The sequence below is a fragment of the Arachis hypogaea genome, chromosome 13 (genome assembly GCF_003086295.3).
Source record: "Arachis hypogaea cultivar Tifrunner chromosome 13, arahy.Tifrunner.gnm2.J5K5, whole genome shotgun sequence".
In the NCBI taxonomy this organism is placed as follows: domain Eukaryota; kingdom Viridiplantae; phylum Streptophyta; class Magnoliopsida; order Fabales; family Fabaceae; genus Arachis; species Arachis hypogaea.
This window is the reverse complement of record NC_092048.1, coordinates 10,276,013-10,534,274: the sequence shown is the minus strand read 5'-3', so window position 1 is coordinate 10,534,274 and position 258,262 is coordinate 10,276,013. Positions and strand designations below refer to the sequence as shown.

Genomic DNA, 258,262 nt, shown 5'->3' with positions numbered 1-258,262 from the left:
AATCTATGAACTACCTTCATTTCACGCTTTCTGACTGCAAATAGATAGAAGAAAAAAAAAATTGACACTAATCATATTACTTAATCAAATTGAAATTAGTGGATACTAATTAAACCACAAAATTCAATAAAAATAAACTCCAAAATCTAAAAAAAAAAGAGATAACTAAAATCATTTAAAAAAAATCAAAATCTAATAAATCGAGACATTTAAAATTATTTAAATAAGAACATCCAACACTAAAAAAAAAATTTAACATTATTAAAAAATATATTCAAAACCTAAAAAAAAATATCCAAAATATATAAGAATAAGGAGAAGATAATTGTAACAGTAGCAGTGCCAGAAAAAATGAAAGAAAAAATGAACGTGTGTGTAAACTAAAGATAAAATACATGTGAATATGAATGTGTAATTTGAAAAAATAAAATTGAAAAGATAATTTAAGAAAGAAACTTAAATTTCATTTCTTATAATTCATTATAATTCTCTTTTAACTATTATTTAAATTATTTTTAATATTAGTTAATTTCTCTACTAATTATGGACCAAATTATACATGTTTTATACATAAACTTTAATAATAAAACTCAAACTTGTAAAAATTTATTCATAGAATCATAAATTTCATCGATTTTAAACTTAAACTTGTAAATTCGAGAGTTTTTTATAACTTCTGTATGAGATTATGTTTATTGAAAATTTTTATGAACATGAATAGAGGCAAGAAGTTTTGTACAATAAAAAATAGTTATTTGTATAATCTCTAAAGTTATTTTTACTAATTTATGTTTCAAAAATTAAAATCTTTTATATTTATATTATCAACTATTTTAATAAGTACAAATAAATTATATTTTTTATTGAATAGGATTAAAATATAAATATTAAAATAAAATAAAATAACATTGAATAACTACCTTAACTTGAATCAATTTAAAAGTAAAGGTTCCAAAAACTAAAACATAAGTTATAATTTTATCTAATATTATTATAATTATTTGTGTATTTTATAGTACTATAAAAGTAAATACAAAAAAGTATTGAATTATTAGGCATAAAGTTAATTGATGTAACTTGATGTAAAACAAATTATATAAAAGTAACTTGGTACAATAACTGTGATTATGGGACTTGCTAAGGTTCTCTTTTAACTATTATTTAAATTATTTTTAATATTAGTTAATTTTTCTACTAATTATGGACCAAATTATACATGTTTTATACATAAACTTTAATAATAAAACTCAAACTTGTAAAAGTTTATTCATAGAATCATAAATTTCATCGATTTTAAACCTAAACTTGTAAATTTGAGAGTTTTTTATAACTTCTGTATGAGATTATGTTTATTGAAAATTTTTATGAACATGAATAGAGGCAAGAAGTTTTGTACAATAAAAAATAGTTATTTGTATAATCTCTAAAGTTATTTTTACTAATTTATATTTCAAAAATTAAAATCTTTTATATTTATATTATCAACTATTTTAATAAGTACAAATAATTGTATTTTTTATTGAATAGGATTAAAATATAAATATTAAAATAAAATAAAATAACATTGAATAACTACCTTAACTTGAATCAATTTAAAAGTAAACGTTCCAAAAACTAAACATAAGTTATAATTTTATCTAATATTATTATAATTATTTGTGTATTTTATAGTACTATAAAAGTAAATACAAAAAAGTATTAAATTATTAGGCATAAAGCTGATTTTTTTGGTGACTGAAATAAATTAAACAAAGAAAAACAAAAGAAACAAAATAAGGAACTGCTTAAATAGAGGGACAGTCCCGTTTAAGACTACTCTTAAACTCCTCCCAAGGTGAAAGAAGCTCCGCATGCGAAAGTTGTAACTTCATCGCCATCTTTGCCATAGTATCTGCCACCGTGTTTGCATCTCTCATAATCAAACGAAAGTCAACACGCCAATTCCAATGCATGATATCTCTTATTTTGAGCACCAGTGGATCAATAAACCCAAAACCATCTTGAGTAACAAGATTAAATGCTTCCACACAATCCGTCTCACAAATAACATCTCGTTGACCCACATCCCAAGCTAAGAGATATCCTCTCCAAATAGCAAACAATTCTCCTTGAAGAATACTATTACTCTCAATCATTCCCAAACACCCCATTTGCTAGCTCCCATTACAATCTCTAATAACACAAGCAAAACCAACACTATCACCCGAACCAAAATAACTAGCATCACAATTAATCTTAAAAGTACCAATGGATGGGGGATTCCAAAAACCATTTAGAGTAGAGGGAAGGGACATACGTTGTAATTCAAAAATATTTCTAAGCTCCTTTTCTGAAGTTAATGCCAGACAAATGACTTTTTCCAGAGGCCAAGTTTCATGGGGATTAAAGATGTCATTATTCCTTGCTCGCCATATCCACCAAAGTCCCGAAAAGAACTTGAACGGGTGCTCTCTGCTATGATACAAGAACCAGTTCTTCAAATCCAAAGGATGACAAGGAATGTCCAAACTTTGCCAGACAAGCTGAGCTTTTGGACAATCCCGAATACAATGTATAACCGATTCCTGGCTAGAAAGACATCTTGGACACCTATCCGATGACGACATCCCTCTTCTAAAGCGAAAACTTGCAGTAGGAAGAGCCTCCTTAAGACACAACCAAGCCAAAAACTTATGCTTTTCCGGAACAAGCTGACGCCAAAGCCAAAGCCAATTCTCCCTCTCCTCCCAACCAAACAGCTGCTTACACAACCACAAGTAACCATTGCGTGAGTCATAGACTTTGGCAGCAGACCCACTCCAATACCAACCCACTTCCGGACCTGCTTGTTCATCTGGATTGTAAGAGAGAATATTATCTTTCAGATTTTGAGATAAAGGAGAATAAAGAGTATCCAAATGCCACCTACCAACCGACCAAATATCCTGTATCCGGAGATTCGAATCAGAAATGTGGACATAATCCATCTCATTAGATAACCGTCCTTCTCTCCTTCAGCTAGAAAACCAAAAATTCTGGTTCAAATCTCCAATACACCAAGCAAACCCATCCTTCAACACTTTCCAAGCCTTGCAAAGACACCTCCAAATGGGAGAGTCCTTGTTCTTAGGATAACTAAAACAGTCATATAGAGATGATCGGTATTTGGCATCCAATAATTGGACCCATAGCTTGTTTGGCTGCTGGAAAAAAGTCCAAACTAGCTTCCCAAGAAGAGCAATATTTACACAATAAGGATCTCTAATCCCCAAACCTCCATATTTTTTTGGAGTAACCAGTACCTTCCAACTAACAAGATTCAATCCTCTTCCATCAACTTGTCCTTTCCAAAGAAAATTCCTCATCATAGACTCCAATTTACTAATGATTCCTTTGGAAAAAATAGAGACCTGCATCTGGTACGTGGGAATAGCAGCGGCAACAGAATTAACCAAGCAGAGTCTACCAGCCCGATTGAGTAAACTCCCTTTCCAGCTTGCTAGCCTACTCCGAATCTTATCCAGGACACCATTGAAAGCTGAACGAGTCACCCTAGAATGGCTAAGGGTAACTCCAAGATACTTGCCCAAATCCTGGACAAATCTGATAGAGGATACCCCAGTGAAAACCTCTTTCCTTGTTGCAGAGACATTCTTGGAGCAAAGCGCTTTAGACTTCTCCACATTAATCTTCATCCCAGATGCTTTGCAAAAAGTCTCTAAAACCAACATCACATTTTGCACTTGTCTCTTTGTAGCTTTACAGAATAGAAGCAAGTCATCCGCAAACATTAAATGAGATATTCTTGGTCCCCCTCTAGAAATAGCAACCGGCTCCCACAAGCCCAAATCAACCTGATGACTAATAAAGCATGCCAGTCGCTCCATACACAACACAAAAAGATAGGGTGACATAGGGTCTCCTTGTCTAAGACCTCGGCTAGGAGTAAAGCCATTCAGACGACTCCCATTCCAAAGAATAGATAAGGAAGAAGCAGTGACACAATTCATAATCAAATTAAGTGTAGGAATAGGAAAACCAAAGCTCTTAAGGGTATGAGCTAAAAACCTCCAGTCAACTCTGTCATAAGCTTTCTCCAGATCAATCTTAAAGGCCAGTGTGCCTTTCTTTGATTTAGTCTTCTTTATAAAGTGGAGGACTTCTTGAGCAATAATGATGTTGTCAGGAGTTCCTCGTCCCGGAATAAATCCTCCTTGAAGTGGGCCAACAATCTCCGCAAGATGAGGACGAAGCCTATTAACAAGGACCTTCGTGATGATCTTGTAAACTACATTGCAGAGACTAATCGGCCTGAAATCTTTCATAGATACCGGTGATTCAACCTTTGGAATGAGAACCAGTAAAGTCTCCAACATTCTCGGATCAAGAGTAACACCGGAGAATGCCTGCTTAACCATCTTCCAAACATCAAGACCAATGATCTCCCAATATTCTTTGAAGAAGAAAGCTTGAAACCCATCCGGACCTGGAGCTTTAAAAGAGTTCATGTGAAAAACAGCTGTTTTGACTTCCTCCATAGTAACTGGTGCTGTAAGATTATTGCAAGCTTCCTCATTCAGAGAAGGAAGAGGCACATCACCAAGGCAACCCAAATCAACATCATCCAAATGACAGAATAAGCTTTTATAGAAAGACTCTGCTTCTTGACTCAGAACCTCTGGATCAGTTTCCCACACTCCATCCTTGAGAAAAAGACCATGAATCTTATTATGCTTCCTTCGCGCAAGAGTTTGAATATGAAAAAATCTTGTATTCCTATCCCCGAACCTTACCCACTGCTCTCTGGACTTTTGGAACCATAGGAGCTCTTCTTGCACTAGAGTATTATTATAATCATCAAGCAACTGTTGCTCTTTCTGACGCAAATAAATACTATCCACCACTTCCAAACGCTTTTGTAAATAATTAATCTGCTGCTCTAATTCACATTTCTTAACAAAAATGTTACCAAATACCTTCGAGTTAAACTCTAGTGAATTCTTCTGTACTTTTGAAAGCTTGCCATGAATTCCTCTATTACCAGACCACCATGACTGGTTCACAATATCTTTATACCCAGGATGAGTAGCCCAAGCAGCAACAAATCGGAAAGGTCGATTCCCTTTAGGCTGAGGACGACCTTTACAACGCACCAGAATAGGGCAATGATCAGACTGAAGCCTATTTAAAACTTCTGCATAAGCCTCTGGAAAAATAGATAACCAACTACTATTTATACAGACTCGATCAAGCTTTTTTGCCACGTCAACATAATTTTTCACCCTCCTGTACCAAGAAAACTGCCTCCCGATAGTCTTCAGATCAAACAAACCACTATCCCCTAATGAAGTAGCAAACATGTCTGCTCTTTGATGGGAAAATTGACAGCCCTTAGATTCATGAGAAAATTTGACTTCATTAAAATCACCAAGAACAATCCAAGGTCCTTGAAAAACCATGGATTGTGCAACAAGATAATCCCAAAGGAGAACCCTTTTATTAAATTGAGGACTGCCATAAATACCACTACACCTCCAAATTAAATTATCAAAGTGAACCTCAACAGTAACACCCTGATCAAAAGCATCAATGAACTTACAACAAACACCCTTCATAGAGGATAGAAACCAAATACCTCCCTTATGCCCCTCTGCCTCTACTATACCAACAGAGTGATACCCCAACCTTTCCCAAAATAATTTTAAATGCTGAAAAGGGGAGTGAGTTTCAACCACAATAAAGAAAACAGGTCTAAATTTCCTAACAAGTTCCTTACAATGCACCCGGGCTAACTTACTAGAAGCACCCCTAATATTCCAAACAATCATATTTAAACTATCCATAAATAATAGGGACAGAATAAATAAGAACATAAACTCTAAACAGAATCACCAACCTCAATAGGTGGTTTGTCCTGCGGTACTGGCACACTCTGATCCTCAATAATTGCCACCTTTGGACCCCCTGACACTGCACTTGCCATGCTTCCATCTACTAAGGTTTCCTCCGTTGTGCCACCATTTTTATCAACTGGCGAGTTCTGCAAGGAGGAAGGCCGAGGACGCTTCCGTAGAGAAATTCCACGACGTGCAGGAGTTCTGCGCGATGGAGATGGCGCAATTTCATGTTTTTCTTGCTTCCCCATCCTAATGCCAGTTGATTTGCCTCCATCACCATGCAAATTGGGCCTTGGAACCCTTCTCGAACCAAACTTGTGCTGCTTTCCATCTTGGTCCTTCAAACCTGATGACTGGCCTATTGTAAATTTTTTCTTACGCAGCACTTGTTGCCAGCCCTCTCCATCATCCATGCATGCCTCATTAACAAGACCATCAGGCACGTGAGGAGCCAATGATTCCGTAACCACATCCTTCCCTTTAACAACTCCTAATTTCTCACCCAAATCACGAGCTTCTGATTCAGCCTCTTTTTGAATCTCATGATTGTTGTGTGGCACTAGTGTTGGGGCTTCATTATTTTTTCCATCACCAAAGGAATTTATGTTTCCTTCCAAGGACTCCTTCTCCATGCACAACGATTTATCATGCCCATATCGTGCACAAGTAGCACAAATCAACTGTAAACTCTCGTACTCCACTTCATAAGTCACACCCTCCACTATAATATGTTTGATTACAGGCAACTCAAGATTAATTTGAACACAAGCTCGGGCATATTTTCCTCTTTCTGCAAGCTTAGTAGCCAAATCTACTTTCACCGGAATCCCAATTGCAGAAGCAATTCGCAACATTGCTTGTTCCTGGTAGCACCAAATTGGAAGTCCCGAGACTCGAATCCATACTAGCGTTGATCCAAAGGATTTTTCGCATGGCCTAAAATCCACATCCCATGGCTTTACTGCAACATAGTGACCGTCTATCAACCACGGGCCACCAAGAATGACTTTCTCACGATCCCCAGCAATATCAAATTTAACCAAAAAATATCCAAATCCCACATCCAACAAATCAAACCCTCCTTTGATGCGCCATACTATCCGGAGCTTATGCATGAGAGCCGTGCAGCCATAATACTTATCCAGCACCTTGATCACGATGGCTTCCTTATAAGGTTCAGCTAGACAGCTCTTTGCCTCCTTGGTAAAACTGACACTTGGTGGAAGAGAATCACCCTGCTTACCTGTCACCGTCGCGATACCATCCCCAGATAAAGATCCTACTAATGCAAAGGCCTTGGACTTTTCTGCACCAATGACTTTATTTCTAAAAGAGACTTTGGATGGCTTTCCTAACCCCTCTCGAGAAGAACCCTCCTTAACACCGGATACACACCCACCCACGCTCTCCCCCTTATCTCTTCCGATGGCATGGCCATCTTCCTCACCGTGTTTCACCCTCAACTGCTCGCCCCCGCTTTCTCCTTCTCTCATTCTCTTTGAGTACTAAGCACGGTGAATTTAGGCATAAAGTTGATTGATGTAACTTGATGTAACTTGATGTAAAACAAATTATATAAAAATAACTTGGTACAATGACTGTGATTATGGGACTTGCTAAGGTGGGAAAATCTATATTGTTATTCTTAGGATCTATTCTTATTGAAAGCGGTTCATCTATACTATTGTATTTTAATAGAACATTGTTGTTTTCATCATTTTAACCAATAAGATTTGTAATAAAATATAATGATGGATGAAATGAAAGGGAGAATTTTGTAGATGAAGTTGTTTGTTTGAAGAGCACAGTAGAAAAACAGCTTGCACTTTCCTTCACCCACGTAATAAGAGATAAAGTTGCTGTCTTGTCCTTTAATGCTTTAACCAATTTGTGTTGGAAAGAGCTGAACGTTGTGATGGATTAATATGAGTGGATCTCTTTTTCACTAGTATTTTTGTTATAAAATAATTATTATTTTATTTAGATTTTTAATATAATTAAAATAGTATTTAATGAAATATTTTTATTTAATGAAATATTTTTATTTAATAAAATATTACACACACATATTATTTAAGCTTTTTTAATATATATATAATTTTTTTTACAATAAATAAATATTTAATTTAGATATTTATTATATCTTTATATTTTAAAATATTATCTTTATAAATTTATTTTATAACATTCATTTTAATATGAATTTTTATATTTATCATAATCTAATAATTTTAATAAATAATATTCACCGAAAGACCAATATTCAAATTTTATTTTTACCAAAATATTTTTTATGCAACTATAAAAATATATGTTTTTTTTTGTGTTTGAAAAAATAATGAATTATGACAAAATGTTTTCGTAAAAAAAATCTTTATATCACTTTTTATATACATGTATAAGGAAATAATTTTTTTGTGATAAAATTTCTGTGCTAGCTGCAAAAAAAACTTTACAAAATTTTAATATTATTAAGAGATTTAACACTTTTATGTCTGTAGGAGTGAATTATTTAATTTAATTCTTTTTTAAAAATATTAATTATATATATATATTAAAAATTAATTACTATGTATTTGTATAAAAATACATAATATTTTTTAATATATTTTTAATCTATATTTTATATTTTAATATGTATTTTATATGAGTGATTTAATTCTCTTGTGTTTTAAAAATATATTTAATAGTATAATAATTAAAATATATGTTAATAAGATTGAAATTATATTATCATTAAAAAATTTGAATAGAAAATTAATATTGTGTAAATATTATAAATGACACAAATGTATATGAACGAAAATAGATAAAAATAACTGAATAATAATTTCATACGTACTTGAATTTAGTTTGTGATGTATATCTATTAGATTACTTTTTTGAAAAAAATATTTAGAATATTCTAAAATAATGTTATTGTGCTCTGAAAAAAAAAAATAAATAGTGCAACGCTCTTTAAATACTATAAACTATAAATCTTAATTTTTGAATTCTAAATCCTAAACCTTCAATCCTAAGTTTTAAACCCTAAATCTTAACAAAATTTAAACTCTAAATTTAAAGCATTAATATAAAATATAATAATAAAAAACTAAAATTTATTTAATTGACAAAAAATATAACATTCCTTACTTAATAAAAAAAATATTTAAGAATTATCTTTAAAATTATAATGTTAGTCTAATTTGATGAAAATTCAATAACAATGTATTTTTACATTAAAAGTAATATACTTATATATATGAAATTGAGAGAGATATTATCAATTTTTTTTAAAAGAGAGACATTATCAATTTAAAATTATCAAAATTAACTAACTATTTATTTATGTACTATTTGTACAAAAATAAAAAATTATAATATAGTAACTAAAATTTGATCATCACCGTATATAAATTTTGAATTTTAGGTAAAACTATTTTTATATAAATTGAAATTGTGAAAATATATAAAATGACAAAAATATCTTGTTTGAATTATTTTTATTAAGTAGGTTATATTAAAAATTAATTACTAAAGTGTATTTTTTGTGTGTCTTGATTGGACTCTTATTTATAGAATTTAACGGATAATTATACAATAAAATAAATGATAAAATTTAACATCATTCACACAAGAGCATAATATATAAATTCAGTAAATGTATCCCATTACAATTTTAAACTAATAACACTTTGAATAATATTTATGTATCATTGTATGAATTAATATTTGTAAACAAATATTTTCACCATATAGTAACAATATATACCTCCTAATGAATTATTATTTCTAGGTAATGTATCAAAACTATATTAATAACAATCAAGAATAAAATGTATACTTATACTAAAAGTATATTAAAAATTATTTACTAAATTAACTATTTATATAAAATATATATTAAAATATAAAATATATAATAAAAATAATATACACATTATAATATATATTAATGTATTCTACACCTATACTAGATATTAGTAACATTAATAATTATAAATTAATAAATATATTATGTACAAGAGAAATACATAAAAAAAAGGGGTTTTCTTGCCGATGTTACTATGACATTGTTAAAAATGTGAAATTTTTTATATTAATTAATATATATGTATATATATATTTATCAAAGTATAAATCAATAGTTGACTTAAAACATTAAAAATTAATATTCAAACCGTCATATATATTTTTACCTTTTTTGCACATACCGAAAAATAAAAAATAATATTCCAACAAATAAGAGTTTTTTTTTTCATTTTTCAAATATATAATAAAATAATGTTTTACACCTAGTCCACCTACTAAAAAAATTTTGATCCATTAATATCTTATAAAAGAGAAAAATATTAGATAATATTAATTTAAAAATTAGACAAAAAATAAAAAAAATATTAACTCCTAAATTTTTTATACAGTATTTTTTTTAACCATCTTAAAAAAAATTACATATCAAATGGTCTCTTAAATTCACCGTGACTTTTCATTTCAACACTTATTTGTAGAGTCATTTTTAAAGTTACTTTTTTTGTCTTTTTCCTTCTTTATTAAAAGGTTATATTCGAAAACTACAAGACAAATAAATTTACCTACAACTTAATCGTACAAAGAACATTGAAGTTTCATAAAAATACATTTAATGCTTTTCGTTTTTTAATTTCAGATCCAAGGTTTGCTTGTTGTGTTATTGGCTGTTGATTATTCAGTGGATACTGTAATGAAACCACTCATCCCAAAAATTTAAGCTGATGGGAGAAGGCAACATTAATGGTTATATCTCTAACACTCCCCCTCAAACAAGAGCCTCTTTTGGGTTTGTTTGATTTTGCATAGGCTTTCTTTTATCTTTTATTTGCCTTATGCCACTTTTGGGGTTCACCAAGGATCGAACTCTTGACCTTTCGGACATAGAGCTCTGATACCATGTAATGAAACCACTCATCCCAAAAGCTTAAGCTGATGGGAGAAGGCAACATTAATGGTTATATCTCTAACACTCCCCCTCAAACAAGAGCCTCTTTTGGGTTTGTTTGATTTTGCATAGGCCTTCTTTTCTCTTTTATTTGCCTTATGCCATTTTTGGGGTTCTCCAAGGATCGAACTCTTGACCTTTCGGACATAGAGCTCTGATACCATGTTATGAAACCACTCATCCCAAAAGTTTAAGCTGATGGGAGAAGGCAACATTAATGGTTATATCTCTAACACTCCCCCTTGTTAGGCATGCTTAAGTTCTAGTAACTACCTTTAGCTAAGTCAGTTAGAATGCAACCAGTTCCGTTTCAAGTTAACACAATAAGCTTGAGATAATTGGTTAGCCCATTAGTTGCTGAACTGGAATTAGTTAGTGGTTAGAAAACTCTAGAAATTCTTGACTATAAGTAGCAATACCCACTACTACAGTAACTACTTTTTGGTTCACAACACAATTCACAGATTCATCCATTTCTCTCTCGTCTCTACTTCTCTCTCTCTGTTCTCTAAACCTTCTCATCAGATTTCTGAGTTTTCTTGGTTCAGGTTCTTGATACCTTCATGGTATCAGAGCTTGGTACCACAGCTTCCGTGACAGTCTAAGAAAGCAGATCTGGTCCAAGTGAAGGTCAACCACAATGGCTCAAGTGTTTACAGCAACACCGATTCCAATGAAATTGGATGAGGATAACTATCTGCAGTGGAAAGACCAGGTGGAATCAACAATTGAAGGAAATGACATGTTGAATCACATCACAGGAGAAGGAATACCACTGCAATTTCTAGTCTCAGAGAACGGTGGAGCTGGCACAGTGAACCCTGAGTTTCAGAAATGGAAGAGGCAAGATGCACTCCTCAAGTCGTGGCTGTTAGCTTCAATGAGTTAAGCGTTCACAACAAGAATGGTTGGCTGTATCTATACGTGTCAAGTTTGGAAAAGGGTGGAAGATCACTTCTCCTCTCAGATCAAGGCAAAGGTGATGCAGCTGAAGAACAAGCTGAGCACTATTCAAATCGGTGCTTCTGTCACTGAGTATGTACTGTCGATAAAAGGAATCATAGACGCATTAGCCTCTGTAGGATAATCCATGAAAGAAAGTGACCATGTAAACGCAATCTTGAACGGCCTGACTGAGGAATATTCTTCGTTGATAACCTTTGTTCTAACCACTGCAAGGTATCAAGGTATAACAGTAGGTGAGTTAGAAGCTTTACTCTTAGCACATGAAAGCATGTTATCAAGATTCAGGAGACCAGAAGCTTTTATTCAAGCTAATCTAGCTCAGCACTTTCAATTTGGACAAAATCAGCAGTCAAGAGGATTCAGGGGTGGTTCTCGAGGCAGAGGTGGTCGGCCGTATAGAGGAGGTAAAAACTCATATACGGGAGGAAGAATGATTCAAGAATCATATAATGAAGGCAGAGCAACACAAGGTCACTCCACATCTAGCTATGGAAGTGGCTATGGAAGGGGGCAGTATGGAAGAGGAAACTATAGCCAGGGAAGAAATTACTCTCAATTTTCTCAATCTAATAAGCCACAATGCCAGGTCTGCGACAAAATAGGACACACAGCAAAGACATGCTGGTATAGGTACAGTGAAGAACAGTATGATGCAGGTTACAATGAAGAAGGCTACAACAATCAGATCACTCAACCCAAGGCCAACTATAGTAATGTGCTGGCAACTCCAGCAACCATTCAGGATCCAAACTGGTACCCTGATTCAGGTGCTACACACCACATGACACATGATGAGCAGAATCTAATAGAGAAGGAGAAGTATGGAGGAAATGAGCAAGTTGTGATAGGCAACAGAACAGGTTTGCAAATCAATTATGTTGGTAATTCGTGTTTTAAGTCTGATTTGAGCTCTAGGTTGTTCTTAATGAGAAAATTATTGCACGTACCTGAAATCACTAAGAATTTGATGAGTGTGTACCAATTCTGCTGTGATAACAAAGTATTCTTTGAATTCCATGCTGATAAATGTTGTGTTAAATCACAGGAAAACAAGAAAGTTATTCTTCAAGGGAATGTTGATAAAGGGTTGTATAAGTTTGTCAGGTTCACCACTGCACACACACCAGCAGCCTATGTTTCGTCAGTAAAAGGCTTGAATCAGCTTCTTCTTTGGCATGCCAGATTAGGACACCCGAATAAAAATGTCATGTCAAAGGTTCTGAGTGCTTGTAATCTTTCTTTTCCAATTGATAAACTAGAATGTCCAGCCTATTGTATTGGCAAGTCACATCAATTACCTTTTCCTGTTTCACAAACAGTGTACACAAAACCATTAGAACTTGTATATACAGATATTTGGGGACCAGCACCCATATCTGATAATAATGGAAATTGGTATTTTGTAAATTTCATTGATGCATTCTCAAAGTTTACTTGGATATACCTTCTTAAATCTAGAGCTCAGCTTAAATCAGTCTTTAATCACTTTCACCAAATGATTGAACTGCAATTAGACACAAAATTAAAAATGGTACAAAGTGACAATGCAGCTGAATATCTTGGCTTGTCAAAGATTTTGCAGGAAAAAGGAGTTTGTCACAGGTTTTCTTGTCCGCATGTACATCAGCAAAATGGCTCAGCAGAAAGGAAACACAGGCATGTAGTTGAGATGGGACTAACACTGTTGGCTGGAGCCTCAATGCCTACCAAATTCTGGGGAGAGGCATTTACAACAGCAGCCAAGTTAATTAATGTGTTACCCACACCAGTTTTACATGGACAGTCACCTACGGAGAAATTGTTTGGGAAGAAACCTCCCTATGGGAACCTAAGAGTGTTTGGGTGCCTATGCTTTCCTCACCAAAGACCTTTCAACAAGCACAAATTGGATTTCAGGTATCACCATGTACATTTGTAGGGTATGGTACAACACAAAAGGGGTACAAGTGTCTCACACAACAAGGGAAGATCATTACAACCCCGAATGTAATTTTCTTTGAAGACAGATTTCCATTTGAAGAAGCAGCTAAGCAGGGACAGATGCTAGTTGATCCAAGCTCAACTCCAACAATTTCAATAATGCCTATAATTCCCTCAGCCAATACTGATAGTGGACAGTAGCAGCAACCCAATCTAGACTCAACACAACAGCACCAGCAATCAGTAGCAACAGCCCAACAATATGACACAGTCCTGAGACAACAAGCAGCACAGGCAAGTGAAGATGTGCAGCAACAGCAGCGCAGTCCAGTGGCAAGTTCAGCAGCTCCAATGGTTCCAAGGATTCCCTTAATCAATATTGATAGGCAGCAGCAATTAGGAAGCATCTCTGACATAATCAGACAGCAACAACAGCACCAACACATGATCAACTCTATAAACAATACACAGCAGCAGCACCAGCAACATTCCCTGACAAGTTCAGCAACTAACGTGCAGCAGCATCAATCACAGTTAACAAGCCTAGCAATCAATGTACAACAGCAGAACCAACAATAATTGAACAATTCAATAGTCAATCTACAAAAGCAGCAGTCACAACAACCAATGATCAATACACATCAGCAGCCACAAGCTTTAATCGAATCATCAACCATTCCAAGACAGCAGCAGCAGCAGCAATTATTGATTAATTCATCAACCTCTCCAAGACAGCAGCAGCAACAACCATTGATCAATTCATCAACCATTCCAAGACAGCAGCAGCAGCAACCATTGATCAATTCATCAACCATTCTAAGACAGCAGTAGCAGCAACTATTAGTCAATTCAGCAACAAGAATCAATATAGAACAGCAGCTTCAAGACCAGATGAATAGCTCAACAATCAATAGACAACAGCAGCCACAACCTTTAATCGAATCAGCAACCAGTTCACAACAGCAGCAGCAGCAACTATCAACCAATTCTACAAACAGGAAAGAACAACAAGCACAATCAAAGAATAATTCAAGACTTAATTCAAGACTCAACACACAGCAACAACAACAATTAAGAAGCAGTTCACAACAGCAGCTTCAGGACAAATTGAACAGCTCAATAATCAATAAACAACAGCAGCCACAAGCTTTAATCGAACAACAACCACAATCAAAGAATAATTCAAGACTTAACACACAGCAGCAGCAGCAGCAATTAAGAATAAGTCCGGAGATTACCATTCAACAGCAACAACAACAATTACATTCAAAGAAAAACTCAAGACCATACATACAGCAGCAGCAGCAAACAATACCTTACACACAACAGCTGCAACAATTAAGAAGCAGCCCTGAGACTATTCGACAGCAACAACAAAAACCAAACAATTCAGAAGTTGTTACACAACAACAGCAACATGAGCAACATGAACCTATTTTACCAATCAGAACAGCAACACTTCAAAGACCAGTAGCAGCTTCATCAACTCCCATCCCAATACCTATAAACAACGTTGAAATTGCCTTGCCACTTGATGAAGAAGCACCTCCAGCAGCTCCAACAGCAAATACACACTCCATGGTCACCAGAAGTAAAGCTGGTATCTTCAAACCAATAGTGTTTCTAGCCAGTGTGGAGCCAAGGAATGTACAGTAAGCACTTCAATCCCCTGAATGGAAGGCAGCTATGGATTTGGAATATGAAGCCCTGTTGAAAAACAAAACTTGGGAGCTGGTCACCCTTCCTCCCAATAGAGAAGCAATAGGAAGCAGATGGGTATTCAGAATTAAGTACAATTCTGATGGGTCGTTACAAAAATACAAGGCAAGGCTGGTAGCTCAAGGGTACTCACAGAGACTAGGGTTTGACTTCACTGAAACATACAGCCCAGTGGTCAAACCTACTTCAATCAGAATTCTATTATCAATTGCCCTAGCTGAATCATGGACAATCAGGCAATTGGATGTAAACAATGCCTTTTTACATGGAGACTTGGCAGAAGAAGTGTATATGAAGTAGCCAAAGGGGTATGAAAAAGAGGATTCCACACTAGTCTGCAGGTTAACCAAGGCCCTCTATGGATTAAAGCAAGCCCCTAGAGAGTGGTATCACAAGCTTGCCAAAGGATTGACAGAAATTGGGTTCAAAGCAACCAAATCAGATGTGTCAGTATTTCTAAGGGTGATGCATGGAGTGAAAACCTTTATGCTGGTGTATGTTGATGATATAATCATCACAGGAGAATCTGAAATACAAGTACAGAAAGTGATTGAAAAACTGAATGCCAAATTTGCACTCAAAGACATGGGCAATCTTCACTACTTTCTTGGAATTCAGGTAGCTAAGACAAGTGATGGAGGACTGCTTCTTTCTCAACAGAAGTACATCAATGAAGTGTTAAAGAAAGCAAACATGGAAGGTTGCTCAAGCTGTCACACCCCTCTGCCCTCAACAGTAAAGTTATCAGCCCATGGTGATTCCAACTTTGATAACCCCCAACTGTATAGGTCAGTTATTGGCAGCCTACAATATCTAACAGTGACTAGACCTGAAATTTCATATAGTGTACACAAGATGTCACAATTTGTACAAGCTCCTCTAAATACTCATTGGAGGATGGTAAAGAGAATACTCAGGTACCTCAGTGGTACAATAAGACATGGATTGCGCCTTGAGAAGGCTAACTCTATGGAAGTCACAGCCTACAGTGACTCAGATTGGGCTGGAGACCCTGATGATAGGAAGTCGACAAGTGGGTACTGTGTATTTCTTGGCTCCAATCTAATTTCCTGGGCTTCAAGGAAGCAAACAGCAGTAGCAAGGTCAAGCACAGAAGCAGAATATAGGAGTATGGCAGATTTGGTAGCTGAGCTAATTTGGGTGAAAAACTTAATGAGTGAGCTACAATTTCCACCAAAAGAGGTACCTATGGTCTACTGTGATAATCTAAGTGCAATTCTACTTGCTGCCAACCCAATCCTACATTCAAAATCCAAACACTTTGAGATAGATCTTCATTTTGTTAGAGATCATGTGAATAGTAAAGACATTAGAGTAAGTCACATTCCAGGAACCATGCAAGTGGCTGATATCCTAACAAAGGCTGTGTCTTCTGACAACTTTCTACACTTCAGGACTAAACTGAACATTGAGGAATTGGACAGCACAGCTGCAGAAATGAAAGGCAGAAAGGCCAGAAGCAATGATCAGCAGAGCAAGATAACTAGAGATGATGATACATGATAGTCAAAGCAGGGCAAGACAAGAAAAAGGAGAAAGTAGAGATCATGTTAGGCATGCTTAAGTTCTAGTAACTACCTTTAGCTAAGTCAGTTAGAATGCAACCAGTTCCGTTTCAAGTTAACACAATAAGCTTGAGATAATTGGTTAGCCCATTAGTTGCTGAACTGGAATTAGTTAGTGGTTAGAAAACTCTAGAAACTCTTGACTATAAGTAGCAATACCCACTGCTACAGTAACTACTTTTTGGTTCACAACACAATTCACAAATTCATCCATTTCTCTCTCGTCTCTACTTCTCTCTCTCTGTTCTCTAAACCTTCTCATCAGATCTCTGAGTTTTCTTAATTTAGGTTCTTGATACCTTCATGGTATCAGAGCTTGGTACCACAGCTTCCGTGACAGTCTAAGAAAGCAGATCTGGTCCAAGTGAAGGTCAACCACAATGGCTCAAGTGTTTACAGCAACACCGATTTCAATGAAATTGGATGAGGATAACTATCTGCAGTGAAAAGACCAGGTGGAATCAACAATTGAAGGAAATGACATGGTATCAGAGTTCTATGTCCGAAAGGTCAAGAGTTCGATCCTTGGAGAACCCCAAAAGTGAAAAAAAAATAGCATAAGGCAAATGAGAAAAAGAAGGCCTATGCAAGGGGAGTGTTAGAGATATAACCATTAATGTTACCTTCTCCTATCAGCTTAAGCTTTTGGGATGAGTGGTTTCATTACATGGTATCAGAGCTCTATGTCCGAAAGGTCAAGAGTTCGATCCTTGGTGAACCCCAAAAGTGGCATAAGGCAAATAAAAGAGAAAAGAAAGCCTATGTTACCTTCTCCTATCAGAAGTATTATATAAAATACTAAAATTTTCAAGTTGCCACTGGGAATGGATACTCTTATTTAAAAATTTTTCATGAGATTATTATGTATGTGATAAATTTTATAATTAATTAGTTATTTTTGTAAGTTTTATATTTGATCTCACTTTTTTAAGCTTTAGTAAACATAAATACTACTCTATTCATTTGTTCTTTATTATCTTCAAATTAGTTTACATTTTTAGAAAAAATTTAATATTACTCAATAATAATTATGTTTATTTACTAGATAGATACGTTTAGAAAAAATTAAATATATCTTGAATAATTAAAGGGCATTAATTTACTGTGTGTTGCATTATTAATCAGATAAATAAAATATTTTTTTTCAGTGTGTGTATAGCCATATGGGTAATTAAGAAACTTTGTGAATAAGTGAGTCAAATAATTGGTTGTATATATTTCTTTATTATTATTATTATTGAAAAAGAATCAACCCAGACAAGCGGGCTTGGTGGTAGGGCGGTGCCATTGAAATCCAAATTAAAATGCTATGGCCTATGGTTGTCATATTTGAGTCAAAACACCTGGTCCTCAATAAATTCTTTATAGGGGACTATATCATGTCTCAATATATGGTCCCCATTATCAGCAATAATAATAATAATAATAAAAGGTACGTTGAGATAAGAAGGAAACTGAAAATGAAAGACATGCTCTTTCTATTATTCATTCCTTCACATGATTGATATTCTCACCATATGATCTTGGTTTAAAAGGATTTTTGTTGGATTGATTAATTATTACGTATATATATATATATGTCCTACTAGACTAATTTGTAATCACAAATAATTACACAAATGTCTGAATAAAAATAAATAAATAAATAAATAAAAAGATAGACTAATAAGAAATATACTAAATACTTATGGTCACGGTTGCATGCATTATTTTCTTAAACTAATTAATAAGGTGATATTATTTAATTATTCTTTTTAAATCTTGATATATATAATTCTCTTAAAAAAATAATACATATTGATTGTTAAGAAAATGTTTAAGTCAAAATAGCATTTATTATATAAAAAAAAGTTATGCACGTAGTAATTAAGATTGATGAAAATTTAATTTCTAAAAAAATACAATATCTATACACACAAAACTAAATATAAAAGAATTCCATTACCTAGATAGTTAAACATAAATTAATTATTATAATGATATTATTAATTTACAGGCTAGCATCAGGGAGATCAATGAATCCAATAAGAACATTAGGTCAATAAGAATATTAGGTCCAGCAAACAATTACAAAGCAATTTGAGTTTATTTGACAGCTCCAATTCTTAATGCACTTGGTGATGTCGATACTTATTCTGCTGTTAAACTTCCTAATGAAGATGAAAACCTGAACTTTAGGCTCCTTTAAATCCTGGAAGCTTCAGAAGGTGATTTTACAATAATTGATTTTTAGAATATATATAAACTTATATGTATCATATATATAATAAATAATATATATAAAAAAAAGTATATATCGTGCAAATTAGCAAATGAGAATAATAATAATGTTTGCTATGTATGAATATATATTATATATTGGAATGTAACGGTGTTTAGATATATATGGATAGGATTGGTTGGGTGAATATATCCAGAAAAAAAGTGAGTATGAGTTTGGCTCTTTATTGATTAAGTTTTGATTAAACAAAGAGTTTTAATTAGGATGGAAAGTGTATTTATACCTTTTTTTTTTCGTTAAATTTTTGAGTTAACATGTGATATTTTATTTATAATTTTTTTCTCAATTATGGTGATTTTTTTAATTAGGTCTTTTTAATTTTGAGTAATTTTTTAAAATAATTACATTATCATGTAGTCATTTAATATTTTTATCGATGAATACTCATGTACTCTCTTAATACAAAATAGTTGCTCGTAATCTCGTATGTTACGAACTTATTATACACACTTATTTTTTTATATATATGAGTAATAATGAGTGATAATATTTGAATCTTATTTAAAAATAATAGTCAAATTTAGTACTCAATATAATTTGGTCTTAAATATAATTGCTTTGAATGAACAAAACAATTACTACTTACAAATTGCAATCCCAAAAAAGAAGAGTAACATGACTTATTGCAGTTAGACAAAAAAAAAAAGGAACAATAATAAAGACAAGGAGAAGAACACAAAAAAAAATAATTAGTAAGTTGAGTTATGAGTGAAGTGATGGGTATTATTATATCTATCCTCAAGCACACGACAGAAAGAGACCATTCGAAATGGATTAGAAAGCACCATAAAATCAACTTTTTTCCCAAAGTCCTTTAGACCATCTCTAGTAGGGAACTCAACTCAGTTTCTATTTATGGCCCACCTGTCATAAAAAGTAACTCCACATCAGTTTTTGTGTCATAAAGGGTAAAAGGAATCATAGACGCGTTAGCCTCTATAGGAGAATCCATGAAAGAAAGTGACCATGTAAACGCAATCTTCAACGGCCTGACTGAGGAATATTCTTCGTTGATAACCTCTGTTCTAACCACTGCAAGGTATCAAGGTATAACAGTAGGTGAGTTAGAAGCTTTACTCTTAGCGCATGAAAGCATGTTATCAAGATTCAGGAGACCAGAAGCTTTTATTCAAGCTAATCTAGCTCAGCACTTTCAATTTGGACAAAATCAGCAGTCAAGAGGATTCAGGGGTGGTTCTCGAGGCAGAGGTGGTCGGCCGTATAGAGGAGGTAGAAACTCATATACGGGCGGAAGAATGATTCAAGAATCATATAATGGAGGCAGAGCAACACAAGGTCACTCCACATCTGGCAATGGAAGTGGCTATGGAAGGGGGCAGTATGGAAGAGGAAACTATAGTCAGGGAAGAAATTACTCTCAATTTTCTCAATCTAATAAGCCACAATGCCAGGTCTGCGACAAAATAGGACACACAGCAAAGACATGCTGGTATAGGTACAGCGAGGAACAGTATGATGCAGGTTACAATGAAGAAGGCTACAACAATCAGATCACTCAACCCAAGGCCAACTATAGTAATGTGCTGGCAACTCCAGCAACCATTCAGGATCCGAACTGGTACCCTGATTCAGGTGCTACACACCACATGACACATGATGAGTAGAATCTGATGGAGAAGGAGGAGTATGGAGGAAATGAGCAAGTTGTGATAGGCAACGGAACAGGTTTGCAAATCAATTATGTTGGTAATTCGTGTTTTAAGTCTGATTTGAGCTCTAGGTTGTTCTTAATGAGAAAATTATTGCACGTACCTGAAATCACTAAGAATTTGATGAGTGTGTACCAATTCTGCTGTGATAACGAAGTATTCTTTGAATTCCATGCTGATAAATATTGTGTTAAATCACAGGAAAACAAGAAAGTTATTCTTCAAGGGAATGTTGATAAAGGGTTGTATAAGTTTGTCAGGTTCACCACTGCACACACACCAGCAGCCTATGTTTCGTCAGTAAAAGGCTTGAATCAGCTTCTTCTTTGGCATGCCAGATTAGGACACCCGAATAAAAATGTCATGTCAAAGGTTCTGAGTGCTTGTAATCTTTCTTTTCCAATTGATAAACTAGAATGTCCAGCCTGTTGTATTGGCAAGTCACATCAATTACCTTTTCCTGTTTCACAAACAGTGTATACAAAACCATTAGAACTTGTATATATAGATATTTGGGGACCAGCACCCATATCTGATAATAATGGAAATTGGTATTTTGTAAATTTCATTGATGCATTCTCAAAGTTTACTTGGATATACCTTCTTAAATCTAGAGCTCAGCTTAAATCAATCTTTAATCACTTTCACCAAATGATTGAACTGCAATTAGACACAAAATAAAAAATGGTACAAAGTGACAATGCAGCTGAATATGTTGGCTTGTCAAAGATTTTTTAGGAAAAAGGAGTTTGTCACAGGTTTTCTTGTCCGCGTGTACATCAGCAAAATGGCTCAGCAGAAAGGAAACATAGGCATGTAGTTGAGATGGGACTAACGCTGTTGGCTGGAGCCTCAATGCCTACCAAATTCTGGGGAGAGGCATTTACAACAGCAGCCAAGTTAATTAATGTGTTACCCACACCAGTTTTACATGGACAGTCACCTACGGAGAAATTGTTTGGGAAGAAACCTCCCTATGGGAACCTAAGAGTGTTTGGGTGCCTATGCTTTCCTCGCCAAAGACCTTTCAACAAGCACAAATTGGATTTCAGGTTATCACCATGTACATTTGTAGGGTATGGTACAACACAAAAGGGGTACAAGTGTCTCACACAACAAGGGAAGATCATTACAACCCCGAATGTAATTTTCTTTGAAGACAGATTTCCATTTGAAGAAGCAGCTAAGCAGGGACAGATGCTAGTTGATCCAAGCTCAACTCCAACAATTTCAATAATGCCTATAATTCCCTCAGCCAATACTGATAGTGGACAGCAGCAGCAACCCAATCCAGACTCAACACAACAGCACCAGCAATCAGTAGCAACAGCCCAACAACATGACACAGTCCTGAGACAACAAGCAGCACAGGCAAGTGAAGATGTGCAGCAACAGCAGCGCAGTCCAGTGGCAAGTTCAGCAGCTCCAATGGTTCCAAGGATTCCCTTAATCAATATTGATAGGCAGCAGCAATTAGGAAGCATCTCTGACATAATCAGATAGCAACAACAACACCAACACATGATCAACTCTATAAACAATACACAGCAGCAGCACCAGCAACATTCCCTGACAAGTTCAGCAACTAACGTGCAGCAGCAACAATCACAGTTGACAAGCCTAGCAATCAATGTACAACAGCAGAACCAACAATAATTGAACAATTCAATAGTCAATCTACAAAAGCAGCAGTCACAACAACCAATGATCAATACACATCAGCAGCCACAAGCTTTAATCGAATCATCAACCATTCCAAGACAGCAGCAGCAGCAGCAATTATTGATCAATTCATCAACCTCTCCAAGACAGCAGCAGCAACAACCATTGATCAATTCATCAACCATTCCAAGACAGCAGCAGCAGCAACTATTAGTCAATTCAGCAACAAGAATCAATATAGAACAGCAGCTTCAAGACCAGATGAATAGCTCAACAATCAATAGACAACAGCAGCCACAACCTTTAATCGAATCAGCAACCAGTTCACAACAGCAGCAGCTGCAACTATCAACCAATTCTACAAACAGGAAAGAACAACAACCACAATCAAAGAATAATTCAAGACTTAATTCAAGACTCAACACACAACAACAACAGCAATTAAGAAGCAGTTCACAACAGCAGCTTCAGGACAAATTGAACAGCTCAATAATCAATAAACAATAGCAGCCACAAGCTTTAATCGAACAACAACCACAATCAAAGAATAATTCAAGACTTAACACACAGCAGCAGCAACAGCAATTAAGAATAAGTCCGAAGATTACCATTCAACAGCAACAACAACAATTACATTCAAAGAAAAACTCAAGACCATACATACAGCAGCAGCAGCAAACAATACCTTACACACAACAGCTGCAACAATTAAGAAGCAGCCCTGAGACTATTCGACAGCAACAACAAAAACCAAACAATTCAGAAGTTGTTACACAACAACAGCAACATGAGCAACATGAACCTATTTTACCAATCAGAACAGCAACACTTCAAAGACCAGTAGCAGCTTCATCAACCCTCATCCCAATACCTATAAACGACGTTGAAATTGCCTTGCCACTTGATGAAGAAGCACCTCCAGCAGCTCCAACAGCAAATACACACTCCATGGTCACCAGAAGCAAAGCTGGTATCTTCAAACCAAGAGTGTTTCTAGCCAGTGTGGAGCATTGATTCTTGTTGCTGAATTGACTAATAGTTGCTGCTGCTGCTGTCTTGGAATGGTTGATAAATTGATCAATAATTGCTGCTGCTGCTGCTGTCTTGGAATGGTTGATGAATTGATCAATGGTTGCTGCTGCTGCTGTCTTAGAGAGGTTGATGAATTGATCAATAATTGTTGCTGCTGCTGTTGGCTTGGAATGGTTGATGATTCGATTAAAGCTTGTGGCTGCTGATGTGTATTGATCATTGGTTGTTGTGACTGCTGCTTTTGTAGATTGACTATTGAATTGTTCAATTGTTGTTGGTTCTGCTGTTGTACATTGATTGCTAGGCTTGTCAACTGTGATTGTTGCTGCTGCACGCTGGTTGCTGAACATGTCAGGGAATGTTGCTGGTGTTGCTGCTGTGTATTGTTTATAGAGTTGATCATGTGTTGGTGCTGTTGTTGCTGTCTGATTATGTCAGAGATGCTTCCTAATTGCTGCTGCCTATCAATATTGATTAAGGGAATCCTTGGAACCATTGGAGCTGCTGAACTTGCCACTGGACTGCGCTGCTGTTGCTGCACATCTTCACTTGCCTGTGCTGCTTGTTGTCTCAGGACTGTGTCATGTTGTTGGGCTGTTGCTACTGATTGCTGGTGCTGTTGTGTTGAGTCTGGATTGGGTTGCTGCTGCTGTCCACTATCAGTATTGGCTGAGGGAATTACAGGCATTATTTAAATTGTTGGAGTTGAGCTTGGATCAACTAGCATCTGTCCCTGCTTAGTTGATTCTTCAAATGGAAATCTGTCTTCAAAGAAAATTACATTCGGGGTTGTAATGATCTTCCCTTGTTGTGTGAGACACTTGTACCCCTTTTGTGTTGTACCATACCCTACAAATGTACATGGTAATGACCTGAAATCCAATTTGTGCTTGTTGAAAGGTCTTTGGTGAGGAAAGCATAGGCACCCAAACACTCTTAGGTTCCCATAGGGAGGTTTCTTCCCAAACAATTTTTCCGTAGGTGACTGTCCATGTAAAACTGGTGTGGGTAACACATTAATTAACTTGGCTGCTGTTGTAAATGCCTCTCCCCAAAATTTGGTAGGCATTGAGGCTCCAGCCAACAGCGTTAGTCCCATCTCAACTACATGCCTGTGTTTCCTTTCTGCTGAGCCATTTTGCTGATGTACATGCGGACAAGAAAACCTGTGACAAACTCCTTTTTCCTGCAAAATCTTTGACAAGCCAACATATTCAGCTGCATTGTCACTTTGTACCATTTTTAATTTTGTGTCTAATTGCAGTTCAATCATTTGGTGAAAGTGATTAAAGATTGATTTAAGCTGAGCTCTAGATTTAAGAAGGTATATCCAAGTAAACTTTGAGAATGCATCAATGAAATTTATAAAATACCAATTTCCATTATTATCAGATATGGGTGCTGGTCCCCAAATATCTATATATACAAGTTCTAATGGTTTTGTGTACACTGTTTGTGAAACAGGAAAAGGTAATTGATGTGACTTGCCAATACAACAGGCTGGACATTCTAGTTTATCAATTGGAAAAGAAAGATTACAAGCACTCAGAACCTTTGACATGACATTTTTATTCGGGTGTCCTAATCTGGCATGCCAAAGAAGAAGCTGATTCAAGCCTTTTACTGACGAAACATAGGCTGCTGGTGTGTGTGCAGTGGTGAACCTGACAAACTTATACAACCCTTTATCAACATTCCCTTAAAGAATAACTTTCTTGTTTTCCTGTGATTTAACACAACATTTATCAGCATGGAATTCAAAGAATACTTTGTTATCACAGCAGAATTGGTACACACTCATCAAATTCTTAGTGATTTCAGGTACGTGCAATAATTTTCTCATTAAGAACAACCTAGAGCTCAAATCAGACTTAAAACACGAATTACCAACATAATTGATTTGCAAACCTGTTCCGTTGCCTATCACAACTTGCTCATTTCCTCCATACTCCTCCTTCTCCATCAGATTCTACTCATCATGTGTCATGTGGTGTGTAGCACCTGAATCAGGGTACCAGTTCGGATCCTGAATGGTTGCTGGAGTTGCCAGCACATTACTATAGTTGGCCTTGGGTTGAGTGATCTGATTGTTGTAGCCTTCTTCATTGTAACCTGCATCATACTGTTCCTCACTGTACCTATACCAGCATGTCTTTGCTGTGTGTCCTATTTTGTCGCAGACCTGGCATTGTGGCTTATTAGATTGAGAAAATTGAGAGTAATTTCTTCCCTGGCTATAGTTTCCTCTTCCATACTGCCCCCTTCCATAGCCACTTCCATAGCCAGATGTGGAGTGAGCTTGTGTTGCTCTGCCTCCATTATATGATTCTTGAATCATTCTTCCGCCCGTATATGAGTTTCTACCTCCTCTATACGGCCGACCACCTCTGCCTCGAGAACCACCCCTGAATCCTCTTGACTGCTGATTTTGTCCAAATTGAAAGTGCTGAGCTAGATTAGCTTGAATAAAAGCTTCTGGTCTCCTGAATCTTGATAACATGCTTTCATGTGCTAAGAGTAAAGCTTCTAACTCACCTACTGTTATACCTTGATACCTTGCAGCGGTTAGAACAGAGGTTATCAACGAAGAATATTCCTCAGTCAGGCCGTTCAAGATTGCGTTTACATGGTCACTTTCTTTCATGGATTCTCCTACAGAGGCTAACGCGTCTATGATTCCTTTTACCGTTTATGACACAAAAACTGATGTGGAGTTACTTTTTATGACAGGTGGGCCATAAATAGAAACTGAGATGAGTTCCCTACTAGAGATGGTCTAAAGGCCTTTGGGAAAAAAGTTGATTTTATGGTGCTTTCTAATCCATTTCGAATGGTCTCTTTCTGTCGTGCGCTTGAGGGTAGATATAATAATACCCATCACTTCACTCATAACTCAACTTACTAATGATTTTTTTTGTGTTCTTCTCCTTGTCTTTATTATTGTTCCTTTTTTTTTTTGTCTAAGTGCAATAAGTCATGTTACTCTTCTTTTTTGGGATTGCAATTTGTAAGTAGTAATTGTTTTGTTCATTCAAAGCAATTATATTTAAGACCAAATTATATTGAGTACTAAATTTGACTATTATTTTTAAATAAGATTCAAATATTATCACTAATTATTACTCATATATATAAAAAAATAAGTGTGTATAATAAGTTGGTAACATACGAGATTACGAGCAACTATTTTGTATTAAGAGAGTACATGAGTATTCATCGATAAAAATATTAAATGACTACATGATAATGTAATTATTTTAAAAAATTACTCAAAATTAAAAAGACCTAATTAAAAAAATCACGATAATTGAGAAAAAAATTATAAATAAAATATCACATGTTAACTCAAAAATTTAACGGAAAAAAAAGGTATAAATCCACTTTTCATCCTAATTAAAACTCTTTGTTTAATCAAAACTTAAACAATAAAGAGCCAAACTCATACTCACTTTTTTTCTTGGATATATTCACCCAGCCAATCCTATCCATATATATCTAAACACCATTACATTCCAATATATAATATATATTCACACATAGCAAACATTATTATTATTCTCATTTGCTAATTTGCACGATATATACTTTTTTTATATATATTATTTATTATATATATGATACATATAAGTTTATATATATTCTAATAATCAATTATTGTAAAATCACCTTCTGAAGCTTTCAGAATTTAAAGGAGCCTAAAGTTCAGGTTTTCATCTTCATTAGAAAGTTTAACAGCAAAATAAGTATCGACACCACCAAGTGCATTAAGAATTGGAGCTGTCAAATAAACTCAAATTGCTTTGTAATTGTTTGCTGTAATTGTTGGACCTAATATTTTTTTTTTTTTGGACCTAATATTCTTATTGACCTAATGTTCTTATTGGATTCATTGATCTCCCTGATGTTGGCCTGTAAATTAATAATATCATTATAATAATTAATTTATGTTTAACTATCTACGCAATAGAATTCTTTTATATTTAGTTTTGTGTGTATAGATATTGTATTTTTTTAGAAATTAGATTTTCATCAATCTTAATTACTACGTGCATAACTTTTTTTTATATAATAAATGCTATTTTGACTTAAACATTTTCTTAACAATCAATATGTATTATTTTTTAAGAGAATTATATATATCAAGATTTAAAAAGAATAATTAAATAATATCACCTTATTAATTAGTTTAAGAAAATAATGCATGCAACCGTGGCCATAAGTATTTAGTATATTTCTTATTAGTCTATCTTTTTATTTATTTATTTATTTTTATTCAGACATTTGTGCAATTATTTGTGATTACAAATTAGTCTAGTAGGACATATATATATATATATATATATACACACGTAATAATTAATCAATCCAACAAAAATCCTTTTAAACCAAGATCATATGGTGAGAATATCAATCATGTGAAGGAATGAATAATAGAAAGAGCATGTCTTTCATTTTCAGTTTTCTTCTTATCTCAACGTACCTTTTATTATTATTATTATTATTGCTGATAATGGGGACCATATATATTGAGACATGATATAGTCCCCTATAAAGAATTTATTGAGGACCAGGTGTTTTGACTCAAATATGACAACCATAGGCCATAGCATTTTAATTTGGATTTCAATGGCACCGCCCTACCACCAAGCCCGCTTGTCTGGGTTGATTCTTTTTCAATAATAATAATAATAAAGAAATATATACAACCAATTATTTGACTCACTTATTCACAAAGTTTCTTAATTACCCATATGGCTATACACACACTGAAAAAAAATATTTTATTTATCTGATTAATAATGCAACACACAGTAAATTAATGCCCTTTAATTATTCAAGATATATTTAATTTTTTCTAAACGTATCTATCTAGTAAATAAACATAATTATTATTGAGTAATATTAAATTTTTCTAAAAATGTAAACTAATTTGAAGATAATAAAGAACAAATGAATAGAGTAGTATTTATGTTTACTAAAGCTTAAAAAAGTGAGATCAAATATAAAACTTACAAAAATAACTAATTAATTATAAAATTTATCACATACGTAATAATCTCATGAAAAATTTTTAAATAAGAGTATCCATTTCCAGTGGCAACTTGAAAATTTTAGTATTTTATATAATACTTCACGTTATTATTGGACAGTAGACACTACAATTATTGCAGACGTACACATGCACCCATTTTTAATATTTCTTTTTTCATTGACTCTTGCCCTTTGCTACATTAAGGCAACATTAATGGTTATATCTCTAACACTCCCTCTCAAACAAGAGCCTCTTTTGGGTTTGTTTGATTTTGCATAGGCTTTCTTTTCTCTTTTATTTGCCTTATGCCACTTTTGGGGTTCACCAATGATCGAACTCTTGACCTTTCGGACATAGAGCTCTGATACCATGTAATGAAACCACGCATCCCAAAAGCTTAAGCTAATAGGAGAAGGTAACATTAATGGTTATATCTCTAACACTCCCCTTGCATAGGCCTTCTTTTTCTCATTTGCCTTATGCTATTTTTTTTTCACTTTTAGGGTTTTCCAAGGATCGAACTCTTGACCTTTCGGACATAGAGCTCTGATACCATGTCATTTCCTTCAATTGTTGATTCCACCTGGTCTTTCCACTGCAGATAGTTATCCTCATCCAATTTCATTGAAATCGGTGTTGTTGTAAACACTTGAGCCATTGTGGTTGACCTTCACTTGGACCAGATCTGCTTTCTTAGACTGTCATGGAAGCTGTGGTACCAAGCTCTGATACCATGAAGGTATCAAGAACCTGAACTAAGAAAACTCAGAGATCTGATGAGAAGGTTTAGAGAACAGAGAGAGAGAAGTAGAGACGAGAGAGAAATGGATGAATCTGTGAATTGTGTTGTGAACCAAAAAGTAGTTACTGTAGCAGTGGGTATTGCTACTTATAGTCAAGAGTTTCTAGAGTTTTCTAACCACTAACTAATTCCAGTTCAGCAACTAATGGGCTAACCAATTATCTCAAGCTTATTGTGTTAACTTGAAACGGAACTGGTTGCATTCTAACTGACTTAGCTAAAGGTAGTTACTAGAACTTAAGCATGCCTAACATGATCTCTACTTTCTCCTTTTTCTTGTCTTGCCCTGCTTTGACTATCATGTATCATCATCTCTAGTTATCTTGCTCTGCTGATCATTGCTTCTGGCCTTTCTGCCTTTCATTTCTGCAGCTGTGCTGTCCAATTCCTCAATGTTCAGTTTAGTCCTGAAGTGTAGAAAGTTGTCAGAAGACACAGCCTTTGTTAGGATATCAGCCACTTGCATGGTTCCTGGAATGTGACTTACTCTAATGTCTTTACTATTCATATGATCTCTAACAAAATGAAGATCTATCTCAAAGTGTTTGGATTTTGAATGTAGGATTGGGTTGGCAGCAAGTAGAACTGCACTTAGATTATCACAGTAGACCATAGGTACCTCTTTTGGTGGAAATTGTAGCTCACTCATTAAGTTTTTCACCCAAATTAGCTCAGCTACCAAATCTGCCATACTCCTATATTCTGCTTCTGTGCTTGACCTTGCTACTGCTGTTTGCTTCCTTGAAGCCCAGGAAATTAGATTGGAGCCAAGAAATACACAGTACCCACTTGTCGACTTCCTATCATCAGGGTCTCCAGCCCAATCTGAGTCACTGTAGGCTATGACTTCCATAGAGTTAGCCTTCTCAAGGCGCAATCCATGTCTTATTGTACCATTGAGGTACCTGAGTATTCTCTTTACCATCCTCCAATGAGTATTTAGAGGAGCTTGTACAAATTGTGACATCTTGTGTACACTATATGAAATTTCAGGTCTAGTCACTGTTAGATATTGTAGGCTGCCAATAACTGACCTATACAGTTGGGGGTTATCAAAGTTGGAATCACCATGGGCTGATAACTTTACTGTTGAGGGCAGAGGGGTGTGACAGCTTGAGCAACCTTCCATGTTTGCTTTCTTTAACACTTCATTGATGTACTTCTGTTGAGAAAGAAGCAGTCCTCCATCACTTGTCTTAGCTACCTGAATTCCAAGAAAGTAGTGAAGATTGCCCATGTCTTTGAGTGCAAATTTGGCATTCAGTTTTTCAATCACTTCCTGTACTTGTATTTCAGATTCTCCTGTGATGATTATATCATCAACATACACCAGCATAAAGGTTTTCACTCCATTCATCATCCTTAGAAATACTGACACATCTGATTTAGTTGCTTTGAACCCAATTTCTGTCAATCCTTTGGCAAGCTTGTGATACCACTCTCTAGGGGCTTACTTTAATCCATAGAGGGCATTGGTTAACCTGCAGACTAGTGTGGAATCCCCTTTTTCATACCCCTTTGGCTGCTTCATATACACTTCTTCTGCCAAGTCTCCATGTAAAAAGGCATTGTTTACATCCAATTGCCTGATTGTCCATGATTCAGCTAGGGCAATTGATAATAGAATTCTGATTGAAGTAGGTTTGACCACTGGGCTGTATGTTTCAGTGAAGTCAAACCCTGGTCTCTGTGAGTACCCTTGAGCTACCAGCCTTGCCTTGTATTTTTGTAACGACCCATCAGAATTGTACTTAATTCTGAAAACCCATCTGCTTCCTATTGCTTCTCTATTGGGAGGAAGGGTGACCAGCTCCCAAGTTTTGTTTTTCAACAGGGCTTCATATTCCAAATCCATAGCTGCCTTCCATTCAGGGGATTGAAGTGCTTGCTGTACATTCCTTGGCTCCACACTGGCTAGAAACACTCTTGGTTTGAAGATACCAGCTTTGCTTCTGGTGACCATGGAGTGTGTATTTGCTGTTGGAGCTGCTGGAGGTGCTTCTTCATCAAGTGGCAAGGCAATTTCAACGTCATTTATAGGTATTGGGATGGGGGTTGATGAAGCTGCTACTGGTCTTTGAAGTGTTGCTGTTCTGATTGGTAAAATAGGTTCATGTTGCTCATGTTGCTGTTGTTGTGTAACAACTTCTGAATTGTTTGGTTTTTGTTGTTGCTGTCGAATAGTCTCAGGGCTGCTTCTTAGTTGTTGCAGCTGTTGTGTGTAAGGTATTGTTTGCTGCTACTGCTGTATGTATGGTCTTGAGTTTTTCTTTGAATGTAATTGTTGTTGTTGCTGTTGAATGGTAATCTCTGGACTTATTCTTAATTGTTGCTGCTGCTGCTGTGTGTTAAGTCTTGAATTATTCTTTGATTGTGGTTGTTGTTCGATTAAAGCTTGTGGCTGCTGTTGTTTATTGATTATTGAGCTGTTCAATTTGTCCTGAAGCTGCTGTTGTGAACTGCTTCTTAATTGCTGTTGTTGCTGTGTGTTGAGTCTTGAATTAAGTCTTGAATTATTCTTTGATTGTGGTTGTTGTTCTTTCCTGTTTGTAGAATTGGTTGATAGTTGCTGCTGCTGCTGTTGTGAACTGGTTGCTGATTCGATTAAAGGTTGTGGCTGCTGTTGTCTATTGATTGTTGAGCTATTCATCTGGTCTTGAAGCTGCTGTTCTATATTGATTCTTGTTGCTGAATTGACTAATAGTTGCTGCTACTGCTGTCTTGGAATGGTTGATGAATTGATCAATAATTGCTGCTGCTGGTGCTATCTTGGAATGGTTGATGAATTGATCAATGGTTGCTGCTGCTGCTGTCTTGGAATGGTTGATGAATTGATCAATGGTTGTTGCTGCTGCTGTCTTGGAGAGGTTGATGAATTGATCAATAATTGCTGCTGCTACTGCTGTCTTGGAATGGTTGATGATTCGATTAAAGCTTGTGGCTGCTGATGTGTATTGATCATTGGTTGTTGTGACTGCTGCTTTTGTAGATTGACTATTGAATTGTTCAATTGTTGTTGGTTCTGCTGTTGTACATTGATTGCTAGGCTTGTCAACTGTGATTGTTGCTGCTGCACGTTAGTTGCTGAACTTGTCAGGGAATGTTGCTGGTGCTGCTGCTGTGTATTGTTTATAGAGTTGATCATGTGTTGGTGCTGTTGTTGCTGTCTGATTATGTCAGAGATGCTTCCTAATTGCTGCTGCCTATCAATATTGATTAAGGGAATCCTTGGAACCATTGGAGCTGCTGAACTTGCCACTGGACTACGCTGCTGTTGCTGCACATCTTCACTTGCCTGTGCTGCTTGTTGTCTCAGGACTGTGTCATGTTGTTGGGCTGTTGCTACTGATTGCTGGTGCTGTTGTGTTGAGTCTGGATTGGGTTGCTGCTGCTGTCCACTATCAGTATTGGCTGAGGGAATTATAGGCATTATTGAAATTGTTGGAGTTGAGCTTGGATCAACTAGCATCTGTCCCTGCTTAGCTGCTTCTTCAAATGGAAATCTGTCTTCAAAGAAAATTATATTCGGGGTTGTAATGATCTTCCCTTGTTGTGTGAGACACTTGTACCCTTTTTGTGTTGTACCATACCCTACAAATGTACATGGTGATGACCTGAAATCCAATTTGTGCTTGTTGAAAGGTCTTTGGTGAGGAAAGCATAGGCACCCAAACACTCTTAGGTTCCCATAGGGAGGTTTCTTCCCAAACAATTTCTCCGTAGGTGACTGTCCATGTAAAACTGGTGTGGGTAACACATTCATTAACTTGGCTGCTGTTGTAAATGCCTCTCCCCAGAATTTGGTAGGCATTGAGGCTCCAGCCAACAGTGTTAGTCCCATCTCAACTACATGCCTGTGTTTCCTTTCTGCTGAGCCATTTTGCTGATGTACATGCGGACAAGAAAACCTGTGACAAACTCTTTTTTCCTGCAAAATCTTTGACAAGCTAACATATTCAGCTGCATTGTCACTTTGTACCATTTTTAATTTTGTGTCTAATTGCAGTTCAATCATTTGGTGAAAGTGATTAAAGACTGATTTAAGCTGAGCTCTAGATTTAAGAAGGTATATCCAAGTAAACTTTTAGAATGCATCAATGAAATTTATAAAATACTAATTTCCATTATTATCAGATATGGGTGCTGGTTCCCAAATATCTGTATATACAAGTTCTAATGGTTTTGTGTACACTATTTGTGAAACAGGAAAAGGTAATTGATGTGACTTACCAATACAACAGGCTGGACATTCTAGTTTATCAATTGGAAAAGAAAGATTACAAGCACTCAGAACCTTTGACATGACATTTTTATTCGGGTGTCCTAATCCGGCATGCCAAAGAAGAAGCTGATTCAAGCCTTTTACTGACGAAACATAGGCTGCTGGTGTGTATGCAGTGGTGAACCTGACAAACTTATACAACCCTTTATCAACATTCCCTTGAAGAATAACTTTCTTGTTTTCCTGTGATTTAACACAACATTTATCAGCATGGAATTCAAAGAATACTTTGTTATCACAGCAGAATTGGTACACACTCATCAAATTCTTAGTGATTTCAGGTACGTGCAATAATTTTCTCATTAAGAACAACCTAGAGCTCAAATCAGACTTAAAACACGAATTACCAACATAATTGATTTGCAAACCTGTTCCGTTGCCTATCACAACTTGCTCATTTCCTCCATACTCCTCCTTCTCCATCAGATTCTGCTCATCATGTGTCATGTGGTGTGTAGCACCTGAATCAAGGTACCAGTTCGGATCCTGAATGGTTGCTGGAGTTGCCAGCACATTACTATAGTTGGCCTTGGGTTGAGTGATCTGATTGTTGTAGCCTTCTTCATTGTAACCTGCATCATACTGTTCCTCACTATACCTATACCAGCATGTCTTTGCTGTGTGTCCTATTTTATCGCAGATCTGGCATTGTGGCTTATTAGATTGAGAAAATTGAGAGTAATTTCTTCCCTGGCTATAGTTTCCTCTTCCATACTGCCCCCTTCCATAGCCACTTCCATAGCCAGATGTGGAGTGACCTTGTGTTGCTCTGCCTCCATTATATGATTCTTGAATCATTCTTCCGCCCGTATATGAGTTTCTACCTCCTCTATACGGCCGACCACCTCTGCCTCGAGAACCACCCCTGAATCCTCTTGACTGCTGATTTTGTCCAAATTGAAAGTGCTGAGCTAGATTAGCTTGAATAAAAGCTTCTGGTCTCCTGAATCTTTATAACATGCTTTCATGTGCTAAGAGTAAAGCTTCTAACTCACCTCTGTTATACCTTGATACCTTGCAGTGGTTAGAATAGAGGTTATCAACGAAGAATATTCCTCAATTAGGCCGTTCAAGATTGCGTTTACATGGTCACTTTCTTTCATGGATTCTCCTACAGAGGCTAACGCGTCTATGATTCCTTTTACCGTTTATGACACAAAAACTGATGTGGAGTTACTTTTTATGACAGGTGAGCCATAAATAGAAACTGAGATGAGTTCCCTACTAGAGATGGTCTAAAGGCCTTTGGGAAAAAAGTTGATTTTATAGTGCTTTCTAATCCATTTCGAATGGTCTCTTTCTGTAGTGCGCTTGAGGGTAGATATAATAATACCCATCACTTCACTCATAACTCAACTTACTAATTATTTTTTTTGTGTTCTTCTCTTTGTCTTTATTATTGTTTCTTTTTTTTTGTCTAAGTACAATAAGTCATGTTACTCTTCTTTTTTGGGATTGTAATTTGTAAGTAGTAACATGACTTCACTCATTACTACTTACAAATTACAATCCCAAAAAAGAAGAGTAAAATGACTTATTGCACTTAGACAAAAAAAAAGGAACAATAATAAAGACAAAGAGAAGAACACAAAAAAAATAATTAGTAAGTTGAGTTATGAGTGAAGTGATGGGTATTATTATATCTACCCTCAAGCGCACGACGGAAAGAGACCATTCGAAATGGATTAGAAAGCACCATAAAATCAACTTTTTTTCCAAAGGCCTTTAGACCATCTCCAGTAGGGAATTCATCTCAGTTTCTCTTTATGGCCCACCTGTCATAAAAAGTAACTCCACATCAGTTTTTGTGTCATAAACGGTAAATAGGAACTCAAAGCATCTCTCTCTTCTCCATTAGGAGGAACTAACTTTAGTCCCTGTTGTGGTCCCACTTTATTAATTAATTAAAATACTTAAAATTAATGTAATTGATTTTTTTAATAATATTATTTAAATTTATAAATTTAAAAATAATTCACTATTAAAAGATATTAATATTAAATAAATTCATATATAATAATAATACACAATATATAATTCGGAATTACACTAATTTATAGTTGTGTTTACAATTGCTAATTTTAATAATATCGTTAGCATTTTAAATTTTAAAAATAAAAATAACTAACTCAACTAAGAATATTTTGTAAGGTGTAAAAATTAAATTTATTTTTTAATGTAAGTAAATTTAATTAATTATAATTTAATATAATATAAATAATATTTAATATTAATTATGATATAAATAATTAATATAAATTGTTAATTAAATAAAAATTTAATTATTTAATCTAATTAATTATTTTTTAAATAATTAATATAAATTATTAATTAAATAAAAATATAATTATTTAATATAATTTTTTTATATAATTATTACTAATTTAATTATTATTTCATTATTTAATATAATTATTTAATTATTTCAGATTTTATATTATTATTTTTTTAAAATAACTTACCAAATGGCAAGTTATTATTGGTTAACTTGAGTCCCTATTTAGAGGGACTCCCTCACCTTGAGGCCCGTGCGGGAACTCATTCCTTCTCTCCTCCAATGGTTAAAGTTCCTATGTGTTAGAAAAAAGTGAAAGAGGAACTCACCATTGTAGGTGCTCTTAGGCGAGACGACCTTTCTGAAATCAATGTGACTGCTTAATTATCCCACTTTTCTTTTCTTTACTTTTTTTATTAATACCACTAGTATAAAATCATAACGCGGGCCAAATATTGATCTCTTATAAAAAATTTTTGTTATATATCTATTAATATTAATAATTATTATTTTTAACATAAAAAATTATTTGTGTATAAAAATTTATTATATAGTATATAAAAATATTTTATTTTTTGCTTTCTAGAGACTAAATAAAAATAATTTATATTATAATCATATAAAGAACATTTATCAATTAAAGAATATTTAGTTATATTATTAAATTTCTAATATATGGCATGCATTGCATACAAATTTAATTTGTTTAGTATACAAAAAAATTATGTAATTATTAATCTCTTTTATTATATTAATGTTTAAGTTAGTTATTACAGCCTATTGCTCTATTGAACGTGTCATGTTGATTCTGTAATATGTTTAAATGGTGATTTGTTATCTTTTTAATTTGTAGGGACAGTTTAATTAGTTGAAATAGAATAAGCTTTTTAATCCTTTATTCACTAATTTCAAATATTGAATGTTGCATGTAAAATTGTCATTATACATAAATTTATCTATCACGGTTGATTGTACTTTAATTGCAAAATTCTTAATGTTCCTAAAATTTGCAATATACTTTCTCTTTTTACACGGGCTATTTGATACTTTGAATTTATTCTATTATTTTATACACTATTTTCATTATATACAAACAAATATTGTCGTTGTTTGACATTTATATTTGTATTTTTGCAATTTTTTTCGACTAACTTTCACTTTAATATGGCATAGTTTAATTATTATTTTGTCTTTGTATTGATGGATAGCTGAAAAATAGAAAATATAATTCTGTGTATAATTGCTAATCTAAATCGTTTTTATTTTAATTAAATGTGCTGCTAATGTTCTTAATTGATTTTTATTTTCGTGGTTTTTTCTAAGAAGGTGAAATAGAAATTTAAAACAAAAAAAAATCAATTCCAACTTAATTTGTACTTAAAAGTTGAAATAAATAATTTCGGTTTCAAAAATCAGATTGCTATTATAGAACTAATTTTTTATAACTTATACTATTGAAGGAGTTTTTATAACTATTTTAAATAAAGAACATATTATTAATGTTTTAATAAAGAAAAGCGATCAATGTAAATGGTAGTTATTTTTACTAATATATTAGATACACGTATAAAATAATTTTACATTAATAATGCATCAAAATTAAATTCTAAAGAAAATAGATTATAAATTTATCAATATTTTAAATGCATGATACCACTCTCAAGTCTCAATCAATTTGTATATTTTTAAAATATACAATTTTTATGAGTCAACTATCTTATAGAATTTGAATTGTATTGGAGTTGTTATTATTTAATATTTTTAACATAACTAAGTAGTAATTTTTTATTTACAATGATATAGAAGTGAACTTAAAAAAAAATATACTTTACTCAAATTCTTCACTTTTTCTTATTCCTTGTTCGTTTCTTTATTTTTTTTTCTTTTATTTTCTTCTTTATTTGATATTTTAATGTTCTTTAATTTTCTTCTTTTTTTTGCTTCACTTTTTCTTATTCCTTGTTCGTTTCTTTATTTTTTTCTCTTTTATTTTCTTCTTTATTTGATATTTTAATGTTCTTTAATTTTCTTCTTTTTTTTTTTGCATATACCAAAAGACCATTTGATCTTTTATGTTGAAATGAAAATTTAAATATGGAGCAGCACAAACAACAGCACAATTTGTAGGTTGAGTCTCATACTCAATATAAGAAGCAAGAAGAAAATCCAAAATGTTAATCTAAAGAATTCAAAGTTGTCAATTAAGAGTGAAAATGCCACAAATCTTTTTAATCTCATGTCAAGTATATTTTTTAGGGACTAAATTTCTAATATGATCTTTAAGTAACTTAGTAATCCGCTTAAAGTGCAAAGTGCACAAACACCAAATAGAAAAATTTTGATGGTCCATTAAGCTTGAAAGCTTTTCAAAAAATAGAATCACCAAGATGAAATTGTTAGCAGAAAATTTCTTCACGGAATAGTAACAATCCATAATCTACTTGTTAGTCCTAAATTTAATTTCTAGTGCTTCTAATAACGATGGGACTAGGATATTATCTTTGCATTCCATGCAGCTTTTCACTCAGAAAGATGAGCCTGAAAGAAAGAAACACAAATATTAGTCACAGAAGGCTATTTGAAAACTAATTTGAACCAAATGATTTATTAGCGCAAACGAAATTGGACTTAATTACGCAAAATTGAAAAATTCATGGATATGTTTGGTTTTGTTTCATATACTGTTCTTTAGAAAATAAATTACTGAATACGAACAAAATATAAAATCAATAATAAAAGATAGAAAATGAAACCAAATACCAATTCTACCCTAAAGTACTGAAAATGAAAAAAAAAAGAGGGAAAGACCAAGTAGATCTCATTGGTTCACATGAATTACTTTTGAAGAGTACATAACATGCAAATTGAACATCGTTATACTAAATTATTTTTTAGGTTCTAAGGTAATTCATATCCCCAAAAGTTTTTTGAAAGTGTTACCCTGCTTAGCTTAACAGAAATACTTGTTGACACATCTTGCTATATGTATTTTTCTGCTAATAACGCTTATCAACAACCTACAACAAAATATAATCAGTTAAATGTAGCTACAGGTAATACCAAAGTTTTGTTGCAGCAAGATTTGCAATGTGTTAGAAATTTTAAATAATAATAAAAAATTGTCATAGCACATACTTTTATTAATCCTAATTTGTGGTTTAAAGAAATTCTAATTTGTGATTAAAAATAATGAGCAACTTTGAAGTTATGAAGAACAACCCCTCTTTCAATTCTACAATCAGTATCTTCATATGCTCTCTCCATTAATAAATACCTGACCCTTCCCCATGCTTCCCATGTCCAAAGCCAATGGTTCATTTCCATCCAGTGCATCAGAATAAACCTGAATGTTCATTTATCATGATATTAGTAAGCTTATATATAGTTGTTAAACTTTAAATTCCTAAATCCTAATCCATATTAAAAGAAACTATTGTTATGTTGTGCCATTTAAATTAGCTAGAGAATATATCTGATGAAGTGTTTTGATGAAATCAAGTTTTACTGGGTTCAATTTGAAAATTTATCCACCCTATATAAACAACTACTGCTAGATATAATAGTATATGATGGTACATACATGCACCTAAAATAAGATAACTGTGAATGCCAAAGAGCACTTGAAAACTGATAGTTAAATTAACATAAGTAAAAAGAAGGGAACTTTACCAAGTTGGAGCATAATGAATGGTATGAGTGATATTCTCATATGTTGATATGCAGTTCTTAGTTGCTGGACACAAAGCTAATGATGAAGGATTTTTCTGCTCTCCAAGATAATGGGGATTTTGTTCCACTGCACAAAAAGACCCACCTCAATTCTCAATTCTCATCACTCAAACATGCAATAATGGAAAATATGAAATCTTATTAAGATATTCCAAATCTGGATTAAAATAATGCTATAAAACATAAACAACTTTCAATGGTGATATGAGAAACAGGGGAAAAAAAGGCTAAACCACAATTTTTAAATTTCCAAAAGAATCTACAAACAGATCAAAGTATTGTTTGGAGGGAAAAGCCTCAGACCCAAATCTGTGATATCTAGTGGATTCCAATGTGCTAATCTGTGATATCAGTTGAAGACGTCAGATATCTAGCGGTCCTTATTACTCTCTTGCCGCTCAGGGCTACCAATGTTTCTGCCCTGGGAAAAATGAACCTGACTTGCTATTAAATGAAGACGAAAGTGAATGCTTTTTTGTCAATGAATCCTGGCCATAACCTTTGTCTTTGGTGCGACCACCTGCAAATGCATATTATCAAACGACCATATGCACAACGTACATATTAGTATATCTAAATACCTAAACTTCCAAGTTACCATTTGGTAGTTCATGTCTTCAGGGCTAAATTCAGTTTAATTTGAAATGATTCAACTTCAGAATAGTAGTAATACTACTTAGCATTATCAAGCAATAAAACTCAAAATACTTCCAAAGAGCATAAAAGTTTTTCAGAAAACCAAAAGTACAATAAATAAACACTTCCATGATGAAGCAAGATAAGCAAAAAAATTAATTATCTAAGACAATTCAATAAAATGAGGAATAAAAAATAGTGCTATTGGATAATTTTGAGTATTTTATTTAGAAAACCATAAAGCATTTTATCTGTGATCCTAAGTGTTAATTGTACAGAGTTATTTTTATTTTAACTATTAGATCAAATAAATATTTAGTGTTAATTGTACAGAGTTATCTTTATTTTAACCATAATGCAACAGTATTAAGGATGATTTATTTTAACTATTTAGTGTTAATTGTACAGAGTTATCTTTATTTTAATCATAAAGCAACAATGTTAAGGATGATTTTCTTTTTTAAGCAACAGTGTTATTATGAACCAAGATTCTTCTTCACACAAACAAAAGCATAATGCATCAGTACATATGAAAGAACCTATCTTTTTAGCACTTTGATTACTTATTGTTAAAAGTTCACATATATACACACATACTAAATCAATGATTTTCTATCATATACATAAACAGATAAATACTGTTGGAATAGATTAGTTTTGAAATTTACTAAAAGATTAAATACAATAATAAAAGAAGTAAGGAAATACCTAACATTATAAATCCTCTTTCCTCAATGATTTTTCAGCCCTTTTTAAAACTGACAACTTTCTGACCTTAGCTTTAGTTGTCAAAGCAGCAACATTTTTATTCACCTATAAGAACATCATAACAATCCTTGTTAAGTCTCAGGAGATGCTTTTGGTGCTGGAACACTCCCTCCTCCGCTCACACTTCCTGCCAAAATTAATTATCTAATCAACTATGAGGGAAAAAAAAAGAAAAAGAGAAGTAGATTAAACAAAAAAACATCATTTTTAACAAATAATTCAGATTCCAACATGCTAGCATATGCAAGATGAATCTGATGAAAATCTTGAAGCTGTACAGCCTTAGCAATTTTTTTTATGGTTTTTCTCGTCCTACTTTTTCTTTCTTTCTTTATGCCAGTGAACATTTCATAAGGAAAAAAGGAAAATTAGATCCATTTACCAAAGGTAAGAAACCGAAAAGAATACTCAATATATATCATAATATAGTGATCAAATAAAAGAATGTAACATACTTCTCCTTATCAACCATATCTGAATCATAACAACTGATTATAGTTTTCTAATAACACTTTTACTTTAGGTTCATTCTCAGTTCAAGATTAAAAGTTTTCTCATACAACTTCAAATAAATATTAGCACAAAATAAAAAGGAAAGTAATTACTATGAGTAAAATTATCAAAACAAAAAATGCACACTGTGTTTAACTTGAGAATAAAAAAGATTTCTACCAAAAAAGTGCAATTAAGGATCCAGCAAAGATTAAAGATAACACAACTACAAAGCTTAGGATTTTAAGATAACACAACGACACAACTTACAATTTTAAGAACTCAGAGGCAAATAAAAGAGATCCTGATCTCAGGCTTCAATCCCACAGAAGACGTTCATACCAGTACCACAAAAGTTCATTCTTCCCCTTGTTGTTCGTTTTTGCTAGAGAGACCAAAAATCGCACAAAAATTCATTACAAACTTATAATCTAAATTACAATTAGAAAAGTTGTAAACATTTTACAGCACAAACAACAATTTCGGGAAACCAAAAAGGAAAAGATAGGAAGCAAACATGAAGAATTTTACAAGGTTCTGAAAATCGAACCGGTCATCGAACCGCTCTAGCTATTGGTTCACTGGTTTATAGGTTCAACCGATTCAACCGTGGTTGAACCAAAAAACCGTTTTATAATAAAATAATAAATAAAATATAAATAAACGCATTAAAACATAATTATAGTCTAATATAAACCTTAAAATATTATCCAAATTAAAGTACTACATAAACCAAAATGTTATGATCTTATTCAAGTATAAACTCAAAAGTCAAATAACAAAATAAGACAACCAAACATAAAATGCCAACATCCAAACTTATCATCAATCATCAAAATCCACTATAAATCACAATATTATTGATACTAATGCTGCATGTCATTAATTCTGGATGGAGTCATAAATTAAGGAATGGAATAATATATATCATCTGGCTTTCAGTTTGCTTATTGATTCCATAATATATATTTGTTCACCAGTTTTGTAATTTATCATCCACAAAAGGGAAATTACAATCCAGTGAATCCACAAAGACCTCAAACTTGTCAAGTTTCAAAAATTTAACAGCAGCAATTCAATCTCCAGCAGCACATCACTAGGCAAAAAAATCACAAAATCCTACATAACTGAAATAAAAAAATCATGAAGACAGTCACCATTTAAGCATAATTAAATCACAAAACAGTAAAACAAACAGAAACACACACAAAACAGCAGCAATTTCAGTTTCCAGCAGCACATCACTATGCAAAGAAATCACAAAACACAAAACATCAGCACAACAACAGCAGAGCAGAACATATGCTGAATTAACTAACTTAACAATCTAAGCACAATTAAGCCCAAAGCATAGTTTTAATTGACTTAATTAAACACAAAAATGCTCAGCAATGAACAACAGAGAGCCAAAAAAGCATAGCACAGCAGCGAAGAAGACACAAACCAGGGTACAACACAGCATAGCAGTAGTGAGCAGAGCATTCAATAATAAATATAATTTGATGATTTATGAACTAAAAAACAAACACGAACAGCAGGCACTAGTAGTGAGCTATGTGATACAAGTATTCCTTTAGGCAATGAGTACAATCGAGAAACTTTAACAAAATTTAACAGCAGAAAAAAATAAAAGCATGTACAAACCAGTATCAATTTATCATCAATCAGTAGGAGGATTGGCATTGGGGGAATGGAAGGGCCTTCGAGCACCACGAAATAGGAGGATTGAAGAACGATCACGACGAACCAGGCGGCAACAGTGCGACCAACGGGGGCGCGATGGAGGCTAGGGTTGTGTTTTGGGGAGAAATAATGAGAGTATGTATGAGACTGAGGAATCAGGAATGGGGCTCGAGACAGGGGCAAGGGCTTCAGGTCACTCAGGACGACAGTGCGCGACGGCAAGGAGTGGTGGCGGTGGCTGCGATTTCTACGGCTGACTTCGACGTAAAGGGCTGCGCGAATCTCCAAGCCGGCTCCACGAACTTGCGACGGTGAGTGACTTCGATGGAGGTGTTGCGACGGCGGCGGTGGCTCGAGGTAGAGACTGCATGCGTGGCCACTGAGTGCGAGAGGCGAGAGTGGAGGGCTGTAGGGTGGAGGCTCGAGAGTGGTGTCTGATTGAACTGAAGAGTGAGGACCGAAGACTGAAGGCTAGGGTTGGTTTCTGGATCAAAACGCAGTGTTTTTGACAAAATTTAAAAAATCGGCTGGGTCACGGTTTGGTTCGATCGACCGGTTCGGTGGTTTGATTTTGGTTCTTAAATTTGGCGGTTTTGCCTTCTGTCCGAACCGTATTTGTTAACGGTTTTTGGTTCGACTGGCCGATTCGAACCAATTTTCAGAATATTGGAATTTTAAGTACCTCATTCCTGGTTGAACTGAAACTACTCTCGTCGATCTCAGGGTCCAAATACCCTACATACAACAACGTCGTAATGATCACATTCGCAGCACTTGCTGCCCGGCTGCGAAGGAGCAGTTGTGACGCAGTTCTGCAGTGGATGCGGGTTCGTCTGCACCCTCTTCTCCTTCTCCATCCATCGTGTTTTCTTCTCTACTTCGTTCCATCTCTAATGCTTCTCATTTTTTTCATTTTTGATTTTTTTAGTGAAAATGTAAACAAACAAACATATATATGAGGATGAGAGAGAAAGAATGATTTTGGAAATGATAAACAGCTGGAAGCCTCAAACAAAAGCTGGAACAAAATTGTTTGAATTTGAACTTCATTAAACTCTCGCCTAATACTCTTCTCTGTTACAGAACTTTTAACTTTTATTATTTTATCAAATATTTTATCAAATTTTGTTGCATTACCACTTGTCAAACACTGAGTCTATACACTTGTAGTAGTATGTGACTCAACACTTGTCGAGTAAAGAACCTATTACTACTCTCCTATTATATATTAATAGATAATAGATAAAAGATTAACGTGGCATAGAAGGGATCTCCACTAAAAAAAAAGAGGGAAGGAAAAAAGAAAGTGATGATTTCATGGGATGCTTAGACCGATGACCCCCACAAAAAAGTAAATATCTTAACTAAGTGAACTATTCAACTAACCTCTTAATACAGGATTTTTTTTATACTATTTAATTATATCATTTTTTTTTACACTTGATTTTTTTATGCACCGTGATAAGATTTTTTTTAAAATTATAATTTCAATCTTAAGTACTGAGGATGGCATACGATTAATTAAATAGCCAACAATTAAGACATATTCTCTCCAAAATTGAATAGAAAGAATGCCTTGAAAACGTAATGATCTAAGCAACATTGAGAATATATCGATGTTTGCGCTCCACTCGTCCAGAGTAGTGTTTTAAATGAAGAGATGAGAAGAAAGTCACAAGGTACATCGACTACTCATTCAGATGTTCTTATTTCTGAGTCTAGGAGGAGAAGCAAAAGTCGAGGTCCTAAAGGTAGAGATCAAAGCAGAAGCAAGTCTCGAGAAAAGTATAAGAATATTGAGTATCATCATTGTGGTCAAAAGAGACATGTGAAGAAATACAAGAGCACAAATAAAGATGATGGTAGTAATGAAGACAAGGTTAATGTAACTCATGATGATTTTCTTGTTGTTGAGGAGTTTGAATATGTTAACCTTGTTGATAATAGCACTAGTTGGGTGATTGATAGTGGTGCTTCTATTAATGTTACATCTAGGCGGAATTAGTTTACATCTTATACTCCTGGTGATTTTGGTGATGTGAAAATGGCTCATCAAGGTGTTGCAAAATGTGCTGGTGTTGGACAGGTTTGCTTAGAAACCTCCAATAGTACCAAGTTGACTTTGAAGTGTGTGAAGCATGTTCCAGATATTAGGTTGAACTTACTTTCTATTGGTAAGTTGTGTGATGAAGACTTAGATAGCTCATTTTCTCGTGATAGCTGGAAGCTCACCAAGGGTTCCATGGTTGTTGCTAGAGGTACTCGACACTCTACTCTTTATTTAACTCAAGCAAAGATTGTGAAAGATGTTGTTAATGCTGCTGAGTTTGTTGATGAAACTGATTTATGGCATAAGAGATTATGTCATATGAGTGAGAAGGGCATGAATATGCTATCCAAGAGGAATTTTTTATCTGGTTGTAAGGTTGCGTTGCAAAAGTGCAACCATTGTTTTGCTGGAAAACAAAACAGGGTTTCTTTTAAGAGTCATCCACCTTCAAGAAAGCCGGAGATACTTGACTTGGTGCATTCTGATGTATGTGAGCCGATGAAGACAAGAACACTTGGAGGGTCTATCTATTTTGTAACCTTTATTGATGATCATTCTAGAAAATTATGGGTTTACACTTTGAAGACCAAAGATCAATTTTTGAATGTGTTCAAGCAAGTTCAAGCTTCTGTTGAAAGAGAAACTGGGAAGAAGTTGAAATGCATTCATACTGACAATGGTGGTGAGTAATCAGTTCCATTTTATGCTTATTGTAAAGAGCATGGTATAAGACATCAGAAGACTCCTCCGAAGACTCCTCAGTTGAATGGCTTCGCTGAAAGGATGAACAGAACATTGGTTGAAAGAGTTAGGTGCTTATTGTCACAATCTGGATTGGCAAAATCCTTTTGGGGTGAAGCTTTGAGCACTGTTGTTCATGTCTTGAATCGGACACCATGTGTTCCCTTGCAATTTGAAGTGCCAGAGAAGGTATGGTCAGGTAAAGATGTTTCTTATGATCATTTAAGTCTTTGGATGTAAAGCTTTTGTTCATATTCCTAAAGATGAAAGATCTAAGCTTGATATAAAGACTAGGCAGTGTATTTTTATTGGCTATGGCATGAATAAGTTTGGTTACAGGTTTTATGATCCTGTTAGCAAGAAAGTGATTCGGAGTAGAGATGTTGTCTTTGTTGAAGACCAAATATTGAAGGATGTTGATAGTGCGGAGAAGCCAATGGTTCAGCCTAGTGATGATTTTTTTGACTTTGATATTACTCCCTCTATGCCTATGGTAGAAGATGGTAGAGTTGAAGCTCAAAATAATGAGCATGATACAAGTGCAGGTGAAGATGGAACAGTTGATCCGATACTTGATGAAGTTGGTGATGATGATCAAGATGAAGAACCAGCTTTAGAAATTCCTACAAATGCACTTAGAAGGTCTACAAGAGAGAGAAAGCCTTCGTCAAGGTATTCTCCACATGAGTTTGTTTTGTTGACTGATGGGGGAGAACCTGAATGCTTTGGAGAGGCTGTTGAAGATGAAAGAAAAGCTCAATGGCTTGAAGCTATGCAAGAAGAAATGAAGTCCTTGCTTGAGAATGATACCTATGAGTTGGTAAAGCTACCGAAGGGTATGCGAGTTTTGAAGAATAAATGGGTATTCAGAATCAAGAATGAAGAACACAATTCTAAGCCTCGGTATAAGGCTAGATTGGTTGTTAGAGGTTTTATCCAGAGAAAAGGTGTTGATTATGAGGAGATCTTTTCTCCTGTTGTGAGGATGTCATCCATTCGTGTTGTGCTTGGATTAGCAGCGTCTCTTGATCTGGAGATTGAGCAAATGGATGTGAAGACGGTTTTTCTTCATGGTGATTTAGATAAGGAGATCTACATGGAGCAACCGGAGGTGTTGTTAAAGAAAAGGAAGATTTTGTGTGCAAGTTTAAGAAGAGTCTTTATGGGTTGAAGCAAGCTCCAAGACAGTGGTACAAGAAGTTTGAATCTGTTATGGGGAAGCATGGTTATCGTAAGACAACTTCAGATCATTGTGTATTTGTGCAAAAATTTTCTGATGATGATTTTATCATTCTTATGCTTTATGTGGATGATATTTTGATTGTGGGCAAGAATGCTTTGAGGATTAATGAGTTGAAGAAACAGTTGAGCAAGTTCTTTGCTATGAAGGACTTGGGTCCTGCCAAACAGATTTTGGGCATGACTATTACTCGTTATAGGGATTCCAAGAAGCTTTATTTGTCACAGGAGAAGTACATAAAGAAGGTGCTTCAAAGGTTTGGCATGAATGATGCCAAATGTGTTGCTAGTTCTTTTGCTCCTCATTTTAAGTTGAGCACCAAGCAGTGTCCAACCACTGATGAGGAGAAACAAGCAATGAATGAAATTCCTTATGCCTCAGCTGTTGGAAGCTTGATGTATGCTATGGTGTGTACTAGACCAGACATTGCTCATGCGGTTGGTACTGTGACTCGTTTTCTCTCTAATCTAGGTAAAGAACATTGGAATGCTGTTAAATGGATTATGAGATATCTCAAAGGTACAACTAACTTGAGTTTGAGTTTTGGTGGTGAAAAACCTTTGCTAGTTGGCTTTACTGATGCAGACATGGCAGGAGATATTGATTCTCGAAAGTCTACTTCAGGTTATTTGGTCAAGTTTGCAGGGGGAGCTATTTCATGGCAGTCAAGGCTACAAAAGTGTGTTGCACTTTCTACCACAGAGGCAGAGTTTATTGCAGCAACTGAAGCATGTAAAGAGTTGTTGTGGATGAAGAAGTTTCTTGCAACACTTGGTTTTAAGCAAGACCGTTATGTGTTGTGGTGTGATAGCTAAAGTGCTATTCATCTTGCCAAGAATTCTACTTTTCATGCAAGATCTAAACATATTGATGTTAGGTATCACTGGATACGGGATATGTTAGATTCAAAGTTGTTGGAACTTGAGAAAGTTTACACTGATGACAATGGTGTTGATATGATGACAAAAGCATTGTCAAGAGAAAAGTTTGAAACATGTTGTTTGATCGCCGGAATGGCGAGATCCTCCACCTAGTCGAGAAGGGGGAGATTTGTTGGGTTTTTTCTCTCCTTTGTGAGGCCCAAGTCCAACATTTTGAGGGTGTCTCTTTGTACCTATTGTGACACAACCCTAATTCAGATTTTTGGGGTCAATTTTGAGGGAAAGAGAGTAGCCACCAAGTGAGAGAGAAGAAGGAAAAACAGAATTTCCGTTTTTGCCCAAAGCAGTAAATTTCAAATGGCATTTTCTTAGTTGTTCACCGTTGGATCGGCTTGAAATTTTAACTGCGTCTATCATCTTGTTCTTCATTCTGGTCGGTGGAGATTTTGATTGGAGGTTTGTAGTGGGAGAAATTGGCTTCGCAAGAGAGAAATTAGGTTTCCCATTTTTACACAGAGCAGCAATCTTTGAACAGCAATTTCTCATTCTTTCACCGTTGGATCGACGTGAAATTTGGACTGTAGATTTTTCACATCTTGTTCTTTATTCTGAATGGTGGAGATTTTAATTAGAGATCTGCAGAGGGAGAAATTGGCTTCGACAACAGCTCTATTTTTTGGGTATATTTCATCTTCTTGCTTCTCATTTGAAAGCTTTGGTGCTTTGATGTTTTGGCTGGTTATATGCACATTTTTGTGCTTTGTTTGAGACTCTCTTGTACCTCATTTGATTATAGTGGAGCTATTTCATTGGTCTAGACGACCCATGGTTTTTATCTCTCACATTGAGAGGGTTTTCCACGTTAAAATTTCGGTGTGTTTTTGTTATTGCTTTACTTGCTATATTTGTTTGTTATAGTTGCTGCCATATTGTGTTGTGAGTGCTTTCATATTGTTCTTGTGTTAGATATTTGTGTTGTTTCCGCTGCTAGGCTCTTTAAATAACACATAAACCAATTGGATCCAATGAAGTAGATTACTTGTGAGAATTGTACACATGAAGAGTGGGGCTCATTTTTTTCGAATGGGAAATAATAATGGTGTAGCGGATGAACAAAAATTTTACTGGTATAGTGTCAGTATAAAATTCTAAATATATTAATTATTTTAGTGCATGAATTAGTTCAAATGAACTTTATTTCGGACCAAAGAGAAGCATTATACGTTTTTATTCTTCGCCCTTTGATTTAGATTGTCTTAACTTTATTATTCTTATATTTTATACATTAAATTATCATGAAATACAACGAATTTTACTGTATCTAGAAACAAAAAAAAAGGTGATTAGATAACATGTTTTGTAGACAAAATAAAAAAGAATTGGATAACATGGTGCGAATAAGAGCCATTGATAAAAATAAATGGACAATTTTAAATAATTATCATTCATCTCAAATTCCCAATTTTTAAGATCCAGATCCAAAGAGAGGGAGGGAGGGAGGAGTTCTCCTGTTTAGTTCTAAGGTGTTAGGCGTGTTTTCTTGTTTTATACGTAGTAAAATAATTTTAAAATGATTCATGATATAACATGTTTTGTTTGCGTTAGAGACCAACAAGGTAACAACTATTAAATTTAAATGTAACCAACTTAATTTGGTCTGTTCATTAGGTAAAAAATTCTTCCTTTTTAAAATTATGCATGTTAAATCACTAAAAAAAAAATAATACAAAAATATTCTTGAATTTGTGATCACTATCTTAATTTATTGTTCGTAATCTTAATGTGTAATTCTTTGATTTTTTTCCACTAAAATTTATAATATCCTTATTTTAGATTGAATAGTAATTTTTTGAGAGAACAAGAATTGCAAAGTAATTTTAGTGTATTGGGACCAAAATTATGAAGTTATATTTATATTAGACTATTAATTCTTATTAAAGTCTAAAGACTCAAGTAAAATAGAATATTTAATTTTATTTTATTTAAATTTAATAAAAAATAGTAATAACTTATTCTATTTATCATTTATAATAATAAATGATATCATCTATATAAATCATATAATATGAAATAGTTAATGTAATTATAATCAATTATATGTATCGTCTATAAATAAATTAAAAAATTATAACATATTAGTTTATTTAAATAAATATAAAATATTTAAATTTTATTTTATGCATATAATAACACATTGGCAACAACAACTTCTTTTGATTGGTAACGGATAAATTAAATATAAATATGTAATGTCTTAGGTCACTGCTTTTATGGCGCTACATGCTACTTGTTGAATTTCATATATGATATCTACTTGTCTTGTGCATTTACTAGAGAGTAAGACTTGCAATATGCAAATATTTAGTTGAATAATACAGGGCTTTAACTAATATCACTTTGTTTAAAATATTATGAGCAATTCTTATGAGGAAATATATTTTTTGAAAAAAGAAGAAAAAGAAAAAATAATAAAATATAGATACGTATAAAGTATAAGACATTGTGTTAATTTTTACGTTCCATTATTCTATAGAATGAGAATTTTGATTATACTAGATTTATATTCCATTTAATAAGAAAAAATTAAAAATATGAGTTGATATAATATCATATATACTTTATTTATAAAATAACTCAATTGCAAGACCAATAATAAAAAAGTTGAAAGCACACAAGTATTAAGCCTTCTTTCCTTCTAGAAAGATAAAAGTAGTTGGGGTTCGACTATGATACTGAAACAAAAGTTTTTCAGCATCGACTAAAAGGAGCTGGCATTAGAAAAGAAGAACACGTGTGGTTATAATAGGAGGAGACAAGTTCTAAGACAAAGCAGCAATGACAGAAATTTTTACGGATTGATTTCTGTATGAAGTCTAATAATATTATAGCATTAAAGAATTATTAATTTGGATTATATTTTTTTGGTTAGTGTTGTTTTCGGGCATGGGCTTGTATTTTAGTTTTTGGCGGATGTAAATTGGAAAGGTGTATACTTGATTTTTGGTGAATAAATTATTAAAAAAAAAAAAAAGGCCGAAAGTAAGTATAAAAACAGAAATCAAAATATCATAGAGGAATAATAATAATAATAATAATAATAATAATAATAATAATAATAATAATAGTAGTAGTAGTAGTAATACATATTGTTATCGGATTGGACCGATCGGTTCAATCAAAAAATCAATGAACTGGATCTTATACTAGTTCGGTCCGGTATTTGAACCGTACAAAGAATCAAACAAATACGAACCGGTCAAATTTAAAATAAACCGGTGTGAACCGATCAAATTCGGTGAAACTGGTTCGATCGAACCGCTTGAAAGTGAAAATATTTTCAAAATACTTAAGGTAGGGTTTAAACCCCTACCCTCAAGGAAACCAAAACACTCCACAACCACCGGGCCACTATGTTTCCTATTAAAATCTATACAAATTATAATACATATAGATATCTTTTATCAAATAGTTTATTTTTATTTAATTTATTTTAATTTTAATTATAAACTCACTCATTTTTAAATTAATTATATTTTTATTTAACAATAGTTATAAACTCACTTATTTTTTATAATTATATAATATCTATTAATAATATTTTTTAATAAATACTTGTAGTATATACTAGTATAATAGATATAAACTAATTAGTAAATTATTAAAATTTAAAAATAATAGTTATTTTAATATAAAAACAAAATAAAAATATTTATGATAGAGTAAAAATAATAAAATATTTATTGTTCATGTTCCATATTGTTTTAAAATAACTTGATATTTTTAAAATGTTAGTAAAAATATGTATTTTAAATTTTAATTTTAAACTTTTGACTATTTTTTATTTTTTATTTACATATGACCGGATCAAACGGTTCAACCAGTAATCTACCGGTTGAACCAATAATCCAGTAATCTGACTGGTTCGATCACCGATTCAGTTATGACAACTATAGTATAAATTGTAATTTGTGTTTTATTATTTTTAATAGTTTTTTTATTTTTTTCATCAAAATAATAAAACGCAGCTTCTATTTTATTGTTTTCACCTTTTTAATTTTTTTTTCTTTTAGCCCAAATGCACCTGTATTCTATGGATGGATAATATTTTAAGTTTTTTTTTTTTTAATCAACAAAACGCAGCCTGCATTATGCGTAGTCCATTTTCTTTATTATCTAAAATGGACTATTTATCTTTTTTATTATTTAAAATCATTCATCTTCCCTACTATTTGAAACGTTTCATTTTGAAGAGTTTAGTCCAATTTAAATTATTAATATTTTTTATTATTTTTAAAAATTATATTTAATTATTTATAAATACATATATCTCGTTTACAAATATATGAAAATTGAAAAAATACACTGTAAACGAGATATGTACAAAATTATATCGTCTACACTATAAACAAAATAAATAAATGCGATGTAAATTGGTAAATACGCTACAAATTATTTATTTTGGTAATTAAAATAATTAAATAATTTATTTAAAAAAATCCTTCTTTTTAATGCTACAATTGTTGTTGTGTTTAGATGATAAGGTTGACCAAATAAGTGAATAACCATTTTAGTTGTTTTAAAAGTAAGCTAAAATTTATATTTAAACATATATTAATGAAAAAAGTCAAACTGTTGATTGAGGTAACATTTGCAAGATAGAGCAATTTGTAATCACAAATAATTGCACAAATATCTAAATAAATAAATAAAAAGATAGACTAAGAAAAATACTAAATACTTATGGTCATGGTTCATGCATTGTTTTCTTAAACTAATTAATAAGGTGATATTAGTTAATTATTTTTTTAAATCTTGATATATATAATTCTCTTAAAAAATAATACATGTTGATTGTTAAGAAAATGTTTAAGTCAAAATAGTATTTATTATATAAAAAAAAAAGTTATGCACGTAGTAATTAAGATTAATGAAAATCTAATTTCGTGAGTTTGTATGAACTTAACTAAATTGCCAATTATATAGTTGAAGTGAAGTCCCCTGAATAAAAAACACAGAACAAGAGCTCTGACCTCATTGATTATATTCTTTCTTCTTTTGTGATTGACTAGTACAAAAGACATGTTGACATCGTTTTGATTAGGACTAATACTTCTTTTGAATTTTTTTATGCTTTCTACATCATATTACACTATTTTTCTGCAATAAATTACTAATTTGATTAGTTATTTTTTATTTTGGTTGATTTCTTATATGCTCTCTGTGATTATGTTGCATGCAAATAACATGTTTGATGATTTGTCTCAATAAAGAATTTAAGTTTGTGACATATTTTTATGTTTTGTTAGAGAATCATTAGCATCAATTAGGATCAATTAGTATCGTCTATATTTATGTAGTATATCTGTATATTAATTATAGGATTCTATGCCTTTATTACTCTGATTCATTTAGCAGCTATAAATACCTCTTGTATATTGTACTTTCGATCACAACTCAATAATACACCTTTCAGATTACTCTCTCAGTCTCTTGTTTCTAACATGGTATCAAGAGCTTAGGTCTTTTTTTTTTTTTTTCCGATGAATATTAGTTCATAGCCCCTTTGTTTTTTCCTTGTCGGCAGTGTTCTTTGGCCTCCTTTTTCGTTCTCTTTTTGACGCTTTGGTTCGTCACCCCCATAACCATCTTGTTCGTCTTGTCGCCGTGATTCCAACGCAACCAGAACCGTCGCCATCCACCTCCAGACGCGCCTCCACGCGCCGCCGAAAGTCGCTGCCACGACCAGTTTGATCTTCCCTCCCGCTGCCACTCGTGCCTCTTTGATCGCAATTTTCGGGCTGTTTCCGACGCTTTGGTTTGTCACCTCCAGCATCATCGTGTTCTTCTCTCCGTCAGCTTTCCAACGCCGCCGAGATCGCCGCCAAAGAGCACCGCACGCGCCCCCACGCGCCGTCAGAACATCGCTGTCCACCACAATTTTTTCTCATCCAGAAGCTTCAGCAGCCGTTGGATCTTCGTTCAGATCGGACGTCCCTGGAGCGTCCACGTGTCACCCGGTAAGCTGGTTGGCAACCCTGACCCGATACGACCCGACCCGACCCTCCCTTGACCCGCGTGCCACCTGTGCGCCAGCGTGCCCCCTTCCGCCTATCCGGTTCTGCCACGTGTCGTCGCTCGCTGACGCATCGCTGACGTGGTGCTGACACATCGCTGACGTGGCGCTGACGTGGCAGACAAGTGGGATCCTCCCTAAGGTTTTTTGGTGAGCTCTTTCCGATTTTGCCATCCGTTTTCTCATTTTCTGCTCCGAAATTGCAGTTTTTCTCTCCTCTCCTTGTTCTCTATGACTACTTTTATGGAAAAATCAGATGTTTTTGCTACCACAGACAGAAAGGGGGCCTTCTGTCGCAACTGTAACCGTTTCGGGAACCCGTTCTCCAGCTGTCCCTCTGTTGAATGTCGCACATGCCACCAGAAAGGGCATATTAGCTACCATTGTTCATAGTTGTTCTGCCGTTATTGCAAGCTCTCGGGACATTTGCTTACTACCTGTCCTACTCGTCCACCACGTCCTGCGCCTGCTTCTGCTGTTGCTGCTACTACTGAACCTACCACTGTCTCTCTATCTGATATTGCATCTCTTCTACAGCGTCTTCTCTCTGTTTCTGGTAATACCCCTGCTGCTTTATCGAGCCCTCCAGGTACTTCTAAATGGTACTTTGACTCGGGTTGCTTTAATCACATGTCTCCGTTGCGTAATATTTTCTCGTCCATGTCTGCAACTACACATGGACCTTCTGTCAATACTGCAAATGGCTCCCTCTTGCATGCAACACACAAGGGTTCTATATCTCAGTCATCTCTTAATCTTCCTGATACTTACTACATTCCCAAATTAAACTTCAATCTTATTTCTGTTGGTCAACTTGTTGATCTGGGTTTTGACGTCACCTTTTCTGTTTCTGGTTGTCGTGTACAGGATCCTCGAACGGGACAGATCATCGGGACTGGACGTAAGGTCGGAAGGTTGTTTGAACTCGAAAGTCTTCATATTCCTCCTGTATAATGAATGGATTTTTGACGGTTTAGAATTTCACAAATGAATTCTCGTTGCAAGTATAGTTTCTAAACCAAGCAATAATCCTTTCATACAAAAAGTTGTTTGTCACTAAAACAAACCCCTAAAATTTATAAACCGAAGTATTCAAACCTCGGGTCGTTCTCCATAGGAATTGTAATGAAGTGTCTTGTTATCGGTTGTGAGTTATATTTGGGGTTTTGATATGAAGCATGAAAGATAAATGGTAAGAAAGTAAACTAATGGCTAAAAAGGTCTTGGCAAGGGTTGGTGGTCAAAGATCTCTATCCTAATCACTAACCACAATATGAGAATTGGCAAGGATTAATCTCATTAAATCATCCTCTAACTAGTAGTAAAGGAAAGTCAAATGAGCTATATCAATCCTAGTCCATAAGTCTTAACTCTCCACTAATTCAATTAGTGAGAACTAGAGTCAATGAATCCCAATCATCAATTACTTGGACATTAGTAACTCAAGAGTTCCTAAGTTACCTTTCCAAGCCAAGAACATAAAACTCTACTCTAAAATCCAACCAAGCATTTCATCAAACACTTGGAAGGCACAAAAGAAAAACATAGTAAATCAACAACAAGAATTAATTCTAACTACAATCAAATGTAAAGAATTAACAACAACAATTAAAGGAAACAAGATCTACATGAATTACCTCTTATTGAATTGAAAGAAAATGTAATGAACAATAGTAGATCTATAACAAAACATAAGAACAACATAAAGGAAATTACAACAAAAGAATGGAAGAAGAATGAATGTAACAACAAAGAATTGAGAGGTAGAAGTAGAAGAAAGCAAAGATTAAAATCTAGATCTAAGGTTATTGAACTAAACCTAATCCTAATTCTAGAGAGAAGTGAGAGCTTCTCTCTCTAGAAACTAACTCTCACTACTAAACTAAGCTAAAACTAAACTAATGATAACTAACTTCTAAAGTATGAAAAGTATCTTCATTCCCCCTTCAATCCTTGGCTTAAATAGCATCAGAAATGAGTTGGATTGGGCCCACAAGGCTTTAGAATTCGCTGGCCACGTTTTGTTTTAAGTGAACCAGGTGGCAGCAACGGCGCGTGCGCGTACTATGCGCGTACGCGTCACCATGCGCAGTTCAACCATAGCAAATCTTATATCGTTTTGAAGCCCCGGATGTTAGCTTTCCAACCCAACTGGAACCGCATCATTTGGACCTCTGTAGCTCAAGTTATGGCCGATTAAGTGCGAAGAGGTCGGCTTGACAACTTTCCGGTTCTTCCATTTCTTCATGAGTTCTCCAACTTTTCATGCTTTCTTTCTTCATTCCCTTGATCCAATCTTTGCCTCCTAAACCTTAAATCACTTAACAAACATATCAAGGCATCTAATAGAATCAAGGTGAATTAAATTTAGCTATTTTGAGTCCTAAAAAGCATGTTTTCACATTCAAGCACAATTAAAGGAGAATATACAAAACCATGCTATTTCTTGAATAAATATGGGTAAAAGGTGATAAAATCCCCAAAAATCAATACAAAACAAACCGTCAAATTGGGGTTTGTCAACCTCCCCACACTTAAACCAAGCATGTCCTCATGCTTAAACCAAGAATGAAGTAAGGGTATGGCATTTATTCAATGGAAACTAACTAAATGCAATCTACCTATATGCAACTATCTAAATGAATGCAAGTGCTTGGTCAAAATAAATCAATTCCCAAGAAACATATATGCACAAGGGCTAAGGACTAGCAAGTCTAATCCACAATTGAATTGAGTTATTAAATATTTTTACAAACTTGCATGAAGAATGATGATCATAGGTGAAAACATGTAATTGAGCATCAAACCCTCACCGGATGTGTTTGCACTCTATTCGCTCAAGTGTTTAGGGTTGATTCACTCAATTCTCCTCTATTTCATGCTTTCCAAGATTTGTTTTTCTTCTAACAATCAACATTTATTTCATGCATGCATACAAGTATCATGAGGTCTTTTCATTGGTTGTAATGGGGCTAGGGTCAAGGTAGGATGCATATTTGGTCAAGTGAGCTTGAAATTTGAATCTTTGATAAGCTTAAACTTCCCACCTAACCTATGACATCCTATACAATTAAGTTCTAATCTAGCTACCCATTTTTCACCTTTTCACATACTCATGCATTTTCTTTTCATTTCACAACTCATATGCATTGATCTTATTGAGCTTCACCTTGGGGCATTTTGTCCCCTTTTTATTTCTTTCTTTTTCGTTTTCTTTCTTTTTCCATTTTTTTCTATACTTTTCATATATTTTTTTTTTGTTTTTCTCATTTTTTCTTTCTTTCAAACTATATACAAGAGTACCAATGCATAAGGTCTATACATTTAATCAATACATGAGCATGTACCCAATTCCCAATATTTACAATAATAATACAAAACTACCCTTTTATTCACCCAATGTCCCAAGGTTCCCACACTTGAATGATACATACACTCTAGCCTAAGCTAATCAAAGATCCAAATAAGGACATTTATTGTTTTTCGCTTTAAGGCTTGTAATGTGCTAAATTAAGAACAGGTGGGTTAATCGTAAGCTCAAATTTGGCTAACAATGGAAGATAAAAGGTAGGCTATTTGGGTAAGTGAGCTAAATGAAATGATGGCCTCAATCACATAAATGCATGAATACACAAAATAATAGACATAAAGAATCAAACAAATCAAAGATTAAAATCATAGAAAGAGAATAATGCACACAAGAAGGAAAAATAAGTGGTTGTAAGATGTAACCACACCGTTAGGCTCAAATCTCACAAGCTTGTGTTCTTAGCTCAAAACATGTTCCACAATATATATAATTCAAGTAAGTTCTATGAAAAGTTTTCACCCAAATCAATTGACATGCCCTATAGATAGAAATCTTGAAAAATTCTCATTATCTTGACTAAGCTTATTGTGTATACATATGCAAAAATAAGAAAATGCAAGTAAAAATCCTAAAATCCTAAAATGAAATGCAAAAGTGTTGGGATTAGAAATTTGTCACCCAAAATCGCCGACCGGTCGGACGACCTCCCCACACTTAAAAGTTTGCACCGTCCTCGGTGCACTCAAAGATGAGCAAGGGGGTACGACGACTCTCCGGATTGCTATGTGTTCCTTCTTCCGCTTCCATGATTGCTTGTGGTGCATTCGTTATGAAAAACAAAAATATAACACCATAAGATGAGAAGATATAAAAGCAAGGAAGCATACATTGTTGGAATGAGGTAAATCACTAGAATGAGGTGAGTGAATTAGTGTGACATTAAGAAATATTAGGTGTGTGAATTCTAAATTGCGCGGTTTAGAATACACATTAGCATAAAAGCCATGTCACAAAAGAAGTATGCACTTCACTTATCCTAGTGTGCTTGAGATGCTTTAAGTAAGCTTGTAAGGTAAGACAAGCATTAGAGAAGCATGAAAGCATTCAAGTCAAACATATGGATGGATATAATCATGAAATACAATGCATTAAGGTAAATGATCAACATTATCCATCAAGAGATTGCCTAATCAAAGAATACGGTTCAAATCACATGGTGGCTAGCTACAACATGCAATTCAAAAGAGTTATAAGCTCGAAGACAATTCTCATCACTTGGTATTTTTCAAAAGGTAAGCATGAAGAACTCAAAACCAAGTAACAAAATACAACCTCAATCATAGAATCCAACAAAGATTATCTAAAAACATTCATGCTAAAATAGCATTTAGGCAATAAGGGATATAGCAATGTATAGTAAACAAAGTCAATACTCCAACACTTATGATGAAAAGAGAGAAAATAAAATGAAAACTAAACTAAAACTAACTAATCAACTAACTAACTAACTAATTAACTAACTAACTAACTAACAACCAACTAAAATAAATGGTTATCGATGGTGTTTGGAAGTGTTGGATGAGGGGTAGAAGAAGGGAAGAAGAAAGGGGAAGGAAAGAAATAGAAAGAGGAGAAGAAAAGAAATGTGTTGAAGGAAGGTCATCGGCGCGTACGCACGCATGGCGCACGCGCACGGATGGTGGTGCAATGGATGCGACGCGTACGCGTACATGGTGCGTCGGCATCGATGGCTTATTTCGAGAGTGACGCGTACGCGTCATGTGCGCGTACGCGCGAGTTGGTTTGTGCGAAAGGCACAGTGCTAGCGCAGCTGAGGCACAACTCTCGGGTCAATGTATGGAGGAATGAAATTTTGCAATCCACGCGTACGCGTACATGGCGCACGCGCGTGGATGGTCGAAAACACTTGATGCACGCGTACGCGCACGGTGCGCATACGCGTGGATGGTGCTCTGTTTTTCAAAAAAATTTTCCTATGTTTTTGCACCAATCCAAGCATTCTAAACCTCCAAACATCTACCAAAACACCCTAAAACCTTATTTAACATAATAAACTACCAAATATACTCAACAAAATCAATCAAAACATGAATTTAAACTAATTTTACCAATATATACAAAAGAGAAAAAGGAAAGATATTACCATGGTGGGGTGTCTCCCACCTAGCACTTTTGTTTATTGTCCTTAAGTTGGACTTATGGAGAGCTCCTCATCAAGGTGGCTTGTGCTTGTATTCATCTTGGAACTCCCACCAATGCTTGGTTCTCCATTGTGCCCCAAGATTCTTCATGGATTGAGCCAAGTCTTGATGGAGTTCTTCACAAGCTTGGGGCTCCCAAAGTTGATCCTCTTCTTGTAATCCGGGATCCCACACTTTGTTTTCATACCCGTCTTGAGGTTGATCATCATTATTAGTCCAACCGGGTGGTGAGTAAGGTGAATTCTCTATATAGTGGCCAACAATCCTCCTAGACCCATCTATTTGAGCACTACTCCAACCTTTATATCTCATGTTTGATGCATCAACCATAATGAGCCTTGATTTGCAACGCCAACCACAAAACCTTTTTCGTTTACGCTTCATCCCACAAAGCTCCCTAAGTTGGCCATCCGTTTCAAGCAAATCATATTCAAGTGGGATAATAAAGCTAATAGAAATAAATTTCACCCACTCAAATGAAGGAGTAGATGGCAACCTAGGCAAAGACAACTCCAAGAGTTTTGATAAAGCGTATTCAATTCCCATCCTCCTTTTTCTAAGGATTTCCACCTCTTCACAAGACTTCTCAATTATAATCCTTTGTTCAACAATTTTATATAAACCTTTTCTCCTACTCAAGTCATAAATGGGAGGGTAAGAAAAATTTAGCTCCACATTGCTTTCCATCTTGTTGGGAGAAGGTTCTTCATGCTCAAAGGATTCTTCACCACTAAGGTTTGATGCTTGATCTTCATCACCAAGGGAACTCACTTCTTGCTCTATCCCATCCAAATCTTCATATGGAATATGTCTTGGAAGGTGTGCACTTTCCTTCCTAGCATCAATTTCAATCATCTTGGAGGGGTTTTCTTCAATTCTAGATTCCCATGGAGGCTCCGCATCTCCTAAGTCTTCAACCAATTCTTTCCCTTCTTCAATAATCATAGCTTCCTCCAATTGTTCCAATACAAAGCAACTTCCCTCATTCTCCACCAATCTCTCTTTTATGTTATGCTCTTCATTTGATTCCCCACATGTAGCCATGGGAGTTCCTTGAGAGTTCAAGCATTGGGATGCTAACCGGTTTACCACCTCATCCAAGGCGGCCGTGAATTGTTGCACATCCCTTTTCATTTCCTCTTGTCCTTGAACAAGAACATCAAGGATGTCATCCATTGGAGGTTGGGGTGGATGGAAGGGTTCATCAATTTGGGGGAAGGGTTCATAGTAGGAAGGTGGTTCTTCTTGGTAGAGTTGTGGTGGTTCAATAATTTTCACTCTTTCCACTTGTTGCACAACACGCTCCATGGTTGCTTGAAGTTGATCCAATGTTTCCTTGAGATGATCCCTTGACTCTTGTTCCTCTTGGATAATATGATTAGGATCATATGGCTCTTGGATTGATGGACATGAATATTCTTCCATGGGAGGTTGTGGTGGAAAGTGGTATTCATCTTGTGGTTGAAAATTTTCATACATTTGTGGTTGAAAATTTTCATACAATTGAGGTGGTTCATCTTGGTAATAACATGGAGGGGGTGGCTCTTGGAAGTGGTGATGTTGAGATGGTGGTGGCTCTATATGTGGTTCATATGGCTCATACAGTTGTTGTAATGGTAGATATGGATGAGGGTCATATGAAGGTGGTTGGTGAAAAGTGGCTTTTGAGTATGGTTGAGGGTTATGTTGAGGGTATGGCTCATAGGCATATGGTGGTGGTTCTTGAAAGTCACAAGGGAGTTCACCATAGCCATTAGATTGATATGCATCAAAGAATGGCTCTTCTTCATAGTGTATTGGTGGAGGTTGTTGCCATGAAGATTGATCATGTGCATGTGGCTCTTCCCACCTTTGGTTATCCCATTCTTGATACACATCTTCATTGTAGCCCCCATTACCTACAACATAGTTGTAATCACACTCATAGCCAAAGTGAGAATTCATGATAGCAAGAGAAAATAAAAATAAAATCAAATAAGAAGCAAGAAAATTAAATCCTAAAAACTAGTAAGAACTAACAAAGAAGCAAAAGGCAAACATATTCACAATATTCACATATATACAATAACCAATAACATAACACCATTGCAATTCCCCGGCAACGGCGCCATTTTGATGAATGGATTTTTGACGGTTTAGAATTTCACAAATGAATTCTCGTTGCAAGTATAGTTTCTAAACCAAGCAATAATCCTTTCATACAAAAAGTTGTTTGTCACTAAAACAAACCCCTAAAATTTATAAACCGAAGTATTCAAACCTCGGGTCGTTCTCCATAGGAATTGTAATGAAGTGTCTTGTTATCGGTTGTGAGTTATATTTGGGGTTTTGATATGAAGCATGAAAGATAAATGGTAAGAAAGTAAACTAATGGCTAAAAAGGTCTTGGCAAGGGTTGGTGGTCAAAGATCTCTATCCTAATCACTAACCACAATATGAGAATTGGCAAGGATTAATCTCATTAAATCATCCTCTAACTAGTAGTAAAGGAAAGTCAAATGAGCTATATCAATCCTAGTCCATAAGTCTTAACTCTCCACTAATTCAATTAGTGAGAACTAGAGTCAATGAATCCCAATCATCAATTACTTGGACATTAGTAACTCAAGAGTTCCTAAGTTACCTTTCCAAGCCAAGAACATAAAACTCTACTCTAAAATCCAACCAAGCATTTCATCAAACACTTGGAAGGCACAAAAGAAAAACATAGTAAATCAACAACAAGAATTAATTCTAACTACAATCAAATGTAAAGAATTAACAACAACAATTAAAGGAAACAAGATCTACATGAATTACCTCTTATTGAATTGAAAGAAAATGTAATGAACAATAGTAGATCTATAACAAAACATAAGAACAACATAAAGGAAATTACAACAAAAGAATGGAAGAAGAATGAATGTAACAACAAAGAATTGAGAGGTAGAAGTAGAAGAAAGCAAAGATTAAAATCTAGATCTAAGGTTATTGAACTAAACCTAATCCTAATTCTAGAGAGAAGTGAGAGCTTCTCTCTCTAGAAACTAACTCTCATTACTAAACTAAGCTAAAACTAAACTAATGATAACTAACTTCTAAAGTATGAAAAGTATCTTCATTTCCCCTTCAATCCTTGGCTTAAATAGCATCAGAAATGAGTTGGATTGGGCCCACAAGGCTTTAGAATTCGCTGGCCACGTTTTGTTTTAAGTGAACCAGGTGGCAGCAACGGCGCGTGCGTGTACTATGCGCGTACGCGTCACCATGCGCAGTTCAACCATAGCAAATCTTATATCGTTTCGAAGCCCCGGATGTTAGCTTTCCAACCCAACTGGAACCGCATCATTTGGACCTCTGTAGCTCAAGTTATGGCCAATTAAGTGCGAAGAGGTCGGCTTGAGAGCTTTCCGGTTCTTCCATTTCTTCATGAGTTCTCCAACTTTTCATGCTTTCTTTCTTCATTCCCTTGATCCAATCTTTGCCTTCTAAACCTTAAATCACTTAACAAACATATCAAGGCATCTAATAGAATCAAGGTGAATTAAATTTAGCTATTTTGAGTCCTAAAAAGCATGTTTTCACATTCAAGCACAATTAAAGGAGAATATACAAAACCATGCTATTTCTTGAATAAATATGGGTAAAAGGTGATAAAATCCCCAAAAATCAATACAAAACAAACCGTCAAATTGGGGTTTGTCACTGTACCAAATCTCTGTGCTGCTTCTTCTCCCTCTACCCTTCACTTATGGCATCAACGTCTTGCCCACACCTCCTTAGGAAAACTGCGTCCTCTTGTATCTCAGGGTGTTTTAGGTCAGGTTCCGAATGAATCTTTTGACTGCATTTCTTGCCAAACTGCCAAACAACTTGCTTTATCTTTTCACAATAATTCATCTCTTGCTTGCTCTCCTTTTGATCTCATTCACTCTGATGTTTGGGCCCCCGCTCCCACTGCCTCTATGGGCGGAGCTCGATACTTTGTTGTTTTCATTGATGATTATTCCCGTTTTACTTGGGTTTATTTGATGACTAATCGCCATGAGTTACCTCAGATCTATATCAACTTTGCTACCATGATTAAAACTCAGTTTTCCAAGGCCATTAAGGTTTTCCGACGTGATAATGCTATGGAATACCGTGATTCCAAACTCTTAGCCTTTCTTGCAGAACAGGGTACTCTGTCTGAATTTTCTTGTCCTGGTACGTCTCAACAAAATGGTAGAGCTGAACGCAAACACCGTCACATTCTTGACTCCGTCCGTGCAATGCTCCTTTCCTCTTCGTGTCCTGAGCGTACTTGGGGTGAAGCTGTTCTTACTGCTGTTCATGTTATCAATAGACTCCCTTCTTCTGTTCTTGGTAATGTTACTCCCTTTGAGCGTCTTTTTCATACCCCCCCAAATTACAGTTCTCTTTGAGTTTTCGGTTGTGTATGTTTTGTTCTTCTTCAGCCTCATGAACATAGTAAACTTGAACCTCGGGCTCGTATGTGTTGTTTTCTTGGTTAGGGCATTGAACACAAGGGTTATCGTTGTTGGGATCCTCTTTCTAAACGTATTCGTATATCTCGTCATGTTGTCTTTTGGGAGCACCACATGTTTTGTCGGTTCTCATCCTTTGAGTCGATTCCTACTACTCAGTCACCTTTGTTTACTAACCCCAATGTTGATCTTTTTCCTAGTGATGATTCTACAGGTTCTATCTCGAGTGACCCTCCACAGCCTCCTGTTCCTCCGCCTTCTCCATCTCCCGATGATTCCAGACCGGACGATGATCCTGCTCCTACCGTCATGCCTCCTCCTCCCGCTCGTTCTTCTAGGGTAAGGAATCTACCTCCTCATCTTCTTGATTACCATTGATTTTCTACTATTCTTCATCAACATGAACCTAAGACATTCAGAGAAGCCTCCTCAAACCCAAATTGGCAACCAACAATGCAAGAAGAATTACAGGCACTTGAAAAAGCACACACTTGGGATCTGGTTGATCCTCCTTCTGATCAGGAAGTTGTGGGCAGTAGATGGGTATACAAGATCAAGACTCGCTCTGATGGCTCTATTGACCGTTATAAGGCCCGCTTGGTTGCTCAAGGTTGTACGCAAGAGTATGGTATTGATTATGAAGAGACTTTTGCCCCTGTCGCTCGCCTTACGTATGTTCGAGCTCTTCTTGCCATTGCCGCGGTTAAAAAATGGTCTCTCAGTCAGATGGATGTGAAGAATGCATTTCTTAATGGGGATTTAAAAAAGACAGTCTATATGAAACCACCTCCGGGATATCCTTGTCCTTCTGATAAGGTTTGTCTCCTTCGCAAGGCACTTTATGGACTTAAGCAAGCTCCTCGTGAATGGTTTGACAAGTTCAGCACTACCATATGCAGTCTTGGTTTTACTTCTAGCCCTCATGAGAATGCGCTCTTCATTCGTAAAAGCGAACGTGGAGTTGTTCTTCTACTTTTGTATGTTGATGACATGATAATCACTGGGGATGATGTTGATGGTATCTCTGCTCTCAAGGCCTCACTTCACCGTACCTTTGAGATGAAAGATCTTGGTTCTCTCAGGTATTTTCTTGGTCTTGAGGTCATCTCCACCGATGATGGCATCTATCTCTCTCAGGCTAAGTATGCTTCAGATCTTCTTGCTCGCGCTGGGATTACAGATAGTCGCACTGAGTCTACTCCTCTTGAGCCTAATGTTCGATTTACCCCTATGGATGGCACTGTTTTGGATAATCCGACACTTTATCGCCAGTTAGTTGGAGGTCTCGTCTACTTGACTGTCACCCGACCAGACATTGCCTATCCGGTTCATGTCCTCAGCCAGTTCTTGTTAGCTCCTCGTACTACTCACTATGCGGCAGTTCTTCGCATTCTTCGGTATGTCAAATGCACTCTATTTCATGGCCTTCATTTTTCTGCCCATTCCTCTTTGACCCTTCAGGCATACTCTGATGCTGATTGGGCTGGTGATCCCACTGATCGTCGTTCTACTACTGGTTACTGTTTGTTTCTTGGCGACGCTCTCATCTCTTGGCGTGCTAAGAAGCAAACATTCACTGCTCGCTCAAGCACAGAAGCTGAGTACCGTGCCCTCGCTGACACCACTGCTGAGGTTATCTCGGTTCGTTGGCTTCTCGAAGATCTGGGTGCTCCTCAGTCGTCTCCTACTGATGTTTTTTGTGATAACCGCAGTGCTATTCAGATTGCCCATAATGATGTGTTTCATGAACGCACCAAACACATTGAGATTGATTGTCACTTTGTTCGACAACGTATCCTTATTGATGCTGTTCGTCTCATCGCCGTTGGGACACTGGATCAGACTGCTGATATCTTCACGAAAGCTCATCACCCGACTCGCTTTCGGACTTTGTTATCCAAACTCAAGTTGGTATCCTTAGCTCCCACTTGAGTTTGAGGGGGGATGTTAGAGAATCATTAGCATCAATTAGGATCAATTAGTATCGTCTATATTTATGTAGTATATCTGTATATTAATTATAGGATTCTATGCCTTTATTACTCTGATTCATTTAGCAGCTATAAATACCTCTTGTATATTGTACTTTCGATCACAACTCAATAATACACCTTTCAGATTACTCTCTCAGTCTCTTGTTTCTAACATGTTTAATTTGGTTTGAATATGACAAAAACATATTTTTACATGCTTAATTTGCTTCAATAAAGAGTTTAAGCTTATGGCTTCTTTTCTTGAATCTGACAAAAACATATTTTTACATGATTAATTTAGCTTGAAAAGACTGCTCAATCTTCTTCATCTCCACTGGGTCTGCTGCTCTGCTGCCTCCTCTATTTAAGGCTTCATCTTTCCTAGTTCGTTTTTCTCTATAACTATAACAAATATTAATTTGTTTTTTTGTGTATAATATAACTTGATCTGTTACCTTTTATGTTATATAAGTATTGAAGTTTTGAATTTTTCATTTATTACTTTTGATGTCAACGGAGGATTGAGTTCACTCTTTTTCTTATTTAGAAGCTTCTTATATAACTTGTAAAGCATTTAAATTCATTTCTTATCTTGTTGCATATTAAAGATCTTATTCGATTTTATGTTGGTTGAAATGAAGTAGTTGTTGTTTAGGAACTTATGATATTAGCACCGGCATAATATTCTTGTTGCACTGCACTGCACTGCTATCTTTATGGCCAAGGCCAAATAACTTGGAATTTAATTTATAGGGCAAGCGAAAATTCATATATGAAAGCAGAAGGGCAAGTGGTCTTTCAAATATTCTGCTTTTAATCCATCAAACAATTCTCCTCGAGTTTTATGCACAAAATCTTTCAAATTTTAGGTCTCTTAGAGGTATTTAGAACTTTGTGAGCTAAATATAAAGACCATTCCTGATTCTATTCATGATATAGCACATATTCCTCAAGTATATTTGTGTCCTTAATTTATACACTGTTTATTGATTTTTTTTTTCTTTTTTTTATGTCGTATATTTGCATAATAGTAGTAGTAGTAAAGTTCCTAATTGCTACTTCGTTTTCATTTATGCCTGAAATCAATCTCTTCAAAAACATGCTAATTCTTGTTCTATTTTTCTGCCTTCTTTTATTATTATCTTTAGTTTTAGATATAGGATAATTACTTTTCTGTTACTTGTTAAATGGTTAAGTTCATGAACATTTTTTAAAAGCAAACAGGACACTGAAAAAACTGAGTTATTTTCATATTAAAATAAAAGGGAAGGGAGTTCATTTCATTTCAAACAATAATGATGATGATGATTTGCATTCATTTCAAAAAACTAGAATCAATAAGTTGTTAACTTCTGATTTTGGCTGTTGTATCTGACTACTATCTTAGATTAACTTTTTATTACTATTAAATTAAAAGAATTATAATATAGAAGTAAAAGTCCAAATGAATCCTTGACGAGCTTCATAGCATGGATTGTAGGGAAAAATTGATGTGCCCATTTCTTATCCACTGCTTTTTTTTTCTGTCAATCCCGTTTTCTATGTATATAATAAATGTTATTATTAAGGTGAATCTCAAGTTTTAGGTGTGGTAGATACTCTGTTTCTTTTGATAAATATCGTTAAATACTATGTTATTTTATATGGTTGATTGTTTATATCTATTGGCTTAGTTTTGATTAATAATATGTATTGCATACTTGAATTGATTTACAAAATTTGAATGTCTTTTAGTTAAATATTTTAATGTTTTCTTTTTGTTGTTTGACAAAATGAATTCTAAATAGAATATGAGAGTTATTGCCTGTTTGATTTTTCTATGTATGAGGCTGTCTATTGTAATATTTATTTCATTTTATTGATGTGTTTGAGTTCTTGCACAAGAGTTGTGCATGTATGTCTTGCTAGTAAATTTTAACTTTTGAGACTTCTTTGTAACTTTAATTTGGATAATAGTAAAACTTTTTAATACATATGTGGTTAGAATCGTTGAGATGTGTTTTATATAAGTTCAATTATGGATTATGAGAGGAATTATGAATTATGGGATTTTAAAAAATTTAGATAACTATTTTGTGTTCATTTTAATTAAATATATTTAATATTAGGGGTATTTTAGTAAATTTAAAAAAAATTAGAATCAATAATAATTTTAACTAAAGATATTTATTATTAAGGATATTTTAGTAAATTTAAAAAATTTTAGAATCAATAATAATTTAACTAAAGATATTTAATATTAGGAGTATTTTAATAAATTTAAAAAATATAGAATCAATAATAATTTTAACTAAAGATATTTGTTATTAGGGATATTTTAGTATATTTTAAAAAATTAAGAATCAATAATAATTTAAATAAAGATATTTAATATTAGAAATATTGTAATAAATTTTAAAAAAAATTTAGAATCAATAATAATTTAATTAAAAATATTTGTTATTAAGGATATTTTAGTAAATTTCAGCTAAAGATATTTGTTATTAAAAATAATAAATTTAAAAAAATTAGAATTAATAATAATTTTAAATAAATATTTATTAATAGAAATATTTTAATAAATTTATTATTAAAAATATTTTATAAATTCAAAAAATAATATTTAATTAAATTTATATTTAATTTTTAGTCATTAATATTTTAATTTAAATACTTAAAAATAATTTTGACATATTATATAATATGATCAAAAATTTAAATTCAACTAAACAAAAATTTAGTCATTCTTAAAATTATCACATAATATTTTAAAACATTAAATTTTACAATCAAATATAAAAATTTTATATACTAAATAATTTCATTTCTAAATATTATATTCCTAAAAATAATATTGATGATAATAAAAATTAATTCTTGAACCAGTACACCAAACGAAAAGAGGGAAGGAAGAAAGAAAGTGATAATTTCATAGGATGCTGTGACCGGTGACCCCCACAAAAAAATAAATATCTTGACCAAGTGAACTATTCAACTAACCTCTTAATACATGCTATTGTCATTTTTGTCCATGTCAATTTCATGTGACTTGAAACTGGTCTTCATTTTAGCATAGAGGCAGGGGCAACTCTCATAATTAAAAACATTGGTATTCAAATTTCAAACCGACCAAGTCAAAATCAATTCAATAAATCAGTAACACTGATTTATTTAATATATACCCACATCAACCTTATCACCCTTGTTTTGCATGCTGTACGGCTGTACCTCTTTACAATCTCCCATGTATTGAAAAAATAATCATACTCCTAAGAACTTAGGAGTAATATTATTTGTACAACAAAAGTTAATAACTTTATTTAGAATACTAATTTCCTTCCTAATATTTATATGAACTACCAACTAAGTTTTCTGCTAAAGACAAACACAAACAGCATTTCTGGTTCCAAAGATCAGACAGTGAAGATTGGAGTATCATAGAGCACAAATTCAGCTCAAAAAGTAAGTAACGTACCAAATCACAAAAGTCATATATTTGGTTCTTCTGTTGGTAAAAGATGTTAAATAAATAAATAAATAAGTGCCATCAACTGCTAACATCCTCTAATATTTGATGCAGATTTTGCAAGCTGTTAACTTTTTCAAGTTCTGAAGTGTAATATACTCAAAAGGGTCATAAAAATTTCAATGGCTTATGGTGATAGAAACAGAGGATCCTCTGTTTTTGATGGGTTCACTCTGAACCCCCTGCCATATCCTGTTCTGCTGATCCTAGCACTGATCCTAATCTTCCTTGGAGTTTCATGGTACTTTTCATATGAAGAAGTTGTTGAAAGTGCTCAAGTGCAATTGGGGTGGTTACAATTTGACACTCCAGTTGTGCTTATACTCATAGTTCGTTGGTTGTCATCAATGGAAAACACTGAGTGGTTCTCCGGTTGGGACAGACGCCGGAGAACCACCCAGGGATCCTCGGAGGGGAGCTCGCCATGGGGTGTGGCTGCCTTGATTGTTGTGTTGCTTATATTGATGCAATATCAATCCATCTTTCATGATAACTGGTTTGTTTGATTTTAAGTCCAAACCACTTAAAGACAATTCAAGGGGAATCAAGCATACATATATTATTATTACTTGAACCAACTATCTTGGTTGGTTGGTTAGTTTGATTTGGAACTCCTACTTTAGATGCTTGTTTTTTTTTTTTTTTTTTTTTTTTAGGAGGTTGTATTTTGTTTTGTTATATGGATAGTGTAGAAGGTGCTTTTGTATGTATATTCTTCACTAGTTCAGTCTGAAGTTATTGGAAATTATTATGAAGAACACCGAGTGATTGGTGATAAAGAAAATTAGAGTTTTCAATTCCCAAAATATTCATATTGTTTGTCCTTCCTAACATAGTAACATGGGTTTGCTTCTTTTAAGGTGAAAAAACTTAAAAGTGATAAAAGGATGCAATAAAATAATCTGAGATCATAGAGTGAGACTTACTTCAGTCATTCTATGAATTTGCAAAACTTCTCACTTGAACTTATTGATCCAACAAGATTACAGGAACAAAAAGCAAGAACAAAGCATTGACTTGTTAGGTAGTTAAACCTCCCTTCATATGAACAATGTTCTTTTACATGGAGTTCATTTTCCAACCTTCCACAAGTGTAGTATAGTAAACAAGAAGAGAAAATTCCCAACAAAAGTTGAATCCAAAGCTAGAATTCTAGTTTGTGTAGTAGAGTAACATAAGAATTTTGTGGGGTTAAGAGTGGTTCAAACTTCAAAGCATTTACTATAATAAATCAACAAAAGCAACATCATGTGCAAAATGCCTGCATTCAAAGGAGACATTGCAGCTTGTTATTCTACTGGTTGAAAATGAAATCCCTGAAATGGGAAAGCCATAACAAGCTAATGACAATGGCAAGTAGCATGAGCAAATGGAGAGTTGGAGAAAAAGAAACAGTGCGTTCCTGCTTCCATTCTGCACTCTTGTGCTTTTTCTTCTTTGTGTAGAACCACCCCATTTTTTTCTTTTTTGTCACTCACTCATAAGCACACCAGTGCATGTAATCTGAGGTTTATTATATAAGAGGTGATTGGACTTTTAGTTTGCTTCTGATGGTTGGATTTGGCATATATTCTTTGAGTGTAACTTCTGTTGTGTCCTACCAACAGGGTTTTGCTTTGTACAATGGTTGCATCTTCCAAGAGTAGTTTCTTGATTGAGAAGGATGAGAACAATGAATTACCATTTCACAAGTTCAACACACTTCAAGGTCAAAAAAGGGACTCTTCAGTTACCTTCAAGATTGAGGCTTTATACTCCCAAGAATTTTTGAATAGTGAATTAGAAAGGGTAACACACAAGCACAACCACCAATACTTAGGCCTATCTTGATCTACCTTATTTTATATATATATATATATATACACTAGTGTAAAGCTCGGATTGTGTACATTATCTATTTTATTGTATTTATGTATAGTTTATTTATAAAAAATTTAATACATATTTATGAGGAGTTAATTTACTTAGTATATAAATAGATTAATTAATTAATTTTTTTATTATATTGATGTTTAATCTCCTTAAAAAAAATGAACATATAAAATTTGATTCTATAGTATTTCTAAAACTAACTGTACATTTACAAATGTTCCTCAAACTAGACCCACAACTAAAAACATTAAACCGACATCCTAATTGCAAAACAGACACAAAATCACTAAATAGTAAATACTTTGTTTCTTATTATATGTATGCTTTTTTCTTTTGTTTTTTATTATTTTTTTTTTTCACAAAGCCTTTTATTTGCTATTATGAGAGCAACAGTGAGAAAGAACAACAAAAAAAGATTTTAAAATGAATTTAACTATATAAATTTTGTTCATAAGGTGATCCTTATCCTTTTTAATGCTATAATTGTTATTGTATTTATATGATAAAGTTGACCAAATAACCATTTTAGTTGTTTTAAAAATAAGCTAAAATTTATATTTAGCATATCTTAATGAGAAAAATCAAAATGTTGATTCAAATAGCATTTACAAGAAGGGTGCTGAAAGACTCAAATTTAAGGATATCTCATAGTTAGGCCTTTTTTTTTTTCAGTTATGTTAATAGTTAGTAGCGTTAGGGATATAGATGTTATGGTTTAGGTTTACGTATTCCTTTTATCTTATTGCCAATAATATTCAGTTCCTTCAGCTATTTAGCATTTATTCAAGCAATTGTTATAAACTTTAGGTATATTTTGTTTGATAATTCTCAAATAGTATATATTTCAATAGCATATAATGAATGAAATTTGTTTGATGGAAAGATTTTGGAATTTTGAGAAAGAAAGTGAAGGGATGGAAGGTCAAAGAAGGGGAAGGAAATTGAGCAGCTCATTAAGGAGGTATTTTTTTTTAATTTAAATACCAATCTATTATTATTTTATTTTATTGAGACTCTCTACTTACAAAATAGAAGTTTTGACTGAGCCATTAGAAGGGTATGTTGTCTCCAATAAGAAATTTTGGGCCTATTGTTATTTCCTTTCTTGAATTTAAGATGATAAATTTTTGCATAAAGGAGGGTGTGGAACCAGTGAAGGAACAAGAGGAGAAAAGTGATAACCAGCATTGTTTTGAAACGTAATGCATGTTAGATATTGTTAGCACTTGCATGCTTGGTTATTATAGGTTCCTTGCTAAGGTGACAAAGCTAAAGCCTTGAGCTACTTAACAAATTAATTTAAGACTATAAATAGCATAAATAAGTTTAGATTATTTATTAAAAAGTGGTAGCCACTTCTATAGAATAATTCGCTGGACATTAGTAACACAATATAATTTTATTTCTATAATTTAATAAAGCTCTACTATTCTATAACTATTATATAGGTATTTAAAAAAGTTTATAATAAAATGATAGATCATAATAATCGCAACAGTAAATGTCTAGCAAATATCCAAATTGATGTACCTAGAAACTGAAATAGTGGCCATTATTAATTATAACGAGAAAAAACATCTTATAGATTAATCTTTATTTTTTATTTAACTTCACTCTTCAAATAAACATTTTTGTATATTATTTTTTATATAACTAAATTGATAAATAAACAAACCATATATATATATATATATATATAATATATGTATGAATTAATTCTTGTATGATAATCTACCTATTCTACCTAACTACTTTTAGTATTTAGTTTTTCACAAGAGTAATTAATCAACAATTTAATTATTTTCGATGATTTAAAATCTAGTGTTATTATTGCTAATTGTTGACATATAATAGAGAACCAGCATATTTAATGTATAGGCATTTTAAATTGAAATGACTTTTATTCTTTGATAAAAATTCTAAAGTCTAAAATTATTGTCATTAATTACTTTTATTCTTTGATAAAAATTCTAAAGTCTAAAGTTATTGTCATTAATTAAATTTTGATACTAGTAAAGTGAAATTCAAAATTATTTTATATAAGATAAATGATAAAAATAAAATGAAAATTTTATATTTATTTGATAATAAATTAGATAGAATAATTTATGAAACATTTAATTTATTATCATTTTTCTTCGTTCAAAGTTTAGAAAAAAAAATATAATGATAAAAAAATATAACTGTAAAAAATTAATAATGCAACATGGGATAGGATAACCATTATGTTGACATCATATTGGTAGGAGTGGCAACGGAGTGGGTAGGGGCGGGTTTTTTCTCTATCCGATCTTGTCCCGCCCTACAATAACTCACATAAAATTTATCCCGCTCTTATTCGTGGGTAGTAAAAAGTTAAATCCTAACCTGTTCCTGCGGGTACCGCTCTGCCCCTACCCGCCCCTATAATTATTAAAATCTAATAAATAAAATTAAATTTCAAAATTTATATAACCATCATCACATATATAACATAAATTAAAGTAAAATTTTTAATATGATACAATATTATCAATCATTTTACTAATTATTTTATATATATTACACATATTATATATTAAATTATATAGTAGAGAGAAGAAGAGTCATGTGTGGGAGGAGTTGAACTACATAGCTGGCTTATGTCAGGTTCCTTCCTGTTTTATAGGAGACTTTAATAAAATTGTGAATGTGGAAGAACGAAAAGATGCTACTAGTCTATATCTGGCTACGGAAGAGTTCAAGATTTGGATACAGGATATGCACCTAGTGGATCTGCCACTCACTGATCGCAAGTATACTTGGTTTTGTGGCCGATCATGCAGTCATATAAATAGAGCTATGGTGAGTGTGGAATGGCTAGAAGAGTTTCCTGAGACTCGGTTAAGGGGCGGTCCAAGGGGTTTGTCAGATCACTGCCCTATAATAGTGGAAGATAAAACGATGCGTCGAGGTCCTAGGCCTTTCCGTAGCCTTGATTCATGATTTACACACGAAGGTTTTCTTAGAATGGTCAAGGAGGAATGGAGATGTTTAGGGGAGATGCAGTTCACAGATAAATTGAAGGCGTTGACGGGTCCTTTGGGGAGATGGCATAAGGTCAATTTTGGGAAGATGAACAACAAGATTCTGAAGCTGGAGGAAGAAATCAAGAAGGTGGATGATTTGGTAGGTAATGGAGTGTATGATGGAACTATGGAGGCTAAGAGAAAAGCGCTAGTTATAACTTTCCTATGAATCAAATATCGACAGAAACGTTGTCGATTTTAGTAAGAAGGTAAAATTTCCAAACTCATATTATAGACGGAAATGTTGTCAATTTTATTAAATTATTATCGACGGCTGGACAAGCCGTCGATTTTATTAGAATTTTAAAAAATCGACAAACTTAATAGCGACCATCTTTGCCGTCTATTTTGCCGTCGATTTTTAATATTATCGACGGCCTAGCCGTCGATTTGGCCGTCGATTTTAACGATGTTTCTTGTAGTGAATTACTTGCTATGAGAGGTGGTATGTGAGGAATGAAATTCACTGGAAGCAGATGTCTCGGTCTCGGCATGCGAAGGATATGGACAAGAACAAAAGGTATTTCCACAATATGACGTCGGCAAGAAGAAGAAATAACAGGATTGATTCTTTGGTCGTTAATGGCAGACTGGTAAGGAACCAAATGAGAATAAAAATAGCTATTAGAGAGTTTTACAAAGAACTTTATTATCAGGAAGATTCTACGGTGTTGGGGTTCAGAGATGGTCCAGTAGAGAGGATAGAGGAGGTAGACTCTGTAACCTTGGAGACATTGCCTTCGACCGAAGAGATTAGAGCGGCGGTATGGGATTGTGAGTCTTCTAAGGCGCCAGGTTGTGATGGATACAACATGAATTTTATTAAGAGATGTTGGAATGAGATTGGGTCTGACTTTACGACAGCGGTAATGGGATTCTTTCAGACGTCTAGGTTACTGGCGGAGTCAAATATAACTTGGGTAGCATTGGCACCTAAGTTTATTGGTGCGAAGGAGATTAAAGACCTGAGACCCATTAGTATGGTTGGGTGTGTGTACAAGGTTATCTCGAAGGTGTTAGTTAGGAGGATGAGATCAGTAATGCCGAGGTTAGTAGGGGAGACTCAGAGTGCTTTTGTAAAGGGCAGAAAGATTCATAATGGGGCTCTAATAGCGTGCGAAATGGTTCACTGGCTTAAAAGGAGGAATAAGGAGGCAGCCATAATCAAGCTGGATTTCCAAAAATCTTACGACTGAGTCAAGTGGAGCTTTGTGGATATTGTGTTAGAAAACATGGGGTTTGGATGCAGGTGGAGGACATGGGTTATGGAGTGTGTAACCACAGCTTCTATGTCAGTCTTGATAAATGGCTCGCCGTTTATACCATTCAAAATGGGAAGGGGTTTGAGACAAGGAGACCCCCTCTTTCCTTTCTTGTTTGTGCTGGTTGTGGATGTCCTGCATAGGATGGTTGGGGAGGTAGTCAGGAACAGGCGTATCTCTCCATTGATGGTTGGTAGAGACAGGGTGGAGCTTTCACACCTTCAGTTTGCGGATGACACTATCCTGTTTTGCCCGCCGGAAGATGAGACCATGAAGAACTACAAGCGGCTGCTACGATGGTTTGAGTTGATGTCCGGGCTCAGTATTAATTTTGATAAGTCCAGTCTGACTCCAATCAATTGTGATGAGCAATGGGTTCAACGTATGTGTAGCTTGTGGGGTTGTAAGTCAGGTACTCTCCCAGTTAGATACCTTGGGGTCCCCTTAGGAGCAAACCCAAGGCTAGTAAAGACTTGGAAGCCTATAATCGACAAGGTAGAGGAGAAACTAAGCCTTTGGAAAGCTAAGGTGCTTAACAAAGCTGAGAAGTTGGTGCTTATCAAATCAGTTCTAAATAGCCTGCCGGTGTATTATCTGAGCTTGTATAAGATGCCGAAGGCTGTTGCTGAGAAGTTGATTTCCTTACAGAGAAGATTCCTATGGAGCAAGGAGGATGGGAGGAATGGGATGGCTCTGGTAAGATGGGAATTGGTGCAGGCTCCAAAGAGGCTAGGAGGGTTGGGAGTTGGAGACGCTATGCTTCGGAACACCGCCCTGTTGTTTAAGTGGTGGTGGCAATTCGCGAAGGAAGAGTGCCCACTGTGAAAAAAGGTGGTCTGTTCTTGTAATAATCTGAAGGCGAATGAATTATTGTCCGCTCAAGTATTACCTACTAAAGGAGGACCTTGGAAGGAGATATATGCCAACAACAGATAAAGGAGCAAAATATAAGAGATAAGATGATTACAAGTTTGTCCATGGAGATTGGTGAGGGTCGTCGGACTAGGTTTTGGGAGGATGTATGGTTACATGGTGGAGCTCTGAAAGATCGGTTCCCCAGGCTCTTCTCTGTTTCAAACCAGTGTGGTTCGGTTATTGGAGATTGTGAGTTTTGGGATGGGTTAGAGTGGGTTTGGAACTTTCTATGGAGGCGGGAGCTGTTTCAGTGGGAGTTGGATCTTCTGAGTCAGTTACATGAGGCTTTGAGACCTGTAAGACTAGTATCTAATAGAGAGGATAGAGTGGTGTGGAAATATGATAGACTTTGTATTTTTTCGACTAACTTTTTTGTGCAGGTGGTACAAGAAGGAATTCTATCAGAGGATATCACCAGTTACAGCTTCACTAACACCATTGGAAAGGTTTAGTCCCATCAAGAGTGGAGCTGTTCACTTGGTTTGTCTTGACAGGCAGGGTGAATACCAAGGAGAGGCTAAGCCGGCTTGGGATACTCAATCAGGATGATAAGAGTTGTGTTCTATGTAACAAGGATGTTGAGCAGGTCCACCACTTGTTTCTTGGCTGCGATTTTGCTTGGCAGGTATGGAGTGCTTGGATATCTGTGTTTGGCCGACTATGGTCTCTTCCGGAAGTTATGAAGGACCATTTTTTAAGTTGGACAAAAGAGCCGCGCAAGAAGGAGGACTGGAAGCAGCGGTTAAGGTGCTTTTGTGCGATCATTTGGAACATTTGGATGGAAAGGATAGGAGGATATTTCAGAATAAAAGCAGAGGTGTTGAGAAAATCATCAATATGTCCATGTTTAACTGCGACGAGTGGAGGAGTACACTCTCTTCATGTTGTTGATGGCTATGCCGGAAAGGACAGGGGGAGTTTTTTGTTTTGTGTTACTTTCTAGAGTGGCTTGTCTGTTTTAGATATCTTTTTCTGTTTGCTTCACTCTACTATGTTGAGCTCTTTTGTTTTCAAATATATATATATATATATATATATATATATATATATATATATATATATATATATATATATATATATATATATATATATATATATATATACACTAGGATGAGTAAAGACGGATAGCATCTAAACCCGGTCCTGTTTCACTCCGCTCAAGAATTCGTCCCACTAAAAACCTATCCCAGTGTGATGCTGAATCATGGGTCATGGTGTATATATATATATACTAGGATGAGTAAAGACGGATAGCATCTAAACCCGATTCTGTTTTGCTCCGCTCAAGAACTCGTCCCACTAAAAACCTGTCCCAGTGTGATGCTAAATCATGGGTCATGGTGTACACATGAAACAAATACGCTACTCTACACTATACAGTAAAGAAGAATCCGTTTAAACCGTTGGATTGAATATACACTGTGCTTTAGGGACGTTGATCGCGAAATGGTGGGGCATGCATCGTTGACGTGTGTCCACGGTATACTCGTGCATCACATAATCCTTCCCTCCCATCTGTGTTTTTGGTAGCTTAGCGAGAATATAAATATCTCTCATTAATAAATTGAGGGGGTGGAAAGAAAGTTGTGTCTTTTTTTCAAAAAGCTGCTAATTCATATATCATAATTCATAACACAATAACAATATGGGTCCATCTAGTGTACAGATGCATTTTGGTACAGATTTACAGATTTTTGTTTTTATTTGGTTTAAAAGCGTATCACTAAAAGTGTTGCTTAAAGAGAAAGTGTTACCCTTAATCGTTAACTTGGCTCTGATACCAATTTTTACTTTTACTTCGAATAAGTTTATAATTTGTATAGAATTGAAAATGTTACTTTTATAATTCTGATTTTTATAGTTTTTCAATCTTGTTTTAGTTTATAATAGTCTTTTTTGCATGGTTTATTGTTTATAAAATTTTTTATTTGTTTGTCTTTTTCTTGAATATATTTTCTCAAATCTTCAACAACTTCTTTTATTTCTATACTTTCTGTTGTTTCTAAATATCTTTTTAATTTTTCAACCTCATTTTCCATTTTTTCTTTTAACAGCTTTAATTCTTTTAAGTCATAATATGGTTTTCCAGGCATTTATAAATTTTTTAAGTTTAACTCCAACTTGTTTATATTTATTCTTATTTCTATCCTTTTTATTATGAGGTCATCAATTTCGATCTGAAGATTATTCAATTCCCTTTTATACTCCTTTATTTTACTTTTTAGATTTTTCGCTCTTTTTCTTTTTATTTTATTTTCTGGTCTTTCAATCTTTGCATGCTTCATTATTTATTTTAGAATTTCTGCAAATTCTATCATCGCTTCATCACTATTTTCTAGAGATTCTATTAATTTTTCTAACTCTTCAACTTCTTTTTTTAACTTTTCATAGATTGTTTTTAGAGCTTCAAATGCTCTTTGATTTATTTCAGAAAATTGCAAATAATTCAAACGATTTTCTCTTTCAAAGAGCTCTTGTTTCTTATCTTGATAAGTTACATATATTTCTTCTTTATTTATTGTCATAATTTAGTATTTAGGGTTTCATTTAATTTTTCGACCTTTTTTGTTAGTTCTTTTATTTCAGAATTTTCTTCTTTAATCTTTAACTTAGATAAACTTAAAGGACTATTAATTTTAGATTCTCTTATTTGAAAATTTGATGAAACCAATTTTCCTGATGGTTCTTTTAGTAATAGAACTGAATTTTTGGTATTTCTGTTTTTACAATTTTCTGAAATAATTCATCGACATAAATTCTTTCTCTGTTTTTAAATATTATACTATGATGGCTATTTGTTAAAGCATAATTTATTGCATATGTAATTGAAAATGGTTCATCATCTTGTTCCATTAGATTCTTTCTATGAAATTTATAAGCCAAACTTACAGATCTTCCAAGATTTTCAGTTGATAAAGGTATAGCATATCCAAGATGGGCATTAAATTTAACATTTACGTTTGCCAAATTTCCATGAACAATTCCAATTATTTGATCTATTGGGTCATCAGTAATTCTTTTGTCACAGATTGCTAAACTTATTGGTGAATTAATTCCTTTCATATATGTAGATTTAATTAAAACTTGTATAGTACTAATATGAATCCATCCAATTTTAGATCTTTTTTGTTGATCTTTAATTTTCTCAATCTGTTTACTCAATTCTTCATTATTTATCAAAGCTATTTCAAGTTCTCCATTGGCAGATTTTATTTTTATAGGAGCTTCAAGTTGAATTTTTCCATAGTATATTATATTTTTTCTGTTAAAAACTTCTTTTAAAAGATTTTGTTTATTAAAATTTTCATTTGATTTGAGATTTAATTCTGTTTTTAGAACAGCTTGCTTTTCATTATCTAATAAAGCAGTTAATCTATAATAATCAGATTCTTCTGTTAATTCTAAACTTTCTAAATAATTCATAACTGAAAGACTAGAATGAAGATGTACCTTTCTGGAGAAAAACTTCCTTTATTCAGTATATTTTACATAAGAGGTTTTTATCTCCAGAGGGGAGATTGTATATACTAACTCCAGAGGGGAGTTTAGAACTATTTTTCCCTAAGGGGATTCTTCCTCAGACTATAGAATCGCCTCGGCTGCTTCCTCCTTGCTCTCCTAGCATATGAGTACTCTTAGCCTCCTGCTTTCTATTTTCTGATGCCTTCTACAATTGCCTAAGCAACCTATTTATAATGGTTGGGTCTGATGGACAATTCCCATCCTTACCCTTCTTATGACGTCATTGCTTACGTCATTGTTTATTATCTTGCACCAGCTACATTGTTGGTGCTCTATGACCTAAGCGCTTACGTCATTATGCAATAATGTTGAGAGATGCTTCAGATGTGCTGTCTTCCTCTTTCATTATGTGACCTTCAGATGCGTTGTCTTCTTCCTTTATCATGTGGGTTGATTCCGTTTTATTATTGCTTTCTTCAGATAACTCTGAGACGCATAGCTGGCACTTGTGGTCTTCTCTGTCTTTTATCAAATAGCAGAGATTCCTTTTTATCCCTTCAGGGAGCTTTTCTAAGAGTCCAGATAAGCTGTAGAATGCTGATTCAAATTCCACTAAGAGTCTCATCTCTCTTTCTTCAATTTCATTCCTTTTACTAGACACAAGCAAAGTATTTCTGCTTTTATAATTAATTCTTGTGTGAGATTCCCTTGTTATCTTTTGAGTTCTTTCGAAGACCCTTGCTAGTGTGCTGGCTAGCCTTCCTTCATGACTGTAGATTGTTAAATCTTGAACTTGATCAATTGGTTGAAAATTTCCTGGGAAGACGGACATGAATATTACTTGGTGTGCTGGAACCAAGCATTCTTCTTCTTCATTAAAAATAGGTTGACTGTTCGTAAATTTTAGGGATATATCCCTTGGATTTACGTTGTCAATCATATTTTTAAATCTCTTTACTGCATCAACGAATCCTGCAGGAAACTCACTAATAATTTTTAGATCATTAAAAATTAAAATTGTATCAATTAATCCATACTGGAAAAACTGATAGGTGTCCGATGGGGATGCATCTGGAAATATAACCAGCTTTGTTAGCTGTTCTTTGGCAATAGGATAATATCCCAAAATTGCTCTTTTTTCTTCAGTCCAGTTTAGGACTATATTAAGGGTTTCCCTGAGATTTGATCTACAGACCCTTTTCTTTTCTTTGATTTCAGCCCTTGTAGGAATGTTTCTTATTATCCCTGTTCTCTGGGTTTGAATTGGAGCTTTATCTGCTCTTTTTAGGGTTTGCTCTGAATGAAGAGCTTCATATTCCCTGAAAGATTCCTTTGCTTCTTCCAGTGTTAAAAACCCTCCTTTATGAATTATCCTTGATTGATGTGTAAATGGTGCTGCTTTTTCCCAGGCATCATAAACTCCTTTCATGGGGCCATTATAAATTACATAATATTTTTTATCTTGGGTGGATTTTTTGATAATTTCAGCAATTGTTTTATTTTCTGGAATTTTTTCTTCACCTGATTTGTCCACCACGCTTAGCTGGCTGAGCTCTGATGGTTTTGGTTGTTGTGTTGATTTCATTGCTTCGATGGCCTTTTTGAGGGATTGGATCTGTGTCCTTATTTGCTGACAATGCTTGCATTTTTCGAGTTCTTGTTCGTATTTCTGAATTTCTTGATCTAATGCGTTGTAGACGAACTCCATTCTCTTGTTAATGTATCTGCAATAACATTTTTGTCACCCTTAATATATTCAATTTTTATTGGATATTGTAACAAAAATAATTGCCATCTTACCAATCGTCCATGATTATAATCAACTTTTAAATTATATCGTATGAAACCTGTTAGGTAGCTTGAATCTGTCCTTAATGTAAATTCTCTTGGTAGTAAATCAATTTTCCATTTCTTAAGAGATTTAATTGCTGCTAGAGTTTCCTTTTCATGAGTCGTATATCTCTGTTCTGTTGGAGTAAAAGTCCCTGAAATATACCTGCAAAGTAATTCCTTTAGGGAATCTTTAGAATCTAGTGATTCTTTTCCTTGTTCCAAACTTTTTATAGCTTTCTTAGCTTTTAGACATCCTGACCAGGTTATGTCTGAAGCATCTGTTTCTACTATTAAGTAGTCATTTTCTTCTGGAATATAAAGTTCTGGAAGTTTTTCACATAATTCTTTAATCCTTTGAATTTGCATACTATCTTTTTCATCCCATTTCCATTCTTTTTTAGTACTTATTTTTGGAAATAAGCTTTTAGTGTATTCTGTTATATTCTTTAAAAATCCTTGATCTGAAATATAATTTATACATCCTAAAAATCTTTGTAATTGTTTTCTATCTTCTATTTTATTAGGAAATAAATTTACCTTTTCTAGGACATTTGGTTGAAGTTTTAGCTTTCCTTGAGTAGATAGAATTAATCCAAGAAACTCTATTTCTTGTTTTGCTATTCTTGCTTTCTTTTTGCTAAGAACTAATCCTTTTTCTTTACATCTTTCTAAAACTATTAATAATTTTTGAAGATGATCTTCTCTATCCTGTTTTGTAAAAATTAGTATATCATCAATATACACTAAAACAAATTCATTTAACTCTTTTAGATTTTCTTCCATAAATCTTTGGTAAATACCTGGGGCTTGTTTTAATTCGAATGGTAATACATTCCATTCATAGAGTAACACACTTGTTGATTCTTTTGTTGGGCAAGTAAAAGCAGTTAATTTCTTTGTTTCTTCGTCTAAACGAAGCTGCCAATATCCTGATTTTGCATCAAGAGATGAAAACCAAGTTGCTCCTTTGATTTTTTCTAAAATAGAATCTTTTCTTGGAAGTTTATGAGCATCACCAATAGTTGCTTCATTCATCTTCTTATAGTTAATAACCATTCTTCGTTTTCCCCTTTTAATTTCATTATTATTTTCGACATAAAAGGCTGGAGCCGCATGAGGACTTTTACTTAATCTTATAATTCCTTTTTCCAAAAGATCTCTACATTCTAATGAAAACTCTTCTCTATCTCTTGCGGAATAAGGAATTTTATTTGGAACATTTATCTCTTTTGTAGGATCTTTTAATTTAATACTTACTAATTCATTATTTGTATTTTTAACATCTAAAGGATTTTCAGCACAAATTTCATCCAAAAGTTCTTCTATCTTTATTTCAAGACTATTTTTTGGGATATTTATCTGAAAGTATAGATTTAAATAACATGTCTCTAATATAGAAAATATTTTAAATTTTAAGATCTTATCTATAGTGGTAGTTGGTATTTTTATACGTTTTGATTTTTGATTTATTGAAGAATCGTGTGGTGCTTTTAAAACTATATATGTTAATTCTTGAATGAATGGATGATATAGCTTTAAAAAATTATTTCCTATGATAAAATCCATTCTAGAGTCTAACATATATATAGATGGAACAATGAACCTATAATTTTGAATAAAAATTTCAACCATCTCTGCTTTTTGGTTAATTTTATGTATTGATTTGTCAGCTATTCTAACTCTTAATGGTTTCTTTAATTTTTTCCAATCAAGTTTTATGTTTGAACTAGCAAAGCATTGCGTTGCTCCAGAATCTATGAAAGCATTTATAAACTTTTCTGTTGTTTTTATAGTAATAAATGTAGCATTATTACTCAGTCTCTGAGTCTGTTTCCGAGACATATTCAAAAATATAGTCTAAGTTATCATCAGATTCTTCTAATGGTTCCATAAAACAGGACTTAGCAATTTCTATTTGTTTAGTAAGATCCTTTTTATCCTTCTTTTTCGGACATTCATTTGCATAGTGACCTTCTTCTTGGCAATACCAACACTTACAATTTTCTTTTTTATTTGGGCAATAATCACTTTTTTGTCTTTTGTTTTTATTGTTATTTCTTTTTCTAAAATACCTCTTTTTTCTCCAATTTGGATAATATTTTCTTTTTCTAAATTGATATTTTCTTTTTCTTTTGAAAATTTTTATTAAGACCATATTTTTGAGGTATCTCTTCATTATCCTGACAGCAAATTCTAATTATATTTGCAAATCTTTTTTGAGTTGCTTCTTGCATACAACATTCTTTTATTTCCTCTCTTATTGCAGAGGTTGCTCCGCCAAAATTATTTTCAATTGTTCCTCTATTTATTTCTCTTATAAATCTTCCCATAATAAATTCATTAGCAGGATATGGAAGTTTTGTTATATACATACTAAGATAATGATTTTTATCTTCTTCTTTTAATTTGTAATAATGTATTCTATATTCACATATATAAGACTCCACATTACATAGATCATATATCTGAATGTTAGCTAGATGATTTTTTGCTTCTTGATATTCTTTATTATAGACTTCTTGTTTATGATCTATAATATTTTTTCCAAAAAATTCTTTATATAGAATCATCATTATATATAATATCTTATCATAAGCTGTTGTTTTTGTTGCTAATTCTTCTATTATTTGGTTTTCTATTGATGTCATATAATCTCTTATAGCTCCTTTAGTATGAAATCCTATGTAATTCCAAATATCTCTTCCAGATAATTCGTTAAGTTTTGGATTAGTAAAGGCTTCTAATAAGAAGGAATTCAACCAGTTTTCGAAAATTTCTTTTTCATTCTTTTTACAGTCTAAATCGAGCATTCTTTCTCCTTCCATTTCCTGAATTTTAGGAACGTATTTTGATGGTGTTTTTGTATATTTTGAATCTTTATTTATAAATCCTTTTTTAAAAGCATAATTATCAAAACCTGTTTCCCATTTAAATTGAGATTGATTATCCCTAGATGTTCCAGCTTCATTTTTTACTTGTATTGGAATTACTGGTTCTTCGTCACTTGAATAATCTAGGATGTGTTCTTCATTTTCTATATTTTCAGAATTTACTAATTCTTCTTCTATCTGAAATCCCTGTTCCATAATATTATTTTCTTGAGCCATTTTTAATTGTTTAAAAAGCATTGTAACTTCTTCTAATTTTTCTTCAATATTCATAATTTTAGTGGTGGTTTTACTTTTAAATCTGTTATGTTGATTATATTTTGAAATTTTTCTTCTTTGGGATTTTCTTTTTCCTTATTTCTTTGAAATTTTATAGATACTAATATTTCTTCAAGCATATCTACTGTAGAATTTAATTGTGGGTTAAAAGTATGATAAAGATGTGGGAAATCATTTCCATGGTAACATTTCTTAGAAATTCCGTGTGAAAAATAAGTTTTTTCAGGTTTTTGAAGTCCTTCAATAAAACTTATAGTAAAATAAAGATTTTGAGAAAAATCATTTTGTATTGATTTTAAGAATTCGGTGTCATTACAGTTAACATTAGTTAAAATCATTAATTTTTGATCTATTAATTTCGATAACTTAATTATTTCTTCTCTTAAATCTTCTAATTTACTTTTTTCCATTAGGTGACGTTTTTTCTTTGTGAAGAGCTACGGTTTTAAATGAAAAGTGTGGCTTTAGAAAGTGTGGTTTAAGGAAACAAATCTTTAAATCTGTACAGATTTAGATCTGTACCATATAATTTCCTTAACAATATTATCAAATTAAAAGGAGTGGTATGACACCATGCATAGGCTACTATATTAGTATATTATTATTTATGTTTAATTATTTTATTAATCTTTATAGTTTTACAAAATTTTTAATTAAATTTTTATATTTTTTTATTTAATTGAGTCTTTATACTAAATTTTTTTAATTAAGTCCCTACATTTTTTTTTTCTTTTATTTGGATTCCTACACCAAATTTTTCTTTTTTTAGTTGATTCCCTATAAAATTAAGCTAATTAGGGTCCTAATTAAAAAAAAAAATTAGTGCTGCAACGCAATTAAAAGAAAAAAGTATAAAGACCTAATTAAAAATTTTACAAAACTATAAAGAACAACAGAATAATTAAACCTATTATCTATGATTGCAACTATCTAGCTTAATGAAATCAAAATATGTGATTAATGTGTTTTTCATGAGAATTATTAATTATCTCAAACTTGGGAAAATCTAATTGAGATTCTTGGATTCGACTCCTCTAAATAAGTTATATTGTCACTTTAAAAAAAAATACATTATTAATCACTATTGGATTAAAATAATGAAATTCATAAATAATAAATATTATAAATTTAAAAATAATTAAAGTATTATATTACTATTTTACTAATATTATCACTTTAGAGGACTTTTTTTTCCAAAATTCCTCGTGTTTCAGAAGATATACAACTTCCTTACATAACAATTAATATAGCACTCCCTTTTATAGATTTTGCAGAAGAAACACATTAACAACAGATTAATGTTTACCCACATTTAATAATAATGTTTATGGCTAAGAAAGAAAAACCAAAATAATGTAGAACAAAATGAATCGTATCCGAGGCAAATAATACAACCAATAACTCTAGCACATTACATCCTATTCTATTCCCACATTGTCATACTTTATTAATCTTTCATGCAAAATGAGCAACACAAAGAGATTGATGTGGAAACAAGACAACTATTTTGATCACATGGCTCTTCGCATCAATTTTTTTGTATTGCTCATTTTATAAAAAATATGTCTATTGTAATATTTTTTATAATATTATTATAGAATATTTTTTTATAATATTTTTATTAAATATTATTAAATTTAAAAAAAATGTTAATAAAATTTTTTAGTAATATAAGATATATTTAATATTTGTTAAAATATTACTAATATTCATTAATAACATTTTAATATGATTTTGTAACATTTTTTAAATGTTAAGAAAAGTTAATTATGTAGTAGTGACTACTACAGATCAAATTCAAACCAATTAATTATATGACAAATTAGATCTATTAAAAATAAAAATTGATCTAGTCTGACCTGTTTTCATTCCTAAATAAATATCTCTTCTATGCCACGTTAATTTTTTATGGTATATTGGTATTAATAAAAAAAGTAAAGAAAAAAAAAATAGGATAAATTAAGCAGTCACATTGATTTCAGAAAGATCGTGTCTCTGACTAAAGGCCTTTGAAAAAAAAGTTAATTTTATGCTGCTTTATTTCTAATTCATTTTGAAGAGTCTCTTTCTATCGAGTACTTGAGTTAAGGGCCTCAAGTGCACGATAGAAAGAGACCCTTCGAAATGAATTAGAAATAAAGCACCATAAACTATCTTAACTTGAGGCCCTAGAATAGATATAATAATACTCATCACTTCACTCATAACTTAACTTACTAATCATTTTTTGTGTTCTTCTCTTTGTCTTTATTATTGTTCCTTTTGTTTCTTTTTTTTTTTTTTCCCAAGTGCAATAAGTCATGCTAGTCTTCTTTTTTGGGATTGTAATTTGTAAGTAGTAATTGTTTTGTTCATTATTCAAAGCAATTATATTTAAGGCCAAATTATATTGAGTATTAAACTTGACTATCGTTTTTAAATAAGATTCAAATATTATCATTCATTATTACTTATATATATAAAAAAACGAATGTATATGATAAATTGGTAATATATGAAATTTCGAGCAACTATTCTATATTAAGAGAGTAATTTTAGAAAGAGTGAATAAAAAATTTGACATATTAAAAATGGTAGAAATTCATATATAATTATCTTTATGTTTATTAGTTAAAAATGATTAAATGATTTGATATATTTAGATAAATTATTTTTTAATCATTTTTAACTTTTAACTTTATATAAAAATAACTATACATGAATGTTCATCGTTAAAAAACATTAAATGATTACATGATAACGTAATTATTTCAAAAAATTACTCAAAATTAAAAAGACCTGATTAAAAAAACCACAAAAATTGAGCAAAAAAATTATAAATAAAATATGTAAAAGATTACATGTTTACTAAAAAAATTAAGGGAAAAAAAAGTATAAATCCACTGTCCATCCTAATTAAAATTCTTTGTTTAATCAAAACTTAACCAATAGAGAGCCAAATTTATACTCACTTTTTTTCTTGGATATATTCACCCAACCAATCCTATCAATATATATCTAAACACCATTACATTCCAATATATAATATATATGCATACATAGTGATACGTCACCTTTATCCTCGGTCAACCGCAAAGCTCGGCACGCAAATATCTGAGGCTGGCATCACATCAAACAAACTCGAAACAAGAGCAGGTAAGCTCGGCCTCACCTGTTTGAATAAAAAGACACATGCATCATAAAGCTCGGCCCCGTACCAGCCACCCAGAATACTCGGCACGTGAGCAGATAAGCTCGGCTTCGCCCATCCGAAGAAATAGGAAACGTGCTCAACAAAACAGAAGATCATAACCAACCTACAAACTAGGACTTATCCACTAACGGGTAGAAACCAACTCCTATAAAACTTGGCTAATATGCTCGGATAGGTCTCAGGTTCTATCACTCTCGTTCTTCTACTCTTTACTTAATACTCACTCACTGAGAATCATCACTGACTTGAGCGTCGGAGTATCTTGTGCAGGTATTCCCGCCGCGGTGTTTGACTTCCGGCCGACGTAAAGCTCTTCCTCTTTGGTGTCAACTCACTCGGAAGCACTTAAGCTCGGCCTCCCTAGTGTTCGGACGAACCACTTGGCGCCCACCGTGGGGCCCGGAGTACATCTAACCCCATTTTTTTCCTTCGTTTAGTCTTCTACTTTATTTTGCAGGATTCCCGATCCTCGGACATGGCTGACAAGGAAAATCCACAACTCTCACAGGACGACCTCCTGGCTCAAATCGCTGAGCTTCAGGCGGAGGTACGCAGAATAGCCGAGCTCTCAACACAGAACAATGGAGAGAACTCCAAAGGCTCGGCTCAAAGTGCGGCGGACCCTTTAAACATCGTCCCGCCAAAGGAGAAGCTCACCCTTGACAACTCTTTCTCCGAGGAGATCACAAACTACCAGATGCCGAAAAACTTCACGCTGCCCATCGCGCTAGAACCATACAAGGGGTTCGGCGACCCTCGGGCCCATGTGAAGAAGTTCCAATCAATGATGTTTTTCAACGGCCCTAACAATGAGCCCATTCTATGCCGAGCATTCCCCATATACCTGGATGGTGCTGCGCTACTTTGGTTTTCCAAACTTTCTGCAGGTTCGATTTCCTCCTTTGAAGACCTCGCCAGATCATTCATTGATTATTTTGCTGCCTCAAGAATCTACGTACATGGCTCGGACTATCTCGGCACCATCAAACAAGGCCAGCACGAGAGCCTGAAAGACTACATGACCAAATTCGCTGACGCCACTATGGAGATCCAAGACTTGGACCCGGCCGTTCACCTGCACGCTCTCAAAGCCGGCCTTAGGCCTGGCAAATTTCGGGAGACCATTGCCATAACAAAGCCGAAGACGCTAGAGGAATTCCGAGAAAGGGCGGCAGGTCAAATGGAGATCGAAGAACTCCGAGAAGCCCAAAAGTCGGACAAACAACCACATCGGAGAGATGAGGAAAGGACTTTCAGATCGCCAGGCAACAGGGACACTAAGAAACCTTCTAAGCCCGCGTCAAAGTACAACACATACACCAGATTCAACACCAGAAGAGAGAACATCATCAGAGAAATCCTCAACGCCAAAATCATAAAGCCACCAGCCCGAGCAGGGAACTACCATGATCAACGGTTCGTGGACAAGACGAAGCATTGTGCCTTCCACCGGAAGTTCGGTCACACTACGGATGACTGCATCGTTGCGAAGGACCTCCTGGAAAGGCTGGCACGCCAAGGGCTCCTGGACAAATACATCGAGACCCGGAAAGGCAGAGGAGGAAACTCGGACAGGGTAGAACATAAACAAGCAATCGCCGACGACAAAAAAGAGAGGACGACTCCTGATCCGCCAAGAGGTGTCATTAACCACATATCAGGGGGATTCGCAGGCGGAGGAGAAACAAGCTCGGCCAGAAAACGAAGCTATAGAGCAATGCTGGCAATCGAAGGAACTATACAACCAAAGAAGGACAAAGAACCAGATGTCACAATATCCTTCAACCAAACATACTTCAAATCGGCAAGCCCTAACCTCGACGATCCCGTGGTAATTTCAATCCAGGTAGTAGTGCTGATGTTTTATTTTACTCTACTTTTACAAAAATGAAATTATTAGAAAAATTGATACAACCCTCCTCCGGAGAGCTAGTTGGGTTCTCCGGAGAGAGAGTCTCCATCATGGGACACATATGGCTAAAGACTACAATGGGAGAAATCCCTATGTCAAAGTCAATTGATATTCAATACCTAATAGTAAACTGTTACAGCCCTTACAATATTATACTCGGGAGACCTGCCCTGAATATATCCAGGGCAGTGGTTTCCACATTACATCTGTGTGTCAAGTTTCCAGTGCAGGAAAACAAGATCGCTACGGTGTATGCCGACCATCAAGAAGCTCGGCAATGCTATAACGCTGGTCTAAAACCAGTACAAACAAAACAGGAAGCTCGGCTACTGGTCCAATCAATCCACACAACTACCAACACAGCGACACTAGCCGATCTCGACCCAAGGGAAGACCTCGGCGAAAGACCTCGACCAATGGACAATCTTCAACAGGTAACACTGACATCAGACGACAAACAATGCACATATGTTGGAGAAGCACTAGAAGGGGCAGACCAAGCAAAACTCATTCACATACTGCGTCAGAACGCCGACCTTTTTGCATGGACACCAGATGACATGCCCGGAATCAACCCAGAAGTCATCTGCCACAAGCTAGCAATCGACAAAACAATCCGACCAGTTGCACAGAAGAAAAGGAACCTCGGAGAAGAGAAAAAACAAGCAGCACTCGAAGAAACCCAGAAGCTCCTCAATGCAGGCTTCATCAGAGAAATTTGCTTCACCACATGGTTGTCCAACGTGGTAATGGTAAGGAAGAGCTCAGGTAAATGGCGCATGTGCGTCGACTTTACAAACTTAAATAAAGCTTGCCCTAAAGATGCATATTCACTGCCTTGCATTGATAAATTAGTTGATAACGCCTCTGGTTTCAAAGCTTTGAGTTTTATGGATGCATACTCTGGCTATAACCAGATTCTAATGCACCCAGAAGACCAAAGCAAAACAGCTTTTATAACAGAACATGGGAATTTTTGTTACAAGGTAATGCCCTTCGGCCTAAAGAATGCAGGTGCGACATATCAAAGGCTAATGGACAAGGTATTCCAACAACAGATAGGCCGCAATATGGAGGTCTACGTAGATGACATGGTAGCAAAAACACCTATGCAGGGGTCACATTGTGACGACCTAGTAGAAATCTTCAGACAACTCCAAGCATATAACATGAGACTCAATCCAGACAAATGTGCGTTCGGAGTACAAGGAGGGAAGTTCCTGGGATTCATGTTAACATCTCGAGGCATCGAGGCCAACCCAGAAAAGTGCAGGGCCGTGCTGAACATGACAAGCCCAAAAACGGTAAAGGAAGTCCAGCAACTTGCAGGACGAATAGCTGCCCTGTCACGTTTCCTACCTGCAGTGGCAAACCGATCTTATCACTTTTTCTAGACATTCTCTAAAGGCAGGAAGTTCAACTGGATAGACGAATACGAAAATGCTTTTACCGAACTTAAACAACACTTAACATCACCACCAATCCTCCAAAGACCAGAGACAGGTAACCCACTGTATTTATACCTATCAGTATCTAACCATGCTATAAGCTCGGTTTTAGTAACAGAAACAGAAAGAAAGCAAAGCCCAGTATACTTCATCAGTAGGGTGCTACAACCAACAGAAACAAGGTACCCGAAGATAGAACAACTGGCGCTAGCACTAATCACCACAGCAAGAAGACTGCGGCACTATTTTCAGAGCCACACAATCATAGTACGGACGAACCAACCGCTAAGGCAGATATTAACCAGACCCGAGCTCGCCGGCAGATTGATAAAATGGTCGGTCGAGCTCTCCGAGTTCGACATCCAGTACGAATCAAGGAAAACACTGAAGTCACAAGTGCTGGCCGACTTTATATCGGAGATGACTAATGACACACATAATATAGAGGTCAGTTGGAGCATCCATGTGGACGGAGCGTCAAACAAAGAAGGCAGTAGGGCAGGGATACTACTAAAAGAAGGAGACAAAGTGGTGGCCGAACAGTCACTACAGTTCCGCTTCAACGCAAGCAACAATCAGGCAGAATATGAGGCCCTACTTGCTGGGCTAAAGCTCGCCCTACAACTACAAATACCCCGAATAACAGCCTACTGCGACTCTTCCTTGGTGGTACATCAAATAAAGGGCGAATTTCAGGTAAAAGATCCTTTGTTAGAGAAATATTGGCTCATAACAAAGGATCTAATTTCAAAATTTAAAGAATTTGATATTATCCATGTAAACCGAGAACAAAACACCAGGGCCGATGTGTTATCTAAGTTAGCCACAACACGGCAAGCCAAAAACACATCGGCACTGTCCCAGCTAACACTTGACAAACCAAGTTTTGAGCAAGATACAATTTTGAGTATTACACAGGTCCCAGATTGGTGAACACCTTTTTTCGATTACATTAATACAGGCACCATTCCAAATGATGAGCCGAGCTTGCCGCTCTTCCGAAGAAGAGCAAGCTTCTATACAGTGCTCGGAAACACCCTATACAGGCGAGGACACTCACAACCATTGCTCAGGTGCATCAGCAACGAGGAAGCCGCGGAAGTTATGGCTGAAACGCATGAAGGAGTCTGTGGCAACCATATCGGCGGCCGAGCATTAGCAGCAAAGATTCTGCGAACAGGATATTATTGGCCGACGATAAAACGGGACTGCATCAATAAAGTAAAAGCATGCGATAATTGTCAAAAGCACGCCACCCTCTCAGAGACCCCGGCCGAGGAGCTCCATACCATAGAGGTAAGCTGGCCTTTCGATAGGTGGGGATTGGATATCCTCGGACCCTTTCCGAAAGCGCCAGGCCAGGTAAAGTTCCTCTTAGTGTCAATTGATTATTTCTCTAAGTGGATAGAAGCACAACCACTAGCGCACATAACATCAGAAAAGTGTGATCTTTTCTATGGAAAAATATCATATGCAGATTCGGTATCCCAAGAGAAATAATCTCGAATAACGGAAGACAATTTACAGACCATAAGCTCACCACCTTTCTGACAAATTTTAACATCAAACATCACTTCAGCTCAGTAGAGCACCCGCAGACTAACGGACAAGTTGAATCAGCTAACAGAATTATCTTGCAGGGATTAAAGAAAAAGCTCGGCGAAGCTAAAGGGGAGTGGGCCGACCTCATTCCAGAAATTCTATAGAGTTACAACACTAGCATTCAATCTGCCACAGGGGAAACTCCCTTCAAATTGGTATATGGCGCAGAAGCGCTCATTCCAGTAGAGGTCAGCGTCCCAACGTTAAGGACCGAGCTCTATAATCAACCAAACAATCAACAAGCTCGGACAGCCGAACTGGACCTCGTGGAAGAAGACAGAGACATCTCCGCCATAAAGCAGCGAGCCAGAAAATGATACCTAGAGCAAAGACACCACAAAAGAGTAGTTCACAGGTCCTTCAACAATGGAGACCTTGTACTCAGACGAACAGAAGATGCACGAAAACCACCAGCACATGGCAAATTAGCGGCAAATTGGGAAGGTCCTTTCCGAGTTCTTCAAAACCTCGGAAAGGGGGCTTACAAATTAGAAACCCTTAGAGGAGAGCAACTTCCAGGAACATGGAACGTATCCTCTCTAAGGAAATATCAGTCATAACATAGCCTGTAAAAATAGCGAATGATGGTACTCTTTTTCCCCTCCGAAGGTTTTTTCCCAAAACACATGGGTTTTACTCGGGGAGGGTTTTAACGAGGCCGGACGCAACAAATCATTGTACCCATACAACTCACTGTGCAATCATAACAGTTCTCGTCCTGACAGTTATCATACATTCCAATTAATAAACACTCCGAATTATACGAGCATTATCCTCGGAACCCTAACATCATGAGCCGAGCATATCCCTTGAAAAACTTCCACCATAAAAATAAGTCAAAGTTTTTTCCAATAAAAACACTAATCCGAGCTTCATACTCGGAAAATAACATACGAATGCCGAACACCCTACTCGGAGAAGTACAAACAAACACTATCATCAAGTCACTCAAAACAAATCTCAAAGCGCTTCTATTCACAAATGCTACGTCAGAGAGCCTACTCTTATTGTCAAACAAATTCACTTAAATAGAGAACGGCTTCGGCCGTCTTCAATACATATATACGATTGTTTCCAACAGATAATCATAAATTTCTCCAAAATATCAACTTTTACAAAATAAAGTCATTCTTAAGCCGAGCCATATGCTCGGAAGCCAAAGTATCACAACCAATAACAAAGACCGGAGTTATCCAAAAAGACATAACAAGAAAGTTCTAAAAAGCTACAAACACTACATATGATGCTTATCCAACTAAGAGCCTACTCGATCTTGTCACCAATGCTGGATCCTTCGCCCTCATTGACAGCGACAGCTTCATCATCAACAAGCTGCCCACTCACAACCACCTTGGTCGCATCAAGCTTTTCCACATCCGATTCAGGAAACAGAACCCGCACTTGAGAAACGGCACGCTCAAATCCTTGTGCAAAAGCCTCATAGACTTCGGTCTGCAACTCCTTGACCCTTGACCCCAAGGAAACATTTTCAGCCTTAGTAGTCTTCACCTCCTCTGTAGATGAAAGCCGAAGACGTTTCTCCTCGGCCAACTCAGAAGACAGCTCTGTAATGGTCTTCTCCTTCTCCTCCAGAGCCATGGATAACTTGACAGCATCTACAGCAGCTTTACTCTCCCTCTCCAGAGCAAGTTCCTGAGCCCGCCCAACAGCAACAATACGAGCCCCAATTACCTGGAACACAAGCAGAAGGGTCAAAACAACGTAAAACACAGACAAAAATCATAAACACAAGCAAAAACCCACCTGAAGAAAACGGCTTATACCAACATGACCAACACTGTCAATCATCTTCAAATCATCAGGAAAACAACAGAGCTCGTCAGCCATAACAGAAAAAGGATATAATTTAGCCCAGAGAGACCGGGCGTGAACATCTTCCACATAACCATGTAGCTTTTTTTGGGATTCATAGGCTGACTCCACTCTCTGCAATTCTTGAGACGACTCCCCTTTTTCCAAAAAAGTTTCAGTAACCTTTTCCTTTACATAACCTCTCTTCCGCTTCGGTTTGGAGGTCCCCTCAGGCTGATATGCAGGATCCTTCTCAACATTGGTTGCCGAACTTTCCTTCTCCACCCTTTTTCGTTGACTAAAAAATAACTTCAGTCCAGCAGTAGTAATGGTAGGAGCCTTGTCACCTACACATAACAGAGGAAATATGAAAATAAACCAAATACAATACAATACCAAAACAGCTAAAATCCGCATTACCTAGATAGCTCAGAACAGCTGGCCTATCGACATCCCACTTCAACAACTCGGACACAAACAACAAACCTTTCGGACCCAATTTCTCAAACAAAAATTCCATTAAAATTTGATCATCAACCGACCTATCATCCACATCCAAGACTTGCATAGGCTCCGAACACCATGACAAAGGAAGTTTCTCAACAAGATGCTCATTCAAATAGAAGGGGAACTCCTCCGGAACGCTCCTAACCTTAACGAACATGGTTTTGAAATCTTTAAAGGAAGATTTATAAAGACCGAAGATGGCACGACGAGGATAACTATTTAAGTTAATCCACAACCCACGACCAACCCCTTAGCTTGAAACAATGAGAAGAATAGCCTAAGAGACGGAGGACATTCCAGAAACTCCATCAAAATCTCGAACGCCCTAACGAACCCCCATGAATTAGGATGAAGCTGACTCGGGGCACAATTTAACCAGTATAAAACGCCACATTCAAACTCAGTGAAGGGAAGTCTAACTCCTAGTTCGGTAAACAAGCAACTATACATATAGAAAAATGCCCAGTCACTACGACAATGGAAGACACGGTCATCAGAATCACAAGGCAGTATCTCTATCTTAATTTTACTACCACTTCTAACCCAAATGTTAGAACCCAAAATTTCAACAGACTCCCCATCACTAAACTGAGAAGCATAACCCCTAACCTTAGTGTCAACCCAACCATAGAGATCATCCCCAACAGCATCAGCCATTTTTTCTTCCATGCAAAAATGAGAAAGGAAGAAGGAACGAAAATGCAAATCAGCACTCACCTTTTTTGCTCATTCTCTCCGAATCGCAGAATCCCCAAAAAAGAAAAAGAAACAATGAGAAATCAAAAGGCAAACAGGCTTTTTACAAAAGAGGGAGTTACATATGAAGCGTTACCTTCCAATCTGAGCCACTCAAATACCCACGATCAAAAACCACACCAATCACACGGCCAGGGGCGCCTTGGAAAACGCAGCACTAATCATATCAGTCACTCATTAAAAGCGCGAAAGACGAAGCAAGCATTTAATGCTGAAAACGTTTTCAAATTCACCTGATGAACTAAGACGAGCTTGGGGGCTGAGGGGCATGGACGTACAACCAAAATCCTTGACCGAGGAATAAGACACTACCGAGAAAAAAGCTCGCCTCTATTCTGTCCAAACCAAGGCAAGCTTGGGGGCTGTGATACGTCACCCTTATCCTCGGTCAACCGCAAAGCTCGGCACGCAAATATCTGAGGCTGGCATCACATCAAACAAACTCGAAACAAGAGCAGGTAAGCTCGGCCTCACCTGTTCGAATAAAAAGACACGTGCATCATAAAGCTCGGCCCCGTACCAGCCGCCCAGAATACTCGGCACGTGAGCAGATAAGCTCGGCTTCGCCCATCCGAAGAAATAGGAAACGTGCTCAACAAAACAGAAGATCATAACCAACCTACAAACTAGGACTTATCCACTAACGGGTAGAAACCAACTCCTATAAAACCTGGCTAATATGCTCGGATAGGTCTCAGGTTCTATCACTCTCGTTCTTCTACTCTTTACTTAATACTCACTCACTGAAAATCATCACTGACTTGAGCGTCGGAGTATCTTGTGCAGGTATTCCAGCCGCGGTGTTTGACTTCCGGCCGACGTAAAGCTCTTCCTCTTTAGTGTCAACTCACTCGGAAGCACTTAAGCTCGGCCTCCCTAGTGTTCGGACGAACCACATAGCAAACATTATTATTATTCTCAATTGCTAATTTCCACAATATATACTTTTTTTTACATATATTATTTATTATATATATGATACATATAAGTTTATATATATCTTGTGTGGTTGATTGATTCTAATAATCAATGATTGTAATAATCACCTTCTGAAGCTTCCACCAGGATTTGAAGGAGTCTAGAGAGTTCAGGGTTTTCAACTTCATTAGGAAGTTTAATTAGCAAAATAAGCACGGCACCACTAAGTGCACCAAGAATTAGAGCTGTCAAATAAACTTAAATTGCTTTGTAATTGTTTGCTGTAATTGCTGAACCTAATGTTCTTGCTGGGTTCATTCATCCCCTTGATGCTGGCCTGTAAATTAATAATATCATTATAATAATTAATTTATGTTTAACTATTTAGGCAATGAAATTCTTTTACATTTAATTTTGTGTGTATAGATATCGTATTTTTTTAGAAATTAGATTTTCATCAATCTTAATTACTATGCATAACTTTTTTTTATATATAATAAATACTATTTTGACATAAACATTTTCTTAACAATCAACAGGTATTATTTTTTAAGAGAATTATATATATCAAGATTTAAAAAGAATAATTAAATAATATCACCTTATTAATTAGTTTAAGAAAACAATGCATGCAACTATAATAACCATAAGTATTTAGTATTTTTCTTAGTCTATCTTTTTATTTATTTATTTATTTATATTCAGACATTTGTGCAATTATTTGTGATTATAAATTGGTCTATCTTGTAAATACTATCTGAATCAACATTTTGATTTTTTTCATTAAGATATATTTAGATATAAATTTTAGCTTACTTTTAAAACAACTAAAATAGTTATTCACTTATTTGGTCAACTTTATTATCTAAATACAACAACAATTATAACATTAAAAAGAAGGTTTTTTTTAAATAAATAATTTAATTATTTTAATTATCAAAAAATAATTGGTAGTGTGTTTACCAATTTACATCGCATTAGTGTAAACGAAATAAGTTTGCACGTATCTCGTTTACGGTGTAAATGAGATAAGTGTATTTTTTCAATTTTCATATATTTGTAAACGAGAGATATATGTATTTATAAATAATTAAATATATTTTTTAAAAATAATAAAAAATATTAATAATTTAAATTGGACTAAACTCTTAAAAATGAAACGTTTCAAATAGTAGAGAAGATGAATAATTTTAAATAATAAAAAAGATAAATAGTCTATTTTAAATAATAAAAAAGATGAAGTGTCCATTTAAAATAATACAACGTTTTGTTGTTTAAAAAAAAAGGTAAAAAACTTAAAATATTACCCATCCGTAAAACGCATAAAACGCAGGATGCGTTTGAACCAAAAGAAAATAAAAAAAAATTAAAAAAGCGAAAACAATAAAATGGAAGTTGCCTTTTATTATTTTGATGAACAAAAAAAATAAAAAAAACTATTGAAAATAGTAAAACGCAAGTTATAATTTATACTGATACCATAGTAGTGAAATTTTTGTTTATCTGCCTATTTCGTTGCACCACATCATTATTATTTGGGAAAAGGGCCTGATTTTTTAAATTTTTGATAAATACATCTCTGAACAAAATTTAAATATAAAAAAGTCATTGATTTTAATAAATGGAGGACAATTTAATTCTTCCGTCTGAAACGGTGTCCATGTGTTCGTTACGGTGCCACGCTGGAAGGAGAATAAAATTCGAAGGACAAATAAGTCCTTGACGTTATTTTACAAATAAAGTTCGAAAGACAAATAGGTCCTTGAGAATTTAGTTCATTATGCTTCTATATGTATCATATATTACTATCTAATTGAAATATACCTATATTATGTATCATATATTACTATCTAATTTAATAATCAAATGTGTCACATGACAATCTTATTAAAATTGAGAGAAAATATATATTTTTTTAAATTAATAAATTTTCTTCCTAAATTCTCTCATCTACCTCTCTCCATTTTTCTATTTCTCTCTACTATTTTTACTTTATATATAATTTATATTTTATATTAGTAATTTGACAAATCAAAATATGTCATCCGATCGATAGTAACTAAAAATAATAACTAAAAATCTTATTATTTATAAAATTAATTATTAATAAAAATTAGACTTTTTCATATAAAAATAATAACTAAAAATCTTATTATTTAATTTTTTATCTACAGATATCTTGGTCTTCTTAGTCAGATACTTTTGTCAATTTACAACTTTTTTGTAAAAATAGTTTAATTTTATAAATCTTTTGTGCCATGCATAATTTATACTGTCAGAATAAAGTGAACTATAATTTTAAAAAAATTTTATTCCCGTAATGTTATTACGGATAAAAATACTAGTTTTAATATAATACACATTTGCATTAATGCTAACTTAATACATGAATGATGCACAAGTAAACTAATGCTAACTTGATGCATAAATGAACTAATGCTAACTAATGCCACTGGTATGATAAAAATTAAACTAATACAATTTAACAAATTCTAATATAATAAACAAATACACTAATTTTTACTAATGTTAACTAATGTGAGAAAATTGAACTAATACAATTTTAAATATATCGTTATGTAATTGAATACACATATAAAACCATTTTAAATTAAATTCTTTAATTAAATTACTTAATAATATTATGATTATTATTATTTTTGTGTGAAAGATATGTTCAATTGCTCATAAGTAGTCATTTTATTTTTTAATAGTAAAAACTCAAATATAATTAATTTTATATAAAATTAATAATTAAAATTATTAAATAATTTAATAAATTTAATTAAATTATTATCTAACAATTTTTATTATTAACTTCATATAAAATTAATTGCGACTAGATTTTCACCAAATATATATGTAGTGTTATTTTGACAAAAGATTTAAGTTAGAGAGAAAAGTCCTTAGTCCTTACTTACTCCAAGAGTCCATCAAACACTGAAGGTTCTCTCTCTTTCTCCCTTCATGAATGTCCCCGCCAATAGCGGAACTTGAAATAAAATTTTGGAGGGGCCAAATAGAAAATAATTGTCAAAATATTTTTTTATGTGGACCTCATTTAAGATAAGCTTGTCTAATCTCATCTCTTTGATTTGGGTGATACTGCCAAATTTAAAGCCCTTTTTCAAGATCTCGTTCCAAAAAGTTAAAATTAAAGTCATCAGATATAACTTTTTGAACTTTTGAAGGTTATATCTCACTTTCTTCGTGATTCATTAAAGTAGAAGAACTATCTACATGTGTTGATATTGTAAAAGTTATATGTTCTCCTTCTTAAATATTAGCTTTCCTCTTAAAAAATGTATCAATTCTTTGATTTTTCATTATTATTTTATATAAAAATTTGAATATATATCTTGTAAAATATATAAAGAAGAAGTTAGAAGGACAAATATTAAAATTTATAATATTTATTGAATTTTTTTATCAATTTATACAAATACAATAATATTAATACTTATTGAATATTCTATTATTTTTTATCATATAAAAAATTAAATTAAATAAATAGTAAAATATAAAATAATATTAAATTAAATAAATAAAAGATATCTAATTTTTTATATTTGAACCTAAAGATAGAGAGAGTGTTGTTTATTGAACTTATTAGATACTTTAAATCATAGTAAAGTATTTAAGTCAAGTGAACTATTTTTTATCTTTTAAAAAAGTACTACTAAGTTTTTTATAAAAGTTTGGGGGGGCCATGGCCACCCCTTGTCTGAACTAAGCTCCACCACTGGTCCCGCCACTCACTTCCAAAGACACACCCTCCATATATTCACATGATTTTTACAATTCTATATACTTAAAATAAGTTTTTAAATTAGTTATTCTTGAAAGATATATATTAAAATACATATATACAAATTAAATAAGCTAATAAATTTTTTTTATTAAAATTAATATGATTTAGAGGGAACAAAGAATAGAAGATAGTACTTTAATTTAGTGGTTCAAATGTTACTGAATTGAAGTACTATCCTCTATTCTTATAATTGATAGAGTTCTACTATTCTATAACTATCATATAAGTAGTATTCAAAAAGTTCATAATTTAAAAGATCTCTTTCTTTGACAATATCATTTCACATAAATTCTTGATTGTTCGTCTCCAGACCCAGTTAGAATCCATATATCTGCATAAAAATTTTACAATTAGGATATGAAAGTTTAGCCAAATTAAGATCCACACTCATTATACAATTTTTATTCAAGTTTATTCAAAAAATATATTCTCTAATTATTATTATTATTATTATTATTATTATTATTGTTGTTGTTGTTAATAATGGGAACCATATATATTGAGACATGAAAATTATATAGCCCCCTATAAAGAATTTATTCAAGTCCATCTTGAAGAACAAATTTACTTGCTTTGGTATAACCATAATACGGTCCATACCCCAACATGCATGTATGTGCTACGAATTACCACAAAAATATACAACAATTTTCAGAATTTATTTCAATTTCTATATTCTAATTAAGAATTAGTTATTAATTGAATTGACATTTGGAAACTCTAGATATCCACTATATATCAACAATAATAATTAATAATCTTCTCTTCGAGACAGAAGTTTTCCTAAAAGAATTAATTAATCTGTCTATGCAATTGTTCTTGTACACAAGGACAATAATGTATGATCAAGCTTATTGTTGTTCATTCCTACCTCCTAGCTAGTGAGTCATGCATGCATGCCCTTATTATTATGATTAAAAATAACCAAAAAAAAAAATCCTTCTCTCTTTCTTTTGCTATCTTTAATTTATTTTTTTCTCCTCTATTTTGTCATCTTAAAAAAAAATATTTATATTAAATTATTTTTCTAACTAAAAATAGTTAATTTTGTCATAAAATTACTCATTTTAAAAATTTAAATTAATAAAAAAATAACATAAATGATTATATCTCTAACATTTTTTTAAATAAAAATTTATTTATTTATTTAACTTTTATATAGACTTTTTTTTATTTGTCTTATATTATTTTTTTATTTATCCAGAATTTTTTTTTTCAAAATTAATTATATATCCATTTAAATTTGTAAAATGAATATACAAAGATAAGGGTCCAATCTGGACAGCCAATAAAATAAAAGATTATCCATTAACCCATTACACTACTAACCCATTACAAGAATCAAAATATGACAACCTGAATTTCTTGAATCTATCTACTGTAGTCACTACCTTACATTTCTCTTCCCAAATTCTTCAAGGAGTTCCACGGCAGATGAATAGAGCACATCAATGACAGAGTCTTTAGCTTCAAAAATTTTAAGGTTTCGTGCTAGCCAGATCTTTCAAGCGAGAATTGCAGTAAGAGCACAGTTTGTCTTCCAATTGGGTCTTCTCCTCAGCACCTCTATAAGCTTTATCCATCGCCTCCAAAAATCTTCAGAGCTGTTGAAGGTAACAAAATTTTCAAATTCAACTTTTCTCCAGATTTCCTTTGCATGCTTACAGTCAAATATGCAATGATTTACTGATTCCCCTAATTCATGGCACATCGGACATATATCTTCGATCGTCTGCATCCTATTGTGTAATCGGTTTCGGACAGGTAAACCACCGTGGAGGGCTTTCCAAAGGAAGACTTTGACCTTTGGTGGGCATTGCAAGTCCCACAAGCTATTCCAAACTCTCTTCTCTCTGCACACTTCCGGGAGCTGTTGGATTGGAGGGTGAGAAAGTCTAAAAGCAATACGGTACCCAGAAGCCACCGAGTAGTATCCGTTTCGTTCCCACTTCCAGGTAATGCTATCTTCCCCATCTTCTGAGATAGTTGTTTGTAGAATCTCAGTAGCAATATCGGCTCTAAATATGCTTTTAACTAGTTCTTCTTGCCACTATCTGAAATTGTTGATGAGTTGGTTTACCCATACCATGTCTGGATTGTAATTGTTTTGCTGGTAGTCTGAAATAGGATTAAACTTCCTTAGCCATGGGTCTTCAAATATCCTAATCCGATTGCCTCTTCCTACCCTCCATTCGATCCCTGCCTCCAGAATTCTCCTTCCGTCTAGTAGACTTCTCCAGGCCCATGATGGCTGCTGACCTGTTGGGGCTTGTAAAAAGGAAGAATATTTGAAATATATGCTCTTGTAAATTTTGCTTATTAGGGACTCAGGCTTAGTAAGAATCCTCCAGCTTTGCTTGGCTAGCATAGCTAAATTGAACGCTTTAAGGTCCTTAAAACCTAGTCCCCCATACTTCTTCTCCCTACAAATTATATTCCATCTCACCCACTGTAGCCTCCTTTCAGAGCCTCTCTGACCCCACCAGAAACTCAGAATCTTCTTTTGTATTTCCTCAAGCAATGAATCAGGGAGCTTGAAGCAGCTCAATGTATAGATAGGTACAGCTGTAGCTACCGCCTTCACCAAAACTTCTCTACCACTAACGGATAGTAGAGATCTCTTCCATGTTTGCAGCTTCCTTTCCACCTTTTCCTTAATGAAATTGAACGTCTGCCTCTTAGATCGATGTACTACTGCTGGGAGTCCCAAGTAGTTATTCTGTCTGCCCACATGTGAAATTTGTAGAGATTCAGCTAGGGCATCTCTAATCTGTATTGGGGTGTTTTTGCTAAAGAATACTGAAGACTTAGAGAAGTTAATAAGTTGCCCACTAGCGTTCTTATAATCTTCCAAAATCTTTAATAGTCTCTGGCACTCCTGCTCATTAGCTTTGCAAAATAGGATTGAGTCGTCTGCAAAGAATAAATGACTAATCGTAGGACATCTACCGTTGAGTCGTAGACCTGAGATCTCTCTCCTCTGTTCTCCTCTGTGGAGCAGATGGGAAAGTCCTTCTGCACAAAGAATAAAAAGATAGGGGGGAAAGGGGATCGCCTTGCCTCAATCCCCTGCATGGTTTAAAGTAACCATGAGGTTGACCATCCACAGTAACAGAGTATGACACAGTGGTAACACATTCCTTGATCCAGTCAATCCATTTAGAACAAAAGCCCAACTTCTCCATGACTTCCCAAACAAAGCACCATTCAATCCGATCGTAAGCCTTACTCATGTCAAACTTCACTGCCATCTCATGATCCCCATGGTTCTTGTTTTTCAAAAAATGCATAAGCTCATGAGCTATTAGTATATTATCACTGATCAGGCGACCTTTAATAAATGCACTCTGATTAGCACTTATGATTTTATCCAAAATATCTTGCATTCTGTGGACAAGAATCTTAGATATAATCTTATAGAGGACCGTGCTGAGGCTAATGGGGCGAACCTGGCTCATGGTTTCTGTGCCTTGCATCTTCGGAATTAGGCAAATATGGGTATGATTGAATGCCCTTAACATCCGACCTCCAGAGAAAAAACTTTTAATAGCACTACATAAATCACCTTTAATAATCTCCCAATAATGTTGGTAAAATTTTCCAGTGAATCCATCATCTCCTGGGGCTGAGAACGGGTTAATGGAGAATGTAGCTTTCTTGATCTCTTCCTCGGAAACGCTTCTAGTAAGTTTTCTATTAGTAGCATCATCAATTTTCCTCTCCAGAGATTGCAGTTCTGCCGAGGCAGTACAGGGGTTACAGGAAGTGAACAGCTCCTTAAAGTATTCAGTGGCAATTCGGGCAATACCTCCAGGATCTGTGCTGAAATTACCCAAGCTGTCTTGTAGTCTGAAAATCTTGTTTTTTCGATTTCGACTTTGGAATTTAGCATGAAAGAATTTTGTGTTTTGGTCACCCCATTTTAGCCATTGAAATCTAGCTTTTTCCTTCCAATATCTCTCCTCTTGTAAGTAAACTTCAGCTAATTCTTCCTCCAGTTGTAAAATAGTTGATCTGGTTGCTTCTGTCCCCTTTAATTTTTCCAGCTTCAATTGATTTTCCAAGTCCAAAATTAGGTGTTGCGAATCGCTAGAGCCAGATTTTTGCCATTCTACCAATACATGCCTGCATTTTTTCAGTTTAGAGAACAGCTTGAACATTGGAGAGCCATCAAATTCAGTCCTCCATGTTTCTTTCACCATATTAAGAACTTCCACATTGTCACACCATCTTTCCTGAAATCGAAATCTTCTTTTTGCCTTGTGCTCCTCCCTGTCCACCAGTATCATCAAAGGGCAATGGTCAGAGCCTGTATCATCTAAATGTAGTATTGTTGCTTGCGAATAATTTGCTCTGAAATGATGTGTAGAGAGGCATTTATCCAGCCGTTCCATGATTAGGTTGTCACCGTATCGTCTATTGCTCCAAGTGAATTTTCTCCCTTCGTAACCCAAGTCCACCAGCTCACCATCACTAATGAATTTATTGAAAGCCTCTATTGATGAGGCCGACTTTATTCTTCCTCCCTCTTTCTCATGATAGGCGGAGATGGCATTAAAGTCGCCTATCACAAGAAAATAGGGGCTGACTGTCATTTTGATCTCCATAATTCTTCGGAATTGATTAAACCGAATGTTGTCATCACAATGTAGGTGAACAACAGCTACTTCCCATTTCCTTTGTTTGGTAGGGTCTGTCCACTCAAAGAAAATAAAGAAGTCATCGCTAGAAAGAATTGAGACAACTGCATTATCCTTCCATGCCAGCACTAGCCCACCAGATTGACCCCTAGGATCCACATAATATGCCTGCTGAAAACCCGCTTTGTTGCATTGAGTTGTAACATTCGTGGTAATATTCTTATTTCACATAAAAACATTACATCGGGAGAATGAGATCTAGAGATCCCTTGTATGTTGTGAACTGTCAGGGGATTCCCCATACCCCGACAGTTCCACATCATCATCTTCATTGGTCACTGGGTGCACATTGTGGGGTGGCACCCTCTCCCTCTTCCGCTTGCATTTTTTCTTCTGAACATAATTTCTTCTTATTGAGTGGAACCCTTTCTCCATGTGAACTCCTTTTAACTCCAGACACTGTAGTAGGTTTCCTTGCTAGCTGCTTTAAGTTTTGTCTCTTGCTAGTAGATTTTGTGAGCTGCAGCCCTTGTTCTCCAAACACAAAGCACGTCGTTGCTTCAATCCCCTTTGAATATTCCTTTTCGTCTCTTCCTTTAGCATTGTTTCTTTCTATTGCTGATCCGGTATTGATTTGTGGAGGATAGTTTGCTGTTTGTATCTTCTTTTAAACGATAGCATTGCTCATAACTTCTTCTTCCTCACTTCTTCCCTCTCTTCCTTGAGACTACATTGATAGATTAGCCAGTCCCTTAATTAAGTTTACTGGAGTTGGCTTTTTGGCCCTGTTGTGTGAGCTGTCTTGCCCTTTAGGCAGATTAGTATTAGGATTATCCTTTGTAGCACCCTCTCTTCTTCCCGTCTGGTCGGCTTTCAACCAATCCCACCACTTTTCTTCTCCCACCTCTCCCTTCAACGAATCTTCAATTTGAAAACTGCAAGCTCTTGTCTCATGTCCAATGAATCCACAATAATTGCAAAAAGTGCCGATCTGTTCATACTTTAATGCCACTTCAAGTTGTTGGTTTTTGGGACTAACAAGCTTGACATATCTTCTGAGAGGTTTTGTTACATCCAAGTTTACCTATATTTTAACAATGCTATGCTCCTTGCCTTGAACGTGGAAGATATCACATCCAGCACCTCTCCAAATGAGCCTCCTATCTTCCTTCCTAGTTCTTTAGTCTTGAATTGTTCTGGCAAACCCCAAATTTGTATCCATATTGGCACGTGAGTGAAATATATTTCTACATTATTCTCACCCTCCTTCTATCTCCTAAGATTCAGGATGTAGTTTTTGAATAGCCAAGGGGCACCCCTCTCAATACGAAGCATATCCTTCTCATCTCCAAAGAAGAATTGAAATATGTTTCCTCCATGATCTACCACTTTAAAACCCTCCGGTTGCCTCCATATAGAGTACATAGCAGCCTCCACAGTACCGCTTGAGAATGGTTTATCCGCCAAAAGTCTCCCAACTAAACTTCTTGCACAACGTTCAATCCCAACTTGCACGTCTTTCTCATCAAAACTGATTATTGTGTTTTCTTCTTCAGGTTGCAGTCTCGGATTGCTAGCAGCGGTAGCAGCGTTTGCTGCCATGTTGATCAAGTTGACACAATGACACTAGATTACTCGAAATGATCGATTGATCACAGAAAATTATAGATAGTAAAATTTCTCTGCTAAACCCTAGCAGAGCACTTTAAACCTCAAGGGCACTTTACGAAATTTGGAAACCTATTTATCCAGAATTGAATTTTAGATTTTTAGAGTATAAAATTCTAATATCATATCATAAAATTACTCGTTCTATAAATTTAAATTGATAAAAAAAGACAATATAAATAGTTATATTTACCAAATTTCATAAATAGATCCTATTATAATAAATTAAAAATTAATTATTTATATAATAATATAAAAGTGAAGGTAGATTTGATAGAAGGATATACCGGACTATGAGAATGTTGCGCATGACAGTGGCTCTCACCGCGATTCCCGCTAACTCTCCAATAGCCTTTATTTATCACCATAAACAACTTCATCAATATTATAAGCAAGCTTACGTTCATGGTGCAATAATAAACAAACAAAAATTCCAAAATCTCATCTCAATTATTATTATTATTATTATTATTATTTAAAAAATGTAAGATTTTACAGCGGTATATCTCACTGCCAAAACATATTCATGTCACACATATAAACAAACCTATATTCATGCAAGTTGAATTATTGGGACCAGGTACAAATTCTTCTAATATAGATGGATATATTTTCAAACATTATTATTTCTATATTCATTGACTCAAATATAGCAACCATAGTCCATAGCATTTTAACTTGGATTTTATTGGCACCGCCTTACCACCAAGCCTGCTTCTCTGGGTTAACTCTTTTTCAATAATAATAAAGAGATATATACAACCAATTATTTGGCTCACTTATTCACAAAGTTTCTTAATTACCCATATGGCCATATACATACTGAAAAAAAATATTTTATTTTATTTATCTGATTAATAGTGCAACACACAGCAAATTAATGCCCTTTATTCAAGATATATTTAATTTTTTCTAAATGTATCTAGTAAATAAGCATTATTATTGAGTAATATTAAATTTTTTTAAAAAATTTAAACTAATTAGAAGATAATAAAGAACAAATGAATAGAATAGTATTCATGTTTACTAAAGTTTAAAAAAGTGAGATCAAATATAAAACTTACAAAAATAACTAATTAATTATAAAATTTATCACATACATAATAATCCCATGAAAAATTTTCAAATCAGAGTATCCGATCCATTTGCAGAGGCAACTTGAAAATTTTATTGTGTTTTATATAATATATACTTCACTTCATTGGAAACTATAATTATTGCAGACGCATATGCACCCATTTTTAATATATTTTTTTTCATTCACTCTTGTCCTTTGCAGTTTGCAGATTAAACATGTACAACTTCGGATGTCTGACTACTAATAAATGCACCCAATCATATAATAATCAATAAATAAAACCAAAAATGATATATTATTCAATCTGATCCCCACAAAATAATAAAATGAACTTATAATAATTTAGAGTTTCAACTTATAATATATATTACTTTAAAATATTTGTAATAAGGTAAGAATTTATAAGTTATTTTACACAATCAATTATGCATAAATTCGCATGAATTATATGAAAATATTTTAAACATTTATTGTGCTTGTGGTTTGTATTTTTTATATATATCTTTTTCATAAAATTTTAAAAAAATAAAACACTAAAAGTAAATACAAACTAAACACACTTTTAGTCTTTTTTACATAGGACACATGTAAATTTATATAAAGAAAGTTGTGTTATCTTAATTTTGTTAACATAACCTAAAAATATTAAAAAAATAATAATAATAAAAAGAGATGGATTAAGCCGTATTTTATAAGCACATAAATTTATAAGTTTTATTGGCATATTTAATTTGTATATATGTATTTTAATATATATCTTTTAAGAATAATTAATTTGAAAACTTATTTATTTTAAGTATATATAATAGCAAAAATGATGTGAATAGACAATAATAAATAAGACTCTATTATTCTAAAATTGATAATGTTCTAATATTCTATAACATTCTACTATTCTATAACTATCATATAGGTGGTATTCAAAAAGTTCATAATAAAATTAAAAAATTAATAAAATTTGTCAAAGAATTATATATCTTCCGAAACACAAGGAATCTCACTTAATTAGATTTTTTCAAGTTTGAGAGAACTAATAATTAAGAATTCTCATGAAAAACACATTAACCACATATTTTTATTTCATTAAGCTAGATAGTTGCAATGATAGATAATAATAATAATAATAATAATAATAATAATAATAATAATAATAATAATATAGTAGCGTATGCATGGTGTCATACCACTCCTTTCAATTTGATAATATTGTTATTGTGTTATGAATTATGATATATGAATCAGCAGCTTTTTAATAAAAATGAAACGGTGCATTATTAATTTTTTACAATTATATTTTTTTTATCATTATATCTTTTTTTCTAAACTTTGTACGGAAAAATATAATAAATTGAATGTTTTATAAATTATTCTATCTTATATTTAATTTATAATTAAATAAATATAAAATTTTTATTTTATTTTTATTATTATCTTATATAAAATAATTTTAAATTTCACTTGACCAATATCAAAATTTAATTAATGACAATAATTTTAAATTTTAAAATTTTTATCATATAATAAAAATCATTTTAATTTAAATTGTTTATACATCAAATATGCTGATTCTCTATTATATGTCAACAGTTAGCAATAATAACACTGAATTTTAAATCATCGAAAACAATTAAATTATTGATTAATTACTCTTATAAAAAACTAAATACTAAAAGTAGTTAAATAGAATAGACAAATTATCTTACAAAAATTAATTCATATATATATATATAAGAAATAATATACAAAACTTTTTATTTTGAAGAGTGAAATTAAATAAAAAATAAAGATTAATCTATAAGATGTTTTTTCTCGTTATAATTAACTAACGGCTCAACAGGCACGACTGTTCAGCCGCTTTTTTATTGTTTTTTAAGAAATTATTTTTAATTTTTTATTAATATATTATTTATTTTTAAAATTTATTAAATAAATATTTTTTTATTATTTTAATATTAACGTGACTTTATTTATATTATATTTTGTTAAAATTAAAATTATTATAAAAAAATCTTTAAAATATTAAATTATAAAAACACACAATAAAATATATATATATATATATATATATATATATATATATATATATATATATATATATATATATATATATATAAAACATCAGAAACAACATAGTTCAACGAATAATGATAATAATAATATTATCCTAATTCAAAAAGATTATATATAAACCAAAATACATATTAATTATTTACAAAAGACCATTTTTATTTAAATTTTATAGATATTTATATTTGACTCTATCTTTTTTAAGTGATAGGCCAAAATATGGATCTAAATCTAAAGAGGCCTTCATTTTTCTATAAATAATAAAAAAACAGAAGAAATAAAATGCTTATTTTTTTCGTTTTTAAATATCAAACTATAAAAATAATTAATAAACAAAATAAAAGAATATAAAAATTATGTACTTGAGAAAAATTTTCGTAATTCATCCTACATTTTCTTATCAATAACTTTTTGAATCTTGAAAAACTGTCGGATTTATTGACCATAGAAATAACTATATAAATGCTCCAAGATTATTCAATTAAATTGATTTCTTATTATAGGGATGAATTCAATTAATTATAGATTTGATAAAATAATTTAAAATTAAAAATAAAAAATATTTAAAAATAAATATAAAAATTTTATAAGTTATTTAACTTTTAGGACGTTAAAATTTAAAAATTTAAATTAAATAAGATATTAAAAAATTTATCATGTTGTTATTATGTGAAATAAAATTAAGATAAATATTTATAAAGTAATTATTTATAAATATTATAAAATTTATTTATTTATTTTTTTAAAAGTGTTTAATTTGAAGTAAAGATAAAAATTTATATTTAAAGTATTTTTTTAATTTTATATTTATAATTCTAATAGATAAAAAATATTTTATTTTTTAAATTTTATTTTTAATTTATTAAATTATCTTTAATTTTATTATTTTTTAATTATTAATTTATACTTTTATTATATATTCTTATTGTATCACACACAATTATTCTCTCTTACTATTATTTTCTATATCACACACTATTATTGTCTTGTTCTCCTTCTCATTTTCTTTGTCTCTTCCCACATTCTCTTCACCCGATCGTAATTAATGATCATCAAGTACTATTATCGCAACTTTTAATATTGTCTATCACTTTGATCTATAATCATTTAGTGTGTTAACTTTTATCAGTCGTTAAAGTGTTGTTAAAAGAATTTATTTTTGTGTCTTTTGAATATCTAGATGTATAAAAATAATAGTTTTTTCTTGATGTGTATTTTAAATTGTCTTATTATTCTATTAAAAAAGATGTACGACATAAAATATTCAAAATTTTTGCTCAAATTATTAAAATTTGATGTTAATAATTTATAAAAATAATATCAAAATATATTATTTTTAACTAATTTAATAAAAATAGTACATTATTGTAAATTTTTAACTAATAATTATAAATTTAAGTTGCAATTTAATATAAGCCCTTAGAATAAAAGAAAGTTATTATTTCTTATATTTGACTACTTTTATATAAGTTGTACGTTTGTTTAAACTATATTAATTAAACTATATTTTATTATAATATTTTGCATGTTTTGAAATAATGCGATCATACTCTAAAGATGACATTAGTTTTCATAGTATAAAGATGACATTAGTTTTCATAGTCTAATACGAACCTTTTTATTATTTTGTTTGTTACTTAAATACTATCTATAAAAAAATAATTACTTAAGGTGAAACATTGTAAAAAGAGAGACATTTTTTTGAATCTAGAGTTTTAATTTGTTTCTTAATCATCACTTGATATAACGCAAATTTAATATGTTAAAAAATTCCCTCTGTCTCTCACTCGTATTCTTAACTTCTTCTATAATAAATTTTTTAAATTATCTAATATACAAAAGGTCACATCTTTGCATTTATTTTAAAAGTTAAAAGTTAAAAGTAAATGATATTAGTATTTTTAACAAAATTAAAATAAAAAAATAAAAGGCTCTTGATATATTCTTTTGTATTAGAATATTACAGTTTATTATATTATTATTTTATCTTTATACCACATAACAAAAAATAAAATTTTATATCTTCTTGTTTTTATTTATTTTATTTTATTTTTATTACAATTTATTATATTATTATATCATCTTTGTACCACATAACAAAAAGTAAAATTTTATATCTTTTTGTTACTCATTTTACTGTGTTTTGGCTATCTAGATTAGGCTGTATAATATCGTAAAAGTTGAAACGTTAAAAAATATATAATAGAAAATTTAGATCGATGTTTATTGTGTTATCAGGTTATTATAAAAAATTAATTAATAAATATTTTTATCCTACCACATGTTCAATGTTATATGTTATCTAATATTCAGTAAAAAAAAATAATATTAACTAACATAAAATTGATTAAAAATTCAAAAAAGAATTAACAAAATATCCATGAGAATTTTTTTACTTTACCATATAGGTACATATTTTTTTTGCGTCTTTTATATGCCAATCAAATAATTAGTACCATATGTCAAATGAATAATATTAAATTAATAATTTTTTTTTTGCAATATAAGTTATTTATTTTAATTTAATTATGAACGAATTTGCATGTACTTGAATATCAGTACTCTACATCATTAATTGTTTAGGAAATAAACATATTAATATTTTAACAAATTATTGGTAGGTGTAATTTTTTTTTTTGCCTCTTTTCAATGTTAATCAAATAAGAATTTAATTTTGATATTCTATTAGTGTAAAATAGTTTGACATGAATCTAATTACACAACGCTATCAAAATTAAACTCATCAAATAATCAGGGTTATATACCAAACAATATTATGGAATACAAAATCATTAAATTTTTTGTTATATAATTTATTTAATTTAATTTAAAAATAAATATTTATGTACTCAAATTTTAATCACAATACTTTACATAATCAATAATTTTAAAAATAAAAAAATAATATCATTCAATACAAAAAAAATTTAAAAATTGAGATTTAACTAAAATAAAGGTAATAATTTGTAATTGTAGTGAATGGAGGCAATACAATCACGATGTTAAAAGAAGGAGAATGATGGAAATAGTAAAAATATAGAAAAGTGCATCTTGTGGTGAGAGTAAAAGAACTACGAATCCAATAATGAGATAAAAAAAATTAATAACAGAAGAATGAGATCAAACTCTTGGTATAAAGTACTCACATATAGAATATATCCAAAATAAAATGATAAGATCTATAAAAAAATATTGATCACTGCTAATTATTCTTTTCCTCTTTTTATATTTGGCATCAAAAATCAACATTTGGCATTATCGTTGTTTAGTTCATAAAACCATAAAAATTCATCCAAATAATTGTTATATATAGAGAAGAACATTCAATGAAGAGAATTAAAAAAAATTGAAAAGGATAAATTATTGAAATAAAAAATTGAAGAAGAGGTTACGCGTTTTTATGGTTATTAGTGAAAACACAGAATGAAAAGAATATGTGGTGTTGTTAACGATGGAAATTTTTTTATTTAATACTTATTTTCAGTTGCTAAGTACATCAATTTAGATATTTAGTAGATATTTGCAGTTGCGATAATTATGATCCATCTTTTTATTATGAACTTTTTTGAATACTTATATGATAGTTATAAGGTAGTAGAGCTTTATCAATTATAGAAATAAAATTATATCGTGTTACTAATTTTCAGTGAATAATTCTATGGAAGTGGCGATCACTTTTTAATAAATAATTTAAATTTGTTTATGCTATTTATAGTCTTAAATTAATTTATTAAGTAGTTCAACTCTCCTATTATGAACGACATTTATTAAATCGGTAATGTTAGGAAGAAAAACAAAAACGATCTTATTTAGTATTTATTACAATTAATAAATATTAAATAAGACAATTTTTTATAATATTTTATTAATTTTTTTATTATTAAACATTTCCGTTATTAAATATAAGCTCAAATTAAAGCACCCAATAATAGTTAGATGTAATTTTCATTTTAGGTTTTAAAATTAGTGGACAAATCAATTTGATTAAAAAATATTCATTAAGATCTCAACTTTAAAATAATGTGAGCCATATTAATATTTAAGTGAATTTTAGGTGAATTTTTATTCACGATTTTTATATAATAATAATAATTAAATAACATCATGACATTATAATGGCTAATTGACATAGTCGATATAATTTTCAAAATTGAATCTTGTGATTTAATTAGTGTCAACTGAAAAATAATTAATGAACGCTCTTTCTATATATTGTTTCAAAAACCATGTGAATAGACAGAATGGGAATAAAAATTACAAGGATAATAATGAATAGGATTCCACTGTCCAGTAATTGATAGTACTCTACTACTCTACAACTTTCGTATAGGTAATATTCAAAAAATTCATAATAAAAAAAATAATAAGATTTGACACAATTTTTGATAATATTTTATTAATTTTTTTTGTACTAAATATTTTCATTATTAATATAAGCTCAAGTCAAAGCACCCAATAATACTTAAATGTAATTTTTATTTTAGGTTTTAAAATTAGTGAATAAGTCAATTTAATTAAAAAACGATTCATTAATAAGATCTCAACTTTAAAATAATGTGACCCATATTAATTAATATTTAAGTGAATTTTAGGTGAATTTTTATTCACGATTTTTATATAATAATAATTAAATAATATCATGACATTATAATGACTAATTAACATAATCAATAAAATTTTTAAAATTGAATGTTGTGATTTAATTGATGTCAACTAAAAAATAACTAATAAAGTCCGTCTATATATATTGTTCCAAAAATCATGTGAATAGACACAATGGTAGTGTTTGTTTTGAGGTATTAAGACAGAGATTGAGAGACTGAAACTCAATATTATGTTTGTTGGTTGAGAGACTGGTACTAAAATTTGTGTCTCTGTCTCTAAAATTTTAGTATTTTAGTACCTCCAAAAAGCAGGGACACAGGAGACTAAAATTTTTAGAAATAGAGACTGAAACTTTTATAACATTTTATACTTAAAATATCCTCATTTCAATTAATTAATTCCAATTTTACCTTTTGTATAAATTAAATTAGAGTTTTATTTTTGTTTCAATTTTTGTCACTCACTTTGCACCAAACAGAATAATGAGATTTATTTCAATCTCTATCTCTTAATCTCTATCTCTCAATCTCAGTCTTTCCATTTCTGTCTCTCCACTAAACGCTACCAATGTAACAAGGATAATAATGTATAGGATTCCACTTTCCTATATTTGATGGTACTCTACTACTCTACAAGACTACAACTATAATGTAGGTAGTAGTAAAAAAGTTCATAATAAAAAAAAATTAATAAGATTTGACAGGAAGTTCTACTTCTTTTGAAACACAAAGAGGTGAATTCTATGGTGCCTTTTATTATTGTGCCTAAATTGCCTAACTTGCTTTTATAAGTAAAAAATAAAATGTATAAAATAAAAATAAAATATTTAAAATTTATTAAATGTTATTTCTTTGCTTTTTTAGTAAGTTAGGCAACATGACTTAGGCACCATAGCATTCACCACACAAAGAATTTCATATGGTGTCATACTAGTATATCCTATGTTGCATTATTAATTAATTAATTCAATTATGGTGTATTTTATTTTTATAAATCATGTATGAAATAAAGCATAAGAAAGACGTACGGATTGTACCCCCTCTGCATATTTAAAGAACTGCTCAAGCTCTATGGATATATTATTACCCAAGCTCAACTACTCAAGCATTATTGTAACCTCTCTTTCTGTAACTTCTCTTTCTTTTTAAATATTAGAATATGAAACTCTCTTGCTCTTTGTGATCTCCTTCCGTTTTAAATAACACAATTTTTTATAATTTTTTATTATTTTTTTCGTACTAAACATTTTCAATATTAAATATAAATTCAAGTCAAAGCACCCAATAATAGTTAAATGTCATTTTTATTTTAGGTTTTAAAATTAGTGGATAAGTCAATTTAATTAAAAAATAATTTATTAATAAAATTTCTACTTTAAAATAATGTGACCCATATTAATTAATATTTAAGTGAATTTTAGGTGAATTTTTATTCACGATTTTTATATAATAATAATTAAATAACATCATGACATTATAATGACTAATTAATATAATCAATATAATTTTTAAAATTGAATGTTGTGATTTAATTGATGTGAACTAAAAAATAACTAATAAAGGCTGTCTATATATATTGTTCCAAAAACCATGTGAATAGACACAATGTGACAAGGATAATAATGTATAGGATTACACTTTCCTATATTTGATGGTACTCTACTACTCTACAACTATCATGTAGGTAGTAGTAAAAAAGTTCATAATAAAAAAAAATTAATAAGATTTGACAGGAAGTTCTACTTCTTTTGAAACACAAAGAATCTCATATGGTGTCATACTAATATATCATATGTTGCATTATTAATTAATTAATTCAATTATGGCGTATTTTATTTTTATAAATCATGTATGAAATAAAGCATAAGAAAGAGGTACGGATTGTACCCCCTCTTCATATTTAAAGAACTACTCAAGCTCAACTGCGCAAGCTCTAGGGATATATCATTACCCAAGCTCAACTACTCAAGCATTATTGTAACCTCTCTTTCTGTAACTTCTATTTCTTTTACAATTAGAATATGAAACTCTCTTGCTCTTTGTCATCTCCTTCCGTTTTAAATAAGACAATTTTTGATAATATTTTATTAATTTTTTTTGTACTAAACATTTCCATTATTAAATATAAGCTCAAGTCAAAGTATCCAATAATAATTAAATGTAATTTTTATTTTAGGTTTTAAAATTAGTGGATAAGTCAATTTAATTAAAAAATAATTCATTAATAAGATCCATACTTTAAAATAATGTGATCCATATTAATTAATATTTAAGTGAATTTTAGGTGAATTTTTATTCACAATTTTTATATAATAATAATTAAATAATATCATGACATTATAATGACTAATTAATATAACCAATATAATTTTTAAAATTGAATGTTGTGATTTAATTGATGTCAACTAAAAAATAACTAATAATGACTGTCTATATATATTGTTCCAAAAACCATGTGAATAGACACAATGTGACAAGGATAATAATGTATAGGATTTCACTTTCCTATATTTGATGGTACTCTACTACTCTACAACTATCATGTAGGTAGTAGTAAAAAAGTTCATAATAAAAAAAATTAATAATATTTGACAGTAAGTTCTACTTCTTTTGAAACACAAAGAATTTCATATGGTGTCATACTAATATATCCTATGTTGCATTATTAATTAATTAATTTAATTATGGTGTATTTTATTTTTATAAATCATGTATGAAATCAAGCATAAGAAAGAGGTACGGGTTGTACGCCCTCTGCATATTTAAAGAACTGCTCAAGCTCAACTGCTCAAGCTCTAGGGATATATCATTATCCAAGCTCAACTACTCAAGCATTATTGTAACCTCTCTTTCTGTAACTTCTCTTTCTTTTATAATTAGGATATGAAACTCTCTTGCTCTTTGTCATCTCTTTCCGTTTTAAATAAGACAATTTTTTATAATATTTTATTAATTTTTTTTGTACTAAACATTTCCATTATTAAATATAAACTCAAGTCAAAGTACCCAATAATAGTTAAATGTAATTTTTATTTTAGGTTTTAAGATAGAATAATTTATGAAACATTCAATTTATTATCATTTTTCTTCGTACAAAATTTAGAAGAAAAAGATATAATGATAAAAAATATAATTGTAAAAAATTAATTAAAAAACAATGAAAAAAAAAAGTAGTTATCTCTTTTAGTAATGTTTAATTAAGTATTTCAAAATATAATATATTAGCCTATATATCACTTACTTAAATACAACTATATCTCTTCTGTCCTTATCTGAATATCCGTGCTTATAAACAAAAGCACTTTTATTTAAAAGATAAAGTGTTTGCCGTCTTAATTAATTTCTTACTATGTTTCCAGTTGAGAGTAAAATAAATCAGCCTTTTTCACTTGTGAATAGTACAAGAAAGCATAATCAACCCATTGAACACTATTTACTAAACAAGTGACGAAATGCATTTATTAGAGACCATTAAAGTAGGTTGAAAGTTAGCTGTATCCTTGAATATTCATAACGCATTCAATGAAAGGTCATTCCATTTGCTTTGCGAGGAAATTGCTATACATGTACTTTAACAATGTCTTTTTTTTTCTCTGTGTAATATGTAGTCAGAAACAGGGTCCCTTGACCCATGTGATGTTCATAATTTCATTGTCCTGATATTATTCCTTACCCAAATAAACAAAGCATGTATATATTGAATTTATTGTTATAAGATAGTCTACTTATTCTACACCATCAGCACCATCAACACGACCCACACGAGGAACTTCAGGTGCACCTCTTTTCGGAGGTTTCAGATCCACCAACAATAATGGTGGGAATCTTAGTAAAAAATCACTCTTTTTATGACTAACTTTTCTTGTAACTGTTTCCTCACTTAACTAATTTTGTAAGTAGACAATCACAATAAAATAAAATAACAATAGATTGGTATTCAAATAAAAAAAATACCTTCTTGATGAGTCCTAACACCTTGACCTTCCATCCTTTCACTTTCTTTTTCAAAATTTCAAAATCTTTCCATCAAACAAATTTCATTCGTTATATGCTATTGAGATATATACTATTTGAGAATTATCAAACAAATTAAAATATACCTAAAGTTTATAATAATTACTTGAATAAATGCTAAATAGCTGAAGGAACTGAATATTATTGCCAATAAGGTAAAAAGAAAGCTAAAATATACATAAATCTAAACCATAATATCTATATCCTTAACGCTACCAACTACTAACATAACTGAAAAGAAAAAAGGCTTAATTATAAGCTATTCTTAAATCTGAATCTGTTAACACCCTTCTTGCAAATGTTACCTGAATCAATATTTTAATTTTTTTTGTTAAGATATGCTTAAATATAAATTTTAGCTTACTTTTAAAACAACTAAAATAATTATTTGATCAACCTTATCATCTAAATACAACAACAATTATAACATTAAAAAGGATAAGGATCATCTTATAAACAAAATTTATATAGTTAAATCCATTTTAAAATCCTTTTTTGTTGTTCTTTCTCACTGTTGCTCTCATAATAGCAAATTAAAGGTCTTGCCGAGGAAAAATTGATAAAAAAAAAAAAAAGCGTACATATAATAAGAAATAAAGTATGTACTATTTCATCACTCCTTCCCCTTTCTCTATAAGTCTATATAAAGGCTAAGACTTCACACTTCCCTATAATTCTTTACCCTTCTTTCTCCAATCATTCACACTTCTCCATATATCTTCTCCATTCATTTACACTTCTCCGTATATCTCAAGTTCTTTATCTCTCTCTCAAAACAATTATTAAAGAGAGCAAGAAGAGTAATTATAATGAAGTGTTCTTACTCAAAGTCTCTTGTTATTTGCCATTTCCTTCTGTTCCTCTTGCCAAAAAGATATAAGCCACATCTCTAACTATCTCTCAACTCCTTTTATAACTAACTTTTCTTGTAACTGTTTCCTCGCTTAACTAATTTCAAATTTGTATGATTAGGTAGGAGCAGAGTTGGTTCGCACCTTTATGCTGATGTTCGCCAGAACAGCGGTGGCAATAATTAACGAGAAGACCAATGGATTGGAAAGTCTGATGGGCTGCGCTGTCATCACCGGCTTGCAGTGGCGGTGATCATCCTCTCCACCGGACACATATCCGGTGCTCATCTCAACCCTGCTGTCACCATTTCCTTTGCTGCTTTGAAGCACTTCCCATGAAAGAATGTAAGAACTCGTGATATATAATATTGAAAGCAGTGACAACAAACATGAGATTAAAGCTGATGAATGATGATGAATTCTAAAGCAAAAGCTTGGCCATATCCTCCACCCCCCAATGAATGGATGATACACTCCCTTCAGTGCAAATGCGGCACACACTGATGCCAATATCTGTGCCTGCATGCATGCCATATATATTTTAGTGAACATTCACATGCATTCCATATATAGATAGATCACTGAGTTCTTACCTTCTTCCAAGGGAAGTGCTTTAAGGCAGCAAATGATACGGTGACAGCGGGGTTCAGATGAGCACCGGATATGTGTCCGGTGGACAGGATGATCACCGTCACCGCAAGACGACAGCGCAGCCCATCAGACTTTCCAATCCATTGGTCTTCTCGTTTGTTATTGCCGCCGTTGTTCCGGCGAACATCAGCATAAATGTGCCAACGAAGTCTGCTCCTACCTAATCATACAAATTTGAAATTAGTTGAGGAAACAGTTACAAGAAAAGTTAGTTATGAAAGGAGTGATTTTTTACTAAGACCCCACCATTATTGTTGATGGATCTGAAACCTCCGAAGAGAGGTGCACCTGGAGTCCCTCGTGTGGCTCGTGTTGATGGCGCTGATGGGATTTCCTCATTATTATAATTCTCCATTATTATTACTCCTCTCAATCTCTTTAATAATTGTTTTGTTCTGTTCTTTAGCTGATTATTCAAGTAGTTCTTGTTCTGTTCTTTGGTGTGAATAGAGCCTTCTCTCTGAATTGATAAAAAACAGTCTGATTGCAATTTATGAGTTATGCATGAATGTAGGCCTCATATACTAAATAGGAAGTTACCCTTTCAAGAGAAATTTTTGAATATTCTAATAAAATAATTAGAGTGTGCTTGATATATGGGATAATCTCCTTGAATTATAGTAATACTGGATTAAATTACATGAATTTAGTGTTATTGTATTATTATATTTAGTGATACTCAGAAAGATTTATACTTTTCTGGGGTCAAGAGTGGTTCAAACTTCAAAGCATTTACGATAATAAATCAACAAAAGCAACATATGTGCAAAATGCCTGCATTCAACGGAGACATTGCAGCTTGTTATTCTACTGGTTGAAAATGAAATCCCTGAAATGGGAAAGCCATAACAAGCTAATGACAATGGCAAGTAGCATGAGCAAATGGAGAGTTGGAGAAAAAGAAACAGTGCGTTCCTGCTTCCATTCTGCACTCTTGTGCTTTTTCTTCTTTGTGTAGAACCACCCCATTTTTTTCTTTTTTGTCACTCACTCATAAGCACACCAGTGCATGTAATCTGAGGTTTATTATATAAGAGGTGATTGGACTTTTAGTTTGCTTCTGATGGTTGGATTTGGCATATATTCTTTGAGTGTAACTTCTGTTGTGTCCTACCAACAGGGTTTTGCTTTGTACAATGGTTGCATCTTCCAAGAGTAGTTTCTTGATTGAGAAGGATGAGAACAATCACACACTTGGAGGTCAAAAAAGGGACTCTTCAGTTACCTTCAAGATTGAGGCTTTATACTCCCAAGAAATTTTGAATAGTGAATTAGAAAGGGTAACACAAAAGCACAACCACCAATACTTAGGCCTATCTTGATCTAGCTTATTATATATATATAAATGATCATTTAAACATCATCCAAAATTAGGCTTATTATATATGCATAATTTCTTGTATAACTAAGAGCTCACAACCCTTGCAAGATGCCTGAACAAGTGTGTCTTTGGCTTTATGACCCACCATTCTTTTGCTTGTTCAGTTGGTCCTTTTTATGACCATAGGCCACCATTTTACAATTATATAAATTATTCCCTTAAACGTTTTGAAATAGATGGAGTCTCCTTCTCTTGCTATTGGGATTAACCAGTGGTAAATTTCCTCATACAACAACAATAAAATAGAAACACAGCAACAAGACCTGCCAATCTCTTTTCTCCAACAAGAGAAACTTTAAGATTCATTGAATTGGGTAATATATGTTCTCTTGGTACATCAATTAGGTAGTATTTACATTTACATTACACCCTGCTGAGAACAAAAACCAACTCAGGGTTGTTCCAGCAGGTGAACAATGAAAAATTCCAAAGGGATTATAGGGAGGCATAAATAAGTCCGTTCTCATTCGTTAGCCTTTCTGCTACCATCGACACTACTTGATGAGCTGTCCTGAACACTATGTGACGATGAACACCTACCTAATGAACTCCCTTCTGACCTCAATGGCTTGCTGCATTTCCTTTTTCCTGACGATAAATCCTGCAAAACCCGAAATTCAAGCACAAAACACCACTTGAATACAGTACTTGTTCAATAACAGCCATTAGTTAATAGTTACCATATTGAGAAAACAACGCTAACCTGATCTGCAGAAGATCCAGGAGTCTTCAACTCAAGGTTTGTGGTGACATCATTTGAAGCCTCACTTTTTTCTGCTTTGCTCTCCCTATCCCTGGGTGGTTTGTTTCTGGTGTCATGTTTACTTGACAAATGGGACCGAGTACCTGGATGAGACGGTGGAGATACATACTGGGCAGATTGTTGTTCAACAAGGGTATTTGGTGCTAAATAAGGAACAAATGTTGAACAGGGGTTAGGGATGACAGACGGATTTTGATTAGCAAAGAATGGGTATGGTTGCAAGGGAATTGAACCCGGAGGGACAGCCATTGGCATTGGGTATGGGTATGATGGTGGAGCCATCATAACTGAATGATCCATTGCAGTCCAAGGAAACATGTTCCTCAGTCGCTGCTGATACTGATTATTCAAGTTTTCAATATCTGTTTTAAGAGAAGCCTTCTCTTCCCTGAGATCGTTTTTCTCTTGAGCCAACTGAAAATTGAATATGATAAAATTATTCCTTTATTGTTTTCAGGTAATGAATGCATCAAATCTAGAAGAGGAAATATTACTTCACGAGATTCTTCATTTAGTGCAGCATATTCATCTTTGAGTTTACCAACTTGAGAAGTAAGATCCTTCAGCAATTGAATTGTATCACCAAGAATGGTTGCTTTGTCATTTTTAGGCCTATCAGGGTCTGAAATTTAGATAGTGATTTTAAGAGAAGTGCCGTCTCATCTGTTCTTAGCATCAAATGACTAGCATATGAATAAATTATAAAGAAACCACGTGCAACAAATTCTGATCCATTCATCAGCATATAATTTCTGTGATGTCAAGTTGAAAATAATAAATTCCAACTTATTTCTTTACAAAGTATTACTAACATTATACAAATTTGAAAACACAAGCAAAATTCATTGTTCCTAAAACATACAACAGGTACACTAAAGTTCTTCATGGGAAAACCAGTACCGAGAGAAAAGTAAAACAAAACAACTAAATTTCTAATTCATATACAGAAAGCAGGGTTCAAAGAAGGAAAGTATTTTATAGAAAAAAATACGTGGAGAATTCTGAACAAGTGAATAATTGCGAGTGCTTTCAACAAAATCCAAACTAATGTGAGGCTTTCGCTATTAGTAGATTATTTAATGAAGGAGTCCCTATGTAAATCATTAGAAAGTCAGGAAGAATAGCAACAAATTAACAGAATATGCCAAGAAGCCATGGAAGTTTTGGTAGTCTACTCAATTTTTCTTATTTTCAGAAGTAAGATGGTGGAGGTACCTACCCAAAATGCTGCCGAGTTCTACAAATTGTTCATTGAGTCGATCCCTCCTTATTTTTTCTCGGTCAGCCTTTTGAGACTTTCTTGCAGCTGTACCATCCATTGGTTCAAATTAGATGCTGCAGATACATAAGATTGAAAAATGAAGTAAATTAACCAAAGGTTACATTATTTGGTTCTACTTTGGAGGAGACAAACCATAATAATCAAATTACAGTTCAAGCATCAATTTTAGCCACATCTGAACACATTCTAGATAACAAAATTTAGTTTCACAGAATTATAACCTAAACTCAAAGTAACTCGGTCATGTGGCGCTTATCAGTTTATTCAGTTATAATCAGCTGTATTTACAACCCTCTCAAGATTTTTTTTTTCTCCCATTTAAAACCGTTTGCAGTGTTCTGGTCTATGATTTTTAAGCAATAGACACAGGAACATCTCAATGAAATCTATTACTGGTGAGGGCCACAAAAAATCAACAATTTCTAGTAACAAGATAATCTACTAAAGCTATCAAGCAGGAAAAGGTCAAGATCTAATTTTTCTGACTCCTGAGTTAAAAACTTATTTGATTTCAATCTCGAATACCATGTCATCAATTCAAAAACCCTTTACAACAAAGCACATTCATGCAGTTACTTGCAAAGCTTCAATATGTCTAACAATGTAAAATCAAGTAGCTAATCACAATACAAATTTAGGATTAAATAGATCATCAATTTTACTCCATTGACCAATGGGTCACACACAAAACCTAACTTACATGGAATTTAAGCGACTCTAGGGCTTCAACTCTAGTATTTTTAAAGCACAAAGCTCAAATTTTCAAACCCAGAACCAATTTGCCGAACTAACAATGAGCTAGGATCAAGCAAAAATGAAAATTAACATAGGAACAGCACCAAAACCCATTTCAATTAATCCATAAAGATTGGAACTTGAAACAGTAAGACAATAATTTTGCATGCAGAATTGGGTATTGGATGGAATCAAAACTATTCAAGTGTTTAGAAAATTTTCGTGATCAAATGGTAAAAAAGAATGTCTTGTTGATGAAGGAACAACAAATATAGAAGCAGCATGAATAAGAAAAGGTGTTGCTGAGAGAATTTACCTGGATTACAGGGAAGAGGGTGCTACGGTGTGTTGGGATTCTTATCTACAATTTTTTGCCCAAAATGAAATCGTCGTATTCTGGTCTTTTGTTGGTCCGAGTTGTGAGTTGTGACCTTCAAAGAAAGAGAGAGAGAGAGAAGAGTGAAACGGTAGGTCGTTTTGTGAGTGGATAGGAACAAACGACGGTTTTGTGACGTCGTATATAGAAAAAAGAACCATTAATAATTTCAATTAGGTGTTTATTAATAGGATGTATTCAGATAAAAATAAAAATTTAATTTTAATGTATTTTCCGTATAAATAATTTTATAAATGTATCTAATTATATAATATTATGTGAGTAAAAATAATTATTTTTATATTAATTGTGTTAATAATTATAAAAAATTTTAGAAAATTAAATATAATATAAACCAACTCAGTTAATTTTTTTTTAATTTTAAAATTTGAAAAATTAGAGTAATAGAAAGTTGTTTTAATTTTTTTTATATATAACTAGCTTATTTTTCAACTAGTTGACTATATAATTAAAAATTTTCAAATAATTTCACGTACTTGATTATAAAAGAAATTTTTGATTGAGAAACTTTTTCTTATATTACTTATTTATCTTTTATTCTTATTTTGAAATATTATTACTCTACAAAGTGTATAGAACTGTTTTCTTTTTTCACATTGTTTATTTATTTTAATTAATATTTTTTAAATAATTGCTAAAAGGATATATGAACGATTACTCGTCTAAAATTTGTTGTGACTAGTGAACTTAGCTTGCTTCCTATATGATAAAAATGTAAATTTTGTTTATACACATGATTTATATAGATTTAATATCGGTTCTCTAAAATATAATTAGCGATTTAGAGTATGCTTTTATTATATATTATCGTTGTATTTGTAAAGGTACATTATTTTATAAACGACACACTAAAATAATTTGCATGTTGACAACAAACTTAAAAAAGAAGTCTTATCACTTGTATTTTTGTAGTATATATTATATTGTGAAATGGTAAACGAAGTATTTGACTTTGGAATTGTGATGATATATACATTGATAGTGATAAGGTTCCTTTTTCAAAGAAAATGATAATCTTGTTTCATTATTGGTACTTTCTAAATGTATAGAAGGGAAGATCTTGTGTCATTAGATTCCAGCATGAGTTATTCTATTCGTTCTTTTTTCTTTATTTGTAAGTTGATGGATTGATGCCATGATGGTTATATATTAAAGTACAGGATGAATGATAAGCATCAAGTTTTCTTTTCTTTTATTTTTATTTTTCGATTATTAATATGCTTAATACTTTATACATATATATTCTTTGTTTCAAGTTGAGTTGCCATGCATGTTTGATTGAAACTATGTTTGACCCAAAAAAAATGAACTAATAGAATTACAATTTTACTATACTATTTGAATAAGGTGACTATTTTGATAAAAACACTAAAGATATTTTTTTTAGTCGTTTACATATGTTATAATATTATTAGACATTTTTATTAAATCAGTTAATAATTTATTTTTTAATAAATCAGAACAAAATTAATTTATTATAGCAACAATAATCAATTTATACAATTTAAATCGAATTATGTTTAAATTTTTTGATAAAAAGATAAATATATCCATAACTTTTGTTTTGCAGACATTTAAATCTCTAAAAAATTAAAAATATAATTAGGTCTCTAGAAAAAAAATAGTGGAAACTTAGGTGCGGTCGACTTCACGTGAAGTTGATACCTGAGAGCCATTAGATAATTTGACTGATTTGATTAAATTTTTATCTAATAGCTCTCAGATAACTTCACATGAAGTCGACCACCTGAGTTTTCACAAAAAAAAAAAAAAAAAACTGTCCTAGCTCTAGCGTCTCTTTCTTCTCCCTTTCTAGCGGAAGCTCGAGCTCCTCATCTCTTTGCTCATTAGCTCTTGCAATGTCAAGTTTTCTCCATCTCTCACCTTGGGTCTCGCACCCAAGGTCTCCGTCACTTTCGTGTCATCAATCGTCACCGTCTCGCACTCAGTCGTGCTTGCACGTCTTCTCTGAATTCGTCGTCACCGGCGGCAGAAGTAGCCGGTCCCAAAACTGGTTGTTGAAACCAAATAGAGATGGGCAAGTCTCCCTTGACAATTTCATAATGGAACTACCTTCAGAGGAGCAGATAAGATTGATCAAGAAAGTAACACTGTTGCTGTACCTCCAAACATAGATACAAAGTCTGAATCCAGTAGAGAACTTATCCCAATTTCTATTTATGGTCCACATGTCATAAAAAGTAACTCCACATCAGCTTTTGCGTCATAAACAGTAAATAGGAACTCAAAGCATCTCTCTCTTCTCCATTAGGAGGAACTAACTTTAGTCCCTGTTGTGGTCCCACTTAATTAATTAATTAAAATACTTGTAATTAATGTAATTAATTTTTTTAATAATGTAATTTAAATATTTAAATTTAAAAATAATTCATTATTAAAAGATATTAATATTAAATAAATTCATATATAACAATAATACACAATAAATAATTCGGGATTACACTAATTTGTAAAATTACTTAATACAAAAAAAAATATAATTAAACTTGGAAGAAAAATAATAGTAGCAGAACTTTGATTTCGTAAACTTGGAAGAAGATAAAGAAGAGTAGTAGATAATGTGAGAATAGAAGTATATCTAAGTAGTATATATAGAGTAACAAAATATTAATTTATTAACAATAACGGTAACATAGTAACGGCTAGTTTCTAATGACTATTTTTACAACAGCTAGTTTTGTAACGGCTAAATTAATATAATAATATAAATATAAATAATATTTAATATTAATTATGATATAAATAATTAATATAAAGTATTAATTAAATAAAAATTTAATTATTTAATTATTATAATTATTAATAAATTAATTATAACTTAATTACTTAATTAATTATTAGTTAATTAATTAATAGAAATTATTAATTAAATAAAAATATTAATATTTAATTTAATTAGTCATTATAATTATTATTAAATTATTTATTATTTAATTATATAATATAATTATTTAATTAATTAATATAATTATTTAATTAATTAATATTTTATATAATTATTTATTTTTTATTTTACTTGCCACTTGGCAATTATATATTGGTTAATGGGAGTCGGGACTCCCTCTTCTCTCTCTCTTCTTGAAAAAAGTGAAGGAACTCACTTTAGTTCCTCTAACGGTTCAATTCCTTTTTTCTCTTACTAAAATAGTAATTGGGCTTCTCCATTGGAGATGCTCTAAGACCATCTCCAGTAAAAAACTTATTTCAATCCCTATTTATGGTCCACCTGTCATAAAAAGTAACTCCACATCAAATTTTGCGTCATAACCAATAAATAAAAACTCAAAGAATCTCTCTCTTCTCCATTAGAAGTAACTAACTTTAATCCCTATTGTGGTCTCACTTAATTAATTAATTAAAATAATTAAAATTAATATAATTATTATTTTTTATAATAATATTATTTAAATTTATAAATTCAAAATAATTTAATATTATAAAATATTAAAATAAATAACTTAAATTTGATTAGTATTTTAAATTTTATAAATAAAAATAAATAATCCAACTAAAAATTATTTTATAATATATAAAAATTAAATTTATTTTTTATGTAAAATAAATTTAATTAATTATGATTTAATATAACAATATAAATAATATTTGATATTGATTTAAAATAATTATTTATATTAATTATAATTTAATATAACTAATTATTAAATAATTAATATAAATAATTAATTAAATAGATATATAAGTATTTAATATATATATTTAATATATTTTTTATTTAATATATATTTTTTATTAACAACCAATAAAATCATGCCATGTGGTAACTGGTAAATGACTCATTTCAGTCTCTATTTATGGCTCATTTCAGTCCCTATTTATGACTCACCTTCACCTGTCATAAAAAGTGACTCCACATCAGATTTTGCATCATAACTAATAAATAGGAACTATTTATTGGTTGTTGCAAGTCCCTGCTTAGAGGGACTCTCAACCTTGATCCCATGAAGAGTCCTCCTTCTCTTTTCACTCCAATGATAATTGAGTCCCCATATGTCAGAAGAGGAACTCTATTTTTTAGCATTGGAGTTGCTCTAAGACTTTAATTTTATAGCCAAATTGTGTCACTTATTTATATCACTAAGTAGAAATATATGTCCAAATGCAAATGCAGTATAATAAACTATCATAGAAATTCCTAACAGTTTAACACCATGATATTTACATAGCCTCTTTAGTAGTTAGCTATCTTAAATATTTACAAAAGCTTTGAATTATCTATGATAATTTTATAAAATTCCACCATAAACATTCAGAATGTACCAAAGAATTTTGTTGTGTATTTGTGTGACAGTGAGCATCTAATGTTCCTTAAGATTTGTCATATCACGTGACATTCTCTTGTTGGCCTATATCCTTAATGATGATTTAAAATTTCATTTTGTTTAAATTATTTTGCCAATTACCTCAGCAAACTTGACTTTGATAAGTAGCACAATATGATATGTACTCTCGAAACGAATGGGTACTAAGATTTGGGCAAATGCCATTTAGCTTGGAAACTCAATTGTTGACCAAAAATTGACAAGTTTGGAACTTGATTTAACCAAGAACATGATAAACGAAGGAACAAAAACTGCACAAAGTCAAGGTATATACAGGCTCACACAAGTTTTTTGCTGAAGGATTAGGCATATCCAAATCTTGCAAGTTTTGTATGTGCAGATATTGTACTGCAAACTTGACTGGGCAGGAGATGTTATGTTATCTATCTGAAGTGATAAGTTGCAAGAAAACACAAGACCTTATATTGACACAAACTTCAATTGCATCAGAGCATGTCAATTTGAAAACGAAGCAGGGAATAAAACTCGACATATTAGGAGCGATTTGTCATCATTGTCCAGCACGAGATGCCACAGATGATACAAATCCTCCATAGTAACAGCATTAGATGTCTCAACTAGAATGTGGCAACTAACATATTACATATTCAGACAGGCCATACTTGCCATCAAATCATTTTTGAACAATTCTTTCTTTCAAAAATAAATAAGTAAAACCATGGTCTTTCTACAAAATAACGATATAAGGCTTTTCATTAGGCCTCTAATCTCTTTGACTGGTGGTGGTAGTAGGAGTCCATCTTGTCAAGACTTGCTGGATTTCATCAGTGCTTCACAATCTCTTCTTGCGGAGGCAGGCTCCCCTTCACACCGAGCAAGCTCCTTTTCCATTTCTGCTACCTTCCCCTCAGCTTTCTTTCTGACGCTTCTCTCCTCATTCAGCTCAGATTCAAGTTCGGACACCTGTTTCCGAATCACTTCCATTTTCTCAACGAATAACTTAACACCCATGATGCCTTGCTGAAATAGTCCCTGCAGAAAGCTACAGAGATCCATGTGTCCCATGCTGTGGCTGATGAGACCATTGGAATCCAATGCGTGACCCTGGACGCAGGAGGGAAGCCCTGCTCCGTCCCCTTCAAAACCACACAAATGAGGAGGAGTAGGAGTAGGACTATTCTCCACCAACACCCGTTGATTTTTCCTCTGCTCAGGGGTAGATGTGACAAACTGCTTCCTCTTTTCAACTCCCCCTGCCACTTCAACTACCTGTTTTGAGTTAGGGACATCTGCAACAAACAGCACTTAGACCATATGGTAGCGAAGCAGATAAAGTTATAATCACAGTTTGAACCGGAAATACTTAAATGCGCTTACGCAAAGGGCTTATTTTGGTGTTAAGGGAAAAGTAAAAGGCACATTGGAGTGGTTCTTTCAATCTTTGGAGTTTATCAACCAAGTCTTTCTCCCAAGGAGACAAGCTTGAACATTGAGGTGGTTTGGGAGACTGTATCATCCGAGTCCAGTACAGTGGAAACTTTGGCTTCTTGTTTTCACCTTCTACCTTCAACTCGGAAGAACTGGTTCGAAAACAAGGATTTTGGTTTGTCCTTCATGCGCACGAATGGAAACCCAACTCATCTTTTCCTTATCTTTAACTACCTGAAAGAAGTAGAAGAAAGCGGCAACACTGGGAGCAAGACGAAAGGATTGACAGAGATTCTCGAAGCTTCGGGGTGAAGTTGAGTGGGAGCGACATTGAAGTTGGAAATCGGAGAAAGGAAGTCTGAGACCGAAGTGGGTGAAGATGATCTCATAGAGGTAGAAGAAATCATGGTTATGATCATGGAGATGAAGGGTTGAGAAACAAACGCGCTCAGAGGGAGTGCAAGGTAGAAATGAAACAGTAGAGGGATCAAGTGTGGGTTGAAGGAAGTTGAAAGGGTTGAGGTTGGAGGACTGTGTGTTTAAGACTTGAGGGTCCACCCAGTCCCACTTAGTACCAAAATTTTCGGAACGGAGAGGGGGAATGAGGATAGCGAAGCTGGGAGACGAAGAATGATTTTAGAAGGGAGTACGCAGTAGGATTGGATTTGAGAAATGTAACAACCTGGCTGAAAAAGAAGCAAAGATTGAAGATATTTCTATGCATCTTTCTTAGGAGGGAGTGTGGTACATGTAGTTGGACTGTTGGAGTGTTGGGGAAAGAGTCCTTACAACTTCATGTTTGGGTTTTAGGAGGGAAAATAGAAAGGAAAAGAAAAAAAGTGATCGTATTCAATGCTCTGAAATCCCATACGAAAAATTGGAAACCTGGGACCATGGGCTGTATTCAATGATCTGTATTTTGTTTTCTTTTTTTTTTTTCCTGTCAAACCTGGGACCATGGGCTGGCCCAGATCGAGAAACACCTGAATACACTCAGAAACCCAGACTCATTCATCTAGTTTCATCATTTTGCTGCCGTGGTTCCTCATGGTGGCACATTTAAATGTTTTTTCTACATACATGAAAACAGAGTGAAAATGTACCAATAATATCAAAATTACATCTTTACTCTTTATTTAATAGAGATTGTAAAATTTTTAAATTTATTCTTTTTAAAATCTCAAAACACATCTCTCTTATTTTTTAGTTTCAAAAAAAATATTTTTGTTAATAAAGATATATATTAAAATTTTAAAAATTAATTTAAATGATTTTTTTTCTCTTAAAAATAATTTAAATATATTAATAAATTATAATTTATATATAATATAGATAAGTATATTAATATAATTTTATTCTATTATAAAACTTTTTTTATTTAAAACAATTTTTTTTATTATTTAACGGATTTGACTTATTTTTTATATATAGATAAGTATATTAATATAGTTTATACATGAAAAGTTAGGCTTAATTTATCTATTTAACACGGTTCCATTCAATTAATTAAATTAAATTATCAATAAACATAAAAGGCAATTATTTAAAGGGGATAAGTATTGTTTTGGTCTCTCACATTGAGGGTCAGAATCGAAACTGTCTCTGGTGTATATTTTTATTTAAAATCATCCTTAAAGTCGTATTTAAATTTAAAATCGTCATTTCTAATAAATTTTTTTAATTTATTCCTAAACTACCCCTATAAAAAAATTATAAAATTTTTAAAAAAATAAAAGAAAACGCGTGGGGGTGGAGGGAGGGTATTCAAAGGGGAGGGGAGGGAAAGGAGGAAGGGGGAAGGGGAAGGGGGAGGAGGAACAGCTCCGGCGTCGAAGAGAGAGAGGAGGGGAAGTGGAAGAAGCTGGAGAAGAAGAGGAAGAAAATGAAGGGGACGCAGGTTCGAGGTGGGGGGAAGGGGAAAGGACGTGGGGTGGGGGTGGGGGGAAGGGGAGAGGGGGAGGAGGAGGGGGAAGGGGAAAGGGGGAGGGGGACGGCGACGGCGAAGCTTGGAGCCGCCGTCGCTGTGGTGGTCCCGTCGTCGTTGGAGATCGCCGCCTCTGCTTCGTCGCCTCGCCGCCTCTGTCTCGCCGTCTCTGCTCGCCGCTGTCTCTGCTCACCGCCTCGCCGCCTCTGCCTCGCCTCTGCTTTCTTGCTTCTGTTTGGTGTTCTTTCTGTTTCTGTTTGGTGTTGTTTCTGTTTCTGTTTGGTGGTGGTGGTTGTGGTTGTGGTTGTGGTTGTGGTTGTGGTTGAGGTTGTGGTGGTGGTGGTGGTGGTGGTTGTGGTGTTGGTGTTAGTGTTGGTTGTGGTGGTGCTGTTGGTGTTGGTGATGGTGGTGGAGGAGGTAATTGTGTTGGTAGTAGTGAGGGTATTTTTGTCCAAAAAAAATTAAAAGGACGATTTTAATACGAAAAAAAACGTTAAGAATGATTCTAAATCGAAAATTACGATGGGAACGGTTTCGATTCGGAGCCTCAACGTTAGGACCAAAACAATACTTATTCCCTATTTAAAACTATGGTTTTTATTAAGTATATTTACTATTATGATTACCACGAATAGTGCCATTTTAAAATTAAGATGAGTCACTGATATAGTAAATAAGTCATAATTCGCTGTCATAAGCTAAACACTCTCCAATGCACTGTGTTGTACTTGTCCTAAACCAAACTCGCTTCACTCAAAACTATTTACAAAAAAGTAACTTAGAAAAATAAAACAAAATTAGAATTTATATTTAAGAATGCATCATCTTGTAACACTTTAATTTTATGGCCAAATTGTGTCACTTATTTATATCACTAAGTAGAAATATATGTCAAATACAGTATAATAAACTATCATAAAAGTTCCTAACACCATGGTATTTACATAACCTATTTATTAGTTAGCTATCTTAAATATTTATAAAGGCTTTGAAAGTTTAAATTATCTATGATGATTTTATAAAAGTCCACATAAACATATTCAGAATGTACCAAAGAATTTTGTTGTGTATTTGTGTGACAGTGAGCATTTAACGTTCCTTAAGATTTATCGTATCACGTGACATTTTCTATACTCATTCGTTGGATTTAGTGCTAAAACCAGCATTTGTTCTTCTTAAACAATTGAATTATATTCAAATAATATATATACACCTTATAGTAACATAAAATTAAGGGCAAAAAACCATATTGAGCCAGAGCAAGAAACTTGTAACCAAAATGCGCCAAATACAATTTCGTTTCAGCAATGAGCCAAAGTGTATTTTAATACAATTCGAACCAAGCTGGTTCGAATTGCACTCCTTCATAATTCGAACCAAGATGGTTCGATTTAGTGTTCTACGTTTTTGAATAATTCGAACCAAGATGGTTCGAACTTCTCCCATACATAATTCGAACCAGTAAAGTTCGAACTTCTCTGATACATAATTCGAACCAGGGTGGTTCGAATTATGCTTTGTATTCGAGTCCATGTAATTCGAACCAGGTCGGTTCGAATTACTCCTAATGCACTCCTTCATAATTCGAACCAGGCTGGTTCGAATTATGTGTGATTCGACTATAAAAGGAGTTCGAATCACCCTCATTCGAACCATTATCCCTCCCCCCTACCCCACAAAATCTCAGAGAAAACGACCCAGATTCTCTCCGAGAAAGACCTGAACGGACGAGTCTGCTGATGGAGGACGATCCGGCACGGTTATATCGGTTGGACGGAGTCGCTCATATAGCCGGGGTCATCAACGACGAGGTTAGTACGGAAATTTTTTTTTATTCAAGCGTTAGTTGTGCGTTAGTGGTTTTGTATCTTAGTTAGATGGTACTTTATGTTAGTGGTTTATGTAGGCGGTTTAGGTGAGGGGATCTTGTAGGTGGTTTATGATAGTGGTTTAAGCTAGCGGTATAAGTTAGTGGTTTATGTTAGTGGTTTAGGGTGGTGGTTTAGGGTAGTGGTTTTTGTTAGTGGTTTAAGTCAGTGGTTTTTGGTAGTGGTTTATGTTGGTGGTTTATGTTAGTGGTTTTTGTTAGCGGTTTTTGCAAGCGGTTTTTTTATGTGGTTTATGGTAGTTGTTTAATGCTAGGTGGTTTAAGTAAGCCGGTTTATTGAATTTGTTTCTTGTTAATGGGTCTCGTTAATTGTGGTATATGCTAGCGGTTTAGTTGTGTGGTTTAGGGTTTGTTTTCCAGTTAGTTATCTTTCATGTAATGTTATGCTGTTTAATTTAGAAAAATGGTTAATGTAAACCTGTTTATGGAAACCGTTTTATGTAAACCCGTTTACGTAGACCGGTTTACTGTGAACCGGTTTATGTGAACCGGTTTACTGTAAAACCTGTGTAGTTATATATCTCAGTATGCGGTTCTTTTCATGCGCAGCCCGAGCGATGCATTAGGAGCATGAGGCGGCAGCAGGGCATGCGTCTTGATGACAGATACGTTCCATACTTGCAGATGGCAGGGCTATACCATCTTGCAAGGCTGAACGACCGGTGGTTCCGGCTAGACGAGGCGCTCGTCAGTGCATTCGTGGAGAGATGGCGTCCCGAGACGCACACTTTTCATATGCCGTTCGGAGAGTGCACGATCACACTCCAGGACGTGGCATACCAGCTGGGTTTGCCAGTCGATGGCCGTTACGTGAGCGGGTGCTTGTCAGAGTTCCATATATACATCGATGGAGGCCGTCCACCCTGGGTCTGGTTCCAGGAGTTGCTAGGAGTTATACCTCCTCCCAGTCAGGTTCAGAAGTACGCAGTGAACTGCAGCTGGTTTCAGGAGACCTTTGGTGAGTGCCCTGAGGATGCAGATGATGACACTGTTCGCCGATATGTCCGTGCGTACATCATGATGTTGCTAGGCACGCAGTTGTTTGCGGACAAGTCTGGCAACCGGATTCACATTAGATGGCTTCCATATGTAGCGAGGCTGGAGGAGCTGGGTACGTACAGCTGGGGTTCGGCAGCACTGGCCTGGTTGTACCGGTGCATGTGCAGAGTGGCAAACAGACATGTTGTGAAGTTAGCGGGCCCGCTCCAGCTACTGCAGTCTTGGATCTTTTGGCGGTTTCCTCAGTTTAGGCCTGCAGGATATGAGACGTTCAGCTGGCCGTTGGCGTCGAGGTACTATACTGGGCCTATTCTTTTTCAATATGACTTAGAGAATTGCGTGTATGTTAATACTCTATTGCATAATGTAAACACAGATATTAGTATATGTAACTCATGTGTATGGTGCAGATGGGCAGGTTACAACCCTTCCGGTAGCGAGAAGGGTCCGAGAGTGCGGTCGTGGAGGCTTAGGATAGACCGGTTACAGTCCAGGGAGGTTAGTCTGCTAATTAATAACTGATGCATTTTAGTTAAATATTTTACACTTGGGTCGTACAGTTGCCCTGATAAGGGTCGGTTTGTTCTGCAGTTTATATGGATGCCGTACAGTAGCCCCGACGTACTTCAGGTGTTGCACCCGGAGGTTTTGGAGCCTCGGCACATGGCGGTGTGGCGCAGTGTGACCGCGCTGATCTACTTTGCTGTCATAGAGTGGCATCAGATAGATCGTGTTCTTCCTCAGTTTGGAGGGGTACAGGCCCCTCCGCGTCCCGCCTTGAACATCGACTTTCTGATGTCCAAGGACGGGAGAGGCGGCGATCGATGGTTCCCCTCTTCCATGCCGAAGTGGCATGCATACTGGGACGCTCGTCATGACAGTGTATTGAGGTTCGAGATTGTTGCCGACCCTGGACCGTCTCATCAGTTCCTTCAGTGGTGGAGTCAGTTTGGGAAGAGGTTCTTGGCCCCGGACATTGAGCTGGGGGATCCGAGATCAGTTCCTATACCAGTTGAGGCCTCACAGCGGGGTCCGGGGCGAGTGCCTGACATGGATCCTCCGGATGACGTGCCTGACAGGCGCAGGGTTGAGAGGAGGATGGGTGTAGGGACACGGAGGAGCCAGCGTCAGTTCAGGTGGCCGGATCATACGGCGAGGATTGGTGCTGACCATGGGGACGACGATGACGACCAGCCGGGCCACGTTGGAGAAGGCACACACGATGGAGGTACTAGTACACACGATGGCGGTCATGGAGGTGAGTGGTATGGCACAGGGCTCGGTGACGGGGCTGATACTGGTGACGCTGGACCTGGACCGGGCCCGCTTGGAGATTACTTCGTTGGTGTGCCAGCGGATGATCAGGCTGAGCAGGGTGGTACACCTTGGCGCATATCAGGATCACAGTGGGCAGACTTTGTTGGGTCAGACTCGTTTGTTGGGGACTTCGGGAGTCCACGCTTCCTAGATGAGATCACCGCCATCATGCAGGCTGAGGTGACCCCCCGCAGAGCTGGCCAGACCTCAGGGATCCAGGCCCCCTTAGATGTTGATCTGAACGAGCCTCCATCCTCATCCGCTGGTCAGCAGTTTCGTCTTGGAGGTACCCCTACATCCGCCTTCACCGCTGCATCAGAGTCTATCGCAGGATCGTCTGCAGCACCGTTGCGTGTTGCGCCACCAGTACAGCCTGCTCCGCAGGAGGAGGAGGATGAGATAGAGGATGAGGAGCCGCTTGTCCGTCGAGGTCAGAGGGCACGGGTAGCACCTCGCTGTGGTACTGGTTCGCATCTGTTTAGATGAGTCACATTTCATGTATTTTGTTTCCTCTATTTCAGTCATGTATGATAGTTAGGTGTAGTTTTCTTGTTATGTAGTGCTCTGTTTATGTATGTTGTTCCTAACTATTTGTATTAAATGAAACATGATAAGGTATAATGATTTTGTTTAGTTATTAAAATGAGGATCAACGAGTCCTGTAGCATAACTTCTAATGAAAGACAACATATTCATTACTACTCACAAATACCAAAGTTCAATGCATTAATCTCAACAAGTTACATTCGTGGTCAAGCAATGCATCTAACAAGACAACTTAAATGTAAATAACACTAACAATAACATCATGGAAACTAATTTCGCCCTGTCTGAGACGATCCTACTACCTGTGGGCATCTACGTCTAGTGTGTCCGGGTTGGCGACAAAGGCCACACCGTTTTGGCCTGTTTGGATCTGCGTCATCCATATTCGTCCGTATCCTTGTGGATCTAGGCCTACCCTCTCTCGCACGCCTTCTGTTTGGGTCCGGAATCACCGTGGGCCCATCGTAGGGTGGCCAGAAGCCCTCCGGGATTGGAGGTGTGAATCCCATCCGATAGACATTGAACACCGAGCTAATCTGATAGACGCTATGAACATAGGAGTTCCAGCTCACACGTGCGTAGGCACAGCATGCAAGTGCGTGCTGACACGGGAAATGAAGCGCCTGAAAGTACCCACAGTCACATGTCCGGGAGGCAAGCGATACTCGGTAAGTACCCAATGAGAAAGTACCAGTCGGAGTGGTCTCCGCTACGGTGAACTCGGAGTTATCACGGTCATACAACGTCACCGTGAAGCACCTGGCCGTCTTCAAGTTGGCCTCAATACACTTCACCAAATGCTGACTGAACTGCTGTCCGGTGCCCATCTGGGCCTCAGCCTCTCACCCCTTGCGAACAAAGAGTTCGGCCAGCCTACCATATGTTGCCTTCACCAGGGATGCTACAGGAAGATTTCTTACACCCTTCAGGATTGAGTTCACACACTCGGAGATATTCGTCGTCATGTGACCGAATCTCCTCCCCTCATCGCGATGCTGCGTCCACAAGGAGTAATCAATACGGTTCGCCCACTCACACATCGCCTGGTCTTCAGACCGCAGTATATCAAACCAGTAATCAAACTCAACCTCAGTCTTCGCGTACGCTGCATTCACGAGAAGCCTCCTAGCGTCTTTGCCCTTGAAGGTAAGGGCGAAATTAGCCGCTACGTGTCGTATGCAGAATGCACGGTACGCAGATGGTGGTAACCAACCTCCGTCCGGGGCCTCAAGCGCAGACTTGATACCGTTGTGCCTATCCGATATAACCAGCAGACCGGGCTGCGGGGTCACGTGCTGCCGTAGGTGCGAGAGAAAGAATGTCCACGACTCCGCATTCTCACCCTCTACTAGTGCGAATGCGACAGGTAGAATGTTGGAGTTCCCGTCCTGTGCAATCGCAATGAGCAACGTTCCCCCATACTTACCATATAGATGTGTGCCGTCAATGCTGACTAGCGGCTTGCAATGCCGGAATGCCTCGATGCACGGAGGGAAAGTCCAGAAAAGTCTGTGGAAATAAGCTTGAGACTCGTCCACCTGTCCTCCAACTAGAACCGGGCTCGTCCTGAGGACCGCAACAGTACCAGGCATCGTCAGCTGGACACCCAACACCCACCTAGGTATCTCGCTGTATGACTCATCCCAGTCACCGTAGATGATGCCAACGGCCTTCTGCTTCGCCATCCAAACCCTCCTGTAAGTCGGCCTAAAACCAAAATGCGCTGCCGTGGCGTTCAGGAGCACCTTGATGCTAACCGATGCGTCAGCCCTGACCATTGGCATAATGAACGCCGAAATCACAGAATGATCCAAACTTCTGTGATCACTTGATATGGATGTGGCCAGGCAAGTGTGAGGGCCATTGTACCGTTTGACCTCCCAAATGCCCTTGCGCTTCCGGAGACTGAGCCGAATCAACCATGTGCACCCATTCCCGAACTCGGAACACTTGCCCACATACCGGCGGTGATCGGACTCCACCACCTTGTACTGTACCCCTCGCCGGATGCTGTAAGTCTTCACACTTAACAGGGCCTCATCTTTATCCTGGAATTGCTGACCAACCTGGAACTCTGTGAGACCAGCATTTCCTTCCGCATCTCTAGCTCCGAATCCAACAGGGTGACCTAGCGCAACCTCATGCGTCATGGCGTCCAGGTCCAGAGAAGAAAAATATGGTGGATACTGCTGTGTGCCAGAGCTAGAACCACCGCCAGCCAAAGCAGGCCCAGCCGCTTGAACCTCGTCCCCGCTATCATCCTCAATCGTTTCGGGCTCAACGTCGTCCTCATCAGGATCACCCAATTCTCCGTCTCCGACGCCAACCGGTGGAACGCCCTGTAAAGCGTTTGCCAGAACATCAAAGGATCCTACCTCGTCGCGGACGCCGTCATTCAAATCAACAGCAAATGACGGAGAGGCGACAAGTTGGGCCGCTGGCTCGTAAACTGGGACGGAGGAAGAAGCCACAGCAGCCATCGAACTGGAGCCAGCTGCCGTGGCTACATTGGCGGTATTCCGGTTCGAACCCCCTGAGCTGGATACCACATCAACCAGCTTTGCCAGCAACTCTGGTGTGCGGACCTCCGGAAACTGCCTCCGACAAAGAAACATGACTTGGAGGTCCTCATCACTACCAATCGTCAGACAATCATACTTCACCGTATCGTGCAGGATCGTGACTGGAATGCGATAGAAAAACTTCTTAATCCGCTTCGCACCTTCCAGGCCAAGTTTCATCAGCACAGCTCTAACCAAGTCATCATAGCTTGTCGTTCGATTCACCACAATATAGAGAGGATTCTTATCTGTGAACTTCACTCCGGACCGAGTTTTCCTCTTGATGGATCCTTTGTGGTGTACCAAAACAGCAAAACTCTCCTCCTCACTAGCCATCTTACGTCCTCTAATGAGAGCAATTCACGTTTACAGCGTTTATATAGAGCTCTGATTCGTACTAATTCGAACTAACCTGGTTCGAACCATGATACATGTAATTTGAACCAAGCTGGTTCGAATTACTACAATCAACCTCTCTTTGGTTCGAACCAGGTTGGTTCGAACCAAGAAAGCATGTAATTCGAACCAGCCTGGTTCGAATTACTACAACCAAGCTCTCTCCCCATAATTCGAACCAACCAGGTTCGAATTACATGCTTTCTTGGTTCGAACCTATCCGGTTCGAATTATTCAAACTTTTCCAGTAGTAGTTCGAACCAAGTTGGTTCGAATTACTAGCTAATACAGTTCGAACCTTGGTGGTTCGATTTATATAAAAATGCCTCTTGGCTTATTGCTGAAACAAATTTTTGTTTGACGTATTTTGATTAAACTTTTCTGCATGTGGCTTAATATGGTTTTTTGCCCTAAAATTAAGAGAAGGCTGGCTCTAAGTTATTGATTAGCAGCTCTTTACTTTTAGTGATCTCAGGTTTATATCTCTTCTTCCCTATCTTTCAGTGCCATCTACATTGTTCACCATAAAACTAACTAACATATCTATCGAATAAATACAGGATTTGGTGTCCATTGCTTACCTTATATTATTCTGCTACTACTGAGTATAATCTGATCTTATACAATAAAACAAAATATTTTGAGTTAAATCTTTATTTTATAAAAAATCGGGTAATCAAAGGTACTATTACTGTATCTTACATCTTCTTGTCTGAATAAGTGACACATGTGCTTACAAAATTATTGTCTTCAACTAGCATTGATAAACTAAAATGCAAATTCAGATTGGCTTTAAAATAATCCTAAATTGGGAGAGAGGAAAAATATTAGCATATATAAAAGAGTATTATGAAAATTTTTTGATTTAGCAAAAATTAGTTATAACTGCCAAATCTATTAGGTAGTTATTAGTGCTTTGTTTCTTTAGTTCTAAGTTAGTTTATATTAGGGATAAGTATGATTTTGGTCCCTAAGGTAGAGGCTGAAAATTTATTTCGTCCCCCAACTTTTTTTCACTCTAAAATGGTCCCCAAAGTTTCAGTTTGTTTTAAAATCGTCTTTTTTACCAATTTTATTTTTTTTATTACCAAATTACCCTTTATTAAAAAAATTATAAAATAAAATAAATATAAAATAAAAAAATAAAAAGAAGAAAGAAAGGGATACGAGAAGGAAGGGGGCGTGCAGAAGAGGGGGCGCAGAAAAGGAGGGGGAGGAAGGGGGGAGGAGGAGGGGAGAGAGAAGGGGGACCGCCACTGCACCACCGCCGTCACACCACCGTCCCGCCGTCCTGCCGACCTGCACCACCGCACCACCACCAGAAGAAAGAAAGGGATACAGAGAAGTGGGGAGAGAAAGAAAGGGGGGCGCAGAAAAGGGGGGCGCAGAAAAGGGGGAGGGGAGGAGGGGGAGGAGGGGGGAGAGAAGGGGGACCGCCGCTGCACTACCGCCGTCGCACCACCGCCCCGCCGCCCTGCCGCCCTGCACCACCGCACCACCACCATTTCCATTTCTTCTTCTTCTTCCCCGCCGCCCCGCCGCCTCGCCGCCCTGCACCACCGCACCACCACAATTTCTTCTTCTTCTTCTTCTTCTTCTTCCTCTTCTTCTTCTTCTTTCTCGCCGCCACGCCGCCCTGCCTCCCTGCCGCCCTGCACCAGCAGCACCACCATTTCTTCTTCTTCTTCTGAACTGAATTTTTTGTGAAATTTCTGGTTGTTGATTATTGTTTAAAGTGCATGTTGCTTGATTTTTCTGAAAATGATGATGATGATGACTATGATGATACTGGTGGTGGTGGTGGTTCTGCTTGATTGTTCTTTTTATTCCATTATCGATTGAGTTCTAAGTTATGGGTTTTCATTTTTCTGATTTTGGGTTCTGAGTTTTGACGATGACGATGATTTTGAGTTCTGGGTTGTTGTTCTTATATTGGTGTTTGTTTGAGTTCAGATGATTCTGAGTTTTATTGTTGTTTGTTTGAGTTCAGATTATGATTTTCTGAGTTTTGATGATGATTATTTTTCCGAGTTCTGAGTTCAGATGATTCTGAGTTTTATTGTTGTTTGTTTGAGTTCTGGGTTCAGCTTTGCTTGCTGCTGTTCTTCCGCTTCTGCTTGCTGTTCTTCTGATTTTCAATTTGTTGATGGTTTTGATTTTCAATTTGTCATTGTTGTTGTTGTTATCCATTGTTGGTTTTTTTTTTTTTTTCTGCGTTTGTGCATCTGCTTCTGCTTCCGTTAATGTTGAGGAAGAAGAGGGGTGTTGAGGAAGAAGATGGGAGGGGAGGGGAGGGTATTTTCGTCCAAAGGACGATTTTAAAATAAACTGAAACTTTGGGGACCATTTTAGAGCGAAAAAAAGTTGGGGGACGAAATAAATTTTTAGCCTCTACTTTGGGACCAAAATCATACTTATCCCTTTATATTACTATATAAATAACTACTAATTCTAAATCTTTGACACACATCAATAATAAGTTTCTCTTAACATTTTTTCTTTCAATTTTCAAATATCTCTCTCTTCCTCTCTCTTTCACCTTCCTTACACTTACATTATTAAGTTGAAACTAAGCTTCGTCATTTTCCTCCCTTTTTTTCGGGTGAATGAATTTATACTAATCGAAAAAAATATAATTGGATGGCACTTTTAATTATATTTGCAGAGTATAGATATAAAGTCTCATAATTATTCTGCTACTAACATATAAGAATGCTTTTTGGTATATTTCTAATTACTTACACAAACTACATCAACTAATTCTACTTTAACTTTTATATCCATCATCCCTCAAAAATCCGATTATAAAACCTCTAAATTCACATATTACTTAAAAAATTCAATGGATGATTAAAATTACTAGCAGAATGTACAGGTGATATTTATATGTTGTTGTTATATGAGACAGAAGATATTCCTAACTCCCAAAATAAAATGATAAGCCCCAACTGAAGGGTCTCTAGAAGTGTGGAGAGCTCTCAACCACCGGGGAGATTTCGGGGATGAATCAAGTGAGAGAACATAAGATGAGAAGACACCACATCCAACTCAAAACCTTAAGGTGTCAAAACCACCACCACGAGTATTCGTCCATCACACCGCCGCAAAACACCGCGGGACACGCCGCCCGGACCACCTTTGCTGGGAAGACTTTCGATGCTTCACCTTGAATACCCTTTAAAACCAGACCGATTAAACTATCGGCTCTGATACCACTTGTTGGGCCAACCGTGGAGAGCTCTCAACCACCGGGGAGATTTCGGGGAGGAATCAAGTGAGAGAACATAAGATGAGAAGACACCACATCCAACTCAAAACCTTAAGGTGTTAAGTTAATGGGGTCTCTCATCTTATAAACTCCTCATTCTTCCATGCTTTCTTTGATGTGGGACTAACTTCAACACTCCTCACACTTGCAACACTAACACAAACCTTAAAGCAGAAATTGATAAATTAAAATCAAGTTATGGAGGAACTGCAACATACCAAGAAGAATTGTGGCGAAAGGGGTCCAAGACAACTGCGAGCGGAATGAAGGCGTGGGACTTACTGCAAGATGGTGATGAGACAGGGAGCGACGAAGACAAATCCCGAAACCTGCTGCGTCTGCCGCCAGCCACGACGAGGGCAAGAATGGCACGACTGAGTGCTAGACCGGAGATAGTGAGAGATATTGGAGCCAAGAGAACAACGATGAGCTTGAGTGCGACACTAGAGACAGTGAGAGAGACCAGAACCGAGTGAGAGAAAGAGCTTGGGCGGAAGAGCACGTAGTGAGCCACAGAGTTCGAGCTTAAAGTTGAGGGAAGAGACTTAGGATTACTAAACGATGTCGTTCTTGCAAGTTAAAAGAAAAAAAAAAAAGCATGACCCGGTCCAATTATGTAAATGGACCGAATTGAACCAAATCTAATGATTATGGTCTGGACAATTAGGTTTATTGATATTGGTTTTTTTTTAATCTTTTAATTATTAAACCAATTTATTAAATGCATCCAATCATAGTTTGATACCTAAGCATCCTTAAAAAAAAAAGTCTTTTGCGGTAACTTTATGGGAGTATCCAAATGTTAAATTCCGTTTACACACCCTAAATTACATAGAATAAATAAAAGTATTCTGATTAAATAAATTGAAATTTATTACATCATAAAATTAGAAATCCAACGAAGAAGTTCACTAAATTCTTTACTCCATCTACCTTACCTTATTTCATAAATCCAAACATAGTCTTTCAAGCAATTAAAAATCTAAAAGATTAAAAACTATTTTTTATTCTTTATTTCAGATTTAAAGAAAAAAAGAAAAAAAAAGGGTCAAATGGAACAAGCCCCATTTCATTGCAGACAAGTGAAAACACTCCCATGCAAAGTTTTCTCAATTTCTTATTTTTTTTTTTTTTACCAAAAGATACGAGACTCGAACCCGCAACCTCTTAATTGAGTATGGGAAGATTATGCCATTTGAGCTATTATTCATTGGCAAAAATTTGGAAAGATAGGAGACTCGAACCCGCAACCTCTTAATTGAGTATGGGGTTATTTTCCAATAAAGTTGCAATCGAATATAGTTTGAAGGAACCAAAAATGACAGGCATAGTACTACTACCCAGAAAATTTACAGGTATACGAACTCAAAAGTTATTTGTATTGGAATATATATATATATATTTTTTTTGAACAAAGGATGAGCACAAGTCCATTAATCCTAAAACAAAACATTCAATACAAAATTTAGAAGACATATGTTAAATCTGGATAGAAGATACATATAAAACACCTTATCAAAGATGCTCCTAACTTCAGTAACTTGCTGAAACATGCACACCAGAGCCTGCAAACAACTTTTGGTATCTCATGTGTGAACACCCTACTTTCCTTGTTCTTCCCCAGTGCCGCCAAACTTGTCCGGAAGTGACAGTAAACTCTCAGTAAACATAACCATCTTCGAGTCATTATCACGACAACTAATTCTTAGAGACTCCACCGATACACCTTTATCGCTGACTTTGACCAACTCATTGTTTTTGGTGCCAACAAGTTCACCTTTATTGAAACACAAAGGGTGGATTCCAGGAGCACACAATGGGTAGATTCCATGAGCATAAGGAAGCACAACATTGAGCTTAGTCCAAGATAACTCCTTCATTACCCAGATCTCAATCTTCTGGTCTTCCGTGAAGTTCAAGTAAGATATCCCAAGGCATCCAGCAAACAGCTTTAACAGCCGACGGGATCCGCCTGAAGTTGGAAATGACACCATTGATAGATGCTTTCCGGCTAAGTCGAAGGCAACAATCACAAAATTCACTTCCATATCTTTAACGGCCAACCAATAAAGAACCCCGTTACAAAACACTGCACAATCAATGGTAACCAAATGAGGAGGAAGATGGCCACACTCAATTTCTTTCCAGGAATTGGTTCTAACAGAAAAATATTCCCAATGAGGTCTCCATTCATGTCCGTCACCCCATCCTACTACTACTAAATAATCATCACAAGATTCATCATAGCCAAGACCACCCCATAAATTGTTTGACGAGCCAAAACCCATCCAACAAGGAACATCAGGGTCAGCAACAGGGTACGGCACTGATCTGTGAGAACCCGTTACAGGGTTCCACAGAAGGAGTGGAGCGCCATGTACATGAATGCGCAACAGTATGAAGCCCCTACATGAACCTAGAATACTAAGGCTGAAATGGCGACAACTTAGAGGAAGCTGAAGCGCGTAATCGCCGCGAATCGAAGCTTCCAGATCTACACAACGAGCCTCGGGAACCTCACTCGACAAGTACAAAAGCCTAGTGTTCTTATTGGTGGGTGCAGCATCAGCAGTATCGTAATGCAATTTTGCAAAACGTGAATCAGAAATCAGAGAAAGCCATTGTTTTGAGACGCACCTGAACCGAATTAGGGATTTTACCGGCAACCATACTAGGATTTTCTCCACCAATTCGAGAGGGAGAACCTTAGCTTCAGCATCAGCCTCGTGCTTCATCTTCTCAAGTCTCGGAGGAGAGTGGAGAAGGACCGAGTCTGACTGAGTAGTTCGCAGGGGCAGAGACGAAGCACAGCAACGCAGAGAGACCGGAAAGTGTGGTGCGGCGGCGGTTGGAGTGGTGGCGGTGCTGAGTGCTGAATATGATAAATGTTTATTGGTTTTGCATTAGATTAGTTGGTCAATTTTTTTTTCGGTCCTCAATGTTTTTGGTATTTATTTTCCAGTCGCTGTTATATAAAAAATAGACTCCAAAATGGGCTCAGCGTGATTGTTTCTTTGGGCTTTGGCCCCGAAGTCAATAAAAAAAACCGATGCATAATGTTCCAGAGAAAAACAAAACTATACAAAATGTGAAGTATTTTAATGGGAATAATCTAAAACTAAAACTATTACAAAAAAAAAAAAATCTAAAACTAAAACTACTATAATTATGTCTCTGTGTGTTTAGTCCCATTTTTAAATAAAAAATTGAAACTATATAAAAGAGTATTATGAAACTATATAAAGTTGAGGGAAGTGACTTAGGATTGCTGAACAATATCGGTCTTACAAGTTAAAAGAAAAAAAAAAAAAAACATGACCCAATCCAATTATGTAAATGGATTGAATTGAACCGGATCTAATGGTTATAGTCTCTGGACAATTAGATTTATTCATGTTATTATAAAGACCTTTTCTTTCTTTAATCTTTCAATTATTAAACCAGTTTATTAATTATTAAATGCATCCAATCATAGTTTGACACCTAAGCATCATTAAAAAAAAAGTGTTTTGCCGTAACTTTATGGGAGTATCCAAATGTTAAATTCCGTTTTACACACCCTAAATTACATAGAATAGATAAAAGTATTCTGATTACATAAATTGAAATTTATTACATCATAAAATTATAAATCCAACAAAGAAGTTCACTAAATTCTTTACTCCATGTACGATGTACCTTACCTTATTTCATAAATCCAAACATAGTCTTTCAAGCAATTAAAACTCTAAAAGATTAAAAGCTATTTTTCATTCTTTATTTCAGATTTAAAAAAAGAAAAAAAAAAGGTCAAATGGATCAAGCCCCATTTCATTGCAGACAAGTGAAAACACTCCCATGCAAAGTTTTCCAATAAAGTTGCCATGGAATATAGTTTGAAGGAACCAAAAATGACAGGCATAGTACTACCCAGAAAATTTACAGGTATACGAACTCAAAAAAGTTATTTGTATTGGAATAGTTTTTTTTTTTTTTTTTGAACAAAGGAAGACAACAAGTCCATTAATCCTAAAACAAAACATTCAATACAAAATTTAGAAGACATATGTTGAATCCGGATAGAAGATACATATAAAAACCTTTTGCTCCAAACTTCAGTAACTTGCTGAAACATGCACACCAGAGCCTGCAAACAACTTTTGATATCTCATGTGTGAACACCCTACTTTCCTTGTTCTTCCCCAGTGCCGCCAAACTCGTCCGGAAGTGACAGTAAACTCTCAGTAAACATAACCATCTTCGAGTCATTATCACGACAACTAATTCTTAGAGACTCCACCGATACACCTTTATCGCTGACTTTGACCAACTCATTGTTTTTGGTGCCAACAAGTTCACCTTTAGTGAAACACAAAGGGTGGATTGCATGAGCATAAGGAAGCACAACATTGAGCCTAGTCCAAGATAACTCCTTCAATACCCAGATCTCAATCTTCTGGTCTTCCGTGAAGTTCAAGTAAGATATCCCAAGGCATCCAGCAAACAGCTTTAACAGCCGACGGGAACCGCCCGACGTTGGAAATGACACCATTGATAGATGCTTTCCGGCTAAGTCGAAGGCAACAATCACAAAATTCACTTCCATATCTTTAACGGCCAACCAATAAAGAACCCCGTTACAAAACACTGCACAATCAACGGCAACCAAATGGGGAGGAAGATGACCACACTCAATTTCTTTCCAGGAATTGGTTCTAACAGAAAAATATTCCCACTGAGGTTTCCATTCATGTCCGACACCACCCCATCCTACTACTACTAAATAATCATCACAAGATTCATCATAGCCAAGACCACCCCAACAAGGAAAATCAGGGTCAGCAACAGGGTACGGCACTGATCTGTGAGAACCCGTTACAGGGTTCCACAGAATGAGTGGAGCGCCGTGAACATGAATGCGCAACAGTATGAAGCCCCTACATGAACCTAGAATACTAAGGCAGAAATGACGACAACTAATAGGAAGCTGAAGGGCGTAATCGCCGTGAATCGAAGCTTCCAGATCTACACAACGAGCCTCGGGAACCTCACTCGACAAGTACAAAAGCCTAGTGTTCTTATTGGTGGGTGCGGCATCAGCAGTATCGTAATGCAATATTGCAAAACGTGAATCGGAAATCAAAGAAACCCATTGTTTAGAGACGCACCTGAACCGAATTAGGGATTTTACCGGCAACCATACTAGGATTTTCTCCACCAATTCGAGAGGGAGAACCATAGCTTCAGCCTCAGCCTCGTGCTTCATCTTCTCAAATCTCGGAGGAGAGTGGAGAGGGACCGACTCTGACTGAGTAGTTCGCAGAGGCAGAGACCAAGCACAGCAACGCAGAGAGACCAGAAAGTGTGGTGCGACGGCGGTAGAAGGAGTGGTGGCGGTGCCGAGTGCGGAGTGCTGAATAGTGAATATGATAGATGTTTATTGGTTTTGCATTAGATTAGTTGGTTAATTTTTTTTTTCATCTACCAATTTTTTGGTACTTATTTTCCAGTCGTTATTATATAAAAAAAAAATAGACTCCAAAATGGGCTCAGCGTGATTGTTTATTTGGGCTTTGGCCCCAAATTTAATAAAAGAAGAAATGCAACTATACATAATGTTCCAAGTTAAAAAATATAATACGATACATAATGTTCCTGAGAAAAAAAAAAAAAAACTATACAAAATGTGAAGAATTTTCATGGGAATAATCTAAAACTACTATAATTATGTGTGTGTGTGTCTGTGTTTTTGTCCCATTTTTAAATAAAAAATTGAAACTATATAATTAACATTTTAACAATAAAACGATTTATTATGAAACATTACATAATTTAATAAAATTTAATTGATTTTGAAAATGACTTTAGGTTCAAAAGTCACTCTAATTCATACTATGTAAATAATAATAATAATAATAATAATAATAATAATAATTGTAAGTCAAATTTTTCGAGTTAAACTCCAAAGTGGTCCCTGAGATTCCCGATTTGCACCAATTTAATCCCTAACTTACCAATTGCACCATTTATGTCCCCGATTTTGTTAAAATTGCACCAGGGTCGTCCCTCCCCACATCTCCGGCCAAATTGACTGCCGCCGTCAGTGACATGGCGCTGAGATGCCACGCTGGATCACTTTTGGCGCTAAAAGATGGAACGACGTCGTTTGATATACGTTTAGAACAAAACCCAAATAACCCATAATCACTTCATCTTCCTCTTCGTCTTCTGAAAACCAAAACAACGCACCATGAAGTCTTGAGTTCTGGGCACTGTATAAGGGTTTGAAGGTTGAAAACGTTTTGTTCCGTGGAGTTCGCTGCGATTGTTATAGTTTTGTGCGATCGTTGTCGTTGACGGAAGCAGAAGGAGTTCATCGGGAGCACACGAAGGTACGTTTGAACTCGGAAAAAACAATACTTTTCAACAAAAAAAATATGCATCAATGTCTGTATTTGTTGAAAACTTGATTTTGGGTTGATGAAAGTTTAAAATTTTTTCATTATCTGTTAGGGTTTATGTGGGTGGGGGAGAAATTTTTTTCCATGCTCTGTTTTTAATGCAATTTTAGTTGGGTTAGTTGATGGGTGTTTCTGGTGTTTTGTATGTGATTGAATGTCAATTTTTGTTTTTGCATGTATGAAATCTGATTGTTTGATTCCTGAATTTGGTTTTTTGCATAATGCAGATGGAGACTTTGATGGATATCATGTTCCATCATGGGGGAACACTTAAAAAAAATGATGATGGAATATTAGTGTACTCACCAGATAACAGAACTTGCTTAGGAGATTTAGATGAGGACACGTTGGATGTGTTCTTGTAAGGAACTATTACAAGGAGCTTGGGTATGACAACATAATTCAGTGTTGGTGGCTGCCTCCGGGGAGGAGCTTAGATGGTGGACTGAGGGCTCTTACATGTGATGGTGAGTTAAGAGATATGTGTTTTGCTGCACAGAAGAATGATGGAGTTGTTGATGTGTATTTTGAGCATGGGGTGTCCACACCAGAGGTGATTGCAGGGAATGAAGTTGTAGTATGGCTTGATGATACTTGTGAGGGAGATTTGGTGAGCAAGAAGAACACTAGTGAGGGTCCCAAAGCTGATGGCAACACGTCAAACCCAAATACAGAACCGAATCCCATCCCAAAAGCAAACCCAAGTCCCAAAAACAATCCTATTTCACCCCCCGAAACCAACCCTGTCACTATTTCAAACCCCATTGATGATAACACAACCTCCAATCCAAATCCTGCTAGGGCTCATGACAAACCCATTCTAAAGCCCAATTATAAATCAAAGCCCATGCCAAAGTCAAAGCCCAACCCAACATCCATCTCCAAACCCAAACTGACTGAAAAGCCCATTCAAAAACCCAACCCAGGCCTGAAAACCAAATTGAGAGAGACTACCAAGGCATGCTCCATAGCAAAAGAAAAAGACAAATAAAAAATGAAGTCCAAACCTCAGTTCTTACCTAAGAGAATTACAAGATCTCAAGCTGCTGGAACATATAGAAGGTCTGCTAATAAGGGCAAGAAAGCTCTTCATGTTGACTTAACTGTAAATGATGACTCTAGTGAGGATGATAGTTCAGAAGATAGTTCCTTTAAGCCAATCCAAGAAGACAGTTCTAGCAGTGAAGACAATGCAAGTATGTCCAAACTAAGAAATAGGAAACTAAAAGAAGTCAAGAGACATGCATATGTTGCTGCTAAGACAAAAGAGAACATAATGCAACCAAATGATGCATTGGTTGAGGATGTGTCAGATGGAGAGGTGGAATTGGGGTTTGTGGGAACTCCAGGGATTGTTGATGTGTATGAAGCACTTGACCTAGGTGCAGAGTCTGATGGTGCTAATTCTTGGCACTCAGAGAAGATGAAGACTCCTCCTAATTCAGAGGATGAGCTGCAATCTGATGAGGACTCAGACGAATTCCCAATCTTTAGAAATGGTGCAAGATTCGGTGAGCTACAACTACAAGTGGGGATGAAATTCAATACCAAGTATGAGTTCAGAGAGGATGTAAGAGAGTATACTATCCAATAGGGGAGGATAATTAAATTCAAGAAAAATGACAATATTAGATGCAGGGCTGTGTGCAAGGTGAAAGAGTGTGCATGGGTTGTGTATGCCTCAAGAGACTGTGATGACTCATGTTGGCAGATCAAAACTTTCAACGACGATCATACTTGTGCAAGGGAGAACACCAATAGGGCTGCTAATAGGGCTTGGGTTGCTAGTAAATTAGTGAAAAAGGTAAGAAAATACCCCAGTTTCAAGTAATGTGAGGCTGCTGTGTACTTCAGGACAAAGTGTGACCTTATGCTGAATAGAAATTCCATTGCAAGGGCACTGGCAGATGCAAGGAATGTAGTATATGGGGATGAGAGGGCACAATATGCAAAGTTAAAGGACTATGCTGAAACTTTACTGAAGACGAATCCTGGATCTACGGTTCAGATCTGTGTCGAACCTCAACCAAACGGAGAGGTCATATTTGATAAGATGTACGTCTGTTTGCATGGTTACAATATGGGATTCAAAGCAGGTTGTCGCCCCTTGATCGGGCTTGATGGGGCATTTCTAAAGACACAATTCGAAGGTCAAATCTTGGCTGCTGTGGCACAGGATGCCAATCATCACATTTACGTGATTGCCTGGGCTATAGTTGAAATAGAGAATACGGACACTTGGAAATGGTTCTTGGAACTGCTTCATGCTGATCTTGGAGACTACAAGACTAACGGATGGTGCTTTATTTCTGATATGCAGAAGGTAATGTTACCTTTCATATGCCTTTAACAATCTATGAGTCTCTGAATTTATAATGAACTGTCTTGGAATATTGGTTGTTACATATGGTTGTATTTTGTATGCATGAGGTTGCTTGTGGATAATATGCACAGTTAATTATGTAGCTATAGCAGTAGGGACGAATCGTGCATTTTACACCTAAATGAAGGGACTAAATTATATTAAAATGCGAAAGTCAGGGACTATATTAGGGTCATTAATGTAAACTCAGGGACTGTTCTGTGGCACGATAAAAGTGTGTACATCACTTTTTGGTTTTGACACATAGTGTACCAACAATGTTTTGCAGGGTTTAATTCATGCTGTGCAGGAGGTGATGCCAAGAGTTCACCACCGTTTCTGCGTTTGGCACCTCTGGAGGAACTTCAACAAACAATGGAAGGACCTTGAGTTGAGGGGACTGCTTTGGGAATGTGCCAAATCAACAACGTTCCAGGATTTCATTGATAATCTGAACAAGATTAAGAGGGTGAACGAGGAGGCTTGGGCATATCTCAACAAATGGCCTAGAGAGTCATGGACAAAGTCCCAGTTCAGCCATAGGCCAAAACTGGACAACATTTGCAACAACGCCTGTGAGATTTTCAACGCAAGAATCAAAGAGGCCAGAAGCAAACCCATCATCACATTACTTGAGGAGGTGAGAATGTTTGTGATGAGAACTATTGCGAAGAATAAGGTAAAATTGGCAAATCATGTTGGCATACTCCCCCCTGTAATTCAAAGTCGCCTAGATAAAATCAGAAAAGAATCAAAGAACTGGATGCCTATCTGGACCGGTGATGAAGACTATGAAAAATTTGAGGTTCATGGCATCCAACAAACATGGTAGTGGATCTTGGAAAAAGACTATGCACTTGCTAATTCTGGATGCTGACCGCTGACCTTTATCAACCTCTTTAACTTAATTATTAATATTTGTGTACTTTGATGACTGTGATTGTCTTACTCTGCATTTGTGTGACTAACTGTAGGCATTCCTTGTGTTCATGCATGTGCTGCCCTTGCAAGGGTAAACAAGAGGCCGGAAGACTTTTGTCATCAACTGTGTACTATAGAGGCATACAACAAGACTTATGCCCATCACATTAACCCTCTTCAAGGCCAATCATTGTGGGAGAAATCCATGTACACTCATCCATAGGCCCCTACCATTAGGAGGAGGCCTGAAGCTCTGACAAAGAAAAGGAGAAAAGATGTTGATGAGGGGAACAGTGGTAGCAAGAAAGCCAAACCAAGTGGAAGTTTGAAAAGGGTTTTGAAGCCATTCACATGTAGGTATTGTGGGGTAAAAGGGCATATTAAGAGAGGGTGCTCAAAGAAGAGACTGGATGAAGTAGCTGCTGCTGTTGCAGCTGCAAAGGCTGCTGCAGATAAAGCCAAATCAAAGGCTGCTTCAGAGGCTGGCCCTAAACCTCATACTGCTGCTTCTGCTACTCAGGCTGGCCCTCAACCTCAAACTGCTACTTCTGCTTTAAATCTTGGCCCTCAAGCTCATATTGCTGCTGCACCAGTTGATAAACCTCCTGTTGTGGAGATTGAGATATCACAACCAAACTACGAAGGATCACAGGTAATACAATTCTTGACGAAACAATAGAGCAAAATATATTTTTATTGTTTTCTGGGCTCATGTGTTTGAGCTATTTTCCTGCTGTAGGACATAGCAGGAACTACTGCACCTGCACCATCAAGGCCGGAGAAGTTGCCCACCAAAAGGAGGAGCTCACCACCACCTCAATCAATTCGTGTAGATCCAATGCAAGGAGCCAGTGAGGCAACATCTTTTAGATTGGCCAATTTTATGAAGTTTGTTCCAACTCCCGGTTTCAGAGCACCAAGGAAAAAGAACAATTCATGACTTTGACATCAAGATGTTTAGGACAGTACTTGATTGTTTTGTTAAAGGCAATTAATAGACAGTAGCTTTGTGTAGGTTGCTTGTCAAAACTTTTGTATTGCCAGCCTTGATATATTAGTTGTGGCACTTCTTTTGTTTCTTTAATGTTTGCAACTCAGATATGTAAATGTTTGCTACTCAGATATGTTTATCTTTGCTACTCAGATATGATTATCTTTGCTACTCAGATGATCTATAATTATTTCTCTTTATGATAACTAGTCTATCAAAAACAGGGCATAATATAACTGAAGATAAAAAACCAACTCTTACTTTCATTCATCCATGAACACATTGCATACAACATAACATTGTCAGAACTTCAAAGTCATAACCAATACAACAACTACAACGAACAACACCATCATGCCTAAGAATTGTATCATACATTTTTGGGTCCTCACTTCAGCTTCCAATTTTCCAATCCTCCAGGCTAAATTGACTCTCACTTGCTCATTGTCAACTACAGTTGCATCCACTCTTCCTTCATGTTCCTCTTCTTCTTCTAGATCATCAGCCCAGAGAAAAAATCCACATCATGTTTTTCCCCTAATCTGAATATGAGATATGATAAGAAGTAAAGAACAGAAAATCACTAAACAATTTTTCTCACAAAAAACTCACATTGTAATTTGGACAATCGAAGAAGGGCTTATCTGGGTTGGTATTTGTTCCGGACCAACGAAGCATGGGCCGGCAGCCGCATCCACAGCGGTCAGGCACCCGCGACGGTCTGGTCCGACTCCGCGTTCTCGTCGTCGATCGTGTAGAGCTTCCCTGACCCTGGCTCGGACACCCAATCATGGTTTTCGTTTCAGTTTCACGAGTAACAAAAAGGAAGCATGAGAAGAACGTTGCTGGGCAGAGACAAGAAAAACGTTGCTGGACAGAGACAAGAAGATGAAGTGGGATAACGACGTCATGCTACAAATTAGGGTTAAAACTAGGTATAGGGACCAAATTGGGTCAAACAGTTTCAATTGCCACCTCAGCTAGCCGTTATCTACGCCAGCGTGGCATCTCAGCGCCATGTCTCTGCCGGCGGCAGTCAATTTGGTCGGAGATGTGGGGAGGGACGACCCTGGTGCAATTTTAACAAAGTCGGGAACATAAATGGTACAATTGGTAAGTTAGAAACTAAATTGGTGCAAATCGGGAATCTCAGGACCACTTTGGAGTTTAACTCCAAATTTTTCTAATTTTGATCGAACTAATTTAGTGCTTTTTAATTGGAGGGTGGATTGAGATTGAATTGAAACCTCATAATATTGAATCTTATACTGTTATACATTTATTTATTTTATTTTATATACTTTATTTGCTAGTTTTGCTTCTTCGATGAGTAGGATAATAGAGTCATTAATTGCCACGTAAATGGACCAATAAGAGAGTGACAAACCAGGCGCAAGTGAAACGACACTGTTCTGATGTCGTATTGTGATTTGGGAAAAACATGAATCTCACGAACACAAACATTACAAATCTCTAAGCTTCTTTCGGAGTGTTGAAAATTCCACATTTATCACAACACCACCATCACCAACACCAACCCTAGGGAGAAGAAAAGGACCCTCCTTTCACTCATGGCTTCCGTCAAAACCTTCTGGATTTTCTCTCTCGTTCTTCTCCTCCTCGCTTCTCCTTTCGTTCAAGGTCAGCTACCCCCAAATTGTAGATCTAGATCTGCTTTTGAACTACGATCCATGCATGTTTCTGTTGCCATGATCTGTTATTGGATTTGTCATGGAAATGAAGATTCCTTTCAACTTTTTCTTTCTTTAATTGCTACCCGAGTGGTTCTCTTTTCAGCTCCGGTTTTGAGCTTTGATCTGCTTTTAGCTCCGTTGAATTTTGACTTTTTGGGATTATGACCATTGTTGGAAATCGTGATTTTGTTTTGTTTTTTTTTTTTATCAGCTTTGTTTTGTTAATACGAGTGCACCGCATTACCCTTCTGAGGAATTGAGCTATGGATAGTGAAAAATATAATTTTTTTATCATAAATTTTTTTTTGGCACTTGACTACTGGCATTATATTTTAGGACCAATTATGGAAACATTCAGCAGCGTTTAAATAAATTTGATGTTGATTTGTTAGTGAATTTTTCAAAGCGAATTCTCAATTCGAATCATGAATCTCGTGAAGCGTTTATGCCACTAAATGAATGCTACATTTATCTGGTTTTGTTCATATGCATGGTTGTTCTGTTAGCATGGTTTTGATTATAAGCTTGATAGAGCTTGTATTTTAGTATTTTACTCTCTCTGTGATATTTTGGTTTATTTGCTCTCATTCCCTACTGACAAATAACTTGTATGCATGTTTGTTTTTATGCATTCTGTGCATGACCATGATTGAAGTTAGTTCTTTTCTTCTTTGCTAGTTGCTAGGTGCCAGTCTGATTCAGATTCAGATGAAGCTGTGGACACTACCACTGAAGAATCAAATGATATTGGCATCGTTGGTGATGATGTCCAAGATTTTGGTGATGCAACGACCTTCCCTGCTGCTCCTGGAGTTGATACCATATGTGTTTTTCCGAAAAATAGTGCAAGACGTAATAGTCATTATGCTTATCCCACAAAAATGTGATTTTCAATGTATTCTTTTATTTGTATTTTTTCAACTGTGGATTGATTTTATTTTATTTTTCATATGATGCAGTGATAACAGCTGGAGAAGAGACAGAACTGCTTGTTGGTTTGAAAAATGATGGTAACAATAAACTTTGATACATGTGATTTTAGCAATGCAGTATCCTGCTTATAGATTTCTGTCCTACTATTGTGCCTTTCATTTTTGTCTTATAACACGCGTTTAAAAATAAACATTTCTTCAGTTTATGTTACATCATTTTTCTTAATAGTTTCTGAGTTCCCTGTTGTTAGAGGCCAGCATTTAAGCAATAAAAATAAATAAATAAATAAATAAAGTTCTCATCCATTAGTTGATTTCATTTGTTATATGGACTGAAAACAGGTGATTCGAGCATGAATGTCATTGCAATTAGGGCTAGTGTTCACCTGCCGTTTGATCATCGTCTGCTTGTCCAAAATCTTACTGCTCAGGTAATAATTTGTCATTGAATTTGGTTATTTGCTTGCATTCAAGGACTATGCTTCCGAAATTACTCTCAGTTTCATGCTTGTTTAGGTCATTAGGTGTTATGAACTTATGCTTCCAAATGATGTAAATGGTGGAGACCCTCAAGAATTTAGGTCAATATTGGGAATAAGGTTTTTATTTTGAAACTGAGAATTTCAAATACTCCAAAAATTAGTTCTGGGTAGCAATACAAGCAAACTTATATAATGTTGGGTAGTTGCAATTTTTAACACATACTGTGATCTGTATTGTTTGGGTGGGTGCACATAACTGACAGAAGGTGGAAGATAGAACAAAGTTTTGTTTTCTTAAAAGACTGGATTTTGATACATCTATTGTTTGATTTTCATACATTAGAATTTAAATTGTGTTATTTGGTATCTCTATCCAATGGCCTTTTAGCAGGTTTGCATATAAAATCTATGGATATGACACCTCTGCAGAAGAAAAGAGAAAGAGAGAGAGAGAGAGAGAGGGGGGGGGGTTGATGATGGGGGTGTAGTTAACTAGTTATGATATCTCCCATTCCCTTTTTATTTTCTCCAGAGTCCCTTTTATCCCATATGGTAGCCTATCATTTTGAAGCTAGAGATTCAGAATACCCAAACATATCTCTGCTTTGACAGCTTTTCCAATTTTCTGCAATTCCTTTTTTCATCTAGTAGCTAATATGTTGTTGAAACTTTGTACCATGACTACATAGCTGACCCTCGAAAGGGCTTGTACCATGTCATTAAGACTATACTGATTCTGGAAATGGTAGCCAGCATATATGATTTAAGTATAAACTTTTGTTGTAATTTCAGGTTTTCAACAATGGTACCGTGCCAGCTTCTGCACAGGCTACATTCCCATATGAATTTGCTGTAAGCAAGTTCTTGCAGGTATTTCCATTGTTTTGAAGGTCAATGATACTTTTGCTTCTTGCTCGGAACATCACAAAGCAGTTACATACGCATTATACCTGATTATTTTTCTTCTGTGCAGCCTGGAACTTTTGACCTTGTTGGCACTATTTTGTATGAGATAGACCAGCATCCTTACCAGAATACCTTCTTTAACGGCACTATTGAAGTTGCCGAGGCCGGTGGCTTTCTTAGCATGGAATCTGTCTTCCTTGTTACTCTTGGAATTGCCCTCCTCGTCCTCCTGGGGCTATGGATTCATGGTCAAATACAACACCTATCTAAGGTATTAACAATCTCTCTACTTTTTCAAAAGTAATCCAATATTAAATGGATTGCTAATCCCAGTCGCAGTAGCTTCAGAGTTTCCGTTGGTCCTGATTTATCGTTGGACTTTTATTTGTTTGTTCATTGCTAACTACCATATGTCATGAGGTCACAAGTTAATTCATTATTTGGAGAGATCATGTTAGTGAATGTGTTGTTTTAACTGATATGGATGGTGTCAGATGTCATATAGATTGGCTTGTTTACGTTTTTTTTTTTTTTTTTGGTTCAAGCATATATAATATTGAGAAACGAAGCTGATTATGATTTAAATTATAAAATAAATCTCTAAACTTTTTGTCTATCTCTCAAGCCACTTTTATACTCTTTCTGATAATGTTATGAATATTTTCTCAGAAAACAAAGAGGGCTCCAAAGGTTGAAGTTGGGACTAGATCAACAGATGCTTCAATGGATGAATGGCTCGAGGTTTGTATGAATGCCGTATATATCGGATTCCATGTCTCCTGCAGCATTTTTAATGCATGCTCTAGGAAAATTTATAGCCACTTTTTTTTTCATTTATAACATTTTCTAGAAGTTACATAAAAAATCAGAAATCAGTGGCTGTGAATGTTCCTGTAGAACAAATAAAATGTGCTTCAAGAGCATGCAAGCATCTCTCTCTCTCTTGCAGTTCTGTTTTAAAGTTGTGTTTTTGTTATCCTCCTTCACTTTTCTTAATACTATAAAACATTGCTAGGCTTCTGAAATCTGTCCATTTCCTGTTTTTTGACACCAGGGAACTGCATATGCTCAGTCCAATGCAAACAAATCAAAGAAGAAGAAGTAGATGAACAAATACTTTCAAGTTTCAGCCACACAAAAGTCTACCATGGAGTGAAGAATCATGTAACTCAGATTAGATTGGAGAGTTTAAACTTTAAAGAGAGCATGAGGAAATAGTTTTAAAATTTAGGCTGAAAGTCCTGCCCTTCTCTGTTGTAGTTTAAAAGAAGTTTCTACATTTTTTTTTACTTATCCCAATGAAGTTGAGTTTTTTTTTTTTTTTCTAAGAAAAACTAACAGGCATATCCGAGTTAGGAAGGATAGCACAACTTTTGTTACTGTTAGAATTTTTGTTAGATAATGTTCGATTTCACTATATTTTTCGCGTTTACTATGGGTGGTGAACTTTGAATTTTGGTTTCTGGTTTCGGGTCCCTGTCTTCCTCTGTTTTACATTCATTAATAATTATTATAGGCAACTGACATGGCATGTAATAGTTTCTTCTGAATATGAATACTGGTGGTTGGGTACTTTGAAAAAGCTCGTAGTTGACACTAAATTAAAAAAAAAAAAGGGCTCTACTAAAAGTGAACTTGCCTCTTAATTATAGCAAATTTTGATAAATTTGATGTTTCTATTTTTTTAATAATGCTAAAGTGTATTTTGGTCTCTTAAATTAGTCAGATCTTAATTTTTTAAAATGACAGTCTTCAATTTGAACGAGTAAAGTGGTAATTAGTTCTTTAAGGATATTGATCTCAAACTAATTAGTCTTTGAAAAAAAGAGTATTAATTAAGTCTTCTAGAAAAGCAAACAGTGGATATGTTATCTTTTTCTATCAATTTATCATTAACATGTATGTTTATGGAGAATTGTCATGGAATAATAACTTTTGAAGTAAAATTTTACATGTTTTGTTAGGATTTATGATAAAATAAAGAGTAATTAACGACAGTTATATGGAAATTCATAAGACAATGAATGTTTCACAATCTACATGGAAATTCATAAGACAATGAATGTTTCACAATCTACAATATCATCATTCTCATGTTTTTGTGACAGCAATGAGACACATTAGTAGATAACGGTATCCGTAAACAGAAGAATATAACATATCCACTGTTTATTATCATAGAGGATTTAATTAATATTTTTATTTTATTTATGAACTAATTAGTCTGATATCAAAATTCTCAAAAACCTAATTGTCACTTTACTCATTTTAAAGAAACCACTTCTATTGACCAATGCCTAATTTTCAACCAACATCTCTCTTCACTTAATGTGGATATATTTTATTCAATCTTGTTACGTGTACATTAAAAATTAATTACTAAAATACAAGTTGAAATATAAAATACATATTAAAAATAAGTTAAATAATACATATATTTATACACAAAATATATAATAACTGATTTAGTAACTAATTTTTAATATATACATAATATTTTTTAATTTTATTTATGGTATAATATCTTAATTTGGTTCATATTACTTAATCAAATTAAAATTAGTAGACACTAACTAAATCACAAGATTCAATTCGAAAACTATATTGACCATGTCTACTGGCCATTATAATGTTATGGTGGTATTTAACTATCACTATACTAAAAGTTGTGAGACAAAAATTTGCCTAAATGTTAACATGGGTCACATTATTTTAAAGTTGAGATCTTAATGGATTATTTTTAAATCAAATTGACTTATCCTCCAGTTTTAGAACCTGAAATGAAAATTACATCTAACTATTATCATGTGCTATACTTGAGCTTATATTTAATAAATGCCGTTCATAGTAGGAGGCTTTAGCTACTTAGCAAAATTAATTTAAGACTATAAATAGCATAAGCAAGTTTAGATTCTTTGGAAAGTGATAGCCAATTCTATAGAATAATTCACTAGAAATTAGCAAAACGTCATAATTTTATTTCTATAATTGATAGAGTTTTGCAATCCTATAACTATATCATATATCCAAAAAAATCATAATGAAAAGATGGATCATAATTCATAATCATGGCAACAACGAATGTCTATGAAATATCTAAATAGGTGTACCTAGAAACTAAAATAGTGGCAATTATTAATTATAACAAGAAAAAATATCTTATAGATTTTAGCCTTTTTATCTTGGAGAGTAAAAGCCTAAAAGGCATTTGAACCCTTATAAAAGACTAGGATATTAAATTATAAGTCTTATTGATTATGATAAAAAATATTTTTCAAGAATAAAAATTGTCTTTTTTATAATAGAAAAAAAAAATACATCATATGCAATGCATACCCTTTTTAAAAATTTAGTTAAAATTGTCAACTTTATATTTAACTTCACTCTTCAAAATATATAATTTGTACATTATTCCTTACATAGCTACCTGCGAAATAGATAACTATACAAACCATGTATATATGCATAAATTAATTATTATAACATAATCTGCCTATTCTACCTAACTACTTTTAGAATTTAGTTTTTCAAGAGTAATTAACGAACAATCTAATTGTTTTCAATGATTTAAAATCCGATGATGTTATTAGTAACCGTTGACATATAATAGAGAACCAACATATGACATATTTGATGACAATTCACATTAAAAAAAAAAAGTTACTATTTTCCCACTATTACATATTTGTCACGGAAGTAAATATTCTTAGCTTGTTCTGATTTCTTATAGTAAGACTGAACTTTAAATTTGAATAAATTGTATAACACTTTACTTTTTAAAATATAAAATAAAATAAATTGTTAAACCTAAACTAATATGGCTCAGGTTAAATAAACTTATGATGGAAGTTACAAAGGTTTAAGTCTATTTGGTTCATAAAAAAAATCAGGCTTTGAATTTGGTCTCTAAACAATACCAATGTGTGTTAAATTGATTATTCTAATAATTTTTTAATTTTTACATGCACGTCACTTGTTAGGAGACCACTTTAATAGATACTAAAAATGTCTTTTTGTGTCATGTTATTATTGGACATTTTTATTAAACCGGTTAATAATTTATTTTTTAATAAACTAGAACAAAATCGATTTATTATAGCAACAATAATAAACTCAATTGTCTGTATTATGATTATTAGACCCGATTTGATCCGATCGAATTACACAATTTAAATCGAATATCTTTAAATTTTTTTATAAAAAAACAAATATATCTCTAATTTTTTGTTTTGCGGACATTTAAATCCCTAAAAATTTAAAAATACAATTAAATTTCTAAAAAAAATAGATTTTGTTATTGTTATTAAAAAAAATCGGTTTTATTCTAATTTGTTAAGAAATTAAAAAATAATCGATTTATTAATACGTTCAATAATAATGCGACACATAAACGTCTTTACAAAAAAGACGTTTTACGTCTTTATGGGATCATCCCCACTTGTTAAATGTCATATAGCACCTTAAAATCGTAATGTGACAAATTTTAGTTCATAAGTGGACAACTATCAATAACACATTTAGTAAAAATTTAACAAAAAAGACAACTTGACTCATTGTTTTTTTATTTTTGAGAAAAATTTATCTTGCATATTCGTAATTATCAGGATACATTAACCTAAAATTAAAGAGAGGATCAACTTTACTCAATGTGGTATCTTTTAAAGGCTATATTGACTCATAGGTGATATTTCAAAAAAAAAAAAAAAACATTTCAAGCATCAAGCTATTGTGGAATACAACTTTTGTAACAGTAGCCTTTTTTTTCCCTATCAATAGTCACAAGACTAAGGGCTATTCTTCACAAGGAATTATGCATCTTCCTATTCTCTCTTTTCTTTTAAGTGGTTCAATCATATTATAGTTGGTCAGCATAATCAACTACTTTACATGAAAAAATTTATACAGGTGCATGTGTGATCATGTTGTCTTTATTATGCTCGAATGCAGAAGCATCACTTTGTTCATAATCCTTTCTGTTATTCTCATAAAACTTCATGTGATACAGTTGATGAAAACTAAGGAATTAGTTGAAGCATGTGGTTCACGCCACCTCATCTTTTGGAACTTCAAAGTTGAAACACCTCAAAGTTTTATTTGACCTTCGGTTGCCATTTATCTTTTTTCTTAATTGAATTACCAACATTTGTCAAACATAGTCTTAGTTAAGAGATTAATGTTAACTGGTTTAGTTAATTTCCTGTTATGTTATACTTTCTGTTTTCTGTTAAAAGTTGAGAGTAAAACAAATCAACCTTTTTCACTTGTGAAGAGTACCAGAAAGCATAAACCGTTCTTTCTCCTTGTCAACACATTAAACACTATGAAGTAAACTTAACAAGTGACGAAATGCATTTATTAGAGACCTTTAAAGTAGGTTGAAACAGATGTTTGACATTAAGATACACTTAGCTGTATGGTTGAGAGTTCATAACACATTCAATGAAAGATAATGCCATTTGCTTTGCAAGGAAACTGCTACACATGCCCTTAATAATGTCTTTTTCTTTCTGTGTAATGTAGTCAGAAACAGGGTCCCTTGAACCATGTGATGATCTTAATTTCATTGTCGGTGAGCCTAACTTAGAAGATATACAATACCCAACATTTATATGTATATATATAATAAGCTTAGCTTATGTGAATCTCAATCTTATCACACACTTACTCACCTTAATAGCTTCTTATTAGTGTTACTGGGAACTGTGACATTATTGCAGTTCCATCAATATAATGCAGATTTTCACTTGGCATCAAGGAGCACTTGTGTGCTTCTTGTTGTCAGTGCTTTTTTTGGGTCTTGGATTTTGCCATGGAGACCAAAGTACATTGGAGGTAGTTGGAATTGGAGAATGCACAGATTGCAAGGAGAATAATATTAACATAGAACAAGCATTTTCTGGTATACACAGTTATTATACTATCTTATATAATACATACAAAATATCTGAATGATTTATTTCTTATACTATTTTGTAAATAATGAAAAAATAAGTTACCATATAATATATTCATACCAATTTAAGTGTTTTAGTACTTTGGAATATGTAGAGAACCTGTCATGTGTACAATCTTGTGGCATGTTCATATTTACTATAAGAGAACCATAACATATATGCAGAATCTTATGAACTTTATATCTTTCAGGATTAAAGGTGAGTATAGATTGCAAAGTATCAAATGGAGACTTCAAAAGAAGAGGTGAAGGTGAGTTTGACAAGAATGGGAACTTCAAAGTAACAATTCCAGAGGACATAGTAAAAGATGGTGAAGTCAAAGAAGAGTGCTATGCTCAATTGCATAGTGCAAAAGCTGCACCATGCCCTGCACATGATGATGATGGCCTTCACCACTCTAAAATAGTTCTCACCAAATCAAAACTTAGCACTGTTGGAAAACTGAAGTTTTCATCAGTTACATGCCCTTCAAAATTCTTCTGGCCTTTGTTCAAACACCCTCTCTTTAACCACCCTCTATTCAAACACCACCCTCTTTTCAAACACCCTCACTTGCCTAAGCTTCCACATATTCCAATTCCTCACAAGAAATTTCCACCAGTTCCACATTTTCCAATTCCTCATAAGAAATTTCCACCATTACCACCAAAACCAAAGATTTTCCATAAACACCCTCACCCTTTCTTTCCACCTATCTATAAAAAACCTCTTCCACCACCAGTTCCAATTGAGAAACCACCTCTTCCTCCACCAGTTCCAATTGAGAAACCACCACTTCCTCCACCAGTTCCAATTGTGAAGCCTCTTCCACCACCAGTTCCAATTGTGAAGCCTCTTCCTCCACCTGTGCCAGTTGTCAAGAAGCCATGTCCACCACCAAAGGTCGAGAAGCCGAAGCCGCCTCCATCGCCACCGGCACCAATAGTTATACCTCCCAAGAAGCCATGTCCACCAAAGACAAAGCCTCCACCATCACCAAAACCATCTCCACCAAAGACAAAGCCTCCACCATCACCAAAACCATCTCCACCAAAGACCAAGCCTCCACCATCACCAAAACCATCTCCACCAAAGACTAAGCCTCCACCATCACCATCACCATCACCACCATATGTTAAACCTCTTCCTCCACCTGTTCCAAAGCCATCATGTCCTCCTCTTCCTCCCAAGATTCTTCCACCTCTTCCCCCCAAGATTCTTCCACCTCCTGTTCCAATTTACAAGCCACCACCAGTAGTTATTGGTAAACCACCATGTCCACCATTTGTGAAACCTCTTCCTCCACTACCAAAGCTTCCACCATGGAAGCCTCTTCCTCCACTACCAAAGCTTCCACCATGGAAGCCTCTTCCTCCTCTTCCAAAGTTGCCACCTTTCAAGAAGCCTCCATGTCCACCCCTTCCTAAGCTCCCTCCAAAGTCCTTCTTCCACCATCACCCCAAGTTTGGAAAATGGCCTCCACTCCCACCTTTCTCTCCTTCTAATCCATAGTTCCATTTTATTAGCCATTGTGCAGAACTAGGTTGTTGTTGTTGTTGGCTTGGCAACTTAATTTGCATGCATGCATGGTTTAATTCTTCATGTCTTTGTTTCTTTTCTTTCTTTGTGTATCATCAAGGATTTTTATGATGTATTTAAATGCAAATAATAAATTGTAAGCCTCCAAGGGATGTAGAATTCGAAGAGCATCATCATGAATGAAGGGTGAGAAAGTGGAAACAGAAATTGATGGATATATGTTCGATTAATTATTTGTACAAGCTTGCAATCAAGTGTATTAATTGATGAACAACTTGAGCAGTATGATTAATTTGCTGTGCTACTCCCATTTCAGAGTAACTATCCTCGGAGAAAAAAAATATTGCAATTTTTTAAAATAAAATGTTCCACAAATACCGAAATTCACAACATGTATGTACCAAAATATAATATAAGAACTAATTTACCATATATTTAAATTTTATTTAAGAATTTATTGTTGGACAATAGGTTACTACATACCCAGGATAACAATTTTCGACCAAATATATAATTAATACATTATTGAGAATTTTATACTAAAACTTACATCAAAATTATTTTACAATATAATTTTTTTTTGAAATTTAAAATTTTTTTACAAACTATACACCTTCTAAGGATATTAATTAAAAATACTACAAAATATTTTTTTTAATAAAAAATACAAAATAATATTTATTTTTAAGTTTCATTGTATCAAATATGTTGAGAAAGCCAAACTTTTCTTAATTTACTCTCTTAACCACTGTTGTTAAGGGCACTTTATACCCGAATTTTCTTTATGGTGAGAATGCAGTTATGGTTGTGTTTGAAAAGAGAGGAAAAAGAAGAGAGGATTGCATTAATGGTTTAAAACTGAGATAAGAGATAATGGAAAGAGTAAAAATAGAATTACAGTTTATTTAAAATATTAGGAATTAAAGTAAATTAGTATTTTTAAAAGTTTTAAAAACCAAAGAGAGAAAAGAATACTTTAATATAAAAAATCAGAGAAAATATTAAAAATGTTTTAGAATTATCAAAATTATCGGCAAAAATATTTTTTAAATTTTATACCAATAAAATATCTTAATAATATTTTAAAACGTCACAAAAATAATTTAAAATATTTTTTTAATAATTGACTAACAACTTAATTTTGTGTCTCGTATAATATTTATATATTTCATTTAAAGATATATTAAAAAAGAATAAACATTTGATTTATAAACTTTTCAACTTTGATAATTAACAAGATTTTATTAAAATTTTATTTTTAATAATCAGATATTTTTATCACGTCTTAAAAAGTTAAAATAATGTGTGAGTTCTTTTATTATTAAAAAGTCGTGAACATTTTTTAGTTAGTGAATTTTAGTATACAGAGCAAAAAGTCATACAGATTTAAAGATATGCTTACACCACACTTTTTAAAGCCACACTTTTCACTTTAAACCGTAACTCTTCACAAAGAAAAGCGTCACCTAATGGAAAAAAGTAAATTAGAAGATTTAAGAGAAGAAATAATTAAGTTATCAAAATTAATAGATCAAAAATTAATGATTTTAACCAATGTTAACTGTAATGACACCGAATTCTTAAAATCAATACAAAATGATTTTTCTCAAAATCTTTATTTTACTATAAGTTTTATTGAAGGACTTCAAAAACTTGAAAAAACTTATTTTTCACACGGAATTTCTAAGAAATGTTACCATGGAAATGATTCCCCACATCTTTATCATACTTTTAACCCACAATTAAATTCTATAGTAGATATGTTTGAAGAAATATTAGTATCCATAAAATTTCAAAGAAATAAGAAAAAAGAGAATCCCAAAGAAGAAAAATTTCAAAATATAATCAACATAACAGATTTAAAAGTAAAACCACCACTAAAATTATGAATATTGAAGAAAAATTAGAAGAAGTTACAATGCTTTTTAAACAATTAAAAATGGCTCGAGAAAATAATATTATGGAACAGGAATTTCAAATAGAAGAAGAATTAGTAAATTCTGAAAATATAGAAAATGAAGAACACATCCTAGATTATTCAAGTGACGAAGAACCAGCAATTCCAATACAAGTAAAAAATGAAGCTGGAACATCTAAGGATAATCAATCTCAATTTAAATGGGAAATAGGTTTTGATAATTATGCTTTTAAAAAAAGGTTTATAAATAAAGATTCAAAATATACAAAAATACCATCAAAATACGTTCCTAAAATCCAGGAAATGGAAGGAGAAAGAATACTCGATTTAGACTGTAAAAAGGATGAAAAAGAAATTTTCGAAAACTGGTTGAATTCCTTCTTATTAGAAGCCTTTACTAATCCAAAACTTAGTGAATTGTCTGGAAGAGACATTTGGAATTACATAGGATTTCATACTAAAGGAGCTATAAGAGATTATATGACATCAATAGAAAACCAAATAATAGAAGAATTAGCAACAAAAACAACAGCTTATGATAAGATATTATATATAATGATGATTCTATATAAAGAATTTTTTGGAAAAAATATTATAGATCATAGACAAGAAGTCTATAATAAAGAATATCAAGAAGCAAAAAATCATTTAGCTAACATTCAGATATATGATTTATGTAATGTGGAGTCTTATATATATGAATATAGAATACATTATTACAAATTAAAAGAAGAAGATAAAAATAATTATCTTAGTATGTATATAACAAAACTTCCATATCCTGCTAATGAATTTATAATGGGAAGATTTATAAGAGAAATAAATAGAGGGACAATTGAAAATAATTTTGGTGGAGCAACCTCTGCAATAAGAGAGGAAATAAAAGAACGTTGTATGCAAGAAGCAACTCAAAAAAGATTTGCAAATATAATTAGAATTTGTTGTCAGGATAATGAAGAGATACCTCAAAAATATGGTCTTAATAAAAATTTTCAAAGAAAAAGAAAATATCAATTTAGAAAAAGAAAATACTATCCAAACTGGAGAAAAAATAGGTATTTTAGAAAGAGAAATAACAATAAAAACAAAAGACAAAAAAATGACTATTGCCCAAATAAAAAAGAAAATTGTAAGTGTTGGTATTGCCAAGAAGAAGGACACTATGCAAATGAATGTCCAAAAAAGAAGGATAAAAATGATCTTACCAAACAAATAGAAATTGCTAAGTCTTGTTTCATGGAACCATTAAAAGAATCTGATGATAACTTAGACTATATTTTTGAATATGTCTCAGAAACAGACTCAGAGACTGAGTAATAATGCCACATTTATTACCATAAAAATATCAGAAAAGTTCATAAATGCTTTCATAGATACTGGAGCAACACAATGCTTTGCTAGTACAAATATAAAGCTTGATTGGAAAAAATTAAAGAAACTATTAAGAGTTAGAATAGCTGACAAATCAATACATAAAATTGACCAAAAAGCAGAGATGGCTGAAGTTTTTATTCAAAATTATAGGTTCATTGTTCCATCTATATATATGTTAGATTCTGGAATGGATTTTATCATAGGCAATAACTTTTTAAAGCTATATCATCCATTCATTCAAGAATTAACATATATAGTTTTAAAAGCTCCACACAATTCTTCAATAAATCAAAAATCAAAACGTATAAAAATACTAACTACTACTATAGATAAGATCTTAAAATTTAAAATATTTTCTATATTAGAAACATGTTATTTAAATTTATACTTTCAGATAAATATTCCAAAAAATAATCTTGAGATAAAGATAGGAGAACTTTTGGATGAAATTTGTGCTGAAAATCCTTTAGATATTAAAAATACAAATAACGAATTAGTAAGCATTAAATTAAAAGATTCTACAAAAGAGATAAATGTTCCAAATAAAATTTCTTATTCCGCAAGAGATAGAGAAGAGTTCTCATTAGAATGTAAAGATCTTTTGGAAAAAGGAATTATAAGATTAAGTAAAAGTCCTCATGCGGCTCCAGCTTTTTACGTCGAAAACAATAATGAAATTAAAAGGGAAAAACGAAGAATGGTTATTAACTATAAGATGAATGAAGCAACTATTGGTGATGCTCATAAACTTCCAAGAAAAGATTCTATTTTAGAAAAAATCAAAGGAGCAACTTGGTTTCATCTCTTGATGCAAAATCAGGATATTGGCAATTTCGTTTAGACGAAGAAACAAAGAAATTAACTGCTTTTACTTGTCCAACAAAAGAATCAACAAGTGTGTTGCTCTATGAATGAAATGTATTACCATTTGGATTAAAACAAGCCCCAGGTATTTATCAAAGATTTATGGAAGAAAATCTAAAAGTTAAATGAATTTGTTTTAGTGTACATTGATGATATACTAATTTTTACAAAACAAGATAAAGAATATCATCTTCAAAAATTATTAATAGTTTTAGAAAGATGTAAAGAAAAATAATTAGTTCTTAGCAAAAAGAAAGCAAGAATAGCAAAACAAGAAATAGAGTTTCTTGAATTAATTCTATCTACTTAAGGAAAGCTAAAACTTCAACCAAATGTTTTAGAAAAGGTAAATTTATTTCCTAATAAAATAGAAGATAGAAAACAATTACAAAGATTTTTAGGGTGTATAAATTATATTTCTGATCAAGGATTTTTAAAGAATATAACAGAATACACTAAAAGCTTATTTCCAAAAATAAGTACTAAAAAAGAGTGGAAATGGGATGAAAAAGATAGTATGCAAATTCAAAGAATTAAAGAATTATGTGAAAAACTTCCAGAACTTTATATTCCAGAAGAAAACGACTACTTAATAGTAGAAACAGATGCTTCAGACATAACCTGATCAGGATGTCTAAAAGCTAAGAAAGCTATAAAAAGTTTGGAACAAGAAAAAGAATCACTAGATTCTAAATATTCCCTAAAGGAATTACTTTGCAGGTATATTTCAGGGACTTTTACTCCAACAGAATAGAGATATACCACTCATGAAAAGAAAACTCTAGCAGCAATTAAATCTCTTAAGAAATGAAAAATTGATTTACTACCCAGAGAATTTACATTAAGGACAGATTCAAGTTACCTAACAGGTTTCATACGATATAATTTAAAAGTTGATTATAATCATGGACGATTGGTAAGATGGCAATTATTTTTGTTACAATATCCAATAAAAATTGAATATATTAAGGGTGAAAAAAATGTTATTGCAGATACATTAACAAGAGAATGGAGTTCGTCTACAACGCATTAGATCAAGAAATTCAAAAATATAAGCAAGAACTCGAAAAATGCAAGCATTGTCAGCAAATAAGGATACAAATCCAATCCCTCAAGAAGGCCATTGAAGCAATGAAATCAACACAACAAGCAAAACCATCAGAGTTCAGCCAGCTAAGCATGGTGGACAAATCAGGTGAAGAAAAAATTTCAGAAAATAAAACAATTGCTGAAATCATTAAAAAATCCACCCAAGATAAAAAATATTATGTAATTTATAATGGCCCCATGAAAGGAGTATATGATGCCTGGGAAAAAGCAGCACCATTCACACATCAATCAAGGATAATTCATAAAGGAGGGTTTTTAACACTGGAAGAGGCAAAGGAATCCTTCAGGAAATATGAAGCTCTCCATCCAGAGCAAACCCTAAAAAGGGCAGATAAAGCTCCAATTCAAACCCAAAGAACAGGGATAATAAGAAACATTCCTACAAGGGCTGAAATCAAGGAAAAGAAAAGGGTCTGTAGATCTAATCTCAGAGAAACCCTTAACATAGTCCTGAATTGGACTGAAGAAAAAAGGACAATTTTGGGATATTATCCTATTGCCAAAGAACAGCTAACAAAGCTGGTTATATTTCCAGATGCTTTCCCATCTGACACCTATCAGTTTTTCCAGTATGGATTAATTGATACAATTTTAATTTTTAATGATCTAAAAATTATTAGTGAGTTTCCTGCAGGATTCGTTGATGCAGTAAAGAGATTTAAAAATATGATTGACAATGTAAATCCAAGGGATATATCTCTAAAATTTACAAACAGTCAACCTATTTTTAATGAAGAAGAAGAATGCTTGGTTCCAGCACACCAAGTAATATTCATGTCCGTCTTCCCAGGAAATTTTCAACCAATTGATCAGATTCAAGATTTAACAATTTACAGTCATCAAGGAAGGCTAGCCAGCACATTAGCAAGGGTCTTTGAAAGAACTCAAAAAATAACGAAGGAATCTCACACAAGGATTAATTATAAAAGTAGAAATACTCTACTTGTGTCCAGTAAAAGAAATGAAATTGAAGAAAGAGAGATGAGACTCTTGGTGGAATTTGAATCAGCATTCTACAACTTATCTGGACTTTTGGAAAAGCTCCCTGAAGGGATAAAGAGAAATCTCTGCTATTTGATAAAAGACAGAGAAGACCACAAGTGCCAGCTATGTGCCTTAGAGATATCTGAAAAAAGCAATAATGAAACGGAATCAACTCACATGATGAAGGAAGAAGACAATGCATCTGAGAGTCACATGATAAAAGAGGAGGATAGTGCATCTGAAGCATCTCTCAACACTATTGCATAGTGACGTAAGCACTTAGGTCATAGAGCACCAACAATGTAACTGGTGCAAGAGAACAAACAATGACGTAAACAATGACGTCATAAGAAAGGTAAGGATGGGAATTGTCCATCAAACCCAACAATTATAAATAGGTTGCTTAGGCAATTGTAGAAGTATCAGACAATAGGAAGCAGGAGGCTAAGAGTACTCATATGCTAGGAGAGCGAGGAGGAAGCTGCCGAGGCGATTCTATAGTCTGAGAAAGAATTCCCTTAGGGAAAAATAATTCTAAACTCCCCTCTGGAGTTAGTATCTACAATCTCCCCTCTGGAGATAAAAACACCTTATGTAAAATATACTAAATAAAGGAAGTTTTTCTCCAGAAAGGTACATCTTCATTCTAGTCTTTCAATTATGAATTATTTAGAAAGTTTAGAATTAACAGAAGAATCTGATTATTATAGATTAACTGCTTTATTAGATAATGAAAAACAGGCTGTTCTAAAAACAGAATTAAATCTCAAATCAAATGAAAATTTTAATAAACAAAATCTTTTAAAAGAAGTTTTTAATAGAAAAAATATAATATACTATGAAAAAATTCAACTAGAAGCCCCTATAAAGATAAAATCCGCCAATGGAGAACTTGAAATTGCTTTGATAAATGATGAAGAATTGAGTAAACAGATTGAGAAAATTAAGGATCAACAAAAAAGATCTAAAATTGGATGGATTCATATTAGTACTATACAAGTCTTAATCAAATCTACATATATGAAAGGAATTAATTCACCAATAAGCTTAGCAATCTGTGACAAAAGAATTTCTGATGACCCAATAGATCAAATAATTGGAATTGTTCATGGAAACTTGGCAAACGTAAATGTTAAATTTAATGCCCATCTTGGATATGCTATACCTTTATCAACTGAAAATCTTGGAAGATCTATAAGTTTGGCTTATAAATTCCACAGAAAGAATCTAATGGAACAAGACGATGAACCATTTTCAATTACATAGGCAATAAATTATGCTTTAACAAATAGCCATCATATTATAATATTTAAAAACAGAGAAAGAATTTATGTCGATGAATTATTTCAGAAAATTGTAAAAACAGAAATACCAAAATATAAAGCTATTGAAAACCCAGTTCTATTATTAAAAGAACCATCAGGAAAATTAGTTTCATCAAATTTTCAAATAAGAGAATCTAAAATTAATAGCCTTTTAAGTTTATCTAAGTTAAAGATTAAAGAAGAAAATTCTGAAATAAAAGAATTAACAAAAAAGGTCGAAAAATTAAATGAAACCCTAAACACTAAATTATGACAATAAATAAAGAAAAAATATATGTAACTTATCAAGACAAGAAACAAGAGCTCTTTGAAAGAGAAAATCGGTTGAATTATTTACAGTTTTCTGAAATAAATCAAAGAGCATTTGAAGCTCTAAAAATAATCTATGACAAGTTGAAAAGAGAAGTTAAAGAGCTAGAAAAATTAATAGAATCTCTAGAAAATAGTGATGAATCGATGATAGAATTTGCAGAAATTCTAAAATAAATAATGAAGCATACAAAGATTAAAAGACCAGAAAATAAAATAAAAAGAAAAAGGGCGAAAAAATTAAAAAGTAAAATAAAGGAGTATAAAAGGGAATTAAATAATCTTCAGATCGAAATTGATGACCTTATAATAAAAAGAATAGAAATAAAATAAATATAAACAAGTTGGAGTTAAACTTAAAAAATTTATAAATGCCTGGAAAACCATATTATGACTTAAAAGAATTAAAGCTGTTAAAAGAAAAATGGAGAATGAAGTTGAAAAATTAAAAAGATATTTAGAAACAACAGAAAGTGTAGAAATAAAAGAAGTTTTTGAAGATTTGAGAAATTATATTAAAGAAAAAGACAAATAGATAAAAGATTTTATATACAATAATCCATGCAAAAAAGAATATTATAAACTAAAACAAGATTGAAAAAAAAATATAAAATTGAAATCAGAATTATAAATACCTAGTAATAGTAGAAATGGTCAACACTTTTGATTATGAATTTGTAAATTATTTAAATAAAGTACCACCAATCGAATCCATACAAACTATAAACTTATTCAAAGTAAAATATGAAAAGTTAATATTTAGAGTTAATAGAAATTTCGAAAAAGAAATTAAAAGAAAAGTTGACTTTAAAAAATTTAGAGTTAATAGAAATTTCGAAAAAAAAATTAAAAGAAAAGTTGACTTTAAAAAATTGGTATTAGAGCCAAGTTAACGATTAAGGGTAACATTTTTTCTTTAAGCAACACTTTTAGTGATACGTTTTTAAATCAATAAACAATTAAATAAAAACAAAAATCTGTAAATCTGTACCAAAATACATCTGTACACTAGATGGACCCTTTTTAGTTTACCCGTACAAGTGTATAACAGTGTGACCTCGTAGCAGTGTCTCAAAGTCACAGAGTATAGTAAGCGCGAAAAGAGAAAAATCAAATCTATATTGTTTCCATTTCTCAGGGGTTTTATACTTTATAGTGTTAGGGTTTTACATTTCTTCTTTTTCTTTCAACAATGGCGGAAACCTGCTCCGTCGACGCTTCCCTCTGGTGGGACTCATTCACTCTCTTCTTCACTCAGCTCGAAAACTTATCCCCCTCCTCAGATCTTCCACCAAATTTGGTACAACCTCATCTCTCTCTCTCTCTTTCCAGTTTGCGTGTATAAAATTGTGCTTTTACCTCAATTATTCATTCTGCCTTTTTTGTTTTTTTGGTATAATTTAGGCGAAGAAGTTGAAGGAAAACCATTCGTGGTTCGCTGACTTGCTCTTGCGCTTCAAGCCCCCGAGTCAGAAGTCAAAGGAAGCTTTGAACTCGAAGAAGCTGAAAATTGGATCTCACGAGCTCACAGTTCAACCTGAGCTCAAAGATAAAGCTCTCCAGATTAGCTCCTACTTGGTGAGTTGCTTGCTTGCTTATGTTATCATCATCGCGTTATAGTTTTGGTTTGGATTATTAGTTATGATATGGAGTATCTGAATTGCTTATAGGCAAGTTTAATTATGTTTTGGAATTGTAACTTTGAAAGTTCATGGCAAGTAATGTTGTTCTGACTTCTGAGATTGCGGTGCTGCTGGATGGACAAGTTTTTGGTGTTTTTTAACGCGCCTCTGTTTTTTGTTTCAGCTACTAGATGAGGTTCAATCATACATACTTGTGGAAAGGTCCATTAAAAATAACAGTGTGGCTCCTAGTTTGATGTTTCCAGAGTTTCTTCACATGGTTAGTGTCATTCAGTCCCCTACCTACTATCCTTTATAACATAGATGTAGTTAGATGCTGACTTTGACAGTGGCCAATTGTTGCGCAATTAACTTTATTAAATTGTGTGAAGTCATAAGCGGAAGGATTCTCTAAAGTTACCGTTTTGTTTGGCTATTGTATGGAGGACCTCTTATCCTTCTTCCACTTGTATTTTTTACCATCAATATTATGAATTTTTCGTTTATAATTTTTTTTTTCAAATTTTGTGTTGACGTTTATTGTTTGAGACTGACACTAGCAATTGGAACTTGAAAGCTGGAAGATTTGACATAATTCGTAAAGATTTACAACCATGTACACATTTTTTCAAGTTACTTATTTGTACTTTGCTAGATGTTTAAATTTAATGTTCTTCTTTAGGTCTTGCGGATAACACGATGAGCTTGATTAAAATGCTTGAATATGTACTTATACATTATTTGCCATCAATGTAGCGGGATGTGTGGTTGTAGGAATCTAGTTAGGTGAATAGGTGGATGAAAATAAATGAAAAGAGCTTTGGGTGTTATTTCTGATGGAAAAGTACCACTCAAGTTTAAGTAAAGCTTTTACCGAACAGCTTTAACACTTGTGAGGTAGTATTCAATTGAATGTTGGATGGCAAGAAACCAACAAGAAAATAAACTGTGTTGCAGATATGAGAATGTTGCATTGGATGGATGATGCATAGTGACTAGCCGAGTTAGGATTATAAATTGATGGGTTAGGGAGAAATTTGTGGTTTCACCTAGTGGTAGTGTAAAAGATATGGTAGAAGATCATTTTAGATGGTTTGGTCATATGTGTAGATGACCTAAGGATGTGCTATAAGGAGAGTAGATCAAGTTGAACATAGTCCAATAGGTATAAGTAGACAAAGAAAACTCCAGGTAGAAGAATTAGTTAACAACGACACGTAGTCTTGTTTCACTAGTTGAATCACTTGGGTGCTTAATTTAGACAATTTAGAATTTAATCTTCCTATTGGGACAAGGCTTGGTCAATTGTTGCACCCTGTCTCTATGGTCCATCTATCTACAACCATTTTTATTCCAATTCTTGTAATTGTTGTTTACAAACAATTTATTTTTAATTATTAATCATATTTTGTCTCTTTGTATTGCCTTCGTTACATACTTGATTTGGTCCAAATTAGGCATTTTAGGTTCTTCCAAACATTATAAGGTCTGGTTCGAGTTGGATGATTCTTGGGGATTTTTTTAGTAAAATATTGGGATAGCTATTGTCAACTATACTTATAATTTCTGATGCTTTTAAGTTACTGATTCAGATTTCATTTCCTTTATGTTGTGGAGATGTTGATTCAATATTACATGGAGCGACAATGCTTGCTGAAGTGCATAAGGTGGATTCTCATGCATGCTAGTAAGTATATATCATGATGTTTTTATGACCATACAATACTTGCTCTGTCTGTTTTTTGTGTTCTGGAAAGTGCAGACATACTGCAAATGCTTCACGTGTGCATGTGTGCAGGCATGCACACATTTATATTGTATCGAATTATCGTTTTATTGAATATTTTCATTTTTCTGGCTTCTATTAGTTGAACTTTCTAGTTGATGTTATTTTGGCTTTTGACTCTTCATGTAGTTTATATTGGTTCTATATCTGAAGACAATATTGTTAGGGAGGAGGCAAAAAAGCTGTTTGATAATCAGCTAGAAAGTAAGTTAGTATCATTCTTCGAGGACCATTTGTCTTGCAGCTTCCCCGAACAAATGGTATGTTTCTTCTCCATGGGCTAGGCTGCTAGCTGAATCTTTTTTTTTTTTTTTTTCCTGCATTGTGTTCTTGCTATCGTTGTGCGCGTTGTTGATTAGTTTGGTGCATGTCTATGAGACTTGGAATGCTATAAAAGTATACACTATAGAGCAAGTGAGACACTCCATGTTTGAACAATATCTTCTAATGTGAATTTTTCTCTGCCCGTGTTTGCTTTCTTCATGACGTAAATGCTCTAATGACCTAAATATTAATTTCTTAATGACTCAACATGTGCAAATTGTCGAATGCTTGAAGGATGTTGATCTTTTTACTCTGTGGTCTGAGGAGATTCTAATTGAAGACAACTTGATTTTAGATATCCTTTTTCTTGGATACTATGACTCATTTTGTACATGTAGTGCTGAAATATGGAAGAGGTTTTGTTCTCTTTACAAGGTATATTACTACACTTATGCTTTTGATTAGTTTGCTATGTGATATCTTCATAATCTAATCCTGAAATCTTCATGGATCCAGGGGATCTTACTTGGTGACTATAACTTGGGGAAGCTGGCAATAACTACAGAAGCACAACAGTTGTCTTACCATACTAAAGTTCAGCTGCTTCTTATTTTAATAGAAACACTGAACTTGGAGAATATGCTTCAAATGGTTCATGATGAAAGACCTTATAGGTCAGCCTACTTGATTATTTTGCTTTTTTACTTATGAAGCAACACATTGTGGGATGGTATGTTCTTTTTACTCTTATAGGTCAACCAATGAAACACTATTTGCTTGTCCATAATTTGAAAAACCTTATTTTTGGTGCAATGACTGGCTGAATTTTTGGTCTCATTCTCTATCTGGAACCTAAAATAAAATCGTTGTTGACAATAATGTGTTGGGGTCTTAGGCAACCATGAGGCAGATATTCATTCTTTTGGACTTGCCTTGTTGCCATACCTAGATATTTCGTTCGATAACCAGATTTCTCTCAAATCATCAAGAAATTTCATATACTTCTGTTCTGTTTTTCAGCGAAGTCTATTGTGCTATGATCGTCAAAGCCTTTATTTCTGTGACTCTTTTGAGAGGGTTCTTTGGTCTTGCCTATTGCTGCTATGATGTATGCCTTGGATAGGAATGTTTGCTTATGAGTTGGTATGGTGTAGTGCTATTTATTGTTTTGGTTTGATGGTGGGTTTCAGTCAAATTCTACATTCTTGGTGAAATGGATGTGGTATTCTTAATATTATACTAGACTGCTTTTATTTTATGATTTTTTTCTTTATTTTTCTTTTAGGAACTAAATATATTTTTTTTGTTAAGTGCGGTAAAAATCTCTTTTTGCTTTTACAGGAAGGGTGTGTGTTCTTTTTCCTTGAATAATGTCCAAGAGATCGATGCACTAGTTTCTACTTTCAGTGGTTTTGAAATGAATGAAGCTGGTCCTCTTGTTCTAGCTTGGGCAGTATTTCTTTATCTGCTCTTGACACTTCCGGGTAAAAATGGGACCAATGAGCTAATGGTATGTGGTTGAGTTATATGTGAGATTGTTGTTTATTGATGACTTAAGCATGAGCTTTTGTATTACAAAGATAACCTCTTTTCTTGCTCTTCACTCAGGAGATTGATCACATTGGTTATGTTCGTCAAGCCTTTGAGGCTGGATTCTTAAGTTACTGTCTTGAAATTCTTGAGTGTGACATCTTCAAGGAGTATGATGTACGTCATTCTTTGTTCGGTAGCATAATGTGATGTAGTGGATAAATTTTGTCAAACATTGATTTTCTACACTTAAAAATATTTTATATTGAAGCATTCAACCATTTATTTGGCTGAATTATGCTTATTGTTAGCAAAATAGGCATGATATGTTTTAATATCGATACACATAATATCGATATTGTACCTGTACTTTATTTATTCATAATTTTGTTTTGTGGTCTGCCATCTGAATTATTGTACAGCTAATAATTTTTCACTTCCATTTAGGGCCCAGCATCTGGTTATCGCAGTGTCTTGAGGACATTCATATCTGCATTTATTGCATCTTATGAGGTCAACCTTCAGGTATGGATTGTAAAATCTGTAGTTTGTTTTAAGGAGATTATGTATCACTTTCTCATTTGATCTGCTCTAAAATTGGTACAGCTAGAGGACGGTAACCCTGCTTTGATACTGGATATTCTTTGCAAGATCTACCATGGAGAGGTTTGGATGTATAATCATTGTTCTTCAGGTCATTCGCTGCTTCAATAGCATGATATCTGTTAGTGAACAATTATTGATTTAAGAACCTTGCTCGTTAAATTTCAGGAGTCACTATGTACTCAGTTTTGGGATAAGGAAAGTTTTATTGATGGTCCAGTTCGGTGTCTTCTTTACAACCTGGAGAGCGAGTTCCCTGTCAGGACACTTGAACTTGTACGGCTCTTGTCATCCCTCTGTGAAGGCACTTGGCCTGCAGAATGTGTGTAAGTATATATAATTCATGTATTGGAATGACACTGCCGTTGGCCTCTCAAAGACAACAGTACCTAGTTTCTCCACAGTTGTTGGAAATGATTCTTAGTACATTTTTACAACAGGTATAACTTTCTAGATAAGTCTGTTGGTGTATCATCCTTGTTCGAGATTAGCAGTGATTCACAGGTAGATGATGCCTCTCATATGGTTGAGGCACGACAGGCAGTGCAAGTTCCTGGAGTTGAGGGTTTTTTTATTCCTCCTGGTACTCGTGGGCGTGTCTTGAAATTTGTTGGAGAGGATACTGCCCTCGTGCGATGGGAGGTGATGATTTATACATTTTATTTCTTATATGTTGCTTATGTAATATTGCTATTTTGTCTCCTCTTTGCCTTAGTAAAGGAGATTTACCTCTAAACAGTCTTACTATAGACATGCTACATAATAGGGTTCAATGACATCGTTTGATCCATGTAGCCGACCCCATTGTGGGATAAGGCTTTGTTGTTGTCATTATTGTTGTTGTTTGCCTTAGGAAAGGATAGGTCTGGAATATCCAGTAACCTGAAAACACTGCCAATTGATCACATTAGTGAGGCTGGTCTGACTTCCTGAAAGAAAGATTTTATTTATTTTTTACATACTGTGTTGTAATAATGTTAAAAGTCATTTGCTTGAATGTCACCACTGCTGATTTTAGGTATTTATTTTATTTATACTTAATTTGATGATTGTACTTGCTCGCCTGTCCCAAACTAGCAAAATGTGTAAAATTCTCTATAAATTATTTGGTGACCATGACATATCTTTTCAGTCTCAAGTGTTATTCTTTAAATATAATTGCTTAGTGTTTTTTTTTTTAAATTTTATTTTTATTCGTCAAGTATTCTTGTGTTGAAAATCATAAATGGCCCTTTTGTTGTTATATATCTTATAAAATTCAGAGTCTGTGCTTCCCCCCCCCCCCCCTCCTCCTCCTTCCTCCCTCCTCTTTTACTTGTCAAAATTAGGATGTTCAATTAGATTAGATGAAATTGGATGATAACCTTTTTGTTCAGAAAAAATTAAAATCATGTGTACAGTAAGGAGAATTCTATGATGGTTATTATTATAGTGGATAATAATGACTATGAAATTTTTGCAACAGTTAAAAGTGTAGTTGAAGATTATATTATTTTTTGGGGTGGGCTTCATATCTCAACATAAAACTTCCTCATTTTTATGCTGACAAAATCTTCTTCTAGTATGCTCCATCTGGGGTGTTTCTTTTGCTCCTACGTTTGGCCCAAGATGTGTACTTGAATAACAAGGAGGAAGTTCTTTGCACGCTTGACCTGCTCAGCAGATTGGTGTCCTTTAATACTGTAAGTTTATTTATTTATTTATTTTGTTAAAAAATTAGTCAGAAGGAGAGCCTTGGTGCAACGATTGAGTTGTCTCAAGATGTGGAAACAACCACTGATGTAATTAGCTGTATACATTACACCCTTTGGCTGTAGCCTTTCCCCAGACTTTGCGAGTCTGCGTTAACACGGGGATGCCTGTGCAGCGGGCTGCTCTTAAAAAAATTGGCCACTGCTTGATAAAGATTGTAACTGCCTTCATGGCTTTATTTATGAAAATGTATAAAAAAATTGGCCACTGCTTGATAAAGATTGTAACTGCCTTCATGGCTTTATTTATGAAAATGTAATACACTGTTTACTATTATGTTATATACGTCGTGGATGGCATCATGTGATTAGACTTTTAAGTAGCACTTTTAACACTAAGATCAGTGCATCACTTCTAGCAATGATCTTTGTATGCCTGATCAACTCTGGTCGATTGTTGATTTTGACTTGCTATGATCTGCTCACCTCATAATATTGTTTCTTGTATTTGTTGGATATACCTAATTTACCATGAAGGCTTCCAGTGTAATTAGTTATAAAATGAAACATTAGTTTAACCTACGTGCTATTGGGGCAGTGATGGAACAGCTGCCCTGCCATTGCAAACTTTGTGAGTTACAAGATGTTCCTTACATTTGTCACAACATACCTTCCCTGCCATGGTTCTGCATTCGCCCTTTAGCCTGTAGGATATTCTGTATTGCTGAGCCCTGATCTAGGAGCCTGTGATTTGGGTTGTTGGACATCCCAAGCCGGAGTGAGCTAAATGTAGACTATTTTGGAATTTTAGGTTGTCTGAAGTCCAATTTTACCCTAAAATGGCGTCCCAGCTTGTACCAACTTACGTGAATTCTTTGTGTCTCATAAGGTTATCCCCTCTTCTCAAAATCACATATTCACTTACTATATGCAGGCTGTCTGTTTTGCTGTGTTAGACATTAGCAACTCTCTACAGTTCCATGCTATTGGCCTGATGAACGAGCAGATTGAAAAGAATGTCTGGTAAATTGTTTTATTTAGGGTAAAGCACTGTTTTGGTCCCCAACGTTTGGGGTGAATTCTATTTTGGTCCCTAACGTTTTAATCGTCCTATTTTTATCCCAAAACGTTTAAAATGTCATCAATGTCATCCTACCGTCAAATTCCTCACTAACAATTAACGAAATTGATGTACTATTAATAATGCTTTTGCTAAAATTAGTTTGCTCAACCCCTCTCTCCTACCTTCACTTTCTCAACAAGCTCAAACCCCATTCTCCTACTCCCTTCTTCCTCCTAGTGTAAAAGGGAGCAAGAGAATGAGGTTTGGGCTTGTTGAGAGGGTGAAGATGGGAGAAGGGATTGAGTAAACATAGCTTTAACAAAAGCTTTATTAATACTACATTAATTTCGTTAATTGTTAGTGAGGAATTTGACGGTGGGATAATATTAATGCCATTTTAAACGTTTTGGGATAAAAATAGGACAAGTAAAACAATAGGGACCAAAATAGGATTCACCTCAAACGTTGGGGACCAAAACAGTACTTTACCTTTTTATTTATTATTGCTCTTTTACATGTTTGTTTAATTTTCTAATTTGTTTTAACCCCCTGGCAGGGGGTTTTGCATGTGGTACTGAGTGTCTTGATTGATTAATTTTCCTTGTTTTTTCAGGGTGGTTGAGATAATCTGTAATCTGGTTAAAAACCTGCCTCTGAATTCCTGTAGTGCTGCACTTATGTCAATGGCCATCAAGATCTTGGTGACTATGTTGATTTGGTAAATTTAACTTATGCTACGTGGAAGTTGAGCAATTTCGTTTCATTTCTACATCTCAAGGTTAACAGAAATAAAATTTCCCAAATCAATGAATTGATTTGATTTTGTATCTTGAGAATAAGCAAATCATACTATTTTTGTGGATTTTTTCAAATCCTTTTCCTGTTGACTTCAATGCTTTTTGGTATTGGATCTTCATTTTTTCTTCCCTGAATTAATGATGTTATTTGAGACTCGCAAGTCTGAATAAATCTTTCCCCCTTTCCTGTGCAGTTCTCCAGCTAATGTTACAACAGTTGCTTTAAATGCAAATCTATTTGATATCAATTTGCAGACTGCCGTGTTCAGTGTAGGCAACAATGGCTTCTCAAGGTAAACCCTATTTTTAGAACAGTATGCATATAAAAATAAAAACTTAACTGTATTCAATAAATTGATTTGAAATTGTCCTCATTTGTATGACTTCCAACTATTTCTTTTACATTCTGGTGGCCTTTTGGTGTCAGTAGATTTTATTGCTATCAATTTTTGATATATTTTGATCTAGATGAAGTTATATCTACCAATATTTCTGTCTTTCCCAGTGGGTCATGGTTGCTTTCTAGCAAACTGGCAAGGATGATTTTGACTGATTGTGAGATGAACAGTAGTGACTGCCCCTTGGCAATATCAGGTACGTCTGATACAATTTCTAATTCATTTTATTAGTAATTTGGTGTGGTCTGTTACTCCTATTGTTTGTGTCTCTTGTGTTGTGCTTATGGCTTGCTTTGGTTTGACTACATGAAAATAGGTCTATATCTCCGAAATATTTTACAATGGTTATGGCATGTTATCTATTTTTCTTCTTTCTTTCAGATGTTCAAAACAACATCATTTCTAACTGGGTCTTAATCTACAGTATGGTTATTTTGAAAAATTTATCTAGTTCCAGTGTTACATCAGAATTAGAATTCTTTCATGGTGTTATGCTTATCTAGGAGCACCTTTCACTGTAAAGTAGGAAATTAATTAATAATTATGATCCGATAGGAAACAAGGGCTATAATGTCGGCACAAATATGAGTTGTCTATTAACTTTTATTACAATCTACTGATGCAGAGACAAGCTAATTTTTGTTTGTAATAAAGAACTATTCACGAGTTGTTGATTTGGCTTGGTTTTGTGAAAATTCTGTGCGCATTTCTTTTTGTTTGTTGTTTTGTTTTGTGTTGTATATGTTTCGTTTTGTTTTTTCTAAATACTCTTATGTCTTAGTCGTAATCTTAATGATCTTTATAAGGAACATCCCTCTTGGATATGTTGAGAGATTGGAAAGCTATACTTTATAGATAAATCTTTTGTCTTTTGCTTTTGTATAGAGGATTCCTTATGCTTTAATTTGTATCATCTTTCTCTTCTTAATGAAATTCTTCTTTTAAAAAAAAAAATCTTGCAGTGCTGGACTTCACCATACAGCTTGTAGAGACAGGGGTGGAGAATGATGCTCTCCTGGCACTGATCATTTTCTCTGTACAATTTGTCCTAGTCAATCACCAGTATTGGAAATACAAGATAAAGCAAACCAGATGGAAAATAATGTTGAAGGTAACTCCTTAATCTGTTTGAAGCCATGAAGATTGTGTTGTCTTTTTTAGTTAATCTTTATTAGAATAATTCTGATACTCTGGATGACTAAAGTGCTTATAGTTTTTCGTGTTAGTTGTTAACTTGGTTTAGTATTATCGTGAAGCCATCTCTTTCAAAAGATTAAGTTATTGGGTACGAATTATGTTATATCTAAGATGTCTGCTCATTTAAGATCCTCATTTGGCTATGAAGTGTTGATAATGGCCCACCCACCCTACTTTGTGCTGAAATTTAACTTTTATTTGGAAGGATAAAAAAGGGGAGGGGAAGCCAAGATTAAACTCGACCTCTTAGTTATGGATGCTTTGATACGATGACATGAAACTATTTCTTCCAAAAGTTTAACTTATTGGGTAAAGGTACATGGATAATTTTATTTAATTAATATGAAAATAAAACACAAGCTATTATGATCTGTTATTGTTGACTGCTTTTTGGGTTGCTATCTTTGGCATCCACCATTAGTAGCAGTCTATCTCGGTTGCTTCTAATTTGTTTAAATAACAGTGGAGAGTGATTATTAAAACTAATTATAGGTTTTATATATAAGAATTAAGGTAGATTATGCCCGTGGCTAACTTTGGGATACTTTTGGAGGAGGGGAAGCCAAGATTAAACTCGACCTCTTAGTTATGCATGCTTTGACACGATGACATGAAACTATTTCTCCTACAAGTTTAACTTATTGCGTAAAGGTACATGGATAATTTTATTTAATTAATATGAAAATGAAACACAAGCTATTATGATCTGTTATTGTTGGCTGCTTTTCGGGTTGCTGTCTTTGGCATCCACCATTAATAGCAGTCTATCTTGGTTGCTTCTAATTTGTTGCAATAACAGTTGAGAGTGATTATTAAAACTAATTATAGGTTTTATATATAAAAATTAAGATAGATTATGCCCATGGCTAACTTTGGGATACTTTTGCAGGTTCTTGAATTGATGAAAAAATGCCTTGAGTCGATGCCCTGTTATGGAAAGTTGGGAGAGATCATACACAATGTGTTATTCTCTGATTCTTCCATCCACAACACACTCTTCCAAATTGCTTGCACTACTGCCCAAGCCTTGGAGGTTACAAATATTGAAACTTATTTCTTTTCATCCTTATGTTAATCTACTTTGCTTTTTCCTACATCATATTGACAAAAATATCTCTTTTACCAGAAACTGCATGTAAGCCGCCTCTTTGATCCAATGGAAATTGAGGGGATACAGCTTGCTATGGGATCTGTCTTGGACATTCTTGTGGTTATGCTGACTAGACTGTCAAAGGTATAGAGGAAAGCTAGAGAGTTTTCTTTTTTTTTATCTTAAATGAGTATAAATGGAATAGTTTAATAGTTACTCATGGTTATGATTAAAGGAATCCATGTGATATTGCTATGTTGATGTGATGGATCATGGATGTATATCATGCTTTTCTTTTGTTGTTTGTTTAAGAAGTTTTAAGCATAATTGTCTTTATGCTGCAGATCATATTTTCTGCCTTCGGCTATCCATTAATTCTTTGTTTGATATTCTCTATATTCCTAATATATTTGCATAATGGACACACTGAAAGTTATTGTGTGATGTCAGGATAACTCTTCCAGCTTTCCCGTTTTTCTCCAAGCAGTGTTCTCATGCACAACCAAATCAGTTCCTCTTATCACTTCTGTTACTTCTTTGATTTCATACTTCCGGGATCCTGTAAGAATACTAGCCATGCTGGAAATTTAGTGCTATTACATTGATTTTTTTATTTTTATTTTTATGTAAATGCCTTGTGCTTTTGCTGAACTAATCACTAGGAATGTGACTTATGAGTTTTACTTTTTATTGAACAATAACTAATCTGCTTATTTCTGCTCTCTTTTTGTTCCATCAATTAGAGGTCTTTTAGAAACTTGTGTTTTCTTACTCTGTTACTGTTATGTATTGATTACATTTGCTGAACAATGAACTGATATTGATTACATTCCTAATGTCCTATATTGTTTTGCATGCCTGCTCATCCATTTGCTTCTAGTATAGTTCATCATTTCATTTTATTAAAGACTGATATCTTTCTAGGCCATCCAGTTGGGTGCTGTCAAGTTCATTTCAATGTTATTTGTCACGGCAGATTGTTGTCAACCATTTTCGTATGGAACCACGTTTTTTGCTCCTGATAATAAGGAGGTTTGGCATTGTAGTTTCATCTTACAACTTTATTTTCTTTTTTTCTTCTGAAACTTTCTGCAACTTTACTTGTGTTATTTTGACCTAAGTGATAATCTTCTAATGGTTTTAGATTATGGATTTGAGGCGTTCTGCAAGCTACATACTGCAGGAGCAACTGGTATCAAATGAAGAGCTTTTTGTTGCAACACTTAATTTATTCACTTCTGCAGCACGTTACCAGGTCTATATCATATGTTGTAAATTTTCTGCTGTTGACACTGTCATCCCCCCCACCCCCTCTTAAACGCATTTCAAAATGAATGCTACAACTTTTTGCATCACTTCTTTCATGAGTAGATGTGTCTACTGTTTGTTGAGTTTTCATGAGGATATTGCATCATGACAGGCCAACAGCTAATTTTCTAGTTTTTCTCAGGGCTCTGTTCCATCATTATTGGGTCAGGGGGTGGTGAAAATCCCTTGTTCAAGCATCATATTCTGAATTGATGTTCTTGTTGCAGGCTGCTTTTGTTGTTGCTATCTTTGCTCCAGATGCCGGCAATGAAGACCAACATAATACTGGGGATCCAAAGTCGCAAAGTAGTGAAACTTCTCTGGTACCACTAGTATCCAAAAAATCAAGTTTACTAGATGCGCTTATGCTCTACATTGAGAGGGCACGTGATCTGATCAAAAGGTAGAACCTATGGGCGGGATGGGGAAAAATGTTCCTTTTGCATCTGCATGTTTTTTCTTTCTCTTTCTCTTTTTAAGGAAACTTTAATCTCCATTTTCACTGCTTAATTTCTTTGCTAATTTTAATTAATAAGTTACTCATTGTACTTTACTATTTATCTTCAGCAAGCCTCGGATACTGCTTAGTGTACTTAACTTCATGGTCTCCCTGTGGCAAGGGTCTCCTCAATATGCAAATCTCTTAGAAATTTTGAGAAGCTATGGAAAGTTTTGGCGACACTTGGCCGACGCAATCTCAAATGTTTCCAACACTGAGATCCCTTTACTTGAAAGTGTTAAAGAAGAAGATGCTTGCAATCTAGCATACAGTTTCCATTGTCAATCTGCCATTCTCAGAATCATGGCATATGAATTGTTTTTGCAGAAAAAGTTGTTGCATGCAGAGTTACTTGGGAAAGATGAATCTAAGGACAAGGAGAAAAATGCCACAAAATCTGACAAATCTAATTCCACAGATTTTCATGAACTTAAGGGAATCTGGTCTTCATGGTTCAAAGATTCTGTCTTACAAAAACTAATAAAGTCATATACTTGTTGTGGATATAAGAATGATATATATTATGGTGCAAAGGTTAGCCTTTTTTTTTCCAATTTCCTATTGGTTTAATAGGTGTGGTTTGTCTTTGTTGTGATTCAGTTAATTTTATAGGCCGCCTTCTCGTTATTTAGTTGTCGTTGTTTGGTGTTGTGATCCATACTAAGATAAATAGTGATTCTTCTCGTTGTTATGTCACCATTCAATACCTGTTCAATATTCTACTTAAATGCAACTTTTATCCTATATAAAGGTTTATATGCAATACAATAATATTATTAAATTAGAAATTAGTATTCCTTTTCTAATTCAAGTACAGTATGAAGGTGTATAATTTTATATGCAACTGGATGTAAATTTTCAGGTGGCCACCAATTCATTCTCTGTTCATGTGATGGAAAAATTAGCTGTTGGTGACTCAGGAAGTTTATCTGTGTCATTGCTTCAGAAGATTCATGGAAACCTCATAAAGGTTCAACATCTAACTTCTTTGCTTTGGGATACTGTAATATTCCTGTTTGCTATGGTGCACGTGTTTAATCGTGAAGTTTTATTAAGATGTCGGGCTTCAAAAGAAAAAGCTACTAGCCAGAGCTTTTGGTTATATATATATATGAAATCAGTTTTCACCTCATTGACTATTTTGTGTTTTCTAATTTACATGTATAAATGTTTCCTGTTTGCAGTTGAGCATGCATCCTGCTTTCTCTGAATTGTTGTCTCAATATTCACAGCGCGGTTACAGGTGATTTCTAGTTCTTAATTAAAAGGATTTCTATATCATTTACATTGTGTTTGAGTATCACAAACTTGCAGTATTGATGAATTGTTTTTCTTTTTGCTCTCCATATTATCATACATTTCTCCAATTAACATTTAGATCACTTATTTTCTCTCTTTACCCATCATTCTATCTCAAATATTAAGCTGAAATAACAAATTGAGGACCAAATTTATTAATGAGATTCTCAACAATTTAACTATAGTCACAAGTAATCTTTTTTCCCGCATTGTACAATTTATATCTTGACTTCACCTTTATCATAATTAGGTTCTATTTCTTAATTTGTATAGTGAGGGAAAAGAACTGAAGAAGTTGATACTCAGTGACCTCTTTTATCATTTACAAGGAGAGCTTGAAGGGAGAAAAATTGGTATTGGACCATTCAAAGAACTATCTCAGTATCTCATTGAATCAAATTTTTTGGGAACCTACCAACACCAGTTCAATGAAGACTCTCTTGTGAAGAATGTATACTTGTTTGACCTGAAACGTTTGCGAGCAGATATTAAACTAGATGTGTGGGATTGTTCTCATTGGAGAGCATCTAGGGATATTGCAGAAACTATGTTGAGTTTTCTGCAGGATGCAAACTCAATTATGTTGCTGTCAAGTTCAAGGCTTTCTGCATCAAAAGGATTAATAGCTGTTTTGGCTGTTTGCCATGATAATGTGAGACTTTAAATTTGAACACCTTTTATTTCATATTCCAACTGAGTGATAGAGCTAGAGTTATATAACTTTCGAATGTTGGAATACTCACATGATTGCTCCATAGTGCTGTTGCTTAGTTATCTCCTTACGAATTTCAGCAAATCTGCTTAGTGCCTATTCATGATTCTGATATATGGAAAATAGGATGTTTTAACAAGCTGTAATAAAATATCCAGAACTATTTTCCTCATTTTTTAACTATTGTCATGTGAAGGTGTGATTATAACATTTTCTTTTGCTAATAGTATACTGCTATGGTTCGAGTGGTTTTATCGTGCTGAGTATAAATGCCCAATAGGAGTGAAATGATCTGTTCATGATAGAGTTCCTTTATTTTTTTCCTGAATGGCAGCATAAAACTTTTATCCAATCTTTGTAGTTTGTTACAGGGTATATATACCCTAACATGATAAATTCTTTTTAATTGGTATAATCATTCAAGATTTTTCATCTTTCTGCCCTTTGGTGTGGATTGTCTCTGTTCAATATTGAATTTATTTATTTATTTTTTCACGTATTCATGCAGTCGTTAGGGAAGGCTACTAAAGAAGAGGGGATCCCAGATGAACTTGTAATCTCTTGCATAGATAGTATTTGCAAGTCTTTGCTTGCAACAATTGAAACGTTATCACCTGTTCTTGATGCCTCCGAAGATGTATTCAATTTTCTTGCTTCTCAAGTAGAATTGCTTTTCCACTTGATGAGAACTGTCAGAAAGAGTATCCCCTTATCTGCATCCCTACTTGTTTTGAAATGTGCAAGTTCAGGTCTCAAGCTGTTGAGTGAAATTAAGAGGTTGCCTTCTGGGGCTGATGATATCATGGTGCTATTGCTGACATTGCTGCTTTTGGTACTACAGTTCAACTCCCTCAAATCACATTCAGATGGGGTGGCAGATGAGAGTTCTGACGAGAACTTCTCAAAGGTTTCAAATGCAACCCTAGGCCTGCTACCCGTTCTTTGCAATTGCATAACAACTTCAGAGCATGGTATGCTGTCACTGTCTGTTATAGACTTGATATTGAGAAGCTTCTTGATGCCCAGGACTTGGCTACCTATCCTGCAGAGTCATCTTCAGCTGCAGCTTGTTATGCTAAAACTCCAAGATAAAACTTCTCCCTCGATTCCAATGATATTGAAATTCTTTTTAACCCTTGCACGAGTTAGAGGGGGTGCTGAGATGCTTTATAGTTCTGGTTTCTTGTCGTCACTGAGAGTGTTGTTTGCCGAATCTTGTGAGATTTTCTCAAGAAGTGGAAGCCAGAATCCAGTCAGCTCATACGAGAAGTCTGAAACCCCCCAAGACATTTGGGGACTTGGATTAGCTGTGATTACATCTACTCTTCAATCCTTAGGAGACAGTTCTTCCGGAACTGCTATTGTGAACAGCATGATACCTTACTTTTTCTCAGAGAAGGCTCATCTTATTTTTTCTTCTCTAAATGCCCCAGCCCTTCCTTCCGATGATCATGACAAGAAAAGACCTCGGGCACAGAGATCAGGGATTTCTTTTGCCACTCTTAAAGAAACACAACATACTTTGATGCTCATGTGTGAGCTTGCAAAACATTGGAGTTTATGGATTAAGGCAATAAAAGATGTAGATAGACAGCTCAGAGAGAAATGTATCCATCTTTTAGCCTTTATTAGCAGGGGAACTCAACGTCTTGGTGATTTTTCAAGCCAGAATGCCCCTCTTTTGTGTCCACCTACTACAAAAGAGGATTTTGAAATTTTCTTGAACCCTTCATACATCAGTAGTAGAAAAGGATGGTTTGGTCTCTCACCACTTGGATGTGTGTCAAAACAGAAGATCTCTTCCTTGTCAACTGCAATATCTATCTCTGGTGAAGCATCTGAGAGTACTGATCCTTCTCCAAAAACACACTTTTCTGACGCTGTAGCTGTGCAGGTTTATAGAATCACATTTCTTCTATTAAAATTTCTCTGCTTACAAGCCGAGGGTGCTGCTAAAAGGGCTGAGGAGGTTGGCTTTGTTGATCTTGCACATTTTCCTGAGCTTCCTATGCCAGAAATTTTGCATGGACTGCAGGTACAATGAATTTCAGAAGCATGCGCTGCTTTCATTTGTTATAATTTGCCAGGATATAGAAGAATTCTGAATGATTTATTATTATGCAAGGGTGCTTACACATTAACTTAGAATTACATTAATTTGCAGTTCATTCATTCCTTATATTTTGTTTTCAAGGCGCAACTTCATTATGGCACATCTGAATAAAAAATGTGCATATTTTGAAGTTCATTTGAGCTTATTCGCTTTGTGGTGCAGGATCAAGCAATTGCTATTGTTACTGAGCTTTGTGAATCCAACAAACTGAGGGCCTCTCGAGACACACAGAACGTTTGCAACTTAATGCTGCAAATTTTTGAAATGGCCTTGCACTTAGAACTTTGTGTTCTACAAATTTGCGGCATAAGACCTGTATTAGGTCGTGTGGATGATTTTTCAAAAGAAGTCAAATCCTTATTCAGTGGTAATATATTCATATTTCTGTCTGTACCCGCACTTGATTCGTTTGCCCTTTTTAATATTCTCACTTTAGATTTTTTATGCCTACTGGAAAAGTGTGTCTAATATTTATTTCTTGATGCCTTTGGCAGCAATGGAGGGCCATGCTTTTCTAAAAGCATCTAGCAAGTCTTTAAAACAGATGATATCGTGTGTCTATCCTGGATTGCTGCAGGCGGAGAATTTCATGTGAGTCATCCCCTGGATAAGAGAACATTATTGATTGTACAGAATTTTTCGTAGTGCCAATTAGTCACAACTCTTTTTTCTTCTACTTTCTTGTAGCTAGATATTCCCCATCATGATATATAAATGTGGATTATTATTCTTCATATTTGTAGCATATGTTTGTGTTTATCCCTTTCTTGTGGGGAGAAAAAAAAAAAAAGAAAAAGGAAAAAAAGATGTCATCCTTCATCAGTGGGAGTGATTATTGATATGTAGTGCGCTACATCATTGTCATTGGAAAATTGGTTTCCTTCAGGAGGTCCCTGTGTCATGCCATGTTTAGTCGGTGATGGTGATGGTGATGGTGATGACTCCATCGGCCCATCCTCTTTTGGATCTCCATGATCAGGACCTTGTAAAGGGCATAGCAGTATGAGTGTTTTGCAATGGATGCCAAATTTCTGGTTTTGCCTATGGTTTAGAATTAGTAGGTGAATGATTTTTCAAGCAATACTGGAGCTATAGGCCTTTAGTTAACATTATACAAATAATAGGAATAAGTTCTCGCTTTTAGCTTTTGATTTTTTTCTTCTTTTTACCAAGTTTATTATCCTAACGTGTAGTTACGAGTATTAGGAATGATCTTTGGAGAAAAGAAAGGGAAAAAAAAAGTGAATACCTATTTCAGTCCCTCATAATTTTTTTGGAAAGACTACGAGGCTTTTAGGAAAATAAAACTCATTTAATTAACTTAGTGTGACTGGTTAGTTTTTTTGTTAATGATCTCTTTGCAGAATATGTTTGTGATTTGATAATTATTAATATATTTTTTATTTAATTTTATAAAATAAATTTAGTTAATGTATCTGAAAAAGATAACCAAAAAAATATAAAAAAAATTAACAATTATCTTTTAAAAGACAATGAAATTTAAAAAAAAAAGATGTTAATCTAAGTTAATTTTTAACGGATAAATTAACAGTTTAATATGTTATTTAGATTTATTTTGTTAATATAGAGAGAAAATATCAATATAATGGTTAACTAGTTTCACAGAAATAAAGTTCCAAAGCTAGAGGGGAGGGGGTTTGTTTTGTATAAGTAAATATGTGCTTGTATGTAGAATTTGTGAAAATAGTCTGCATTTGTGGCTGGGGGAATACTGGAATATTATCTTAAGCGGGGATCTTTTCGTTAACTAATAAGTAAAAACTGGCATATGGTAATAAAGATTTATTCCTGTTTCAATTTGTTAATTTGAGGAATAATTATTCAAGGCTATAAAGTTTCTTTAATTTTTACGCTTCCGTTTTAGAAAGTTATTTATCTTTGAAAATTTATTATTATTATTATTATTATAAAAGCAAAAAATGGATAGGTAAGAGGAAGTGCAATTTTAGCTCGTAGACCGTGTATGAATGCTAAGCAACTTTAACCCAAGCAAAAACTGGCTGTAAATATAAGTTGTGCTTCATTATTGACATGATAAACAGATAGAAAAATTTTTAAGTGTACCGTTATACCGAATTTTCAGTTATTTTTAATCGTTGATCTTAATTATAAAAAGCATATATAATATATATAATTAAGATCAACGGTTAAAAATTACTGATATATCCCATTATTGGCAAAAAGTTGTGACAATAGCATCAATAATTTTAAATTGTTAATGGTCTTCTCCAATTAACTATATTTTTATTTTTATTAATATGTTTATTTATTTATCTATATACTAGTTGTCGTAGGTCCAATCATGAAAGTCAAGTCTTTTGTTTCTCACCTCTAATTTGTCATTCTGTACCCCACACACCTAAAAATATCACTAGTTTGTTTCAAAAGAAAAAAAAAATATCACTACAGTAGTCTTTACCATCTATAATCTTATACTATTTCACCATAAATCAATACTTTTGCTATTTATTTTTCGGTACTATGCCCGTTTTTCCGACGATTTTTGCCATAAAAAAAAAATAACAAATCCCCTGACATATACCAGAGTTTCTAACGAATCACCACCGTTAGATTAAGCTCTCCCTGTTGGTCCCTCTTCAAAATAAATCAACCACTGTTCACATTCTGGCACCACATGAGCTCCCGTACAATCTTTCTGATACATCAAGTAACTCTCGCGCAACGGATATATCATGATCAATTTTCCTGGATTATTTAAATGTAGAAGAAAAATTTTCCTTTCATATTTTTAATCCAAAAGCATATATTATATATCTCTAGCTAAAAAAATAAATTATTTTCTAAATAACATTAAAAAAGAAAACAAATTAAACTATGCCTCGAAGCGGCGTCGTTTTCTGGGTGTCAAAGGGAAAAAGGGCAAGTTGGGGCATAAAGAGTTAAAAGACAAAAGCATATCCGTGTCCTCGGATCCGCTCCACTAACCCTGGTCAATCCCAAACCCAACCACAGTTACTTCACCTCACTCAAAACGTGCCACGTGTCTCAATCCAACGGCGACTTCCGAAGATTTTCAGAACCACGAGCTACTATAAATATCAGTTACACTCCCCTCTGTGCTCTCATAGTCAAAAACCCTAAAATTCTCATCCTTCTTCTTCGTTGCAATACGGATCGATCAATTTCTTTTCTCTACAGCAAAAATGGCTAACCCTAAGGTTTACTTCGACATGTCCATCGGAGGACAACCGGCAGGAAGAGTCGTCTTCGAGCTCTTCGCCGACACGGTTCCCCGCACCGCCGAGAATTTCCGCGCCCTCTGCACCGGTGAGAAAGGCGTCGGTCGCAGCGGCAAGCCTCTCCACTACAAGGGATCATCCTTCCACCGTGTGATCCCTAACTTCATGTGTCAGGGAGGTGACTTCACCGCCGGAAATGGCACCGGAGGTGAGTCGATCTACGGCTCCAAGTTTGCCGATGAGAACTTTATCAAGAAGCACACCGGTCCTGGGATCCTTTCAATGGCGAATGCAGGACCTGGAACGAACGGATCTCAGTTCTTCATCTGCACCTCAAAGACGGAGTGGCTCGACGGAAAGCACGTGGTGTTCGGCCAAGTTGTTGAAGGATTGGACGTCGTTAAGGCGGTCGAGAAGGTCGGATCTAGCTCCGGCAAGACCTCCAAGCCTGTTGTGATCGCCGATTGCGGTCAACTCTCTTAGAACTATTGCGTTGACCGGAAGCTCAGTCTCTTTCCCGTGGTGGTGTCTCCCCCTTTCTCTCTGATTCTCTCTGAAAAGTTGATGTATGGTACTAAGCGGTGTCGTTTTGGTGTTTTCAAATGATAATCTCTTTTCTGAGTCGTGTAAGGGTTTCGTGGTGATGTTACTCTCTGCGTAGAGTTGAACCCGTTTCCCATTCGTCATTTAACTCTTTCTTAGTGTCTTTGTGATGATGATAAACATAAAACTGATTGAGCTACCTTCAATAAAATTAGGATTTACGTCATAATTATTCCCTAAATCTTTTTATCTTAATATATTCTATTGAATTTCTACGGATTTTTACACTTAATAATGGAATGATTTGGCGTGCTTCTCAATTTATTATGATGAATTAATTTTATATTAATTTAATTAAATAAATATCACACCATTTATTATAATTGATCTCAATTAAGTAATTATAATTTATTATATCAAGTATTTAATTATTTTGATTTATTAATTTATAAAGGATATTTAGTATTTAGGTTTTAGGAGCACACTCCCTTCGTATAGGTTTGGGAAGAGTACATTGTTTTCCGTGACTTCAGCAACTCTCCCCGCACTCTTTTCTGTAATCTCTTTGAATTGGTAAAGTAACACGGGCGCCCAAGTAACACCTCCAAGGTTAGCTTCCCTGAAGAAGTGCATAAACTGAAAAAAGTAGGGAGAAAGGTGATTATAAAATTTTGAATGTTGGGTTCGATTATTTTTTCGCCAAATTTAATATCAGGAAAGATAGGAAAAAGGTTTTATCAGGAGATTTATAAATAATATTAGGTCATTACATTGAGATTAAGTTATGATCTTTTGAGATTAAGTTATGATTTTTGAATTTTAAACCTGTGAGGTGTTTTTTGGAGGTACCATAGTATGGATAAGAATTGTGAGATTGATTATATAGTATTATTATGAGAAAGTTATGATGCATATTACCTCTATTGTAGGTAAATCAGTTAAAGTAGACCTTGCAACTAAGTCAGGAGAAAAAGACAAATTTACTCGAATTTTTATGTTCAAAGTGAATTTAGAGTTAGCGTGGAAAAGACAAATTTACTCGAATTTTTATGTTTAAGTGAATTTATAGTTAGCGTGGAATATGATTGTTTACAATTGATACGTGAGAGGTACAATTGCTTTGGGCATGTTGCAGGTGAATGTAGTTAGAGGTAGCAACATACATCTTGTCCGCGAGTACCCAATCCGACTCCACCCGATCGGGTAGAGCGCAACGGGTAAGGTTCTTGTGCGGGTTGAGTCTCAACCTTATCCGACCAACCCGCAACTTATATATGTATATGTTATATACTTGTATAAAAATATGCTTGAAGTGGATGCTAAACTAAAGACTTCTAATTAAATGTAAAAAGTTCTTAGCTACTAAAAGAAGATCATTAATTGATAATTTAATACTTCTTTTTATATAAAAGTCAGTTCTATTTTAAATTATCATCAAGTTATATAACAACGTAACATCTTTTTTGTAACCTGTAGATAGAGTTGAGTACCTGCGGTTAAGAATGGATAGGGTTAGCATTGGGATATTCTCACCTTGCAGGTAGGGTTAGGGTTGACTCCAAACCCTACCCTACCCTAACAATTGCAACTCCTAAATGTAGCGTGACTGTGGTTACCTCGGCATCTGTGGATGACCAGGTAGGGGCAGTTGACACAGCGGTGGATCATGAGAAACGTCCATCAGGTTCAGCAAGTTTTTGAATTTGGGTATATACCCATTAATCCATGCCAGTTGCGGATTCTGCAAAGAAGATGAAGGCAAGCACGCTGCATAGGAGGAAGGAAGGGATGGTTACATTGGGAGAAGAAGACGGCTGGACTTAGGTTTGTGGCAAGGAAAGAGGGAAAGTGAACCAAACAGGGAAGGCCCAATCTGCTACTAAAAGTAAGAAACCTCTCATTTTTTAGAACCAAATGAGCTGGACTGGGAATGGCCCGAAGAAGAAAGTTAAGGGGCCTTCGAGACATGCTAGGTCAGATAGCGAATTTTACTCCTCTCAAGTTTGCTAAGAGCCAAAGAAGGATGGGGTAAAGATCAAGGGTGCCACTGCAGTCGCGCCATCGAGTACCCCTACTTTTAAAAATGGCCACAAGTGGCTGCGCCTACCTCATTGCAAAACTCACGGTGTTCCAAGCCAATGATGGTGCGTCGAACCAGTAGAACCAGAACCCGTCGGTGGTGGCTACTATTGCAGTGGGAAGCATTTCTATGCAACCACGAGTTGGGGAGAGGCAAGGAAGTGGTGGAAATGTTGTAGGTCCGTCATTGCTTCATTAAGGGACCTTTGCTGAGGTTAATTTTTATTTATGTTCATTTTATTTTTAAGGATCGTGTAGATATAAGTTTTTTATCTTGGAATATTAGAGGGACTTCTAACAAATGACTCGGGTGCATTGTAAAGAAGTAGTTAGTAAATTTTATTCAACGACTTTTATTCATATTAAAACTCATGTTCTTTTCGAGAGAATGAGATCATTTTGAAGTAAACTTTGTTATCAGGATGTTGGGATTGTTGAGGCTAAAGGACACAATGGGGGTATTTGGGTTTTTTGTTCTAATTCTATGATGACTGTGCGAATGATTGATGTGGCTAATTAATGTATCAGTTTTGAAATCTCTACGAGCAATCTTTCTAGTTTTTGTAGTACAGGGTATGCTAATCTCCATGTCCATCGACAAATAGGTATGTGAAATGATTTAATCAGGATATCCAATATAATACGAGATCTGTGGGTTGTGTTAGGAAATTTTAATGAGATTCTATTGCAAAATACAATTAGAAGAGGAATGTTCAGTCATGTTAGAGCTAATCTTTTTGCAGATACTTTGGCAAATTGTCGACTTTTTGATATGGGAGCTATTGGGAGGAGTTTCACTTAGTACAGAAAGGTCAGTGGGTTACAGGTTGCAAAAAAATTGGATAGATCTGTCATTAATCAGGAGTGGTGTTTGCTGTTTTCTGAGGCTTATAATGAGGTTTCAGCGCTTCTTCACTCTAATCACTATCCCTTGGTAATCATATGTACAAAGGTTGGGATAACTAAGAAGGGTCTCCGTTCCTTTAGATTTCAACCTTCCTGGATGGCTCATATGTTTTTTCAAAATGTTATTCATACTGCTTGGAATAAAGGAGCCCCTATGTTGTCAGAAGTTTGCTAGAGGATTAGAGGGATACGCTTATTTTTAATAAATAAACTTTTGGAAATATTTTTGTTAAAAAGAGGGAGTTGGAGAAGCAGTTGAATGGTGTTCAGATTTCTCTTGAGAATGAAAAAGATTCGGAGTTGAGGATGAAAGATTGAGAAATTCAGGAGGAGTTAAATTCTATCCTTCTTCAGAAAGAGCTTCTATGGTACAAAAAATCTAGAGAGCACTGGGTTTGAAGTGGTGACAGGACTACTAAATTTTTTCACCTGCAAACGGTTATTAGGAAAAAAGGGAATAAGATCCATGGGTTGTTGTTAGATGATAGAACCTAGGCCACTGAGATGTAGGTGTTTGAGTAGGAAACCATTTTTTTCTTTCAAAAACTGTGTCTACAAGGGGAGAATATTGACCTTAATGCTATGAAAATTTTTTTCTGCCCCTCTCTTAGCAATGAGGTCTGTCAAAGATTTGTTGAACCGGTGGCATTAGATGAGGTGAAAAGAGTTGTAATGATGATGAATTCTTTCAAAGCTTTGAAACCAGATGACTTTTAAGCTCTGTTTTATAAAGAATTTTGTGATTTTCTTAGTTATGATGTGTGGGGGTTAGTCAAGAGAGCCTTTGAAAGCGAGATTTTAAATCTCGCTATTTTTGAGAACTTCATTGTTCTAATTCCTAAAGTGGAAGCTCCTTCTTCATTAAGAGATATTTGTCCCATTAGTTTATGTAATGTTCTTTGCAAAATTATTACGAAAGTGCTAGTGAGCAGGGTCGGACCATTTCTCTAGGATATTATCACCCCGCTCCAGGGTGGTTTTATCCCGGAAAGAGGAACTACGGAGAACATCATTGTTGTACAGAAAGTTATGCATTTCATGAGGAACGCTAAGTCTAGAAAGGGAACTATGACTTTTAAGATTGATTTAGAGAAAGCTTATGACATGGTAGATTGGAGATTCCTTGAATCTTCGTTGGTCAGATTTGGTTTCCCGAGAACTACTATTAATCTTATTATGGCCTGTGTGATGTCATCTTCCTTGGCTATCTTGTGGAATGGTTAGAGACTTCGGAATTTCAACTCAAAGAGGGGTTTGAGGCAAGGTGATCCCATATCTCCATATCTTTTTGTGCTTTCTATGGAGGCTCTTACTTGTTTTATTACTCATCGGATTTTTCAAGGGTTGTGGATACCTGTGTCGGTCTCTAGGCATGACCCTAAAATCTCCTATTTGATGTTTGTTGACGATCTCCTACTTTTTTGTAAAGCTATAAAAGTTAAGGTAGGAGAGGTTATGCAGATTATGGAATTATTTTCCAAAGCATCAGGATTGAAGGTGAATCTTAGTAAATCTAAGACTTAGTGTTCAAAGAATATTTCTGAGAGAAGGAAGGATGTGCTCTCGTGAGTTTCTACTATCCACTTTTGTCAGGACTTGGGAAGATATCTAGGGGTGAATATTAGGCATGAAAGGTCTTCTAGGAGAATGGCTCGGGATGTTATTGAAAAGATTTAGAAGAAGCTTGCTAGTTGGAAGGGGTGTTTGCTGAATAAGACAGAAAGACTTTGTTTGGTCAAATCGGTAGTGACTTTTATTCTAGTTTACAACATGCATATTACTCTTCTTCCGAAGTATACTTGTGAAAAGATAGATTATTTGATGAGATAATTTTTATGGAGAGGCCAAACTAATGGGAGAGAATTATCGTTGGTTAAGTGAGATGTGCTATAACTCCTAAAATGGCGGGTGGTTTGAGTGTTAGGGATACCTACTCAACTAACATGGCGCTTCTTGACAAATTGGTTTGGGATTGCTTCAATAATAGAGACAAGTTGTGGGTTCTGGTTATGATGCATAAATATTTTCAGAATTCAACTTTTCTTGGCAGCAACAACAATCAGAATACTTCAGCCATTTGGAAGAACATTTTCAAAGCATATGTTGCTCTCAATGATGGATTCAGATGGAACGTTGGGATGTGCAGCAATCTGTGTGGTATGATGAGCGGACTCCTTTTGGAAGGCTTTGTGATCTTGTTCCTTATGTTTATATATCTCTGAGTCTGATTTCGTAGTGGCGAATTTGTGGCATGATGAATCTTGGGAGGTGGCAAGACTTGTATCGACAATTTCTCTTGAGGTCAAGCATTTTGTTCACTGCCTACACTATCTGACTTTGGCTGACATGGAACTGGGGTGGAGTTGGTGCTCTGTAGGGACAAAAGGGTATAGTTTAAGAGAGGGTTATCGTTGTTTATTAAAGAATAAATTGAATTGGAATGAAAATAGTAACTGGAACTGGCTTTAGCACTTGAATATTTCGAAAAAGATCAAATTAATTGTGTGGTTTGGAGTTTATAACGCTCTCCTGACAAAGGTCTTCTGCTTCAGGCGGCATCTAGCTAGTTCGGTTATGTGCCATAAATACAATGCGGCTCAGGAGACAGTAGAATATTGTCTTAAAGATTGTGTATATTCCAAAGTTATTTAACAGATGCTAGTTCCTCGAGTTATTGATTCGGTTGAAGGCTTCTCTATGAAAGCCTGGTTTTGGAAGATCATGTCTGGTAAGAAGGTTCTTTTAGGGGCTGGAGTGTGATGGTTGTGGAGGTATAGGTGCAATGACATTTTCAATACTGAAAATCATTGGACAGATCACAAGGTGGTTGCTCTCATCAGAAGCACGGTCATGGATCTAAGGTTATATATAGACAGGTGTACTTCTTTTAGTATCTTCAGGAACCGTTTGCTCTAGGAACCTCCTGTAGATAATAGCTTTAAAGTTAATTGTGATGCTAGTTTGTTTACTGATTTGAGTTTGGCTTGATTTGGTTGTCTTATTAGAAATTCTAATGGGGTTGGATTGCGGGTTGTTCTGGTAGCTCTTCTCCCTGGTCCATCACCCAATGTGAGTTTTTTGCAGTTTAGAGGGGCCTTGTTTTAGCTTGGAATTGCATATTGAGAGACATAGTGTGTGAAACAGATTGTTTGGACATTCTTCATATTTTGCATGACTCACCTCGTGAGTGTAAATCTGAAGTTGTTGATTTAGTTAACAAGATTCAGGAGCTGTTATCAAGACCCTGGTACGTGCAATTTAATTGGATATGTAGGGAAGCAAATAAAGCTGCGGATTGAATTGTTAGATATAAAACTAAAAGTAATCCCAATCATGTTATTTGGTCTGAGCCTTGTAAAGCTCTCAAGCAAATCATTATGTCTGATTTAGGATAGGTGTCTTGCTTTGTGTTTTTCTTTGTTGTTTAGACCCCAAAAAAAATTAACTTATAAAGTGCATAATAAAATAAATAAATTATTATTTATTCGAATTAAATATAATAAATACAGATTAATTTAATTAAAAAATATTATTTTTTATCGGGTTGGAAGTGAGTCAAGCCAGCTCAAACTTGACTCGTTAATAGCCCGATAAGCTGAACTCGTGAGCTAGTGAGCTGAGTTTAAGCTTGGAATTGAGCTTATAAATTAAATGAGTCGAATTTGAACTTGAATACGCTCAACTCATTAGCTCGTGAGTTAGCTTGATTATATATATTTAATTATTTAATATTTTATTTTTATATATAATTTTAACGTAGGACATAAAAAAATTTATAATTGATAGATAGATAATATATAAAATTGATTTGTTTTAATATTTATTAAAATATATAAATTATAATTTATTGATATAAAATTATAGGTTATGTTCCTGTTATTTGAGCCAGCTCATGAGCTCGAGTCAGCTCGTGAGCTTTCGGTGAGTCGAGTTTGAGCTTAAAAAATAAATTCGATTATTAATGAGTCGAGCTCAATTTTCATGAGTCGAGCTTGAGCTCAACTCGGTTCACTTCAAGCTCAGTCTTTCATATAAAACAATGCATTTATAATGATATTAATTGTAAAATAATAAATTTTATTTAATTTTATTTAATTTTATTATTATATAATTATATTATTTTAAATTAAATTAAATTAAAATATTGCTATTATTTTAAATTTTAATAATAATTTAATTTGTTCAAATATTTACTTAAAGTAATTTTTAATCTTATTTTTAATTGTTTATATTAACCTTATTTAAAATTGTTTTATTTATTCTATAATTTAGGTTAATCGAACTGTCACACTTATTTATGTTATTTAAATTTGTTATTTAATTTGATATATGTTATATTTATAGTTAAAATAAAAGAAAACCTAATTATATTCATATCTTATGTTGAATTACTTTGGCTACTGTTTTTATATATTACTATATTAGGTTGATTTATGTTTTTTTAAATTATATATAAATAATGTGGATCAAATGAATTAATATAATTTGTTGCTATTATAATTGAATGTAATAACTACACTAGTTTGTTGTCTTTTTTCTTATTAAGAAGGACCCTAAAAGGCCTAAAACAGAAGCACTACACCTGGATTGAAACTCAAAATGTTTCTTCTTTTTTCCGTTGTTTTTTTAATTGTTGGAGTTCTTTTCTCCCAATTTTTTCTTTAATCTCATTCTTACTCTTTTTCTCCATTCTTTTTTGTCCTATTTTCATTGATTTTATTTTTTTAATTTTTTTTATAGATTCTCTTTTTCTTCTCACCATTTTGATTAGATTTTTTTTTCTCTTGCTCATTGTTCATAGATCTTATTTTCTTACTCTTCTTACTTTATACGTTTTGATTGACAAAGATTCATGATATAGAATGTATGTTTTATTTTCAACTCATATTTCTTCTTTTAAATTATGGAGGATATGTGATTTTAAATACATTTAGATGTGTTAAGATTTGTATTATGCAGTGAAGGAAATATTGAATTGAATCAATAGAGAACAGGAATGAGTGTAAAGTAGAAGAGAGCAGGGATGAGAGAAAACAGAACTGTATTGGAATTTAGTATTTTAGTGTACAAAGTATTGTTCCGTATATTAGAACAGAAGCTACCTGCTATATATATATATATATATAGGAAGTTCACTAACTCTAACAGTACAGAAATAGAATGTAACTCTAATTCAAGTCTTATTGTTTGATATGTTCCTTGATCTTTAACATCCCCCCTCAAACTGAGAGTGAGATTTGAGCTCACTCTGAGTTTGCTGCAAATTTTGTAAAGAGAGTGAGATAGATTGGTTTAGTAAAAATATCAGCTATTTGATCTTGTGAAGGAATGTTGCTGACTTACAACTTCCTTTGAGTTACTTGATCTCAAACAAAGTGAAGGTCCAATTCAAAGTGCTTGGACTTGCTGTACAAAATAGAATTAGCTGCAAGCAAGCACGCACTTTGATTATCACAATATATGGTTGGAGGTGCAGTGAGAGTATAATGTAATTCATGGAGGAGATTCTGTGTCCAAATCAATTCAGATTGAGCTGCTGCTAGTGCTCGAAACTCTGCTTCAGTACTTGATCTACTAACAGCATGTTGTTTATTGCTCTTCCGAGCAATCAGATTGGTTCCTAAGTGTACACAGAATCCTGTAATAGATTTTCGATCATCTGTATAGGGTTATACAAGTATCGACATATTTTGCTCATTGCATATGTCAAATCTGGTCTTGTCAGAGTCAAGTACTGAAGTGCACCTGCAATGGATCTAAATAGTTTGGGATCTTCAAAATGAGGTGAGTCTTGAGAGCTTAATTTATAGGAGCTGAATTGGCCTGTGTCATGTTAGTTCGTTCTAAAAGATCAGTAATATATTTGCTTTGATGAAGAATAAGTTGTGTCATTAATATAGCTTGCTTCTAAACCAATAAAGAAATTAAATTTGCCGAGATCTTTTAAAGAAAAAGTGGAATGTAACTGTTCAATCAGTAATTGAAGTTCAATATCATTATTGCCAGTTAATAAAATGTCATCAGCACAAGCACAAAGAAGGGTAACAAAAGTAAATGTTATTCTCACGAAAAGTGAAGGATCTGATTTTGTGCTTGTAAAACCAAATCTGTTTAAAGTAGCATATAGGGTTAAGAACCATGCTCTTGAGACTTGTTTGAGACCATAAATTGCTTTCTTTAGTCTACACACAAGAGGAGGATTAGTATCATTAAAACCTTGTGGTTGTGTCATAAACACTGTTTCATGTAATTCTCCATTGAGAAATGCATTGTCAAAATCGAATTGTCCAAATGCCAACCTCTACTTAAGGCAATGGAAATTACAATTTGAATAGTTTGAGGCTTTATGACTAGACTGAAGGTTTGTTCAAAGTCTAATCCCTCTCATTGATGAAAACCTTTTGCAACAAGTCTAGTTTTGTATCGAATGACTTGACCTTGAGGATTCTTTTTCAAAGCAAACACCCATTTACTACCAATGAGAGTGTTGCCTTTAGAGAGAGCATCCATCTCAGTTTGCATAGTCTTTAACCAATGAGGGTGTTTTAAGGCTTGTTGTACAATTTTCGGAGTATGGAAGAGAAGATTTGGGTCAGGTTGATTTGAGAGTATAAAGGTTGTTGGTGCCTGAGACTTTGAAATACCAGTTTTAGACCTGGTTGTCATGGAACGAGTGTTAGATGGAGGTGGGTTTGTTGGATTTGTAGGACAAGCATTATGAGATGTTGGAGGCTTAGATAGAATTGGTGCTGATCCAATGATAATCTGATTTGTTGGTGTAGCAACTTGAGAACACTGATTAGTAGAGAAATGAAAAGCATATGGGAATTTCAACTCATCAAAAACCACATTTCTAGAAATATAAAGTTTACCATTTTGTGCTAGATATTTATAGCTTTTATGATTATTATCATATCCCAAGAATAAGCACATATCAGATTTGTAATTAAATTTGTGCTTGTTGTAAGGTCAGAGGATAACAAACACACTCAAATATCTTTAAGAATTGATAATCAGGTTTATGCTTAAGCATTTGTTCAAAAGATGATATATTATGTAAAATAATTGTAGGCATTCTATTAATGAGATACACTGTAACTTGAAATAAATCATCCCAAATAATGTTAGTCATATTATTTTGGTTCTAAGAATAAATATAATACCAACAATAAAAATAATAATTAAATTTTAATAAAAATAATTTTCTATAATAATATTGTCATAATAATTAATAAATTTTTAGAATAAATTTTATCATATATTAAATTGTATTTAGTTAAATCGGTTTTTATACATGAACAACTATATGTTGGGTTGTACTTATGTAATTTATTATAATGCGTTATATACAAATTGCAAAGTACTATTTTGTAAAGTGAAGTGAGTTGTTCCTGAAATAATACTTGTCTATTTGTGTAACCTAGTGAGAAGGAAATGGGTTGTTTGTGTTGATGGGAGATAACACGTGCTTGTGTCTGGCTAGTGGGTACTGTTGATGTCAATTATTTAAGGAAATATCGGAAGGGTACCATATATAACATCGTATATAATTACATAATAATAATAATAAGATAATTTCGTATCATGTAGATTTTGCTGGGATGTCGCACTGATTATTATTTTATTTCTTTTTTTTTTTATAAAAAAATTGCATTTTGGGTTTGAAGAGCTGAAATTATGCTATTTTTAAATTTTAATACTTTAATCTTTCATTTGTTCCCACATACTACGATTACATCGAGTAGGAAAAATTTTATCCGTTGAGAATTGCTTCACTGAACTTTTTTTTTTTTTTTTATTCTTTGAGACGATTGTAAATTCGAGATAATCTTTTTGAGATGCGAGGGCGAGAAGATGCATGAAAAAATAAATGGAAATGGGAGCTCTAGAGAAAGCCTAGAGGCTAGATCCCTAGAAATTTAGAATATACATTGAGAATTTAAAAATATTGTGTATATATTACAAATTAGTCAATATATATATATATATATATATTACGTGTATATTAATTACGTGAATCATTTTTTATTGTCTTCAAATTTTTTAGCGTATTTAATAAATTAGATCCGATACTTTTTTTTATGCAAATTAAAGTTTACTAGTAAAATATCATGCTTTTATAAAAAAAAAAAAACATTTTAATTTTTGGTGTAACTTTCATTTTTTATATTTTTTTTCATAACTCCTTTCTATTTTCTATATTTTCTTTTATAACTCCTTCCTGTCTTCACTTGTTGAAGGATTTTCATGTTTATTATCCTGCCTATCTCCTTTGGCAATATAATATTCTATTTTGATTGTATAGCTTTCATCTTTTTTCTATAGTTAATATGAGTAGTCTTCTTTGTTCACAATACTAATGGAGGTGCTAAGAATTTCTTTATTAATCTTGGGGAATCTTTTTCTTAATAGTTTGAGTAATACTCCAAATTAATCTCTAAAAAATTTTAGATCGAACACTTTAGTCCCTAAAGATTAAAAATACCCAGATCGATCCTCAACGTTAAACGTCGTTAGTCGTTGCAGTCTTTGTTCGTCAAAAAATCATGTCCACTGCTGAGGTGTAGCGTTAAGTTTTTCACGTGACCGTTAAGTGTCAGGTGGAGCGAAGATGACAGTTCAGTCCTTGTAGACACAAACAAAACGACGCCATTTTAGAGGCATGGAACGCTGTGTTTGAATGGAATTATGGTTTGTCTTTTCGTTACCCCCCACTCCTTCACAAGGCTTGACACAAAAAGACCTGAGACCCCAAACCCTCTCTACCGTCATCTCCCACCTCATATCCTACATCACACTCAACATGCTCTCTAATCCATTTATTCTTCGTCGTTACTCTTTCATCTATGAACATAACGTCCGTTTGTTGCACCGTAACCGCCAAAGCATAGGAGCAACATAGTGGGAAGACTCGATTGTTGATCAAGCCTTAGTCGCGTTGACCAAGGTAACCCCATGAAACCAAGAATGTAGTGCTCACTGCAAATATTGAAGATGTTTATTATACTATATTGTTAATCAAATTTTGAGTAGGTATTAATATGTTTTCGTTGATAATAGCAGAGCATCTTCGTAGCATAGTGTGCTCTTATTATATGATTATATGGTTCTTATGTTTCATTGCATTGTATCTTTGTAGCCCGTGATTATACCTGATTATGTATGATGCTTATTTAGAATAGTTAAATTGAGTAATTTATGAAATTAAAAATTAATCTTCTTTTTCATTTCTGGGTTTGTGGTATATGTAATTTATGAAGTTAATATTTTTTCCACCATATATTGCAGATGGAGGATATGGTGGTTCCTGTGTTCCACCATGGAGACAATATTGTAAAGGATAATAAAGGTGTTATACTATACATTGATGGAAAGGTTGAGAGATTTCCTAAGATGGATATTGATCTCATTTGCTTCTTTGATCTTCAAACTCTGTTTAAAGGACTAGGATACAGTGATTACAAGACAATGTACTGGTTTGATCCTGCTGCTTCAGACTTTGAGTCTGGATTACACCCAATTAATGGAGATAAGGAGATAAATGAGTTGCGAGAGAATAAACAGAAGAACAGAAAAACTAATGAGTTTCACCTTTACTTTGATCACCCAATAATGGACACTCCGTTGGATGATTTAGAGTTTGAGCTTGATACAGCTGAAAGTGATTATGACTCTAGCGATGACGGGTATGAGAGCACGGAGGACGAGCCATACAGACCACCTCCACTAGGAATGGAGGATGACAATGAAAAAGATTGTGTAGTTGTGAGGAAGCAGACAGAAGAAAATAAAGAGTAAGTTAGTCTCCAAGAAGAAGGTGAGGAAGAGAAGCACGATAACAAACCCAATTTCTCCAAGGCAAACAAAAAAAGCTTATGTTTATGAAGTGCTGGAGGAAGTTCTAGTGGACCCAACAATGTTGGTGGAGCAAAAACTGATATGACCAACAGGGGTGGTAAGTCAAAATCTACAGCAAATAGGATTTATCAATCCAATTCTGGAGAACCAAACACTATTGGGCCCACACCTATTGATGCAAGGCCCAAACCTACAACAATAAATACTGATCAGCCCAATTCCGGAGGACAAAAATCTGCTAGGCCCAAGGGAGGTACATCAAATTCTGCTACGCCTATTTTTGGTGACACACATCATGAGGGGGAGAATGAAGATGAAGAGGAGGTAGAAAAGGAGGACCCTGTGTTTGATTATGAGTCTAAAACGTTGTTGACACCAGAGAACTCAGAGGATGGGCGAGACAGATATGAATGGCCACAATTTAATGAAGGTGCCGAGTTTGGTCAAGTTTGGTTTCAATTAGGAATGGAGTTTACAACCTTTGAGTCCTTCAAGAATGCATTGAAGGATCATGTGATTTATGAAGGAAGGAGGATCAGATACATTAAGAATGATCAGAGAAGGGTGAGGTGTGATTGTGAACATGGGGTGGAAAGGGTAAAGAAGCCTAGGAAAAGAAAATCCAAAAAAGAAACCACTACGAAAGAGCCTAACAAGGAAAAAACTGATCAAGTTAAAAATGAAGTAGACGAATGAGAGGAAAATAATGATGGTAGTGAGGAAGATGATGCTGCTGGTGATAATAACCAAGCAGATGTTTTGACTAATGAGAGTAACCAAGCAGATGTTGTGACTAATGAGAATAACCAAGATACTGTTTTGCCTGGTGAAGATAACAGTAACAAAGGTCCGAAGTGTGCACCTTGTCCCTAGCTCATTTATTGTACTTGGATCTCTCAATTGAGAAGCTATCGAATAAAGACATAAGTTCCTAATCACACATGTGAAAATTAAGAAGAGTCAATGAAGACGCATGGTCTTATATGTCGAAGTTTGAACCCCAATGCTAGACAAAGGCTCATTTTAGCCATGGTCCAAAGGCAGATAATCTGACAAATAATATGTGCGAGGTGTGGAATTCAATGATAGTCAACTATAGGACCAAACCTATACTCACCATGTGCAAGGAGCTGAGGTGTTACATCATGAGGAGGATGACGAAATACAAGATGTTTCTGGAAACTTATATGGGAACTGAGTTGGCACCTACAAGCAAAAGTGGCTTGATGACATCATAAAGGATGTAAGGTACTGGTTTCCAGTTTGGGCCGGTGATGATGAACGCAAGGTCTTTGAAGTTTAGCGAGGAAACAAGAAGCTCTCTGTGGACCTAGGCCATAACAAATGCACATGCAATGCATGGCGGTTGATAGGTTAAGTGATCATAGTATAATAATAACTACCTACATTTAACTACTCTTTCTGGTGCTGATGTTGTTGTAATTGTAGGTTTACTGTGTGTTCATGCACTAGCTACAATTGCTAGAAGAGGAGATAGAGCTGAGAGCTATGTGCATCCATTGCTTAAGCTTGGAGCAGCTAGAGGCCTAGAGCCACCTACCAACATTGTCTCCAGTCAGTTAATAGCGAGGAGTATTGGACCAAGACAACCTATGTGGCTCCAATTCCACCTCGGATTAAAAGGTCAATTGGCCGCCCTATGCAAAAGAGGAAGAAAGACCAATCTGAAAAGCAGCAGTCAAGTGAAACCAAAGCGAGAAGGACTTTTAGAGTCACATGTAGCAAATGTGGAGAGTCCGGTCATAACCACAAGACATGTAAAGGTCCACCTGATCCAAACAGAAGATCTTCTACAAGGAACAATCCAAGAGCCAATGCTGCAACAACTAACCAAGCGGCAGAAGAGATTCATGTGTCTCAATTAGCTCCAAAAGAATAGGTAACATGACTATTTTATATTCATCAGGCTGCTATTCGAGAGGATCTTATTGGTAACTAACCAAATTCTTTAGGGATTGCTTTGATTATTTTAAAAACAGTTAGGGACTAAACTATCTCATTCTGAGTAGGGACTAACTCTGGATAATCATTGGTTTCAGGATGGTGCTTCTGGAATTGCTCAACCCCAAGTACCTTCAACCTTTCATGGACCATCAGCAACAAACATGGTTAGTGATTTCTAACAAAATCTTTACAATTGTTTGCATTTAGTTAGTGAGTTTCAACCTATCATTCATTTCTTGTTTGGCAATCTGCAAAACACTAGAATAATGCCACAAACCATTTGGAATGGCCTTAATGCTCAAGCCTCTACACGAACAAAGCAGCTTATTATGAGGCCACCTCACATAGTGAATCCACCAATTCCGTCAAGCACCCCACCACCAATTCAACCACATCAAACTCTTCAGGGCATCTCACATGAAACAATGTCTGCTGCAAGTGAGGAAACTACTTCAAGGATGTTCCAGTTCATATCCAATCGTGGTTTCAAGGCTCTGAGGAAGAAATGAACCAACATATATCATGACCTACTCTTAAGTGTTGTTTAGAGAATTTTAAAATGTAATCATGTGGTCTGAAATACCTTTTAAGTAGTATTTTGGTTGAATTAGGATAAACTTGATCCTTTGTTTTGGTTCATGCATGAGTATTTTGGTTGAATCAGGATAAACTTGTTCTTTTGTTTTGGTGAGGGCATATGCTAGTGCATGCATGTATCTGGAACACATTTTGATGGAATTATTATTGCTAAGAATAGGCTTCTTGAGACAATTACACTTATTAGCACAAGGTTTTACATGTATTACTTAGATACTTTAATCTATGATGGTTGCTGTTTGGTTTTTCATTTCTTACTTAGATATCTTAATACATGGTAAGTCACTCATCATCGATTATTGAAGTAGGATAAATTCATCGTACAAATAGATTTGCATTTACCATAAACAAATTATTGCTTTTTTCATTCATAAGGAATTTAGCAAGGAAATATACAACTTAGTCAATTCACATCCAAGCCTAAACTACTAACATTTTTCAGAATGCTTGATTAAACAAAGCCAACTTATAATCCATAAACCTATAAAAAATACAACAACATTAAACGTTTTGTTTTTTCAATCAATTTTTGACACTGAATTATGAGGTTTCTCTAGTGCCCTTATGCCATGAAGATGAGTCATCTTTTCTACACCAACTTTCTTGTAATCAATATCAAAAATTGATTCAAACCATACGAAGAAATTGCAGTGGATTTGTTTTTTCTGCTTAAAAAAAATCATCTTTTTGCTCAGAACCAGTTCACAAACAAATGCATCAACAATGATTTTCCAAACCACTATCTAATTAAAATCTAACCTTGTATTTTGGGCAACCAAAGAACAGTCTCTTCGAATTATCAGGAGTCCTTGACTTTGATACGATTGCATACAATCTACATCCACATTTTGGGTCCTATCGTTTGGGAATTTCACATGTTTCCATGCCTGGGTTATCAGCTCCGGTGTGGGTCGCTCTCCGTCGACGACCACTTGATGCCAAAGTGCTTCCTACACTGTGTGACATTATAGCTGTGATGTATTTTTCAGAGGAATTAACTTCTTAGGGTTTCAAATTTATGCAGGATTGAAAGAAGAAAATGAACAAAGACCTCTACACCTTCATATACAAAAATAGCATCATGGTCTCCTCCAAATTGACGTTGCTAGGGCTGTGTCTACAGAGACTGAACTGTCCTCTTCACTCCACTTGGCACTTAACGGCCACGTGGAAAACTTAACGCTGCACCTCAGCAGCGGACGTTATCTTTTGACGGACAAGGACTGCAACGACTAACGGCGTTTAACGTTGAGGATCGATCTGGGTATTTTTAATTCTTGGAGACTAAAGTGTCCAGTCTAAAATTCCTTAAAAACTGATTTGGGGTATTACTCTAATATAGGGATGTCAATGGGGCAGGGCGGGGGCGGGGGATGCCTCCTTGCTCCCCATCCCCGCCCTCAGATTTGCTCCCCATCCCCGCCCCATTCCCCGCCGTGGGGGAATATTGCTCCCCATCCCCATTCCCCATGGGGCCCCATTCCCCGCGGGGACCCCATTCCCCATGTACATAATAGTTCTAACTAATTATTAATTTTCATATGAATAGAGTTGCAAGTATCTATCTTATACAAAAACTGCAAGATTTTATACAAAAAGTCTAAATGACACGATGGTGATTTCTTTCGAAATAACGCAATGGGGATGCAATGACGAGCCAAAGGATAAAGTAGTAGACGAGGTGGGAGACGCGGCAACAGAGAGGAGAATGGACACGACAGCAGAGTTACGAAAAGGAACGCCGCAAAAAGAAATTACGACGCGGTAAGGGTGATGGCACGGTGAGGTGTGACGATGCGGTGAGAAGGGTGACGAGGGGGTGGCTGCAGAGAGGTTGGATGAAGTATGGACTGCCTTAGGAATCTCTAAATTGAAGAAGGGTTATGCAAATAAAGATTAGGAGTTTTGGGTTTCTATATATATGTGTGTGTGAGAAATGTCTAAAAAACATATATGAGAAATAAACTATTAAGGATAACTCAAGGAATTCATAAATTTCGGGGAATAGCGGGGACGGGGCGGGGATCCCCGCTCGGGTCCCCGCACCTGCTTCGGGGGAATTTTGTCCCCCATCCCCATCCCCATGGGGAAAATTCCCCACAATCGGATCCCCATTCGGGGCAGTCCCCGCAGGGATCCCCGCGTCTCGGGGAATTTTGCCATCCCTACTCTAATAGTTCCTTCCATGCAAATTACTTCTCCAAACCCATCAAGAGTCTTTTTTACATGTTGCTATCTAAAAATTGTCATCCAAAAAATATAGTGATTTTAATATTTGCACTCAAATTAAATTTGAATTTTTCATTGCCCTTCACACTTGTTTGGCAAGATACGCAATATTTTATGTTTCAAAATCCTTAATTCCAAGCCCTCTATCGCTTTTGCTTTTTGTAATGGTGTCCCAATTCTTCCAATGGGATGGGGCAGTAGACCCATCTAAGTCTTGATTTTGTTATTTATGGGCCCGTTCAATTTTTTGTAGGTAGCAAGAATATAACAATAAATTATTTCAGTACCCAAAAAGAACAAAGAAATTACTTTATAAAGTGGGAGCTCATTATACCAAAAAAAAAAAAAAAAAGTGGGAGCTCATCACTTGATTTCTTAATTAAGAAGTCTAGAATTTAACCAAATTAAATTATTTGAATGGTTTGTTCACTGTCCATTTAAATAAGTGTCCAACTTAGAAATATAGTGAGAAATAAAAAAAATAAATTTAAAATTTAAATAAGGATCTTAAATAATAATTTATTTTTATAATTAAAACATCTAATAAAGAATAAGATGATTAATGATTTTATTAATTTGAGTGAGTAAAACAATATATTCAAAATTAAAAATCTAAACCTTTTTAATTTTCTATACCTAAAATACTCAAAAAAACTATGCATTCAAACTTTTTTGTTAATTAAGTTCAACAAAATTAAAATAATACATCTGAGATTCACATGCTACTTTTATTTCGATTAAAACAAAATTATATATAACTAAATTTTACATATATGTCTTAGTCGTCATCTTTTTCTTCAAGTCCATACCACCTTCTTCTTCAAGTCCAAAAATCTTGAAAAAATTTTAATTAAAAAATTCTTATGTCATCGTTAAAAAATTTCAGTATCAAAGTCTTTAAGTCCATAACCTTTTTTTTCTTCTTCAACTAGAAAATTTTTTTTCTTCTTCTTTAAATTTAGAAATTTTTATATTATAGTTAAAAAATTTTAGTGTCAAAATTAAAAAATTTCTGTAAAATTAAAAAATTCTTGTCTTTTTCTTTTGGTTTTGAACCTTGAGAAGATTTTGGTTAAGAAATTTTGTCACAATTAAAAATTTTCAATGTCAAAGTCAAGCCCAGAACCTTGAGAAGATTTTTATTAAAAAAATTTTATGTCACAATTAAAAATTTTTAATATCAAAATTAAGAAATTTCTATATTATGGTTAAAAAATGTTGATATTATTTTTCTATTTTTATATTTTTTCAAACAATAACTTTTCTTTTCTTTTTTTTTTATAATTTTTTTTATTTCACATTCTCATAATTATTTTATTTCATCTTTTAAGAAGAATAAAAAACAAATAAAAAATAAACAAAAAAAATAAATTATGTAATTTTGATTTCTTTTTTATTTATCTTTTTTGAAGAAAAAACATGTAACTTTACCCAAAAGAAAAAAGGAGAAAAATTCTATTCGAAGAAAGAAAAGAGCATCCAGTTTACAATCTTGAGAAATTTTGGTTAAAAATTTCTTATGTCACAATTAAAAAATTTTAGTATTAAAATTAAAAAAATTTTGTATTATAATTAAAAAATTTTAATACTATTTTTTATATAAAAAATATGTATTTTGCATGAACATGTGTAAATAATTTTTGTTAGCTATACTCTTACAAAACTATTACAATGCAAGTTAATCGTTCTAAATGTTAATGAGCTATAATTCAAATAGTATAATCTTTCAATATTTACTTAAAGAATTGTTAGTTCGAATCTCTATATCTTTAGTAAAAAAAAAATTAATTACTCTAAATAAATTAAAAAAAAATCGTGACATAAGTGAGAATGAGTGATCACACTTATTATTTTTAATGTGCTCATCTGAGTATCTATTAGAAAAAAATAGGAATAGATATTTTCAATTTTTTTTAACAATTAAGAGAGTAAAGTATGATTTTTTATTATTAATTTTATAAATGGAACAAAAAATAAATATAAAAAATAATAAAAAATTAGATATCATACTTTACGATGTCAATTTTTTTTAACAATTGAGAGGATCTATTACAAAAAAAATAAATCGTAGAATGTAATTTTTACTACTATAACTTCGTAAAAATCAGAAGCATCCATTTCCTTTTTCTTTTCAATTTACATTGTTTAATTTTTTTTTTAAAAATTACTAATCAAGTTGTCCGATTTAAGTATTTTGAAAATAAAAAAATTATATTAAAATCAGACTTCTTCGATTTTTGTTTTCAAAAATAAAAAAATAAAAGTATAAATTGAACCTTATAATGTGTAGTTTATTTTTTCCTTTTTAAATAAATTGGATGATCCGTTTTAATCAATATCAATTTAGAAAAAAATAGTCATATCAAAGAAAAACACCAAAACTTCCTATAACAAAGTATTACACACATATTTAATCGAAATAAAACAAAATTCATAATTATGGTTCTTTGTTGACAGAGCTGCACTCCTTTTAACTCCGAAAACCCTATAAACTCCATAAACCATAACCGTAGGATAGTTTAACGTCTAATTCACTGATTCCTTTAATCTTGATTCTCTGAACCTGCACTCTTTTGTTCCCTGTAATCTTTTCAAAGCATTTCTCAGTAGCAGTTCCATCAAATCAAAGGGTTCTTCAATCTGAGGCGTGCTTGAAAAAATGGAACTAACATGGTTGAGTGCCATTATTGTTGGTGCTGGATACCTTGCTTTGGGTTACTTCATTGGTTCCAAATACCCACCTCGCTTCCTCTTCTCATCTAAACTTTCCATTGACAACACCAACCGGAACAGCAACACGAAATCTAAACCCAAAGAGTCCCTTGAGATTGAACAGCTCGCTAACATTCTCGATGATTTCAAAATGGTATTCGTGAAATTCCTCATTTTTTTTCTCCACTGACCCACTTGGTGATTCATAATGGGTAGCTTAAAAATTGCTCCTTTTTGCTTTCATTTGTTGATTTGTCCTCTTTTTTATATATATGCAGGTATTGGTGGTAAGGAATGATCTTAAAATGGGCAAAGGGAAGATTGCTGCTCAATGCAGGTAATGCTTGGTGTTATTTTGAATTCATATGTGCTTTATTATTATATTTTGACATTACTTTTCGTTATTCAAATTACTAATGTGGTTACTGACTTATTATCAGCTGCTTAGTGTGTCTTGTATATGTTTTGCTTCTATTTATTTTTTATTTTATGTGCTTGTTCATGAAAAGCATGAAATGTAAATGTAAAGACTAATGAAAGATTTTTTTTTTTTTGGGTGAGACCAGGATGGAATGATTCTAAATCTTCATAAAATTGAATGTCTAATATTTGTAACTGAATTTTGAGTTTTACTATTTAGAATGTGTAATTATGCTCATCAAGTATTGGCGTCTTATTCTATGGCTCTATGCCACTGTTAGATTGTTTGTATATGTCTTCTGAAAATGACAGTGGATAGCTAGCTCTGCCTTTTATAGAATATTTCATTCGAGGACAGATGTTACTAAGTGAACCTTCAATTTGAACTTTGGAAAATGCTTGAAGTTGATGATATTACTTGCTTTGTTTGCAAATTTGAAGCTTTAGTAACGTTCAAATTGATTAATATTCTGAGCTTCTGACATGACAAGCTGTTGTATTTTGTAGAAGGACACTAGTATAAAGATCACGATGAACTAATGTATTGCTTCTACTTTGTTTATTACTTATTTGTTGTTCATCCCTCCCCAAACAAGAAAATATTTTTTATTATATTGTCTCATTTTCGTGAACATTTTTTAATTTATTAATGGTTCAAACCTAACTATCCTTTTTTACCTTTTCATTTGGTGCAGTCATGCAACTTTAGGCCTATATAAAAAGGTCCTTCATCGAGCACCAAAGGCTTTGAATAGGTACTATAGCAACCTTGGCAGCATTTGTAGGTCATCATGAATTGCTAACATCAGTCTGATGTTGTCAATGTGCAGGTGGGAGATGTGTGCACAGCCTAAGGTGGTTGTGAAAATCGAAAGTGAAGAAGATATGCTAGCTTTGCAAGTAAGTATTGCTCACGGCAATTTAACACTGCACTAGTTATGTTATCGTTTAAGCTGTTTAAGATCTTGACATTGAATACTTGCCTGTATATAACAGTTCTTATACTTTAACAGAAAAGAATTGTAAGGGTAAAATATGTTAAATTGTTGAGTTGTTTAAACCGTTCTTTACCACTTATTTTATTTATATATATATATATATATATATATATATATATATATATATATATATATATATATATATATATATATATATATATATATTATCTTTGTTTCAAATCAATTAGTCATTTCACTCATTTGCCTTCTTATTCTTCAATTTTGCATCTCCATAAATTTGATTCACTTTGTCCTCAAGCACCAATATTACCTTTGTTTTCTTTCCCTTTTGCCATGAATGCTTTAATGCATATTTCTTCTCTCTGAAGTTGGGTTTGCTCTAGTAAAATTGCTTAATGTGTCAGGAAAGGGCTAAATCACTGAAGTTACCCACCCATATCACAATTGATGCTGGGAGAACACAGATTGCACCAAGTGAGTAGTGGGAACTTCCTTTAGTTTGTAGCTAATTGATTTCTAGTATCCACGACATAGTTGGAAATTTCACCACTGTGTTGTGTTAAATTTAGTACTTCATAGCAGCGTCATATGAAATAAAAAATGTTGTCCTGCATTTGATGTCCGGTATATTTGTATGGGGCAATCCATTGCTAAAATTGAAAGTAGAGATAGTTTCCTGCAATCAGTTTAAAATGAAATAGTTTTCTTATTGCCCCCTTTTTCGCTTACCTATTATCTTGGAGTTTAATTCATGCTTGAAATTGCACGATCATGCGTACATTCTAGCAGAAGAGATGTTCAATCCAATCCTTTGGACTATCTGTAACTCTATCTTCATGCTCAATATTAGATAGAATGCATAGCTAAATTTATCTGGATTTTCTTTATTCATTTGTTCCATTTTCTACTTTTTATGATATCTGCGTTAATTTACTGTTCCCATTTTTCTTCTTCCAGATTCAAGAACTGTGATGGCAATTCTTGGTAATGGTCTCCTCTAATTATCATTCTTTTTTTATCCCCCTCTCTTGTCATGCCCCAGTAGCAGTTTCTCATCCCTTTGCCCCCCCAAATTATATAAACAGCTCAAGTATAGTTTGATTTAATCTGATTTTGATATATATTAATATGCAGGACCTGTTGAAGTGGTAGATGATGTAACAGGTGGACTGAAACTGCTATAGTTTTCTCCCCAATCAAGATGATTAGGCTTTACCTGAGTTCTCAACTTTTCATGAAGGATAACAGATCAAACTTCTTGGAGATTACAAGATTACATCCCTTCTTAGATTTGCATGCCCACAAAGAATTTGCAGTTAGTCATTTAGTTGATACTAATGATGATGATGAAAACTTTAATTTGAAAATAGGAATCATCTGTACTGAAAATACAGAATGCTGCAATTAAGTTTATGTGAAATGTTTTGATAAGTGGGATATATGCCAGGTGGAAGAATAAGACATTGGGAAGTGTCTGGACGGTTTCCATTTTGTTCTATTTCACCATCACTAATACAAAATTAAATTAAAACGGGTTTATTGTTATGATATAAAATATTAAAATTACAAAACATGTTTAGAAATTTATTTCATTTTAAAGTTTCATTAGATGATTGTGAAAATTCATAAATTGAGTAAACCATCTTTACAAAGATAGCACATAGAAATTAAATCATTAATCTTACTGCATAATATAAGATTAATTAATATCAAACAAAAAAATGTAGGACATGTATTATAATTCACTGATAATCAGCATAACTTGAAAACATGCCATCCATTCTCCTTCTTTCTTTTCTTCATAGATATAAGTAACAGTTACAAGGGATGGAAAACAAATAAACTAAGTCAGAAACATTGGCCCTAAAATTTGAAGCAAAGGCCTCTGGAATACATTGAGGAAGAATTATAATATACACGATTCTTGCTATAAGCTTTCACAAGTCTGCAAAATTATCTTCAGGTTTGTGTATGTACAAGGGGAAAGTATTCGTATAAGCAATTCAAAAAAGAATCCATCATGAACCAGTCATAAAAGGCACTTATTGACAGCGAGTATAAACAAGCAGTTAGTGCATGTGTGTGGAACCAAAGGAAGACACAATCTTTTGTCTCCCTTTTTGTATGGATAGGTAGCTTCCTCAGGATTCATGTCTGGCGCGTTTAGTCTGCACCAAAAATTGCAAAGTAAATGTAAGAGATGAAAGAGCTAAATGTAAGTGATACATAATATTAAGCAAATTGAAACCAAAGCTAACAAGAATTTTACCAGGTCCTTCCGATTTGAATATGACGCCATATCGCAATGCTGAAACTTTTTCTGATAATTCAACCCCAAGAGAGCAATGCTATCTATTTTGATATGGCATAGCAATCTTCAATTGTGTAACTCCATTGCCATGTTGAACTCTAGTTGCACAAAAAACGCATCTGCAGAAGTTACTTGTTATCAAATCAGATTCTAGTTTGTCTAGTATGGTATGCCAGTTTAACCACTGCTCCTACATTGTCCCTTGTGCAGTACTCGAAAATTTTGCCTTGGCTTCACCCCTCTCCTCAGCAAGTCATCGCGCAACTCAAATGCTTTGTTGAGCTCTCCATTAATACAACAACCATATAGTAACAAGTTATATGCAACCAAGTCCGGCTCAAGACCTTTGTTTAGCATGGTATCCCACAATCTGACTGCTTCTCCTACGTTGCCACTTCTGCAGTACTCATAAATTAAAGTTGAATAGGTAATACAGTCGGGGAAAATGCCATTTTCGGTCATTTCAGAAAGCACCTTGCTGGCTTCGTTAAATCTACCTAACTTGCAGAAGCCACGAATAAGGATGTTGTATGTTACAGTGTTCGCCAAAAGCCCTTTAAGCATTGCATGGTGGAGACCCATAGCTTCCTCCATATGCCCTTCGCTGGTAAGACGATCAAGAAAACAGCCATATGTGATTGAATTTGGAGGGACATTTGCAGCCATCATTTTTTTAAAGAGAAGACCTGCTCTGTCCATTTCACCCGCCTTGCATAGACCATTCATCAAAGCAGTATACGTTACAACATTGGGAAAGCATTCCTCCGTAAGCATCAAATCCCAACACTGGAAAGCCTTCTCGAAAGATCCTTCTTTGCTGAATGCATCGATCATACTTGTATATATTACATTATCAGGTTTCAATCCTTGATCCTGCATCTGTTTTAAGAGACCAAATAGTGTTTTCCTATCTAGTTGCTTCAGTGAACCGTCGATGAGAACAGCATGGCAAACCAAATCTACATTGATTCCTCTTTGAATCATCTCAGAAGCAGCGCTCAATGCCTCCACCAATCTTCCTTCTTTGCAATAACCATGTAGAAGTGCACTATAGCACATCTCGTTTAATTTACGGTCCTGTTTGTGTAGAACATCAACAAAATTTTTAGCATCTGAAACCCTGCCAGCAGAACAAAGGCCACTGATAAGAGGTCTGTAGGTATATGTGTCCGGAACAAGGCCTTTCTGAAGCATCTCATCAAGTAATTCAAAGGCCTTGTCAATTTTACCATTCCTACAATACCCTTCAATCATAACATTATATGTTACCTCATTTGGGGTGATTTTTTTTTCCACCATTTCAACAAAAAGTTTGAATGCTTCAGTCATATTATTTGCACTGCAAAACCCAGAAATAAGCGCAGTGAAGGTATACACATTTGGGGCAATTCCTTTTTCAATCATCATATCATACAGTTGGAATGCTTTTCGTAGTTGTAGATCTTTGCAATATCTACTAATCAACGGCGTAAAGGTTGTCGCAGTAGGCTCCAAACCATTATTGATCATCCGAGCGAACAAAGACTCGGCGGCACTCAAATGTCCAAACATGCATTGGCCATTTATCATAGAGTTGTATGCATATACAGTTTCTGCTACGCCAGCCTCTATCATTCTATCAAAATAAGATATCGCGACATCCAACCTCCCCCTTCTGCAAAAGGAATCAATCAGAATAGAATAAGTAATATCGTTGGGATGCAAGTTCACCAAACACATATTATTATAAAGCAACTCTGATTTATCCAAATCTCCTCGTTTGCACAAAGCGTTGATTAATGCATTACAAACAAACAAATTTGGCAGAAAACCAAATCTGCTTACCTGAACAACCAAATTATAAGCATCATCAACCTTTCCTTGCTTTCTTAACCCATCCACTAGCCCTGATACAACAGCTTCACTCGGAACAAACCCCAATTCAATCATTTCATTAAAAAGCTGCAATCCAGCTTCAAATTGTTGTACCCTACAAAAACCAAGAACTAGGGTGCAGTATGTAACCAAATCTGCTTTTAGACCCTTTTCACTCAATGATCTTTTAACCTCAACAGCTTCCGAAACGCGATCACCCTTGCATAGCCCATGAATTAAGACATTATAAGTTACGATACTCAGATCAAACTTATTCACTTCCATCCACCAAACCTTCTCCTTAGCCTTGGAAAAATCCTTCAAATCACACAAGCTCCGAATGACAGCCGAACAAGTATAAGAATCCGGTCGAACACCCACATTCACCGACTCATCAAACAATTCCAAAACCATTATAAACCTTCTAATTCTCAATAAACCATTCAAAAGCGCACTCAGTGTTCTAACTTCAGGCAACAACTTGTTTTCAAGCATGAGCTTTGCAACCACCACAGCATCTAAAACCCTTCTATTTTGCAAGTAACTCTGAACCAACAAATCAAAACCCAAATTTGACAAAAACTTACATTTGCGATGAGAATCCAAGAAGCATGAAAAAACGAATTTTGGTTCCGACCCACGTAAGAGAAGAGTGTGCAAGAGCGAATTGGCGGGCCAGAAGAGCTTCTGATGAACAAGAGCATGAACCAAGATGGCAAAGGATGTTGTGGAATGGTTGAAGCTCTTGTGCAAACCGAGGAAGTTGAAGAACCTCAAAGCTAACTTGGAATCGTCGAGGGTTCGGATCAAGAGCTGTTCAACATGGTGGGGCCTCAATGTGGAGGAAATAGAAGGGTCGTTGAAGGCAAGTTTCCAGCTCTGGTTTCCTCGGACGATGTCGGAGAGGAGTGAGACAAAACGAGTGTCGTTTTGGTCTTCGAGTTTGGATAATGGGGACGATGAGAATGTTCGCAGGAAAGAGTGGTTGTTGAGGAGAACCCTCCGTGGAAGCGTGATATTCATTGCGGTGTTCAAAGACAGCTACTTTCTCACTCTCACTCTCTCATCAGAATGCTGCAACACTCGAACGAACCCCGCTGCTAACGTTCTTCTTCACCTCTTCAATATTCTTTTGGTCTTGGGCTGTGCCCACAAAACCCTACCCAGATCCGTAACTTATTTTGATAAGATATGAATCTTTCTAAAAACAAACACTTTGAAAAACATTTTTTTGCTCATAAAGATTATTTTTTTACTTGAAAATTGCTTGAGTAAAATAAAAAATTAGATATCTAACCAACTTACTCATACTCTTTTTTTTTTTCTGTGTTAGTTACTTAGAAATATTATTCTGGTGTTTTGTTTATTAGCACAGAGATTTATTTCATGTAATGAACATTTACTTAAAAGGAAAAAAAAATAGCTTACTTAAGGGAACTATGCAGACTGCAAAGTATTGAGGCTAATAAAAGTCAATGTACATTCCTTAATAAATCCTATACTGCTTAAACCAATAGCAAAAATAAACTAATTACAACAAACCAAATTCTAAGCTCTAAACTAATATGCACATCATTAATGAATAAGAATAGTTACAGATGCATGGACTTGTATAAAAGTTAGTGACCAAGTTCATGCATGAGCAAGCTCATCATTTTTTATCCTTTGCTTTTCTCACAATTTTTAGTGTACTTGTTTTCTGGTTTCCATTGTTGGAGAGCATCTTTTTCTACCATGCTTAGTTTTTTCCTCCTTCATCTTTTCTAACTTGATCTTTAAGCAGGTCATTTCTCTTGTTTTCAGTTCAGAAACTAAGCCCATGGAAGGAACTGCTTTGATGCTACCTTTTTCTTCATGCCAAGGATGGTTCTGTTGTATTCATGTTTCAAAAGAAAACATTACTTAGACAATGCCAAAAAAGCATTCCTAACCATCAAAACTATAGTCATTCTCATGATTTAATTTGTATATTCTTACATGGGAATCTTGGATGCAATCATAATCATTTCTAGGGGATAACATGTCTACTTCAAAATTCACCTTCCCTTCAAGGTTTAACTTTACATATTCTTGTTCAAAACTCTTAGCAGCATCCTCGAATTCTAGATAATCGTCCCTTTTATAAACAGTATATTTTCTCCCACATGAACACCTCTGCAATGCAATGTCTAAAACAACAAAATAAAGAGTGTGATTCAAATTTTCATGGTAAGATTTCTCAAAACAAAGATATAATAATACTCTTACCATGGTAAAGACAAATGGGAAGAGAATAGCAGTGCTTGCACATCAAGTAAGCTACATAACAATCTCTATGGCAGTTGCTACAAATCAAGGTACCTACAGTATTCGAAGAAATTGAACATTCTCTGGAAGCTTTAAGTCGCGAAAGGGCCTTCTCATAAAATTGCATAAGCTGCACGAAAGATGCAACAGTTGCAAGATAAGATTGGAAATCAATATTTTTGCTCATTGAACCTCTTACTTTTGAGGACTTATAAAACTGCATTGCCTCTTTACAAAGAAGTTCCTCAAATGGAATTATAGGAAGCATTGTGAGATATGCATAACGAGTGCTAGCTATAGCCCCCATTGGAATCCAGTCTCCAATAGCAAAGTTCACTGCTTCTCCACAGTTAAAACCTGCATAAACAAAGGATCAAATTACTCTACCTTCAGAACTCATATATTTGCATAATGCTCCATTTGATAACTATCTCAAGATAAAAAGTACACAAAAGATTACATTCTTAGAAAAAAATTTGTGCAATCTTCTATCCACTCAAAAACTAGGGACAATGGAATAAGAATAGAGACACAACTTTTCTATCTTGTCACTGTGGCAATATCTCATACTTTCTGTCTTAAGATACTTACAAAATACAACACGAAGTGCACAGAGAAAAAAATGGCATGGATCTAAAATAGATACATTACCATGACTAAATCCAGCATGATATGCTCTAGGAAAGGAGATGACAAACTCCCCTGGCTTCTGCACAGCCTTGTAAACAGCGACACCATGTTGTAGCAATATATTTGGAGGGAACATTGTAGTTTTATGCGCAAGAAGCTGGAAAGCCTCGTCTTCGCCATGTTTAGACATGATTTTATGGTTATACACACGATGCAATACAACATTTTCAAACTGAGAGGCTGCATGAGCAGGCACTCCATACCAAGTTTTGTTAGCACCTGAATGGTGATAATTTATGCTGCAAATAAAGTGAAACAGAAATAACAAAAGAAAATTAGTTTTAGCAATAATGGTGATGAAGATAATTAATGGAGTAGCAAACTGAATCATGAAAAAATACCTATACAAGTAATGATCTTCTACATGCCATGCAAACATGCTGAACAGCATCCCAATATAAAGCATAGGATCAGTTATTCCCTAGAAGCAAATTCACATGGAAATTAGTAGAAAAGAGAGGTTCTAACTTCAACTTAAAAAAAAATCTTTGGAAACTTTTTCTTACTGGAATTTCTTTGCCAACTAATCTCAATGTAGATTGCGGCAGTCTTGAAAAATTCTGATATCAATTCAGCAAGTTAGATGCAGAAACAAATTGTAATATAGATTCAGCAAAAAATGAAAATCCAACCTTCAAATTCCATTTGCTTCTTCCAAGCTTGTCATTAGGATGGCATGAAAAGGCACTGCCCTCAACATTGACTCCGTACTCAACGGTTCCCTTCTCTCCGTTCACCATCTCATGCCAGAATTCTTTTTCCACATCGGCCGAACCGATAAAAGCCTGATTTGCTAGAGCCTCAAATTCATGATATGTGTATTTTCTGACATATATATAAATTAAGAAGTAATAAAATATTTGCAACTTTTATGAACCATAAAAGTTTTAAAGAATGATGGGAATGTTCTCTTACCTTCCACTCATTGAAAAGTTCATTATATTTTTCTCATTCCATTTAGAAAGCCGAAGAGGCTGCACATTTGTTTCAAACCTGAAGTTCTTATTCTCTTTCGTTAAGACAACATCAGCAGGAATAGAAGCAATTACAGGAGAAACAATTTTGCATATTCCTGCAGCATAAGTATGTAATAAGAAAACAAAAAGATTTGATGAAGTAGGAAAAAGAAGGGGCCTAGAAATGCAGAAACTACTTGTCCTAAGTCACCATGCACATGATAATGTGTTATGATGATTCATATATATATATATATATATATATATATATATATATATATATATATATATATATATATATATATATATACCAAATTTTGAAGCCTCGGGAGCAATCTTTTGTAGATATATCAGAGGGTTCTTGAACTCCTTCTCTGATGGATGATACACTGGACATTCTGGAATTTTAGAGATCCATTCCAAATCATTCAAAACAAATATACTCTCTTCACACTGTCTGTGTCTGGCAATTTTTGTTTTGGTTCTTCCAAATCTACAAAAACCCATGAATCTTCTTCTATATGATGCTTTATCCAGTTACAGAAAGAATAATGTATGAGCCCAAGTGAAAGTGCTCTTCAGTGTTGTTAATTTTCCTTATTAACTGTTACTTCAGTTTTGTTCTCTCTTGGTTTGTTAAGAAGGAAATTTGTAATGAAATAGGTTAATATCAGACAGAATATTAACTGTTCTTTTGGCCTAAAACTGCCACTGATTTGTTGAGTAACCTGCCAAAAGACACGTGTCAATTTCATATGAGTTAGTTAACTTAGTTACCTATGGATTCAACTACTATTTTGCTATCTTTATTAGTTAAATAATTAATGATGAAATTTTTATCAATTATTTTTAATCATTTATTTAATATATCTCTAATCTATAACAATATATAATGCGAAAACCTCAAGTTTGGTGTCCAATTTTCTTTAAATGACGCTATCCGAGAAGGACACATAAAGACGAGTCGTAATGGCCTCATCTTAGGCAGGCTCCTCCGGTTTTTTTACCGGTTTTTTTCTCTGGTTTTTTTTTTTACGTTGTGCTGACGTTCGTTCTTTAAATGACGCTATCCCGAGAAGGACACATAAAGGCGAGCCGTAATGGCCACATCTTCGAAAACATAAATGCCAACATAATCCAAAACTAACTTTACAGTTATGCATTTCACTACCAGTTACAAAAAAAATTACACGTAACTTTTTTCTCAATCCTCCATTTAAATAATTTTTTTTTATCATTTCTTTAATTTTCTTTACTTCTCTTACTCAACCCTAACATTTTCACCTTTTGAATAATTTTTTAGACAACTTCTTAAAATAGACTATGACTATAATAAATGTTGGTTTTAGAAGCATGTACGAAAAAAACAAAAGAATCATTTATGATGGAGGAAGTGTTTAATTATCATCAATAGTAGTGATAAGTAATTTTTGGTAAATTTTATTATATTTTGTGATATTCATTTAAATTATATTTTATTTAGTTTTAGTTTGTACAGTTTTGTTTGAGTACAATGTACTCTGCAGCTTCACTCTAATTATTTTATTAGAGTTTTTGTTATAGTTTCTTAAAAAAATTTAGCATTTTTATATTTCTTTTGATGTTTTTCTTCTCCTTCTTTTTAACATTCTCAGTTGAATTGCCTCCATCATACTCATTTGCCTTCCTCCATTGCTGTTATAATTTTTTTTTTATTTACTTACTCAATCTATATTTTTAATCCATTTTTCACGTAGACAAATAGCGTTATGTCTTTTTCTTTCATTAATTTGATTTGACAAAAAAAAACGGTTTCTTTACATTTTATATGTACATTTTATTTATTTTTTTGACATGTCTGTATTTAACTATTTGTCAATGATAGGATGAACAAATTTTATAAATATTTTTTAATATTTTTCTTTTTAAATTGCTTTTAATGGGATAATTTTTTTTTATTTTCTAAAATACTTGATTACTTAGAATATTGTATTTAAAATTTGAGTATATAAATATTTTTAAATTAAACTAAAATAAATAAATTATATTACAAAAAAATTTATTAATTTTGCCTTTTACAATATTATTTGTTTAGCATATTGGCTTAGTTATTTAATTGGTATATAATGCATGCAAGAAAATCACACCTATCAAGTATTTTTTAAAAAAATATTCGTATACTAATTTTTTAAATAATTAATTATTTAGAGTACTGAATTTGATATTTAATTATATAAAGTATTGTATTTGTCATACAGAAGACACAAAAAATATGCACATATCAATGATAAAGTGAACAAACTCCATATAACATTAAAATGGATAAGATAAGAACTTTGTTAATTAATTTTGATTTTTTAATTTATTAGTTTTTTATATATCTTTTATTTTTTGGATTATTTTATTTTATTAGGCATTTTAATTTATTTTATTGTATTTTTTATTTTAAAAATTTTAGAGTCTAAAGAACTCCTATTCAAAGGATTCAAACCAGATGATTAAAAAACGATTCAAACCAGATGATTAAAAAGTGGTTTAAGAGAATAGATTTGAATTTGGGTAATTTAACATTTATTAATGAATAAGAAAAAAAATTACTGCATAAATAACAGAAATAAGTTGATAATATATAGACTAATTTAGAAAACCAAAAGAAAGTAAAAAATATCAAAAATTAACTTTAATTTTGAAGATAAATAAAAAAATGTGACATTTTATGCATTAGATAATTTAAATGATACTTATTATATAGGAAGTTAAAAATATTTTTACCTAAAAAAAATTTCATAACAAAATTGAGTTTGGGGAGAGATATAAAATTTTTTAACTAATTACAATTTTTTTTTATTTATCTTTCTATAGCGTTTCACTTTAAGTAACTATTTTTTAGCGATAATATTCAAATGATAAATTAATCTCACCTTTATAATACGATGACATTATTTCAAAATATGCAAAATGAAATAATAAAGTACAGTTTAATTAATGTGCATAATAAAATAAACATAAAATTTATATAGTAGTAGTCAAATACGATAACAATGATTATTTTTTGTCTAAGGTACTATATTAAACTGCGACTTTAATTTATAATTATTAATTAAAAAACTTACAATGATGTATTTTTATTTTTTTATTATTTAGTTAAAAATAATATATTTTGATATTATTTTTTAGAATTATTGACATCAAATTTTACTAATATAGCAAAAATTTTGAATGTTTTTTGTCTTAAATTTCTTCTTAATCAAATAAAATAAGACAACTAACATGCACATAAAAAAAATTATAATTTTTATACATTTAGATATTCAAAAGACACAAAAAATTCTTTTAGCAAAACTTAAATAACTTATAAAATTTAACAAAATAGTTGGTTATAAATAAAAGTGATAGACAAAATTAAAAGTTGTGATAATGATATTTGGTGATAATTAATAACCATCGAGTGAAGAGAAGGTGAAAAGAGAAGAAGACGAAAAAGGAGAACAATGCAATATCATAGTGGCGTTGAGATAATAATAAAAATATAAATTAATAATTTAAAAAAATAAAATTAAAGATAATTTTAAAAAATGAATAATAAATTTTAAAAAATATTTTTTATCAATTATAATTATGCATAAAAATAAAGAATACTTTAAATATAATTTTTTTGTCTCTAATTCAAATTAAATACTATTAAAAATAAATAAATAAACATAATAACATTTATAAATATTTATTTTATAAATAATATTTTTAAATCTTTATTTTGATTTTTATTTTCACATAATAACAACATAATGAAATTTTTTAATATTTTATTTATTAAATTTATAATTTTAAAATAAAAACATAAAAATTAATTTCTTAAAAATAATAGGGCTGAACAGAAAATGACTTTTATTTCAGGAAATATATAAAAGCATTTTGCTTACTAAATTGACTTTTATTTCAGGAAATGACTCAAATTAATTATTAGGTAAAAATTTTAAAATTGATTATTGGATGAAAAATCTAAAACCAAATTGAGCCTTTATAACCCTTTCGATATATGCATAGCTGGAAAAATATTAAATAACATCTTTTAATATTTAAATCAACAAAATAAATTGTTCTATATCTATATCTTATTAATAAAAAGTAAATAATAATTAATTACACAAAAAAAAGTAAAATAATAATTTAATTATATTAAATATACACTAAAATCAACTATTAAAATTATAAAAATATAAAATATATAATAATTAATTTTAACAATAAAGTTTAATATATAAATAATATTTTTAATAATAATTAGGTAGAGTTTAATATATAAATGATATTTTTAATAATAATTAAGTAGCTATGCTCTTCGCTAGAAAAAGAAAAAAGAGGTATTTTAGAATACCTCATTTTCCTCTTCTTCTCTCTTCTCCTCCTTCTGCCTTGCTTCGAACCGAGAGGCCATTTTGGATAGAATATATAATTCTAGCCACTAGGCACTCAGTGAGTTGGCAAGTGTAATGTTTGAACAAACTATTATATATAGCTACTTCAATTTAGTCATAGCCTTTCTTAAGACTCGACAGTCCACAGACTTCATGCAATGCAAACAACTATTGGGATTATTATTGGGGAAGTATCGTTTTTGTCTTCAACGTTGGATTAAGTGTTAAAGTTATTCTTAACATTTCAATTGTCCTATTTTATTTATTAATTATTCTTATATTTTGATATTTAAAAACGAAAAAAATAAGCATTTTCATTTATTCTATTTTTTTATTATTTATAAAAAAATGAAGACCTTTTCGTATTTAGATTCATATTTTGGCCTATCACTTAAAAAAGATGAAGACAAATATGAATATCCATGACATTTAAGTAAAAATTATCTTTTATAAATAACTAACATGCATTTTGGTTTATATATACTCTTTTTGAATCAGAATAATGATATTATTATTATTTTTTGAATATATTTTAGTTTATAGTAATTTTAATTTTAATAAAATATGATATAAATAAAGTTACGACAACATTAAAATAAAAAATTACTTATCTAATAAATTTAAAGAGTGAATCATATATTAACAAAAAAAATAAAATTAATTTCTTAAAAATAATAGAAAAGCGGCTGAACAGGCACGTTAAGCCGCTAGTATTAATAAAGATAATTTAGAGATTCATTTGTTAATAAAAGAAATTTTTTAGAGATTAGCTTATTAAATTATTAGTTTTTTTTTAGAAAATTGCATAATCATACACATGTATACAAGATTATTTATTGAAAAATAACACTCATTCTTGATCCCTTAACTTTTTTTTCTTTGTTGAATTTGTACTCAGTACTCACAATTAAAAGTGGTCAGTATTGAACTCCATATTTTTTATATTTCCATCTGTATCTACTAATAAAAAAGAAGAAGAAAAAAAAAAAAGTAACATTGATTACTTTATAATTCATATGTCATTATACTGCAATGTTTATTTTAATAAATATCTTTTTTATTTAAAATATAAAAGAAAAAGAGAAAAAAAAATTAACTGATTGTTTTATAATTCATGTGTCACTATACTGTGATATTTATTTTAATAAATATCTATATTTGATTCTTTTTTAAAATATACATCCCAATTACTTATTTTTTTAAAAGTGTCTGTTCTTCTTTTGTTTTTTGTTTTTTTTTTTTTGAAAAATAATTGAGCAATAATCAAAATTTTAGAAAAATACTCCAAACACTCTTCTAGATGATCCAGTAACCACTATTTTCGAATCCTATAAAACTAACATGAAGGGCGTCGACAACAAACAGTAATTAAAAACATACAATTTTCAGTAGATCACATAAATAAGTAGTTAACATCTTACAATTCTATAACTTCCCCTAAACAATGTTGTATAAGTATTTATTTTCTCTTTACATTACCATTCAAGTTTATTTTTTATTCTGTGCTTCTATAAACCCTTATATTATATTCATTCTCCTTACCTTTTTCTTTTATTTTAGTAATTACTCATGTATTTTCAGCAAAAGTTAAAGGAGAATTCATTCAAATGTAATGATGAATGGATAAAAGAAGACAAGTTACAGAAAAGATATAGAAAAAGATGAAATGATAAAATTTATTTGAATATACAAATAGTTTCCTTTATATTCAAAATAACTAACAAAAAACACCATTGCTCCAATTAGTAAACTAATTCTTTTCATTTGACTGGTTCTAAACGTTTTCAAACAAATACTTTTGTTTCTTTTTTCTTTTTCATGTCCAAGGATGGAAAAGAAAAACAAGAACAGCAGAACTAAGGAACAACAGCTAGGCCCATTTGCATCATAGCACTGAGGTCTTGCCAGGGCTCAATAAGCTCAACATGAGGAAATCCACCCAGGGTTGCAAGCTTTGCTAAACCATCAGCCCCTCGGTTTGAATCAGAGCAACATCTGCCTTCCAATTCCACTTCATAACATCCTGAATTTTGGACACCGGCTCATTATCAGAGCTGCAAAACCGAGCTTGACTGTCTCGGATCAATAGGAAAGCTTCTAGGCAGTCTGTTTCGCAGGTAACTTCCCAGTAGCCTGCCTCCCAGGCAAGGAGGAGCCCTCTCCAGATCGCAATGATCGTGTTCCACAGCAGCCCCTTTGCCACAATCCATCAGACTTTTTGATAACACAACCAAACCCCATAATGTCATCACCATCATAGAACTAGCATCACATTTAATCTTAACTGAATTCGGGAGGGGGGAGTCCAAACAGAACTCACAGATGCCACCAAGGACAAATTTTGGAGATAGAGCTCTAGAAGAGGCTATACAATTCCTTTTGCAAAAGATTATTTTTCTTTCATTATATCCAAAATTACTAGTCTTATTATATGCTATTTTAATATGCAAACTTATTTTTCTTTCATCATATGCAAAATTGCTAGATTAAACAAAGTCTCCCAGCTCTAATAAAATATAGTTTAATATGATACTTTTGAAAAGCAATTGCCAACTGCTAACCAGCCACACATGAATTTTTCTCCTATTCCCTGCCAAAACTTCATAAACTTCAACAAATCCCCCAAAACATAGACCCTTGTAATAAACATCATTTCGACACCAGTATTTTTTTAATAATCAACACAGAATCTCTTTGTTTTATTAATTAAAAAATAATGTAAATATACAATTAATTAATAACAATTGTGTTTTTATACATGTGTCAGAAGTGTTTGGTGTCGAATAGTGCTATTGAACTTCAACGTAGCATAACCTTTTTCTTTAAAGAGTACTTCACAAGTGCATATAGTGATGTGAGGAGAATTAATTAACTATATGGAGGCACTTGTTAGTTCTGATGGCTTATGCAAAACTCTGGAAAACCATGGAAAAGAGCAATTGAATTATGATTATGGGTCCTCTATTCAACACGTTTCTTTCTTTCTTTCTTTATATATAAGAACACAATTCCTAATATCTGTGTATGAAGGCAAAAAATTATATGAATCATAATATACCCATTCCAAAATACAAAAGTGAGACAGATAAATAAGAAGTAAACTAAGCATGTATATTTCTAGCTCTAAACAATGAAACAATTGAGGTAACAAACCTCTTAAACCAAGTCTTCGAAGGAAATCATATCATTAAGCCTGTATAATGATCAACGGTACAGCCTCATTCCCCAAACAAGTTTTGTGCTCAATAATAATCCCAAAGCTGTTGAAGGCTAAGGCTTACCAATTTATGCTAAAGGCTACAATCACTGACTTCAACAAATAGGAATCTATATCCAGCACAAGTGCACAACACACAATGGAGAAGGATTTCGCCATCCGAAAAGAACCATCTTGTGCACAACCAACCAAAACTATCAACTGCCATAATGGTGTGTCCTAGCAGCCATATTAGCAACCTGAGCCTGCAACTGAGCAGCTCTAACTTTTGCAGCTGTCGCCCGGTGAAAGAACTGCTCTCTCGACAGCGCCCTCACGCTCCTCAAGTACTGATCGAAAGGCACGGAACCAACCTGAATAGCCTTATCCAATGCATAAAGTGTGTCCTCAATAGCCAAATCCGAAGCAGTGCAATCTAGCATCTGCTTAGATAACACATCCACACAATCAAAAGCATCCTCGGCATTCTCCAAACTACCCAACCTCATCCCTTGGTTATCCCTCAACCACCCTTCAAGAACATCAGTGTTCATCAAAACCATCTGCAACTGCTGCTCCAAACCCTCCATCTCCTCCTGCATCTCCTTCAAACCCTTATTGAGAACCTCCTCCCTCTGCTTCAACACACCCTGCAAGCTAAACAAACCCTCCATCTCAGCCTCCCTGGTCTTCCTCAAAGCAGTAACATCACCATGAACCATTTCCACAATCTTATTAACCGCATTCCTCTTATAAACCTCAGTTGGATCCTCAGTATGGGGCAAATTCTGAACCCTAGAAGAACCACCACCAAAGCTTCCATAAGGTGATGGAGGATAATTATTCCTCGCAGGAGAAGCAGGAGCAGGGTGCTGGTGATGCTGATGATGCTGGACATAACCAGATTGGGAATTCCCCGAATTACTCGATAAAGATCCGAAATTTGAATTGGGATTTAGGTTTTGAGGTGGCGGAGGTTGAGGGTTCCTCCGCTGGGAATAAAGAGGAGGATCGCGGCCAAAGATAACACCCAAATCGCGAACGAGATCGACGAGATTGGAGCTAGGGTAAACCCAATTCTGCAAATAAGGGACGGAGACGAGGCCAGAGGGATTAACGTGAGGGTGGGGGCGCTTGATGATCATGTCGCGCGTGGGGTTAACGTAGACGCAGGGCGCGTGGCGAGGGTAAGATTCCATGAGCCAGATGAGAACGGGGATGTTGTAAGTGACGCCCTGAAACGACATCGGGATTGTGCCGTCGGCTTGGAGGAGATTGACGGAGCGGCCGTCGTTGTGTGTGAAGGTGGCGGTTTTAGGCTCAAGGGAGGGGTACGTGGTGGTGACGGCGACGAGGTGCTGCCGGATCAGCCACTTTGTGTCTTCGGAGTAAGGAAGGGCGGCGGGGCCACGCTGTGAGAGGACAGAGCTTAAGAACTGCTGGGTTAGTTGTGGATTCGGCGATTGCACCGCCGGTGGGACCATGGTGGCTGCGGCGGTGAGTGGTGGTGGTGGTGAAAGTAGGGTTTGGAGATTTTGTGTGTTGAATTTGGAGTGAGGAAAATTGAAGAAGAGTGGGGAGAACGTGTTTTGGGGAATTGAGAATGAAAGGAAATTGCTTTGCTTAGTTAGAGGAAGGTTCTGTTTGTGTTGCTTAACGTTTTGGTTTTACGCGTTAATGTGTGAGATTCATCACCAATTGCATACAATTCTCAATTTCAACCGAAATCAATTTTTTATTTTTTATTTTGTTCTAACCTTTTTTTAGGGTTAAATGCTATTTTTCCTTAATTAGAAATTAAAATAGACTTTTTTTTTATGACTAAACAGATAAGGGAAAAAAAAGATAAAATTAAATTAATTAGTTAGATTCATATCTAAATTTATTAGATGAAAAAGTCTAGGAGACCAGCAGATTTATTAAAATATGGCCAGCACTTAGCTAGCAAAAAGAAAATGAGTGATTCTCCACCATTAGATGAAATCTCACACCATTAAATACACTATTGATGGCTACAACTCACAAAATCTGCTGGCCCCTAACACTCATCCTATTAGATATTGAAGCTCATTGTATAGTTGGCTCTAATTCAAATAAATGTATGTGCTAAAAATAGCTACTCTAGCCATACAATTTGTAATACATTCTTCTAAATTAAAATACACTTTGTGCTTGTTGAAATAATTTTCAAAAAATTAATTGAAAGAAAATGGGAAAGAAGTAATTAACGAAAGCATCATATATTTAGAATTAATCATGTCACATATATACTAAAAATTAACCATATTCAAAAAACAAAACTCAAAAAAAAAATGTTGAGAAAAATATAAAATTATCTTCATTTGTCAAATGGGATCAAATAGTAATTTATGCTTTAGTAAAACTAAAATGAAAAATAGTGTGGTACATTTTAGTGGAGTAAATAATTATTTTAACATTTTAAAAATTTTAATTTTAACAAAATAAATGTTTAATATTTGTTTTTGATAAAATAAATGTTTTAAATATTTGTTTTGTTTCACAAAATGACAAAATTATTAACCTATCACTGTGGTCATTTTGTCAAATTACTAACATCATTGTTGAGCATTATTTGGAAAAACTGGAAAGGCCGATAAGCATTGTCTTAATCATTGTTTTGATTTGTATATTTAAGATTACTTACTATTTGCATGTTAATTACCAAATAACAACTTAGGAGAAAAGAAAAAGCTGTTTAAGTTTGTCATTTTGAAAAATAGTCACGCTCCCTTAATTTTACTTAGAGATGTTAATGGGGCAGGACAGGGGCGGGGGATGTCTCCCTGCTCCCCATCTTTATCCTTAGATTTGCTCTCCGTCTCCGTCTTCGCTTTCCGTCGTGGGGGAATATTGCTTTCCATCCTCGTTCTCCACACGATCTCATTTTTCGCGGGAACTCTATTCCCCATCTATCTGATAGTTCTAACTAATTATTAATTTTCATATGAATAGAACTGCAAATATCTATCATATACAAAAACAGCAAAATTTTATACAAAAAAATCTAGACGACAAGATGATGACGTCTTTCAAAATGACGCAGTAATGCAACGGCGAGCCAGAGAACAGAGCAGTGGACGAGGTAGGAGACGCGGCAATAGAGAGGAGAATGGATACGATGGAGGAGTTACGGAAAGAAACGTCACAAATAGAGAGCACGACGCGGTGAGGGTGATGACATGGTAAGGTGTGACGATGCGGTGAGAAAAGAGAGTGGCGAGAGGGTGGCTGCAAAGAGATTGGATGGAGTATGGACAGCGTTAGGAATCTTTGAATTGAAGAAGAGTTATGCAATTTAGGATTAGGAACTATTAATGGCAATTCAGTAAATTTATGAATTTTGAGAATTAGCGGAGATGGGGTGGGGATCCTCGCTCGGGTCTCCGTGCCTGTCTCGATGAAATTTTGTCCTCCATCCCCATCCTTGCAGAGAAAATTTTTTACAATCGGATCCCCATTCGAAGCAGTCCCTGTAGGGATCCCCGCTTCTCGAGAAGTTTTGCCATTTCTAATTCTACGGTGGAAGGTTAATGCTTGTAGATAATAAGTTAATAACCTGTCTTCAATAAAATTATGTACAATAATTATTATGGATATTGACAGTTCTAATCTTCTAAATTGATTATGTGATTATGAGTTTGATCTAATCTTTTAAGTATATAATTTGCCTAGCTACCTCTAAAAATTAGTATAAACATGATAAATCGTTTTGATCATTGTCATAAATTGTTAAAAAACTTAATTTTGTTTTGAAGATGGATGTAAAACAATTATCAACAACCACAATCTGTATTGGCCAACAGTTACATTTTATTATGTTAAATGGTGAAATTTGGAATTTTATTATTATATATATTATTAAATTTAAATGTTTGAACATTTATATTATATTTTTAATAATTTTATGAGAAAATGACAAATAGGTCGCTGACCTTTTGCTCTGCGGACATTTTCGTCTCTGAGTATTTGAAAATACTTTTAAATCCCCAACCTTCATAAATCTTGGACGGATGAGTCCCTCCGTCGAATTGCCTCCGCCAGACCCGCTGGAGAAGTCTGATGTAGCTCCCGTGCGGATGACGTGGCATGACTAGTTGACACCTGAACTGCTGACTGGAAAGCTACATTCTAAAATTGGACAAATAAGTCCCTGCACCACTAAACTACGTCGTTTTGCTTTCATCCCTTACAAAGTCCCTTACAATACCCATTACACCCATACCACCCTTTTTGAATTACATAAAACCCTAAGGATACCAACGATAATCATACTCTGTTTTTCCCTCCAAAAAGATCACTTCCCAGGCTGAGACGTTTGCCGTGTGCAGTGACCGTCGAAGAGGCCTCCATTGTTGTTTGAGTTGCTATCTTCGTCACCGAAGATAAGAAGTTTGTTGTGTTGCTTAGTTAGTGGATTGTGAGGTTAAATACTTATGCAAGTATGAACTCTATTGTAAAAGAACTGATCGTGCATGTTGATAGAAGTTGTCAAAAAAGTATTGGAGTTTTTCGATTGAAATTGAATTACTGTTAGGGCAAAGAAAGCTTCTGGGGTGATTTTTCGTTTCTGTATATTGAAGGTCATTGCTTGTTAATATGTGAAAAGAGTAATTCTTGATCATTATTTACAGTTTTTTGTTTTTCTTTTTTCAGATGGTTGATGTGTTTGTGGTGCCTGTGTTCCACCATAGAGGTAATTTTGTGAGAGAAAGTAATGGCTCTCTGGTTTACAAAAATGGGAAGGTGGAGAAGTTTCTAGAAATGGACCTGGACTTCGTTAATTTCAGAGACTTGATCACACTGTTCAAGGGGTTGGGGTACCAATCATACAAGATAGTTTATTGGTATGATCCAAGGAGTCCTGATATTGAGTCTGGGCTGCATATTTTGATAGGGGATGCATGGATTAATGCAATGTGAGAGAACAAAATGAAAAATACAGAGACGGACGAGTTTTACCTATACTTTGACCACCCTGTTGATGAACCTGAGATTGTGGAGGATGCTGAAAAGCAAAGTAACAGTCCTGATGAGGGAGAGGTTTTGGTGGATGATCAGAGTTCGTCATCTGATGATGGGTACGAGAGTATGGAGGATGAGCCCTACAAACCTCCACCTCCCGGGTTTGAAGTAATAGTGATGATGATGATACCAGTGCTGATGAGAAAGGTAGTAAAAGGCAGAGAGTAATGAAGGGAAAGAAGAAAATTGTGTCTCCAAAGAAGACAACTGCATCTAGCCAGGCTCCAGATGTAAGTTTTATATATTATTGTGAAATGTTAACCCTTTAAACTGTTATTTATCCTAAGTCTCATGAATACTGTCTTATGTATCACAACCAAGTTCTAAGTGCTGTGGCAGCAACACCAAACCCTGTAACACGAGCTCCCGTGGCAGACCAACTCCAGCCAGGTCATGTAACAAGAGGTACACCATTTAGGCCTCCACTTCAAGTTCCATCCACAGCTCACCAAACAGTTCAACCAAAAGCTTCAAAAATCAGGCCCAAACATAAGATATTCAGGCCACTTGCCCCACTTTGTCCCAGTTCACTCCCACCTCCAAGTCAGCCTGCACCACCACAGTTTCAACCACAAGGTGCTCCACATGGCCCACAACCATCTCAAGTCAGGTCAGGACCGAGTACAGCAGCTTCCAAGGAGACATTGACAGCAGCAAGCACAGTAACAACAAGACTGTTCAAATTCATTCCTAATCCACCATCCATCAATCCAAAGACATGAAGAAATATGACACCTTGGACATCCCACTATGCCTTGTAATAGCATTTAGGAAACTTGACTGTGACAACAATATTTTTTTGGGAGAATTATTTTTTTTGGAGAAGCTCTTAGGATTTTATAAATTGTTGCAAACTTGTTAGGTGTTTGAGGCTTACTTTTGTGATGTTAAGATTCATAATACTATACACTTGAACATATTTGTTCTTTTTGGGCAGCTTTTAAAAAATTTAACTGTCGCAAATATGTTTACATAACTTTTCATATATGTTATGTGTTCATGTATACAACTTTCATGCCTACTTTTCTCAATCATTCAATGCTTCTTTAGATATTGACAATATAATTTCAACAACCTAATAATATCATAACTTTAATTGCATTTAGATAGATAATATGATACATAAATTGCCTAAACAGCATGTTTCAATACACAACAAAAACCTGAATCAATACATTTTTCTACTCTACTTTCTAAAATTCATTTCTCAGTCACTAAATACATAAAAAGCAGTCACAACTGCACATACAATTATAACAACACAACAAGCTAATGGGTTTTTTTTCTTCTCTAGCACAGTAACCTTCTCCTCCAGTACAACCATTCTTGACAAAATCCCTCTTCCTCTTCAACAACTTCTGCCTCTTTCTCAACCAGAGGTCTTTTATCAAAGATGCAACCACTGCTTCCAATTCTAGCAAGATGCTCATCAACCCAAAGAAAAAACTTGCAATGCGGTTGGTTTTCCTGTCAAAATTCCCAAAATAATGTACTATATCAAACCATTCAAACAGAACAAAATTTTCAGGTTTTTTCTATCTTACCTTATAGAATGGGCAACCAAGAAGACTCTGTTTAGGTTGCTAATCGTCCTCGACATATACATTATCGCATAAACTCCACAGAAGCATCTCGGGGCGACATCGTCCTTTAGGTCTCCGTCGTGCACAACACAAAGGTCTGAGCTTGAAGCAAAATTTTCTTCTCTTACTCCTCTGCGGCTTCTTCTCGACGTTGCTGATGCTCCATTAGCAGCCATGGTTGATGCAGGTTGAGCTCCTCACACTGGCCTCCAGAAAGAAACGCAATCAATTTAAGAATTAGGGATGAAAGCAAAACGACGTAGTTTAGTGGTGCAGGGACTTATTTGTCTAATTTTGGAATGTAACTTTCCAGTCAGCAGTCCAAGTGTCAACCAGTCATACCAAGTCATCCGCACGGGAGCCACATCAGACTTCTTCGGCGGGTCTGGCAGAGGCAGTTCGACGGAGGAACTCATCCGTCCAAGATTTGTAAAGGTCGGGAATTTAAAAGTATTTTCAAATGCTTAGGAACAAAAATGTCTGTAGAACAAAAAGTCAAGACCTATTTATATTTTTTTCTAATTTTATTTTATATTTAATTAAACCATTACAGCTTGATTATGGTTAAACACTTAAACCATTAAACCATGACCAGTTACTCAATCGATTTATTAACTGGTTCGCTTCTGGCAACCTTGGTTTTATTAGATTATCGAGAAAGCTTCAATTCTGTGCAACAAGGCAAAGACCCAAGAGGCTTGAGCATTGAGCAAAGTTACTGTGACCAAGGGAAGAGAGAAACGAGCACCGAAAATGCTGAGAAAACTTCTCCGCCATCGCAGTTACATAGCCAACAATGCTTACTTGCCATCGCCAAAACGCTCCATGCTTTCTTCTCCCTTCTCCTTCTTCTCCGCCACATCCTCTTCTTCTCCTCACACTCATTTCGTCGAAAACGTGGACGACCCAACAAAGAGCTCTTCTTCTGATTCTCATTCTGCACCCTCTTCAATCTCCATCGACCGCTCTTCCCTTTACAACCCACCTGGTATTATTCTCCTCAAACTCCATTCCTTTCTTCTTTTGCTCCTTCTTTTTCTACCACTCACTCTTATTGCTTCTCTCAGACCATTCCCACACGCCCAATTCGGATCCTGACCTCGTCAAGCACCTCAAAGGGATCATCAAGGTTCACCTTTTTCGTCCCTTCCTTGCTTGAATTGGATTCTATCATTGTAGTATGTTAAAAGTTGTAAACTTTATATCCTATCATTGAACTTGATCATCTATAACTAATAGTTTTGAATTCAATTTTATATCATATTTAAAAAAGAAGAAGAAGAAGCTATTTTCCCCCTTTTAAACCCTTATGGTAGTATTGAAATATTCAGCTTTAATAAATGCTTGTCGCTTGGTGCTTATTATTGTTGAATTTCCAGTTTCGTGGAGGCCCAATCTCAGTAGGTGAGTACATGTCAGAAGTTCTGACGAATCCTAAAGCTGGCTACTATATCAACCGAGATGTGTTTGGAGCAGAAGGTGATTTTATCACCTCTCCTGAAGTAAGCCAGATGTTTGGTGAGGTAAGTTCAATTTTTCTTTTATGAGCCATGAACTCAAGTTCTATTGTGTTTTCCATCTTTCACGGAGCTTGGTTGATGGATTCTAATGTCCTGTTCAAGGGTGCAAATTTGGGTCCAGAAGCTAACTTTACCATCTTGAGACTAAACTTTTATGAGCTTATGAGTTGAGTTTTATGATTAATGTTTATCTAACCTCCAGGGTTTAGGTGAAGTCTCGAATTTGATTATTTTGATCTTGTTTATGTAAAAATCAGATGGTTGGTGTCTGGGTGATGTGTCTATGGGAGCAAATGGGGCAACCTGAAAGAGTAAATCTGATTGAACTTGGTCCAGGTCGAGGAACTCTTATGGCTGATCTTCTTCGGGTATGAGACCACACATTGTTGATATGCTTTACATTGGAACCTCTATTCAAGTTTCTGGATCTTTTGGTTATACTGTTAATTGTGCATTTAAAGACAAGATATCATTGTCATTAGCAAAGTTTCAACATTCTATAGGGTGCTTCAAAATTTAAGAATTTCACGAAGTCATTGAATGTACACCTGGTGGAATGTAGTCCAGCACTACAGAAACTTCAGCACCAAAAGTTGAAATGTGTTGATGAAGAAAATGAAGCCCAAGATACTGTTAAAAGAACCATCAGCTCATTGGCTGGTACTCCTGTTTCATGGCATACCTTGCTGGAAGAGGTTCCTTCAGGATGTATGTTATGTTGTGCAATAACATAGATATTGTATTGTTATACTATATTCAAAGAATGTCATGACCATGTTCTTCCTTTGATTGGCAGTGCCAACAATTATCATTGCACACGAGTTCTTTGATGCCCTACCTATCCATCAATTTCAGGTAATAGAATGCTTGTGTTGCTTAGATGAATTCAAACCAAGGACCTCTTCAATTTATCTTCCACTGTGTTTTGGCTATCTGTCATTTTCACATTATTTCAACCTTTCTGCTTTCCATTTTATCGGCATCATATTTCTATAGTGTGATTTTCTTTTCTATGAACAGAGAGCATCTCGTGGCTGGTGTGAGAAAATGGTCGACGTCGCTGAAGATTCATCGTGAGTGTTTCAGTTTAATCTAATTTTGTCTATGCTTGGTTTAGACAAATTGATACCTTTTTACATTTTATGGACAGGTTTCGTTTTGTTCTATCTCCACAGCCTACACCTGCTGCTCTGTATCTATTGAAGCGGTGCAAGTGGGCAACAACTGAGGAGATATCAAAACTTAATCAAATTGAAGTTTGCCCCAAAGCTATGGAGTTAACTGAGACCATTGTCAATAGGATAAGTTCGGATGGCGGTGGCGCTTTGATCATTGACTATGGCTTGGACGGAGTCATCTCAGACAGTCTCCAGGTTAATCTCTCTCCCTAATTAGAAGTACTCTTTAATTGATGTGTTTGGTGAATCCATTGTTCAATGGATTATGAATTTATGCAGGCGATTCGGAAACACCAGTTTGTCGACATACTAGATAATCCTGGATCTGCTGATCTTAGTGCCTATGTTGATTTTGCATCAATCAGACATTCTGCGGAGGAAGCTTCAGGTGTTTTTGCATTTCCTCGCGATTCTAGGAGGAGTGCTTACATTTGCTCAAAAACTAAATCTCAGTTTCCAACTAATTTAATAATATATGAATGCAGGAGAGGTGTCTGTACACGGGCCAATTACTCAATCTCAGTTTCTTGGAAACCTTGGAATAAATTTCCGTGTTGAAGCACTGCTTCAGAACTGCACAGAGGAGCAGGCTGAATCTTTGAGGACAGGTTATTGGCGCCTTGTAGGTGATGGTGAAGCACCCTTTTGGGAAGGTTCAGATGATTGTGTTCCAATTGGCATGGGTACCCGCTACAAGGCAATGGCAATAGTGAACAAGAAACAGGGTGCTCCAGTTCCTTTCCAATAAAATATAAATAAAGCCAACGTAAGAGTAGTTTTAGAGCTTTTTTGGTTTATATTTTATTGTAAGAGTTTCATGTTGTATAACTCTCTCATCGTAATAAGGGAAAATAACAATTAATCTCTCTCCACTAACCTATGACAACTTCATTCTTATAAAAAATGCATGATCTTAACCCCCTAAATGACCAAATGGTGGAAAAATAGTCTTCTGTTGAACTTATTTTCAAATAAAGCACATCTATGAATATTAATAGAAGTATATTGTTTATGGTGTAAAATTGTATATTTACTTATTTAGCAAGTTTAAAATATAAAGGGTGCATGAGGCAAAGCTTGGAAGATTATTATTAACAAGAGTGAAGAAAGAGTTCATAAGAACTCACTTGATATGTTTAACATCAGAATCCGTGAATAAAGTACATGTCTCACTGACAATCAACCATTAGAATAGGGCTCAGACAACGGCCGAGGCCGCAGGATCAATTTCTAGTTTTCTACTCAGCTAATCAAACTACAAGGCTAATGAGTTTAGGGTTTACAATAACTTTGAATGAAGATTTTTCAAGCGCATGAAATCAAAGAGAAGAACAAGTAGCAATCAGTAGCGGTACTTGGTGGAGTAATCCTTAGGAGAAATAACAAGACCACGTCCCTTCCTGGCACCCCTGTACACAGTCTCAACGATGTCAATGAACTCCTGCTTGTCCTTGAGTGCCCAATTGATCTTATTGTTGTTACCGGTGCCAAGATCGATCATGATGTGCTTGTTCCTGAAGAAGAACATGACTGTGCATGGATCGTAGAGCTCGTACATGGTGTTGAAATCCGGCACCTCCGTGATGTCCACCAGGTATATCACCGCAAAACTCTTTATGGTCTCCGCAACCGCCGCCAGCACTTCATCCATCTGAATTTTCAGAAGGCGTTAATCGCATAGTAATAGATGAAATGAAAGGGTAAGCAGTGTGATCTACCTCTTAATTTAAGAGCTTCCCATCAGCAACAAACAATTTGAGATTAGATTAGATGAATCCTTCAAAACAATACAAGAAGGCAAGAGATAAAATTGCAAATAGGAGTATATAATTATAGAGATAAATGAATGAATCGCTCGAGCATGAATGAAAATGAGAGAGTAGGGATAGGGTTACGAACCTGCATGCAGGTGTCGTCCCAGTCATGGCCGAAGCGGATGACCACAACGCGTTCTTCCTCGGAGAGAATGGCCTGATCCACCGCCCAACCGGAGTGCAAGTGCGGCAGCAAGTACGACATTCTTTCTTCTCTCTTCACTTCTCTCCCAAATCGCAATCCTTCTTCTTCTTCTTCTTCTTCTTCTCTATATCTCTATAGAGATATAACGGCGACTCGCGTATATAAGAAGAGACCAAACAGAAAACAGAAGTGTCTAGAAGCGCGCTTCACAAAAGTTCGTTATATTGCATATTCTCAGCGTCCTCAAAACGCAGCCGTATTGACCTTCTCCAAAAACACACTTCTTTTTTTCCTTCTAAAATTATCTTCTATTTTTTAAAAGGATTCTTTAAAGAAATAAAATTTATTTCAATTATAAAATTATCAGAACGCCCACAAAACTGAACAATTAAACGTTTTAGAAATTAGTTATTAATTCCGAATTTCACAACTATGTTTATTTTAGAAAATTCTATCCTAAAAAACCATTGTAAAATAAGTTTTAGAATATGCATAAAATTTGTTTTAAAATTATACAAGTATTTATAAATTCTATACTTTCATAAGAATAGATATAATTTCATAAGTTAATTGTCAGAATTCAATTCAAATATGATATTCCATATTAAAATGAAAGATTTATTTCATGCATTAACTGACTCCCACATATAAATTTTGGAGAAAGGTAATGGGTTTAATAGTTCAAAGTGGTGACAAATGAAAAGGATTTTCCTTTTCATTCAATAAAATCCATGTATTTTTCAGAGTTCAACCAACATACATTACAAAATATCCTATCACAATAATGTTATGTATACTCTTTTTTAGTTGCACCAACTTTAAAAGACTAGGAAGAAAAAGAATATATATATATATATATGTGTGTGTGTGTCAGTGTGTGTGTGTGGAGAGAGAGAGCATACCTAACACAATTCTATTGTATACATGGTTTTGTGAGATAATCCATACTTCAGATAAAATCATAAACCATATATCATAATGTTTTACTTTACTTTGGGAGTAATTTAATATCGTTATTGGTGGAACAAATTATAGGCAAGGATTAAGAAAAGGATTGTCAACAACACCGTTACACCAAAGTTCTCAATTAGATACACAAATATTGAGTCTATAACATAAATTACTCCCAAAGCCAAAAGACATGAAACATTTATCCAAACAATCATAACTATCACCAAAGTTGACAGGGTATGGTTCTGAAAGTACAATATTATTGTTCATGAAATTATGCAAAATAAATCTCTTCTTTTACTGCTAAATTTATTTGATGCCATAAGGTAAACATTTGAAACTAACGGCAAACACAGACTCTTCAAGATTTGTTGTTCCCCTTTTCTGAGCTGATGTCTGCTGCAAAATCAAATGCATACATGTTAGACATCACTATGTAAATTATCCTCTGAAATTTTTTTTCTCCCTGTTTGTGTATCTATGGACTTTCTAGATTTAGATGAAATTTTAGATCTCAATCAATTGTCAAAATGTTTGCCAAACACTAAGTTGTATATTGTATATACCATATATCTCTTATATACAAACTAGGAACAAACCAACAACCAATCTGACCAGGTATATCATAAAAAATAGAAAGAAACTTTTGAAGGAAAACCGCATAATCTTTGCACTCCCACAGCTAAACGAGAATCAGTTATATCTCATGGTGTCACCACTAAAAAATAACAATCATAAAAAATGTATACTTTTGCTAGGAAACCTACTTTTTTCAGCCAACGAAGTGTAGAAGATAAATTTAAAGGGAAAGAAAAATGTTGGCATAAAAAGTTGCTTCCCAATCTTTTTCCATAAACATAATGGTGGTAAAAAAAATCAATGTATCATCAGATTTGATTATATGGTTCCCTTTTTTCTGTTTTCGGACTTTGATTTCTAATGTTTGTAACACATAGATGTCTATAATGATCTATTAACTATTGATAAGTTGATTAATAAGTAACAACAATGATCTCGGACAACAAAATAACCATCAACTACAAAAATATTGCAACCACATAGCACATGCCAGCAACAGAATAGACACATTGGGTGTAGAATGCCGGGATTTTATTGCAATAACCAATAAGTTTAACTTTGATGTACTTACAGACCATCATTGAAACATATCTGTGTTTTTGGATGAGCATTGACACGTTGAATGTGGACAATAGTCATTTTTTCTACTATAACAAGTAGGGTGTGCACAAAACTTAAATACAATATGAAGATAATAACACATTTCATTAACTCAAGTCTCCAACACTAAAATGATGAGGAAATTGAAGATCATACCTAGTGTCCACCACCATGGCCATGATCATCGTGGCCCTCCCAAGGATGCCTCCAACCCTAGAAAAAAACGCACACAAAAATTAATAATTGGGTTGATTAATTTGATAGAAATGGAAATAAAGAAAGCTTGAGAGAGGTTAGAATTGAATATTTTACCAACACTACAGGACCATCTTGCTTTGCTCTGTAAAACACCCAAAACCTGAAGAACACACAACCCGAGACATGGTGAATATGGATCAGTAGCGAGTGCAGATCGAAACGGAGAAAAAGAACGAGCGAAACTAACCACATAACAGCGCAGAGACCCTTGCCGGCGACGGTGTGCCACCGCTTAGGTTGGTGTATGGTTATGCCTTTGTAGGTTGTGCCCTCGCCGTGGCCTCCCCCCATTTTCGACTTCGATCTGCGAATTGGGAAAATCGGAATGATTCAGTACAGAGTGGTATCTCACAGTCACACACGACCAGTAATCAAATCAGATCCGACCCGCTACCACAAACACCCTCCCTATCCAACCCGGCCCATATAATTTGGGCCTCTATTTAATAAATGGCCCATTCAAACCGTACCTCAGGATTTTGTTCAAAAAAAAAAACCGTACCTCAGGACGGCGAGGGAAGAGCTTCAAAGACGGGAACGATGGGAGGAGCCGAGGAGGTGGAGGTTGCGCCGGCGATGATGAACACGATGATCAGGTGACAAGAGGGTGAGAGTTACATGTATCGCAATTTGAACTTTTTAATTTAGCAAGTATTATATAGAATGAATATTCTGTTTTGTTTTTGTTCAGTTGTTTTTTTATTGTTGAAATCAATGCCCAATAATCCATATACTGGTTTTGCATAATTTCTAGGCTAATTTTATCCAATTACTATTTCTCTGTATTTCTCCGTGCTTCAATTCTGTCATATTTTCCTTTTTTTTCAGATAATACCATAAATCAGTTGCTAAGAAATTTTTATTCCTGTAGTCTTCAATAAATTTTAATCACCAAATCAGTGTCTAATATCAGAATTTTAAAAATTTTTAGGGTATGTTGTGTTTTTATTAAATAACATAGAGACTGATTTGTTTAACATTTTACTAAAATTTGACAAGAGGATTGCTTTATCTAACAAAACAAAAAGGCTACGGACTGGTTTAATGATTAAAATTTGTCGATGATTAAGGTGTTCGACTAAAAGTTACTAATTTGGGGTGTAACTTATTTTTTTTGTACACTTATCATATAGGGATCCGTCTGAGGAAAAAAACGTTGAGAATTTCCTCGAAGAAGAGGGAATTCAGGAGACTATCAAGTCTAAGATTTTGTAGATCATCAAAGGAATGGGTTAGTTAATCAACATTCACCTTCCTTTTGGCTCAAGTTAATATATTTGATTTAAGGGTAATATCAGAAAAATCCTCTGCCATGGGAACCAACTTTTTTGTTGACGAGATCCTGTGTTGTTGGTTGACCCTATTGATGTTGAAGCACTACTTCCAAAGAAACATAGACAAAGAGAGCTTTTAGTTTTGGGTTTTGGGTATTCCAGGTTTGTTATGATTTTGGTTTTGGCCATGGAAGATAATTAGCAAGCATGAAAGTGCATTCCACCTGAATGAGCATAATTGTGGCCAAGATTTGTTGGGTGAGTAGTGTCACTCAGGGACGACGGATGCACATGTATAAGTGTGGGGTAAGCGCCCCACTATAATTTGAAATTTTTTTGAGTAGTATATGATAATAAAATTTATTTATTCCCACTAAATTATTGAATTTAACCCCACAATAAATTTTTATTCAATTTTTGATACTTCATAGTCAATTTAAGACTTTTATATTAGATATCGTTAGAATGATCAATTTTCAATTTAAATGAAATTTGTGTTTTTTCTTATAATTCGACTCGAAAAGAGTATTATTTATTTTTTTTTTATATTAATTTTAATTTTTTCCTGTAACAATTGCATTAATTGAAAGAACTTTTTCAACTATGAATTTTTTAATAAAATTTGACTTCTAATTGTATAAGAAGTAAATTTCTAAATAAGTATACGTGTGTGTAAGAGTAATTACACATTCAAATCTTTTTATAAACTAAGTCTAATCAAGTTAAACAATAAGACTTTGAATAATGCTAGCCATAACTTATTTTTGTTATCTTAGACTAATTTGGTTGGAATTAGTTAACAAAAAAAAAACTTGAATATGTAGCATTATTCTATATAAAAAGAGAGATATTTCCATTGTATTATTAAGAAAAAGATTAATCAATTTTTTTAAAATATAAAACCTAAATAATAAAATTTTAAATTATATGTTATCATTTAAATTACTATTTTAGTGTTTTAATTTGTAAATTATATATTTTAAAGGCTAATCATATTATATGTACATAAAAAATAATGTATACATATTGAAATAAAAAATACAAATTAAAAATACATATATTTATATATAAATATATAATGATTAATGAATAATTTGATAACTGATTTTTATGTACACGTAATATTTTTATTATAAAAATTTTTATTATATTATATATATTTTGCCCCCACTATCAAAATTTTCTAAATCCGTCACTGCTGACTACCATGCCACCAGAGGTCAGAAACAACATTTCGAACCTTCCTTGGGTTAACGGAGCAACAGGGGTACATGTTACCATCCTCACAAGAAGAATTTTTATTTATATCACAGCCATTCATTATTTGGACATTAGATAATTATTGACATATTAATGTATCAATAAAGTACACTGACATATATAAAAATCTTTCATATTATTGTGAAATAAATAAATAAAAAAGAGAAAATAAATAAAGAAATATAAATAAAATACTATAATATTAAAGTTTACCAATATAATTATCTCAATATATTAATAAAAGTGATTCATATATATATATATTTATTTACTAATATATGAAGTATGTATATATATAAATAGAGAGAAGTATTTTATTTTATGGGCAGTTCTCGGCAGGGTGTAATGTAAATGTAAATACTATCTAATTGATGTACCAAGAAAACATATATTACCCAATTCAATGAATCTTAAAGTTTCTCTTGTTGGAGAAAAGAGATTGGCAGGTCTTGTTGCTGTAGGAGGAAATTTACCACTGGTTAATCCCAATAGCAAGAGAATGAGACTCCATCTATTTCAAAACGTTTAAGGGAATAATTTATATAATTGTAAAATGGTGACCTATGGTCATAAAAAGGACCAACTGAACAAGCAAAGGAATGGTGGGTCATAAAGCCAAAGACACACTTGTTCAGGCCTCTTGCAAGAGTTGTGAGCTCTTAGTTATACAAAAAATTATGAATATATAATAAGCCTAATTTTGGATGATGTTTAAATGATTATTTATATATATATATATTATAATAAGGTAAATCAAGATAGGCCTAAGTATTGGTGGTTGTGCTTGTGTGTTACCCTTTCTAATTCATTATTCAAAATTTCTTGGGAGTATAAAGCCTCAATCTTGAAGGTAACTGAAGAGTCCCTTTTTCGACCTCCAAGTGTGTGATTGTTCTCATCCTTCTCAATCAAGAAACTACTCTTGGAAGATGCAACCATTGTACAAGGCAAAACCCTGTTGGTAGGACACAACAGAAGTTACACTCAAAGAATATATGCCAAATCCAACCATCAGATGCAAACTAAAAGTCCAATCACCTCTTATATAATAAACCTCAGATTACATGCACTGGCGTGGTTGTGATACTGGTTGTTGGATCGGCTTTGACCATCGTAAAAATGCGTTGTGCAATCACCTTCGAATCCAACCTACCATGGTCTTGTTCCATCAAAGTTTGCATGCAAGAATGAGGCCCAATGTATCTCCTAACCTTCCACTTTTTTTACTTTCGGCGATATGATATGAGTATACTCCAATTACAACCAGGTCCAAATTGGATACACTGTGCATTGTACCTCAACTGGTCACTCTCTGCTATTTTGTATTCCGCAGCCTTCCTGATACTGTACTGCTTAACTGCCAACATGACTTTTTCTTTGTTCTTAAATTGTTGTCCAACCTCAAACTCGTTGCTTGGATCCTCTTCAGGGCCTCCCTGGATAAACGACCAATCCGAAATCATTGTATCGAGATTCAACCTCGTAAATGATCTGACTGGTCATATGGTCGAGAAATAGCAGACTGTGTCAGAGCAATCTGTGTGTCACAGTAGTAGTTCATCTCTTCTTCCTCATTACCATCATCAGGAATTTCAAGTGGCTCTTTGTCAGCATCGTTTTCGTCATCGAGGTTAACTTCATACTGATTCATCATTGGATCTCTGATAACAGAACCATCATGACTTTCAACACCGTCGTCCATTAAGTCAACATTACAAACTTCAACATTAGACCCCTCCTGACTACCCTCAGGTGGCATATTTAGATCCACCATAATCCTTCTGATAGTTCGTCTAATAGCTCCACTCAATAGACTATCATCGACAGTATTTGCAGATGATCCTCGGCCACCCACTTCAACGAGATATACAAATAGTTCTAACAGATGAATATTTAATCAACGGTTGTGCCACGACCTTATAAGCTATACGTCCTCGTCGTCGCGCAAACGGTACATAATTAAAGAAAATAAAAATATTTTCCACAACCATGGTCTTATAAATATTATAGCAACAGAGACAATACAATTGTAATACACCTTTTATAAAATAAACTGCCATCAATTTCGGTCGGATAACTGTAGTAAATTTTTTCACCCTTTTTGCTTCTTGTTGCCCGATGGAATACAATATCAAATTCTTCAAAGCTGTTAAACTGTTGACTTTCGGTGTCATATAGGTAATTATCGGTTGTCCCGATCTAAAAACGATTGAACCATCTTTGTCATACACTATTTCACCATCGTAATGAATGGATAATAATGGATTCCTTGACATCGTAGAGAAAATGAACAACGAAATTGTGCTGTTCTGATATGCACACCAACATGCATGCTTTTATTTTGAAAACCTATCATAGAGTTGGGGGGTGTGCGGCGAACTTTATATAATTTATATAAAGTTCGAGAGTACGGCGAACTTGCCATAATTACAAAAAAAAAAAATCGTATTCCTGAAAATAAAGCTGAAATATCTTGTTTAGGAAATTATTAAATTTTTTTATTTTATTTAATAAAAAATCCCTTCTTTTTCTTATGTTTTTTCAAATAATTTAATTTTTGTATAAGGGTAAAATGGTAAAGTACTAAAAAAATAGTAAAATTTATGTTATTGATAAAAATATTTTTTGAAGATAAAGATAGAGAAACAAATTTTTAATTATTTTAAAATAGTAAAATATAATAAAAATAATTAATAAATATTATATTCTTATAAATAGTTAAAAAAATTGTATTTAGCAAAAGAATTTATGTATTTTATTCAAATTTTTATGGTGATGTTTGAATAACTATTTAAAAGATATACAGAAAAAAATTAAATTCTATAATTTTTTTTAAATCACTTAGTATAAAATTACCAAACTTTAAAGATAAGAATATTTTATTTTTACTTAAAAAATTACATCAAAATATAATATCTAAATTTTTTAATATATATTATATATAGTTATTTTTTTCATTTTTTAAAATGTTTCATGAGTTTATCTATCATTTGTATCTTTTAAGATTATTTTTGTTAATGTAAATTTTCAAGTATCATTTTAGTAGTTTATTATTTATGTAACATAAAAGAATTTTATATAAGTAGTCATTAATTTATTTTCACATGAAAAATTTTAATTTTAAATTTATTATTTAAAAGTTATCAAAATTTATAAATCTAATTGAATAATTGTACAAAATTATTTATACAGTTAGTATATCAAAATAAAATAGAGAATAAATTAGAAATTGTTATACATATAAATTTTGACAGTAAAAATTAAAAAGACTCAAATTTTTGAAAAATACTTCATGTATACTCAAAATACATAGGATCATAGTTTTTACTCCAAATTAAAATTCTTGTAGAACTAATCCGTATTTTATAATAGTGGACTATCCTAAGTTAATATCCTAATTTCCAGTTTCCTGAGCGCCCACGTATTCCAACCCCCGCTCATGTTATCTACGTGAATTCTCTTTTTCAATGCTCGTATTTTATCGGTCTGATTTTATATTAATCCATCCAACCAATTTATCCTTTTGACTGTTGACAATTTTTCTATTTTTGCTGCCGACATTTATTGACGATGTCACTCCATTTCTTAATTTTTGTCCATATTCTTGCTCTCATGGTAGCCATTAGTAAGCACCGAAGAAATTATACAATTTATTTATGAGCAAACTAACAAGCACAGTTAAAATAATATACTAACGTATAATGTATATCGATTAATTAATCCATTAATCTATTAACGTAAATGTATCTGTGTGTATTTGCATTATATATATATATATATATATATATATATATATATATATATATATATATATATATATATATATATATATATATATATACTATTACATGTCTATTACATATTATATTATTATCTATTACATATATCTTTATATGTTTATAACTTTTTAACTTTATAATTTTATATCTTTATCTATTATCTTTTAATGTATTAATCTGTCTACCCGTACTGTATATATATGTCTTTATATTTTTATTTTTTTTCTATTGTTTATTAATCTATTATTTTCTATTGTCTATTAATATATCTATTATCTTTTTATGCATTTATTTATGTATTTAAGGAGAGCCACACTCACGGTGTAGGAATATCACACCAACTAAAGAAATCATTCTTTCGTTTACAAAGCATTTTCCAACGTTCTTTTATCTACATTGGCTGTTAACCTTTATTGATTTTTCCTCCCTCGTGGCTAGCATAGAACCTCACCACCGATTTGGAATGTCCCGAGCAACAGTCAAAGAGGTTGATCATGACTTCCGCGGTAAACATTACTGGGATGAAATCAACTTGAACATCTCAGCCCTGCCAACAGACCTGATTTTGCAGATATTTCTTCGTTCCGATGGAAAAAGCATAGGAAGAGGGAGGTGTATGTCGCGTGATTGGTACAATAGATTGAACCGGGCGGATAATATGGTGACTCATTTCAAATCGAAGGGGGGGGGGGAAGGCGGCGGTTCTTCATCTGGACAACCCCCTGAAAGAGGCTGACTGTGGGCGACTTTGTATGTTCGTCTTTGAAACTTGTGTTGCCGTTCCGGTTGCTGCTCCTCTTGCCTGGACGTGGTTTTCCATGGTGGGTACAGACACCGGCAAGGTATGTGCAAGATACTCAATAGATGGTCGTTCGAGTTCATTGATCGCTTGGGACTCGTTTGGTTCCTGGAGGTCTGTTATTCCTGATCCGGGGTCTGACGGTTACCACTTCAACCACCGCGATGAATGGTCTGCTTATGCCTTTCTCAGCATGGTGGGTTCTGATGATTATAAGATTCTCAGCCTCACGAAGCGTCACCTGGCAACTGCTGGATACGACATGCATATGTATCTTTCAAGTGCGGGTCAGTAGAGTTTCGCTGCGCGGACCTTGCCAATGATTGATAGAATGAGCAGTGGGTATGCCGTGGCCAACAGCTGTATTTTTTGGGTCAATAGTGAAGGTAGATTTAGTAAGAAACCAGTCTCTGTGGTTCGGTACGCAACGATGGAGTCTGCGTGGGATGCGATAGAAATAGGCGCAGGCGCATGTGTGGATCATCCTACGTTGATTGGCCACCATGATTATGTGGATTTCGTTACCTATGAGCGGTCCACTTTAAGGTTCAGAGTACATGTGATGACCATCAACCTTGGACAAGTTGGCGGAATGGCGTGGGGTCGGCATCTCTTTATTGGCGATCCTAACCTGATCGATACACCATGTGTTAAGTTTGGTTGTGACCTTCTCGGGATCAGCCATGCTATCCGTGATTTCGACGGTCTTGAGTCATCGCTTGTTGCGGTCGCATCGGAGGCCCAGTTCCGCTCTGTTGGTCTGACTGACGGAGTTGTCAGGTTCGTTGGATGCGTGAGATGTCCTGGAGTTGTTTCGATCAAGGGGTGCATGGGGTTTTATCTAGAAGTCTGAGGATTTCTGAATAACGTGTTGTTGTTTCTGGTTGTGTTTTGCGCTTTTCTTTGTTAAGATTTATGTACACACTATCTGAACAACTTAGTGATTTGCCATTTGTAATATTTAATTGTGGCCCCCGATTTGATTGCATCCTGTCCCCCGGGGCCGATGAGTTCGCTATGATTTTGATCTCCAACTGCATGTCTTTTGATCTATGAATGTTTAATGTTTTATTTATATTTTATAAATGCCGCTGTATATTACGTCGTTATTAGTTAATGTATTGTGTAGTGTATATTAGTGAGGCCAGATCTGGATTTCTTGGTAATGCAAAATGGCTGGTTTGGCCAGGCATCTTGTGTTGCGGTTACCATTTTCCTCTCTTCGCAACTTATCATATTTTAGTCGTAGCTGGGAAATGTTGGTTTGGGCTAGCCTTTTGTTCTGGCCATTTCAATACAAAGATATTAATTGATACATCATTTTATTTTCAAACATTGCCGGCCTTTTCTCCTGACATGGGCCCAATCTGTTCTCTTTGTAACTATGGATTGGGTGAGCATTGGCCCACTGTTATGTTGTGACCCTATCCTCCTGCATTCCCCTTCAAACCCTTGAAGCAGTCGTCACTCACTTCACTCAAACGGGCACATCAAGGTGTGTCTGTGATCGTTCTGTCGGTCCTTCTTTTAGCCGTTCTTGTGGATCTTGCTCCTCACCATCGCTGACACACTTTCTTTTTCATATTACCTCAGTAATTCCTTATTCATCTCTGCTTTTGTTTTTTACTTTTTGGTTGTTTATCACAATGATTTCACAAATAAAACCTCCCCACATGGTTATCATGCTATGATCGCTTTGTGTTGTGCCATAATCTGCGTCTGCCAACTTCATGCATGTAAAATTGGTTTGTATCAACTTTTCCAGGACGATCCCATTCGTTGAATCAGGGTAATTTCTTTGACCTCAGGTGTCCACACCCTTGACTTTTGAGCTACCTGTGGTCCGCTGCAGCTCCAGCTTTTGTGCGGCAAGGTACATTTCAGGAATTTCAAGGATATACAGTTTGATGGCAGTGTTTTGTTTGACTTTGGACTCTTCCCTGCACAGGTAATTTGTCATTTGTTCTTTTTTGTTATAATAGTAATAGTAATAGTAATAATACCTTCAAATAATAGTCATCCTCAATCTTGCCATATATTTGTTGTTAATACTATTTATATCCAGAATACATTCTAGTGTATTCTCGAACTATTCCCTGCTAATCTGATTTTGAGTGACTAACTTTCGCTATTAAGGATTACTGATGATCTTTACATTGGTAAACAAGCTTTTAAATTTTATCAAGCCATGCCTTTTAATATGCTGCTATCCCCCCTAATCTAACCTTGGCTACCTAACTTTTGCTATTCAAGTGTAGTGATTATCTTTAATCTGGTAAACAACCGATTAGATGCAATCAAGCAACGCCTTTAATAGTGCGCCCCTAATGTTTGTCTGCCAAATTAATTCTTCTGGTATCTAGTGCCATGCCTATCTGTTAGACCAGCATTTATATTGCACATACATATACGCTTTTGAAATCTTCCGCCGTGTTTATTTTTGACTGTAATGTGCCAGTTTCCTTTTTGCTTGGTACTCATGTATCCCTCCAGCTACCGTGTATCCCCCGGACTTGCCGATTCAGCTTTTCTTACCCTCCATTTCATGATTGTTGGTGGATCAATGCAATTAATTTTTTTACCTGTTTTCCATTCTTTCTCATTCGTCTTGTTCAACCCATTTGAGTCTCTGCTGACAAGACATTTTCCTACCTGGAGTAATTGAACTTCAAATTCTATCCTTGCTTCAATATTTACTGTCAATTTCATTTAATGGTACTCTATCTTGTTTCAGTTATACTTAACTTTGGAGTAATTAAACTAAGTCATTATCACTGCTATGATTAGACTTCACCATACTTGTTTGCTGACTGATCTCATCCAATGAGTTGCATTTATTGAGTACCTGTCTATTATTCATTTTCATCGGTCTTTCTTCGAGAGGCGGGAACTTTTTGTTATTCAATTTTTTTCACTTTCGTTCAGGACCACGTATAAGGTGCATCGTATAGTCTCCGTAATTAATTCTGAACCACCTAGATGAATTCTGTTTTGCTTTTCTTATAAATTTGACCTCTCTTTTTTGGGTTATATTATTTTCATTATACTATATATTATATATTATATTATATTATATTTATATATTATATTATATATATTACATTCTCGTCATTACCATGGTTATTAATCGTTGTATTACATGATAAATATTCGAACAGGGTTATCTACTAAGCCGTCTGATCATCACATCAGCTGATATTCTGTGTATTCTGCTTTACGGGGCCCAAATTTTATTAATGACCACCGCTTGGTTCCTTGGACCCTTGAACAGCATCTGCTTAATTTTTTTGCTTGGTCACTAGGTCAAATTCTAAATAACTTTGCATTGTCATTTTATTCGGTTAATAGGTCATACTATCAATTAGTTCAGTTTTTAATTCAAGTTACACAATACACAATTGATAATAATACAAATAATCAGAGTGTTCACATTTCTATTAGTCGCGTCACTTGGGAAGTATTTTTGTTATTACATGTTCAATATTTATTCATGTCAATCCTTTAGGCTATCTAATCCAGTCTCTTCTTTGGTATCCGGGCCAGGGTGGCCCAGATAATATACCTGACCACGGCTTCGGTTTTCTATATGCTATAACAATAACAATAACTATGACACCATCTGCTCAATTGGTTTCTTCAGTGGTTAGATAATATAATTGTCATTATTATTGTATTATTCAATTATTGTTTTAAAATATTTAATTTTATCTCTCACTTTTTGAACAATTACAAAACATTAATTATTTTTATTAATAATATAACATTGATATCTTTACAGGCACCACTTACTTTTTTATTGTAAATATGTCAATTTAGGTTATCTAAACCAGTGTCTTCTTTGGTATCCGGGCTAGGGTGGCCCAAATAATATACCTCACCACGGCCTCGGTTCCCTGTATGCTATAACAATAAAAATAACAATAATTATGAGCCCATTTCCTCAATTGGTTTTTTCAGTGGTTAGATAATATAATTGTCATTATTATTGTATTCTTCATTTATTGTTTTTTTATTTTTTATTTTATCTCTCTCTTTGATCAATTACATTTACAACAATAATTATTATCATTATTAATAATATAACATTAATATCTTTATAGACACCGCTTACTCTTTATTAT

The 258,262-nt window shown here is 34.1% G+C and overlaps 16 protein-coding genes, 2 long non-coding RNA genes and 1 pseudogene across 26 annotated transcripts; 8 read left to right on the top strand and 11 right to left on the bottom strand.

The window, feature by feature from the left end:
• Nucleotides 1-27,331: 27,331 nt before the first annotated feature.
• Nucleotides 27,332-121,274, bottom strand: LOC112732607 (aquaporin NIP6-1-like; annotated as a pseudogene).
• LOC112737125 (uncharacterized) lies at nt 38,389-43,846 on the bottom strand. 2 transcript variants are annotated; one of them, XR_003812931.2, is made up of 8 exons: nt 43,330-43,846; nt 41,956-42,070; nt 41,134-41,320; nt 40,093-40,309; nt 39,730-39,856; nt 39,335-39,403; nt 39,001-39,077; nt 38,389-38,598 (listed from the first exon to the last, which is right to left on the bottom strand). It is a non-coding gene; the product is annotated as an uncharacterized lncRNA (long non-coding RNA). The 2 variants fall into 2 exon arrangements; XR_011870219.1 differs by lacking the exon at nt 39,001-39,077 and having other exon boundaries at nt 43,330-43,833.
• On the top strand, nt 69,484-70,635 carry LOC112737124 (uncharacterized). Its single transcript, XM_025786897.3, has 2 exons — nt 69,484-69,765; nt 69,884-70,635. The coding sequence occupies exon 2, from the start codon at nt 69,952-69,954 to the stop codon at nt 70,333-70,335; it is 384 nt and encodes a 127-aa protein (XP_025642682.1). The 5' UTR covers nt 69,484-69,765; nt 69,884-69,951; the 3' UTR covers nt 70,336-70,635.
• Nucleotides 121,275-122,574: 1,300 nt separating the features above from the next.
• LOC112737123 (transcription factor bHLH121) lies at nt 122,575-125,588 on the bottom strand. Its single transcript, XM_025786896.3, has 5 exons — nt 125,397-125,588; nt 124,283-124,398; nt 123,558-123,685; nt 123,004-123,477; nt 122,575-122,901 (listed from the first exon to the last, which is right to left on the bottom strand). The coding sequence occupies exons 2-5, from the start codon at nt 124,380-124,382 to the stop codon at nt 122,764-122,766; spliced, it is 840 nt and encodes a 279-aa protein (XP_025642681.1). The 5' UTR covers nt 124,383-124,398; nt 125,397-125,588; the 3' UTR covers nt 122,575-122,763.
• Nucleotides 125,589-130,263: 4,675 nt separating this feature from the next.
• On the bottom strand, nt 130,264-132,014 carry LOC112737122 (uncharacterized). The gene is made up of 2 exons (XM_025786894.3): nt 131,177-132,014; nt 130,264-131,088 (listed from the first exon to the last, which is right to left on the bottom strand). Exons 1-2 carry the CDS (start codon nt 131,313-131,315, stop codon nt 130,604-130,606), a joined length of 624 nt encoding a protein of 207 aa, XP_025642679.1. The 5' UTR covers nt 131,316-132,014; the 3' UTR covers nt 130,264-130,603.
• Nucleotides 132,015-145,498: 13,484 nt separating this feature from the next.
• LOC112737121 (F-box/kelch-repeat protein At3g23880) lies at nt 145,499-147,428 on the bottom strand. Its single transcript, XM_025786893.3, has one exon. It carries the CDS (start codon nt 146,859-146,861, stop codon nt 145,728-145,730), a length of 1,134 nt encoding a protein of 377 aa, XP_025642678.1. The 5' UTR covers nt 146,862-147,428; the 3' UTR covers nt 145,499-145,727.
• Nucleotides 147,429-148,053: 625 nt separating this feature from the next.
• On the bottom strand, nt 148,054-149,710 carry LOC112737120 (F-box/kelch-repeat protein At3g23880). The gene has a single exon (XM_025786892.3). It carries the CDS (start codon nt 149,369-149,371, stop codon nt 148,289-148,291), a length of 1,083 nt encoding a protein of 360 aa, XP_025642677.1. The 5' UTR covers nt 149,372-149,710; the 3' UTR covers nt 148,054-148,288.
• Nucleotides 149,711-156,165: 6,455 nt separating this feature from the next.
• Nucleotides 156,166-160,436, top strand: LOC112737119 (translocon-associated protein subunit alpha). 2 transcript variants are annotated; one of them, XR_011870217.1, is made up of 9 exons: nt 156,166-156,481; nt 157,213-157,386; nt 157,494-157,544; nt 157,809-157,897; nt 158,741-158,818; nt 158,922-159,125; nt 159,524-159,595; nt 159,909-160,279; nt 160,371-160,436. XR_011870217.1 is itself a non-coding variant. In XM_025786891.3 (8 exons), the coding sequence occupies exons 1-8, from the start codon at nt 156,412-156,414 to the stop codon at nt 159,957-159,959; spliced, it is 789 nt and encodes a 262-aa protein (XP_025642676.1). In that variant the 5' UTR covers nt 156,234-156,411; the 3' UTR covers nt 159,960-160,436. The 2 variants fall into 2 exon arrangements, 1 of the variants encoding a protein (XP_025642676.1); XM_025786891.3 differs by having other exon boundaries at nt 156,234-156,481; nt 159,909-160,436.
• A 3,217-nt stretch (nt 160,437-163,653) lies between these two features.
• Nucleotides 163,654-166,611, top strand: LOC112737118 (uncharacterized). The gene is made up of 2 exons (XM_025786890.2): nt 163,654-164,753; nt 164,999-166,611. The coding sequence occupies exons 1-2, from the start codon at nt 164,585-164,587 to the stop codon at nt 166,297-166,299; spliced, it is 1,470 nt and encodes a 489-aa protein (XP_025642675.1). The 5' UTR covers nt 163,654-164,584; the 3' UTR covers nt 166,300-166,611.
• Nucleotides 166,612-175,252: 8,641 nt separating this feature from the next.
• LOC112737117 (uncharacterized) lies at nt 175,253-192,921 on the top strand. Of its 3 annotated transcripts, none has more exons than XM_025786884.2 (32): nt 175,253-175,510; nt 175,615-175,788; nt 176,017-176,112; nt 177,450-177,519; nt 177,748-177,878; nt 178,177-178,317; nt 178,399-178,556; nt 179,224-179,392; nt 179,491-179,589; nt 179,860-179,937; nt 180,019-180,078; nt 180,184-180,341; nt 180,456-180,657; nt 181,578-181,697; nt 182,641-182,729; nt 183,383-183,487; nt 183,761-183,859; nt 184,072-184,160; nt 184,927-185,075; nt 186,051-186,194; nt 186,288-186,395; nt 186,702-186,812; nt 187,176-187,283; nt 187,396-187,506; nt 187,787-187,962; nt 188,127-188,592; nt 188,921-189,028; nt 189,243-189,301; nt 189,631-190,009; nt 190,578-192,104; nt 192,345-192,549; nt 192,677-192,921. In XM_025786884.2, exons 1-32 carry the CDS (start codon nt 175,403-175,405, stop codon nt 192,775-192,777), a joined length of 5,898 nt encoding a protein of 1,965 aa, XP_025642669.1. In that variant the 5' UTR covers nt 175,253-175,402; the 3' UTR covers nt 192,778-192,921. The 3 variants fall into 3 exon arrangements, with proteins under 3 accessions (XP_025642669.1, XP_025642670.1, XP_025642673.1); XM_025786885.3 differs by having other exon boundaries at nt 175,351-175,510; nt 177,425-177,519; XM_025786888.2 differs by lacking the exons at nt 175,253-175,510; nt 175,615-175,788; nt 176,017-176,112; ... (2 more) ...; nt 178,177-178,317; nt 178,399-178,556 and adding an exon at nt 179,001-179,025.
• Nucleotides 192,922-195,227: 2,306 nt separating this feature from the next.
• LOC112737116 (peptidyl-prolyl cis-trans isomerase) lies at nt 195,228-196,175 on the top strand. Its single transcript, XM_025786883.3, has one exon. It carries the CDS (start codon nt 195,368-195,370, stop codon nt 195,884-195,886), a length of 519 nt encoding a protein of 172 aa, XP_025642668.1. The 5' UTR covers nt 195,228-195,367; the 3' UTR covers nt 195,887-196,175.
• A 19,792-nt stretch (nt 196,176-215,967) lies between these two features.
• Nucleotides 215,968-219,157, top strand: LOC112737115 (uncharacterized). Of its 2 annotated transcripts, none has more exons than XM_025786881.3 (7): nt 215,968-216,446; nt 216,571-216,629; nt 217,408-217,467; nt 217,543-217,612; nt 218,076-218,145; nt 218,629-218,655; nt 218,806-219,157. In XM_025786881.3, the coding sequence occupies exons 1-7, from the start codon at nt 216,240-216,242 to the stop codon at nt 218,853-218,855; spliced, it is 543 nt and encodes a 180-aa protein (XP_025642666.1). In that variant the 5' UTR covers nt 215,968-216,239; the 3' UTR covers nt 218,856-219,157. The 2 variants fall into 2 exon arrangements, 1 of the variants encoding a protein (XP_025642666.1); XR_011870218.1 differs by having other exon boundaries at nt 215,997-216,446; nt 218,055-218,145.
• A 272-nt stretch (nt 219,158-219,429) lies between these two features.
• Nucleotides 219,430-223,189, bottom strand: LOC112737114 (uncharacterized). The gene is made up of 2 exons (XM_025786880.3): nt 219,941-223,189; nt 219,430-219,839 (listed from the first exon to the last, which is right to left on the bottom strand). The coding sequence occupies exon 1, from the start codon at nt 222,857-222,859 to the stop codon at nt 220,160-220,162; it is 2,700 nt and encodes an 899-aa protein (XP_025642665.1). The 5' UTR covers nt 222,860-223,189; the 3' UTR covers nt 219,430-219,839; nt 219,941-220,159.
• A 573-nt stretch (nt 223,190-223,762) lies between these two features.
• On the bottom strand, nt 223,763-226,275 carry LOC112732604 (lysine-specific demethylase JMJ13-like). The gene is made up of 8 exons (XM_025781368.1): nt 226,080-226,275; nt 225,728-225,884; nt 225,445-225,637; nt 225,319-225,372; nt 225,154-225,233; nt 224,774-225,051; nt 224,084-224,479; nt 223,763-224,004 (listed from the first exon to the last, which is right to left on the bottom strand). The coding sequence occupies exons 1-8, from the start codon at nt 226,273-226,275 to the stop codon at nt 223,763-223,765; spliced, it is 1,596 nt and encodes a 531-aa protein (XP_025637153.1).
• A 6,925-nt stretch (nt 226,276-233,200) lies between these two features.
• LOC112737113 (protein ELC-like) lies at nt 233,201-235,081 on the bottom strand. The gene has a single exon (XM_025786879.3). The coding sequence runs from the start codon at nt 234,840-234,842 to the stop codon at nt 233,577-233,579; it is 1,266 nt and encodes a 421-aa protein (XP_025642664.1). The 5' UTR covers nt 234,843-235,081; the 3' UTR covers nt 233,201-233,576.
• Nucleotides 235,082-240,550: 5,469 nt separating this feature from the next.
• On the top strand, nt 240,551-243,608 carry LOC112737110 (uncharacterized). Its single transcript, XM_025786872.3, has 10 exons — nt 240,551-240,972; nt 241,052-241,113; nt 241,364-241,507; nt 241,762-241,872; nt 242,008-242,212; nt 242,301-242,359; nt 242,525-242,577; nt 242,655-242,877; nt 242,962-243,070; nt 243,168-243,608. Exons 1-10 carry the CDS (start codon nt 240,738-240,740, stop codon nt 243,428-243,430), a joined length of 1,464 nt encoding a protein of 487 aa, XP_025642657.1. The 5' UTR covers nt 240,551-240,737; the 3' UTR covers nt 243,431-243,608.
• Nucleotides 243,609-243,783: 175 nt separating this feature from the next.
• Nucleotides 243,784-244,769, bottom strand: LOC112737111 (thioredoxin-like protein YLS8). Of its 3 annotated transcripts, none has more exons than XM_025786874.3 (3): nt 244,582-244,769; nt 244,401-244,459; nt 243,784-244,333 (listed from the first exon to the last, which is right to left on the bottom strand). In XM_025786874.3, exon 3 carries the CDS (start codon nt 244,331-244,333, stop codon nt 244,025-244,027), a length of 309 nt encoding a protein of 102 aa, XP_025642659.1. In that variant the 5' UTR covers nt 244,401-244,459; nt 244,582-244,769; the 3' UTR covers nt 243,784-244,024. The 3 variants fall into 3 exon arrangements, with proteins under 3 accessions (XP_025642659.1, XP_025642660.1, XP_025642658.1); XM_025786875.3 differs by having other exon boundaries at nt 244,401-244,415; XM_025786873.3 differs by lacking the exon at nt 244,401-244,459.
• Nucleotides 244,770-245,710: 941 nt separating this feature from the next.
• On the bottom strand, nt 245,711-247,428 carry LOC112737112 (NADH dehydrogenase [ubiquinone] 1 beta subcomplex subunit 2). Of its 2 annotated transcripts, none has more exons than XM_025786876.2 (4): nt 247,217-247,428; nt 247,084-247,129; nt 246,928-246,984; nt 245,711-245,991 (listed from the first exon to the last, which is right to left on the bottom strand). In XM_025786876.2, the coding sequence occupies exons 1-3, from the start codon at nt 247,318-247,320 to the stop codon at nt 246,928-246,930; spliced, it is 207 nt and encodes a 68-aa protein (XP_025642661.1). In that variant the 5' UTR covers nt 247,321-247,428; the 3' UTR covers nt 245,711-245,991. The 2 variants fall into 2 exon arrangements, with proteins under 2 accessions (XP_025642661.1, XP_025642662.1); XM_025786877.2 differs by having other exon boundaries at nt 245,711-245,988; nt 247,217-247,390.
• A 74-nt stretch (nt 247,429-247,502) lies between these two features.
• On the top strand, nt 247,503-248,681 carry LOC140178072 (uncharacterized). The gene is made up of 2 exons (XR_011870220.1): nt 247,503-247,636; nt 248,163-248,681. It is a non-coding gene; the product is annotated as an uncharacterized lncRNA (long non-coding RNA).
• Nucleotides 248,682-258,262: the final 9,581 nt, after the last annotated feature.

Excerpts from the sequence above, each read along its gene's own strand:
- LOC112737124 (XM_025786897.3), top strand. The coding sequence starts at position 69,952 with ATGGCTTATGGTGATAGAAACAGAGGATCCTCTGTTTTTGATGGGTTC.
- LOC112737123 (XM_025786896.3), bottom strand. The coding sequence starts at position 124,382 with ATGGATGGTACAGCTGCAAGAAAGTCTCAAAAGGCTGACCGAGAAAAA. Across the intron at positions 123,686-124,282 it reads AGAACTCGGCAGCATTTTGG|ACCCTGATAGGCCTAAAAAT; the intron begins GTAGGTACCTCC and ends TCTAAATTTCAG. Across the intron at positions 122,902-123,003 it reads CTGGATCTTCTGCAGATCAG|GATTTATCGTCAGGAAAAAG; the intron begins GTTAGCGTTGTT and ends CGGGTTTTGCAG.
- LOC112737122 (XM_025786894.3), bottom strand. The coding sequence starts at position 131,315 with ATGATACAGTCTCCCAAACCACCTCAATGTTCAAGCTTGTCTCCTTGG. Across the intron at positions 131,089-131,176 it reads CACCAAAATAAGCCCTTTGC|ATGTCCCTAACTCAAAACAG; the intron begins GTAAGCGCATTT and ends TGTTTGTTGCAG.
- LOC112737121 (XM_025786893.3), bottom strand. The coding sequence starts at position 146,861 with ATGAAGCACGAGGCTGATGCTGAAGCTAAGGTTCTCCCTCTCGAATTG.
- LOC112737120 (XM_025786892.3), bottom strand. The coding sequence starts at position 149,371 with ATGAAGCACGAGGCTGAGGCTGAAGCTATGGTTCTCCCTCTCGAATTG.
- LOC112737119 (XM_025786891.3), top strand. The coding sequence starts at position 156,412 with ATGGCTTCCGTCAAAACCTTCTGGATTTTCTCTCTCGTTCTTCTCCTC. Across the intron at positions 156,482-157,212 it reads CGCTTCTCCTTTCGTTCAAG|TTGCTAGGTGCCAGTCTGAT; the intron begins GTCAGCTACCCC and ends CTTCTTTGCTAG. Across the intron at positions 157,545-157,808 it reads TGTTGGTTTGAAAAATGATG|GTGATTCGAGCATGAATGTC; the intron begins GTAACAATAAAC and ends GACTGAAAACAG.
- LOC112737118 (XM_025786890.2), top strand. The coding sequence starts at position 164,585 with ATGCAGATTTTCACTTGGCATCAAGGAGCACTTGTGTGCTTCTTGTTG. Across the intron at positions 164,754-164,998 it reads CATAGAACAAGCATTTTCTG|GATTAAAGGTGAGTATAGAT; the intron begins GTATACACAGTT and ends TATATCTTTCAG.
- LOC112737117 (XM_025786884.2), top strand. The coding sequence starts at position 175,403 with ATGGCGGAAACCTGCTCCGTCGACGCTTCCCTCTGGTGGGACTCATTC. Across the intron at positions 183,488-183,760 it reads TTGGTGACTATGTTGATTTG|TTCTCCAGCTAATGTTACAA; the intron begins GTAAATTTAACT and ends TTTCCTGTGCAG. Across the intron at positions 187,507-187,786 it reads CTTCTGCAGCACGTTACCAG|GCTGCTTTTGTTGTTGCTAT; the intron begins GTCTATATCATA and ends TTCTTGTTGCAG.
- LOC112737116 (XM_025786883.3), top strand. The coding sequence starts at position 195,368 with ATGGCTAACCCTAAGGTTTACTTCGACATGTCCATCGGAGGACAACCG.
- LOC112737115 (XM_025786881.3), top strand. The coding sequence starts at position 216,240 with ATGGAACTAACATGGTTGAGTGCCATTATTGTTGGTGCTGGATACCTT. Across the intron at positions 216,630-217,407 it reads AAGATTGCTGCTCAATGCAG|TCATGCAACTTTAGGCCTAT; the intron begins GTAATGCTTGGT and ends CATTTGGTGCAG. Across the intron at positions 218,146-218,628 it reads GAGAACACAGATTGCACCAA|ATTCAAGAACTGTGATGGCA; the intron begins GTGAGTAGTGGG and ends TTCTTCTTCCAG.
- LOC112737114 (XM_025786880.3), bottom strand. The coding sequence starts at position 222,859 with ATGAATATCACGCTTCCACGGAGGGTTCTCCTCAACAACCACTCTTTC.
- LOC112732604 (XM_025781368.1), bottom strand. The coding sequence starts at position 226,275 with ATGGGTTTTTGTAGATTTGGAAGAACCAAAACAAAAATTGCCAGACAC. Across the intron at positions 225,052-225,153 it reads GAAGATCATTACTTGTATAG|CATAAATTATCACCATTCAG; the intron begins GTATTTTTTCAT and ends CTTTATTTGCAG. Across the intron at positions 224,005-224,083 it reads TCCCATTTGTCTTTACCATG|ACATTGCATTGCAGAGGTGT; the intron begins GTAAGAGTATTA and ends TTGTTGTTTTAG.
- LOC112737113 (XM_025786879.3), bottom strand. The coding sequence starts at position 234,842 with ATGGTCCCACCGGCGGTGCAATCGCCGAATCCACAACTAACCCAGCAG.
- LOC112737110 (XM_025786872.3), top strand. The coding sequence starts at position 240,738 with ATGCTGAGAAAACTTCTCCGCCATCGCAGTTACATAGCCAACAATGCT. Across the intron at positions 240,973-241,051 it reads TTCCCTTTACAACCCACCTG|ACCATTCCCACACGCCCAAT; the intron begins GTATTATTCTCC and ends TGCTTCTCTCAG. Across the intron at positions 241,873-242,007 it reads TTATGGCTGATCTTCTTCGG|GGTGCTTCAAAATTTAAGAA; the intron begins GTATGAGACCAC and ends AACATTCTATAG.
- LOC112737111 (XM_025786873.3), bottom strand. The coding sequence starts at position 244,701 with ATGTCGTACTTGCTGCCGCACTTGCACTCCGGTTGGGCGGTGGATCAG. Across the intron at positions 244,334-244,581 it reads GGGACGACACCTGCATGCAG|ATGGATGAAGTGCTGGCGGC; the intron begins GTTCGTAACCCT and ends CTGAAAATTCAG.
- LOC112737112 (XM_025786876.2), bottom strand. The coding sequence starts at position 247,320 with ATGGGGGGAGGCCACGGCGAGGGCACAACCTACAAAGGCATAACCATA. Across the intron at positions 247,130-247,216 it reads GGTCTCTGCGCTGTTATGTG|GTTTTGGGTGTTTTACAGAG; the intron begins GTTAGTTTCGCT and ends TGTGTTCTTCAG. Across the intron at positions 246,985-247,083 it reads AAGATGGTCCTGTAGTGTTG|GGTTGGAGGCATCCTTGGGA; the intron begins GTAAAATATTCA and ends GTTTTTTTCTAG.